Raw genomic sequence first — 288,358 nt, 5'->3', positions numbered from 1 at the left:
CGACTTCACTTAAAACTGATACAGAATGCATTGTTCCAAGGTAAAAGATCGGCATTAGGGTACCTCATCAATGCTTTTCACTCATTCAAAACCGTACGAGCCGTACGAGGAAAGTAATCACATAAGATCGTCCCAATTGAATGGTGACCTAGATGGACTGTTTCCAATTTGATGATGACCATATACTTTGTCACCCATTTAATGGTGACCACATACTTTGTCTCCAATTTAATGGTGACTCCATACTTTGTCACCCATTTAATGGTGACCACATACTTTGTCTCCAATTTAATGGTGACTCCATACTTTGTCACCCATTTAATGGTGACCACATACTTTGTCTCCAATTTAATGGCGATCACATATTTTGTCACCAATTTAATGGTTTAAATTGTAGTTCTATGTACGAGTTAAGTACTTTGTGTGCCTTGTAAGCAAGAGAATGCTAACTCAACTAATTTTGGTAATATGTAGTTTTTAATTTGAGAGTGGAATATCAAAGCCTATCATTATCTCAGCAATGTAACAAACAATCTGGTCTTCAACCCTATTGATCAGCGCTGGTACTTTGCACGTTTCTGCTAGTACACTCGCTGAAATTCTGATATAGGCTTTAAATACCCTACATCAATGTATGTCCAATATCTAGTCAAGAAACTGTAAGCTTCTTAGCATTCAACACCCAACATATGAATACCTTACTGCATATAATAGTGCGATAGGAATACTTATATTTCGGTTAGGCATCCAAGAACACTATTATCACCGGACATTGCGTTCTGTAATGTTTGTTTGCTTTTCCTAATGTGGTTTTCAAAAATTTAAGTAGGTAGTCAAAGAATTATTATGCTTTGATGGTAAGCTTTTTAGTATCATGGTTACATATTGATTATAACGAAGGTGTAAAGTAACATTACGAATCAGATTTTAACTAATTAGAACCATATTATGCAACGAACGCACTTTAACAGGTGTCACTAACTTTGCACTATATATTTTGAAGCTGTGACATTCTGCATCACCATAAAATAGAAGAGTCCCTGACCCTCAACTCATGCTCTTCTTCCTTACACCAAGGTGACAGCAGCTCACAAACAGTTTTCTAGTCGATGCAATTTTCCTTTTGCAAAACAACCGCTAACCTTTCTAAAACATCTGTCTACACATAGATAAATGTGGGATTCTAATTCTATATCTCAATTTCATGAGCAGCTATGCTGCTCTCATGTCATACTTGACCTCATCAATTTGATGATCAGCTTTGTGCTGCTTCCATTTTTAATATTTTACGCTTTTCCAATTTCATGACCGCGTATAGGTAACGTAATATTTTTTTTTTTAATGTAAGTATAGTTGGCTGCATAAGTATGTTTATAGTTTCGTTCAAAAGCGCTTACCCTTTATTGCAGCTGACTTTATCTACGTTGTTTCAGTTAGACAACCAGAATATAAAAATATTATTATCTTTTATAGGGACAGCACCCCAGTAAATTTTTAAACGATTTGGTGACTAAGGGCAATTTTACTTCCTATACTTTAAGGAACACTTACTCAGATTATATTTTGCAGTAGGACTTAGGAACTTAATAATATTTTAGTGGTCATTTATTTATTTAGAACATATAATTTACATTTTTAAATATTAAATATAAAAATAAAAAACATTTAAAAATATAAAAAATAGGTTACCACCGATATCGGGCACAGGGTCCAAGGTACCGGTGGTTAGGGTCCCAGAGACAGAAACCTCCTCACAATACGTGCCGTATCAAGGAGTACTGCCTTCTAATATTTTAGTTATTATTAACCAAATGTCGACGCAACTGTGTAGTTTAATTAGCACAAAAGAGTAATAAATGTCGATAAATGTAAATAGTGATAAAGTTCTTTACCTCTCGTGCGAGTCCAATTGTCTTACGGTAACCTAAGATTGGTGTTCTAAGATCAATTATTATTAACCCTAACGCTATGGACACAAGACATTATTTTGTTAATAGATATCCATCCCACCACCCATATGGATCTTATCTTATGGGATGGGTTGAGGAAATTACACAACTTTATATTACAAGTAGGTGTGCACTTCAAGAATATATTAATGTGATGATTTATTAACTTGAGATCAATAAATGGATTCTATTTCATATATGTTCATATATGGTTATGTTATTCGCCCCTATGGAAGCATATTCTTCCACAACTCTCAATGTACTTATACTGCTTATTGGTACTGCAATACTGTAAAACATAATTTGCAAATAACAATATTATAATGAGGGCCACTTTGTTAAACTATTTGTAAACACCAATGTAAATCAATAAAAAAGAGGCTAAGATACCAATTAAAATTCATTCAAGCCTGAATCTTGAAGGTTTTAAAAGCACACGCAATCATCAACTTTTGAGAACTTGATTGCAACAATCATCCATGAGCTAATCATCATTAGACAGTTCCCAGAGTAAGTATCTACATTGGAACTCCTTCCAGGTATCATCCTTAAAAGATTTTTTGTCACAGATGAGAAGGCCCACTTGGGTAAATGATGATGATGTCCTCCTAGCCGATTATCGGCTACGGCGGCTGTACTCACGTAAGGGGATTAGCCAACTGCGCAGGACATATTATAGTGCACAAGCATTTGCGCAGACACAAGTGCACTCACTGTTCCTTCACTCTCATAACCCGATGAGACGGCAATCCGACACGACCGGAAAGAGATCAGGCGCAGGACCGACATTTACGTGCTTTCCGATGCACGGGTGTATCAATCACCAACTTCCAGGCCCGACCCGGGAATCGAACCCGAGACCTCGTGCTCAGCAGCCGCGCTTGCGACAGCTAGACCAACGAGGCAGTTGGGTAGATAAAGTAGCATTGTCAAATAAATCACAGATTGCTCCAATGCTTAGTTCCATATTCTTTTGATCTAAGAGTTTTATATCAACCTAAAGTACTGAAATTACAATTGTGAGCTAGCATGTTTACCAAAGATTCTATCTATTGAATACCAAAATTTTGATCCACATTTTCCAGCTAGTATTGCTGCTTGTATGCTGTTCTACTGTTCTGTATCTTCTGGAATATCTCTGTTGTATAACAACCTCTTTAATACAGCAAAATAAAGTAAAAGTATTGAAATTATACCTAGGGTGACTGAGCAACTGTTATAATTAACACTATTATGGGTAGGCAACCCACTAGAGGTGTTGATGGACTTGGATGTTGTGCATAGGTGAATACATACCAGTATAGCTGGGCGAGTTCTTCAACATACATGGCCAACCTACTACGGTCCCTCAATGTGCTGTTTGTTAAACTAGATACCTAGCACATGTTTGTCATTTGTAGAACCGTTGAGTATATAACCCACCAGTTTGTTCTTGTAATATCCTCTATATTGCAAGCACTTGAATTAAGTTAGTTAAGTACCAGAACAATATAGCAGGTATAAGTTGTTGACTAGACTCTGACACAGAAAATATAAAAATTATCAAGATTTACTAATTAGTTGTTGCAGTAGTTGACAACTATCGCCAGATAATTTATGCGTGTACAGTCAATTGAATGACCAGTAGACGTTCACTACCGTTAACTGTCAAGCTGTCAATTTAATGACCAGTAGATATAGACTACTGCCAACTGTCAAGCTGTCAATTTAATGACCAGTAGATATAGACTACTGCCAACTGCCAAGCTGTCAATTTAATGACCAGTAGATATAGACTACTGCCAACAATCAGGCTGTCAATTTAATGACCAGTAGATACACACTACTGCCAACTGTCAAGCTGTCAATCTAATGACCAGTAGATACACGCTACTGCCAACTGCCAAGCTGTCAATCTAATGACCAGTAGATATACACTACTGCTAACCGTCAAGCTGTCAATTTAATGACCAGCAGATTTTTGGAATAGAATAGGTCTTTATTTGCTTAGAATGCAGGCACTTACAAAATAGGATTGTAAACAACATAATAAGATCCGTGTACATTCCGCCTTGTTGGCATGCAAGCACAACAATTATTAAACACAATTGATTATAAGGCAAATAGGTTATTGTATTATATCCTCTAGGAAATCCCACCACTGCTAAAATCGTCTTGACGACAATTCAACAACCAGCAACTTTATATTGCTTCCAATAAATGCCTATTATTGAATAAACTTTGATGCAGGTTTAAGAATGAGTAAACTGATCACCAAGTAATGATTTTGTATTATAAATTACTCATTTGATATTTATTAACTCCTGCAATAAATATTGCTACTTCCATTAGAATTGTAGCAAGGTAAACTTAAACAAAGAATTACGTAAAAAGGTTAAAATTTGTTTGCAATTCGGGTGATACATACATGAACATAAAAGTTATGTATACTTTGTCATTCTACTCTCTTCCCTTCCTTCTTTCCTTTTGCACTTTTTAATATGATTGAATATTAACATCGGTCAGAGGTTACTTGTTATCAAAGCTTATTTAGCATACATTAATTTGGTATAGGCATGAATAGGACAAATTATTTAGTATAACCTTGTATATCAAATATTTTTCTGGATCACAGAACTAATAGGTAGTTCAAAATTATAAAAATTAGATAATAGGTAACTGTTGGTCCAAACACTCACGGTTTTATCCTCGTCGCCAATGTATTGTACGCTCATTTTATTATGTTAATCGACTCGCCAACGCACCACCACACAAGTCGACAGTCTGACAACGACTGACTCCCCACCGCTCGATCCGGTATTTATAACCGAGTGACGTATGCGCACGAGGCGTCATAATAATGACATAACCTATACAATGATGCACATGTACCTGCATACACTACAGTGTCTAAGATATACTTAGAAAGTACATACAAACTTAGAAACGTTGCATTGGTACTTGCCTGACCTGGGATCGAACCCGCGCCCTCATACTTGAGAGGTTGGTCCTTAACCCACTAGGCCACCACGACATCTGAATTTATCACCTCAATCTGAACTTTAAGACCATTACCAAATATAAAGAATGTAATAATAGCATGGTCATTTGAATAGCTTAGACACCATTTTCGAAGTAGTGTTGGAAATTGAAACTATAATGCCATGAAATACTTGGGTCACGTTTTGACTGTTAACGGGTAAAGTTAGGGTTATCACACATATTTTTTATATTTGTATCAAAAGATAAAATATCGATATTATTCTGCCTTTTGCGAACAGGATATAAAGTTTGTATTTTTGTGTCGCCGGTCTTATAAAAATAGAAGAAGAGTAGAAAACGGTTGATCGAAGCTTCTGATTGAAGGTCTGAAGGTTTAAGATTGTGTTCGGAGGTCTCACAGGCTCAATTTCGTCAACGTATGCGTCAAATAAACATTACTTTCTCTAATAAACGAACGGCATAAAATTGAATAAACTTCTTTACATGAAGATGAATTCTAAGAATTGCTTGACCGATTTTTGCGAACTTATTACCTACTATCAAGCAATATGGCTCGGCTTCCAGTCTAACCGGATGTAGCTGAGTATCAGTTCTTTACAAGGAGCGACTGCCCTATCTGACCTCCTCAACCCAGTTACCCGGGCAACCCAATACCCCTTGGTAAGACAGGTGTCATACTTACTGGCTTCTGACTACCCGCAACGACTGTCAAGGATGTTCAATCAATAGGTGTTGAATACTAAACTTTATAAGTAGTAAGTATCATACTTAATTAAAGTTTCCAACGAATATAAACTCAACTTCATAAAAATATTTGTTAAAGCTGAAAACATAGAGAAAACTTCAACTAGCAACCCTGAACGCAAAACTAGCTGGTATGTAAGTGGTATTTCTCATAGGATTTTACGAGGGTATCCTAAGTGAGTGTCAAGTTTCAGATTGTGTCTGTATTATCTGCTTAGTATTCAAAGCTGTTGGTAATTGTGAAACCTAGGCTAGAAATCTGTGAAAATATGTGTGGGATTATGTACCTACCTCTTAGAGTTTTCATATATTTCAAACTTAATTAGGTAGTGAAATGTAGGTACTCGAAGTATTTTGTGATACTTGTTTAGAGCTTAAGCTTAGCATGGATTTTATTAAACAAGATGTTGTTGGCGGATGCAAATCAACAGCTTGTATTATAAGCTTCTGTTTTCTCTACGAAACCGGATAAAAAGTAGCCTATAGCCTTCTATATATATTTCTTTATACAGTAATAATATGTATGTAAATAGTAATGGTGTTTATATAGTAATAATGTTAATAATATACAGGCATAATATTTAGTGGCAGTAACTATTTGAATGTACTTTTATATCATCACGGGAGTGTAACAAACCGACTTACTCGCCCTTATAATATTTTCCCACGATCTTACTTACATCAGCACAAAAACCATCTACTCCGTTGTTTACAAAAACTACTACAGCAGTAACACATGTATGACGAACCAGTCCGTTTTCAATTTACTTTTACAGCGAAGTTTGATGGGTTCACCCTTCTCTTCCAAGTTGAGGGATCATAAACATGATGGATATTGTAACAACATGTTGGATAGCATTTTCAGGGTTTGTTACAATATGTTTTTTAGGAAATAAAGTAGTAAATATACGGAAGTTAGAAAAATAACTGAATAATGATAAGTTTGTAACATAATTGTACTTAAGTATTTATAATTTCCTCAAAACATACCATTATTTTTTGATACAATTTAAGCATGTAATTTTATCGAAGAGTTTTTATGTGTACATATGATAATCTTACTACCTGTATAACCTTACCTGTAAATTGCTATGTAGACCGTAGCTGAAGATCTTCATATATTAGAACAGCCTCTATGGACCTGAACCTCTGGAAAAAAAATAATTTCATTAAATAAAAATAAAGGATAAAGGGCGAATCTGAAAAAAAAATCCCAAGAAAACTGTTAAACCTCTTGACTGCCGTGTTCAGTTAATTGCTACAAAAAATAAAGGTGCTTAATGAAAAAATAAGGAAACAAACGTATAAACGTATACCGTAGCCACGGAGAAAGGAAAGATAGCGGAGATGCCATAAGGAAGGTAGGTAAGGCGCCTTCTTGTAGGTCAAGCAACGTACGGTAGGTGTGATCAGTTACTAGAATTAACCTCCTCGTCAAACCAAAAGAAAGGAGATTGGGCAAGAATGTATGAAGTTTGGTCCAAATGTCCACCACGAACGAGACCTATATAATTAAATAGTCCACTTAATTTAGAGTAACTTTTACTAAGAAAGTAAAAAAAAAAACAATGCCAAAAAAAAGTTATAGCCAAAAATGTATTCTTCATTTTTGGTAGTTTTTTATGTTATCATTATTATTTTTTATTTTATTCCACTTCCATTTCCGCATTTTATCTAAAACTAAGATGAGTAAGACACATTTACATATAAACAGCCCATATTTTTTTGCCCGATGGATGTACGAATCACTAACCAATAGAGGTGCCAGAAGTGCTTGAATATACTCAGCGGTTCCTGGATCTAAGAAAGTTCGATGTAACTGGTGGTGTCTTCTCTCTAATAATGAACAATTCTATTTGTCAGAAGTTACAGAAGTATGAAAATCAAACATCACGAAAAGTAATTGAAAAAATGAAATTGAAAAAATCAAAAAATGTTTTATTTGATTTTGCTATAACTTTTTTCTGGCATTAAATTTTTTTTTACTTTCATATCAAAAAATGTTCTATATTTAATGGGCTATCTAGCCATATACGTCTCGTTCGTGGTGGACATTTGGACCGGAATTGCCCATTTTCCTTTGCCAAAGATAACTCTTGGTTGATTCTATTTTGAAAATAATGTGTGGGTTCCTTAAAAGGCGTGTAAGGGCGGAGCTAGTAGTAGATCAAGCAACGTACGGCAGACGTGATCAATTATAGTTCGGCCATTCAGAGAATGCGTTCCTGACACGTCGCGATTGAACTGACGACGTAACTACATTCATTGATTATTGATATAATAATGTTGTTTTAATGCTCCTCAATTGTTAAAACGGTAAACAACCAGCAAAAATATTTTTATCGTAACTGCAACGCCATTGCAAAGTTACGTCGTCAGTTCAATCGCGACGTGTCAGGAACGCATTCTCTGAATGGCCGAACTATACTAGAACTAACGAGACGTTCGGGTTCCTTGTCAAATCAAAACCAATCTGTCAAAGATTGCTCTTGGTTGATTGTTTATATTTTGAAAATGTGCGGTTTCCAAAGAAGGCCCATAAGGGCGGGGCTAGCAACGTTCTTCGTCCCACTTTTTTTTTTTTTTTTAGCGACGTAAAATCATCAAATGACCCCTCCCGCTGTGGGTTAGCAGCGGTGAGGGAGTGTCAGACTCTTACTGACTAAAATCGTCGTGTTCCGTCATAGGCCTTTTATGTACCAGGGCCGCGGTATCTCTTTCGAACAACCCGCAGCCCGGGCAGGCCTTGGCCCTGCTGGGCCCCGCTGGGGTTGCTGACATCTCTTTGAGGAGCGCGTGGAACAACGCGCGCCGTCGACACGGGTCTGTCGTCTAGAAAGACAGAGGGACGATGAGCCACCCGAACTCACCGCCCACAGACCCACGCCTACGGTGGCCGGGAGTCATCTCGCGACACCCGGCGCCCATGGTGTCTACCTGGTCCAGCGCGGCGGCCGGGATGAGAGGTGCGAACTCTCTGGCGTTCCGCCTCCTCCTTCTCGAGCATGACCGCTTCGCAGAAGGAGGCGACGGCATCCCATTCCCTCTCGCCCCGGACCATGGCCTGAACCAGGGCCGGACGCGAGAGGTCGCCGCCGCCCAAAGCCTCGACGAGGACCCGGCGGTGCCCTTCCCATGCGGGGCACACCTGGACTGTGTGGTCCACCGTGTCCTCGGGGCTGTCCGCACAATGGTGACACCCGGGCGCCTCCTCACGACCGATGCGGTGCAGGTACCTCCCGAAACAACCGTGTCCGGTGAGGACCTGCGTCATGCGGTACGTGAGGGCGCCGTGACTCCTCCCGAGCCACTCCTCAAAGAGGGGACTTACCGCCACGATGGTGGCGTGCCCTTTCTTCGTCCCCCTAACATCCGCATTTTGGCGCGCTGCTGTCTAAGAGATTTTACGTTATGACATCTCCGCTAGTCATTTTGTTCTCCATGACCGAAGCCACTAACAGCCTCCAAGAATTTTCCATTAAGGCCAGATTCGTTTGTGGTTTTAATCTGAAGCGGGACCCTCAAAGCGTAAGAAAATTAAAAATTAAGGAACTCGACGAGAGTGTACCGGGAAATCAGTTCACAGGAAATTGGAATTAAAAGGCTTGTAAATGAAAATGATACGTGAACGTACTTAAAAGGGTCTTTGCATTAATTAAGAGGAAGGTACGGCATTTATTTTTTAGTAAAGACTGATGGTAAACGAAGCTGGCATTATATAATAGAGTGAAGGTTAACTAACGCTAAGCGGGGAGCCTGAATAGGTAACCACCTTATCATGATGAGTTTCTCCGTATTTTGGAAGGTATGTAAAGTTAGTAGGGAGGAAGTCGTGGTGGCCTAGTGTGCAAAGAACCAACCTCTCGAGTATGAAGGCGCAGGTTCGATTCCAGGTCAGGCAAGTACCTATGTGTTTTGGATGGCACGTAAAACTGTAGGTCCCGGCTGTCATTGAACATCCTTGGCAGTCGTGACAGGTAGTCAGAAGCCGGTAAGTCTGTCACCAGTCTAATCAAGGGGTATTGGGTTGCCCGGGTAACTGGGTTGAGGGGGTCAGATAGGGCAGTCGCTCCTTGCAAAGCACTGGTACTATATCCGGTAAGACTGGAACCCGACCCCAACATAGTTGAGAAAAAGGCTCGGAGGATGATGATGTAAGGTTGGTAGGTCCGGGATGTATTTGGATCTCTTTGGCATTTGCGACAGGTATTCTGAACCTAGAAGTCTGACAACAAGTCTTGCCATGGGATGTAGGGTTGCCCACGTAACTGGGTTAAAGAGGTCCGATATAACCTAAATACATAGACGACCGCTAAATGATTAGATTCGAATCAATCCAATCAAAATTCGGGGTGAAACAGAGGGATAGCAGTTATTTAACAATAAATAATCACAAAAATAGTCTCACTTCGCGTGAAAGTTGAGCTCACCTACCCTGTAACTGCATATCATGTAGAGGTATGTATAAGATCGAATGCACCGCCATACAATACTCGCTGATTGCGAAGAATTCACCAGCTACAGGAACTTGACTTAAAGGGTAGAAAGCTTAGAAGGAAGTGTATGTGTGTCAGGTGTTGCAGTCAGGCCTTTGTGGGATTATTGTTAGAAGTTTTAGGGTCAAAGTAATATTTCAAGGGAAAATGTTATATTCTCTCAATGTTTTTCTCTTTCTTCGATTGATTGTTCCATTTGAAACTATTGAACTGATGTAGAACAACAATCTTTCACTATTTAGAAGCTTCACTGTTTTCGGTTGACATAGGCCATATCTTATCTTATATATGGAAAGGGAAATGTGTAGTTTCCATGAAACGCAGATAAACCGTGGGAAACTAATATGTAATTTGCAATAATACATTCAACAAGTCATCCTTCAATTCAAGACTGTTACAAACTTAACCGATGAAACACATCCGCCAACCATCAACGATACAAAAACTGAAATTTCAAAAGCCAAAAAGCAACAGAACCTCAAAATCTTTTACGGCGTAATAAACCAAAAAAACAACACAAATATAAAATCGGAGTCATAATGTTATGCATATATTCGTACCAGCAATAAAATTTATGAGCTTCCACACAACGTATTCTGTGTAGAACCCAATTTGACAGAAAGGGTGAAAGAACAATAGAATTTGCATGCTTTTTGTTTTGGGCCATTTGGCTATGAAAATTTTTGGTTTACCTTGTTATTCATGAATGGTAGGTAAGGCTGGGGTTATAGTCATGAGAGAAGCGTGTATAGTAGCAATTTAGTATAAATTAACCCATTTTTTTCAAGGCATAGTAAAGTGAATGGTGATTCGAGTAACTTGTTGATTTATATCATATCATATCATATTATTTATTGCATTCCATAATGTACATTTGGTGGAAAATATAAAATAATAGAGGTAGTCACAATTATGGACCCTGATGGGCACAGCAAAATAGTTAGAAGAGAGGAAGGCGTTTAATGTAATATAGTAGTATCACAGATTATATAATAGTTAGTAGTATGAAGTATAATATTTAAGTATTTATTTATATTATAATATTACGTATATTTTTGTGTAGCATAACTTCGTTTTATAGTTATTTTTATTTATACGTTGCTTTTATTTAATTTTAGGTTATTTTTTTATCGGTGATATACTCGTTGATTGAATAGTATGCTTTTTTTATTAAAATTTGTTTTAGTATGTTCGTGAACTTTGTGTCACTTGTTTCGTCCTTAATTTTGTTGGGCAATTTATTATATATTTTGATGCACATCACGTAGGGGCTGTTGGAGTGTAGTGTCATGTTGGAGGTAGGTAGCATCAGCATATTTTTGTGTCTCAGTGATCTATTGGTGTGTTTGTCAGCGCGTTTGGTAAAGAACTTTGAGTATCTCCTAACGAATTTACATATTTCTAATATGTAGATGCATGGTAATGTGAGTATTTTGTGTTTTTGGAAATAGGGTTTGCAGCTGTCTGTTTGTTCTATGTTTGTTAGTATGCGGATTAGTTTTTTTTGTAGAATGAAGAGTGATGGTGCGTCGGTGCTGTTTCCCCACATGATGATACCGTAGCTGAACCAGGAGTGCGCATACGCGTAGTACGTACTTAGAGCAGTTGGTAGGTCCGTGGTTACCTTTACTTCGCGAAAAGCGTAAATAAATTGAAATATTGGCCAAATCTACATAAACTAGTGTACCTATTCGCTATTGTGTTAAAAAAAGGTGTGTGTGATAAGACAATCGAACTTTGAAGCAGCCCTCAAGGACAATTACCTACTGTGTTGTGACCGACCGCGTGCACGCGGAAGAAGCTTCTCGAGAAATCCCAAGAAGGTGTGCAACTGGACTATTTGTAAGTGCCGCAATCCTTGGTTATTACCCTTATTCTCCCCTATTGCTCGCTAATTTAGGTACACACACTCCCAACAAAGTTCTGCTAGCCAGCATCCCCGTATTTCGGGGCAACACTTTAAAATAATCTCAATACAGTCCACTCAAATTAATATTTTATAATTCAAAATTACTCTTATGAACCACGCGACCGCCTTTTAACAAAGGTGGCCATTACTCGCGCCCCCTTTTCTCCATATTTTTGGTATGTTAGAGATTAAAGATTTTTGTTAGGGAAAGATTGGCCGGAGAGTAAAATGTAACCATTTTCTTCTTCTTTTTGATATAACTATTGGTTTTAATCATCTGACTAGCCTGCTATCAGAGCTTACTCATACCCGCTTGACGGCCTCTAAAGTGGAATAAATGCACTCATGCAATATAAATTTGAAAGAAACCTAAACCAAAATATTTATTATTGACTAGCTAATTCCCACGGTTTCTCACTCGCATTCCGATTGAACTTCTGCCCGTATCCGGATAAAATGTATTGCTTATACCACTCACACATCACAAACTTTCAATTGATGACTTAAACTAGAAAAGTACGATAAGTGAAGCTATTAAATTACCCACGACCCCATAACATGTTTTTCTTTACCTAAAACAATATAAAAAGCTATCAAAATCGAGTACTTTCAAATACCCCCCATATAATCCTGATAGCAGGAAAGCCGTCACGTTTGACAAACCCCTTCACCCGACACGTGGTACTAACGTTCTACGCCCACGTGGAAAACCAACGTGGACTGAAACTATAAACGGTTCCTAGAAAACTACCTGAAAAATTTAAACCTAACCCTTCACAGTGAACCGATTTTCCGAGCGGGAAACATGGTTACAATTATCATCGTCTACCTAGCTTGTGCCCAACTATGTTGGGATCAGCTTCCAGATTGACCGTATACCATACCACCAGTATTTTACAATTATCTAATTATCTAACCTCCTCAATCTAGGTCCTCGGGCAACCCAATATCTCTAAGTAAGACTGGTCGTCAGACTCACTAGCTTCTGACTAACCCATAACGACTCCCAAAAATGTTCAAATGACAGCCGGGACCTAGATTTTATCCTTAAAGTCAAGCTCATCGAGTGTTATTTCTTGTATCTTAATCAGACTTTTATCGTGTTGGTGAATTGGCCTCTATATATATTATATATACTGCTACTTTATATACATTATATGCCTTTATATACACTATATGATGACCTCAGCGTTCTTAAAATGACGTGTAAAAGTGATGTAATGTCCAACTTGCAAAATAAACGATTTCATTTCATTTCATAGGGCCGAATGTTTTGTGCAGTTTACAGAATTATCAAATGCACCAAAAAACGCTTAGACCTCAGTTATATTAACAAATTCGTTCATATTTATTCGCGTATCATTCAAATCGCTGGCAAAAACACCAAAACATAACCCAAACGACATTTGGCATTATATTTCACAAAGGTTAAGCAGATATGAACGCAATTCGCCGGTCAAAGGCCTGTGAATCGAATTATTTGTCGACCCAAACAATAGCGTTATATACATACGTCGCTTGATTCTGCAAATATGACAATCGAGAAGATTATGTATCTACAGATGTTTTATTTCATGGAAGCGGGTGAAGTAAATGTGTGTGTAAATGAACATTCTCTTTGTATGCGTAAGCTCGAGAGCTCTCAGTTGTGGTCGAGTCATTGAGACGCTGAATAAAAACAATGTTCCTACATGTTATAATGCACCAGATTTACTGAAAAATAAGATCTACAAAGTACATAACTTTGAAAGAGTAGATCAGTTTCTTTGATTGAATGATACATCACGCAATTTTTAATAAAAAAAATAACTAAAGGATATTGAAAAAAACTTTTAGAAAATTACATTGTTTTCTTATGCACATTTCAGTGAAGTAACTCTGATCGTTTGTCTGCTACGACTATTAAAATATAGCTCATGTCAGGTATAACAATTTCAGAATCCCATTAAATAACAAACAAGTTAAAATATAACTCCACCTCGCTTTCGCTTCAAAAACAAAAATTTAATCATAGCTACACCTACAGGACATGAGCAAAACCGAACTAAATATCCACTACCATACTAAGTTTCGATTAAATAACTGCCTAAAACAGGTCACAGCCCACCACAATCACATTGACATCATACCGACATATTAACGTCGATAAATTCATCGTATGACGTCATCAGATTGCCGGCAGCCGCTGAAATTCAAAGCCTGTAGATAATTATCCGGACTTTCATGAAACTGATTATCAGGCATGGGTTATGTGGGATGAAACACCTGTGAAACAATTTTAATTAAATTAATGGTATCTTTAAAGTAAGAGCCGATTTTTTGTCATCAGTCAACTTTTATTTGAGACATAAATATGGCGGTTTGAATTTATCTATACCTACTCATGTAGTAAGAGGAAAACTTTTTATTATTTTTATTTTTTTGTACACCAAAGGCTCCGAAACTACTGAGGCGATTTGAAAAATTCTTTCGCTGTTTGAAAGCTACATTCCTTCCAAATGACATATATGTGCGTGCTATATTTTGTCCCTGGTCTGAGTTTGGGAGGTAAATCTCGGTCCTGCTCCTGATCTCTGTCAGGTCGTGTCCAATTGCCAACTCACCGGCTCATGAGAGTTAGACAATAGATACAGTTGAACATTTATCATCCGCCTAGCCGTTTACCAACTATATTTGAACGTCCAGTCTCACTGATCACGAGCTTATGATAATCAGGGATTAGTTCAAATTCGTGTGTTCTCCTAACTAATGTGTTCTATCATGTTTAATCAATCTCGCTTGATTTGTTCTTGTCAAAGCGGGATTTGCACCGTCCAGGCGTTAATATGGACATGTATGCGGACAATAATGTATGGCATTTGGCCAAAAAGTGTATATTTACAAAATCATTAACGTACATTGATGATCGATCATGAGGATGGAATTTGAGAACGTACAAACAGTTTTAGGTATGCTTTATACCCAAAGATATACTGCTTTGGTAACTTTTGATATATCACGTAGCAACCATTTATATTTATTAGTGTAAATTCAGATTACCTAGTTATACGTTCCTCTTGTTTAGGCGCAAAAAATGTAGAAATAGTATATTTTTTATAAGGTGAGTATAAACTACAACATTTTCTGGAGCATTTCTGTGTAATGTAACGTTCTAGCGATTGGTACAATACAGGCGAAAGCTCTGTCTCCAAAGCATTTCCATGTAATGTAACGTTCGTGCGAATGCTCGGCGTTATGTTACGGGTAAATGCTCACAGCGAGTTTGCAATCACCAACATTTCGTTGTACCTTGCGTTCATTCTTTATGAAATGTCGGACCTACAAGTCGCGTGTACTGCGTTTGTTCGTAAAAGGATGATACACTAGAACTTCTCATAGAGCGGCTTTTTGTAATGTTACAAAAAGCATGGAAATCCAAATTCAAGTCCTTGCTTCTCAAATAATCGACATATCGGTATACGGTACGAGTTTTTAACATACAATATTCAATTTCAATAAATTCAATTACTAGAGAAAATAATAGAATTTTGTTAACATACATCCTCGAGCTACTTAAAAGCAGTATGACGCACAATATTTTGGTGAAGACCAAGTAAATGATAGCATATCTTTCGCTACAAAACTAGCAGAACACAATTCTATTAGCCGGATTGGGTCATCGAAACATCACTAAAAGTGACCTTTATTTGGATATAAAACAAACAATAACATTATTATATTTTTATTGACTACTATAGCTTCGCTTTTTATGTGCTATATAGGAAATTTCGAGGGCATAGACTTCCTAAGATGGATTGCCAAAAGCTTTAAAAATACTTCAGAAAATGTATTTTAGGTTTTTCCCAAAACATTTTACGGGAAAATAGGAAAAAAAGATTGGAGGCTTTTGAAGGAGTATTGAAAAAGAAACAAGTAAAGAAAGAAAAAAGGTTTGTAATTGGACTTAGCGCCTAAAAATAACAAACTAAAGAATTTGCTTTTGATATTATGTTTCTGAATAGGGAAGGAGCGTGAGGTAAATAAAAATACAAAAATTACGATACATGCTTTATACTCTTGCTTGAAAGCATCAGCGCTTTCAATCACTCTATGGGAACTACTCCGAGCAGCTGGATTAAAAAAAATATTTAGCTTTACTAGATAAATGGGCTTCATAATACTGAAATAACTTTTCAAATCGAACCCGTGGTCCCTCAAATTAGAGCGTTCAAGAAAACAAACTCTTAGAATCGGGTTTTCCATGCCCTTCCCTATTAAACGTCATTTTGTTCAATATGAAAATAATACATACTATTGAATACAAACTTACTATATTAAATGAAACATCATTAAAAGTTGGCATCGAAAAATTCCTCATCCTTTTACAATAGTTTCTTACAATGAGTTTTCTAAAGATCATCATGTACCACCTCCAGACATTTTCCAACCTAGAATTAATTCCTCTAGTCTATCATTACCAGTACAATTTATGTTCCCTAGTCCCTTTCTAAAAATAACTACTTACACATATGTAAATATTATGTACAAGGCAATATTTTATTCATCCGTGGGCGAAGTCAGTTCGAATCAAGTTGGATACCGCTACCTTCCTTCGCTGTCGGACTATAAAGCTTGGGTGGGTTTCCATTGTTATAAGTTGATATATCTTTAGGACGTGGGAAGGATAATATTTTATCTGTCAGTCGCGTAATGTAAGGTATCTAAAATAGAATGATTTGTAGGCACTATTACAGCTTTTTTCCATTGCCGGTTTTTCTGAGCGAGACGTTGCCTCTACGGACTGAGCGGTATCACATGGAAAGCGGTCAGTATGAAAAATTTGTAAGACCTCCTGTCCTTATTCACAGTTGTCACAAGTAACGGTCTTTCTAATCATATCAAATGTACAGTCCGTGCATCGTTTCTTTGGTCGTCCCCTTCCATATAGTGGCCACTTTAATGCCTAAAACCTTTCTCACAACGTGATTTTCATTCTTCCGCATCACATGCTGATGGTGAAGTTATTAGTCTTAAGATGCTCTCTAAAGGACTGGAGGAAATGCTTTACCTATGTCTAGAGTAGCTTAATTAGATTGCACGTGGGATGAACTTAGGACACTTATCTATTCAAAAATAATTTGGGACGTCATACCAAAATAGTTAAGTCTGTTTGTAAAAAAAAATATTGTAATGACGTATCGTCCTAACAATGAAAACAGTCGAACATATTGGAAGTGCGATATGATTGCATCTCATCACACATACGGCCCGCGTTCCTAACTAATAATAAAAATGGCTTTCCGTACCTTACCAATAACTTTCCAACGTGGAATCATAAGAGAAAATATACTTTTTGTGAAATTCTGTGCTTGCAATATGATCCAGGATTATTCATTTACGTAGTTGCTTATCAGACTTCTGATTTGATAGAATAGTGTAAGAAAAATGAAAAGGTTTGCAATCGCACCGTTTGAAACCGGCCTTGGACTGCGGGATTGTTGCCTTGGTACACAAAGGGGTCCAGAAGGAACATGATGGGTTTTAGTCTATCACTCCCTCACGCTGCAACCACAGTGGGAGGGGTCATTTGATGATCCTACAAAAAAGACACTGCGGGATTGTTTTAAGGAGTAATTGTACTCAAAGAACTCTAGAAGACAGATGGGTTAAATTTACTCAGAAAGAGTATGTCACTCCCTTCACAAACAAGCCAAATTATGCAATAATGCTGTGAAAATATGGTTCTATGCATTTGCATATCCAAATAAAAATAAGTAATCCGATGTCTAATAATAAATTTTGTTTAACTTTGAAGACTTTTTCCCTCATTTCTTGATAAATATGAGGTCTTTTCGAATTGGGTGAGCAAACTTTTCTGTATACATTATTCTGCTATAATTATATTATTTTTACACGCTTTTTATTAGCTTCACCTGTATGTTTGTAACCGACTTCTTTGGGCGCGATTTTGACCCACTTGAAACGGCCAGATTTCGTTCAAACTTTGTAGATTTATTGAGGACCGATGACAATACAATAATTTGATAAAATAATTCCATTTTTAACCGACTTCCCAAAAAGGAGGAGGTTACACATAAACATCGATTACTCCGAGGTTTATAGACCGATTTACGTGATTCTTTTTTTGTTCGACTCGGAATAGCTGCCAGTTGGTCCCATAGTCATCAGGTCAGGATCTGATGATGGAAACCCTGAGAAATCGAGGGCAACCTTCAAAAGTTGTAGGCATACATAGGGTAAAAACTTGACACTCAGGTGTACGCCTAAAAGCACTATTCAACTGTGAAGATTTGGAGCTGACTTGATGATGGAGACCAGAGAGGGTCGAGGGAATTCGACAACTGAATGTGTAAACTACCTCGTGTTTGGGCTTAAATTATTTGTATTGACAAGACTTTTGCAACAGTGAAGGTTTGGAGCTGACCTGATGATGGAGACCAGAGAAAGTCGAGGGAACTCGACAACTGAATATGTAAACTACCTCGTGTTTGGGCTTAAATTATTCGTATTGACAAGACCTATGCAACAGTGAAGGTTTGGAGCTGACCTGATGATGGAGACCAGAGAAAGTCGAGGGAACTCGACAATTGAATATGTAAAATACCTCGTTTGGACTTGTATGGATAGTGACAACTATTCATATCACTGTAAAGCTTTAAATAAATAACCTTTTTACAAAAAAATTAAACCGACTTCCCAAAACACTAAAAAGCAAAAAAAAAAATAATTTTAGGTGCATCGGCCTAGAAGTCGGTGGCAAAATTAACTTAGTAACATCCATTAGACACCGACTTCTAGGCTTTTCAATTTGCAAAATATGATTTTTGTTAATTGATATAATTTTTATCTATAGTCGATAAGGTAAGAAAATTAATTAAAATTTTCTAGAATTTTTCTCTACAGTCGATAAGGCAGGACTCGATGTTAATTTTTATTTCCAATAATTATCTTTAGCAGTTTTCTGTAATATTGACAATTTTTTGTATACTAAAGAGAATTTTAATTCTACAAAACAAATAATAGTTTTAAAACAAACTAAAAAGTAGAAAATAAATAATAGTTTTAAAAAAACTAAAAAAACACGCTTTTTATAGAAAAACGAACCAAAAAATAGAAAATAAATTTTAATGAATTTAAATTAAGAAAACAGTGTTAAAAATTTCAATGAATATAAATTAATAATAGTGTGAATACAAAAAAAAATATTTAAAAAAAGCGTGGGGTGCTTTTTAAGATATTATCGAAATGAAATTCACTGTACTCATATCTGTCAATAAAATATTTATAACTATTGACACCATGCACCCCACGCTTTTTTAAATATTTTTTTTTGTATTCACACTATTATTAATTTATATTCATTGAAATTTTTAACACTGTTTTCTTAATTTAAATTCATTAAAATTTATTTTCTATTTTTTGGTTCGTTTTTCTATAAAAAGCGTGTTTTTTTAGTTTTTTTAAAACTATTATTTATTCTTTTTGATTAGCTCCCTTGTAATCAACGCGTTCTAATTATTTTGTTCTAAAAACAAAAAGTGGGTTTTGTAAAGTGAAACATACTTTTTCGTGGCTGCATGTCACACCGTAAGGTTTCCAATATTTTAGTTTATTATTTTAAATGCGAACAAAATAGGAAAATTCTACAGGCCTGTATCTATGAATGACATAGAATACTTAAATCGGCACCAAGATAATTGTGTAAAAGAGAAGGATAATAATTGTACCAATGTTTAAAATCCCGCTGACTCAATAACTTGTCCATAATTTATGATATATAGTTATCGGCACGAATCTTGAGCTCTGACCTACATCTGCGCAGAAGTGATTTATTAGCAAAGAACCAATCCCGAGTGACGGCTATGACGCGATGCACTGCGGACCAATCACCGCTTTAGCCCGCCCTGCGCCTCACTTCATACCACAAAAGGGACCCAATAAATTATTTCTGCGCAGGTGAATGTCAGAGCTCAAGATTTATAAAACTGAACATTAAAAAATTTAAAGTAAAGAAACATTCAAAGAAAAAATATATTTACCTTCATAGCTGAAATAAACACTGCAACATGAACACATAAATATTTACCCGACTGCTAAGAAGATTTATGTTTTTCAATTTATTTTGTCGACGTGACCCGGGTGTGAAAGGCCGATAAGTAATATCTGTCAAATCGGACTATCGAATAGCCACGGAAATTCCGGGTATCGAATCGTTTTGTGTAGGTATCGATTTATTTCTGGTTGAATAGCTTTGTAGGTAAAAAAGGAAATTCGTGATATAGGTAGGTACCAGATTTTTGCAGAAGGTTCGTCTCGGTAGCAAGAGATACAGGTTTGATACCTGAGCACGTTTTTCGGCTATTTAAATGGATCTTCAACCTGGCTTTTCAGAAACCCTGTAGGTTTGATCTCATCATCCTCCGAGCCTTATTCCCAACTATGTTGGGGTCGGCTTCCAGTCTAACCGGATTCAGCTGAGTACCAGTGCTTTACAAGAAGCGACTGCCTATCTGACCTCCTCAACCCAGTTACCCGGGCAACCCGATACCCCTTGGTTAGACTGGTGTCAGACCTTAGGTCTGTAGGTTTGATCTGAAATTGGTTAAATCAGATAAGATTTTGAGTGGTGACCAACACCCGGATTAAATGCAGCTTGAGCAGGCTAGGTAGGTAGCACTTGTTTGACAGATGACCTAGCCAAGATTACATGGTAAGCAGTGGATCCTGGTCGCTGAAAACTGAGTAAAATGGCAAGCCTTGGGTGAGGTCTTTGTCCAGCAATAGTCTTCTTTCGGCTGAAGAGTATACGATGACTAAAAACAACTACAAATAACATAAACAAAAAGTACTTCAACTTTTATTTTACAGTCGAAAAAGTTACACTACGGTGTAACAAAAGCCAAATAAATTAGTCGCCCCAAAATTTTCGTAATGTAATAAATGACGGTGCGAAAAAATTGTCTTCAACAAATGGAATTTCGCAAACACGGGCCCTCAATTATTGTGGGGTCCTTTTATTTAGATTTTTGGACCTTATTTCTTTTAAAATGCTCTGTCTTGTATTGACAACTTGACAAATAGCGTAGAACTTTTGTAATTGGTTTGACTTACGCCCGGGTATAATCGTTTCTTTTTTATAAACAACTAGCTTTCGCCCGCGGTTTCACCCGCGTCCCGAAGCCGGATGGTGACAAAAACTATTCTAAAACCTTCTCCCGGGTCTAAGTTACCTCCCCTCTAATTTTCAGCCAAATCGGTCAAGCCGTTTTCATGTTATGTTGTGTTGACAACGGAAAGCGGGTTTCATTTTTATATACAAGCTGTTGATTTGCATCCGTGCCATATTCAAGGAGGTAATTATGCTAATGATTCTCGACCCAAATCAATAAAAAAATTGGTACGTAATTTTTTTTCTTTAATTTTTTTTCGGATTTCCGTAAATGTCATCTAGCCTTATTTAAACTCTGCGCGTATGTTACTGGCGTTAAAACCGTGCTGCACCCTCACACAAACGCAAACACAAAGCATACGCAACGATCACTCATAAATTTCATTCATAAAATTGGATTACTTTGGAAATACCACGACATTACAATGACAAAAAAAGCAGTGCATATTAGTTATTTCCCATCTACTGTAATTCCAATCGATTATTTACGTATTGTATGTCCTCCTCCTGAACTATGGCACAAATGCAAATCAACACCTTGTATATAGAAGATATAAATCATTTGACACACATCATTCTAGTAAGGAGAACAATTACTCTTTTACGGCTTTGGTATACGATCCTTACATCTTCATCAGCCTTTTTATCACCCCACTGCCGGGCACAGGCCTCCTCTCACACGGAGAAGGATTGAGCGTTAATCACCACACCAACTCAATGCGGATTAATGATTTCAGACTCTATAGTCCAGGTTTCCTCGAGATATTTTCCTTTACCTTTAATCAGTCATTAGGTGAAGTTACTACTCAAATGGGTTTGATTCCAAGTCAAACAATTGCCAATGAAACTTTTGTATTCCTTTTATAGCTACATACTATAGAAATAAAGGAAAGCACAACCTAGATACAAGATACTCGAGATAATAATTAAAGAACTGACAAAAAATATGAAACAAAAATGCATGCTTCGAGTGCATTTAACCAAAACCTTTTTATGGAGCCTCAGAGTGCACACTGGGACGAAATGCAAACACTCTGGACAAAAATGTAAAAATAAACTGTTGCTTGTTTCGTTGGGTTCCGTAGCTGCTAAAATACACATAGTTTTCTATTAAAATATTTTTGTTTGGTTCTAGGATTTTAAAAGTGTGTTTTTATGGACGATATCCTAGTTTTTATTTCATTTCATTGCACTGCATTTTGATAGACGAAAAGTAATTTATTTGCTTTTATCAATATCTTGACCTATTAAACTTGTCAGACATGTAGCTTATTATACACTAGAGAACGTAGGTACTATACGCCATTTTTATTCTGAAATTACAGCAGCTCCCCACTCGACGGACGGACGATCTGGCACACACAGCATGGTCACCGGGAAGCAATGGATGCGGGTTGCTGAAGATCAAGCAAGGTGGCGAATCTTGGGCGAGGCAACAGTCCAGTAGTGGATATCTTTCGACTAACACGACGAAACATCATCTCTCGAGCCTTTTCCCAACTATCCATGCTCCTATATATGGGTCGGCTTCCAGTCTAACCGGATTTGAAATATATACGCGGGTCATTTTCTTAGGTAACTCTAAAAATAATCGTGGTCTATAAAAAGATTCTTTTACATAAAGAAATGTAGTGAATTTTTTCAGTGTTAATTTAAAACATTCGTACAATGTAGATAATCTTTTGTTTTATTTCTATTAAACAATGTCGCATCTGGATTTTCTCGTTCTAACGTAGTATTTTACGTGAGTGTAGAAAATAATAGAGAGAAACGGGTATTTTTGCTTACATTTTAATCTAGCTAAGATGTGGCTTTTATAACTGTCCTTTTGATGAATCAGACTAATATTATAAAGGTGAAAGTTTGGATGTGCAAATATAATGTCACACTTTTTGCATTAAAACACTGTACGGATTGGGATAAAAAAATACAAAAATGTAGAAAAAAAATTATCTGGATAATCAAGGATAGAAAAATATATGATATTTTTATGCGGTTGTGGAAAGCAAAAACACATAGGAAGTGGGGAAGGGCGGGCGTTTTGGAGGCTGTCTTTTGTAAATTTGACGTTCAAAAAGTGCTGATTTTTAGCCTACTTTGAATAAATTACTTATGATTTTGACTTTGAAAAGCAAGTTAAACTGTGGGACAGTGTCGTAATGTAAAATAGAGCCAAAATTATTAAATCAATGACTTAAGTAGACTTAACAACATTTTTTGAATTTAATTGAATTGCAACTCAATTCGTTGCAATAACTTATTCGTGTTGGACTAATTATTCGTGTGCTAACAACCAAAATCAACATTACCCGACATCGAAAAACCTATACCTCTTCAATCTACCTCTCTAAGATAAGTTAATCCAACACAAGATTACTTTTAATATTCATGATTCGTATTACCATAGTAATTACTAGAGAAATTCCCCTAGGCAGTGCTGTACCACGCCGGGAAATCACGGTATGTTCCCGCCTTCCCGGGATTAACGATGATATCGTCCCGGGAAATGACCGTGCCTTAATGCAAGATTGTGGAGGATATTAAGATTAAGTGGTTAAGTTAAGAATGTGAGCTAAGTTGTGCTATGTAATTAAGTTCAAGTTAGAGATTAATTGAGATATAAGTTAGCTAGCTATATAATTATTTCTACTAATATTATAAAGGAAGTAGTTCCCACGGGACACTGTTTAAACCGCTGGCAGAAGCTGGTTATTTAATAATGTTAAGCAAGATTTATGTTGCATGGCTGTGCTTAAGGTAGTTTTTTATCTACCTTTTCTATATTTGTGAAAAATATGGGTACCTATCTTAGTACTGTTTCACATTGTTTTGTCTATATCCCGGGATAATTTACCTCTGGACATCACTAAACCGGTAATAAGATTTAATAAATTAATATCTATGCCCAATTAATAATTCTATTTATATGCCTAATCAAAAGTTCCTATAATTAATTTACTTTACAAGAAACAATGTTTATCTTTGTACAATGAAAACCCTTGGTTATCAGACTTTCTGGCTTCTGACTACCCCTAAACGCCAAAGATGTTCAAATGACAGCCGGGACCAACCAATTTAACAACGTGCCTTCTCTGACTTGAACGCGTCAAGACAGTAACGGTCACCCATCCACGGACCGACCTGCTTAACCTATATAATCGACCATCCATCTCTTACATGTATGTTACCCGTGCTGCATAATGCCTTTTAAACCTAACGACCATTCTAGAAATTACATAAGACGCTCGATTAAACTCAATATGTTACAGATACGATAGTCAAAGGCAAAGTGGAGATTTCCCTAGGCAATGTATCTCTATGCATGTCAAGCGGCCTCTTGGATACATAATGCTTGGACTTTAACGAGTGATTTGCAAATAAACGAGTTTCAAATACAATTTATTTGATGGAAATGGGAAGTAGATTACTGTTACAGCCTTTTTATCGTCCCACTGCTGGGCACAGGCCACTTCTCACACGGAGAAGGATTGAGCGTTAATCACCACGCTTGCTTAATGCGGGTTGGTAATTTCAGACGTTATGGTAGTCCAGGTTTCCTCAAGATGTTTTCTTTTACCTTTTTATCAGCCATTGGTGTCCAAGATATATATGTAATCAGAAAGTACATACAAACTTAGAAAAGTTGCATTGGTACTTGCCTGAACTGGAATCGAACCCACACCCTCACACTCGAGACGTTGGTTCTTTACCCACTATGCCACCACGACTATAGAAGTACGGGTTATGTAGATTAGCTTGCTATTTGTATTAATTTGTTGATTTTAATCAAGTGATGTAGTTATTAGTAGGACGTGGCTAAGTATCAGCTGCACGGTCGATCACAAGGATAAGCAAAGTTTGTCGAGGTTTGAAAAGTATTTTAGCAATACAAAACAAAGTTATTAGTCAGTCTTATTTTATTCTGGTACGGGAAGTACTTCAATTATATAAAAAAGGTACAAAAACATAACCGATCAAATAATGTAATTATTTGATCGGTTATGTTTTTGTACCTCATATAAAAAAGGTACAAAAACATAACCGATCAAATAATTACAAATAATACAGTTTTCAGCAGCAAAAAACATTTAATGGCCAACGAAATTTCAGCCTAAGTACTGCTTAATAAATTAAAGATCAACATAATCAAGATCCATTATTTACCCATAAATAACGCCCCTTTAAATCTTCCTTACAAAACTTCAAAGTTATCTTAAAACCGAACAATCGTAAGAGATTGCCGTTAAATGCATTACGTGTTTAAATTGAACTCTATGGTGTCACGTTCTATGTTAATTTATGATCCAATAATTTTCAATTCTTATTAATGAGACGGTAATTTTTGGTTCATTTCTTATTTTCATCCTTTTTTTATGATTTTTTTTTGTACATTTTACAGTGGGAACCGGGAATTTCGGGTATTTTTTTATCGAACGTTTTATCATCGTTAGGTAGCTACATTTTGCATTGTTTGAAGTAGGAAGGGAATGGTAGGTATGGCCAGTGTGTGAACCTCATAAATCTCTGATGCTAAGAGGCTGACTACCATTTCAGCTTCCTTGGCTAAGTTACAATCGCTTGCAATCAACACTCGCTTTCTACAGTCATTATTATAAAACAGGAAAACCTTCGAAGAGGTCATTAATTTGTATTCACAAATAAAAATAGACAAATGATGACTAATTTTATAACTTAACTAGCTTCCGCCCGGGGTTTCGCCCGCGTAGAGTTGGGCTATATCGCGTTTCCAAGAGAATTCTTCAAAAGTCCGGGATAAAAACTATTCTATGTTCTTTCTCAAGGTCAATTCTATCTCTGCACCAAATTTTATTAAAATCAGTTCAGTTGTTCAGACGTGAAAGCGTAACAGACAGACAGACAGAGTTACTTTCGCATTTATAATATTAGTAGGTATTTTATCATCGTTAGGTAGGTATATTTCGTGTTGTGTTAAACTCAGTTTTTTCATTTGAACTAGGAAGGGAGTGGTAAGGCCTTTAAGTGTGTGAACCTCTTAAACCTCTGATGCTAAGAGACTGACTACCATTTCAGCTTCCTTGGCTAAGATACAATCGCTTGCAATCAACACTTGCCTTCTACAGTCATTAAGATAAAAACCGGCCAAGTGCGAGTCGGACTAGCGCACGAAGGGTTCCGTACCAGAGCAAAAATGGGTCCCGTTTTACCCTTTGGGTACGGAACCCTAAAAAGGAAAAACTTCAAAGAGGTCATTAATTTGAATGTTCTTTTATTTTTCCACGACCACGTGATGAATCAATTTGAAATGTAATTACCACATCTTTTTCACGATTCTAACAGCATTTACAAACCATTGCCACCAAATCCCAGCCACCTAGCCATAAAACGCCATAAATTACTTTAATCGTATTTAAAAACCTCTAAAACGTTCATTTGAACAGTCTTAAGCAATTATTTATTACCCTATTACTTAACCGCGAAAAATCGAAAAATAAACACTTCTAAAAGTATAATACCCGCAAACTAGAGACTAAACAGTCGGCCGACAATTGACCCGATGGTTGGCTTTGTTGGCAATTGTTTTTTAGGGTTCCGTACCCAAAGAGTAAAACAGGACCTTATTGTTTTCGCTCCTCTGTTCGTCCGCCCGTCTGTCACCAGGTATCTGTATCTTATGAACCGTGACTTATGAACCGAGCTGAAAAATTTTCACAGACGATGTATTTATCTTGCCGATATAACAACAAATACTGAAAACTAGAATAAAATAAATATTTTGAGGGGCTCCTATACAACAAACGTGATTTTTTTGCCGGTTTTACTTTATTTAAAGGCAATCTTGATTCCAATCAAAGTTTTCAGTCGGTGTGATTCCGGTTAAATACCTGATCTTTGTAATGAGCGTACTGCCATTTACCTTCATACTGATTTATGAGCCCAAACAAACTATCGGCCGACTAAAAGTTTGCAGTGCGCAGTACTCTAAAAGAAACGCGTTTCATTTATTTACATTAAAGCTGAGATTTTATTAAGTAAGAGCTTTTTGTTAGAATTTTAACTTGAGGATTTTGTTCGTAATTTTATTTTTGTTGCGGTGTTACACGTAAAATAATTTGTTATTATGTAAACCGAGTTATTTTAGTTGGTTATTTTACTTGACCTTCTTATTTATGCCATATAAAACTGACGAGTTTGTTTGATTGTTTGTAAGCTTCCACCCACTATTCTCAAAAACTACGGGTCTGATTTGAAAAAAATCTTCTAGTAGTATCACGTAACCCTTTATCAAGGGTGCTTCTAGTGTTACTGTTTATCCGAATGCGCGAATTAGTTCCGTAGCGACGCGGGTGAAACCGCTGACGGAAATTAGTAATAACACATTAGTTGTACATAACTGTCTGTATCTCGTATGTATTTACTGTTTAGTGTGCAATAAAGAATAAGTAAGTAACACTATCACTCACACACTAGCTGCTACACACTACACTAGTTTCTGCCAGCGGTTTCACCCGCATCCCGTGGGAACTTCTGCACAAACCCTGATAAAAAGTAGCCTATAGCCTTCCTCAATAAATGGCCTAACTATAGTTCGGCCATTCAGAGAATGCGTTCCTGACACGTCGCGATTGAACTGACGACGTAACTACATTCATTGATTATTGATATAATAATGTTGTTTTAATGCTCCTCAATTGTTAAAACGGTAAACAACCAGCAAAAATATTTTTATCGTAACTGCAACGCCATTGCAAAGTTACGTCGTCAGTTCAATCGCGACGTGTCAGGAACGCATTCTCTGAATGGCCGAACTATAATACTGAAATAAGTTTTCAAATCGGTGTAGTAGTTTCTGAGATTAGCACGTTCAAACAAACAAACAAACTGTTTAGCTTTATAATATTAGTGTAGATATACCTACTGTTCGTACCCAATTTACGATCTGTGCTTATACAGAGAGCTATAAAGAGCGTGATGTTATTACCAATAAACGGTTTGAGTGAAGCGCATAGCTCGGGAACATATTCGAATTAGAACGCAGTAAACCATTTGACGGATGTTAGGTTTGGTTCACACTGGTTCTGATTTTTGATATACCATGCAGGATTTTATGAATCAACAAGACACTTCAAAAATTATATTATTGTATAATATTTAATTTTCACTAAACTACACTAGCACACACATACACACGACAATTTTTACTATATACGACGAATAGTACCAGTTAAATAACGATAAACGCACCGTTTTTAATTAACAAATATCCGATTTGACCAATGGCTGACTGGTTATGGTTTGGATATCGGTGTATGTAGTTATATGGGGCAACTCACCCTTACATTAGTAAATACTAGGATAAACTTAAACGATCCTACTGACCGATTTCATTGAAAAGAGTAGTCATGGCAAAAAACTCAACAGAATTTATATCGGTAAAATATGTGTTGTGTTTTGTGACCAACAAATCGGATATAATGACTAATAGAGAACGGACTTGTCTTAAAAAATAACTACATTTAATTGTAAAAAACCTAATATTACTTTTAACCAATCCACTGTTTTACCATACATTGATCTTAGCCTACATCTCTTTGATCTATAATGACGTAACAGACTTGTGATTACATAGGACAATACTCTTGAGAATTCAGTCAATATAAGTTGAGATACAAAGTTTAGTTCAAGTAAGGTTATTTGCTTAGAAATTGTCTTTTGTTCTTTCTTTTGTTTTATATGAAAAACTAGTTGATGAAATACCTAGACGTTTTTTTTGTTGAACCATGTCTTTTTGTTTTGTATTGAGATTATTGATTTATGGTACCTATCGATAAAAAGCATTTTTTTAAGATAATAGTAAATTAATTGCTTTTTGAATGAGTTTTAAGAGTATTGAATAAATTGATTCTAAGGTTCTCCACCTTGGTTCACCTAGGAACGTTAATATTTAACGTTAATACTAGTATTATAGCTTCTACCAGCGGTTTTAAACGCATACTCTGAGAATTGCTCGCACCCGGGTAAAAAATAACTCATAGCTTTCTTCAATAAATGGGCATAGACGAATTGACTGATTCGTCTCTGCGATGACCGCGATTCAATCAAATAAACAAACTCTTTGTGTTTTTTTTAATACATAAAAAGACCATAAAACAATCTCAATCATTAAAAAGCCATATATTACTATCGTGACTCCAATTTCAGAACACACTATCGCATACGGAACTATAAGACCACACAAAAGACGGGAGGACCAAAAATTCGCGCCAAGGACACCATTGTAGTATCCGCTAAGGGATCATTTATCATTTTGTGCCCAAATTACCCTTCTCCCGAATACTTTTCAGGCGGTTAAGCAAGGTCATGGAGAACAAAACGACTAGCGGAGATGTCATTACGGAAAATCTCTTAAGAAAATAGCGTCGGCAAAATGCGGGTGTTCGAGCGACGCTACTAATTCTGAGACGCCTTCTTTGGAACCCACCCATTCTTTTTTGTAAAACCAATCTTTGGTAGATATGTGAAATTTAATGACCCGAACGCTTCGTTCGTTCACTCTTAACAAGCGTTTGATCAAGCCCACCATTCGTTATTTTGACAGATTGGTTTTGTTTTGACAAGGAACCCGAAAGTCTCGTTAGTTCTAGTGACTGGCCACGCCCACCGTACGTAACTTGACCTAGAAGAAGGCGCCTGACCTAAATGCCTTATGGTATCTCCAGTCCGCTCATTGTTCCTTCCTCCGTGAACAAGGTTCAATTTCGGCAAAGCTTTTAGCTACATAGGTTCTGATGCAATGGTTCACTTGTGTTTAAATCGGTAAAGAAAAAGGCGTAATGTATTTGTAATGATGTAACTTATCACTTTGTTCGTAGGATTTGTGTTCTTTTTTACATTTGAATTGAGAATAAAGGTGCTTTTTTCAAATTGGTCGTTTCGGGATGGTAAGGTGATTGCTATCTTACTGATGAAAACTAACTTCTGTACAAAATATTTAGACCCTCCGAATACTGCAGACTAAACGGTTGGTCGATAGTTGGCCCTATTCTTGTGTGGCAGTTTATTTTGAACAGTGCGAATCATATCAAACTTTTAAGTCGGTTTGAAACCGGCCAGATACCAGATCGTTGTAATAAGGGCCCCACTCATCGCCGTAATGATACAAACTTTCAGCTGACTAAAATTTTGCAGTGTGGGAATTCTCTTACACTTAATTGCCTATAGAACAATATAAAATCAATCGTGTCTCGCGTATATCTGCGCTCCATAAATTAAATTTATTTGGGTTAATCCATAAAGTAAATTCACATACCAAAATAATATCAAATACATACAAGTTACGGACTATCCAATTTCCTTCAATCATAAATCCTCAAGACCATATTCGAGTTAGTACAGTTTATGTCTGTTTGGCTAACCGGAGTTAAATCAATCTCAGTTTAACTTCTAAGGGTTATAACCGCAAATATCATAGAACTATAATTGTGTTTTCTAAGTACTATTGTTTTGAGCCTTTGAGGTCCTTTGTGAGGTCTTGGGATATGAATTTTAAGGTCATTTTAAATTGATAGAATCTTAGTTGGTTAAACTACTTATGAGATAATGATTATTATCTTTCTCCTTGTCATTTTGGATATTTTCTAAATGTTTTATTTTTTCATCATAGGGTTAATTTTTCTGAATTTATTCTTCTCTTTAGACCATCACATGCCTTGAAGTAGGTATACAGTTTTTCTTATTGACAATCAAAATGTGGTTGTCAAAATTGCTTATTGTTTAGTTATACTTATAATTGATGTAAGTATCTTTTTATTCTTCTCTATTTTTTACTTCAATTGTTTTTTAAGGAGCTACATACATGTTATTTATGGAGAATGGTTAACCAAAAAATTTGTCAGTATAATCTGGTGACCATGGAGAATCTCCCTAGTTCTTTTGATTAGCTACTCTTCAAATTGTCAACCAGAATCAATATTCTTTATGTATCATAAAAAAAGAGCTATTATAAGTGGTATTTTTAACTGCCAAGCTTAACCAGACGAAACTGACTTTAGTAATATCTGTCATGTGCACTCAGCTTAACTGAGAGAAGCGCAAACTTCGATATAAAGCGCTAAACCGCTTTAATGTTCGACACATCATAACATATTTAATACTGCGGTTTTATTCGCATTCTACGGCTTTCTACGTCATATTGGTGACAGATAGGTGATTAGTAAGTTCTGTAGATAGTAAATAGTTTGACAGTTTTTTTGGCATGAAAGAAAGGGGTTTTCTACCTTTACAAAAACGTCAAAAAATCAAGTATGTCACGAGTAAGATATATGGAAGCTCTCTTAACTATTTATTTAATAAGGTTTTCTATACAGTCATGTTGTTATATTTGTAGCAAACTTTGTATACCTATACTTAGTTCGCAATATTAAAGATTTTAATTTGTTGAATTTGCACAGAAATATATCATTACTAGTTGAGCCATTTGATGATGGAAGGCGACCGAGAGGAAGACCAAGGAAACGCTGGAGAGACTTGAACAGCTTCTATAAGGGAGGTCTTTGCCCAGCATTGGGACAGCATAGGCTAAATTAAAAAAGAAAAGCTAAATCATTGCAACTGACTCGGTTAATTGTCTTAATAAAATTGTGCTGTAAGTATGTTAGTTGTGCCAATAAAGTGTACCATACTCTAATAACGCCACAAAACATGACGTCACCACTTAAAATTCTACCACAATAAGCAAGCGCTCTGCACCACAAAACAATTAAGTTCCCGATTCGGGCTCCACAATTGGCCCGACTTCTTAAGGCGTGGTGCAAAGTTTGAGGGTCGACAATTTGGAGTACGATTGCCCTCTCAATAGTTGGAAGGCGGATCACACACTACCCACGGAGCCCACAATTAAAGCATACATATGCACACCTACATTCCTACTTTTAACTAAGATTTCACTGTCCGATTCTCCGTTCGACTGTCATCAGTCTGTATCTCATAAATCATTATAGCCAGGCAGTTGGAATTTTTGACAGAATGGAAACTAGAATAAGTACTTTAGGCGGCTCCCATACAACTAACGTGTTTTTATAGATGGTATGGAAATCTCCGTGTGCCAACTCGCACCTAGCCGGTTTCTTTGCTTGTGCCGATTAAACTATCTATTAATCTATCTATCTGTTCTGTTACAGCCTTTTTATCGTCCCATTGCTGGGCACAGGTCCTCTCACAGGGAGAAGGATTGAGCATTAATCTATCTATCAATCTACCTATACTATTTGTTTGTTCTATGTTTGTCCTAATATCTATAGTATCTATAGTATAGTATATATTATAATATCTATATAAGAAGATAATATGCTGATTAATAGATCGATAGATCTATTATCTTATAAGATGGTAATGTGAGATCCGCCTGAAATTGCTCTTACACTATTGTCGGAATAATATTAGGCTCTATGATTGTTTTGTTCGGTAGTTTTGCTTTTTCGCTGAATTCCTTGGTTTTAAACTTGGCTGTTTATGCACTGCTTTAGCATTTTGAAACGTTTTTTGATTATTATAATAGTTTTTTTAACGCTGTCTGACTTGCTTTGTAAGAAGTTTTTCAGTTTTCTGCAAAGTAAGCTGAAGTAAACTGTCAATTTTCAGACTTTGTGGATTCCGAATACACGTAAATATTGCCAAAGATTCTTTATCTGGGTATCATGTAAGTTATAATTTTTCTGACTGTCCATAATGAGCTCAGTGCCACTTTAATTATAAACATAGAAACACAATGCATTACAAATAAATAAAACGACTTTCAATAATATTACACCTAAAACTTCCTCGTAAGTCTGACAAATACTATGCTGAAATCATTACAACTAAACGTGAGATAATGTTTCCTTACTATCAAAAATATTTATAATTCGGACAAACACTTACACACAATGGACCATCTTATCATAAATACCAATTTAATTTCTTCAGAACTCAACACCAAACATGAAAACCAATTAAAGGACGACTTCCGAAACGTGTCGCAAACACATTTAATTTCACCCAGATGGAAGTTTGTGACGTACCAACTGACGTACAAACTGACGTCCTCGTAATAAGAGTTTTGTTGTCATGTCCCAGTTTTGGTATCCTCTACGTGACGGCACGTGCAGCATATTTTGTTTTTTTTTTTTTAAACGGCCTCCAAAAGCGGCTAGAATATATAAAGCCCATACTGCCGTACAATGCAATACAATGCAATGAAAAAGTCGTGGTGGCCTAGTGGGTAAAAGACCAACCTCTCAAGTATGAGGGCGCGGGTTCGATCCCAGGTCAGGCAAGTACCAATGCAACTTTTCTAAGTTTGTATGTACTTTCTAAGTATATCTTAGACACCATTGACTGTGTTTCGGATGGCACGTTAAACTTTAGGTCCCGGCTGTCATTAAACATCCTTGGCAGTCGTTACGGGTAGTCAGAAGCCAGTAAGTCTGACACCAGTCTAACCAAGGGGTATCGGGTTGCCCGGGTAACTGGGTTGAGGAGGTCAGATAGGCAGTCGCTTCTTGTAAAGCACTGGTACTCAGCTGAATCCGGTTAGACTGGAAGCCGACCCCAACATGATTGGGAAAAAGGCTCGGAGGATGATGATGACTGCCGTACAATGCAATGCATTAAATGAAACAAATAGCACGTACCTTTTAACTCACACGTGATTTTCATTACGAACATATCGTGGGATTTACTTCGCTTGGAAAGAGTATTGTTATTTATTACCTTTGAGATCAAAATAAAAGAAAAGGTAAAAAAAAAGGAAAAATAAAAACGAGTAAGAAATATTTACTAAATAATCAAGAACAATGTTTCGTCATCATGATTTTTTTTCAAGACCGTATAAATATAGTTTGCTTATAAAAAACGATATAACCAATGGGGCCAATGTTTGCCGAGCATGCGAAATAAATGAGCAAATGAGTATGAATGCAAAACTATAAACGCGAACGTAACTAGGAACACCTGCACCACCTATATGTGACAGACCCTCTTGCACGCCAAAACTACTGCCCAGATTAAACAGATTGCACAACAATGTTACACAGATTGCCCAAGAAATTAAATTTTTTCGGGTGCTGGAAGTAAATATTTCAAAACGCGAGTGAGAATTTGCAGGGATGAGCAAGTGAATAATACATAAAATATGTCTGTAAAATCCTGATGCTCCTTTTTTGAATGAAGAATAATTAATCATTCAATCATTTCACAGTACTAATAACAAAATACTCATACGCACCTCTGAACTTTACTCCCACCTATTCATAATTGAAATTACATAGTGTCGACCCTTTGAATACATTCCTGAATAGCTTACTCTTGCTATATATCAGACAATAGTTAATTCACTAACCCATCATTACCAAGTTTCCTATCTTCTCGAACATAAGGGGTGGTACACAAAGTTGTATTGTCCTCAGTTCTGTCAACTGCAAACTATTCTCCGATAGTGGAGACACGCCTTAAGGTCAGTTATACTGACAACATAAACGTCCGTATTTATTAAAACCACTATTTTATTTTGAAAATTGATCATGAAAAACGATATATTTAAAAGAAAGACGTGTTAGTTACTTATACTGCGTATAACTCAAGAATGGCTAAACCATTTAAGCTGAAAATTTGAGGGGGGGTTGCTTACACCCGGGAGATGGACATAGTCATTGTCACTGTCCTACGGCTACGGGAAGTATTTATATAGAGGTACAATTAGAATATTTTCAACAACAATAATGTTTTAAGCAGTTGTTTTAAGAAAACTGACGTTTATCTTTTTGGTGAACTTGAGCCTTTGTGTGGAGTAAATGTATTGTTTTATGCCCTTATTTCTTAGACCTTTTCCTTTAGTAAGACAATAAGGTTGATTGTTTGGAATGTGAGGAACAGTTTTTTCTCCACATGGGTTTCGGAAGGCAGGCTAAATTGGTGGGTTTTTGGCTGTCATTTGAACATCCTTTTCAGTCATTACGGGTAGTCACAAGCAGACTGACTACCAGTCTTATCATGGGTTAACGAATTATGGTAAGATAGGCTCCATGTAAAACACTGGTTCTCAGCTGCACCCGGTTAGACTGGAAACTGACTTCAACATGGTTGAGAAAACGCTAGGCAGACGAAAATACACCATCACACCTAAAAGATTTTTATTTTATCGTCGGTATATAAAATCTAACTTACATAGATATTTTGTGTCCTATAGACATCAAAGCTAGTCCCCTATGACATAAGACTTGGACATAACTGATGAAATCAAAGAAAGCCTCTGCTTACCCCCTTGAGAGAACGACCGTGATGTTATGTTGAACAGAAAACAAAAAAACTGTAATCGTTAGACGCCCTTTGTATACATATACCACTTAAGGAAAAAGGCTTCTTCTATTTTTAGGGTTCCGTAACCAAAGGGTAAGACAAGACCGTATTATTGAGACTTTGCTGTCTGTCTGTGTCATCAGGCTGTATCTCATGGACCGTGATTGTAAGATAATTGAAATTTTCACAGATGACGTATTTTTGTTGAGGCTACAATAACAAATAATGGAAACTATGTAGAATTATATAAATCGTTATTTTAGGGGGCTTCCATACAACAACATTTGTAACATTATTCGTGTATCAGTATTCATGTGCAAATAAATCCTTTGTCTTTGACAATCGCCATTTTTAGCACCTATAGGTACAGTTAATGGTACAAAAATACTTCGTGCGCGATTCCGACTCGCGCTTGCCGGGTTTTTTATTACACACTGAAAAAACTGTCCTTCCAAGAATTCCTTGTTTGTCTCATACAATTTCGTGACAAAACGACAGACAGTTACAACAAGTGTTTTTGCCACGAATTTATGTACTATTTGTATCGAAAAAAAAAAACATTTTCTTTGGTAAATTGGTGCTGACGGCTTAAGGAAATTGCCTAAAACATGCCTGTCGATGAAGATTGGTATTCAACGTCAAATTATAACAGATTTTTGAAGATAATTTAACGGTTTTTGATGTATGACAAATTAGGTTTGATTGGAGGCTTCATTTTTGAAAAATATCTTGTTGTATTTTTCTATTTAACTTTTTGAGTTTATACATTTTAATGAGACCATTTCACCGATAAAAAAATTATGCATAGTCTTTTCATTAGGTATTTATCACCTTTCGGCTGCGGTTTAACCAGCGTCGTCCCGGGTCCCATCACCCCGATAAAAAGTGGCTAATGTAATTTTTCAGATTCTAGTTTATACCTATGTACCAAACTTCATTTACATCGGTTCATTAATTTTGACGCAAAAGCGCAACAGATTGAGAAAGCCAGAGTAACGATAGGCTTTTAATAACCAATGAAACGATATACTTTTGTATCTGTGTGAGGTAAGTAGCTCCGTCAGAACTGCTAGTATCAAATAAACTTATTAAATCTGCAAAAGATCTTACATATTTCCTACAACTAGTCATATCTACAGTCTTTTTACTATTGTCACGAACACAAACACAGGGTTTGTTCAAAAGATGTTCTGTCGCATATCTTTTGTTTTCTTTTTTGCGCGCCCCGTAAATGGATATGTCAGGCGCAACACCTATCATTTGTTCCAGTAGAAGACGTGTTTACAGGCGTTAGATAGTGTTCTGTTTTTATTTATTTAACTCTTTATGTACACAGTAAACACAAGAAATCAAGGCCTAGTGGCTAAAGAACCAACTAAAACTCAAAAACGTTTATTCAAATTAGGCTGATAAATCAGCACTTTTCGAACGTCTTAAACAAAAGACAGCCCCAAAACGCTCACCCTTCACCACTTCCTATGTGTTTTTGTTGGGAAGAAGAAGTGGCGCAACAAACTCCCCAGCAAACCTCTGAATGATGAGTGTGTGGGTTTGATTCCAGGTCAGGCAAGTAAGGCAACTTTTCTAATTTTGTAGGTATGTGCTTTCTAAGTATAACTTAGACACCAATGACTGTGTTTCGGATGGCTCGTTAAACTGTAAGTCCCGGTTGTCATTGAAGATCTTTGGCAGTCGTTACGATTAGTCAGTAAGTCTGACCAGACAACCAAGTCTTACCTAGAGATATTGGGTTGCCCTGGTAGCTGGGTTGAGGAGGTCAGATAGACAGTCACTCGTTGTAAGACACTGGTACTCAGCCGCATCCGGTTAGACTGGAAGCCGACCCCAACATTGTTGTGAAAAGTCTACAGAGATGAAACGATTGGTTAAAAACACCAAGAAATCTTTAAGATTTTAAAATAACACCCCCATAAACATATCTAATTAAATTAATTTGGCAAAGAACACTGCTATAAATAACGGAATTATACATCGGGAGAGCAAACATCAAAACTTCGCAGAAACTCATTTTGAATAAGATACAGGGTGTTACAAGTTTGCAGTGGATTAAAATTTTGTGAATTATTGCCAACTGAGGTTTTAAATGGATTTGCAACACTTTGAAATAAATGTGATAAGTAACATTATTTATGGAAATTCATACGTGTTTTGCCTACTTTCAAAGGAATTTGACCTTTGAAATCCGTGACTTTCGACCTTGTCTTTTGACCTTTTTGACCTTTGCTAAAGAAGTTTATCTTTATCCTTCTGGGATATTATCCTCAAGTGTTTTGTTTACATCCGACTTTCATAATACCTAGTAGAGCAAGTAATATTTAGTTTATTGCCTTTAATCAATGATCCTTATTACGATGTGACTAAACCGAGACAGCATTTTTTAATCGTTGTTTTATTTTAACAATAGTTTATATGACAATTAGTAAATAAAGGTTTAATACCCTGCTATATTACCCTATCATCATCCTCCGAGTCTTTTTCCCAACTATGTTGGGGTCGGCTTCCAGTCTAACCGGATGTAGCTGAGTACCAGTGCTATATTACCCTATATTATTATACCCTAATATTAAATTATTAAGATACTAACTTCCACTATCGGTTTTACTGGCGTCCCTTCAGAAATACTTCGCGCACCGAACTAATAGTTACAGCTCGATAAATAGGCAAGTAAAACTAGAAGAATTCTTCAAATTCCTCTAGTAGTTCCTGAGATTAGCGCGTTCATACAAACAAAGCCTCCAGTCTAATAATTATGATTAGTAAGTTACGTGTTTTTGATAAATAATTTTAATTCAAATCAAGTTGTTCCCAAACAAAATATGTAGTAATAACGACGGCTAAAGACAGCTAATTTCATCAACATCAGATTAATTTCACAGCTCCCAAAATGTTTGTTCGAAAAACTTCCAAACTTCCAGACTTCCACTTATATCATAATAAGAGGAAGTTTTGTCGACTTTACTAAGTTTTCGGGAACTTTCCGCACTTGAATGGGAATTATTCAAATAACTAAGTTCTGTGTAGTTCGTGACAGATTATCCATATTAATTTAATCCTAGACGTTGAGTTTGTAACATGCTGTATGTTTAGCGGGTCTGTTGACGTAGTGTATGTTAAGGAGTAAGCTCTTGTTGCATGTTTAAGGAGTGAATAGCTTTAGTATGTACCTAATATATAGAAGCTTTACATTCAAATTTTTTGAATAAAAAGTAATTAATCGTTTATTTTATGACTTTAGGTAGGTTCTTGTGTAATATTATACAGCTGTAGAGTTTGTTTACTTGAACATGCTAATCAAAGAAACTACTGGATTGATGTAAAAAAAATCTTTGAGTGACTGCATGTATATTTATTGTAGAGGGGTTGTAGGCTATTTATGGGTTTTATATTTGGGTGCACGGAGTACCATCAATGGACGCCACCAGGTGAAACCACCTGCAAATTGTTTATTTTAAATAAAAATTATTGGATCTTAAATCCAAAATCAACGGCTCTTTTATCAGCTCTGTCACTCACCCAGGTATCATTATATGTCATTGGCTTACTTTATGTTTCATAGAAATCTACAAAATCTTAAGTACTTACTTAGTCCATACCGAGGGTGAAATCTCAAGAATTTACGTCTTAAATTAATGACCAATAAAATTTCACCCTGACCCGAAATAATTAGATTCAGTGGTTTAGGCCCATTAAGAACCGAAAATGTAATCCATTTAAATGCTTATACAATTTATAGTTATCCATCCACTTAGACTTTAGTTTAGGCATCAAATGTTATGTAGATACTAATGAGGTTCTAAGGCACTAACTGGGTTTAATTTTATATGTAAACTAGCTTTTGCCCGCGACTTCTTTCGCGTGGAATAGTAACTTCCGATAGATTTTTGGTTTGACCAATAGGTGGCGCTATATGTCCGGAATAAATTTTATTTTTATATTTTTTTGTAATAAAAACTATCCTATGTCCTTTCTCAAGTTTCAAACTATATCTGTACCAAATTTCACACAAATCGATTCAGTAGTTTAGGCGTGAAGAAAAGACAGACAGACAGACAGACAGACAGACAGACAGACAGAAAGACAGAGTTACTTTCTCATTTATAATATTAGTTAGGATTGTAGTCAGTTTGATTAATTGCAAGTCACTTTTCAACCGACTGCCCAGAAAGGAGTAGGTTCTCAGTTATGTTATGTTCTCAATCATATATTGTTCTCGTGAACTACTGAATCATCATCCTCCGAGCCTTTTTCCCAATCATGTTGGGGTCGGCTTCCAGTCTAACCGGATTCAGTTGAGTACCAGTGCTTTACAAGAAGCGACTGCCAAGGATGTTCAATGACAGCCGGGACCTACAGTTTAACGTGCCATCCGAAACACAGCCAATGGTGTCTAAGATATACTTAGAAAGTACATACAAACTTAGAAAAGTTGCATTGGTACTTGCCTGACCTGGGATCGAACCCGCGCCCTCATACTTGAGAGGTTGGTCCTTTACCCAATAGGCCACCACGACTTTTTTAACTTAGTAGTTCACGACTACTGAATCCATTTGAAAAATTATATCAGTGTTTGATATTGTTTGATAATGATATAATACTACCAAGCTGAAACAATTTTTTTGTTTATTGGAAAGGGCTAATCTTAGAAATTACTGATCTGAAAAATTGTTTCAGTGTTAGGTATAGATATAGCCTATTTATTGACGAATTCTACTTTTTATCGAGTGCACGTTATTCTCAAGAGACGCAGGTAAAACTGATGGCGAAAGCTAAGTATTAATAAAACAAAATCAAAACCAAGTAAACTGCCTAACTGCAAAACTTTTGAAAGGTAAGAATGACTTTCAGAGCAAGATTTCTCCAATGATTTATATTCGGACAGCTATGAAGATGTTAGCGAGAAACTTTTTCAGGTCATTTATTATTGTTGTAATTGCTTCAGTAACTCAGATATATATTTGTTTCACAGAGTTTCAGTCAAGGTGAAAATAGAGGTGATATTTTATCCACTTGAATGTCTAGTGTTGATTTGACCGTTGAACAAAGTAGGTATGTAAGTATAAGTAGATAAATGTTAAAAATGAACCAAAAAAGAGTGTCCATATAGTTTCTTGCTGGTTTTTAGATCAACTCCTTGGAGCTTGACTTTTCATGAGAACCTGTCTTAGGACTATTTAAGAAAAAAAAATACTCAATTTAAATAATGCACACAAATAAGAGAAAACTCTGAAGGACTCATCGTAAATGGCAAATCTAGTGAATAATAAATAAATAATCTATACATATAATAAATCTGTAAAAAAACTGTGTCTGTACATTGAATATATTAAAAAAATAATAATTGGGTGGGGTTTAGAAACAGTAATGGAGCACAAAACCAAAAAAAAAATTCTGTCTGTATGTCTGTATGTCTGTATGTCTGTTTGTTTGTACACGCTGATCTTCCGAACTACTGAACGGATTTCAATGATTTTTTCTTTGTTGTGTCAGTATTAAGCCTGGTCAACATATAGGCTATAATTTATCTTCGAAACTTGAAGACCTGATGCAGAACACCAACAGACCAACAAAACTATAAGAGATACAAAAATGGTGTCATGGCAAAAATTGTTTCATGTGATGAGCATTTTCAGCTGAGATAATAAATTTGAAGATCTGGAACACCTGATGTGGAACCCCAAGAGCCCAGCGTCTCTGTACCATATACAGGGATGCCGTTTTAGCAAAAGTTGTTCAATTTGATGAGCACTTTCTATTGACTTATACAAATTGAAGATCTAAAACACCTGATGTGGAACTCCAGGGGCCCAGCTAGACTATAGCATATAGAGGTATGACGTTTTAGCAAAAGTTGTTCAATCTGATAAGCACTCTCTGTTGACTTATAAAAATTGAAGATGTAAAACACCTGATGTGGAAACCCAAGAGCCCAGCTAGACTATAGCTTATAAAGATATGACGTTTTAGCAAAAGTGGTTCAATCTGATAAGCACTCTCTCTTTTGACGTATAAACATCGAAGATCTGGAACACCTGATGTGGAACTTCAAGAGCAATACACTTTAAATGTATAGAAATGAATGTTATTTAATAGGTATGGTGAATCAAAAAAAGTAATTAGTCCGTCTTTTAGATAACCCTAAAATAATGGACACGTATTTTTTCTTTTCTCCTTCTCACAAACAAATAATAACGAAGATATAACACGCTTGAATTTTGTGTTAAGTCACTGCTTAGTACAAATTTTACTTACCTAGACGTGGCGTCACGAGCCCCCACTCTCCGAATTTTTTACGTTATACATATATATCTCATTATTATTTTGTATGTCTCTTCCAGACCTCGGGACTACAGAGTTCCGAATTTTTGGGAGCCAACGTGAGGCCAAAGCCAACACGCTGAAGCCCTTTTGAGACAACTTTAATGAAATGGTGACACAAAACCGACAATTATCCCTTTATACACTATAGAAATGAACCCAAGGACAATCCCCGGTGAACGTCGTTAAAAAAAAAGACAATCTGTGCTATACCATTGCTAACTGTGGATGAATACTACTTGGGCTATTGTGATGGGATGCTAATGGACTAGGAATGGGGAAACTACGGCAACTTTGGCACCTGCCGATGACAATGTATTAGATACATGTAAAAATGGCAGGTGGAGACTCGCCAGCTCACTTACTGGGCCCCCGGGAACCTGTCACTGAATAGCAACAAAAGGGCAACAGGGACATGAGTGGCTGAAGTGTGAGGATACCTCGGCGGATTTTAAACGCAGATTACGCGCTCCCTGTGGGTCACTTACCACGAGGCACCTATCCTCCGAGCAGGGCTACTAACCCTGCTCAAGCGACTCCACTCTGGATGGTCAAGCCAAGCCAGAGACGTGAGACCTACCCCCGTCATGGTTCACTCCGACCGGCCGGAGATGGGGGACAGTAAACTCTCCCTGGAGAACTCAGTATATATGCCCCGCGGCGTCGCTACTCCCCGTCATCAGCCTCAGATGCCCTGCGATGCTTATATCTCATTATTATTGTCGTTATTATCTCAATTTGCCCCAATTATGTTAGGGTCGACTTCCAGTCACGATGCAACTGAGTACCAGTGTTTTAAAAGGAGCGACTGCCTATTTGACCTCCACAACCCGGTTAACCGCTCAACCCAACACCCCTCGGTAAAACTGCTCAGACTTACTGGCTTCTGACTACCCATAACGACTACCAAGAATGTTCAATGACAGCCGGAACCTATGCAGTTTAACATCCCCTCCAAATAACGGTCATTGGTATCCAAAATATACGTAGAAAGTACATACGAACTTAGAAAAGTTGCATTGGCAGGCACTTGCCAGACCTGGAATCAAAGACGCACGCTCATACTTGAGAGATTGGTTCTCTACCAACTAAACCACCACGACTTCCACTAAGTCATCACGACTTTGTCATCTCAGTAACATTTAATATTTTTTTACGTAATAATACGTGTAATATTTTTGCCACACACAACTTAAATGCGGACTAATTAGAATCACTACTTTTATCCCTATGGTCACGTCTATTGCGGTTCAGTTCTCAGCGTTTTGTTTAGTCCGCTGTGCTTCTGCCGTTAAAGTACAAAAATTAAATATATGGAACATTTCTAATGGCTATGCGTATTCCGTTGTTTTCAAGTCAACGGGCCCTTAAAATTCAATATCAGACGATTCAGATCTTTGATTTTGCTTACCCCGTAGTCGCTGGCATAAGGGACAGGATCCGCGTACGAAGTCGCGGGCAGAAGCTAGTTAAATAATAAAAATGTTTATTCTCTCATCACAAATTACATATCCAAAATTTACGAATCCAAAATTTGTGTCCTACTTATCATATGTGTTAAATAAACATTGACATAAATAAGTGAAAAAAATTACAGTTTATTACTCGGACTAAAAATAACAAATCTGTGCATCTTATTACTCGTATTATACAGAGGTAGATAGGTAGGTATACAGAGGAGAATAAACTCTTATTTTTCAATCTAAAAGACATCCAAAACTACTGAATCGAATTAACAAACATACTATTACTAAATGATACATAGGTATGTACATAACACATACATATATACAGCCTGTAATTAAAATGACAAAGAACCGTTTAATAGTCAAAAATTGCGTAAAGCCAATTGTCTCTTGAATGTTAATGGTTATCGGGTGGTAAAAATTTTGTCATAAATGATTACCTACTAATTCTTATTAGACCCTTTACGTTGCATGCCTAAGCATACAAATCGGTATTCGATAAAGAGATAAAGTTCTGGAGTTTTTAGTGTCGTAAGGAGGAACCTTTGCATCTATAAGTAAAATCTTATTTTGAAAATTACCAATAGCCACGTTTTTATTAGGCTAAACCTTTACCGTCTTACCACAAAAACTTTTAAACGTCAGTTTAAGCCTTGTCTAAAAAAATGTCAAATTAAGACGTTGACATATGGTTCATTTTGCAGCCACAAAATTTTTAGACAACTGTAAACCAGGCGTTAAAGTTTTTGTAGTAAGGCCATTAAACTCTTCAACTGAAATAAACTGCAACCAATGTTTTACTTACGAGTTTTTTTTTGTTTTACATAGATATATAGAAAAAATATATATAAAGCACTGGTACTCAGCTACATACGGTTAGACTGGAAGCCGACCCCAACATAGTTGAGAAATAGGCTCGGAGGATGATGATAGATATAGAAAAAAATCTAGCAGATAAACTTTAATAAGTTTTATAAACTTTATTTTCATTTGTCATTCCATATTACATACATTATTCTATTGTTTTAATGTCTTGATAACTTCTAAATTACTTTAAACTTAACACATGACACTTGTGAAAAACTTTAACCGTCTTACCACAAAAACTTTTAAACGTCAGTTTAAGACTTGTCTAAAAAAATGTCAAATTATGACGTTGACATATGGTTCATTTTGCAGCCACAATTTTTTTAGACAAGTGTAAAACATGTGTTTAAGTTTTTGTAGTAAGGCCATAAGACTTTTAAAGCGTTCTAAGATTGTCTTTAAGAAACAAATACATATAAGATACTAGCTTCCGCCCGCGGTTTTGCCCGCGTGGAGTTCGGTTATATTGCGTTTCCAAGAGAACTCTTCAAAAGAGTTCGGGATATAAACTATTATATGTTCTTTCTCAAGGTCAACTCTATCTCTGTACCTAATTTTATTAAAAACAGTTCAGTGGTTTAGGCGTGAAAGCGTATGTAACAGACAGACAGAGTTACTTTCGCATTTATAATATTAGAAGGGATAAGGTTAACTTTAAAGACATAAACTAGAATCTATATTAATTCCCTCGAGGCTTAGTCGAAGATATTTGCAAGAACATTTACACTGCTCTTTCGAAAGCCTTTTCTTGTACTCCGATAGACATAGTTTACTAGACGTTTTGCAAAATATTATATAAGAAACTTGTGGACCGCGGTTCGTACCTATAAAGTCCACCATTTTGTTACAAAAAATGTAATAAATGAAGAACCGCTTGACCAATTTTGTGTGTACTTAATAGGTTGAACAAAACCCTAAAGAAACATTTGATTTGGATAGGTGAGCCCGTTCTATAGTTATAAAATTACAACAAAAAGTGGCGTTAATTTTTAAACCCCCAGTACACGTTGGCCTGTGTTGGGCCAAGCTTTGCAATGCACAAATGTAGGCCACGATCAAATGGTGTTTTCACATTGGCGCATGGCTCATTGCTGCCTGGTAAACCACTTGCGATGGACGTCGAGGTAGTTACGGCTGCGGCTGTTTATTTGTATTCTACACTACTATATTTATACTATACTGTACTACTATATTTATATTATACTACACTACTATATTAATTACTTTATTTATTGTTATACGTAACACAAAAGTGTACTATCCTCAGCAGCCGGTGACGAACTAAACATTGGCCGAATGTGTAAACACTACACGCCAAGCTGGGCCACGATTCCTTTGATGTGTGCCCAAAAAACCGACAACTCGCCGAATGCGCGCCAACCTTGACAAATGTCCGCCAACCTGCACCAATACCCCGTGTACACATTGGTGATGGCGTGTATTGGCCGCACTTGGGCCAACGTGTACTGGGGCCTTTATATAAGAAATGTAAAGTATGTTTATTTTTATATTATTTGCAAAGATTTCCACTCATTTCGGTTAAGTCGTTTTTCATGAATAAAATCTGGTACTTACAGTATTTTAGTAGGTTGGATAATGTACGGAATAGATTTTTTAAGAAAAGAACTAAAATTATACTATGTTGTGATAGTAACTTTTCAGTTTTATTTTTTACTAGCTTTTGCCCGCAACTTCGTTCGCGTGGAATAGTGACTACCAGCAGATTTTTGATTTGACCAATAGATGGCGCTATATGTCCGGAATAATTTTATTTTTATTTTTTTTTTGTAATAAAAACTATCCTATGTCCTTTCTCAAGTTTCAAACTATGTCTGTACCAAATTTCACACAAATCGGTTCAGTAGTTTAGGCGTGAAGAAAAGACAGACAGACAGACAGAAAGACAGACAGACAGACAGACAGAGTTACTTTCGCATTTATAATATTAGTTTGGATTATATTTTTCATGAAAAAAATTCTCGTCTGACCTGCGAAATTATTTGGTAACATCTCCAGAGTACGTTTTCGCACTAATAGCCTGAATTTATCTGACTGATTAATCTTGTAGGTCGTTTTTATTTTAGTCGAGATGAAAATAGTTTCAACGTCTACTTAAAATAAACAAAAACTATATGACCTTAGATACTTAGAAATAACTATGTGTAATCATTTTTTATGTGTTATTTTATTTTCAGTTACCTATCACTTAAACTTTAATTGTAACGTAATTTCATCGCTATGCCAACCGCTCATGATATGACAAAAATTTTAATTGATCTTGATACACAATTCAAGTATACATCTTTTTTTAATAGACTTCCAAAAAAGTTGTCAGACGTAACGTTCTTTTTCGGCTTCTGATCAAAATTTAAAAAGTTGACCCCAAAAAAATATTAAGAATTTCAAACTTATCAGACTATAAATAATACGAATTTTAATATAAATCCAGTAATAGAGGTTATGTCATAAAAATATGGCAGATTATTTATATTTCGATGCCTATTTTAATGGAGTTTCGGCATTCGTATCAGTGAAAGAAAATAGAATTAATTTAAAGTTCTAAGTAAAATAAATTGGAAATTATCAATAACTGTACCTCAATGGATAATAACGTCACATACGTCGTTTTCTACATGTCTGCACATTGTGAGCAAAGGCAGTAAAGGTAGAATTCCGTGGATCGCGACTGTCGCAGCCGCGCGCGGCCTACGACTGTCGTCGATCGCTCGCGACAATAGTCAACCTATGAAAATGTATGGCATCGTTGCCGAGGCCCGCGACAGTCGCGCGCGGCCGACGAATTTCGTGAGCCGCTCGCGGCCGTACGCATCTCAACATGGTCTAGCACTTAATAACATCTATAGAATCTTAGTAAAACCAGAATTGAATTGTTTTTTATTTAGTCGACAAAACTTCCTTTTGTTTTCATTACAATACAAATGCTTTTGAATCAGGCGCTCCTTTTTCCATGATCGGGTAGTAATTCCCCCGGGACGCGGGTGAAACCGTAGACAACAGTTAGTGACAAAAATATTCCGATAATTCATTTATCTCTCATCAGATAAAGTTATGAAGCAACATGTCCGAATTTGGTCTAATTAAAGGGTTTTCCAGTTATCCGTGAAGTATCGGCCCGTAACGGCTGTTATCTTTTTAATTATTTCTGACATGTTTGTGTCGGTACAGCAGAATTGCGGGGTTTTCTCCCACGTCACGGTGTATTTTCAATCCTTCACAATTTTGTTGAAGTTTGAATTGTAGCATGTTTCACAGTTATATGTATATGCATGTTACACACATAAGTTTTAAACAACAGAAGATTTTTAAACAACATTTAAACTGAGTCATTATAATTATCTTTTTATTTGTGAACCGACCGCCTATTACCTCTTCTCAATCAATTAACTTGGGCAATTGATCTTTGGAAAAACGATTTGTCAGATTTTCTGGCTCCTGACTTCCCATTAGATAAATATTGCCAAAGCTGTCAAATGACAACCGGGGCTCACGAATTAAACGTGTTTCCAAAACAAGCAGAAACTAGTCAAGGGTGACTTCTTATCACCTAAGTATCCACCGCTTAATATCGATACACTTATGATCAATCGACCGGTGTGGCTGTCAGTTACCCGTGATCTCCTTACCAAGCTGTATCCATACAGAATTATTTACCCATTCCATGTCCATTTCCAAGTGATTGACATTGGACGGACAGGGAGCGTCCCTTTAATTCGTCAGTAATGGTTGCGTGATGTTACTCTATTAGGTATTATGCTTTTGATTTCAGGCTCTTTGTTACTGTCTGTTTGTTTTGTGGGTTGATATGATTCATCCAAGTTTCACTGTACTTTTGTAAAGGGTATAGACTTTTGAGACGAAGAGATAAAAATAAATTGTATTTTTTTCTACATCAACGGCTCATCACATGATATCTTTTTTAATGTTACTGTCAAAGTCATTGAAATACCTCTTAAAACGATTTCAACTGTAGGTAACTATTTTGTTAATAAGTAATAAATGAACGAGCTTTTGAGTGTTTGACAGGAACGCAAATAAATATCTCTTTTATGAGTGACAAATATTAACACCTTCAGTAACCAGAAAATTCAGCAGGACATATATTATACAAATCGCGCCAAATAGCCATTTACAACTTTGAAGTTTCTCCACACATTTCTTTGAAAAGATATTGTCGAGAAGCTTACTGTAACTGTTACATCCTTTTTATCGTCCCACTGCTGGGCACAGGCCTCCTCTCACACGGAGAAAGGTTGAGCATTAATCCCCACGCTTGCTCAATGCGGGTTGGTGATTTCAGACTTTATAGTCCAGGTTTCCTCAAGATGTTTTCTTTCATCTTTTTATCAGCCATTAGTGTCCAAGATATACTTAGAAAGTACATACAAACTTAGAAAAGTTGCATTGGTACTTGCCTGTCCTGGAATCGAACCCACGCCCTCATACTCGAGAGGTTGGTTCTTTGCCCACTAAGCCACCACGACTACGAGAAGCTTAGCTTGTCTGAAAATGGCTACATTTGACTTAAAAAACACTTCAGCCCTTGCTTAAGGCGACTAATGGCTAACTTCATACTACTGCCAGGCTTTTGTGGCAAAGATACAAAATGAAATATGACCTCACAGTAAGAGGGGATAATTTGATGATTTCCTGACTGAAAAAGGTTTCTTACTAACAAGCCTTCTGAATTTTCTTAGACATGACATTTGACACCAAAATACATATTTACGAGAATTATTTGTAATGCCATAAATTTTAGAATTGAAAGTATTTATTTCATATGAAAACACATTCTTTAAGCTTTCTCGTATTGAAACAAATGTTTTTATTTTTTCAACATTTCTACGTAAGCTTTTTCGACGATGCGTTCGAAATATGTACTTTTCATGAGAGGTCAGAACTCGAAAATAATTCTCGATAAAAAATTTAATGTCCATCAAGATTTTGGTAAAAAATAAAATACATAAAACATTTGAACCCTAATGAAATATAACTGACCTCTAAAAACGTACCTTATGAAATATAACTGATCTTTAAAAACATATTAAAATAAACCGGCCAAGTGCGAGTCGGACTCGCGCACCGAGGGTTCCGTACAAATCCTGGTTAGATAAAAAGTGAGTCTCGCGCCAACCGTTCAGTTTAGAACAATCATAGTTATGGTAATTTCGTGAGAGTCAAAATAGCTAATATTTTTTATTTTATAATATAACTAAAATAGTAGGCCAGTACCTTGTAAAAGTTATTTTATTAAAGTTATTTATATACAACATTTTATAGTCATCATTCAGAAATCTGATTGAAAATAACTAATTATGTCTTAAAGGTCATTGGGCATATCTGACCCGCTTTGTAAAAAGTGGCGGACATGAATCAAAGTAGTTTTAAATCGTGGAGAATGGTATGACGTTTCTTTGAATGTCCAGGATCGTTTGAAAAATATAATAGACAAGCAGTTTCAGAGGATTTTACAGGTTGCAATGCTAGTTTTTATTGTTAAAGACTTTTCATAAAGAAAGGATCTGGAAACCCTGAGTAATCGAGGGCAACTCTTGAATATTGTAGTCACGCATCGAGTCAAAACCAGACATGTGAGTGTATTTTTGAGGGTACTTGTAAACAGTGAAGGTTTGGAGCTGATTTGATTATGGAGACTACAGAGAGTCGAGGGAACTCCTGAACGGTATGTTGCAACTACCACGTGTTTGGGCTTATTTTATTCGTATTGGCGAAGACTTTCCACATAGATAGGTTTAACTGCCATTGTGGGATCGATAGCAAAGATCAGATATAGTTATGGGAACTCCTTTACAATTTATAACGTAACCTTGTGTTGGAGCTTATTTTATTTTAGGTGATGAGAATTCACTACTAATGGGATCTATTATTTTTTTAAACATGCATAGAGTTCTCTCGACTTTCTCACGTCTCCATCATCAGGTAAGCTCTAAACTTTCACTGTTTGATAGTATCACCAGACATACATCTGAGAATCAAGTTTTAATCCTATGCATGCCTACAATTTTTTATAGTTGCCCTCGATTTCTCAGGATTTCCATCATCAGATCCTGACCTGATGACAATGGAAATAAACGGCGAGTATACTCTTTCACTACAAAGAAATGATTTCTCAAATCCGTCAAATTTGGTCGTTTAAATTCCCCATTGAAATGAGGAAAATATTTGATGTTTACACCTGATTTTCTCTAGATTCTCACGGTTCACATAGATGCGACTAATGCCATAGTAAATCAGAGCCTTTATCATTATACTGTGCTATATTTCGTTCGTATCCGCCGTGGGTATGGTTTTCATACTAAGGTGCCCAATGACCTTTGAATGATTTAAAATTTTTCATAGTTTAGTGGCAATTATATTTAAGAAGTGTTTGATATGAATTTCAACTTTAATATCTCTACGCGTTCATGTAAAAAAGGGTAGTTAGTAAGTTTATAATTATTAAAAAAATATTTTATGTCGTGTAAGCAAAAATAATATTTTAATATTTTATGTAACTTCAAATTAATCATTTTCGCAATTTTTCCTTTATCTGTACTATATAACGCTGCTTCGTGGCGAATTTCAAGATTCTGAGTTCACGGGAAGTACCTTGTAGGTTTTGATTCCCTAGCGTGTGACAGAAATTCGTCTAAGGTGTCGGTATAACTGCTGTATCTTTTGATCGCGTTAACTTAGAAGTTTGTTTTTTTCACTGCCTAAAGGGACAATAGACTTAGGTATTTGGTATAAATTTCAATTTGATACCTTTATTCGTTCGTGAGAAATAAGGTAGTAAGTTTCATTTTATTAAAATATATTTTTTTATATTATATAACTAAAAAAATGAGATTTTCGTAATTTTTCCTATATTTGCATTATATGACAATACTTCATGCCAAATTTCAAGACTCTGAGTTTACGGGAAGTACCCTGTAGGTTTTGATTCCTTTGCGAGTGTCGAGAATTTGTTGAAAATATCGACATAATCGGTTGTATCTTTTGATTGGCTTGGCTTAGAAGCTTGATATTTTCACAGCTTAAAGGGACAACAGACCTGAGCATTTCATGTGAATTTCATCTTGATACGTCCACGCGTTCTTGAGATAAAGGGTCTTGACAGACAGACAGACAGACAGACAGACAGACAGACAGACGGACAACAAAGTGATCCTATAAGGGTTCCGTTTTTTCCTTTTGAGGTACGGAACCCTAAAAATACTTTTTGTTATGTCCATCAAGATTTTGATAAACAATTAAATAAACTAAATTAAATAACTCCAATAAGAAATTAAATATTATTGAACTCGTAAAACACGTGCTTAAAACGTGCCTAAAAAAGAAAAAAAACATCAAAAAACTTTTTGTTAAAAAGCTGGTAGACATAGTATAGTAGATATAGCTGTAAAGCTCGATGTCCAAATATACATAACGAGTAACTTTTATACAATAAAATCCTTGCAATTTTTTTAACAGAAATTAAATATTTTGCTCCCTACAAAGTTTTAGAGGTTATCAAACTAAGCTTCTTCTTCAAATTAGCGAAGTAATGACAATCAAATTATACACACTTTACAGTACAAAATAAAATAAAATTTTAGATTAAAAGAAACAGTATGTCCATTCAAAAGTTATTTCAGTCACGTTTTAGTTAGGCTTTTAACACGACCGAATAATGTACAAAAAATATTAACATGTTAATTAGTTTACCATATTTACTTTTCTTTTACTTGTAAAACCTCCTACTTTGAAAGTTGGATTTAAGTTAGTATTTAATTGTTTTTTATAGCTTTACAACGAAGCCAATTTTTTTCTTGAAAATTTCATATCTTGAAGACTGTTTTTTTGTTTAAACGCACTGATCTCAGGCAGTAGGCACTTACTATAATAAATCCTATTTTGAAAATAGCAGTAACCACATTTGAAAAGCCTAAAATATAGTCTATAAAATAGAAAATGTGTTTGAGTCCTCTATGTAAACTAATATGATAAATTTGATACTTCCCCTTAATAATTAAAATCTTTTGATCTAAAACCGGGGTGATTTCCCTCGAGTACTTCTAGGGAAAACCTTATCATGAAAATATCTGTGTATTTTAACACGGTCCCATTATTTAGAGTACAAAATATGATAATACATTACTGTGATTTTAATTACTTAACGCCTAAAATATGAACTGTGATGACCTTACCTTGTAGCTTTAGGATAGCATACCTAAACATTAGAAAAAACTATCAATCTACCTAGACTTTTCCCAACTGAATGTAGCTGAGTACTAGTGTTTTACAAGGAGCGACTGCACAATCTGACCTCCTCAACCCAGTTACCCGGGCAACCGAATACCACTTGGGAAGACTGGTTGTCGGACTTTCTGGCTTCTGACAAAAACGATATTAAGCTTGTATGTCGCTAATTATAAAATGATATGTCTCGCGTATCTGTGCTCCGACTTATAACGGGTTAATTCAAATTGTTCCAAGTACAATCGAAAACAAAAGCAGTTACACATTAAAAGTACATACAAATCCAAACTACTGACTCACAGGTGTTGTGAAACCAACGCGAGTACAGTTAAGTGCAGAACGGTTACTCGTACACAATGCTCAAAGCGAAACATAAACGTTTTGAACAAACTCGACACTACTGAAGCCATTTTGTATTCATAAAAGCTTGTTGTTCTTGCCTGTACTAAAACAACGGGGATTGGTTTGCGAAAAACTATGTGTGACACAATTTTGTGCATGATTGTACGTAGTTGGGGTAATTTATTGCGTGCTATTTTTTTGTTTGTCCAAATTGCATTATTTATGGTGTTTCCAACTAGGAGATAAAGCATTATGAAACTCAGTGTGTATGTGTGCTAAATACAGTTTTATTTGGGGTCGGCGCAATCTGATAATCTTACATACTCTTCTATCAGTTCTCTGTCTGTGAATGTCTAAGAATGTGTCACGAGTAACATTCATTTTTCATCATCATCATCATCATCTCAGCCATAGGACGTCCACTGCTGAACATAGGCCTCCTCCTTTGATCTCCACAGATTACGTCAAATTAAATACATCCATATCATTCATGAATCCGATCTCAGTGGCGTGCACTTGGAGAGACCTATGTCCAGCAGTGGACTGCGATAGGCTGATGATGATGATGATGATACCATTCATACTAATAAAATAAAGGATGAACATTGTGTTGTTTGTTTGTACCTTAAAGGCTCCGAAATTACTTAACCTTATTTGAATAATAATTCTTTCACTCTTGGAAAGCTACACACTTCTCGAGTAACAAAGTATGTATTTTATCCCGATACGGACAGCAGTTCCCACGGGACGTGGGTGAACCCTTGGGAAAGCTTCTAGTAATTAGGTATATTTGAAAAACGAAATAAAAAAATACTGAACTAACTGCTAGAAGATGATAAAAATACTGTTAGGAAATCTTCTCACAACTTAGTAGTACTTTAATAACGTTACGAGTATAAAATGCTCTGTCTGCATTTATAATGCAAAATAAAGACATTGAGAACGCTTAAACTGAAAGTTCAGAAACACAAATACAAGAAAACTTTGGTTTTCTTGCATGCCTCGATCGCAAGAACATGTCATAGTGCAGATAATCTGTGCAGTAGGCCAATCTGAGAAACGGTATTGGGAAATATTGAAATAGATGTTGTATTAATCAATTTTCAATTTAAAAAAATTTACATATCTTTTTGAATGGTTCATATTTTCGACGCAAATCCTAAATTGAAAAAAATATAGATCAAGCCGTGTCGTTTCAAGTATGAAATTAATATTCTAGTGAGTTGAGATAGTCAAATCGGTTGGGGTGGCAGCTCAATACCAGTGAATGGATGCAGATATACACATATACATACTTTTTTTTCCTTTCCTTCAGGGCAAGACTTTCATGTACTAGTACGTTTCAGATACGTACTCAAGAGCTGTGCGCTGGTCCGTAGAGACAGAATAGTGGTAAAACTATGTCGAACTTCTGACCCTCCCTACCATTTATCACAAAAGCCGTCATGTTTGTGTTTGAAGCCAAGTTCAACATGTAACCTTAGCTTAACTGCAGTATGGTCACAGAATATTTTAAGCTTGTTCTGTAAGAGTTCATACTTTACATGTAAGTACCACAGCCGCATGGGCCCACCGAATAAAAGGTTAAGGAACGCATGGCGCGGTTGGTTCGTGGGGGGGGGTTGTGATTTTGACATGACAAGTGCTTTTGTATTTCAGAACCCTGTTAAATTGGAAGTTTCGGTTGTATTTTTTCAATTTTGGACGTCTTCACATGCACCTAATCACAAGCCAGAAAATCTTACAACCAGTCGAGGTTGAGGGGGGGTTCAGATCGCTGTAGCAGTCGGTCCATGGAAAACACTAGTACTCGGCTGCAAGCAGTTATTCAATACCAAAATCTTAATTAGCTTTCCATATATCAGAAAGGTGCTACTTAAGAAAATAGGAATAATATGAATCCCGTTAAGTCACAGTTTATGAATTGAGTGAGCTTTGCAGTAGCTTGTTACAATTATATATTTTTTAATATACATTGGTACTTACTTAAGTATATCTCAGACACCAATGAGTGTGTTTCGGATGGCACGTTAAACTTAAGTCCCGGCTGTCATTGAACATTCTTGGCAGTCGTTACGGGTAGTCAGAAGCCAGTAAGTCTGACACTAGTCTAACCAAGGGTTGCCCGGGTAACCGGTTGAGAGAGTCAGATAGGGCAGTCGCTCCTTGTAAAACACTATATAGCTACATCCGGTTAGACTGGAAACCGACCCCAACATAGTTGGTAAAAAGGCTCGGAGGATGATATCATAGGTACTTACTTCACATAATTTTGGTGTGCAAGTATGTGTGTTTTCCATACAATTTTTTATCTAAATCAGCTTTCTAAGCCCCAACAAAGTTGGCAAAAACCATGATGATGTAAGCTTACCAACTGTAATTCCCTTGGGACGTCTGAACTTTAACTTACTCTGTGGCGCCCACGCTTCGTAGGCGGCGTGGAAACTGACTAATGGTTATATGTCAAGGAAAACGTTTTTCGTGAAAGGAGTTTAAAGTATTTTTTCATGCTTGGGTTGCAACAATTTCACGATGCAAAAGTTATGTTACAGCCTTTTTATCGTCCCACTGCTGGGCTGCGGCCTCCTCTCGCACGGAGAAGGATTGAGCGTTAATCACCACGCTTGCTTAATGTGGGTTTGTGATTTCAGACTATATAGTCCAGGTTTCGTCGAAATGTTTTCCTTCACCTTTTTATCAGTCATTGGTGCCTAAGATATATGTACTTAGAAAGTACATAGAAAATCAATGATGTTTTTTTTAATGTTGTATTTTTTTTATAACTTTGCATGCTTCATCAAATTGTGAGGATGTTAAATATGTAAACACTAGTTTCCGTTAGTGTTTTCACCCTTGTGAACTACTTCGAGTACCCAGTTCGAAAGCCTGAAGCCTTGTTCAATAAATGGGCTTGCTAACGCTCAAAATAACTTTACTCTATTTTGGTAACAAGCTGAAATTCATTAGATTTTCATTATCATTCAAGGGAGCTTATTATTAGCTTTCTATGACGGATTTCATATCTATCATTTTTTTTTTCAAAACTAACCCAATTTGTTTTGTAACTCTTTTATTCAATTTTTAACCATATTTACATTTTAATGTAAAACTACCTGTTCTATTAAAAAAAAACAACTAAACTAAAAAATACTTCATATATTCTAATATCGACAGAAATACAAACAGCCCCAACCAACATTGATTCTCAGCCCATAAAATACTTCATAAAACTGCTTAGAGCAACATTTTAGCGGCTTTCCAAAATTAAAGGGTAGTTAAACATCAAACACAGTTTTATGGATGAGAAGAGCTCTTGCACTTTTACTGTCGCCCTAGTTCAATATGCTGAAGTGTGACACTGAAAATGGAACTCTAATTAGAAGTTTTATAAGTGTTTGGTTAATAAGTTAAAGACCCAGGTAACTAGGACTGTGTAACATAAACAATTGGTGCTATTTTTGGCAGTTACTATTTTATAAGACACACAGACTGAGCTGAAAATTAAACATCAAAATTATATCATACCTACATAATAATATATCATGTAATATTATATCTGGTTGTTCTCGTTTGGCTAACGGTGAATATTTGCACAGGCATAACCAAGTGGCCAAGATCATCCACCAGCAGCTTGCTCTGCAATACAAACTTGTAGATCTTGAGGTACCGTACTACAGGTATGCGCCCGACCCAGTTCTCGAAAAGGACCATATCACGTTGTACTGGGATCGATCTATCATCACTGTCAGGACTATTGCAGCCAATAAGCCTGATATAGTGGTGATAGATCGATTAGCGCGCCGCGCGATGATAGTCGATGTCGCCGTTCCGCATGACGAGAACCTCGTGAAAGCTGAGAAAGAGTAACAAATAAAATTTCTTGACTTAGCGCACGAGGTTGTCGCCATGTGGGATGTCGACACGGCTGTTATTGTGCCGATTGTCATTACGGCCAATGGTCTAATAGCTAAGAGCCTCGACCAACACCTCAGGAGGCTCTCGTTGGGCGGCTGGATCAAGGGATTGATTCAGAAGGTAGTACTCCTTGATACGGCGCGTATTGTGAGGAGGTTTCTGTCTCTGGGACCCTAACCATCGGTACCTTGGACCCTGTGCCCGATATCGGTGGCCATCTATTTTTTATATTTTTAAATGTTTTTTTTTTATATATTTTTTTTATAATCTAATATTTAAAAATATAAATGATTAGTTGAAAGATAAATAAATGCACTAAAAATATCATGTAAAATGCTACTTGTGTATTTAAAGCTAAAGTTATATATGTTACTGTAAACTCTATCTGAAATGAGGGCTTATTTTTTATACAAAAAAAGTAATTTTTTATCCAAGTGTGGGACGAAGTTCCTTACAGATATGTGCACATGGTTCCATGGAGAAACGCTAGTAGGTACTATTATGAAAAATAATTAGGACCACCTTTAGAGCTAAAAAGAATATTATTTGATCAACGGTACTTATTCTAACTTATGTAAACGCCCTCTGGGTTTATATAAGTTACTGCCAGGCACTTATAGACAAAAACCACGTCCCAATTTATTATCGGTAAATTTAAATTCAGGCCAAGTAAATCACTTGAACAATTTTGGCAATAAACTCCGCCCACTCTTGGAACTTAGATAAATCACCCCTGTTTTGTGCTCTTAGCACCCACAAACTGGAGACTAAACAGTCGGCCGAAAGTTGACCCGATGATTCACATGTAAAAATATAGAAAAAAATTAATGTTAAAAGGTTCTTCTAATCTGTAGAGAGACATGTGTTGCTAGGGAGTTTGTTGCGCTACTTCTTCTTCCCAGCAAAAACACATAGGAAGTGGTGAAGGGTGGATGTTTTGGGGGCTGTCTTTTGTAAATTTCTGACGTTCAAGAAGTGCTGTATTGCAGTCAAGCTTGAATAATTTTGAAGATACTTTATTTACATAGATATTTACAATACATATTTACAATAAATATCAAAAACTATCCTAGTAAAACAAACAACTAAAAAGCGTCAAAAAATTCGTCGCCATCGCTGTCAACTGGGAGCGTGCCTAAGAGGCTGGCAGCATTACCTCGTTGGATCGCCATGCTGATTCTTTGTCTGAGGTAATAGCCAGCCTTCTGGTCACGAGAAGCGTCAACCAGCCGCCTAGAGAGATCTTTAAATAGAATGTGGGCATTAGCTTGAATGATTAATGTTTGTTTTTGCTAAAAAATCTTGATTCCAATCAAAGTTTTCAGTCGGTCTGATACCGGCTAAATGCCTGATCTTTATAATGTGCGTACTACCATGCATCTTTATACTGATTTATGAGCCCAAACAAACTATCGGCCGACTAAAAGTTTGCAGTGTGCTCCTAGTGTGGTACTCTTAGGAACCAGGTCAGTGTTGGTCCAAAAATCCGGATGACAAAGGCTGCAGTTGACCGATTTTCCTGGAAGTTTTTTGGTTGAATCAGTTTTTGGTATTGGTACTTCAATTGAGTTTGAATTCAATTGAGCCTGGATTTGATTGGCGTTCGTCGATGTTATCGGTGAAGCGACATACAAGAAAATACTGTTTTACATGACATTCACAAAAGATACTCCGTTCTAACATGTAGCTCATATCCATAATGATTGCCAAAGCTCAATTCTTCAAGAGAAGAAAGACAAGGGATTCTTCGAAAGAGTTACCGCGACCCCGGTACACAAAGGGCTCCAGAACGAACATGGTGGGTTTTAGTCAGTAAGAGTCTGACACTCCCTCACGCTGCACCCACAGAGCAATGAGTGATAATTTGATGATGTCCCATCGAACAGGAAACCAAGTTTAATCTGGCTATAGACATAAGAGATGAAGTACCTAATCTCATAATCTCGGCTTATAAACTACGTGTCTAAACCCATTCAGTAGTTTTTGCGTTACAGCGTAACAAACGTCAAACTAACTTTCCTAATTATAAAACTGGCTACTGCTAGTAACTTTGTCTGCGTGGTCTTCGAATGAGATCAGAAAACTGGGATAAAAGTATGTATAAGCCTCCTTTTAGAGGTTAGAAACTATATTTGTACTAAACCATATTAAAATTTGGTCAGCAGCTTTTACGAAAAAAACTGTTCAAAAATCTTTTGTATACTACGCAGAATACATAATAATAATAATACACAATTTATTACATTGTTATCGGCAGGTGCCATAGTTCCCGTAGTTTCCCCATTCCTAGTCCACTAGTATCCCATCACAATAGCCCAAGTAGTTTTCATCCATAGTTAGCAATAGTTTAGCACAGAACCGGGGATTGTCCTTGGGTACATTTCTATAGTGTATACAGGGATAATCGTCGGTTTTGTGTCACCATTTCATTAAAGTTGTCTCAAAAGGGCTTCAGCGTGTTGGCTTCGGCCCCACGTTCGCCTCCCAAAAATCCGGGACTCTGTAGTCCCGAGGTCTGGTAGAGACATACAAGAAGATAATACACATACATACACACACAGTCTTGCTCTGAAATAAAATTGTAAAAACCACATGAAAATCGTTTAGTTTTTTTGAGCGGCAAGTTGGACCAACTGCGTGGAAGATTTTTTGTATAGTCCGATTTCATTTTTCCACTTTCCGTTGAAAAAAATCTTCAGACTTGAAGCTATAGAACCATTTACCGTTTAAAAAATTGTACACAGGCCACTGGAACGTTCTTATAAGATCACAAAACTGGCATTCAAAAAACTTCGAAGGATTTTAGCCATTAAATGTTCCCATTTCTCCCACAGCGGGGTGAGCCGTTTAATTACCCACCCTCGAAAAAGATGGGATTACAAAGTGTTCGTTTACCCAACAAAGTAATGTTAAGAGGAAAGAAAACATCTTTCTCCTTGTTCATTAAATGATATTGCCACTTCTAAGTTGTTCGAAGAATTCGCTGCTCTTAACAAATGTATAAATTCCATTCCAAATAAGATTATTCTCTAAACGGTTTTCAAAAACGGACGATTTTCAACCTTAAAGCTGGAGACAAAAGGTAGATTCTACATTGTTAAATGTATTTGATGATTCCACATGAATGAATTTTTGAGTTCCGTCTGAGTAAAGGGCTAATATTTTATGAGAATCTTCATAAATCGCTTCGGAGATATTTTTAGAAATCTGATCTTTTCGTGTTTATTTATAAAAAGCTGTTGATGTGGAAAACATTTTATTTTTATTCGGATATCGAGAAAAATGTTTGTATTATTCGTTTTCTTTCGCTACAGAGAGAGGTCAAAAATAGGTACCTACAGGGGGTCAAATGAAGTAGTGTTACCATAGGTCTTAGTGTATTATAACAGTGCTTTGGAAATATACATACTTAATTGAAAGTGTCATACAAAAAAACCCGGCCAAGTGCGAGTTGGACTCGCGCACGTAGGGTTCCGTACCATTATTTAAAATTAGCAAAAAAAAAACACGTTTGTTGTATGGGTGCCCCCCTAAATATTTATTTTATTTTACTTTTCAGTATTTGTTATTATAGCGGCAACAAACAATACATCATCTGTGAAAATTTCAACTCTCTAACTATCACGGTTCTTGAGATACAGTCTGGTGACAGACGGACGAACGGACAGAGGAGCGAAAACAATAGGGTCCCGTTTTACCCTTTGGGTACGGACCCTAAAAATTTTGATTGATTTACTTTCATTATCATTCACATTCTACAGTCAGCATGAAATGAACAATAAATCAAAAGCTATAACTGATAATATTCCAAGAAATAAATCGGACACAATAACTGATTATTCACTCCGACAGCACCCTTTTCATTATACCATTTATTACCTTACATTCCTATAAAATATTCGATTATGTCAGAAACAATATGGCAGCTTATATCAAGAGGTAAGATTCCACCAGTGTGCAGCACTGTGACGCACACAAAAGTTACTAGTCTACTCGCTCTAACAAACAGAAACAAATTGGGTGCGAACATTTGTAAAGGTGAGTTTCACTATTGAACTATAACAATAACCAAACCAGATGTGGCCTAAAATAGTAAATTGCCATTGGTCAAATTGACAGCTAAAAAAGGTTCGCTTATCGTTATACTTAGTTAAATGATACAACTCACCGGAAAATATTTGGGAAATTGCAACATTTGTGCGCGAATACATGATAGTAGTAGAATTGCTCATTTTTTGTTCGCGAATAATTTCGGTGGAACCTTCACATGAGATTCCAAGTAGGCACCAACTGACATAATGAAAAAAAACTTTTGACAAGAAAAACTCATATCGTACTCAAAATGATTTGAAAGAAACTTGAGATATGATAAATGGTATCACGCTTGAAATTGAGTATTGTGAACGATTCTTAGGTTTTGTGTACCAAGACGAAGTTTGAAATAATAAGAGTTTATTGGTGCGGCGCCTTTTTTATTTTGAATCATCTTAACTGAGTATGATGGGATCGGCTTCCAGTCTAATCGGATGCAGCTGAGAACCAGTGTTTGACATGGAGCAACTGCTTATCTGATCTCCTCAACCCAGTTACCCGGGCAACCCACCTCAGTAACAGGCACCTTGATAAGACTGGTTCTCAAGCATTTTGGCTTCTGCTTACCCGTATCGGCTGCCAAATAAACAAAATCACTACCCCAAAAATGTTCTATAAAACAAATCACACAGTTTACTACCAAAAATAAACCGTGAATTGCTCTCAAATAGCATTTTTATTGACTAGATCATTATTTGACCTAGAATCGTCGCAGCGGAACGTTTAATGACGTTGTAAAATGGCGACCAAATTGATTGCTTGTGAACGAATGGGTGAGCGCCTCTTTGAACGGCTTGCTGAATGTTTGACGTTCTTAGTGATTTGAATCGGCAGTTTTTGGTGTTTGGGAGTGGATCTAGGTCGTTTTATTTATGTCATTAGTATAAGTTATAAACATTAAACCATTGTATAATCATCGGCAAGGATATTGAGCCCTGACCTTCACCTGCGCAGAAGTGATTTATTGGTTTATTGCCATAAGTGTACGGTGCGCAAAGCGATCCAGATTCTTCCGCCGAGAGCTCATTATCCGTGCCGATAACTATAATACAGACCTAACTTAATAGTGTCTCGGAATGTTATTATTTATCATCGTGTTTTCAACATTTACTTAATATTTATCTTGATACAGTGAAAGGAAAAACTATTGTTGTGAAAGTTGCTGAAGGTGGATTTTCAGTTCTTTCGCTCTTGATCTCCTAAGCCAACTGGATTGGAGTTATAACTAAATACAGGAACAGCGGTTCACTGTCTCTTGAACTTCTTGCAAAAAGTAAGACCCGACTTTGAAAACACAGAAAAGTGAAAAATAAATCTTTATATCACTCCTGAAGTCGGGACTCCGTGTTTGTGCTGTCATTATTTTGGAAATCGGTTAAATTATTATTGTATTTTTTTATTTCATTCTTTTTCAGTATCTTTATCTTAAATGATATACATTCGCATAAAACCTTTTTGTTGGAAATCCGAAAAAACTAAATAAATAAATGATTACGATTAGCATAGCAAAGTTACCATACCGTTTAGCCATACGAGATGTGTGATAAATATGAACAAACACTCATACACACAGAGAACCTCTTTTTGAAATCGGTTAAAAGCCAAATCAATATTTGAGAAATACTGCAATCATCAAATGACATTGAACAAGCGTAGTGATTGTGAAATATTATCTTTTATGCTACGTCATCATTATTCATCATCTGCCTACCTTTTTCCCAACTATGTTGGGGTCGACTTCTAGTCTAACGGATGTAGCTGAGTGCCAGTGTTTTACAAGGAGCGACTGTCTCTCTGACCTCCTCAACCCAGTTACCCGGGCAACCCAATACCCTATGATAAGACTGATAGTCAGACTTTCTAGCTTCTGACTACCCGTAAAGATTGCCATATAATATGTATATATTCAAATGACAGTCGAGAACTACAGTTTATTACCCTCCGAAACACAGACATTGCGGTCGAAGATACTAACTAAAAAGGTACTTAAAAGTTGCATTGGTCTTAGCCTGACCTGGAATCGAAGCCACACATTCATATTTGAGAGTTTGGTTCTTCACCCACTAGACCAGCGGGACTTTTAGTAAGACTGATTTGGTATAACATAGGAAAGAAATCTTACAAAACATTTTATTCGGCACAATGCAGACTTAGCGTTTATTTATTTGCAAAGATATAAAATCGTTAACGAGCCAATGGCTGTCTTGGGAATTGATTTCCAACTTATGGATACTCCAATATATTGGGGACTCTAGGGCGTTTTGCTGCGTCGTAAGTTGGAACCTTGTAATTAGGATATGGGAGGTAAATGGGACATCAATTTCTAGATGTGGATTTCTATAAACTATCTCTGTCTATTGTTTTGTAGTTGGAGAATGAAAGATATAGGTAAAATGATGGAGCTGATGTTGAAATTAATATCTTATCGCAAATAAACATTAAGATAGGTAAACTAGCAGGATCAGTTTTTTGCAGAATACAGTTTATCATATTATAATTTCTAATTAGATTCGATTCAATTACTTTTTTTTTGTCAATTTAATGTAAAGTTTTTTTTGTCTCTACTACATTTGTTCGTGTTAATGACAAAACATAGCGTTCTAATTATACATACGTAAGATCTTTATGTTGTAAATACCTATGTTTTACAAATAAATATTATTTTATTCTATTATTTTACTGTTCGATCTTCAAATCGCGTAAATCCATGTATACCAATACATGTATCCATGTAAACATTTTTAAGTTACTTACCTGACTTGGAATCAAACCTACATATTCGTACCTGGGAAGAAGGTGCTTTACCACTTGGCCACCACAAATTTTGCTACAAACTAGTATCATGAAATCATGAATAATTTAACATAACCTAATACTAGCGAAAATATAGGCCAACATTTTCACGAACAGAACCTTGAAAATGAAGCTAATATTTAACGAAATAAGTTAATATTTCTTGGTATATTCTTATCAAGTTAATACTGAAAGGGTGACATTACAAGACTAATAAACGATCCTTATGACTGAAATTATATTAGAGACACAATTCTGTTGATGTTGTGGCCATGAAACTAGCGGGAAAGATCAATGTATCTTCTACTTATAGGGAATATAAGTAAGAATAATAAGTTAAGTACGCCAAAATCATGGAACATAACGAGTAGGTACAACAAAATGTAAAAAAAAAAAAACTTTAAACATAGAATGTAATCAGCGGTGAACACAAGGCTTATTTATATGTATTGCGAACTCTCAATGTAAATGCATTTTTTTAAGCACTTGGTTGAGTAATAATGGCCAATTTTTTTATTTATCAGACCTTTCGTGCTTAACATAAGACATGAAGAATTTTCAGAAGGTATACAATTCTTCTTCCTGCCCTATTGCGAATTCTAATTTTATTTGGAGTCGGCGCAATATGTCTTCCTCTTCCATTCTTCCCTGGCACTCGTCATGCTGACACTCACAACCTTCTTATTTATATCATCTTTCAAGCAATCTATCCATCTTTTTGTTAAATTGTTAAACTACTTACAAAGTATTTTGTAAAACGAAAACACCAACATTCTGCTAACTTTAGGTTTGACATAAGACCACTTCCACACTATGTCCGCCCACTTGAAGCAGTATATTTAACTACAAACTACAGCTTTTACTGTCTCGTCTATAGTTCGGCCATTCAGAGAATGCGTTCCTGACACGTCGCGATTGAACTGACGACGTAACTTTGCAATGGCGTTGCAGTTACGATAAAAATATTTTTGCTGGTTGTTTACCGTTTTAACAATTGAGGAGCATTAAAACAACATTATTATATCAATAATCAATGAATGTTATAATTTTGTGCCAAACTGAGTGTCAAATAACTTGGTAAACAATATTTTTCTAAATCTATACTGCGCTATTACAAGGTTATGTCAGCGGTTTATATTTTGTAGTGCTGTGCTAAAAATAACAGGCAAGTATCGTAATCTGTTCTTATACAGTTATAATATAAAATAATACGTTTTGATTTTCTTTTTAAGAATTGGAAAATAATGGACTATAAGACTTAATTATAACTTTTATGAAATATAAAAATAAAACTATGACCAAACCGCATTTTTATACTTAGATTAAAAATGGTAACCCCAAATGGCGTTATGGACCGCCATTTTGTGACGCTAAAACAGTCGTCCGTTGTCGTTTCGTGCGCATAGACCACGTTTTTCAAGTGTTTTCGATCTGTTTTTATTTGATTACCCGGCTTTTGTTAGACCGAGATATCAGGATTGATTCTGTTATTGATAATAATATAATTATACATGTAGGCGAAGATGATGATGAAGACACCACCTCCTCAAGCAAATCGGAGTCTGATTAATATTCTGTTCGCACATTCAATTCAATGTACTTGTAACAAAGAATAAATAAAACAATTTTATTATATGAATATTACCTTTTTTTGGTTTCCACTTAAATAACTAAAATATAAAACAAATGATTCCGCCAATTTAAAACGAAAATAATCTTAAAATAATGCGGCGGTTCATTTTGAAGGAACGGTAACGAACTCAGTGTTATGTTGTGCCCATCACTAGTCGTGACTAACTGATAGGTGTCAGGAACGCATTCTCTGAACGGCCGAACTATAGTAACCTTGAAAAGACACGGTTATTGGTACTTAAGCACCGTTATAGAATTTCTAAGTAGTAGTTAGGACAGCTTGGTAGACGGATATTTATCCCTACCAATATTATAAATGTGAAAGTAACTCTGTCTGTCTGTCTGTTTGTTACGTTTTCACGTCTAAACCACTGAACTGATTTGAATAAAATTTGGTACAGAGATAGAGTTGACCTTGAGAAAGAACATAAGATAGTTTTTAACCCGGACTTTTGAAGAATTCTCTTGGAAACGCGATATAACTGAACTCTACGCGGGCGAAGCCGCGGGCGGAAGCTAGTCATTTATAAAATAAAATAAACTAGGCCACTAACTTAATACTCAAGACTAATTTTAATTAAATTATCGAATTCTTCGTCATTTATCTAATAGTGTTGTTTCCAACTATCGCAAATCTATTTAAATAGCTTCTAAATAAATTTGAAGATCACCCTCCCTATTATTTTTCGTCTTAAATCTCTTTACTTTTTATGTATTAAATTTTATTCTATTTATCTTAAAATATTGCCGAAAACTGTCACGTGACTGTGACGTTAGCATACGTGGTGTACACTTTAGATACTAATTGATTTTTAAATTTTAATAATGTCTTTTTCTAATATAGATACAAATAAAAATATACTTTAAACATTTAAATTATATTTTAAGCATTGGAAAAGTCAAGATTTAGCTTATCCCTATTGTCCCTACTAATATTATAAATGTTATTTATCTTCCGCCCGCGGCTTCGCCCGCGTAGCGTTCGGTTATAACGCGTTTCCAAGAGAATCCTGCAAAAGTCCGGGATAAAAACTATCCTATGTTCTTTCTCAAGGTCAACTCTATCTCTGTACGAAATTTTATTAAAATCAGTTCAGTGGTTTAGACGTGAAAGCGTAACAGACAGACAGATAGACAGACAGAGTTACTTTCCCATTTATAGGTAATATTAGTAGGGATAGTACCTGCCAGTATTTCCTATGTTTATCGTTTACCCGCTATTTTCCTAGCCCACCCTTCTCCGGCGTCGGTTAAGTGAGTAAATGAGTTTGGAGCACAATATCTTAGAACATTGTACCTGAACGTTGCCAAGCATATGTCGATGTTAGGTTTGGCCTCAGGCCTAAATATTGAGCAGTTTATTTAGAAGATGGTGTTAATACATGGAAGATCTTTGGGGTGTGAGAGCGTGGTGTTATAATAATATATTGATAAATTATTAATATAGGTACTGCAGTGGTACTTTACTAACACATAGTTTAAATACCAAAACATGTTTTCGTAAATAGAACAACCTACATAGATTACCTAATTGCAAAAGAAAATTATTTTGTTTACTTAAGCTATGACTCAAAACGAATTAAACAAGGTTTGGTTTTTGTGAAATAAAAGCCTTTCATTTTTGTCCTCGGGTGCCAGAAGTTTCCTCAGAAACAGAGCCTGTACCAAGATATTATTAAGTCAAAATATGAGCTTGTTTCTGAGACAAGAAAACGACTAACAAGAAAATGACCCATCTAGAGTTTCACAAATAGAAGACAATGTACCATTTCGTGGTAATTAATATCCTTTAATTATACACACTGGACTTAAACCAACCTACATTGTGAGATTTATTCCTTATTGTCTGAGGCAATGACCGACTCAGAGACTTGGAGATAACACAGTGGACTACATAATAGTCTACTTAGGGACATAAAAAAATTATGTGTCGAACTATAAATTCCATGCGTTAGAATGTTAGAGTACTTAACTTTTATTCATCTTCTCCTGCCCAAAAATTAGTTAATAGAAAATGTGAGGAATTTATAACCACATTTAAAAAATTAAAAAAATGCGTGAAGCAGGAATGAACATCGATACATTCTGAATAATTATTTGTGCACCTAATTAGGGTTCCGTAGGTACCCAAAGGGTACGTCCGTCCGTCCGTCTGTCACCACGCTGTAATAGTTAGAGAGCTGAAATTTTCACAGATGAATTAAATACATATTTTGGGGGACACCCATGCAACAAACGTGATTTTTTTGTCTCTAAATAATGGTACGGAACCCTTCGTGCACGAGTCCGACTCGCACTTTTTTATATTCTGGTCTCACCACGTGTGATAAAATGTTAGAAAAAATACGTAAGAATAAAGTCAATATGATGATAATATTCGGTTTATTTAACGTCAACATTATATAAAATTCAAGCTACAAAGGGTTATAACCCGATAGCTGCCGATCTCGTTAGCAGAGAATTGTCTTTACGAAGCCTTGACGTCATTGGTATGTCATAAATTGGTAGTAACGTCTTTTGGCAAGATCCTGATATTATGCGAAGATATTGTTATGTTGTCTTATATGGGAATAGCCTTGAGAACATTTTAGATCGTATTTAACGTAGGGGCTGTTCCCTGCCGTTAGCTAATTCCCGCAGCCGAATTAAAACTAACTTATATCCTTTTTCAGAAGCGCTTACAGACATAAGTAGAGACAGACTCATCTTTTGCACTTGTAATAATACTCTAGCCGCATTCCCGCGGTTTCGTTCGGTTCGGTTACCCGCGTCCTATGGACACTTCTGCCCGTACCAAGGCAAAGTATAGCCTATGTTACTCGAGAAAAGTGTAGTTTTTCAACAGTGAAAAACATTTTTTATGGGTTCTGTACTTTCGGATCAAAAAATGTTTCCTCTTTATTATATTAGAAAGAAAAAAGAAAGAAAGAAAGAAAAGAAAAATATTTTATTCACGCGAGTGGAGAGGCGAGAGGCGTTCATGGACAAAAACAAAAAAAAATACAAAAAAAATAGATTAGCGTAGATTATTAAGGGTGATCAGTATTTGTACTCATGTTAAGAAGTCTTTTCTCACAAATCCTTTATCTTAGGAAAGATTTCTTTATATTACAGTATCACGGGAAAATCTTTCATTTACACCGAACTCTTCAAAAAGTTAATAAAAGAGTCACGCAATTTTCACTTTATTAACACGCGACATACTTCACGTATCAAATCATGAGATGTAAAGGCGAGATTCTACTCGTGTGTAGCTCTAACGCACACAAATGTTTGTTCTAGTCTATTCGCTATAGCTCACAGTAAAGTAGTAGGAAGTAAATAGCATACGAATATTTCTAAAATGCCCGCGAAACTACAACCTTTGTGTTCGAAAACATGTAAATAAGTTGATCACGCCGTCGCATAGGTGCTTACAATTTTTACGTAATAAATATGCGTGAATATGTTGGTGGTATATTGCCTTTAGGATATTCGGCTCTTTGAATGTCGTAAAAAGTTTTCCGAAATTTGATTTTTCACGAATTGGTTACATAGTCATATGGTGTATGTCTTATTTATCCGTACTAATATCATAATGCAAGAGTGTTATTTTGTTGTTATAATAATATTCAAAAGGAGCAGCCCTTGGGTAAATAACAACCGCACTGACAGATCGATCAAAAGGTTCAATATAGTTACTAGACATAGTTTAGTTATCATCCTCCGAGCCTTTTCCCAATCATGTTGGGGTCGGCTTCCAGTCTAACCGGATTCAGCTGAGTACCAGTGCTTTACAAGAAGCGACTGCCTATCTGACCTCCTCAACCCAGTTACCCGGGCAACCCGATACCCCTTGGTTAGACTGGTGTCAGACTTACTGGCTTCTGACTACGCGTAACGACTGCCAAGGATGTTCAATGACAGCCGGGACCTACAGTTTAACGTGCCATCCGAAACACAGTCAGTGGTGTCTAAGATATACTTAGAAAGTACATACAAATTTAGAAAAGTTGCATTGGTACTTGCCTGACCTGGGATCGAACCCGCGCCCTCTTACTTGAGAGGTTGGTCCTTTACCCACTAGGTCACCACGACTTTTTCTACTACTAACTACTAGACTAGACATAGTTTAGTTAGTAACTAATAAATAAAATCAACTACTTTCAGTAACTGTTTTTAGTTCAAAATCTAACGAAATAACATAAATACCGTAACTTGTATTCTGAAATACAAATGAAAGTTGATGTGTCTTTCGACTTCGATGAAATCCAACCTCGACAAATATGTGTTTTCCAAACAAACCCAATTTGTTTAATGTTACTTTGTTTTTGTTGCATAAAGGTACGATTTCGAGACTTGCAGATATGCAGATCATGGGGCAGAAGAGTGTGGGAATGAATAAAGATAAAAGATAATTTATTTTGTTAAAACATGTGTTTACAAAACGAAGGTATTGTTAAACATAAGCCGTCTTACCACCAAAAAATTTAAACGTCAGTTTAAGACTTGTCTAAAAAAATGACAGATTATGACGTTGACATATGGTTCAATATGCAGCCACAATTTTTTAGACAAGTGTAAAACAGATGTTTAAGTTTTTGTAGTAAGGCAATATGTGTTGAGATTACGTAAAATCAAATCCATACATGTTTTGCCTGTAAGTAATTGGCGTACCTACAAAATGTAAACATGAATGATAGTGACTTACTGCGGTAGGCTGTAGGTATGTGTTGTCAAACTCGAAATTAACATTATTCATGCACATGTCACTCTCTTACAAAAGTCATGTACCTATGTCAATTACATAAGGATGCATTTGAACCAATCGACAGAGAACAACGGTAGAATTCACTGCATCTCATCATCTGCCTAGCTTTTACCCAATAATGTTGGAGTTAGCCTTCAATCTAAAAAAAATTGAGCTGATTACCAACGTACATAGATCCATTGCATATCCGATATCCTCAATCCATCTACATGGAGAATCGACTATAGTTCTTTGTTTGTTTAGTCTAAATGCATCCTTAGCCAATGCGATTTTAGTATTGTCTCGGAAACGTACCTTAACAACGAACAAATCTAAACGCGAATTTGTTAAGTAAAAACATTATTAATTACTGTTGTCTAAACTTGTTTTTTTGGGAATTTCGTGGGCATCATACGCCTTTAATCGTTTAACTTTGTCTGAAAGTATTTTTGTAATTACCTCTATGTTGATAAAGGCGTGTTTGCTTTGTACCACATGGGTATAAGTTAGGCAAAGTAAACTTTGAATCTGGTTAGATTAGCAAGTAAAACTCTAGGCTGTCATTGAACATCCTTGGCAGTCGTTACGGGTAGTCAGAAGCCAGTAAGTCTGTCACCAGTCTAATCAAGGGATATTGGGTTGCCCGAGTAGCTGGGTTAAGGGGGTCAGATAGGCAGTCGCTCCTTGTAAAACACTGGTACTCAGCTGAATCCGGTTAGACTGGAAGTCGACCCCAACATAATTGGGAAAAGGTTCGGGAGACGATGATGAGAGAAGCAAAATTAGATTCTATTCAGTCATCGGCATGGTTATTTGAAGTAGGCAAGTTGGTCTTGTAACTTCTTTATGATGATCCTTAGAAAAGTATTTTGATGGGCTGTTCCAGTAAATTCCTCAGTAAAAATTTTAGTCATCAATGGCCTTTTTGCATCTATAGAAGATGATTGAAAGTTAGTAAATTACGTTAATAAACTTCATCAGTCGAACCTCAAAACTGTTAAACGTCTGTTGAACAACTGTCTAAAAAAAGTGTGACTGCAATACGGACCTTATTTCAACCTCATAATCTGTCATTTTTTAGACAAGTGTTCAACAGATGTTTAAGTTTTGTAGTAAGGCTGCATGAGTTTCTACTCTTCAAGTATTTAGTACCTGACTCATTCACAATTATTTGTTAGACATTTCTTTCTTTGATATTTTCATAATCATTACAACCATCTATTAAGTAAACCATCTGTTCGTTTGACCCTATAATATAATAAAACGAACTAATTGAACCATTACCTTAATAGTAAACGATTACACAGAAAAAAACTATTGTCTTAAAAAGATAACCAACAATTTATCTTTGGATAAAAAGATATTATTTACTTGTCACTATAACAAAAGAAGAGTGAAAAGCTTCAGTATTTTACGCACTATACAGGGTGCGGTCCACGGAGGATAGAAAGAAAGTGGAGATGCCATAAGGAAGGTAGGTCAGGTGCCTCTTTGTAGGTCAATAATTAAGTAATTGATCACGCCTACTGTACATTATACGTACTGTAGGCGTCATCAATTACTAGAACTAGCAAGGCGTTCGGGTTCCTTGTCAAATCATAATCATCTGGCAAAGATCAGTCTTCATTTAGTTATTAGGTTCACCCACATCATAAACACATACACAATACCTACATGAAATGGTCTTGATTTATTGGTGACTTTATTTTGAAAATAAAGATAGGATTTTAAGAAGCGTATAAGGGTGGAGCTAGTAACGTTCCTCGTCCTCCGAATACACACATTTTGGCGCGCTAACTTCTTAGGAGATTTTGCGTTATGACATCTCCGCTAGTCATTTTATTCTCCTTGCTACGGTCATAAACAGCGGATAATATAATATCATCACCCTGTACACGTAGAGTAAATTTATTATGAAACATCCTTGTAATGGGCAGCGTTTTGAGAAAATATGAAGAAAAACACCTTTTTTATTGGTGAAAGACGATTTTATTTGTGTACGTGAGGTTGGATTGGTAAGAATGTTGTGTTTGCCCATTTTTTATTGTGATATAAACATTAACAATTATTATTAGAAAAGTTATATTACTATTTGGGGCTTTATTATTATCACAGTAGCAGTTTTTATATTGGTAAAAGTACTAGAAGTGCTCTTCAACATGTTTCTATCGAACACCAAACTGCATGCAATAGATTTGCATCGCAATAGTAAAGACCCCTATTTTAAAATTATGTAAGCATGACGGTTAACTCTATGAAGAAAAAGTACTGCGAAATCCAAAATTGCAATGTCAAACGCCTCTAACCATTAACCTATACGCAGCCATTACAAAAAACAAGATCTCAAAAAGAACATCTTGGTGAAAATTTAAAGCACTTCAATTAGAATGAATAGATGATAGAATGAGACCTCAGAATGGATAAGCAAGCTCTCGTTAACCCTCTACCCGTTAAAGGCGGATCACACACGACACATAACTAGCTATGTATATTCGCAGTTCCAGGAATATTCGAAAAGCTTACCACAATTGTCAAAAAAGTCATGGTTTACCTGTGGCGAGAATACAGGTTCAAGACCAGGTCAGGCAAGTAATAATGCCTGCCGGGGCTGCGGGTTGTTCGAAAGAGATACCGCGGCCCTGGTACATAAAAGGCCTATGACGGAACATGACGGTTTTTAGTCAGTAAGAGTCTGACACTCCCTCACCGCTGCTAACCCACAGCGTGAGGGGTCATTTGATGATTTTTGACGTCATTAAAAAAAAAAGGCATGTAATAATGTAAATTGCAGTTGAGTTCCAAGCAATGAGAACGTTGGCCGATGATAGTGTGAGTTCCGCCTGGCTCACAAAACTCTTTTAATTCGTATTTGCAGTTATTGATGCAGTGAGCTAGCTATAAAAACTTAGTAAGTCTTCGTTTAAGAGGCATCACTACTACTTTGGGTTCTTCTGCTATATTGGGTTCAAAAAAAATATTTTTTCCTCTTTCCAAACATTAATCATAATAAAAATAGGCTACACTTTTTTAATATGCCGTCAACGCACTTGTAACTCCACAAGTGTTGTGAGTGTTCATGGAGCGGCCACAATCGCTTCCCTTTAATGAAATTGTTGAATTTTTAAAAGTTCGCAAGATAAGCATGTTCAAAAAAAAATATTCTTATGCTAAAATAAAAAAAGCTAATAGCTACAAAAGACAACCGTTGAATTAATCTACCAAAAAATCACTAAGCAGAAAATTGCAAATCAGCCTATCACATTCCCGAACGAATCTTTTCAGAACTTCTAAAAAATAAAATGTCAAAAAATCAATTTTAAGCTAAATGCAATTTCATTCGGTGTCATATACCTAATTGTAATTAAATTCCCTTTCAACTGTTGAAACCAAAATCTGGAGCCTAAATTGGCATATCATATTTCTAGCCGCAATCTAATGAGAGAAAACGACATTGACCCTGAAACTTGAACTATTTCAAGGTCAGTTCTTCAACGTTCGTTTTTTAATATAAAACTATGATAGTATTAGATTTTTTTTTGCATTATTTCGCTGAATGAGGAAAATAATGAGGCTTTACAAACTTAATGCTTAAATATTTAAACTGGAGATCATTAGTTCGTATACCAGGTGTTGTTGACATTTCATCCAATTACAGATACGTAAAACATCTAAAGAATTAGATGTGATGGAACGAATCCCAATTAAGATAAATAGGTACATCATCATCCTCATCCTCCTCCGAGCCTTTTCCCAATCATGTTGGGGTCGGCTTCCAGTCTAACCGGATTCAGCTGAGTACCAGTGCTTTACAAGAAGCGACTGCCTATCTGACCTCCTCAACCCAGTTACCCGGGCAACCCGATACCCCTTGGTTAGACTGGTGTCAGACTTACTGGCTTCTGACTACCCGTAACGACTGCCAAGGATGTTCAATGACAGCCGGGACCTACAGTTTAACGTGCCATCCGAAACACAGTCCATGGTGTCATGGAACTAATTTCAACTAAATTAATAAATACGAAGGCGAGATAATAATATTTAATTTTAAGAAAACTTTACAACAGTTTACTGTAATATCTTCTCAGGTATTACAAACTCATTGCTCATTTGACCTTGACTTTTCTAAATTCGCCAATTAAAGACAATACTAGCTCGGACTAAAGTAACATAGGTACTTGAAATAATAGTTAATTTTAATTCTAAAGCTATTCCAGACTACAGATCTTTAATATTCATAAAATATTAAGAAAATAATAACCTTCCTGACAATTATGTAACCAGACATTTTATTATTTTAATTCCCATATTCTTGATTATGTAGTTAAATAATGCGCGTTTCGTGGAAAGTTACCGTAAGATAAACGACAAAATGTATGCAGTAATAACGTCAAAAAGCCTTTTGCACACTGACGGATTTTCCGGTCGACAACGCTGGCCTCATACCGGCGTTGACGACAAATGACAATCATTGGTAAAAAAATCACGATGAAAACCGCGCGACAGATTGTTCCCGCTCCAAAAGGGTCGCGTATATGCTCGGTTTTACTACGCGCGGAAAAGCCACCAGTGTGAAAGCCCTGATACTTGATACCTACTTATATATAACTGCGTTCTTGGCGTTCTTCTAAAAAATGGCGACCACACACGCAAATGTCAAACCGTCACAATTATTCCTTAGAATATCACCTATCAATTCAAAGTCTAGCTTCTAGAAACACATTGTTTCCTTCCTTAGCTAAGTATTACGCCCACGGAGCAAGAAAAGTTGAGTAGAGATGCCGTAATGCAGGTAGGTCAGGCGCTTTCATCTAGGTCAAATACGCAAGGTGTACATGACCAAAACGATCAGTGACGAATGAACTAACGAGGTATTCGGTTTCTTTGGGTCACCTGGGTCGGATCACCGGGTCCAAGGAAGGAGTGTAAGAGCAAAGACAGTAAGGGTTGGAAAACTTCTGGCAGCACGGAATCGCATTTGTTCCGCCTGTGCTACTACGTGCTGCAGTATTAACTAGTGAAACTGATACTGTGAACTGGTGAAGGGATGCGTTAGCATGCTATCGCGCGCTTCAGCGTTCCGGAGTCTCCCTGCCGACCATTGCATTTTGTCCGTGATGCCGATCGCCTCGAGGATTCCGCCGCGTGCTATCACTTTATGCTTTCTATCTCGGTCTAGCAAATGGCAGTTCTAAACGACAGAAAGAGAAAGGGGCACGGAAAAAGGCGATTCCAACCCTAACGTTCCTCGTCCCCGCATGGTGTCGCGCTACTTTCTTAGGAGATTTTTCGTTATGACACCTCCGCTAGTCATTTAGTTCTCCATGATTACGGCTAATTGCCATCTAGATTATGTTTCCTTCTAGAGAAATGTTAGTACAGGAAAGCTGTAGTTTACCTACGCTTATTTCTTAGTACACTCAGACACAAATGTAGCGATCCTATGTCGTTAGGCTAAAAGCTGTAATTGACACTGACAGGAGTCTCGGTTATGTATTAGACCAGTAGGTATGTAGGTATTTCTTGAAAAGCAGCTCAAGTCAACATCTGTTTAGCCTTTTCTTAACTATCTATGTTGAGGTTAGCCTACTTAAATCTGTACTAATATTATAAGCTTAAACAGTGTATTATATTGCCGATTTATCAAAATAAGTGATCAAAATTGCCTGAACATTTTATCCGGATGCCCAAAGTAGTTAATCGGTTCGAAACAATTTTCCAGTTTTACTTAAATCGAAAATGTAAATATGTAGGTACTTTGCACAAAAAAACTAGACACCAAAATCAATGAAAGTCCACGACAAGAAAGAGGTTGAAAAAGCTTTGGCAATTTTACTACCTAAAGTGGCTTATATTGGCTACTAACGATTACTGAGAAAGTTTTCTCGATACGACAACTCTCAATTGGTTCAAAAAGCCGTGATGATATAGGGGTAGTTATTTACTTTTTGAAATACTGAAGGGTATTTTCCGAAGTCGCAAAAAGTTGTTATTTTTCTTCTTCTGCATGTAATAATATTTACCAATTATTTGCTTTCAAATTGTTGATGTTTTTATTTACGAGGAAAAAGGGAAAGTTACAATAATCGTCTGGCATATTTTTCTTTGTAACTTTGTTACTTTTTAATCCAATTACTGAAGGGAAATTCGTTGTAAAATGATCCTTATTATGTGCACTTTTAAGGAGCTGGTAGATAACATTTTATAATTTTTTTTTTTTTGTTGATGTCGTGTCTTTATGCAAATTTAAACCATTTTCAGAGACTACCATAGGTGTTTATCCGTGTGCAAGGTACCCAAATGCAAAAATCCGATAAGGCTTCAAAAAAGATGTCTCCGCTTTCCTTTCTTATCCATTCTGCACCTAACTTGCTTAAAAATCTGCACTATTTTCCAGTTATTCCTTCGCACTATTTCACAAATCCTAAAGCACAGCACACACGATATAAACAGGTTATCAATACCCGCCGAAAAAAATATAAATTAGCGTTGAATAAAGTCGTAAGATAAACTAAACCTAACACACCGACTACATTAAATTGGCCGCAGCTGCACTACTGGTTTGTATGTATTTACATGAAACCTTTTTGGATCGAAACGGCAGCATCACGTATATATCGATTGTCTTCATGTAGTCGGCTGTTGCAGTCGACAACTAACATTCAAAACGTACCTTTAAAAATACTCTAAAATCTTCACAATTTTCCAGTCATTCCTTCATGCTATTTCATATAAAAATCTAAAACACAGGTTATCGATACCCGTTGAGGCGTTGCTAACTCGAGTCGGCAGTCCGCATTACAGAAATCCGTCGCAACGTATTAGCGTCGAGCGAATGGGTAGCCAGTAAGACAGGGGACTGGAAAAGGACTCATGTGGCCTTTTTAGTGAGATTGTGCGCGTGTATCCCTGGGTTTAGAATTGGCAAGTGGTTTTGGACAGGGCAATATAGTAATGTTGTGAGATATTTGGGTTATATTGGGGAACTAAGTGGGATGCTGATGAGCTTTATTACAAAAATAAAGACTGTAGGTATGCATAAATGACTGTATGCTTATCAAGACTCCAGTGAAAATTATTTTCTTAGCTGAGGTCTATCTTAGTGAATTCATATTTTTTTTAACTCATAAAAGTGTTTATCTAAAACAGCATTTTTGAAATGATAAAGATCATAATATTAGCAACTTATACAAAGTAGGCCGAACTAGCAAGATGAAGTGGCAGTGGGCTGGCCATATTAGCCGAAGAACCGATAACCGTTGGGGTAAACGAGTTCTAGAGTGGAAACCACGCCTCGGCAAACGTAGTGTAGGACGTCCTCAGGCACGGTGGAGTGATGACTTGCGCAAGACGGCTGGCAGGAGCTGGATGCGAGAAGCCGAAAATAGATCTCAGTGGCGTGCACTTGGAGAGGCCTATGTCCAGCAGTGGACTGCGATAGGCTGATGATGATGATGATGACAAAGTAGGCTTAAAATTAAAACTTTTTGAAATTAAATTCTTCGAAAAAAAGCGAGCCTGTTACCACTTTATTTACCCAACAAATAATCTCAGAATTGCACAATAAAATAAAACTCAATGATAAATAATAAGTATTTAAATTCAATATTGCACTCCATTATTTATTACTACACAATTACTTTTCAATATATGAACTCTTTCATTGTTACCGGACAGTCTGAAATTAAATAATTTATCTGTGCGTTTCAATCAAGATTGGGCTCGTTGTTGTCAATTTTGCTTTATTTTATTTTGCATTTTTGATCTTAATCTAGTTAAAGGAAGTGACATAATGGGCGGTCTTATCGCTAATAGCGATCCCTTCCAGACGACCTTAGGATGAATTGAGACGATAAGGAAAGGAAGGAAGGATAATACACTTAGTGAACAAGCATTTTGGAAAAACCGCAAAATACGTATAGCATAAAGAAAAACATAAAAAATACTCAAGACTATTCCTAAAATCATGCATTTCGACACGCAATTGGCTAAAACCAAAGTCCACGACAAAATACATATTCTCCTACAAAAAATAATGACCAAAACTCTCGTAGAAACAGTTGAATATTCAAACGTTTGACCCTCAACGGTTCGTTAGCCGAACAAACAGTGATTGAAATCAGCGCCATCTGTTAGCTGAACCGTGAACTATGGACGCAATGCGGATTTGGCCCGTGCCGAATTATTTGGGTTTTAAAGTTATAATTGTAACTTTAATATGGTTTGAATTTTGTGGATTTTTTTCTTCTTGCTGTTACTTATTACATGTCGTATTTTTTTGTACGTGTCAAGTCACAATAGCCTAAGAAAATTGAACACAAGAAACAATTTAAACATTAACAATAAAAACTTCTTTATAGGATATAGCCGTTTTCCGCGGTTTCACTCGCGTCCCGTGGGAACTACTGCTCGCACGGAGATATAAAATTTAGCCTATAAAATCGGGAAAAAAGTAGTTCTACGATACTGAAAGAATTTTTCAAATAATTTCGGTACTTTCGGAGCCTTTAGACAAAAAACAAAAACATCCTCTCTATAATGTTAGCATACATAAATTATGATTATCCCATTAAGCATAATCATTAATTAGACAATAAAGACCAATGAAAAAATAACACCATCTATGCTTGAGTCCTTAAAACAAAAAAATCCTGAAACTGCTCCCTTTAAAGTTAAATTCATAAGCTTCAATTTAAAATCGACACAAAAATTCTTCCTCCATTTCCGTAGAATAGATTATCAAATATTCAAAGAAAAGTTCAAAAATTACATCGTTTAGCGTCTAAAAATTATTTAACAGCTTTCTAAAAGCCTGTTAACATTTAAAGTATAATGAAAACGAATGGTTATTGGTTAACAAACGCCTACTGGTTTGTAACAAGCGTGGGTGACAAAACGAGGTACAGGTTACATAAGGCCCAACTTAACCCGACAAAATAAACACCCGTTTTTCTTTAAACCAATTGTTAACTTTGAAAATTTAAAGTGAAAATCATACCTAAACAGTTTTTCATACAAAAATAGTCGTGGTGGCCTAGTGGGCAAAGAACCAACCTCTCGAGTATGAGGGCGCGGGTTCGATTCCAGGTCAGGCAAGTACCAATGCAACTTTTCTAAGTTTGTATGTACTTTCTAAGTATATCTTAGACACCAATGACTGTGTTTCGGATGGCATGTTAAACTGTAGGTCCCGGCTGTCATAGAACATCCTTGGCAGTCGTTACGGGTAGTTAGAAGCCAGTAAGTCTGACACCAGTCTAACCAAGGGGTATTGGGTTGCCCGGGTAACTGGGTTGAGGAGGTCAGGCAGGGCAGTCGCTCCTTGTAAAGCACTAGTACTCAGCTACATCCGGTTAGACTGGAAGCCGACCCCAACATAGTTTGGGAAAAAGGCTCGGAGGATGATGATACCTAAACAGTTTTTCTAAGAAATCTTTTTTCAAATGACTCCACCCGCTGTGTGTTAGCAGCGGTGAGGAAGTGTCAGACTCTTACTGACTAAAAACCGTCGTGTTCCGTCGTAGGCCTTTTATGTACCAGGGCCGCGGTAACTCTTTTCAACAATCCCGCAGCCCCGGCTTTTAAAAAACCTGACGTTCATCTTGTCGATGAACTTGGCCCTTCGTCTCAGAATAAAATACAAACAAAAATTGTTTTTGAAGGAAAACTTTCTTCAGCTTCTGGTCGTAAATTATACTTTTTTTACTGGAGTCATTTTATTTTATAGTCTAAATTTTTCAGTCACCTTAGAGACCTTAGAACCTGGTTGAAGTTACGAGATATAGGTAAGAAATAAAAATTAACTTTTTTTATTTTTGGGGAGATAGAAACTTTGTTCTGTCTACAGACTTTCACTTGGTACTTTGATACTCAAAACATCGTCCGTCGTACCACAAAATCTTTTAAACGCCTGTTGAACACTTGACTAAAAATGATAGATTATGACATTGAAACAAGGTCTGTTTTGCAGCCATACTTTTTTTAAACGAGTATTTTGTAGTAAGGCATCTGCCTAACCTTTTCCCAACTATGTTGTAATCAAGAATTAGTGAGCGAACAAGACGTCAGAAAATATATGATTCATAAGTTACCACAATACAAATTGTGCAATACACACGAGTATATGACATATCTAAATTCCTATAAAAAGCAATGTTCTAATAGGGGGACCGGTAATCTGCTACGGACAGCGCGTAGCCCGCGGCGTAGCGTGACGTCACGGCTGCTACGGCGTAGCGGAGGAATTCCTCCTTTTAGGTAAACTTTTCTTTTCTGTTACCTAATCCGTTTTATTTGACTTTTATTTTATTTTGTTTCGACTCAATGATATAAGTGGATTTTTTTGGAAGAAGAGATTTATGATTGAGGAAAAAGTTATTTGAAAAAAGATTCTTCTTTTCTCACTAAGCGTATTAACTTTTAATGAATAGACCAAAGGTAACTATGGTTACATAAAGGTTTTATTTTGCCCTTTTACGGGAAGCGAACTCGCAGATAACACCAATGAAATGAAAAATGTTCAAATAATTCACTTAAAAAAATATATTCAACAAGCAAAACCATTGTAAAAACTAGTTCAACTTCACAAGCATACCAAAACGTTGCGTGCAGACTCTTAATTATTGAACACAAGTTTTACCACCTAAACGGTAATTAAATTCATGATTATTTATGAACTTGTTATCTACAATCAGTATAAGGCTTTTAGCCATGCTAAGCCTCGCGAAAATCTATTATGTTATTCACATATTTGTGGCATTTTCTGGTCAAAAAAATATTATAGATGGTAAGCCACCACGGCCTAGTGAGTAACAATTTCTCAAATATGAGTGTGTAAGTTGAATTACAGATCAGGTAATATCAGTGCAATGTTTGTAAGTTTGTATAAACTTTCTAAGTAATCTTGGACACTAATAACTGAACAGAGGTGAAGGAAAACATCTTGAGGAAGCTTTGACTATAAAGTCTGAAATCCCCAACCCGCATTGAGCAGGCGTGGTGGTTAACGCTCAACTCTTCTCCGTGTGAGAGGAGGCCTGTGCCCAGCAGTGGGACGATAAACTGATGATGATCAAGGAAGGTGGATTCATATTACTGTTTTAATAATTGTGGAGTTGTGGGATATTATTGAGTTTAAATTTAAAGAAATAGGGACGATTATAGAAAATAGCTTTTTTGTATGGGTTTTATTTTGTTTCAGAAATGTTTGTAAAAGCCCAAAATATAAAAGCGAAATACTTGTGACAAGTCACGAGTTGTTTTCAGAGCGATGAATTATACGTTTATTTGAACGCTCAAATCTTTAGAAATGACAACCAAGCGTAAGCTAAAGGTAAACATGACCTACATACTGACCTTCCAAAATATAGGTCAGGATTTACCATCCTATAAATCCTATTAATACTCGTATCATAAACGCCAAAGTTTGTATGTATGAATGTTTGTTCCTCTTTCACGCAAAAACTAGTAAATAGATTTTGATGAAACTTAGCACTAATATACTTCATACATCAGATAATGTACAGGCAAATTTTTATCCAAGTTCGGGAAGAAGTTTCTTAAGAAAGCGAGTGAAACCACGGGCGAATGCTTGTAGCCCATAAGTCTTAGTTAGATCACGTCCCTCATATCTCGCTAATCATAGATTATAGAGCTCCCTATAATTAATGTGGGTCGACCTTAGTTTCATAATAACTATGGTAGGAGCTTTCTATAGTTTAATACTATTTACCGTATTTAACTAAATAAGAAGAAAAGGTCTGTCAAAATTGCTAAGTTATATTTTCTAATTTAGTAAATTCATCATCTGCCTAGTCTTTTCCCTAAATATGTTGGGGTCAGTTTACAGTCTTAACTGGATTAATGAGTATGAGTAGCTACGACTGACTTCCTGACTTCCGCAACTCAGTTACAGTTAAGACTGGTTGTCAGGGCTTCCGACTTTCCGCTACGACTGCCAAAGGTGTTCAAATAACAGGCGAAACCCGGAACATTAATGTTTATCTTACCCCGGAATCGAACCTATGACCACTACGAACTATGCATGGAAAGCAGATTCACTATATTTCATGCCATAATTTTCTCAACCAAGAATTCAGGAAAGACGCCTCGTACTAAGCAAAAACAAAATGCCTTATTACATTTGACCCAAAAAACAAAAGTCGTCGCAACAAATTACTTCTACAATAAAACAACCAAGTTTGATATAAGCCTCGTTAGCTTTCACACCCTGTAAAATTAATTTAATTGCAAAGGACTTTCATTTTTCCTTTGTATCAAAAACCAACTAATTAACGTTAATTAAAGACTGCTTGAAGAACATTTTCAAAATATACCTACCTAGTTGTATGTGAAAAAGGGCGTACCTAAGTCGTGAACGTCTGAAGAGCCATTTCCCAGTCTTGTTGGGGTCGGCTTCCAGTCTAAAAGGAAGCAGCTGAGTACCAGTGTTTTACATGGAGCGACGGCCTATCTGACCTCTCAACCCAGTTACCCGGGCAACCCAATACCCCCTGGTTGAGAGAATTTATGGCTTCTGACTACTTATAACGAACCAAAGAAGTTTACACGGGACCTACAGTTTAACGTGCCCTCCGAAACACAGTCATTGGTGTCCAAGATATAGGTACTTAGAAAGTACACACGAACTTAGAAAATTTGCATTGATTCTTGCCTGACCTGGAATCAAACACGCTCATACTTGAAAGGTTGGTTCTTTACCCAGTAGGCCACCTCGACTTTTATACCTTTGCAGTCGTATCTGAAAAGGGCGTAAGTCATATTTCCTTTAATATGTATTTAAGCCGTTATGAATGAAGGGTGTTTAATTTCGCGCTTAAGCCACATGTGGTATGGAATGATGAACATTTCAAAATTACTTTTCTGTTGTCGTCATTAATATCTGCTTTCATCTTTAGCGTCATTCGTGTATCATTATTCAACGACTTTTGTAGGTACAGGATATTTTGTATTTTCACAATAATCTTTGGAGAGGATGCGAGAAGCCGAAAATCGATCTCAGTGGCGTGCACTTGGAGAGGCCTATGTCCAGCAGTGGACTGCGATAGTCTGATGATGATGATGATGATGATGACAATAATCTTTTATACATTAAGTTCTTTAATTATGTTGTAAACTAGAAGTCGGTGTCTCGATATTACGACTGAGTTTATATCACTGTTTTTTGTTGAAGTCGGTAAAATAACTTTAATTATTTTCAAAGTACACAATTACAAACTCAAACACTCATGGCCTTACTACAAAAACGTAAACATCTGTTGAACACTTGTCTAAAAAAAATTGGTTGCAAAAGGAACTTTATCTCAACGTCATAATTTGTCTTTTTTTTTTGACAAGAGTTCAACAGACGTTTAAAAGTTTTTGTGGTACGACTATCAATGTCCATTTTTGAAGAGGCTCTTAAAATTTTGAAGCGTTTCAAAATGGTAACTCCGTAAACATAGAAAACCACTATAAAATCAAATGGTACATAAATATTCTGTTTTCTAAACTGCGGTACAAATTGAAAGCCCTTGTGTTTTATTTTTTATACTCGGAACAATCAAACGCCTTTGTATGGAATTAAAATGAAAATCAAATTTTTGGTATTATATTTTTTCAATGGAAACATTTTTGAAAGTTGATTTTTGGTTTTATTTGATTTTGGATTATTGTTTTAATAAAAAAGGTGCAATAGGCATGAATTGGTGTGACATAGCATGTTTAAAAAAAGATTGCGTTTCCATTATTTTTTGTTTGGAATTATTTGCATGAAAAAAAAGTGTGAAGATTTTTAATCGTGTAGAAAAATAAATGTAGGTATTTAGTCGTTTTATTTAGTATTTATTTAGTTGTTTGTTGTAATCTGGAAAGATTTCGTCGTAATAATATATATATATATATATATATATAGAATGATACGAGCAGTTTTTCATAATTTCCACATACTTAGAATTACAAAATTCACTGTCACTTACGTCTAGTTTTTTCAGGCTAATAGCTAACTAAATACGAAAATTCAGTAAATCTCAAATCTCATTTAGATAGACGATTTAAATGGTTTTACTCCCAGTGGTCACATGAATATTTTTATGCCTAAGATAGCCTTTATAGGCAGTTAAAGCTCTCGCACACTAACGACTTTTAGTCGGCCGATAGTTTGTAGTCTTATAAATCAGTATGAAGATGAATGCATGGTAGTACGCACATTACAAAGATCAGGTCCGGTATCTGACTAACCATTTGATGTACCATTTCATATAAAAAATATTTGTTCAAATGTTTTGGTAAACAACGGACATATATGCATAAACAAACATATGAAAAAACATATACATCCGAATTGAGAACCTGCTCCTTTTGAGGGATCCGTACCCAAAGGGTAAAACGGGACCCTATTGTTTTCGCTCCGTCTGTCACCAGGCTGTATCTCATGAACCGTGATAATTAGAGAGCTGAAATTTTTACAGATGATGTATTTCTGTTGTCGCTATACTAAAAAATACTGAAAACTAGAATTAAATACATATTTTGGGGGGCTCCCAGACAACAAACGTGATTTTTTGTGCGTTTTATAAATAAATGGTACGGAACCCTTCGTGCGGGAGTCCGACTCGCACTTGGCCGGTTTTTAGTTGGTTAAGTTTACGTTCAAAATATACTGTCAGCCAACTGTTGCCAAGCTGTCGGCCGACAATTTAGTCTACAGTGTGCAAAGGCTCTTAGGCTAAGGTCTTAATTGCAACTATTATTAAGGCCTTTTTAGTTGACCTTTTTCGTTAAAATTCCTATGGGATTACCAAACACGTAGGTATTTATTAAATACCCAAAATTAAGAGAATCGGGGACGGCTATCATCATGACGGCGAATCATCTAACTGTATCTTAATTAATATTATACAGTTTAAGAGTTTGCTTCTATCTTATAAACCATTGGTTTATCTAACACTGAAAAATGTCTTTTAATGTTATAAAAATAAATTAGAACAATAACCACCATTTTTCAGTGCTAGATAGCTCTTTTAACTTTATACTGTAGCCTTGGACCCTGTGCCGGATATCGGTGGCCAGGCCACCTTTTTTTTTTAAATATATATTTAATATATAAAAATGTTAAAAAAAAATTGTGAAATAAATAAATGAAAAGGTACTAGGACATTTTATTCTCGGTTGCGGGAAGTTGTTTTCCCGAGACGTGAGTAAAACTGGTCACAGAAGCTAGCTCAAAATAAGTACAAATAACCTACTTTAGAATTGCTACCAAGTACAGATGTTTTCTAAAACAGATACGTACATACACCGTATAGAGCTAAGCCAATAACTGCAGTAGTTTCTAAGTTTATCTCGGACGCTAAGTAACGGTGAAGGAAAACATCAGAAGAAACCAACTTACAATTTGTGTGAAGTTTGAAGTTCTGGATTAGGTTTGTAGCCGTGGAAATCATTTATTAGGACGGGGTTTTTTTTTTTTGAGAAAAATAAAAACACTAAGTACATACTACTTAGTGTTTTTTTTATAATTTTGAGTACCTAGTTAGTAGTTTTTAGTTTTGAATATTTTTTTGTGTGTATTGTGTAAAGTTTAATTTCTAGTAAAATTTTAATAGAAATATTTTATTATATTACACGTTTATTTGTGCTCATTCTCTCATTTAACTACAATAAAATATAATTTTCAAAAATTAAATAATAGAAGTTCTTTTAAAGAGAATACCTCTGCCTAACCTTTCTAAAATAACAGGCGTCATGATTTAAAATTACCATTTTAATATCAGGGAATTTTTTATAACCTTCGAAAAAAAAACAGTTTTTATATTTTTTAACTTTTTTATGTTCACCAACGTTTAATAATCATTATCAACAAACCAAATACTTCAATACAATACACCGTGAATAAATACACTGCAGCGATCTGCAATCTCGCCTACGTAGTGCGATTGACGACTCAAGCCGCGGGCCGACAGTCGTTCCGTAGATATCAACCGCCGTGCATGCCTCTCCCTCGCTTACCAACTTTAATACGAAACAACGAACAATAAAAATCAAAAAAATCTTTTAACCTTCGAAAATTATAAAACGTAAAAACAATTTTTATTTTCAAGAATTAAAATTGAATTTTTAACTTTAAAAAAGTGCTTCGATTTTTTTTAATTTTATTTTTTTAAGAATGTGATTTGGGAAAATAAACACCTACTGTGTTATTTTTTTTAAATAAAAGTGTTTTTTCTGAGTGAAATAAAAGTGTGAATATTTTTATTTTCTGAAAAGTGTTTTTTTTTTGTTGTAAAACAGTTGTTTACGCAGTGAAAAGTTTTTTAAAGTTAACAGATTGGGAAAATTGGAGTGTATGTGTTATAACTGTTAATGGTTCATTAAGAAATCTTTGAATTGGTGCCAAAACTCTTGGAGAACGTAAGTAAATAATTATTGGCATTATATTGACGTTTTTAATCGTTTTATGACATATGGCCTTGATTAAAAGGCGTATTTATAAACGAGTGAAAATGTACGTGTGTTATCTTTAAATAGTTTTATTCTTTCGAAACTAATTAGGTATTGTTTTTAATAACAACAATGAATACGTGTGAATTATTGGTGATTCAATTGTGCAATAATGTTCTGAAGTAATTGTTTATTTTTTATCTCGTATATGGGAATAGAAATTGCAGTTTTGTCACGTACGGTTTTAGAATGCGAAATCGAGCGGTCTAATTCATTTATCTATGTTAATTATTTAAATCACAAAGTGTGTACCTACATATTAGGTATATATTTCATAATCAGAATGTGAGTTTTCGATAGCGTGATTCTATGATTGTGTGTCAGGTAGTAATATTAATGATTTCATTAATACGATGTTTCTCGTTTTGACGGTTTTTGTTTCGAAGTACATACGTAGAATATACTTTTCTATATACGTACTTTGAAGACGGAAATGAAATATCAATTATTTGAAACGTAAATTAATTTGCAATATTCATGTAATTACGTTAAAATTAAAATATTTTTTAACTATGATAGAAGAATATAAAAAATAAGAATAATTATAGAATTTATCCACTACTTTTAAGTATTGAAAAAAAAATTAATACCGTTTATAAATAAATACATTTCTCTTTTTATTTAGATAAAAAAAAACCTTCAGCAACTGAAATATTTTTATCATTTTTAGTATTTTAGCTTTCGGAACTACACAAAAGTGAGTACAATAAACATTTTCTCTATAGTTTTCGGGGCTCTATTTTATTTTCTTTGTCGAAATCCTCCATTTTTGCCATTTCTCACGATCTGTACATTTTTTCAGTGTTTCTATATTTTCCTTTTGTTAAACGGAGATAAAACTAGCGTTGCCTTATTTTCCGTATTTCCCATTTCAATACATCGGAATCCTTTATTTTGCTGGCACTAGTTTCTGTATTTATTTAAGTATAACAAAATTGAAAATTCTTTGGTTTTCTCCGTAAAAAGAACTTAAAAGTGTGTGTTCTTCAAAAAAAATGTATTTTGCAAATTTAAACATTTAACCACATCTGTTTATAAAAAAAATCGATTTAATAGAACAATTTAAAAAAATTGTGAATTCTTTGAAAAATAATACATAGACCTAAACATAATTTAACCGCAGCTAGCCCCATAATGTTATTGAGCCAAAGTTTTATTTTAATTACCCTTTATTATTGTTCAAAGTTAAAGGGTGACTAATACTCAAACAATAGCAAAATTAGTTATAAGTTTACTCCGAATTGGTCAGACTTCTTATTAAATTATATAACTTTATATGAAGGATTAATGCTCAATCATTCTCCGTGTGAGAGGAGGCCTGTGCCCAGCAGTGGGACGTTAAAAAGGCTGTAACAGTGTACGAAGGCATTCGTTGGTCTTGTAGTCGTTAACAGGAGTTTCTTCACCATAATTCCCACTCTTTGGAAGCTTACAAATAGCTTGACGTGACGATTCTGTAGATGTTATAGATTTTTGTAAGCATCCAAGTGTTTAAAGAACCTGAAAAAACCGCAAAGGGTCGCGAAATATAAGAGGTTAAGATCATTTTCTCGAATCCATGGTACATGTGTACATATATATCTGAAACTATTCGACTACTTGCAGTGCATAAGTGTAACAAATAGTTATTATTATTCTTTATTGCGCACGTAAATACATTTTGACATACTTAAAATAGAGAGATTATGTACAATGGCGAGCTTATCCCAGTGTTGGGTTCTCTAACAGCCAAACTTAGAGCGAAATAGTCTCACATTCTTTTATTTTTGTACTATCTTCCACCCGCGGCTTCGCCCGCGTAGAGTTCGGTTATATCGCGTTTCCAAGAGAATTCTTCAAAAGACCGGGATAAAAACTATCCAATGTTCTTTCTCAAGGCCAACTCTATCTCTGTGCCAAATTTTATTAAAATCAGTTCAGTGGTTTGGACGTGAAAGCGTCACAGACAGACAAACAGACAGAGTTACTTTCGCATTTATAATATTAGTAGGGATAATAGGGATTTAATCTTATAAATCGAATTCGCATTAATTCCATTTGTTTTCGCTTTTCTCATAAACAATACTTCTTTGTTAACGCCTAATTTATTGTAGTCCAAATAGATGAACGTTGATAGTTAAAATTAAAATAGTTAGTATTACTTATGTGTAGTTTATTGGTAAAGTTTGAGCGTGCAATATGTAGGCACAAAGTTTTTGAATTAAAGTTTACAAAATTCAAGAGGTACGAAGGGTATATAAGTTACTATTTCATTCTAAGTATTTTTATAGCCCTAACATTAAAAATGTAAAAAGCCGCAATATTCATATGCTTAGTTTACGTTACAAATTAAGTACCTACTTAGCCCATTATTATAAAACAAGAAAGTTGATATTTTTATTAATGTCTGTGAGTAGTACCAGGGTAACAAAAATGAACAGAAGATAGTCGAAGAGTATCTGGTTTCAAATATCGACGTTTTCAAATTTCTTTGTGTGACCACCAAACGAAAAGGTAGTGTGTGTAAATATGGAACGTTTAACAACGTTTTAGAATAGAACTGGTGACGTATCGGACGTGAACAACTACAGGCCCATATCGCTGGCCACTATAATGGCTAAGGTGTTGGACAGTCTGTTAGATAAAACGCTCGATAAATGGTTGCATTTGCATGACGCCCAGTTCGGGTTCAGGCCCGGACTTTCCACTGAGAGCGCCATACTGAGCCTTAAACAGACTGTCCAATACTATACTGATAGACGGACGCCTGTGTACGCATGTTTCCTTGACCTTTCCAGCGCTTTTGACCTAGTATCATATGATATACTATGGAAAAAGCTCAGGGAAGCATGTGTGCCAGCTGAAATTGTAAGGGTCTTTCAGTATTGGTACTCGAGTCAGGTTAACCATGTGAAGTGGAACAGCTCTCTCTCCGCTGCGTATGGGTTAGAATGTGGGGTGAGACAGGGAGGGTTGACGTCACCTAAGCTTTTCAACCTTTACGTAAATGACCTGATCGCTGGACTCAGCAGCAAACGGATCGAATGTTGGGTTGATAACGTATGTGTCAATAGCATCAGTTACGCCGACGATATGGTGCTGCTGGGTCCATCAGCCAGTTCCGTTAGGGAGCTTTTGCTTCATTGTGAAAGGTATGCTGCGAGTCACGGTTTGCGTTACAACTGTAAAAAGAGTGTCTGTATGGTCTTTGGGGCCTCCGGGAAGAAACTAACATATGAGCCCGTCTTTCACTTGAATGGCCAATTTCTGCAAAGAGTAACGCGTTTTAAATACCTGGGCCATTGCGTAACGGAGGACCTCAGAGATCATGAGGACATTGAACGCGAGCGCAGAGCTCTTGCAGTAAGAGTGAATATGCTGGTGCGCAGGTTTGCTGGCTGTAGTAAGGAGGTTAAGATCACGTTGTTTAAGGCTTATTGCCAAACTTTCTACACAAGCAGCCTGTGGACCAGTTACTCCATAAAAACATTGGACACTCTGAGAGTTCAATATAATAACAGCTTCAGAATGCTTTTGGGACTGCCGCGGTTTTGTAGTGCCTCTAGCATGTTCGCTGAAGCGCCTGTTCACGATTTCTTCGCAATGGTGAGAAGGAAAACGGCATCTTTGTTGGAGAGATCGCGGTCTAGTTCCAATGGCATTCTGAGGATGTTAGTGGATAAATTTGATTCGCCTATCATCAAGCATTTTATGCAGGTTTTAGTTAGGCGAAGCTAAACATTGTTTTTTATATTTGTGTGTTCCTTACTAACATAGTTTTTTTAAGTATTTATTTTGTTACTAACCAAGTGGACCTTTCTGTTGTCTTTAAATAAACGAATTATTATTATTATTATTAACTTAGTCTACATATACATATTACAAACCGGTTCGTTCGGCATTTTATGCTCAAAATATAAACAAATATTGACTCTATTCTTCGGTACAGACTTCCTCATTTTATTTACAAAATATAGGGTGTGTCGTTCACAATCACATTAAATGAAATGCGTTTATACCTCTAAATTGGTTAATGCATGTCGATTAACACAAAGAAAAAAAGGTAAAATAAAAAAAGAATTTTTCAAACAAAGTAAATAGAATAAAAATGTGTGAAAATTAGAACACCGTATAAAAGTCAGTCATTACAAACAACTGAAATTCTCCCTTGAAAACTCACAGCTGTCAACTGATCAAAACATACGATACTCCTAACTTTATCTCTGCTTTACACATGATGTTGTAAATTATAAAAACGAAACACGACTCCTGTGGTTAAACCACTGAATGGATAAGGTATTTTTTACAATTCGTCATAGAATATCATAAAGTATATGCGATAGGATTTAATGTGATTGTGGACGACACACCCTGTATAATAAGCAAGATAAGTTCTTTTCATTCTGTTTATTGCTTGCATACTAAGCTGCTTTGTTGATTGGACTAACTTTTTCCTTGTGCCTTGAAAACTTTGTGTAGGAAGATCCAACTAATTTGAAAAGTAGAAGTTTTCCCTGAAGTCTTTTAGAAAAACGCACTTTGTTAGCTTCTTACTAATTATCGTTCGTTTTTATTTTTTACTTTTTTTGGGTTCCGTACCCAAACAGTAAAACGGGACCTTATTGTTTTCGCTCCTCTGCCGTCCGTCCGTCCGTCTGTCATCAAGCTGAATCTCATGAACCGTGATAGTTAGAGAGCTGAAATTTTCACAGATGATGTATTTCTGTTGCCGCTATAACAACAAGTACTGAAAACTAGAATAAAATAAATATTTTGGGGGGCTCCCATACAACCAACGTGATTTTTTTGCTCTGATACGGAACCCTTCGTGCGCGAGTTCGACTCGCACTTGGCCGGTTTTTTTCTGAGTGACCATCAAGGACGGGGTTATATCTATAGGTAAAGGTAATACCTACCTACAGCAATAGTGGACCTAGTATTCCTTGTATGTGTTATAGGTACGCCTACGGAAACTACAAATATACCATGTGCACATAAAATAATTATCAGTAAAGCAAGCAATGATTATTTATTTTAATAATTTCCGTGTCATTTCAATTTTTCAATTGACATGTCAGAATTTTACTTTATTTTTCGGTAATTACTTTATTTAATAATTAATAACGAATTATTTATGTAAATTTTTACATGACCTAAAAATAAACTTATTTATGCATAAAACCAAAAATTAAATTAATTTATTAATTTTACTAGTTAAAACCCACCTCTGTTCTTCTTGAATTCCTTTGTGTATCAGGGCTGTGGTAACTCGCGCAAACAATTCCGAAGCCCCGGTAGGTTCTTAAGGCGACCCACAGCCATATGGACATTCCATTTCGCCCAATATAGTTTTAGGATATCCGATATGAAATCGCGTAGGAATTCATCCATACTATCTATGTAAAATAATTATCTTTGCATCGAACAAAGACCGATTCACAACTGTCATACACTTTCCCTTAAAAAACCTGAAATATTTAGTATATATATATATACACAGTTTTTAAGCCAAAGTGAAATCTCATACTATTTTGCATAACACACACATTACTTTGTATGAAAAAGCATGAATGCATGATTTATTCATAAGTACAAATGGTATGACCAATTTGGTCCAACCCTTGACCGCAATCCGATGGAATGTGATAAAAACGTTGGGATATATTATAACTTATAATCAGATAGGCAGTCGCTTCTTGTAAAGCACTGGTACTCAGCTGAATCCGGTTAGACTGGAAGCCGACCCCAACATAGTTGGGAAAAGGCTCGGAGGATAATGATATCATAACTTATCATAGTAGGGTTTTATTAAGAGAAAATGTCATATAAGTAGGGAATATTATAAATTATTTGGATGTTTAGGCATTTATTTGTGAGTATTTTTGTCGATGTAATGCTTTAATAAAGAAGAGAAAACATAGGTAACGTTACTGCAAAAAAAAACCTATGTTAGTTTTAAATAGCTCACTTATCGATGACCGCTAGAGGCAAAATTTCATCTGGGTGCTAAGAGTAGTTCTCACAGGATGCGGGTAAATTTGCTGGAGGAACCTAGTGTAAGCCATCTAAGCTAACCTTATAAAGAGTTTTTTGTTTGCAACTAAAGACTCTGAAACTACTAACTAATATGAAAAATTCTTCCACTGTCAGAAAGCTAAACTATCCTCGAATAATATAGACTGTATTTTATCCTGGCACGCGTAGTATTTCCAACGAAACGTGGGTGAAACCGCTAGGGGAAATTTGTACACATAATATTCCTCACACAACCTAGATCAATTAACCTACATCTCTAAGATATCATAGAATCCCACGACAATGCATTTAGATTCCTCCTTCAGACCAGCACCACTTCTGAACTGAATTGGACCCGTATTTGGCATACCAAACAATAGTGCCAAGTTAATTCAAAACTAATATGCATTGCTCTAGATGAGAATCGAATCGGACCAGCACATTGGTTTGAATTCAAAATATATTTGAAGCTGAAAGACAAATGTCTAAGGAAGAGATTTAATATCCCAATTTCTTTGTGAAGCCAAAAATAAGTCTTTATTTATCCTTCCTAAATTCCTATATTATAAATGGGGAAATAACTGTCTTTTGTCTGACCGGTTTTAAAGGCAAAACTATTGACCCGGTCAGATAGGCAGTCGCTTCTTGGAAAGCACTGGTACTCAGCTGAATCCGGTTAGACTGGAAGCCGACCCCAACATGATTGGGAAAAAGGCTCGGAGGATGATGATGAGGATGATATTGACCCGATTAGGCTATATCTAAGTGGGACAGTCCAGGCTAAGAAAAACAGAAAAAAAGTTGTCCTTTCTAAGGTTCTAGGCTATTAGGTACATAGATATAGCCTATATGCACTGACTGTGTGACTGTCCTACTGATGTCCAAAAGCTTCCCCATTTTGTCTCCACACCTCTTGATCTTTTGATTGAAAGAAAAGACATAGGCTAATTTTATGCGGTTACAAGGAATAGTTTTAAAAAGGTGAAGGAAAACATCTTGAGGAAACCTAAACTATTGAGTCTGAAATCACCAACCCGCATTAAACAAGCGTGGTGATTAATGCTCAATCCTTGTCCGTGTGAGAGGAGGCCGCAGCCCAGCAGTGGGACGATAAAAAGGCTGTAACAGTAACAGTAAGGAATAGTTTCATCGGGATGCGAGTGAAACCGCTGTGAACAGTTAGTGCTTTTATATTCGGAGAAATACTCGTAGTCACAAAGCCGCTCGGATTATTCTAACTAAATCTGACAGCGTTATATAGTTAGGTTTAAACCTAAGTTAAACTGTTAGTGCAACCTAGTCATGGAGTTAAAAACTTTCGACTACTTTTGTGCTTTGACCAGTTAAATTATATTATCGGTTAGTAGGTTTAAAATCCCACCTAGCAGCTAGATGCAAGTAAAAATGATGGAAAAAGATAGCCATATTACATATAGAAAGAAAGAAAAGAGAGGGAATTTTTATTGACACAAGCCATACATAAATATAGAAAAAAAAAGTAACAAAAGGTGGCGCCAAATAGGTCCAGTTCAGCATTATGCCAGACATATATTCTATATAACGTTTTGCTTCTTCATGTCGACATTTCACCAAAATTTTAAGTTCGAGTACTTCTGTTCGCAAACAAAAAATGTATTGATATTAGTATCCGTAGGCGAGAGTCCACAGCTAGCATGTGTTCGCGCAAAAAGGTTGCAGTTTCGCGGACATTTTAGAAATGTTCGCTCACAATATGTTAAGTACTGTTTGCTAGAGCGAGTACACCAGAAGAAACATTTGTGTACGTTACATTGGAATCTTAGCAAAATCTATGTTCTAGACTCAGAGGTGAATGAACCTTGACAATAATTTATACGGCGTTGACAATCTTTAGCTAGCTTATAGGATAATGTAAATAGTTTCCAATTTGTATATTAGATCACAAAGGTCGTGTGTTTAAGCGATATATTTATTTAGCTATTTGTTTAGGTGTATTTGATTAAGTCAACGTACTGGTTCAAAATATGTCTGGAACATATTTTCTACCGCTCATCAACATCATCAGCCTTTTTATCGTCCCACTGCTAGGCACAAGTCTCCTCTCACACGGATAAGGATTGAGCTTTAATCACCACACTTGTTCAATGCTGGTGATTTCAGACTTTGTAAGGTTTGTCACTTTGTGATTTCAGGTTTACTCGAAATATTTTTCTTAACATAAATATATTTTATATGTTTTACAAATAAATATATTCTATTCTACTCTATTCTATTCAACCTTTAATCGGTCATAGGTTTAAATGCTTAGAAAGTACATGCCAACTTAGACAAGTTGCATTCACACTGTCCTGACCTGGAATCGAACCAACATAGTCATTGAGCGATTGGTGATTTACCCACTAGGTTACCATGACTTGGCTTGTGGTATGCGAAAAAAAATCATACGCTCGACCAAATCCGCTAGTGTAAAAGTGTTCTGTAAAATTCGTTTCACTGAAAAGCTGAAAATAAAAAACTTTTTTACAAAAAAATATAACCGACTTCCCAAAACACTAAAAAGCAAAAAAATAAACGAATTTTAGGTGCATCGGCCTAGAAGTCGGTGTCTAATGGGTGTCCCTTAGTTAATTTTGCCACCGACTTCTAGGCCGATGCACCTAAAATTAGTTTTTTTTTTTTTTGCTTTTTAGTGTTTTGGGAAGTCGGTTATATTTTTTTGTAAAAAAGTTTTTTATTTTCAGCTTTTCAGTGAAACGAATACCTCACTATCCACATAACTGGAAAGTTCTCATTGATACGAAGAATATAAGCCCAAAAATGAGGTAGTTTTCATTGTCAGTTGTCGAGCTCCCTCAACCTTCTCTGGTCTCCATCATCAGGTCAGCTCCAAACCTTCACTGTTGCAAAGGTCTCGTCAACACGAATAATATAAGCCCAAACACGAGGTAGTTTACAGACTCAGTTGCCGAGTTCCCTCGACCTTCTTTGGTCTCCATCATCAGGTCAGCTCCAAACCTTCACTGTTGAATAGTGCTATCAGGCACACGTATGAGTGTCAAGGTTTAACCCTATGTATGTTTACAACTTTCGAAAGTTGCCCTCGATTTCTCAGGGTTTCCATCATCAGATCCTAACCTGATGACTATGGGACCAACTGGCAGCTATTCCGCGTCGAACAAAAAAAGAATCACGTAAATCGGTCTATAAATCTCGGAGTAATCGATGTACATACATAGAAAAAAAAAAAAAAACATACCGGCCGAATAGGCATGATGACAGTAATCAAAAATCATTATAAAATAATGTATTTATTAAATTAAACTTGAAGCTTGGAATATAAAACGCGCATTGTTTTCTTTATTAATAATGTGATTAATATGTATTTTTATAAAATAAAATTACGAAATAAGGCAATCCGCCATGATATCTTGAACACCAATCAGAGCTCGTGACGTCATCTCTCAAAACAACTCGCGCGAAAGCGCGCGAACGTCACATTTCGTTATTGTGAACTTCCACTGCGATCTTTGTTTTTAATTAATTAATTGTTTATAACACGAGTTATGGAGCCCAGATTTATCAAGGCAAACAGCGCTAATTTGCCTAGAATTGATATCATAATGCTGGGAGAGTTTTTGGCATCAAATAAAGATTTTTGTTCAGCTGAATTTAGAAATGTTAAAACTTCCATGTAAGTATACTAGATTAATTTAAAAAAACTTTCATGTAAGTGTATTAGTTTAATTAAAAAAACTTCTATGTTAGAATCTAGAGAACTATGTAATAACTTACATCAAAGTGATCTTCACAAAAATAAAGTTGTACCCTGGGCAATATTGCTTTTGAATCTCGCCTTGCAAGTTTAAGCGACTTGTTTCGTATTTTTTTATTGTGAGGAACGTACACAAATAACTTATCAGGAGTTGTTTTGGATGTGTTCTTACACTGGGGGACCCCACAACACCTATGCACTTTCGAATTCATATTTAATAACACAAAAAACTTAATTATTGCACGAGCGTTGTTTACTTGCGTCTTGTAATTTCAGTCGTGACGTCACAAGTGACGACATGACACTGACAAGCGTTTTCGCGCCGGATTCAAAGTGGACAGAGAAAAATGCAATTATTTGATAAAAAAAAACTTCGCATTTTCTTAAAATTAATAATTTTTCATATAAAATAGACGTATACCTACATCATACAAAGGAATTTAAAAATTTGTCATCATGCCTATTGAGAACCTCCTCCTCCTTGGTGGGAAGTCGGTTAAAAAATTAAAATGAGCTGTCAAGTAGCGTTAAAATTGGATAACAGACAACAAAATAAGTTGTTAAAGAATACACTCAAAAAAAATGAAGTCATTTTGAGGATCTAATTTTCTTGACATAAGCCTATTAATCTCTTGTAAGCTGGTTAATAAGTTAAGACAGTTTGTTTTTTTTCTGTAAGCTTTTAATTATGATTTAAGACTTACTTAGTAATTACAGTAACGCAAGGGATCTTGGGATGTTATATAAATTGTAGGGGATAAATTGTGCACTACGATAGTTTGTGCCACAGATTCACTCTCGTGCTCCGTTGGGACGGTAAACCGACACGACCGGAGAGAGAGATCAGTCGCAGAACTGATATGTGCTTGTAGACTTCCTGCAGCTTTTAAGAAACTTTTTAAACCCATAAAGTGATGTCGAACCCAAGACCCCGTTCAGAAATCGTGCTATGCGACTACTAGACCGCAGAGCATATAATTAGGTAACTCATCTAATACTAGTAATTTTGTATATTTCGTAACATGTAGTAACAATTTAGTAATACACACCAATAATCAATTTCAGTAATATTTATTTAACGACAAAATTGGTCCAATAGTTGAGTGATTGGTTACAGGCCGATTTTCCGTAAACAATTGAACCTTGACATGCACTTAGCAAATAAATGGAAGTTTTTTTGTAGTTATTGTATTACTTTCTAGCAGTATTTTGTTTGGCCAAAAGTGTAGAATCAATGTCTGCGATATTTCCGAATCAATACAAATTTCAAAAATACATACTACATAGTGTACTATCAACCAATGACATGTATGAACCGGTTTTTTTAAATTGTCGAAACAGTAAAAATATTCTTTAACAGGTCGTAAAAAAAAATAATAATAAATCTTATTGTGTTTGATTATCTCTACGAAAACTTGCTTGAAGAGGGTCATAATTCCGTATTCCTAATATTAAAGCACACTTTATTCACAATTATTAAGCAAACTTTTAGTCGGCCGGCAGTTTGTTTGGGCTCATAAATCAGTATGAAGATGAATGATAGTTCACACATAACAACGATCAGGTATTTGGCCGGTATCAGACCGACTAAATACTTTGAATTCACGATTTTTTTAAATATTTTTTAACACGCTTATAATTAGCTTCACTTGTAACTATGTTAGGTATGTAAGAAAATCTTGGAATCTTAATTTGACCCACTTCTCGGTCTTCGATCAGGATGAAATTTTGCACACACTCTGAGTTCTGATGACATGACTAGGTAAGAAACGTTACAAAAAGCTTTTTTTTTTTAACAATTTGTTGACAATCATCGGGTCAGCTGTTGGTCGAGTGTTTAGTCTACAGTGTGTGGTTATTCTAATGCTAATCTCACCATACAGATTATTGTTCATATTTATCAGCATATTCATTCATATTATTGTCGATAACGAGAACTATCAGCGTTATTGCAAACTTGTAGATAAACCCGTCTGGATGGGCCAGGACAAATGTACTAGATTTTTCCATGTGTTTTTTTATGAGTTGTTTTAGAACAAAAACAATAAACTGTACTCATTGAAGAATTTAAAAACTTCAAATTTTACTAACATGATAAATTCGTTAGTTAAATTGTTTGTTATTACAATAAATTATTGTTTAATTATTAGTTGTTACAAATAAACCAACTCAGAAATTTTACGACGAAACTGCTGACCCGATCAAAATTACATTTGGCATGGAGAACAAGAATAGGCTATTTAAAATTCTTTAGCTATTTTATCAAGAAACCGTAACCTTTTTTATCCAGGATAAAGTGTCCAGCAAAATCTAGTACTTTTAATGAGCATTAAGTATTTTCGCACAATATGGCGTCTCAACATTATAGTCTGTATAAGCTGAGTGATCGTATCTGTTCGGCTTCACAACGTTTATCTCGACTGTATCCTTGTTTATAGCGCTAGGATTAGTTGCTTAAAACGTAGAAACATACGGTCTTTCGGATTTTGGATAAAGTTAATTTTTTGAACATAATATTATTAAATAGAACACTTCCTTGGTTTGGTGAACGTCTTAATTACCTTGTGTAGTTAAAATGCTAACTGAAAGAGCTATGGACTTGCACCATTATTGCCGAAAATGTGGATCCAAGCAAAATAGAAAAACATTATTTTCATTTCGAGAGTTTAATAATGATAGTGTTTGAAACGCGGTTCAGATACCGCGGCTCACCGTCTTCAAGAGTCGAGTTGATCAAATAACCTGACAGGTTTATAGGTTGGATCGGATTATAAAAATAACTGGCCAGACCTATCCTTATATCTAATTCAGGAATACTGACCATATCCCTTATTTTGATTTGATAGATGGACCTAACTTATATTTAGCTGTAAATAGAAAAAAGTAAAATGAATAAAGTTTAGACCTTACATCGGGCAATTCAACCCTACTCAAACTAAGCTTCAGCCGTATATATCGAAATCCGTTGTAAAACATAACTCTCTTTCTAGCTCAGTCGGGAAATAATAACAATGTACATATTTCACTCTGAATTCTAGGGTAGAGGTGGTTATCTAAATAATCTTTCTAGACTGAAATATATCTGAGCAAAAACATGAATATCGGATTGTGTGAATATTCTGTTTACATGATTTACTTATTCAAACCTGGATTACTACATATAAAAAATATATGTATATTGTAAACATGAAAGTAAGTTGACTGTCTGTCTCTTAAAAAAATCCCGTAAAACTGCTGAGCCAATTTAAATGTAGTTAAAATTTTATTTATTTGTTTGTAAGGAACAGATAACAGGTTAACTAGATACAGAAAATGTCAAGAAAAAACACAATAAATAAAACATTAAATAAACTTAGTATGATTACCTAGTAGTAGTAGGTTTGCCCGGGTAACTGGGTTGAGGAGGTCAGATAGGCAGTCGCTTCTTCAAAAGCACTGGTACTCAGCTGAATCCGGTTAGACTGGAAGCTGACCCCAACATAGTTTGGGAAAAAGGCTCGGAGGATGAGTATGGTTACCTAGCATAGTTTGTATGATGACAGAATTTATTTTCATATAGCAAGCAATAATAGTTTTTTAAAATCAATTACCGCAACAAACAATATTGCAAAGAAAATCTAAATAAAGTTTTTCGCCGTTTAATCAAATACTAAGATAATCCTACCCAATTTTTCAACAAAAAATCTTTAAACCGATTAATTCCATAGTAACCTCTGAAAATAAATACAGGGTAAAGTTAAGTAACGTTTGTCAGCTATAAAAGACAGCGTCCATAGAAAATTCCGTAGCGAAGTGATCATGTTTTCAGCTGAAATTTTCAGGATGCCTTTCTATATGAAATTCAGAAATTGAATCCCTTTTATAGTTTCCAACACGATTGTATTTTTCGTGGAAAATTCGGGAATTTTGTTATCTGAACTACAATGTTGTAGTTTGTATGTTGTGTTGAAGTTTCAAAGAATTGATGAAGTGTTACATTTTTGCAAAGTTTCTTTAGTGTCACATATGCTATGTTTACACTCTGTCACTTTTTGTCTATTGATTTTTTTTCTAAATCAATTCATCATCTGTCAATCAGTCAGATTCGACTGCCAAAGCTATTCAAATGATAATTTAAAATTTATTAATTGAATAAGATGACTATACATATATTTTCTTAAAGTATCTTATTAACTAACTTTATTTTCTTTTCACCATATTTTTTTCAATAAAAGTTTCCAAAAAACAATCAACCAAAAACGCTTTAATGGATAGTAAAAACTAAATACCGTATGATTTTCATACGTTTTCAAAAGGACGCGGTGCACCCGCTATTCTTTTTCATTCATGAAATTCAGCGCACATTCCTATTTCCCAATTATGTTTGGTTCGTTAAAAACACAGGCTGTTTATTTGCATTCCTGTTTCAAGCTACTTAGATTATGATGTATGCTGGTTCAAATTTTGAATACGTTGGAAGAACATGGTCTTCATTTGTTTGTCATTTGTTAGGCAACCAACATCATTTCAGTCTTAGTATGTGCGCTGCTGAACATAGGTCTCTCCCAAGGATTACGGTACGAGTAGCGTAGAACGGCCTCAAACAGGATGACATCCTTACGATTTCAAAAATCCAATAACTAAATAGTTTGCCGCAAATAGGTAATAGTTATTTAAATAGGCAGATGTTTTATCTCATAAAAGCGAGTTGCTATACTTGTGTGCGTAAAATTAAATGTTCAGGCATCTTTGTATGTCTCCGTTTGACTACTACTGAGCTTTTCCGAGCATAGCATACAAAAATAATGTGCATGTTAATTTACAAAGACAAGTATGATTCATCCACTTTCGTGTGACAAAATATCTTAAACAGTACAAAACAGATACAAAACCCGCGTGCCAGTTCACTTTTTTCTCCCTTGAAGTACAAAATACAAATGATCGTTAGACTAATGCTCGGTTATCTGCGGATAATCTCTCGAAAAATCCTCAATACTCTCTCAAGTAATGGTCCTTTTTACAGCTTCTCAGAATTTACTTTATTTTGTGGAACTTACGGATTTACGAATGAAATGATGTAGTATTGTTGTGTGTTATTTAGGTGTATTTTAGTAGGCTGTTGCCCATGGTGTAACTTGCCTGGTGGAACTATTTCCCTTACAAGTAAATGCTCAAATGTCGTCATAGTGAATGAAAGTTATTAGTGTGATGTTGTCATCATAATCCGCTCAGTCAAAGAGTGACAAACATCCACAAATCATCATAGAATTCGGCTATAATATTGCACTAGCCTACAAAGTAAAACACAAATTATTTTACTTCTATTATCCCACAAAAGAGGTTATAAATGAAGTAAGTAACTAGGTTAAATATAATTGTACCAAAAACTTTCGCACTTAGACCCGCCTATCCCAAGAGACGCGTCTCGACGTATAGAACATACCTACTAACCACGCATTTACGAGTAAATAAATACAGTCTGAAAAATCATCTGCCTAGCGTTTTCAAGACTATAATTGGAATCAGTGTTTTAGATTTTGTCTTGCATTCAAGGGTCCCATAATTTTTGTCTGTCACATATTATAGTGTGCAAGCATTTGCTTGGACACAGGTGCACTCACTATTCCTTCACTCTCAAAGTCTGATGGGACGGCAATTCGACACGACCGGAAAGAGATCAGGCACATAGTCGTCAAGCGGTAAAGCCGATCCTAGAATTTTGCAAAATGATAAATATAATATTTACGTTCATATTTCCTAATTGGCTGTGAAAATCAATATGGCTTTTTCTAGCAAATAAGCAATGAAAAACTACGTTCGGGTCACGATTTTCATTTATTTAATTGATTCGAATATGTAGATGTTATTAAAGCTAATTTCGTATATAATTGGGTTAAAAATAAATCTGCGTTCGCGTAAATAAGCACGAAACACATATTTTACAGCTAAAAGCATTCCGTTTCAGTCGTTATTTAGAACCAGTGAAGTGTAAAATGGAGATTGCAAAGTACCTTTAAGCTGAAATATTGTATGACTCATTTATTTTAATAACTAGCTGTTCCACGCGGTTTTACCCGTGTCCCGGGGAAACTTCTTCCCGTGACAGGATAAAACATTGTCCATTGTCACCGCAGATAGTGTAGCCTTCTAACAGTAAAATAATTATTGAATATAATATTATATTATATAATAGTACAGACTTAAGTTTTCTACCGATTTGCTTGCGTCTTCCCTATACCTACGTCATATGCAGCACTTTGAAAAGAAAACAAAAAATATGTCTTCTCAGCATACAAGATGACGCACATGAAAGCAATAAAATCGTATTTGTGCGTCACCTAGTATTTTTAGTCGTGCTCTAATATCGGAGCCTACAGTTAGTACTAATTAACTTTGCATTTATTATGTTAGCCATTAATTGTTTGTGCATTTGTTCATATAGAGTGCGCATTCCGACTTTTCTAAGTAACGCTGTCGGTACGTAATCATAACTCGGGAAAAATTAAGAATAGTGTTCTTACTATGTATCTATCTATCATCATTAATTTAAGAGCCCAGCTCTTGTCGGTGCAGCTCCTTCCATTTACACCTATCTAGCGCCAACTCCTGAACTTCCTTATACGTCACAACCTTCACCTTTTCTTTAATTTGCTTGATGTAGCTATATCAGAGTAGGAACTAAGAGGCAACTATTGCAAAATATCTATCTATAACTCGTCTAAAATAAAGAATCGTATGTTAAAGTACATGATATGAATATTTTCCCATTCATTAATTCTGCCGGTTAATATCGAATAATTGATCGTTTAAGACGATGTAGAATTGAAAAAAGTTAAAATACATTACAAAACTCTACCGTGTACGCGTTTATACATTTCTAATAGATTATTATTTAATACACAGCGCTAAATTAATTTATAAAAATCCATTTTCAGGGTTAAAGTCCTCTTTAATCTTTAAACCTAATAATTCTGAAAAATCAAATAATATAATCAAAAAAAATCCAATAAACATCAATCAATCAAATTTTTGATTATTTATCAACAAAAAGGCACTTAATAAATTGCACATCAAACACAGACTTCGCTTGTTATGATCAAAAGCCTGTATTAAGTTGACGGCCGACAGGTTAATTTCCTGAAAAGGCCTAGGTTTATCAGTAGAACATATCTCGAGGTTATTTACAAGTTTTATAATGTAAGTAATCTTTTTTTTAAGCCACATATAATATTATGTGAGCTTGGGAAAAATTGCCTTGTGAATAAATAATTAGGTTTTTTTTTTTTCAAGCAAGTGTTGCATGGAGATATGATATATTCTGGGTAATTTGTCTTGATAGGTATGGGTGTCACGTTCCACTAATTGAATTTTTAAAAACAGAAGTATTGTACCTATATGTTTTTTTTATATTTCCGTTAAATAATGTATTGTGTTGTCACACAAAAATAATGTCTATCTATACTAATATTATAAAGAGGAAAAAATGTTTTTGTTTGTTTGGTTGTAATGGATAAACTCAAAAACTACTAGACCGATTTTAAATATTCTTTCACCATTAGAAAGCTATATTATCTGCGAGTAACATAGGCTATATTTTATCCTGGTGCGGGCAGTAGCTCCCACGGGACGCGGGTGAAACCGAGGGAAAACGGCTAGTAACTAATAAAGTAGGTTTCTGATACTGGGAAGCCAAGAAATGTTTTCAGTAATTTCTGAGAAATGCGCGTTCGAGAGGAAAACGAGCTCACTAAGTATTTGACTAATGAATAATCTTATAATAAGAAGCCACAAAGATTTTCAGTAATTTCTGAGAATATAAGCGCGTTTGAGAGACAAACGAAATCACTCAGTATTGATTTTGTCATTACGTTTTAAGTTGCTTTTGAAATGATAATTGCAGACCGCACATGCTGCGACTGCATGAAGTCGGCCGCAGCTGTACTACTGGTCGCCCCCTGCCGCAGACTCTACGCGGGGGTCATGCGGTCCATGGCCCTTTACGGGGCCCCGGTATGGGCACGTTCGGTACGGCCGCGGGCTGTACACTACCTGAACGTGCCCCAAAGGGTGATAGCCATTAGGCTAATCCGGGGGTACCGCACGATTTCCCGCGAAGCAGCTGGCCTACTTGCTGGACTGCGACCGTGGGATCTGGAGGCGAGGGTCTTCTTGCGCCTGTACGACTGGCGCGAGGAGGCTCAGCGCCGGGGAGAAACCCCGTTGCCGCGGCAAGTTGTCGCGCAGCGGGCGGAGCTCCGGCGCGATCTCATGGTGGCCTGGAGGGAGCGACTGTCGCAACCCAGTGCAGGGCACGCCACCATCGTGGCGGTAAGTCCCCTCTTTGAGGAGTGGCTCGGGAGGAGTCACGGCGCCCTCACGTACCGCATGACGCAGGTCCTCACCGGACACGGTTGTTTCGGGAGGTACCTGCACCGCATCGGTCGTGAGGAGGCGCCCGGGTGTCACCATTGTGCGGACAGCCCCGAGGACACGGTGGACCACACAGTCCAGGTGTGCCCCGCATGGGAGGGGCACCGCCGGGTCCTCGTCGAGGCTTTGGGCGGCGGCGACCTCTCGCGTCCGGCCCTGGTTCAGGCCATGGTCCGGGGCGAGAGGGAATGGGATGCCGTCGCCTCCTTCTGCGAAGCGGTCATGCTCGAGCAGGAGGAGGCGGAACGCCAGAGAGTTCGCACCTCTCATCCCGGCCGCCGCGCTGGACCAGGTAGACACCATGGGCGCCGGGTGTCGCGAGATGACTCCCGGCCACCGTAGGCGTGGGTCTGTGGGCGGTGAGTTCGGGTGGCTCATCGTCCCTCTGTCTTTCTAGACGACAGACCCGTGTCGACGGCGCGCGTTGTTCCACGCGCTCCTCAAAGAGATGTCAGCAACCCCAGCGGGGCCCAGCAGGGCCAAGGCCTGCCGGGGCTGCGGGTTGTTCGAAAGAGATACCGCGGCCCTGGTACATAAAAGGTCTATGACGGAACACGACGATTTTAGTCAGTAAGAGTCTGACACTCCCTCACCGCTGCTAACCCACAGCGGGAGGGGTCATTTGATGATTTTACGTCGCTAAAAAAAAAAAAAAAAAAGAAAGCTGTACTACTGGTTTGTATGTATTGACATCAAACCGTTTTGGAACAAAGCGTGCTGCGGTCAGCAGTTGCAGTCGGCAGCTAGTATTCAAAACGTACCTTTATGGCATAATTTAGTGCCTAAACTTATCAGTAGCAGGTAACTGCATTTTACCATTGATAAGGAATGAAAACTTTATTTTGATATAGAAATTAATGTTTAAATGTTACATTAAGCATATCTGACTAACTACTTAGTTAACCTGACAGATTACATTATTATCATAATGCTTTACTTCCAGGTAACGTTAACTGTTCGGTTGTCGGTCGATACTTTTCACACTGGTGGATTTTCCGAGTGGAAAAATTGAGCGACATCGCCCGGCGTGATAGCAAAGAATTGACAACTTCCATACAAAAAAAAAAAACAACGAAACAACGGACCGGATAATCCGCCAGCATGAAAAGGCTGCGACCCTTAAAATCTTCCATAAATACTAGACAATACCATAAAAATGAAGTCACAACCAAGATTTTAATTCACAAACAATTCCCACTCAAAAACACCGAAACAGTCTTACTATTTTACGATACACTCGAGTCAAGAACATTACTACAAACTATCCATTTAACCCCTTCAGTGGTCAATATCGCCATAAACAGAGAACTCCCACATTTGCTCCAATTGATCACTGACCCAAAATGTGGAAAAATGCCCCGAGTAACGCATGTTACCGAATTGATTCAATCAGTAACATACGATGTTCGTTGTAATTACTTTATTGAATAAAGTATAGTGAGCGTATTTTTATTGGTAGTCTGTTATAGGGTTAAATATGAGTATGTTTCTTTTTTCTCTCTCATGATTCGTGAGTAGTCAATTTAGCGTACCCGCACACTGAAGACTTTAAGTCGGCTGATAGTTTGTTTGGACTCATAAATCAGTATGAAGATGAATGCTAGTATGTATGTCATGGACCAAGTGATAAATTGGGCAGTATACATAATGCCCGGTCATTATGAAAAATGCGCAATATGAGAGTGCAATTTGATAATAATTATTCAAATAATCAAATTGACCGGGCACTATACATATTGCCCGTGACCTTTTGGGCAAAGTAATATAAACATATTTAATTTCATTTTTTTATTATTATTGACATTTAACTTAAACTAAATATTAAACCACACAGCATGGAAGTAAGCATGCAACATGCAGCAAGCATGGCTTCTGTCACGGCTCCGGCGCTGCGGGGCTCCGGCGGTCCCATGCGAGCTTATCGTCGCAGATGGTTTTCACGCTCACCACCGCAGCTTCGGCTTGCTGGCCGGCTCAGCCGGCCAGCCTCAGCCGCGTCGGCGAGCGTTAAAACTACCTGCGCCTCAGCTCGCAGGCCGCCTCGCCCCTCTGCGCCTACGCGGTTTTGAATTGCACTCTAGGGGTAGGGCAGACAAGACTACGTGGAGTCGGGTTTGCAGCGATTCGTTTTCGTCACTGACTTCAATTTTTAATACAATGTTTTGAATCCAAATTAAATTCTACCATCAAAAACCAGCCAAGTGCGAGTCGGACTCGTGCACGAAGGGTTCCGTAAATTACAGTTAAATCAACCTATCTCAAAAACTATAAGAGATACTTTGATCAAACCAAAAATCGTTGAAAGAGTTAATTAGCATGCATCACCTCTATTTTTTTTAGAATTTTATACCCCGTAGTTATAAAAATAGAGGGGGGGGGACATACTTTTTACGACTTTGAGAGCTGATATCTCAAAAACCGTTCACTTTAAGAAAAATGTTTTTTAGAAAACTTTATATCATTTTAAAAGACCTTTCCATTGATACCCCACACGGGTATGTACATCGAAAAAAAAAATTTCATCCCTCAGTTACATGTATGGGGGGCCCCACCCCCAATTCTTTTTTTTACTATTTAGTGTCATATTTTTGTAGCGGTTCATACAACACATATTCCCATCAAATTTCATCACTGTAGTACTTATAGTTTCCGAGTAAATCGGCTGTGACAGACGGACAGACGGACAGACGGACATGACGAAACTATAAGGGTTCCGTTTTTGCCATTTTGGCTACGGAACCCTAAAAAACGAGCGAAGAAAAATGAGATCAAGAAAATCGATGCCGAGTGAGTAAATTAGATGACAATTGTCCAATAAATAATTTTGTGGTTAGACTTATAATTTCCCATTAAAAAAGAACATATAATTTTCGAAACAATAATCATAAAATATGTAGCGAGTAACAGAATTTATTTATTAGAACAACTGCCACCCTCGCACCGCATAAAATCTAGCTTTATTATCAAATTGCCCAACTGTCATGTAGCAATATAATAATGCCTGTGCAATGTGATAAATAATGAAGTTAAGATAGTTATTAATCATTTGGCCCGATAATGCTAGACATTATTCATAATGCTCGGGCATTATAAATAATGCCCGAATTAATCACATGGTCCATAACATGTACATTACAAAGATCACGTATTTAGCCGATATCTAACCGACTGAAAACTTTGACTGGAATCAAGATTTGCTTAGAATATTTTTGGCAACCATCAGATCAGCTACTAGAATGTAGATAAACGTTTATTATGTAGATGTATTTAATACTGTTTTGGTAAAGTAGCCGTTTCATGAGACGCGCCTCCCATATCACCGAATTATCGGACGTAAGCTGGCAGCCTTACACGGAAAGAATTTTTCACACAAGAACTTTTTTTTTCACAAAAATTTTTCGGACAAGCAGGTAATTCTTAACATTAACATCATGCGAACAGCAAACGACTATCATAGTTTATATATGAATTTACTACATGTTAACATAGTTTTTTCAATACACCAAATGTAAAACACTGCTTTACATTAAGGTGGGTCATGCATTTAATTTATTATCGGTGTCAACCCATTTGACATTGACATTGAATATTCAAACTTATTTAACTAAAAAACCGGCCACGTGCGAGTCGGACTCGCACACGAAGGGTTCCGTATCATTATTTAGAAAATGAGCAAAAAAATCACGATTGTTGTATGGGAGCCCCCAAAATATTTATTTTATTCCAGTTTTCAGTATTTGTTGTTATAGCGGCAACAAAAATACATCATCTGTGAAAATTTCAACTCTCTAACTATCACGGTTCATGAGATACAGCCTGGTGACAGACGGACGGACGGACAGAGGAGCGAAAACAATAAGGTCCCGTTTTACCCTTTGGGTACGGAATCTTCCTGGTGACAAGCGGACGGACGGACGGACAGAGAAGCGAAAAAAATAGGGTCCCGTTTTACCCTTTGGGTACAGAACCCTAAAAAAATAGCACTGTTCAGTTCAATGCCGTCTGTAAATGATAATAAAATGATCAAAATAAATGTTTTATTAGTGATCAATTCATTATACGTCAATCGGCCTAAACTAGGGCTGCCATCCGTCCGGGTTTCCCCGGATTTGTCCTCGTTTGGAGGCCGTCCGGGGGCCGTCCGGGCGGGGTTTCAAGAAGTGTCCGGGGAAAACCCGGACACTTTTCATGTAAGGAAGCACCTCATTGGATTTAAGTATGTGTTAATAGTAAATGGATTACAAATTAGGTATTATTTTGTTTAAAAAAATCGTACTCCTTCGGGGAAAAAATGCGATTTACGCCAAATGTCCGGGTTTTTTTAATGTTTGTCCGGGTTTGGTGAAATTCGAGATGGCAGCCCTAGCTTAAACCAATATTAGTAATACACTACAAACAGTTTGCTACCAATAGTTAAATAGAGGCACCTATTGCTATATTTTATTTGGGGAAAATATTAACTTGAAAATTAATTTATGACATTTACAGGTGAGGTTAAATGTAACTATATACTCTAAATTAATATTATAAAGATTTTGTTAACGCGCTTATCTAAGAATAGATTTGTTAAATTGTTTCAGTGCTCGTTTATCGAGGACGGATATAAGTAGGTTAATTGTTATCCCGAGTAGTATGAGTTTAAGGTGAAGCCTTCCTAGATACATGGGCTATCTAACACTGAAAAAATAACAAACAAATCGGCCCATTAGTTCGTATAATTAACGCGTTTAATAAATAAATAAATAATGTCGGGACACCTTTTTCACACACGGTCGGTTAGCCCCATGGTAAGTTATTTATTAACTTGTGTTATGGGTGCTAACACAACTGATAAACTACATACAGTCATGGTCAACTAATTAAAGACACCCCCCGACTCGAAGTGAAATAAATAGTTATGGTACTGACATGAGCTAAAGCACGGTATAAAATGTAATGTTATTATTATTAAAACAAACCTTACATTATGTTCTTTAAATTGATCACAAAAAATATTTACTTTCTTTAATATTTTAGACATAACGCTCTATGGGAACTGAACACTAACTTTTGTAGCAGATACTTGGCTGGTCAGCTAATTAAAGACAGTAAAAGCTAAGTTAAGGAAAAAAAACGACAGATAAAAATAGTCACCATACTTTTTTTTTTAAGTGAGTGAAATATTTATGAGAACTCAAATTACGTAATTATTTAGGTTTCCTTCATTAAAATTTTTCATTTTAGTCCAATCAATACGACTAAAACAAATATTTTGGTAAGTAAAATGTTTCAGGCTTTTTTGAATAAAGTTTTATCATGCGGATTCATTCATACCACTTGAACTGTAATAAGGACATGGTAATAAATTTATTATTAAAGATGCCTTGTTAATGGCACTAAAAAAGTAAAGGTTTGAGAACAACTGAAAACCGACGCCAAGGAAAACTTGTCCGCAAACAGACTTTACTGTGGTGTTATAATAAAATAGTGAATCATTTACATGATTCGGTACTGGTTTTTCTGGAAGCCTTCTGATGCTAAAAGGACAACAAACGTGTCTGCAGAACTTTTAGACTACGACCGGATCGGGAAAAGCTGTAGGGCATGGGCATATGAAGATCTTACTTTTGGGAAAGCACCGCGTATCCATACAGTAGTTGGCGTTTTCTATCAAAGGTGAAAGTTGCTCTGAACAAGTATTAAAATTTTTTTTTATCTGATAAAACAAAGCAATTTGATAAATTTAAAAAAAAAATGATTTTAGTCACCTCCAAATCATGCGATGGAACCAAAGTACACCAAGAAAGTTCTCAAACGTAGGAGGCGAAAATGTTATAGTGTTTGGCTGCTCGCCACTGTTTGTGTAAGACCTTTCAGAGAGGTATTATTAAAAATAGGCGAATTCAAGTACTATAATAGTTCAGAAATAAGCATATTGTTATAAGCTAAGCATAATTTACCGGTCATTAGGACTTTCCAAATTAGAAAAGTTCTGAAAAACACTGCAAGAGTAGTAAAAATGATTCTTTGATCGGGCAACTTATGACGTTTTGGTTTGGCCTATTGCAAATCCAATGAAACTAAAACTGGTAATAGGCGAAAAATACCATGGCAATAAGTCGTACATGGAACATCGATCAATTTTACATATTTATAAATACATATCATAACACCCAGACCACGGCCAACAAGCATGCTCATCACACAAATGTCGACCGAACCGGGAATCGAACCCAGGACCTCAGGTTCGGCGGTCCGGCATGATGACCATTTTTTTTCAAATCGTTTCATTAGTTTCGGAGCCTTTAGGGTACAAAAAAAACGGTCAAGTGCGGGTCGGACTCGCGCATGAAGGGTTCCGTACTATTATTTAAAATGAGCAAAAAAACACGTTTGTTGTATGAGAGCCCTCCTAAATATTTAATTTATTTTAGTTTTCAGTATTTGTTGTTATAGCGGCAACAAAAATACATCATCTGTGAAAATTTCAACTGAGATACAGCCTGGTGACGGACGGACGGACGGACGGACAGAGGAGCGAAAACAATAGGGTCCCGGGACGGACGGACGGACGGACAGAGGAGCAAAAACAATAGGGTCCCGTTTTACAATTTGGGTACGGAACCCTAAAAAACAATGGAAAAATGTTTCCTCTTTATTGTATTAGTTTAAACCAGTAAAAACTTCCATTTTACAATTTTACAATTTGTTTTAAATATTGGTTAAGTGTTTAGTAAATTGTTATTAAATATTATGTTTGTTTCGTAAATAAAGAAGTTAAAATACTCAGAAGTTGTGATATTATGTTTTTGTAAATAATGTCGAATGTTTATTAACATATCATTTAAATGTTTGAGTTAACTGCTGTGTCTGAGTAAACTTACGTATTTTAATGTTTAATAATTATTTTTAAACTGTTCACTATTTTTAGGTGACTCCGTTTTGTTAACTATTTGACGTAAGGTAAATCTTTGTACACAAATACATACTTATTTAAAAACTAGCTTTTGCCCGCGACTTCGTTCGCATGATATAGTGACTTCCGGCATATTTTTGGTTTGACCAATAGATGGCGCTATATGTCCGGAATAAATTTTATTTTTTATTTATTTTTTTTTTTTTGAAATAAAAACTATCTTATGTCCTTTCTCAAGTTCCAAACTATGTCTGTACCAAATTTCACACAAATCGGTTCAGTAGTTTAGGCGTGAAGAAAAGACAGACAGACAGACAGACAGACAGACAGACAGACAGACAGACAGACAGGAGTTACTTTCACATTTATAATATTAGTTAGGATAAACTATTGCCTTATATGTATAACGGTTTAATTGATTAAGTAGGTAGTTACTTTTACTTGTTTAAACTATATTTCATTTTTAAACGAGGTCAGATAGGGCAGACGCCCCTTGTAAAACACTGGTATTCAGCTGCACCCGGTTAGACTGGAAGCCGATCCCAACATACATAGTTGTAAAAACTACGCAAATGATGACTAGGAAGTTAGTTCCAAACCGCCATTGATATTGGCGGGAACTAAGTATATCTATGTGTGATTACCGGGTAACCCGATACCTCATCGTTAGACCGGCTGGCAGACGTGTTTATAGATCCTAGAATACTTGAAATACAACATAAAATATAAAATTATGTCTTCATTTTACTTTGTGAAGTTACGGATAATTACAATTGTGAACATTATTTTCCGTGGATCGTTATTATTTCCTAGTAGTATTCTCTAAGTATCTTTGAATACTCGTGTAGGCAAATCTTTATACCGATGATTTTACTAGTACTATTAACAATATAGTTTCACGCCAAAAATAATGACGTCTCGCAACAAACTTCAAAGAACGAGCACTTAAGCAAAATGTGGTCAGTTGATTTGACTGACAGCCAATTCAAATGACAGCCGGAACCCACCAAGAAAGTGGCTTCAAAAACACAGCCCGGAGCAACTATTCATAACAAGATAGTCAACCATACACAGACCAAACGCGCCAAGCTTTGCTTAACCTTATGATCAAAATACGCTTAAGATTGTTACTCAGCCACGAGTTTCTCCATAATTTTGCAATATTCCTTGTTAATACTATAACGTCGAATATATCTCCGTCTTACGTCTATCTGTTGCGCTTTCAAATAAACCAGCCGAGCCGATTTAGATGGAAATGGAGATCGATCGGCGTCAAAGGAATAACTATTCTGCCGTAAAGAGACATGCAATTACACACAGATAGACGGACAGACAAGACAGTCAAGTTACTTTTGAACTACGCATCACATACATGAATATATGAAAGAATAACCATTCTACAAAACTTATAAAAGTAATCCAAGAAAAAATTGTGTACTTACTTTCGGCCCGCGGTCCAAGGGAACTTGCTTCCTGCAAATGAATAAAAAGTATTACTGCAAATTTTCATAAAAATCCATTAAGTTTTATATTTACAAGATAGGTATATTAAAAAGACTATGGTTTGTACAAGAATATGTTTTTGAAAATTTCTTTGGAATTAACGATTGATCGAGTACGCTTAGCACTTTTTAAACAGTAACACTCAGCTTAACCTATTGGGATAAAGTTTAAAGTTTTTTTTTTTTTTTTTTTTTTTTTTTGTATTTTTGTATAATATTAAATCTAGATATTTACATGACGTAAAAAAAAAGCCTTATTTATACATATATACAACTAAAAAATGGCATCAAAAAACTCCTCATCGCTGCCCACCGGGAGTGTACCCAAGAGGCTGGCAGCATTGCCACGTTGGATGGCAATGCTTAATTTTTGACCAAAATAAAAACCAGCTTAAAGTTTTAGATGGGGACAATTCAACTACATGGATATGGATGGATAATAGATTCTGTGTGTGTACATAAACTATTAAATAAAAATATAAATAGATAGTCCTTATTTCCCCCAAGTGGAAAATAAAATTGTGGCATAGAGTCACACATAGACAGTCAATTTTACGTTCAAAATTATAATATTGGTATAGGATGAAAGTTTTATACGGATAGATTATCAAAAAAAGGAAAAGTTAAGCCTAAAAAACTACCGTGGCGTTTGTTGGATGTCTCCCTAGGGGTCAACCCAACATGACGGGAGGAAAACAACACAAAAACGGGAATGCGTCAAAATATTCTCACTGGTATAATGTTGTTTTTTATATGAGGTTCAATCATCATCATCTGCCTAGCTTTTTCCCAATATACCTACATATTGTGGTTGGCTTACAGTCTAACAACATGACGCTGAGTGCCAGTGTTTTACATAGAGTGACTAGCTATCTGACCTGTTAAATAGGACTTAACCGGAACCCAGTAACTTCGCATCTGCTCTTGCGAGCGTGTTTGCGAGTTGAACTAAATTAAACTCGAGATTTTGACAGATAAAGTATGAGATGACTTTTAGAACGTTTTGAACCGAATGTGAAGTGAGAGTGAATAGCGAAGTGAAATGCGAGTTGTTGTCTGAATTTTATAGAATCGACGTACTGGTTATAGTTATCGGCACGGATATTGGGCTATGACCTTCACCTGCGCAGAAGCGATTTATTGGTTTATTGCCTTATGTGTACAGTGCGCAAAGCGATCCTCACTCTTCCACCGAGAGCTCAATATCCGTGCCGATAACTATAACTGATACCCATTCGTAAGACTGGCTCAAATGTATAGGTACTAACGCGCACAAATATAAACTGAAAAATTGTTTGTTTAACTTCACAAATCTCAGAAACTACAGGACCGATTTGAAAATTCTACCGGTTCTTCTTCATGAGACTAACATTTTATAATCGAAGAACTAGTGCGACGCTTCATAAAACAGCTCTTATGAAACATCACACTACGTTCTTGGCAGACACTAATAAATAAAACAAAAATATTAGACTATAATATGAATTACTTTTTATCCAAGTGCGCGGACGGGGGAGCAATCGCCGGCGGAAGCTAGTTCTAAAATAAGCCCCTGGTATCTGTAACACGAGATTTGTTTGCACAACTAATCGTAATATTTCTATTCATACAACTATTGGTCACTATTTACTTTGTAATACAATAGCTGACATCATAATTATTATGTAAAGTCTTGTAATGGATTTTTCTGTTGGCAGCAAAATTAGGGAAAATGGGAAATGAAAATATGTATTTGAAAAGTATGTTTCTTATCAAAAATAAGCGGCAAAATAATCTGATTTGTAACTCCACTAGCTCACAAGCGTCCAGAGGGAATTCCTATTGCATATAGATAAATATTTCTTTGTGTGTTATTCTGACAAACAAGCTATATTATTTGAATGTTATATCTATGTCCATCTAGTAGTTTATGCCTTTAATAGGAAAAAACATCCATAAAATCTTTTAGAATTATAATGCATATTTAAAGGATCAAAATTGACGTCGATAAAAAAATATTTATCAATTGATAATGTTAGCGAAGCCGCGAGCAAATGGTAACCCAATTAAGTATCATTGAGCTATTCCTGAAAATAGTTGCAGAGTTGCAGTATTAAAATACAGGTCATGGTCCTTCCTCTATTCGTCTCACACTTATGAATATATTTGTGCATACTTTACATATTCTTCTGTCGTAGGTGAGACGTAGTTTATGCCATAGAATAGAGACGGATCATCCGTTAGTCATTGAAGTTTATTCTATAAAGCTTATTCCAAACAATACGGTACATATGCAAAATGATGCGTTTTTGTCAGGAATATTGTCCACAAGCTGTTCCGCCTACGCCTCGGTAGAAAAAGTAAAAAGTAGCCTGTGTACTTTCCAGTAGCAGGCTCCAGATTTTCTGGTTTGGCATCGAACATATATTCCTCCATTTATAATATTAAGAACTAAAGGTTATCCCGCGGCTTCACTCGCGTTCCGTGGTAACTTCTATAGCATATGTAATTAAACAGCCTGTGTTACCCAAGAACGGTGTAGTTTTCCAACAGTGAAATCATCATCATCATCATCATCAGCCTATCGCAGTCCACTGCTGGACATAGGCCTCTCCAAGTGCACGCCACTGAGATCGATTTTCAGCTTCAGTGAAATAAATTTTTCAAATTGTTTCAGTAGTTTTGGAGCCAAAGAAACAAAAAATGTTTACGCTTACTGCTAGTATACTAGTACAGATTTTAACTGAGATCAACTAAATCAACACTTATTAATTTATTTGTAAAATCAGCTCTCTATCATAATTTTACCACATAACGTTGACACCATTTCCTCCGACCCATCGCGTTCTCGAGCCATAAAACAAAATGGCGTATGTTATCTCTCAGTTAATGGACTTATGACCTTTTGCTTTTACTTTAATGGCTTCCAGATATTATTTTTTTATAGGCCCCATCATAGTTAAGACAGTGCAAAAATTTTTGGCTGACTTTGCAGAAATTGGCGAGCGCATTTTGGTAATGAAATACTCAAATTGACAATTGCATAAGTTGTCTTATGGATAAAAATAAAGCCAAATAGGAGTTTTTGTTTTTTTTAAACCAATCTATACTATATAAGTCTTTATTTATTTTATACAATGTACACACTATACATATATACAAACTTAAACTACTTATCTTTATACAAAACTAAAAATAAAATACTATCTATACTAATATTATAAAGAGGAAAACTTTGTTTGTTTGTTTGGTTGTAATGAATAGGCTCAAAAAGTACTGGACCGTTTTTTTAAATTCTTTCACCATTCGAAAGTTACATTATACACGAGTAACATAGGCTATATATTTTATCCCGGCAGCAGTTACCACGGGACGCGGGTAAAACCGCGGGAAAACGGCTAGTACAAAATATATATAAACATAAAACATAATATAAAAGAGAATCGATCAGGCGTCGTAGTATTCCTCCGCATCGCTGTCCTCCGGAAACGTGCCCAAAAGACTGGCTGCATCGCCACGTTGAATGGCAATGCTAATTCTTTGTCCAAAGAATAAGCCAGCCCTCTGGTCACGCGAAGCGTCGACAAGCCTTTTCGCGATGTCCCTGTAAAGACTCGAACTCGGGCCCCATGGTCCGAGCGTTTCGACCCCAAACAGCTCGGCAAAAGTTTTTGTTGATGTTTTGCTATCATAAATATTCTAACAAAATTCTGCTTTTCTTCTCTGGTACTAATCTCAGGAACTGCTAGTCCGATTTATATGGGCTTTAGTCATGGTCCGCGAGTTGCAGCTAGTAAAAGGTGTTTTTAAATCATCTCTTTGCTTTCTTAGCACAAAATTTGAAAACTTATGACATTAAACGTTCAGAATGTAGGTGCATGTTTGTTGAAACAATTGATGACACAAGCATTCACAGACGATTTCATATTATAAAAAAAAAAAACACTTTTCAATTTATGAAGTTTTCATACCGAGTGTAGAGGAAAATCCGTGACGTCTCTTCCAATAAAAAATCTATATCGAATAGCGGAAAAAATTGATGGAAAAAAAACAAAGATAGAAATTTTATCAAACGCTTCTTTGAGAGTGAACTGATGCTTGTATTTTGATAAAGGTATGGAATGAACATCAGAATGTTTTTAATTACTGTTGTATTTTTTTTATTTTTTTTTTGCTTTTCTTGTTTCTTTTGTTAGCTTTTGTATGTGATTTTGTCAAAGTCAAATGTTTTTATTTCTAATAGGCCTTATGACATCACACATGATACGTAGACACACACACACATGATACAGATACACACGTCGTGATACTACATGATAGAGACACACGATAGAGGCTCTTATGAATCGTCACATTAGTTTCACGGTTTCAAAAGTTGGTCTCAGTTAGAAAATCAAATCAAATCGTTTATTTTTGTTTTAAAAGACGGCAAGAAACTCCATGTTTAAGATACGAGATTATAACTAGATATTTGACCGCAATTTCGTTCGGGGGCACAACTCCTTCGAGCCGGATAAAAAATATTCTGTGTTATGTTTAATTAATTGCATTCTATGTGTATGAGATCCCCGCTCATTTTCTTTATGCCCTGAATTTAGAAAAAAAAGTTTCACACTTGCAATATACTTAGTCATTTAAGACTTGCAACTCTTGCCGTGTCCCTAGGGAACTCCCGCACACTGTCAAAAAAGTAGCCTATCCTCCCTAAGGTCTAAATCCTCACCTTCTAAACAGCTAAACATTACCTCATTTGACTCCCAGCAAACAATAGTACTATTTTGCAATACATAGGTACTCACAGTGCAAGAATAGTTTGTAATGCACTAACTGCTATTTATGTAGGTAATGTTGCACTTGCACATAGTTTCATTCGTTCAGGAATGTTTGGTATTTTTAGATCTCTATTGGGAGTGATTTATTTCTGTTGTATTTGTCAACGGTATAAGAATTCGTAAAAGTAAGTGTTGGACTAATACTGTAGAGATGTTTGATTCCATGAAAGTGGATGAGTCACAGTTGTGTGAGTAAATTTACATGCACATTATATAAGGTGCTTTAATATTACCTGCCAGGACTTGAATGGGGGGTAGTATTGCGTTTATAGATTACAATAGTGAAAGAATTTCGTTCCCCGGAACAGTCAATTCAATTTGAGACATTAAACAAGTTAAATTAACATTGGCTCTACTCTGCATAACGTGGTTCACAAATTACGCGCGTAGTGTCGCTTCGTCAATGAAAACAACTGCTATCTCTTTCTATCCGTTCTGCAAGAGTGGCAACGCGCAACTCTACTGGATGGTTAAACTAATAAATTAAGTCAAATTTATACGTATTTTTTTATTGTATGAAAAAAAATATGACAAATAATCAATTATTTATCTTCACTATTGTAATCTATAAACGCAATACTACCCCCATTCAAGTCCTGGCAGGTAATATTAAAGCACCTTATATATCTTTGTATGACTCGGTGACTCGGCCACATACCTACAAAGACAATGTGCATGTATGTACGTTTACACACAAGTATGGTTAAATCGCTCTCGTGAGATAAAACTTCAAAGTATATTCAAACTCGAACTTATTTTTGTTTATTTCAAATAGGCCTAGAAGAGTAGATAATTTAGAACGATCAAAATAATTTACTTAAGTTAATCTTAGAAACCATTAGATCGATTTACAAAAACTTTCAGTATTAAATAGGTTATTTATCAAAGAAGGCTTATTTTTATCCAAGTGCCTGGAGCATTGCTCACCAAACGCAGTTTGAAACAGCTGAGAAATTCTATTAGAAAAATAAACACAGCAACCTTTAACACAATACTTTCTAACTTCATAGAACTACGTACGACTAGTTTCACGTGCTTTTCAAGTACAAACACGTGCATATAAATTTCAATTTCAGCTCAATATGGTTTTATTCTTCAAAATGGGGTCAAATGCAAATGATCTGACGTTTCTACGAAAGGTGGCTTGGCCTTGAGCTATCGAGGCACTAAAGTCCTATTCACACTGCAGTGGAACAAAATGACGAGGGGAGATGTCATAATGTAAAATCTTCTAAAAAAGTCATCATCTGCTTAGCCTTTTTCCAACTGTGTTGGGGTCGGCTTCCAGTCTAAACGGATGCAGCTGAAAATCAGTGTTTTACAAGGAGCGACTGTCTATGTGAACTCCTCAACCCAGTTACTGATAAGGCTGGTTAATAGGTATCTCTTAAGAAAGTGTCATCACCGAAATGTGGGAGTAACGTTTCTGACTTCGCTCTTCTTCGGAACCTTGGGCATTTCATTCAAACCAATTAATCCAGACCAATCTTTGACAAATATCTCAAGGAACCTGAACGCTTCGTTCCTTCACTAATAACTGATCGCTTTGTTTCTCACCGTAAGTATTTGACCTACAAGAAAGCGCCTGACCTACCTGCCTTATCATCTCTTTCTCATCTTTCCTTTCTCCATGGTTATATGCTATCGAGGCACTAATAAAGCCCTATTCACACTGCAGTGTAACAAAATGAAGATGGACCCGTAATTAAATTCAAAGCGAATGAATGGTGGTCGACGAATGAAAAGAAAAGGTGTGAAAGAATTTTTCTTTTCTGTTTTGTAATTGAAATTTTCTTAAGTTGGCTTTTTTGTGAGTTATGAAGTCTGTGTCAAGAAAGATAATTTTGTTTTATTTTTTATTGTCTGTAAAGCTGTTTGGTTTAATTAAATTTGGAGACAATAGTTTGTATTTACAGAGCAAAAATTTTTATGAACTCACAGTGGTAACAATTAAACCCACTCCTAGTTTTAAAAGAACCTTCAAGTTCTTTTGTACGAAGAATTTTAAAATACGAACTTGGGGTGTTCTTAGTTTAAAATTCTCGTTCCGTCTTTACAAACGAAACGGAAAAATAACTGTATTGGCTATCCGAACTAAAGAGGTTGTAAATAACTTCCACCAGTGCATTCGACAACAACTTTAAAAAGTTAAGCAAACAAGACTGGAAAATTCCATTTTCAAATTTTCAAATTCGAAACAACTGCAGTGTATTACTGCCCTAATCTTTAGAAACGACGTGAGAACTATTTTATGGCTCACAGAAGGGCAACTATCTTATTTTTATTATCGTTCCAATTTTAAAATATGTCCTTTGAGCGTTTGCAGTGTATGAAGGTCGAGTAATGGTCACTGGCTGAAAATAGGTTATAACAATACACGTTCCATTTTTGAAATATGATGGAAATGAAATTTTGAGAACACTCGTCGGGTTTTATTTCATTTCTGTCAAGTCCTTAGCTGTGTTTGCGATGAACTCAAAAAGCACTGAAAGGATTTTTATGCGGTATTCACTAATAAATAGAGAGATTTATAAGGGAGTGTTTGTCACATAAGACAAAATAACGAGAAATAAAAACTCATTTTATCTAATTTTCTTATCTAACAGAATTGCTTTTATAAAGCTGAAGAGTTTGTTTGTTTGTTGGAACGCGCTAATCTACTTCTAACTACTGGTCCGATTTGAAAATTTCTTTCAGTGTTAGATAGCCCATTTATCGAGGAAGGCTATAGGCTACTTTTTATCCCGGTACGGGAAGTAGTTCCCACGGGATGCGGGTGAAACCGCTGGCAGAAGCTAGTCCTCAATATGGCGCATAAAAAGTATGTTACGGAACCCAAATTCTACAATATACCGAGGTATATTTTTTTTTGTACCGGAATCTGGGTCACCAGAAACACCTCAATAAGCATGAAGTACTACAAAATCAGGGGCCCATTCAAGCAAAGGAATGATCGAATAAAACTGAAGATTTTAACACCTCTCGAACTGTAAGGATATTGAAAATTTCTTAGGGATATTAAAATTTCTACTCCAATGGACAACTGAAGACTTCAAAGCAGTTCAGTAGCTAAGGTTGCTGAGGGTCTAAGTGGGTCTCGGGTATCAGATTAAAAGCCTTAATGAAGCTGTCGAGGTGTCCAAGGAAACTTATTCAAATAAGAAAGGTATAACTAGGGATAAGATTAACTAGTATATTGTTAGTGTAAAAGAGCAAAGGACCTATTATGGTCCTTGCAAAACGTCAAAAGCTAGGTAGAAAAGTAGGTACTTAAGATACATATTGGTTATTTCTTCTTTTCATTTTGCAAAGTCTATTGACTTCTCTTCTTGATTCTAATTCTCCCATTGCGAGACTGCTTTAAGAGATTTCTTAAGAAATAAATAGTGCCTTACTACTTGATTGTTCTATAAAACCAAATCCAAATGTGTCACTTTTAGTAATTTTTATATAATATATTACATAGCGGACGAAAATAAACAATGGATGGATTATATAAAAGACGATATGGCTAGAACTAATGCTATAGAAGTTTTATCATGAAAGCGAGTGAGCTACACTGATGTGTGTAAAAGTAAATGCACATTGCCTTTGTATGTGTATACTCAAAAGCCTCACTATTGGTCAAGTCAAAGAATCACACAAAGACAACGTGCATTTACATTGACACATACAAGTATAGCACACCCGCTTTGTGAGATAAAACGTCTATAGGTATTCGTGAGATGACGACAAAGAAGCATGGAAGAAGAAGACACGCTAAAAACTCCAAATAAAATTGATACAAAAAGGTCTCAAGATGATGAAAATATACATATTACAAAGCCAATTACTGCAACACAATACAGAAAAAATTGTAAACATCTCTTAGATATTTTTGTTCGCGATCAACAAGGCTTTGTGTGGGATAAAATGGGATTTCTAAAGACGACCTTGATCTTTAGACGCGCGCTGAATACTTACTGCTTTGAAATACGCGATTTATGAAATGTTCGCGACATGTGCGCGGGACATATTTCTTTCTGAATTTTAGGATCTGTGTCAATGTTAGTCCTTTTTTACTTTCTTACTACACGGGCTTTTGTTATAAAGAGAAGGAATGAGTGACTTACCACTGGTTAGCACGGACTTAAAAGTCAGCCAAAAGTTCGTCCGATGAAAAAGAAAGTCGTGTGGCTGTGCCGTTTGAGCTGAAAATGAGAAGGGAGATAGCTTAGACCCAGGAAAAGGAAATAGGATTTTTGTCACAATCCGGCTATGGGAAAACAGTCATAACGAGACGCGGGCGGAAGCTGGTTATTTATAAAAGAAAATCTTTGCCTAGTTTAAGTTTTTAGTCGGTTTGATACCAACTAAATATCTGATCGTTGTAATGTAGGTACTACCATTCATCTTCATACTGATTTATGAGACGTAACTATTTCCGTAGAATTGCAGATTGTCGATTTCAACCGTAGTTCCATCAGGATGTTTTCCCGAACCAATAAATCTCTGATGTCCGAGGTAAATGTTTACGATTAATAGGTACGGTAGACTGCACATCAGTGGTAACTGTCATGCACCTTAACTCAATAGAAATAAGTACAATTTTCCAATAAAACTGTTACCACTGACCTGAAGTTGACTGTACCACCAAACACTAAATAATAGTAATTTCTACCTCTTCCCTAAGAGACTCATTCATAAGCATTTCAGACTAAACATAGGTATAACTAGTTCAGTTTAAATTTCAGTCTAGATATCAGATCTTTGAGGAAAATGTACTAAACATTGACGTCAGAGTATTATGCGTAGTTACATAGCTTCGTCCCCAGGTTTAGCACAAACAAATAGCTTCATATCAATATGGATAAAGTCGATAAAAATTTAATCCAATTTTTCTATAGTTCTTATAATAACTGTACGAAAATTTAGACCGATCCAAAATCTTAGCTCCTGTAAAGTTAGCCATGTAACGCCTAGTTTATGCGCAGTATTCGTTTGTTTATGCGCAGTATTCATTTGTTTATGCGCAGTATTCATTTGTTTATGCGCAGTATTCATTTGGTGTACATTCTGATATGTACTAACAAATTAATTAATGTTCATCATCTGCATAGTACAAAGGATGTATAACCCAAAGTTTTGTTAGTAGGTATTTACAATATAGGAACATAATGATTAGATCTGTACTTCTTCTGGGAAGTCGATACAAACAAACTGATAAATTATTAATTTTGCATTTGTCACAATATTGTATTCAATGCAGATGACAAGTTTTCTTGGAATCTATGAATAAAAATATACTCACTATTTTTATCAGTTTTTTCACTCGATTTCCTTACGCTTTTTAAAACTTACCGAGATATAAATATGCTTTAAACAAATATATATTTTTTTTTCAAATTTTAACCCTAATTTATTAGGAGTAAAGAAGATTTATTATATCTTCTGGCTTATTTCAGCTAAAGTCGGTTTTAATGGAAAATATTCGCAATTACGGCGACAGATTGTCGCGACGCCATCTTAGAAAATAATTCTGTTACAGTTTTGAAAATGGAACACCAATTTAGCGCGAGTTGTTAAGGACACTTAGTACCTACTTTTTGTTTTCGTTGAAGTTTTGTCATTATTTTCTAATTAGTGGGAAGTTTCATTATTTAGTAATATTTGTTTGTTTCTTAGCTGTGTCAAGAATCGGCTGTCATGGTATGGGCATGTGATACGGAGGAATAAAAGTCATGTTGTGAGGAAGATGATGAGTATAAACGTGGCCGGATATAGTGGAAGAGGAAGACCAAAGAAACTATGGATGGATTGTGTGAGAGTAGATATGGTAAGAAAGAATGTTACTTGTGAGATGACGGCAGATAGAAGAGTACCTATGGAAGGAGAAAACATGCTGCGCCGACCCCAAATAAAATTGGGATAAGGGCAGGAGGATGATAATGGACTGTGTCAAGAATTAGAGACAGTGTAAAGCTCATTGATATTCAAATATCATCATCATCATCCTTTTATTCCAATATCATTTTTCAATTTTCTTCGATTTCTTCAATTTACTTTTCTATGTAGAGTCATCTAACAATTAGTCACATCCTGTTAAAATGGACCAACTTTTACATTTTAAATGTGATTTACTACCAATTTCAATATTTTACCCGACTAAGAGAATTTTTCACAATTTATTTGAATTATTTCCAGTACTTCGGTTCCTGTTTAAAAACAATTCTTATCGAAGATCTATGTCATGTACATAAAATAACAGAAAACTAGCACAGTACACAATAACTTAACACGCGTATACATTATGAGCATAACCGTGAAGATAACGTTATGAGTTCGAGAAATATGAATCAAATAAGATTCAACGAAAACTGTTTAGTAGGTACGAAAAACCTTGCAATTAACATATTGATTTCTGACACTTACGTGAATATTTAGCCCGTTTTAACCATCAATCCCTTAACCTTTCCCCAACTAAGTGTCACTTAGAATAAGGGCTCCCCCAATACTTAAAGGTTATAAGGGACACTTAAACTTTGGTGAAAACCACAAAATGCTCTTAGGGGATCCCTAAATTTAGGTATTTGTTGGTGAAAATGGGCATTAGAAATTTAAATAGAACTACTTTTACGAAGTCTGCCCGTGACCATGGATGCTGTAAAGGATCCGAAACGTCGGGATTAAATAATATTAATATAACCGCGATAAAATCCGTAAAAGTAGTTTTATTTAAATTAAGTTCTAGTTTTAAAAAGTGATGCATACAAAACAATACCTACTTATAAAGTATAGTAATTTTTGGTATCGGGAAATACCCAGCATAAATTATCACACTAATTATAAAGATCAACGTTTGAATGTGTGTGTTTCTTACTATTTCACACGGCAAAAATTTTGAGCGATGACTTTTTTCTTAAATTGGGTTGGGTCATCATGGGTTTCGGTCAGTTTTAATATGGTTCTATTCAAGTGACAGAATTTTCAAAATCCATTTAGAACCTTCAACCTCTCAAAGTCGTAAACTTAATTTCTTTTTGGTTGTTTCGCCCGTTTCAGTAGTTTCGGAGTATTTAGGATACACAAACAAAGAAATGTTTCCTCTTTATTGCGTACATTAGGATAGATTATTGTTACTGAATTGATAAAACGCAGTCATATCATCACTTCTTACGTCGAAGAATATGATGTGTCAAAGCTATCATCATCCTTCGAGCCTTTTTTCCAACTATGTTGGGGTCGACTTCCAGTCTAACCGGATGTAGCTGAGTACCAGTGATTTACAAGGAGCGACAGCCGTATCTGACCTCCTCAACCCAGTTACTCGGGAAACCCAATACAATGGGAATAGTGGTTAGACTGGTGTCAGACTTACTGGCTTCTGACTACCCGTAACGACTGCCAAGGATGTTCAAAATAATGTTTCAAAACTAAAACGACCGTATTTAATATTCCCACAATTTTAATGGCAAACTTAAGAGATACTTAAAATAAGTTAAGACCTAGCATAGGGACTTAAGACTACCTATAAACTAGTTCTCATTAAAGTTTGTGACTTCCTCTATGGATCAAGACCTTCTTGGTCGTATAAAGTGGTTTAAGAAGTACTGGCCACTTGATTTTATTTTCGACGTGTGTCTTTATGTTTGAATTTAGAATATTGTTCAAACTTTTACTGCAGTTCCCACTATCTATCTATCTGTTGTTTTGGTTACTAAAGAAAGAATTTTGAGGATGGCGCTGATCCGGCAATTGTTTGACTGGCTCGTAAATTAGTCATCATCCTCCGAGCCTTTTCCCAACTACGTTGGGGTCGGCTTCCAGTCTAACCGGATTCAGCTGAGTACCAGTGCTTTACAAGAAGCGACTGCCTATCTGACCTCCTCAACCCAGTTATCCGGGCAACCGGGCTCGTAAATTAGTATTAATCAGAAATGTTTATTTTTTAAACATAGGTATATAGGTATAGGTTTAAGAAGTGTGCAGTGTCTAAGCCCCACTCACCCCTACCCTTAGAGCTCTTAATTGTTCTCCGTACGTTTTATGTACGTGGCCGATCCTATGTACGGTGAATTTTATGGCAGGAAACGTGTGTGAATAAGACGCCTTAAATTCAGTCCTAAATCAAAATTTGCTATATATTATAATACAAAACTTCCAAAAGCTTTAAACATCTTCCATTACGACCATTACGCCAAAATATTTCCCAAAAGTAAATCAGTAATGCATTCTAAGCCTCAAGAATTTCGCCAAAAACGCCTTACCGGTTGCCGAGCTTATCTCACCCGGGTATTTACTCTGATGGGGTAATTTACCGATAGCAACCGGGTAAAAGCGATAAACGGGTAAACGGTGTAAGAGTATAGTGCACGAATGTGGGTTTGTGTTCAAAAGGAATGAAAATGTGGAATGTTTAGTTTTTAATGGATTTTGTAGGAATATATTTTTTAGAGTATAAGTTGAGTATTCTTGCAAAATATATTATAGACTAGCTTCTGTACGCGGCTTCGCCCGCGTCGAGTTCGGTCATATCGCATTTCCGAGAGAACTCTTCAAAAGTCCGGCATAAAAACTATCCTATGTTCTTTCTCAAGGTCAGCTCTATCTCTGTACCAAATTTTATTAAAATCAGTTCAGTGGTTTAGACGTTTAAGCGTAACAGACAGACAAACAGACAGACAGAGCTACTTTCGCATTTATAACATTAGTAGGGATTGCTTGATTTTAGCTAAAATTGGTACAGTGATACTTTATAAAAGAGTGTTTCTTTCTTGTTTGCCAATTATAAAAAAAGAAAACCTCTAAATGAACAAATCTGTATTTGAGAATTTAACTCCTACCACGTCTGAATATGTTTTGCAATAGTATTTTTTAAACATGTAAAATAAAAAGTTGCTAAAGTATATTAGGAAAATATGACAAAAAAATACATTAATTTGAAAATGCTGTGTATCCGGAAACTCATAGTAGTTCCCTTAGTATACAGATAAAACCACAAGAAATATCTAGTTATCTACAAATGCAGCAACGTCTGTATTTTACAAAGGGTTCTTCTATTGTGATATCTAAAGCAATTACAAACAACAATTTAATTGTAAGACACGAGAAGACAGTTGTACAAAAGAGCTGTGACTGAACAATAATTGATAAAGACTAGTTCATTTGTATTTCCAATTATTATTGGGTTCTTTGAGAAAGGCAATTGCAGGCAAAAGTTCGGAGTTGTTTGATAGCACTAACTTACACTTAGTTCATTAGGAAATCGTGTTTAACGAAGTTTGTAGTTTAATTTTGGAACTTTGTTTATTTTGAATTTAATACTGAGAGAACTGATATCTGTTTTATGTTTAACTAGCTTCCGCTCGGCTTCACCAGCGTGGTGTGTTGATAAAAAGTAGCCTATGTGTTAATGCAGGGTATCACCTATCTATATTACTCAACCAAATCGTTTTTGCCAGCCGTTGTTGCGTGAAAGAATAACAAACATACATCCATCCATTCTCACAAACTTTCACATTTATAATATTAGCAGGAAAGTAGGATTCTGAGAAATTCTTCTTTAGTTTCATGGATTGAAAACGTAAATCACGAATCAATAACACTTATTCTATGCCCTTCTGATTTGTGATTTTTATATCATGAAGTAGTACCAATTGGTTTCGTTTTACGTGAATGCGTAATGTTCATCTAATTTGATTCGAACTGCGGTGCTGCCACCGATGCGTAGCGCCATAAACAGATTCCATACGAGTAGTATGAATTATCATACAAGCTTGTTATAAGACCGCAATCGAAACGTTAACCCGACATTTGAGACGAATTTCTCCTCTTAGGTCACTTCATATTTGTGACTAGCGACTTCAAACTCCATTACCACCAAATGAAAAAAAAAAAACATTCACATGTCAGTTGACCTAATGAGAAAACTATAACATAATACGTATCAATACTTGCACCCAATACTCAATAGATTAACAAGAAAACTGTCACACAACTTCCCATCCATAATATTTGTTTAAACCAACATTATCTATCTATCCACCATTGCGATCATCTAACGTCGAACTTATTTCATCTCCCGTAACAAAAGTTTGCAAACGATAAGCTGAGGCGGAGATGCTCGTGGATAGTTGGATACTCGGATAGTTAGATAGGCGGATACTCGGATAGTTAGATAGGCGGATACTCGGATAGTTAGATAGGTGGATACTCGGATAGTTAGATAGTTTGAAAGTTGTCGAGCTCAGTCGTAGGCTAGTTGGAGTACTGCCAAGTTGAAGAAGGTAATTGAATCTGACTTTTGTAGGCAAGTGTTTTCGCTTAGTGAATAAATGCTGTTTATTTCTTAGGTTGACTTTTAGATTTTGTTTTTTAATAGGTAGGTAAAATGTATCGTGTTCACGGATTTACAACTGTTATTAGTATAGATCCTGCAATTATTTTAATTATCCTAATGATAATTTTCTCTCAAGACTAAGTCTAAATTATTTAATTACTTTTTAGTACCTAATGTTACGATAGGGTATCTTTCAGTTTAAAACAATGTCTTACTAAGTGAATTATAAAGCGATAGCTTGATAATATTTTTTATTTTTTTAAAGGTTCACCTTTTTGTGTTTTTATATTGATCTTTTTAATTCAATTCGAATTTATTACTTAATCAATGCTTGATTGACCTCGCTGTAAGCTTACAGCTTACTCCTCATGTAAAATGCAAACACAGCCCGTCAACACGAGAAGTGCGGCTTCGGAGTCGACGTCGAATGACTCCTAATGGACGTTTATTGAGCAACTTTAGCTCTTCGATAGCTATCCCCTGCACTCGTTACGATACACTTTTGTGGCAGTACTGTTGAATGTTTTATGAGTTCTTCTTTGTAGTTGGAAATGCCATATATACAGCTAGAAGTCACTGATTAATTACTTAATCTCGGAAGCTAGCTGGCTCTATAAACTTGAAAGGCAAATAGGTTTTTATGGAATGTCGTACAGACATCTTTTGAGAACGATTTTACGGAACTCAAAAAAATGGAGATCGGCTGTTTGAATGAATGTCCTACGCTCTTGAAGAAAGAAGCAAAATGTTCCTATGCTCTACAGACGTGGGTATGCTCTTTAGAAATCAAGCGCGGGAATTGCAGTTTGTTTGCATGAACGCGCTAATGCCAGGTGTTGATTTGCATTTGTTATACAAGGTGTTGATTTGCATTTGTGTCATACTTCAGGAGGAGGACATAAAATACGTAAATAATCGATTGGAATTACAGTAGACGGGAAATAGCTAATATGCACTGCTTTTTTGTCATTGTAATGTCGTATTATTTCAGAAGTAATCCAATTTTATGAATTAAATTTATGAATAATCGTTGCGTATGCTTTGTGTTTGCGTTTGTGTGAGGGCGCAGCACGGTTTTAAGGCCAGTAACACACGCGCCAAGTTTAAATACGGCTAGATGACATTGACGGAAATCCGAAAAAAAAATGGAAAAAAAAATTACGTACCAATTTTTTTATTGATTTGGGTCGAGAATCATTAGCATAATTACGTCCTTGAATATGGCACGGATGCAAATCATCAGCTTGTATGTTTAATTCTTGTGCGCGAGTTAATTCTCGCAGGATACGGGTTAAACCACAAAAACAGCTATGTACCTAATATAGAAATGAACACACACAAGCACAAAGTCCCAAATCCTCTGCACATGTCTTTTCAAAATAAGTGTACTAAGAACGCCTGTGACCTAATTACTTACTAGGTACTCGTTCCTTGTGAAGTCGGACTATTTAATTAGAGGGAACTGTAGTACCGTTTTCAGCCACATACCCTACATGTGTACACTAAATTGAATTATAGTTCGGCCATTCAGAGAATGCGTTCCTGACACGTCGCGATTGAACTGACGACGTAACTTTGCAATGGCGTTGCAGTTACGATAAAAATATTTTTGCTGGTTGTTTACCGTTTTAACAATTGAGGAGCATTAAAACAACATTATTATATCAATAATCAATGAATGTTATTACGTCGTCAGTTCAATCGCGACGTGTCAGGAACGCATTCTCTGAATGGCCGAACTATAGTTTAAATTACCCAAAGCATTTTAATCAATTTACTGGTAGGTAGTATTTTGCACCTTTCTAGTGTCGCTAAATCTATGCTGGGACTTCCTCATAGGGAGGACGTTTATTTTAAATGTTTTTTTTTTTTTTTTAGTTTAAACAGGACATATTCTGTGAACAATAATGCATTGCATATACACCCTCATGCTTCGTTTTTCTGGATTTTTTCCCTCCAAGGGCCATTTTTCCTTCCTACAAGGCCAAGTCTTAACTGTACCATACTTAAAACGTTAACCTTCTAGATAAAACTCCCCCTAGAACTTTCCCCCTAGTACTCAGTTTTACAATGAAAATTGGATACTGTGAAAATCTCACCAGTCTAGTTTGACACTGCTTTCTTTTGTTTTTGTAACTTCACACTCAATCCTATTGCTAGTTTTTGGGAGTCCCGTACCCAAAGGGAAAAACGGGACTCTATTACTAAGACTTCGCTGTCCATCCGTCCGACCCTCTGACAACAGGCTATATTTAAAGAATTGTGATAGAGAGATAGTTGAATTTTCTACAGATAGGTATAACAACAGATAGGTACAGAAAATAAGAATAAATTAAGATCTTAGAACAAACATTAGGTACTTTTTGCCCGTTTAATTGATAATGGTCGGAAACCCTTCGAGCGCCAGTCCCAATCGCTCTTGGCCGGTTTTTGTTTCACTCACATTCAATGCTATTCCTATTTTTTGACGTCGATATTACATTTCCAAATAAAGAAGTGAGAGTGTGAACTGCCTTTAAATTTCCTAAATGAAAATCTCATAACAAGATTGGATTTTGTTAGTTTCCATCATACAGGACTTGTGATATTATGGGTTTTAGAATTCATGTTTTCCATTTACTAGTTTAATATGTAGAAGTAGGATAAAGTGAAACTGCGGGCAAAAACTAGAAGTACATAAAACTGCTATGTGGTATTAGGATTTTTCATGTAGGCGGCAAAAAAGTCATGTCCTAAGGGGAAGCCGCGTGCAATCTTAATTATCCTAATGTAATGTAGTGGAATGGACGGCCAAAATCACCTGATCCATCGATCCATGCTCCTCTCACTTAGCTACGAGTTCCTGTAACAATGTTAGAAATAATGTTGATATTAACACCAAGCACAGTCGTTATAATAATTCTACGTCAGAGGCCGTCAGGAGGATTTGAGAAAACGCTGAATGAACGAGAAGAAAATGATGTAAGAAAAATGTTACCAACAAGAAAAACCCAAAACATTTCTTCACAAGACCACTCATACGAATGCAAGCTTTTATTAAACTATTCCAATCTGCAATGGACGGAAGACGGCAATCTAGACCACGCCAAAGTAAATTGCACTCAATTGCTGGTTGCATTAAAATCTATTTTCATACAAAAGGACCACTGTTTCATCGGAGAACGTTTGTGATTGCTCGAATCTAGTTCGTTTTGTATTGAACTCTATATAGACTCTAGAGTTTGGTTTCAATGCGATTTTTCACTCAGAACTTTATAGTACCCACTGTTTGATTGGTCTCTATGACTGTAGGTAAATAAACTGTAGGTCCCGGCTGTCATTGAACATCCTTGACAGTCGTTACGTTTGTCAGAAGCCAGTAAGTCTGACACCAATCTTACCAAGGGGTATTGGGTTGCCCGGGTAACTGGGTTGAGAAGGTCAGATAGGCAGTCGCTTCTTGTAAAGCACTGATACTCATTCAAATCCGGTTAGACTGGAAGCCGAACATAGAAAGCTCAACATAGTTTGGAAAAGGCTCGGAGGATGATGACTGTTTGATTGGTCTCTAGCAAGAACTCTAGTATTTTGCAGAAAAAATTCCGTTATTTTTTGCCGTTTTTACTTATGTGACAACTTGACACATTTTTATTGTTTTGTGTATTTCTTTTTACTTATATGGATTTATCATCGTGAAGTAGTCTGGCAGACAGAAAACACTTACTCTCAATAAGTACTCGATAGATTTATATTTTGTTATTAAATGGTATCTTTCTTATATGATACAATACTGCATTTGTTTATTTATGTCTGTCAACTGTTTTGTTTTTTTTTTCGTTCTAATGGAGGCATCATTCTATTTATATATGACCTTTTTCCTGACACTACGATATTTTCAAAATTACAAATTTTCATTAACCTTACTATCCACATATTATAAATTTAACAAAACAATTTGCAACCAAAAACCTCCCAGATTTACTTATACAAAGAGAGTTGCAAGAAATCCCACATTTAATAAGGTCCTTTGTGTCGGTTAGGACCAAAAATATAGATTATTATAGGAGGCTCTATTGTATATTTAATCTTGGACGATATCATATGAATTCATGAGCTGAATACTCTTCAGTCTGAAGATGAAGCCGTATTGGGTAAAAGGACAGATTATAAGTCTTAATATACGGTTTTCTTTGCCATAGCAGCAAGTTATGATATTGCTTAGGGTTTTAATAGAAATACTCAAGGACACAGAACAAATCAAATCAAATCAAATCAATTTATTTATTCATATACATTTTGGGTATTAAATATGTTCACAATTTTAATAAAATTAGGTCCACCAAAATCTGCCTCAGAAGGCGTATGAATGTAATATCAGTATGTCATACTTACATTAATTTTCATGTATCAAGAAAATCAAATAAAATGCATTTTTAACAAACAAAATTATTAACAATGTCAAAGTTACGATAGAAAAATAAAAATATTCACATCACAATATAACTAAAAATTTAAAACATAAGAATACTAGGAGAACAGTGTGTATGTTTCTAAGTTATTGTCATTTAAAATGGTGTAGTAACATTTTTTGACCAAGAGGGCTCTAAGTGCTCGTTTAAATGTGGTCAAGAACAGACACGCATGTATGATACGCACAGTGACATAATGCATAGTGAAGTGCTACTAACATAGTTGTACGTTTTTGTATACTAAAAATTTTGTACAATATAATATGTATGTTAGTCTTTAAGGTATATATCTATGGGCCTATGCAGCCTAAAAATAAAGGATTTGGAATTTGATTTGATAAACTTCTGAATAGTTTTTGACATAAAAAAGCTGTAAGTATGTAGTTCCAGATATTAACCCTTGTAAAAAAGATAGAATAGGTATTTTTCATATCATTGGTAGATTATTAACGAAAGAATCGAATACTGGATTGTCACTCAATTTTAAGTGCTGTTGAAACGACAACTTATGCCTCGGTCACACTTATATAAAACGCTGCGTCACAATTACTTTTAAGTAAGACTTGAAGTTAAGTAACGTTTGAGCATTTGCAAGTAAGCAATATTTAAAACAAGCTTCCGCCCGCGGCTTCGCCCGCGTAGAGTTTGGTTATATCGCGTTTCCAAGAGAAATCTTAAAAAGTCCGGGATAAAAACTATCCTATGTTCTTTCTCAAGGTCAACTCTATCTCTGTACTAAATTCTATTAAAATCAATTCAGCGGTTTAGACGTGAAAGCGTAACAGACAGACAGAGTTACTTTCGCATTTATAATATTAGTAGGGATGAAAGCTACTGCTAACTAACTTACTACTAAGCGCAAAAAGAATATCTTTTCACGCCGCATAAATAGAACGAAAATAGAGTTCTTATCTAGGTGCCAGAAATAAGCGGTAGATATGTACTATCGCTAGTGTATTTTGTAGATAATCTTTATTAAGGTAAAAGGTATCTTTTAGGAAATTGAGCTCCGTCGGCGTCACTTAGTTTCATTTGGGATAGTGATCGAACTCACTTGCTATGTAGAAAATGTACGCAAAAATATCTAGAACCTCGGTTGGTTGTGTAAAATTTAGATTGTGAAAAAATGTTATGGGGTTCTCATGTGTTTTCATTATTACTGAGGCAAACTTTTTTAGGTAAATCATATGTAAATTATACTTCATGTTATGTCATCTAAGTAAAATATTCTGAGTCATTTCTGTGACATTACATTATTTATTTTTTTTGAAGTTTTGAGTACGAATTATGGCCTACCAGCTTTTTCCGATATATTAATTGACTTTAATCATCCTCATCATCCCAATTTTATTTGGTGTTGGCCTAAAATGTTTCTTTTTCCATGTTTTCCATCGGCTCTCATCTTAAACGAAAATCTTTCATTATTCTCAGCTCAAAATTGAGTCCAAAATACTGACTTATTATCTCCTTAAATGTTTGTTTTTATTTCAGCACACTTGTTATATCATATCACAGACCTTATTATAATATTAGTATGAACCTATTCAAATATGCTGTAGGCCGTCCCGTTCAAACAGGCTAAATCAACGAGGCTTCCCACTGACCTCTATATTTAAGCTCACACTGCAAACTTTTAGTCGGCCGATAGTTTGATCGGCTCATAAATCAGTATAGTAGTTAGTACGTAGATAGTACGCACATCACAATGCTCAGGTATTTAGCTGATATCAGACCGACTAAAAATATTCCAATTATTCCGCATTTTAGATTGGCATAAAATATTGGGCCCCCAATTTTTTTTTAACAATACATTCAATATTTACTAAGATATAACGCAACAACGATTGAGAGTGGAGGCTCTTGACGTCACGTCTATGTAAAATTTGTGCTGAGAAGTGACGTAACACAAAATTCAATCATGTTGTATCTTTGTTGTTATTTGTTTGTGAGAGAAAAGAAAAAATATGAGTCCATTATTTTTGAGTTTTCTTATAGACGGACTTTTTTTATTCAATCGCCATGCCTAACTCAGGTCAACTATCGGCCGACTTTTTACTCTACAGTTTGCGGGTAGGCTTGGCTTACCCTGATTGAGGGCTAACCACAATAACAGAATTGAATTTTCGACCATGGCAATGTATGGAATGTGGGAGGATTCATCAATGTGTAAAGAGCTTATATCTGGGTTTAAAGTCTGTGGGGGACTTTTTGGCTGTGTTTAAAAGGAAAAGGGATTTACCACTAAATCCCTCCATCCATTTGAGTTTTTCATAGTTTTTTATTCTGATCATCATCTGCCTAGCCTTTTCCAAACATTCCCGATGTTAAAGTGGACTTTCAGCCTAACTAGCTGCAGTTATATCATCATCCTTCGAGCCTTTTTCCCAACTATGTTGGGGTTGGCTTCCAATATAACCGGATTCAGCTAAGTACCATTGCTTTAAGAAGAGCGACTGCCTATCTGACCTCCTCAACCCAGTTACCCGGGCAACCCAATACCCCAATACATAGCTGCAGTTATGTCACGGTATTGTTTTAGTTAGACTGGTTGATTTTCTGGCTTCTCACTAAAATGACTGCTAAAGATGTTCCAATGACAGCTGGGATCCACTCTAACGTGCTTTCCGAAACACGAAAGAACTTGCCAAGATAAGTTGGTCCATAAGAAATTTTTCTTTTACATTATATTATAGGGTAGGGTGGTAGCCAATGAACCGCGTGTACAGTATGAACCATAGTACCTACCGGCCATACCTAACGTTGCTAGCTCGCGCAAAAATTATGTCGAGACTCCCTTGCCACGTCATGAAGTTTGGTCTATTCGCCGTGGGTCTGTCGCGATATACTCACCCGTGAGCCTCGTCTTATTCTTCTACTCAAGCAAAAACGACAAAAAAAGGTGAGTTTCTTTTTGTTGTTACTTTAATAATCTAACTCTTACTTAAATATGTGTGAATTGTATGTGTAATGTAGATCATTAGGCTTGTCTGAGACTATTTTTTGGAATTAATTCTCAACGGTTTTTGTATAAAACATGACTTGACATTTCCTAAGAGGGGGTGGGTACGCTGTGAGCCATTTATCCTGAGTAAGCAATGAACCACGGTTCATTGTGTATAGTGTACCACATTTTAGTGCTTTGTATGATATATGAACAGGTGGGAAGTATTATTAGACAGTTAACCTCTAAGTGTTAATGTGAGTACCTATCATTAATTACCATTATTCGTCTATTTCAGCATGGAGGAAAGCACGTAAAAAGAGTATCACACCGCGGAAGCTACACAAAGAGGTATAGAAAAAACACTTGTCAGGATTAAGCATTCGAAAAGCAGCAAAAACTGCAACCTTCTCTATCCAATATTGCGACAGACAAAGTGCTTGTGCGAAGATATGTCACAAACAAAGTACAGGAACAATCCGTCTTGTAGACAAGAGCCCCATTATGATGCAAGTAAATTTTTTACTGCCCAACATGAAGACAGCATAAAGAAATGTTGATTGTTACAATTTGTTATTTGGACAATAAAAATACATAAGTCTGAATGTGATAAAAACACGTCGACTTTATAATGCTAAGAGCATTTTAATTCATATAAATATACAAGTACAAAATGTTTTTTCTTTTTTCCCGGAAAGAGTTTTTGCGTAACTTTTAAGATGTTCATAATTATTGTTAAAAATTAAGTTTTAAGACTGATTTGTTGGTTCTTATATGTATGTATAACCCGAAACTTAATAATTATAAAAAGTTATAAATAGTGTATTTATTTTTCTTTAAAACAAATAATAATGTTTTTTTTTTATATTACCGTGATTCTTTGTGTACCGCATGGTTCATTTAATACCACCCCCCCGGTTCTTTGTACGTCCCCTAGGAGTACGCTATGAACCATTTCTCATGTTTTAAAAAACATGTATAAATCAGGCAACAGCAAATGTTTTCCACTTATTTCAACAAAATTTGGCATTTATTAAATAACCTATCATTTGAGACAAAAATATTTTCTTAGACTGTAAAAACGAGCGCGCTAGAGATCTCCAAACTTTTGGTGGTTCAATGGCTACCACCCTACGCAAAAATAATCAATTAAAATCGGAAAAACAGCATAAAAACAAAAACAACAGAGTTTCTCCAATTACGGATGACAATTGAAACACGATTTTCAAGGACACCTTATTAAAAAAAATAATCATTAAGAACAATTTAATAAACGTGAAATGTTAATAATGGTCCTGCTTAGGGATTGTTCACACCAAACGTATTGTCCGCCGCTGACTGTGAGTATACTCACTGTCTGCCCCAGTGTGAACGTCGACTCAATCTGCAGTACGCGTACTCACCAAGCCGACAATAGGCTATAGCGTACGATGCGCTTCATGTGTGAACAAAAGAATAGGCTCTTGTAGGTTCACACTAGATGCGTACGCTGAGCGGCTGACTATTCTACACATAAAAGGGCTCAGTATTTGAAGTTGCTCGTAGTATTTTATAAACGATAAAACTAGCGTAATTTATTTTTTTCAAATCAGACGTTTTACTGATATTTCAATTAAATTATGCGCATTCAGATAGTTGCCATTTGCGAAGCTCTAGAGGAAGACGAAAATAATAAAAAGAAGAGATTGTGGGTACATCCCTTAAATTTGAGGAGATGTTTTCTTGGTCAATTTCATACTTTATATTTCGAATATAGACTTTATCCAAATAAGTTCAAGAAATATTTTCGTATGACAGTAAAACATTTGATGAGTTACTATCTTTAATACGTTTAAGTTTATATAAAAGGGACACTAATTATCGACGTGCTGTACCGAGGCGCGGCGGTGCGTACGCGGCGGAGCGGCGCTATTCGGCAACTGCGTCCGCGTAGCCAATCCGCGTCCGCCGTGCATAGTCGCGTAGTAAAATAATCGGCCACTGAGAGTCAGCTACAACAGACGACGTAACAGCGTATAGTCGGTTCGGTGTGAACGACAATTTCAATATATATGGAAAAGCAATAAACTGCGTAACGCGCGCTCACAGTCAGCGGCCGACAATACGTTTGGTCTGAACGATGCCTTAATGTTCGAAAAATGGTATCGTGGTTCGATGAATGGTAGTACGCACATTACAGATTTTTATCAGGTATTTAGCCGGTATCAGACCGACTTACTAACTTAGACGGACTTAGGGGGGCCACAAAACTACGCAGTTTTGTGTAGGCAACCATCGGGTCAACTGTCGGCCGACTGTTTAGTCTGCAGTGTGTACTCATAGGCGATTATCACACGGTACCGCGCACCGCCATGGAGGGCGGTGGCGCTCGAACAACCGCTCGAACGCGCGGTCAGGCGGTGTACGTGTGTTAGGCATCAACGGATTTAAAACAGGTCAATGCGACATGAGATCCGCTTCACCGCCTACCGCAGCGGTGCGCGGTGCCGTGTGAGTCGCAATTATTATGTCCCAGTAAGAAAATATAAACAATGTTGCTGCAGCAATTATTTTTGATACTTCTGGACCTCTCTGGAGAGCTATTGACATTCTAAACAAAGGCCTTTAGGTGTATTTTTACGCAGATCTGTTTATTCAAACACGAATTTTTTTTTACGGTTTTCAAGATTTCTTTGTTTGATCCTCAAGTGTGTCCTAATTTTAGGTTTAATTTGTGTTTGTTTGTCCGAATGTTTGCGAGGATATTAAAAACTACTGAACAGATTTACATAGTGTCTTCACCAATGAATTGAGGGTTTTGTGAAGATGTAGGTTTATAATTTACTAGTCGCATCCTAAAAGAATTATTATCCATGGTTGAATAAAAAATTTCTATAACAATCACATCAAAATTTTCACACTTGGGTATAATGTTAGTGCGTTTTGCACAAAGCTGGGTTCGATCGCTAGTATAAAAATACTTATCTTAATATTTTCAGCCCACCCCGTTTCTGCACTTTGATCTGAAATCATGTTTTTTTCATAGAATCGACTCTGAAAACTGAAACGTTTGCTTTTTACCAGTAAAAGATTTTCTCTAATCTGTTCAGTGGTTCCAGTAATTACAATCTTTACTGTATTAAAATATCTACTTTTGCTACGCGGTGGTGCATTTTCCATTTCTCTTTGTAGGAGTTAAATTTATAATTACTTGAATAAAGCGAAGTAAATTCAGGCCTTAAGGCGTTTACACATTACGCTACAGTTGCATCGCCACTTTAGTCCCAAAAGGATTTTCTATGGAGCTTTATACATTACGCAAGGGCATGTTCAGGTAAAAAAACACTGCCGCTGCAACGTAATCTACTTATAAACGCCCCTACTATCGACAGGAATGAATGTACTTGGATTATGCGTTAGGCCTCAGGTACTTGAAAAAGAATGACATTGTTAACTGAAAAATACCCCCATCGAATAGCTCAATCTATACTATACTAATAATATAAAATCGGATGAGTTTGTTTCAACGCGTAACCGCAGAATCGATTTCAAAATCGATATCTAGTAAAAGAGTATGTACCAATAGGTTACTTTTAATTTCCACGCAGAAATAGTTCGTCCGATGCACAGGTGAAACCGCTGCTTAAAGCTTGTAATAATTAACATCATACTACAAGTACCCATAGATATAATTAAACTGACCATTAAGATGATCATACTGAGCTCCGGGATTTTGAAGTTAGGCTAAATTGAGAGGCTAAGCTAAAATTATGACACTAACCGCTTCAGTATGTGGTCAACATTGCAAGTTTGGCTAGCTTAGTTAAACTCCTTTGTACATGTAAGCTAACAACTAGACTCATTTCGAGGTAAAGTTATTTTCAAACAATTCTACTGAAACTGGTCCTTTTGGGGGTATCTATATTTTTGGTCCTGAGATCCTCAGAGTGTATATCTTTAATGTAAAATTTTCCTTAGATGGGAAACTGATGTTTTAATCTTCATACAAAAAGGAGTTAACTTACATTAATTCATATTAATTTGACTACCACTGTTTGTTATTGTGCCTTAGTCCAATCAGAAACCGACGCATGGCATCGCAGAATGGAGCTAATAGAATAAAAAGATGTTGTTGAATAATTTGAATAACTTGGAAGAGGAAAAAGTTCATCAAAGACGCGAATGAAGCCATAAAAACCAGCCAATGTTAGTCATAAACATTTTTCAATCTCCGTACTAAGTATTTGCAAATTACACTAGCAAGTAACAAATTGCTTTCCTCTTAAAGTACTGAAAGAAACTGCATATTGCGTATTCATAGTACTGAGAAATACATTTGAATGCAGTACGGTAGACTGTTGCTAAAGAGATTTATTCGGAAGAATTAAATTATGATACATAATAAGACGCTTTTTATCTTTAACGAATGCTACTCTATAAAGCTTGATAGATGAACGAGTAAGTAATAGGGAAAACTGTGTCTCAACTACGATACGAGACATTTAATTTAGATTGCCAACGTATATAATAATACCAAACAATGTGTTATATCTTTATGTATATCTCAGGTATTACTGGATTGTTTTTAAATTTATTTGAAGGTTATAGGGTATTATAATATAATAATATTAAAAGGTAAGCTCATTTATCGAACTTTTGGAAACTGCTGGTGGATGCTAGTTTAAATAATAAATATTGCCTTAAATTTCCAATAACAATAACTACAACAGTTGTATCCAAGGCAATCCGTTCCTAAATAGCGAGTAGCGACCACAAGCAATTATCAAAGTAGCATAATTGAGCCACTGGGGTAGAAGTGGTTACTTTGTAGGGCCTGGTTCAACAGGAGCCTTATAATAGACTGCCTATGTGGGAGCACTAATGTATGACTCACCTCTATTTAACCCTTTAGAAAAAAGCAGGCGTGATGTTAATAGTGTTTACGTAAGACCTATAGTGTGTAGACAAAAACAAAACACAGATATCATATTTCTTTAGGTTTGCTACACACGAGCGACTGATAAACGTACGGATTTTTAGACGCAAGACTCGTGCGGAGGTCACGTTTTTAACTCGTGAAATAGTCACGTTCTTAGAAATGGTTGGAGATTTACTTATGATTTATTAAATTTTTTAATTACTTTTTACGAAAATGTATTACTTATATTAATTACTTTTAAGGTAACTGCTGTAGCAAAGTCATTATTTAAACTTTTTATGAATGCTCATCTGAGGAATTTAAATGACTTTTCAGTTACTCAATTGGTTCCTTTAGGTAACTATCCGAAACAAGTAGCTTTCCTTTAATCATATAAAAGACGACAAGAAACGTACATTAATTCAATTTTCCCCTTGATATATAAACCTCTTCAAGTTTAATTTAATTAAAAAATATCTGTTTAAGAAACTGCAAAACGCAAGTGTAAAAAAACCTTATAAACTGTGTTTACAGCCAAGTGACATTGTGACATTAAAGCACTTAGAATCCTTTGTCTTAGTGAATGTGTGTTGGTACAAAAGTTATCTTTAGAAAATTATTATTGAATTCGTACATTTTTGTACTAAAACTATTGTAGGACCACAGGGGGTCAAATGAATTATGTCCTGGAGAGTTTAAGAAAATAGGTTAATACTGTAGGTCCCGGCTGTCATTGAACATCCTTGGCAGTCGTTACGGGTAGTCAGAAGCCAGTAAGTCTGACACCAGTCTAACCAAGGGGTATCGGGTTGCTCGGGTAACTGGGTTGAGGAGGTCAGATAGGCAGTCGCTTCTTGTAAAGCACTGGTACTCAGCTGAATCCGGTTAGACTGGAAGCCGACCCCAACATGATTGGGAAAAGGCTCGGAGGAGGATAGAGTTTAAGAAAATGTTATAGAAGCAGTTTTGTGTCCAAGGATATAATTTACTTTAACTGTGTGTGTGTTTGGAACAGGTTTTATTTTTGCTTAGTACTTGTACAACACGAGGTTATTTTAGATTTATAGAGTCCTTGTAGTAAATAATTTTGTATGCTATATACGTATGTTGTCTGACAATTTATTATGATTGTGGAGCTCCTATTTTGCCGAGTTAATTATAAGTAATAAGTAAAAAAAAAAGTCGTGGTGGCCTAGTGGGTAAAGAACCAACCTTTCGAGTATGAGGGTGTGGGTTCGATTCCAGGGTCAGGCAAGTACCAATGCAACTTTTCTAAGTTTGTATGTACTTTCTAAGTATACTTAGATACCAATGGCTGATAAAAAGGTGAAGGAAAACATCTTGAGGAAACCTGGACTATAAAGTCTGAAATCACCAACCCGCATTGAGCAAGCGTGGTGATTAATGCTCAATCCTTCTCCGTGTGAGAGGAGGCCTGTGCCCAGCAGTGGGACGATGAAAAGGCTGTAACAGTAACAGTAAGTATAAGCCCGGTACTGACTTGTCTGTACGGAACTGTTTTCCAAACGAAATGTCATTTCAGATTGTGATACATAATATAATGCTATTATTTTTTACAGAAAATAGATGGGAAATACCACGGCTAAATATAGCCTCATAGATCTACAATTTGTTGTTTTAATAAAAAAAATATTATGTATTACATCCAAGATAACCTTCAAAATAAAGGTGAGGTTAGCATATTACCCGATAGTTTTGTCGGCTGTGTGAGGTATTTAAGGGATTTGATGAGAAAAGTAGTAAGATGACTTATTTATACATACCAACAAAGCTAAGACTTATGCAGTACAAGGAACGCTCACTACAACTAAGTTCATATTGTATGGCTTACTCTACTGAATCCGCTTATGTATGTAAAGGGCTGGATTTACTACCTTGTATATTTACTTATACATATAATATACTAGCTGTTTCCTCACAGATTTACTCGCGTCCTGTGGGAAACAGGGGGATAAAACATAGCAATAGTGTTGCTTTCCAACAGTGAAATAAATTCAAATTGGTTCAGTCGTTTTGGAGCGTTTAAGTCACAAACAGACAAAAGTAATATGTGTTTTTATTTATTTTGGGATGTTTATTTCCTTTTCACAAAAAATATACACAATGGATTTTTATTGAAACTTGTTAGTAAAAAAGCTTATACACCAGAATAACCCATAGGCTACTTTTTATCAATTTAGGGGAAGTTGTTCTCTCAAGACGCGGGTGAAACCGCTGGTCGAAGCTAGTTTTGCAATAAATAAAACTATAACCCAGTTCCTATAAATACGTAAGCTACATATACCCATTCAATGCCGAATTTCCCATCAACCAAAGATAAAACCTAAATGATTTATTACGTACATTCAGTTCATATATTTATGGCCGACTGAATCCCTTTACAAAGCTGATCTTGTTATGAATGATCTAAATATTCTCATTGGCTCCATTTTCATACAAATCCCTTCGAAATTAACGTAGCATAAACAAATCTTTTAAGTCACGCAGACTGCAAACTTTTAGTCGGCCGATAGTTTGTTTGGGCTTTCAAATCAGTATGAAGATGAATGGTATAGTTCGGCCATTCAGAGAATGCGTTCCTGACACGTCGCGATTGAACTGACGACGTAACTTTGCAATGGCGTTGCAGTTACGATAAAAATATTTTTGCTGGTTGTTTACCGTTTTAACAATTGAGGAGCATTAAAACAACATTATTATATCAATAATCAATGAATGTTATTACGTCGTCAGTTCAATCGCGACGTGTCAGGAACGCATTCTCTGAATGGCCGAACTATAGTACGCACATTACATAGATCAAGTATTTAGTCGGTATCAGACCGACTGAAAACTTTGATTGGAATCAAGGTTTAATAAAAGAAATGAAAATCATCGGATCAACTGTGAAAAAGTTTTTTTTTGTGTTGTAATTTTGTATTGTATAGCTGTAATTTAATTGTAATATACAGCTATGTTGGTGGAAAGTTTGTTCTTTACTGTTTCTCATTCCCAGTCATAAAGGGGAACACTAGGAAGTGGTGAAAGGAGGGCGTTTTGGAGATGCTATGTATTTGTAAAATTGACGTGAAAAAGTGCTAAAAACTAGCCAAGTTTCAATAAACGTTTTTAACTTTGACCGACTGTTAAGTCTGCAGTTTGCAGGTAGGTACTCTAAATCTAACCTACCTCTTGTACTACGAATAATCGTTTATGAACTTGACATACAACCTTAATTTAATCAAAAGTCAACTCTATTGCATTGAAAACAAAGACTAATTTTGAATGGCTGTGTTTTGTTCTTCAGCTGTTTTCGCAGATCGATTAAACAGCATTGAAAATTAGACTTTATTTTTATTTGAATAGGGATAGATTTCGCTTAATAATATGGTAAATGACATTCAGTCCTTTCAGAAATGTGTTAAGGTAATACAAAAATCTTTGAAACTCGATTCGCTTTATAAGTTTATTATTGTGAATGTAAAGTATTGCTGATTCGAATCAATCTTATCGGCGTTGTAAATTGCTTATCTGCAAACCGAGTGAGTACTGGTTATTTCTCGAAGATTTTGTAACACAATACGATCTTTTATTGAAAACGTTTCATTACGGAGTTTTCTTTTTTTCTAATATCATTGAATATGTTTGGGATCAGTGATATTTGTTTTGTTTTATTTTTGGAACACGCATTTTTAATAACTCCCAAATCGAGACTTCTTCATCTTTTCTTTCAATTCGTAGATAATATTACAAATTCCGTGTATTTTTAATAAGTCCCCAGATCAAGCCTTTTTCATCTTTTCTTTGAATGCATTTATGTTACAATTTGCTTAATAACCTGTATGTTTGGTTATTTATGGTTTTAAATGATTCGGTCGCTCAATCCTAGGCTACGATACCTTTTGAAGACTGGACGGTAGTCAGACTTTCTAGCTTCCAATACTTACCTAAGAACTGTCAAAAAGGGAATGACAGCCAGCTAGGACTCCTTACAACAGCGATAGTCACCCATTCATGGACTGACCGCGCCATGCGCCATGCCACCTTTAATCAAACAACCTATGCAGCTGTTACTTAGCCACGAGATCTTGAGGCAAATAATGACCGTAAATTCAGAGAATAATAATATTTTTGTCTGTTTGTTTGTACCCTAAATGCTCCGAAAGTTATGAACCGATTTGAAAAATTCTTTCACTGTTAGAAAGCTACACACCGACCGTACAGTCTTACCGAGTAACATGGGCTATATTTTATCCGGATACGGGCAGTAGTTCCCACGGGACGCGAGTAAAACCGCGGCAAATAGCTAGTTAGAATAAAGATAGATATAAAGATTTCTAGATGTTTCGGAGCGAGACCGTCTTTTGTTTATTAAAGCAACTATTTTCGCTGTGTTTGCGTTTTGATTTATTTCGCAGGAATATATGACAAGCCGTCTAGAATATTAATTTTGATATGAAAGGATGATTTATGTCCGTTTTAGTGTAAAGCTGATGAATAGTACGTTTGTTTGTCACGTGTGTTTAATTACTAAATTTTACGAAAATTGTAGTCATCAGTGGTTACATAGATTTGTATGTACTTAATATGTTTTGTGCTAATCATTTGTATTTGATAAATGTTTGACCATGACCCCGTTACAAATGCTGCACCCACTGGCCGGCATTGCCCCACCAGATGTTCGCAGAAGCGTAGCCTCTGGCATCGAGAGAGCCAAACTCGAAACAGACCAACGACACCCCATGCACAATTACACCCCTGTGCCACAACGGCTTAAAAGCCGCAGGGGTTTCTACAAAACCGTTGCTCCTGTCGATGGTGAGGCCTCTCGAGCCAGACGGGATCTTTGGCGATCGAGGAGTTTACTGCCCTCCCCGTTTGTCCCGCTCTTAGAAAGTCTCCCTCCTGGACACGATCTCCCGAGAAGAGTCTGGCAGTCTCTAAACAGACTCCGAACACAGGTAGGCCGGAGCAAAGATAATCGATCCAGGTGGGGTTTCGCGGGCGGGGCGGGCCTTGGGTGCGAGTGCGGGGCTGCCGTGCAGACGATGTCCCACCTAATCGCATGTCCACTGTGCCCTGAAACCTGCTCGCGGGAGGACTTAATGAGCGCATCCGGCCGTGCTCTCGCTGTGGCGGCATATTGGGCTGACATAGTATAGTCTCAATATATGACATGTCATCGACTCGAAAGAAGAAGAAGAATGTTTAGGTAGCTACAATAGATAGAATTAGTCAATTGTTTCCAAAAACAGTGATATTTACTCTCTCAAAATATCGTTTTAAATAAAAGAATGACTCATTCTATCTTATGCTAAAACGTGACCTCAAAAAAATACCAGCTTAACCTAGGCTTAAAGCACTGTCCCGAACAAAGTTAATGGTCTAAAGAAGTACTAAAGCGAGTACTTTTTTTATGACTACGTTTTATAATAAGGTGAATTAACTTTAAAATTGCTATTCTGTTCTAAAGAAATTTTGCTTTTGTTAAAAAAACTTTTCCCATCAAGGCGCGTAAATACATATTCAAAACGCGTATCACCCAACATAATACGTAATATAAAATAAAACAGTACTACAGAATTTAATCAGCTGCTGGGCGCGCTCACGTGGTAGCCCGCACGTGTGTCTCGACGTTGCGATACTTAGATACGGCAAACTTTTAGTCGGCCGATAGTTTGTTTGAGCTCCGAATCAGTATGAAGATGAATTGTAGTACGCATTCTTTAGAACCCACCCATTTTATTTAAATCCACTTCACCAATCAATAAAGACTAATCTTTGACATACATATTTGTTTTGATTTGACAAGGTACCCAAACGTCTCGTTAGTTCCAGTAACTAATCACGCCTAATGTTCATTACTATATAGACTAAATCTTACCTTCCTTTTGGCATCTGCACTATCTTTCCTTCTTCCGTATGATATGCACATTACAAAGATTAGGTATTTAGACGACATCAGACCGACTGAAAACTTATTATTTAGCTTTAGATTTCAAGATTATCTTCAAAAGAAAAATCTTGCTACCATCATGAATATTATTGATCCATCGGCATCGGGTCAAATATTTAGTTTGCAATGTGCTACTTATATTGCTCGTAAGACGTGATGTTATACAGTTAGGTACTTATACTTCTGTGTTCTCTTACTCAACAGTGATTGATAGGGTTAGGTTCAGCTGTTGTTATTGCAGTATTTTTTTTATTAAATACTCCGTTAATAAGATCTGTACCTAATTCATTAATTTGTGTTGGTTTTTTATTGGTATTTTTCTTAGTGAAATCTTAACTGCGAAATGCTTGTGGCAATTTTAATTGAAATCGAGTAATCGATCTCAGCTCCAATCCATGAAAAAGAAAAGGAAAAAAAAGACCCATCAAACGGTATGTTTAGAAGTCGTTCTTTTTTGTGTCCTGGTAACAGACAAATGTCATATTTGAGTGCGTTCAGACAAAATTTTGCAAAGGCATTATTATCACAAGGTATTTTCTTAATACCTTAGAGACCACATCACAAATTCAAGTAACAAAAAGATGCAATATAACCACACTTTCCCACAATATATGGCGTGAAAGAAATCCTTGTCACAGAACAAAATGATCCAATCTAGCGCAAGTGTGGCTTCACCTTATATTGTTGTCAGCTGGGACCAAGCTATCACTTCTTTGCGTGAAAATACATATACATCTGCGAGACAAAGTTACACTTATTTCGGTTACACTAAGGTTTATTTTTCAAATTATTTTAATCAAGCATTAACGCTCAATCCTTCTCCGCGTGAGAGGAGGCCTGTGCCCAGCAGTGGGACGATAAAAAAGGCTGTAACAGTAACAGTTAATCAAGCATGTTTTCTAAATTAGGAGCTTTCTCCTCATTGGATTTGTATTTTATTTTAGTTTTGAAAATCTGACAAATCTCCAAAATAAATAGTGTTTGATATCTATACAAAGTATTAGCTAGTAGCAAGAAATACTAACGGGAATAAGCTAGAATTACCCGGGCTCCCGATACAGGCAGTTTCAAGCTATGTCCCATAGGAACTACTTGTTTCACCCGAATAAAAAGTAGCCCATGTCCATACCCACGCTATCTAAATATGCTATCTGTGTATACATAGTTTTTTTCGAAAAAGTCAGACAGACAGACATAGTTATTTTCGCATTTATAATAGTATCTATTGTATAAAGTATTTAGTGTTATTATAAGTAAGAAAAGTATCAACGTTCACACCCACGTAAACTAATATTCAGTCTATTTTAGTCCCTTCTGTATTTACTTCACTCAGCACAGTTTATTAAGTTTCTATTTACACAGACGATTAAACAGTTTAACTAAATAAAAAAAAATCTTGTCATGTATTTATTGTCATCAGAACTCAGAGCGTTTGCAAAATTTCATTTTAATCGAAGACCGGGAAGTGGATCAAATTAAGATTCCAAGATTTTCTTACTTACGTAGTTACAAGTGAAGCTAAAATAAGCGTATTAAAAATAACTTTACATACATCATCATCATCAGTCTATCGCAGTCCACTGCTGGACATAGGCCTCTCCAAGTGCACGCCACTGAGATCGATTTTCGGCTTCTCGAATCCAGCTCCTGCTAGCCGTCTTGCGCAAGTCATCACTCTACCGTGCCTGAGGACGTCCTACACTACGTTTGCCGAGGCGTGGTCTCCAATCTAGAACTCGTTTACTAAAAATAACTTTAAAAGACGGTAAAAGCAGAAAAAATCCTATAGAGATTTTACCTCTAGAACTCTCTTCGGGGACTTAATTATCTTCTAGAATAATTCCCATGAAACGTTTCATTAGTTCAGCTTTACAAACATCTCAGTATTCTCATCAGAAAACGCTAAGCTTACCTATCCTACTTAACTAAGAAGGTTGAGTAAGTTACTGTTTCTAACTTGACCTACATTTTTGCTTTCAGCTTTAAGACATTGCTTGCATTTCTCTTTTCGTACTTGAAGGGTAAGTTATTTTTCTGTAGCTAAGAGCCCTCGCATAGTGTAGACTAAACCATCGACGTTAGTAGGCTGACAGTTTATTTTGAAGGTAAATACAAAATCAAATTCGTTTATTCAAACTTGGCTGCAAAACAGCACTTTTCGAATGTTATACATTTACAAAAGACAGCCCCAAAACGCCCACCCTTCACCAGTTCCTATGTGTTTTTGCTGGGAAGAAGAAGTGGCGCAACAAACTCCCCAGCAACACATCTGTTTCTTGGTTGGTCTGTCTGTTGGTTAGAAGAACCTTTCAACAATTTATTATATATACAATTACATGCAATATATATTGCATTATACAATATGCAGTCACCACGTGCTAGCTAGCCCTCACCCTAAAGTCAAAATTTTATTCAGTTTGATACTGGACACCCGATTATTGTAATACCTGCACTACAATTCATCTATAAGCCCGATCAGACTATTATCCGAAAAAAGGTTTTCATTTAATTTCTTACCTAAATCCCAAAATTCATATAAGTAAAAAAATATCGACTGTTATGTCAATATTTTACGCAATTTTATCCAAGTATAAAATAACATCGTACACTTTAATTTATATGTCAGAGATATCCAACATTTTGACTCGTGTATTTTTTTTGCTCTGTTTCATTGATCAAACAAGTTTTAATATAGGATGTTTTATTTGTATTTGGTACCTATAATAAATTGATGGATGACTTCTATTAATTTTGTAACGACAATACATTTTGCAATAACTCTGAACTGAAATTCGATGAATTAGTCATCAATCAAAATTAATTATCAATCCTGGCTAGGTAATAGGAAATATTTGGTATTATGTATTTACCGAATTTAGGATGTATATACAAAAAAAGAGACAAAGTGAACCTTTACCATCCTCCGAGCCTTTTTCCCAATCATGTTGGGGTCGGCTTCCAGTCTAACCGTATTCAGCTGAGTACCAGTGCTTTACAAGAAGCGACTGCCTATCTGACCTCCTCAACCCAGTTTCTGACCTCCTCAACCCAGTGAACCTTTACCATACTTTTAATAATTTCCACAAAATTCTGTTTCCCAAATAAACTTTTTTAAGAAGCCAATTTAAACCACTTCCTACTGACTTTTTTTTTGTAAATAACAACAAACAAAAAGTAATTAAACTACAAACAAGAACGAACTAAGTGAGAAATTAATTTCGAAATTAAAAAAATAACCTACATCTGTCAGAAGCAATCATGGAGGGCCGAGTGTAAATAAAAATAATTTGATATGGGTTCCGTAGTGGAAATTAAATAGATTTTTTATTGGACCTCGATTGAATTCGTGATTGAATCATTGAAGTACCTTTGATTTATTTTTTATGTGTTAGAGAGGTTTTTGAGATGTGCTAATAGTAGTAATAAAATAAATATTTAATTATAATATTAATGGAATTATAAATATTTATTAATAAATACGTTCCCTCTAGTGGTGGGATTGACTTTTTCAATATCCTAATTGCGGTGATCACGCAAGATCAGCACATAAATAAGCGTTTTAAAAATAGTTTATTCTAACTAAAAATTAGAATTAACATCAAACATTTTTGTATTTTCAAACACACATACATATATATTGAATGATCTGTTTTAAGGAAATACCTACATCACAACCCCAAAAAAAGTTGAAACAAAAACCATTCTTAAAGACTTCCCTTTAAAACACACACAACAAAAGAAAGACCCAAGAAAAAATTAATCTGTCCCAAACAATGCTGCTCTCAATTTTTTGCGACCCTCAACAAGAACTTAAGTCATTTCTGACGTGACCAGCCCTGGGCGTGTTCAAGCAACCTATTTGAATAAACTTGTATGCAGACGGGACCACTAAAGTTGGGGGTCCGTTATTAGCGGAACCCTAAAAGGGATGGACCACACTGTATGATTAAGGGAATTAATTTGGAAAGTTTACTGTAATTATATGTTGTAGAATACCTAGTGTTTAGGGGGCTCGTGGTTAGGTTACAGTGAAAGTCATGGCTTTATTGATAGAAGTTGAAGGTTGCATTTACATATTGCTGATGCTGTCGTACCTACTATCATTCCGAAACTGCTTCAAGTCTAGGATCCATGCAGTTGTCATACTTTGCGACAATATACTTAAAGCAGCTAAAATATCGGATTGCTGGACTTATCAAGGGGGACCATTCTAATCGATTACCTACTGACTCACGAGGATACCAACGGCATTCTAGTTTCCAAATAATCTGATCAGTATTATTATGAAGATTTCCCATATACCAAGTACAAATGAATAGAATAAAACTAGCTGAACTCGAACTGAACATTTATATCATTTCCTTTGACAATAGCAAATATCGTTGGTATGTAGTTTGTAGAATTCAAAATCGGTTCATTAGATAAAGATTTACCTTACAAACTTAAGCTCTTTGTTTTAGAAACGCGTACAATAAGACCCCGCCTTACTCGTAATAGTTTGTCAAGTAAAACCGCTTATAAACGACTTAACTTTGATTACGCCAACAACAGCAGGCAATGATGTTTTTATTGAACTACCGATTGGGTTAACCTCATATTTTGAAACACGGTAGATTTTGAGAGAAACTATATTTTTCAGGATAATTTGTAGATATCTAGATCCAAGTAGGTACGCAGACAACATAAATGTGAAATTTCTCAAAAAAAAAAAACACAATTTTCAGGGTAAAGTCTTAAAAGTAGTAGTTTAAAAAAACTGACTGTTTTGTCAGTGAACCTTAGTTACCAGTAGGCCAAAAGCAAAAAACTTCGATGTAAGAAAAAAAATGGACATTTCATCTACAATCTTGCCAATTATGATAAAAATCTACGCAATTACAAAACCTCATCTTTTTGCTTGCAAACACATTACATTTCATAGAAAGAGAGAGACATAAATTCGTACGGAAATTGAACAATTTCTCCATAACTTGTAATTAAGGCCCAGACCCCACTAAAGCGTAACAGAGCGGCGGAGTTTTTAAACATGGAATTTCGTAATTCAAACATTTTGTCTCTGCCCATCATCCTCTGCCGAATCTTCCAGTTAAACCGGACGCAGCTGACTACCAGTACCAGCCCTATCTGTCCTCCTCAGCCCAATTGCCTGGGCAATACATTACCCTACGAAAGACTGGTTATCAGACTTTCTGGCTTCTGACTTCACGTAACGAATGCCAAAGATGTTCAAATGTCCTACAGTTTATCATGTGTTTTTAAACATGGAAGACACACAAACATCTCATTTTTACCCACTCAGTAGTAAGTATTTATTAGCGGAGAAAATTCTATTGGTTTTTTAAAAAAAAGTTTTCCCCTTCTACTCGTTTTGGTGGATTCTGAGCGTAAGACTGTTGTTCCAAAAAGAGGAATCGCATTGTCTTAACATAATGAGAACCCACTATGTCCCAGAGCGCGCGTAAGAATGTCGGTCCTGCGCCTTATCTCTCCCCGGTCACGTCGGATTGCTGACCTGTTGTACTAAGAATCTAGCTTATTTTATTTGATTTTTCTCTTCCAAAACTTGCTTTAAGAACGTCATATTATAAAATTATGTCATTGGTTGATAGTATTCTGAGATTCCTTTTAAAGCTTACAAAAAAAAATGCTTAGGTCCTCAAGTACCTAACTAATTACATTGAATTTCGTAATAGCTAAAATTAACGATCGCCTTTGCTTTTCTTAGCCTATAAAGCCTTCCGTATCTAGAAATAGATTTATTACAGATAATTTAGAAATGCTAAACCACTTCAGGTTATCATTGAAATGGAGATAGAATTCTTATCAATAAATGGCCTTTACAGACTATATTGGGATTGACTTTTGTTGTAACTAGAGACAGCTGAACATCAGCACTTAACTTGAAAATGTACTATCCATCTTTATTCCATAAAGTCTTAAGGTGAGTGTAGACTACAACATTTACTTGTAAGAGAACAACGAGCCGCTCTATGAGATGTTCTAGTGTATCATCTCGCCTGTTTGTTACAAACCAACGAGCATATTGGTGTAACATTACGTCGAGCCAAGTGCGGGCGACATTTCATAAAGAATGAACGCAAGATACAACGAAATGTTGGTAAATGCACACTCGCTGTGCATTTACCCGTAACATAACGCCGAGCATTCGCACGAACTTTACATTACTGACTGAGCTTTTGCCGGTATTGTACCATTCGCTAGAACGTTACATTACACAGAAATGCTCCAGAAAATGTTGTAGTCTATACTCACCTTTATACAGACTGGACGTTCTAAAGTACTCGTACACGCGTTTGAAAATGCCGCGAAGCAGAATTATCACGCATGCTTAAATCGTATACGTGGTCTGTCGTCACTGTGTATGCGCTATGTTTGAACTAGTTGTAGTCTGTATAACAAGGCTTTACATATCTTCTTAGTAACACGATACTTCATGGCTTTATGATGAGGTCATCATCCTCCGAACCCTTTTCCCAACTATGTTGGGGTCGGCTTCCAGTCTAAAAGGATGTAGCTGAGTACCATTGTTTTACAAGGAGCGACTGCCCTATCTGACCCTCTCAACCCAGTTACCCAGGCAACCCCTTTGTTAGACTGGTTTCAGACTTGCTGGCTTCTGACTACCCGTAACGACTGCCAAGGATGTTCAATGACGGCTGGGACCTACAGTTAAACGTGCCATCCGAAACACAGTCATTGGTGTTGATATACTTAGAAAGTACATACAAACTTAGAAAAGTTGCATTGGTACTTGCCTGACCTGGAATCGAACCCGCGCCCTTATACTCTTATATGAGAGGTTGTTTCTTTGCCCACTAGGCCACCACGACTTCCCCGTATCTCTGGATCTAGTGACCTATTTTGTTCAGATACTGAAAGAAATTCCTCCGAGACGTGGGTGAAACTGCGGGAAAACAGCCAGTGTTTTTTTTTTATTTGAACCTTTCAAATCCGACGATTTTATGATTTTCAGGTTAACATAATTATTTAATCTATGGTCTTTATTATATTATAATATTTACATAATATTTACATTAATTTTAAAAATTAATTAATAAAATTAATTAATTTAATCAGGTTAACGTAATTAAATACTCCTGTCAAGGCATACTACTTCATAGGCTGGTTTATTTTTTTTTAATCCTGCCAAACATCGGCTCTTTTATGACTTAATTAAATTGGAGGGAAAGCGAGCCAATATAGGTTTTACGCGCGAATTAATTGGATTTGGATAAAATTTTGAATTTTCCATTTTGATGTGGTCTTGATAATGGACCTCGTTGGTTTATTGGGTCATTGGATTCACTATTTATTGCACAAGTAAATTAAGGGTTTGGATGGGAGATATAAGTTTTTTTTGTGGAAGTCTTATTGTTTTATGACACTCCAAAATTAATAGCGTTTATAGAAGTTTGATCATTTTTATCCGTATTTATACACTTGATGCGATTTGCCAATAATGAAATATGAGTATTTTCAATACCATGAAGTTTCTTTGTTAATTCTAAAATCTTTCATCATTAGATATCCCGTGTATATTAAGAAAGGCAATTGGCTACTTTTTTAACCGGATACGCGAAAAATTTCCTAACGGACACGAGTATTTACTAACCCAAATGACTTCACTGATTGATACAATACGAAACCAACTGTTCTAAAATCAAAAGCAAATATAAATTAATTAAATAGGTATCTACAAGAAGTTTGTTTTTCTAACTTCAAAGTTTCAATCACCTGTTCTATAGAGCGATAACAGATAGTTTCAATCAAATGTATGTTGTAAGACAGGCTATTTACGTGTAGGAAAAAATCTTAGCTGGAAAGATTCTAAATTAATCGCTTCTGTTGTTTTTAGAAAAAAAACGTGGGCACATTGACCTCTTTCGTTTGTTTGTTGAAGAGTTTGACTGGCTGGTTTTTAAAGTGATGTAAACATGGTAAAAAACTTGGCATGATTATAATGTGTTTTCTGCTAGTATGCTTGTTGTTAATGAAAGAATCGTTATTTAATATTTACTTTGTAAGGTATAACATATTTTCTACCTTTCAGCGATGACAAATATCACAATTCCTATTTAAAAACTGTCCTACATAATTTTGATACACTTGAAAACCAAAAATATGGCCTATACTCATAAATAAATATATTCATTGGAGTCAGTTTTAAACTGACTCTCACTGACTGACTGGATATATTATAATAATATCGTTATTTTTTTACGTTAAATCCAAAAAGGCCCAATATTTAGGTATGTTGTGCGTATTCGTTCAGCTACCCAACACGTGACCAAAATCTGTCTGAAAGCGCTGAAAGATTTTGTTAAACCTACCTTTGATATACTCGAAAACCGGCCTTATTTTTAGTTATTATTTTTTTTACAAAATAACATTCAAAGACATTATGTCTTTTTTTTTGCTGAAAAACCAAGTACTACTACTACTATTCAGGAGCCCAAAAAGATTTTTACAAAGCTCCTTTTCACAGTATTTCTCGTATAAAGAATCCCATATGTTGTTTACAACTAATAAGGGAAGTGACGCAACGACAGTCGGATATGGCGGCACGTTTCATATGAAAGAACTGTCATGGCCGCCACATTTAATGTCTTTGAGTATATAATAGATAAAGATTCTAGGAAATAAATGTAATGATTTTTTGTATCTTTCAGTGTAGGTAATATTTTTCTTAGTGGTAAAAGTAAAGAAAAATAATCGGAGTGCTTTAAAATTATGGAAAACTAGCTTTTGCCCGCGACTTCTTTCGCGTGGAATAGTAACTTCCGGTAGATTTTTGGTTTGACCAATAGGTGGCGCTATATGTCCGGAATAAATTTTATTTTTATATTTTTTTGTAATAAAAACTATCCTATGTCCTTTCTCAAGTTTCAAACTATATCTGTACCAAATTTCACACAAATCGATTCAGTAGTTTAGGCGTGAAGAAAACAGACAGACAGACAGACAGACAGACAGACAGACAGACAGACAGACAGAAAGACAGACAGACAGAGTTACTTTCTCATTTATAATATTAGTTAGGATTGATACACGGAATGCTCATGATTCTTAGAATAAAGTGGAATTATTTGCTTTGACACAAAATGACCAAAAAGACAAAATAGGATTAAATTACGAGACGGCTTAGTAGACGAACTTTTTGCCATAATTATTAAGGACAAAGTTATTTAAACCAGTTTCGGAGCATTTACGTACTCATATAAAAAACAAATTGAAAAAAAAAAACGCAAAACTTTTTTTGTTTAGTTTTTAATATTAATTCAGATAGCAAGCACATAATAAAAGTTAGTTAAAACTGCCAAAGAGGTATGAGAGACAAAATAGAATTAACGGAACAATTCAGACGTTTTAACCAAAATTTCCTCACAATATTTTCCCCCATTATCCAGGCTTCAATCAAGACATCCAAAACCCTGTTTATTTCTCTTAGCACATATCCATCATGTGGATGAATGTTTTCTATAAAAAATGGACGGATTTTTATACGTAAACCGCAGTAATCGTTGAGAGACGAGTGATGAAATGAAAAGCGTAAATATTGATGCCGTAGTGATTATTCATATCCGAGTTTGGTTATAGGTGCGAATTTTAGGGTTCCGTATGTTTTATTAAAATCCGTGAATAAGATATAGGTATTCGTATCCGAAACTTAAGTTTGTAGACAAATCACAATGATGAGTAAAGACTGTGAAAATTAATGGAAAACTTTTTCTTCAAAAAGAAATGAGTTTATATTTTGTAAATACAGTTATAAGGATTATATAAATACGCTTGCCTAGTTTCCTAGTTGCCTAGTTAACTGCCTCGTTGGTCTAGTTGTCGCAAGTGTGGCTGCTGAGCACGAGGTCTCGGGTTCGATTCCCGAGTCGGGCCGAAATCGCTTTGTGGGTTTTAGAAGACTCACAAAGCAGCCCGAAGCCTGGAAGTTGGTGATTGATTCACCCGTGCATCGGAGAGCACGTAAATGTCGGTCCTGCGCCTGATCTCTTTCCGGTCGTGTCGGATTGCCGTCCCATCGGGCTATGAGAGTGAAGGAATAGGGAGTGCACCTGTGTCTGCGCAAATGCTTGTGCACTATAATATGTCCTGCGCAGTTGGCTAATCTCCTTACATGAGAACAGCCGCCGTAGCCGATAATCGGCTAGGAGGACATCATAAATACGCTTGACTCGATAAATAAGGGAAATTATAAGTGTATTTATTGGACACATGATTAAACTTCTAATTTTATAACTAAGCAACGGGGAAATTACATAGCCTCTATAAACTAATTCGTCTTTTTTACAACGCCAACTAAATATTCTATAAAAAGCTTCAAGTAAAGATTATCAATTATTGTGACTTGTCCTTCTTATTTATACATTGTCATCTAATTTACTAGCTATGCCTCGTTTTTTAGCATATTGCCATTTATAACCTTCAATTAAAAAACATTGTATTAAAAATTGAAGTTAGTGACGAAAACGAATCGCTGCAAAACCGACTCCACGTAGTCTTGTCTGCCCTACCCCTAGAGTGCAATTCAAAACCGCGTAAGCGCGGAGGGGCGAGGCGGCCTGCGAGCTGAGGCGCAGGTAGTTTTAACGCTCGCCGAAGCTGCGGTGGTGAGCGTGAAAACCATCTGCGACGATAAGCTCGCATGGGACCGCCGGAGCCCCGCAGCACCGGAGCCGTGACAGAAGCCATGCTTGCTGCATGTTGCTTGCTTACATTTTTAACGTACTGAGTTAAAAAAATAGAAGCTAATTAAATATATTTTATGATGTCATTTAATAGTATTTTAGAAGTTTACAGTTATATATGGCATACTACAAATTTAGATTGCTAAAAAATAACCATCATGCTGAGTTGTATTTAGAGTGGTTTACTTAGAAGATAACTAGTGGCTAAGATAGTATTATTTAGATGCTCGTTAATTGTGGCTGACTTAGTAATTTAGAAGGCAACATACATTTTTGGGGGCGAATAATGATATTAAAAAGAACCCTGTTTAATTAGCACCCGATATACAATACTTGTCTAAACATCAAAACTTTTTTAACTTTTCAAAAAAAGTTCCCAATTCGTCGTAATTTCAACGAATAATTTTTAAAACGTCTGATATAATCAATCTTGGGTAAAACATATTTAAAAGGATTTACTATTTACAAGTCTTACAAACGTCAGTAACCGAAAATCAGCACTATAAATCCCAACTGTTGAAAACATGAAAATGCTCATTCATTTGCCAGAAAATTGTAATCAAAGGGGTTTACAATCACACAGAAAAATCAAAGGAAAAATTCACAATATCCAAACTTTTCATCTCGTTAATATAAACTTTATTATCTAAACAGTGCCGTCACTAGGGTTTCCGGTTATTTTTACAATGCTTTCACACTAGTGGGTTTACCGCGGAGCAAAGCGCGACTCGCAATAGTAAACAATTTACAAACACTTCTTAGGCGCTCCACCCACTGAAACGCACCCTGTCGCGTTTTCCCCTTGCAATTTCTCGCGCATTTCCGCGTCAGCAGTGTGCTAGGCGTGATTGCTGTATAAATTGACATACTTACGTACAATGGCTAAATCTGCCATCCCGCGCTACGGGGCGCGGTGCAGTGGGTGGAGCGCCTTAAAGTCATGGACTCAACCGATGCCGATAGCACTCCTGCCGCACTTAAAAATCGAACGCATACGTGCGAAGAAATCAGTAAAGCATGTTTTAAGCTCTCTTACAGTCTTTTCACATTAGTGAATTTTCCGAGTGGATTTTCAACCGGGTTTTCAAATTAATCGAGCAAACACTCGTCCTACCCTACTTCCTACCAACAATGCTCTACGTCTGTTAACATTAAAATAATTTCACAGTAAAAGAATCCTAAAGTGCTGCAAAAAATGCTAAAGATCTTTCTGGTCTAAACGCATCTTTACGGAACCCGTTCTAACAACATCCAGAAATAAAATCATTCAACATTTTTTGGCAGGAAACTCAGATATTTTTCCTAACATTTTTATATTGATTGACGTTACCCATTAGCGAACCATTGTTTAAATGCTCTGACCACATACCCATGGGTTATGGGAGAATGATCTAATAGGTCGTACCCACAGAGGAAGGAAAATAGTGGAGATGCCACAACGAAGGTAGGTCAGGCGCCTTCTTGTAGGTCAAAGTAACGTACTGTAGGCGTGATCAGTTACTAGAACTAACGTCGCTTTCGTTGGCATTGTCAAATGAAAACCAACCTGTCAAAGATTGATTGTTGATTTTATTTTGAAAATAATGAGTAGGTTCCATAGAAGGCATGTAAAGGCGGAGCTAGTAACGTAGTCCTCGTGCCCCGAACACCCGCATTCTGGCGCGAATTCTTAGGAGATTTTGCATTATGACATCTCCGCTAGTCATTTTGTTCTCCATGGTCTAGGTAGCTATATTATATCTATGGAATCAATTTGCCAATATCCAATCAAATTGGAGAGGAAATGATGAATAAAAGCGTTTTGATTGCGTGATTAAGTCTGAGTATGTAAATATTGATAAACAAGTGCTAATGTGTGTGTGTTTTTGCAAATCGATCGTTTTTTTTTTTTGTTTTTTAGAGCAATTCACAGAGCTGACTAAATTATTTGCCAATTGATGGCCTAATGGATGGTTAATAGTTTAGGTACTTTAAAAGTAATCGTGAATCCAATCAAAACTTTTTAGTCGTTTTGATATTGGCTGGATACTTGATCTTTGCAATATGCGTACTACCATTAATTAATTTATTTATTTATACTTTATGTACAAAATAGGTACATTGGCGGACTTAATGCCTCAAGGCATTCTCTACCAGTCAACCATCGGGTTAAAGGGAGAGAATAAATAGGTAGTACAAAAGAAAAAGAGAAAGTCATGAATAGATATGAATAAAAACATAATACAATACATAAATACTCAATACATAATAATATATATACAGGGTGGCCCATCCATAGGCGTCCAAAAGAAAAATTTTGAAGCTCTATGCTATGGGGTATCCGAATCACCCCCATGTATGTTCAGCGATTTTTTGTAGTTTAGGAGCTAGAATTGTTTTTAATTTTTTTCCGTAATTTTCATTGCAACATTGTTTTTTTCTATTTTATCTTTTTTTCCCTAACGTTTACAGATGTTTTTTTGTGTAATTAATCATCATTCGTCGTCGAAGTCGTGGTGGCTTAGTGGGTAAAGAACCAACCTCTCGAGAATGAGGGTGTGGGTTCGATTCCAGGTCAAGCAAGTACCAATGCAACTTTTCTAAGTTTGTACGTACTTTCTAAGTATTTCTTAGACACCAATGGCTGATAAAAAGGTGAAGGAAAACATCTTGAGGAAACCTGGACTATTAAGTCTGAAATCACCAACCCGCATTGAGCAAGCGTGGTGATTAATGCTCAATCCTTCTCCATGTGAGAGGAGGCCTGTGCCCAGCAGTGGGACGGTAAAAAAAGGCTGTTACAGTTACAGTACAGTAATCATCATGATAGTAGCTAACACCTGAAAAAAAGCAGTTTGGCTAAACATTCTAGAACTTAAATAAAATTTTATCTGATATATATATATATATATATAAACGATCCATCCACTTCAGTCGACGGTGCTCAACAAAACGTCATTACCAACCTACAGCTAAACATCCTTTCGAAGCAAATCGAGAAGTTAACACTTGAAGTCGCCGAGCTACGTTCAAGCCATCGGCGCGCGACATACCGCCGCCACCCTGCCTCCCGTTCTCGCTATCGCTCATCGTCGCGTCAACGCAGCGTTTCCCGCCAAAATCGAGCATCTGGCAAGCCGAGCGACGATAATGGGTTATGCTACTATCACTACAGATTCGGCAACGATGCGCGCAAATGTGAATATATATATATATATATATATATATATTATATATTATATAATATAATATATATTATATAATATATATATATATTATATTATATAATATATATATATATATTATAATATATATAATATATATTATATAATATATATATATAATATATATATTATAATATAATATATAAATATATTATATAATATATATTATATTATAATATATATATATATATATATTATATATTATATAATATAATATAATAGAAGTGGATGGATCGTTTGTAGCGACGGCGGCGATTGAAGCAGGTTCATATTGTTCGAGCATCTTGTCGGCCATCGCAGCTATGGTTTCCAGCGATGATTCCGTGTTGATGGAAAGCACGGAGCGCACATATGCGGGTAACTGCATCAGCCACATAACCTTTAGGGCTTCTTGGGACAATAATTTTCCGCCGAGATCACGCATTCTCCGAAGAAGGTGGCTTGGTTTTTGATCGCCGAGTTCGAGGCCACTCAACAGCTTCTGCAGTTGGCGATCGTCAGACTCTTGAAAAGTCGCTATCAGTCTTTCTTTCAAAGTCTGGTATTTGCCGGTAGCCGGAGGCCCAGTATGAGGTCCGTGATTAATTCCAGGTTGTTGCAACCCAGTAGTGGAACGACAAGATTAAATTTCTGTTCATCTCCTAGTTTGCTGGCGGCGACAGCTGCTTCAAATTGCGCGAACCACAGCCGTGGATTCTGTCGCCAGAACGGTGGAAGTCTTGCCGGCAGGGATATCGTGGCCACGTCATTGCTAGCCGTGATACCGCCCTGAGCGTCGACGAATTCTTCATTTGGTCTCGACGTCATGGTGTCGTTGGCTCTCACTCACGGAGCGTCTTTCACGATCTATCACGTCGGGGTCACCAATTTAGTCGACAGAAATTTCTAGTATTTTACTCATCTCCTAAATTATATATATATATATATATATATATATATATATATATTATACATACAACATAAAAATAAAATCAATAAGAGTGATGACGACTCAATTAGGTAAAGAGTTTAAATAATGATGGCAAACTTTACGCTTAAAAGAATACTTACTGGGTGCCTTTTTTATGTCAAGGGGAAGAGCGTTCCAGAGTTTAATTGCTGATACAGCAAAAGAATTAGCCATAAATCCGGTGCGGTGACATGGAATTTTGAGCAACAAATTCTCAGAGGAACGCAGGTTACGGTTATGAGAACTGCCCAATAACTTAAAATAATTTTGAAGATAATCAGGAGCACAGGGATCGTTAAGAATAGAGAAGAGCATACAGAGAGATCTAAGGGATCTTCTATAACGAATAGGCAGCCATTTAAGCTGAGAACGAAAAGAGGAAACGTGATCATATTTACGAAGGCCGAAAATAAAGCGTATGCTGTTATTGGGCATTGGCATTAATCAGCCGATAGTTTGATCGGGCTCATAAATCAGTAAGATGGATTACTGATTTATGAGCCCGATCAAACTATCGGCTGACTAAAAGTTTGCAGTTGCTATTAATGACTAAAAACCACCCATTTTCCAACTACGCAATAAAACGCATTAGCTTACTTTTTTCTTTTTCTTTCCAATCCTTCTGGAGTTTTTCACTTATTTCATATCATAGGTAATCCCTCATCTTGTGCATCACTTGAGTAGTAACAAAATATTTTCAAACATAAAGCAATATAAATCAAACCTACTAAAAAACAAACTCGAATCCCAAAGCAGTTAATATTACCAGTCACGCGATTTCAAACGAACATCCCCAAAGAATACGTTTCTACTCAAAGTGAACACCATTTAGCTTTGCCGTTTCACTTCAAATCCGCTCATTTGCAATTAGTGAACCATTGCCAGTATTCCGATGATCGCAGATACGCTAATTTCTGGTTTAATTGCCATGCACCTTAATTTGGTGAAACAGGTTGATCTGTGATTGAATACTGCGCTTTTGCTCCAAATAATTTACTGGGTGAAAGAATGAGCGACAGATCATGTTATTAAGCGAATATTGTAAAGAGTTTATTTGTTTTGTTAAATACACTAATCCAAGAAATTACCGTGTGTGAGGAAAATACCAGATAGCCTATTTATCGGCTGAATTTATTGAGACGGTTAAACTATGGTAAAAGTCTGTTAGTAACTCTGTTAAAACTAAATCATCTATACATATAATAAATCTGTAGAAAAGTAATTTTTGTACATTGAAGAAATTGACAAAAAAAATAGCCAGCATGTTAAAGGATAACTAACAGAACCCATTTCCATCATTTTTGTCATTTTTGTCTGTTTGTCTGTTTATCTGTTTGTTTGTTCGCGATTCACGTAAAATCTACGAATTAAATGCAGACAATGCTTATATACAAAAACTCTACGTAACTTGGGGTATTACTTAGTTTTTGTTTCATCGAAATCGATTCACTCTATCAAAAGATATGATTAATTTTGTGAATTCAAGATGTAAAATATTACGACACGCAATCTATTTGTCAAAACTGTACATTTGAATGTTGTACTTATATTAGTTGATCGGCCTATTATTAATCTTTACACAGAAAATCACACCTTTATAAGTAACTTTGGAAGAAAAAAAAAATGAAAATTTTGTTTAGCCAAGGTTAAAGTAGCTCCATCTGTGGTAAATAAAATACATCATCAATTTGTCAAAGGAGTAAGGTGGTAAATGACAATATTACCATACATTCTTTATAGAGGATTATTATTTCAACAGATGGAGTTGTGTATTTTCCGTAATTCACCATATTTTAACACGAAGTGTAATTTTTCGATAGACATTTCAATAGTGTTTGTCAGTTTGCCGTGCCACATCAAAATCCAACTATAATTATTACCTTGATGAAAGGAAAATTAATAGTTCTCGGCCAAATTTAAAACGGTGCCATCTAAATTATTTTTTGAACATTATGTCAAAAATGATGACTTTAGTGGAACAATTAATTATCATTTAAAGTTACAGATGGAGTTCATATCAGGATTTTTTCATAAACATAGTTTAGCTTATCTTCCACTAATGTGGTGGCCTTAAAACAAATTACTTTGAGTGAGTAGTATTAAGTAGACCTTAATTATTTTTTCTGATGCAAAATATGTAAACTTAATCCTAGAAGAAATGAGGATCTATCTCTCGCAAGCGCTGCTAAGCGTGAGGTAGGTAATGTAGGATTCTGTAGCTTTAAAAACAAGCCCAGATACAAAGTGCAGATAAGAAATGGGAGCTTTCTCGATTTAATACCATACACACGTAAAATGCTTTATGCGTCTGAAAACGTACAAATTACGCGCCGCATACCAGAGACATGTTTACTTTCAACTTCTGATCGCAAATACACTGTTCGCGATTACGAAGAGTCTCAGTAAGACCCGAGCCAAGTCTAAAAAAACACCTTTTATATAAAACTACGTTTGATGTCATTTAATCACAAAGACAGAATTGTTCTCTGTTGCAAATCCTATCCACCTATATCCTATCCTAATCCAGAATGCATTGCAGGTGCGCATTGCACAAAAACCAATGGTATCCTATTCGAGAAGTCAAAAGACTTGACCTGCTAACGTCAGCTTCTGCGCTAAGCAAGTGTTCTTAATAGTACCATCAGAATTACATTCATCGTTGAATGAGGTGAATAAATTTTCAGAAACCACAATAACAGTAGGAGCCAAAGCGTATGATCGCTTCATAGAGCTCTGATTGGCCCCAGGTGACCAAGTCAGGTCTGATTTGTTTGTTCATCAGATCTTTGAAAGTGTTTCGGTGTATACTTATTGTCGTCCTGTTTACGTGTGACACAAAATATGGTATATAAACGTCCTCCGCAATAGCGAAATTTTCCCGGTGTGCGGTAGTGACGCACAGTATACAACACTTACCTATGTTTCTTTTGATTTGCTGGCTCCACCAAGAAATGGCAAATTGCGAGCGTACATTTTGAAAATCTTGGCAAAACTGCAGGTTTCAAGTACGAACACATGAAGTGGACTCGCACAGATACGTACATTTTGCCTATTCGTGAACTAATGCAAACATTTTGGTGGAGTCCCGGCTTAGGCCACCACATTAGGCGTGCGCGATCCTCGGGCGTGTGAGTAGCGCGGGCGCCGCGCGTGCGTCACGAGCGCGTTGCGTGAGCGTCGCGTTTTGCTGCCCTGCGGCATTTGCAGCACGCTCGCGGCGCGCACGCGCCGCTCTCCTTGACGTTTAACTGCTAAGGCGTTTAGCGGGCGGCGGGGATAGCGGGCGAAGGGGTAAGAACGCAACTCGAGCGCCGCGTGCTCGCCGCGAGCGCGTCGCTTGCACTCTTCACACATGCCGCAGGGCAGCAAAACGCGACGTTCACGCAGCGCGCTCGCGACGCCCGCGCTACTCACACGCCCGAGGATCACGCACGCCTAATGTTTGGTCAGCCTTACCATAGTGAGTAAGTGCACAGAAAATCCCCGTCATACAAGTGTTTCTCCCCAGTAGTGAAACTATCCTACCCTATGCGCCTGCTGATGATGATGACTCATTTTATCATCCATCCAGCTATTCCCCAACTATGTTGGTGTTGGCTTCCAGTCACCGAATCTGTTTGAGTACCAATATTTTGCTTGGAGCGACTACGTATCTACCTATCTTCAATCCAGTCAACTACACAAGACGATATCCATGGTAAGACTGACAGACTTTCTGGCTTCTGGTTAGTCGCAGCAGCTGCAGAAAATGTACAAATGACAGCTTTGTCAGACTCAAAGCATATAGACATAGATTATAGCTGTTTCCTGTGAAAATTACTTACGCACCATACGTAATAATTTTCCAAATTGGCTGACTAGATCCAGAGATATTCACAACGTCACAAACTTTACTTCTTTTGTTTAGATAAATGGTCACATCCACAACACAACCTTGATCAATGAATCTATGCGACTGCTAAGTGCTAATCCTAATTATACTGTCACGTGAAAGAATGCACCTACGGGATAAGTAGTATTTTGACTATTCTATATTGCCCACGCAGACGAAGTTGCGGGCAACAGCTAGTAGAATAATAATCCCAGGTATCAACATTCCAGAAACTACTACCCAAAAATATTAATTCCTATCTAAACCTTTTGAACATAATAAAATGAAATAAAATAGAAAATGTTTTATCGTTCCTTCCTGGAACAATGTCAATACGATTATTATCAGCCATTTGGCGACCCTCGAAATACTAAGAGCTTCTTAAGGACGAACTCTGCTAAAATATAATTTTATTATACCTACTAAAATTAACGTTATTTTCGATACTTCAAAAATTCCTCTAAATACTTTAGAATTTGTGGGCGTTTGTACGGGAGTGTTGTGTACAAATAATAATATGCTGAAATTGTTTTGAGAATTTAAAATATTTGTGTGTTTAACAGAAATATTTCGTCGACGTATTTTATCATTAATTTACCTTTTTTGGATACTTAAGAAAAGTAAGATAGGGAGGAGCTTCAATTTTAACCAAAAATCCTTGTTTCTAAAATCACATTCTCACCGGGATGTTTTTTTCCAAATGTGCGTCTCATGGCCGATTGATAACTGTACAATTATTTATTTATTTCAAAGTAAATCATCATCATCCCACCCTTATCCCAATTTCATTCGAGGTACATACTTCTCTAACTAATGTCATTACGTCATAATATGCCTCTCTTTTTTTGTATCGCATATATTCCACCTGAACACCAAAACTATCACACCTTTTTTTCTTCATACCTATTTCCATATTTTGTTCTCTTTTTAAACCGTGAAAATTGTGTCAAAGTTTTGCACGTGCCTCGTGCGATGTCATACGTTAAGTAAACTGTATGCATGAGTGGTTTCATGCATGAATGTAGGTAATACTGGCTGTTTTTTGCGGTTTTACCTGCGTACCTAGGGAATTACTTTCTGCACCGGGATTAAAAAATTGCTTAAGTTTCATCAAAATTCGTAAGGTTAGGTTAGATTAATTTTGGTCAGTTTTTGTTTGAAAGAGTTACATATTATTTTCAAACTTCGCAATACTAGTTCAATGTGATATTAGTATGACATGACAATTCTGTAAAATTTAATTAAAATTTTAATGTGTGCGTGTAGTTTTTGCGTGCGTGAAATACAAACATGTTTGGACTTTAAAAGAGACTATGACCGTTGAGTTTGTTTCGGCGTTCTCAGGGAACAGTCAGTTAGGAAATTCCGACCCCAGCGTTCTTAAAATGACGTGTAAAAGTGATGTAATGTCTAACTTGCAAAATAACAATTTTATTTCATTTCCTTACAAATAGGTATTATCCACATTTTCATTCATTTTTAATATTATTAGTATGATTAACTTCACGACAGATAATGAATACATAGTACTCTAAAGAAAATATTTAGTAAAACTAACATCTCTCAGTCTTAGGTATAGAGAGCAAAATAATGAACTAGAAAATGAGTTTCTTATTTAAACAATGAAGGATCGTGTTAATTTAAAAGTTGTCTGAAATACGCCACGGCTTTCAGAAACTTTGATAAGATAAGAAACAGGTTTACAGCTTATTTCTATCTAGGGAGTTAGTGAGAAAGATAAAAGTAGAAATAAAGCAAGTATGTAAGAAAGTATTCAACATTTATTTATTTATTTTATTTTATGTATTTACATGACGTAAAAATAAACTTATTTTATTTTATTGTATAATAGTTTTCGCTTTACTTTGAAAGAAGACATTATTAACGCAAAAGGGTATGAAAATAACAGCTTTGCTTACATATTGAAAGACTAAGTCGTGCTTGAGAAGGCACGACAAATTATAAATACTAAATAGTACCTGGACACCTTTTACGGACGGTCGGATAGCCCCACGGTAAGCTATTTATTAGCTTGTGTTGTGCGTGCTTACACAACTGATAAACTCTCATACAAACTGAGAAACATATTATAACACCCAGACCACAGCCAACAAGCATGCTCATCACACAAATGGTGACCATTCTATCATAATATTATACCAAAATGTGAAAGTAACTTTGTTTGTCTGTCGCACTTGCACATCATAAGTACTGAAACATTTTAAATAAGGTAAACAGATTCTGATAATCTAGTCTAGAACCTAGGAAGAACATTGCACACTTTTTATCGGGTTGCTTCAAGACGCGGGTAAAATAACAAGAAAAAGCTAGATTAACAGATTATTCTAACAATTGAGGTTAACGAATCTTCTTATTATTTCATCCAAAAATGTTTTCATAAATTAGCAAAAAACACGTTAAAGCTAAAAGCTTCTACAATCAGTGTCTATCAAAAACAAAGACGTTGTGACTCTTTAATCTTCATTCTATAATTTTGATTAAACGCATCTGCAGGAAACGCGTCTGTTATCATAGTTAGGAATGTCCATTTGGTATAACGTGGAACGGAATGTGCGAATTAATGGAAAATTGTTCTTGTTAAGTCAATCACAAAAGATTCGTATGTACTGAAAGAAAATAACATTTTAATTTGTTCGTGAAAAACCATATATTACTTGTATGTATATGTCACCGTAAGATTACAAACATCGTTAGATTACAATCTATCTCGAGAGATTGTAAACTGTCGAATTATTGTAAACCGTAACACCTGATTGCAATTTAACGCATTATTTTTCGCTATATTATAATCTATCGATGAGAAATTGTCAAATTGTCAACTGTCCGAAAGCTCTCCCTGATTGGTCAGTCTTTTTGTAAGATCGAGAGCGATGTAGAGCGGTCAAATTGTCAACTGGCGTAGAACGGAATGCATCTTGCGCGCTGATTGGTAGAACGTCAAAAAAGACAATGTTCTTTGCAACTCCCGGTGTCACAGCTCTTTGACGTGCAAAAATAAGTGACGGTTTAATTTTTTATAAAATCAAAAATTGTACTTAATTTTTAAGACTCAAATTACACACAATTAAAAATTGTATTAAAAATTGAAGTTAGTGACGAAAACGAATCGCTGCAAAACCGACTCCACGTAGTCTTGTCTGCCCTACCCCTAGAGTGCAATTCAAAACCGCGTAGGCGCGGAGGGGCGAGGCGGCCTGCGAGCTGAGGCGCAGGTAGTTTCAGCGCTCGCCGCCGCGGCTGAGGCTGGCCGGCAGAGCCGGCCAGCAAGCCGAAGCTGCGGTGGTGAGCGTGAAAACCATCTGCGACGATAAGCTCGCATGGGACCGCCGGAGCCCCGCAGCGCCGGAGCCGTGACAGAAGTTATGCTTGCTGCATGTTGCATGCTTACTTCCATGCTGGGTCAATTAATATGGGATGTGTTATATTTTAAACAAAAAACTCAGTAGGTACGAGTTAAAAAATTAGAAGGTAAATAAATATTTTTATGATGTCATTTAATAGTATTTAAGAAGTTTACTGTTAGAATGCATGCTACAAATTTAGATGCAAAAAAATAACCATCATGCTGAGTTGTATTTAGAGTGGAAGATAACTCGTGGCTAAGATAGTATTATTTAGATGCTCGACGCTTTATTAATTGTGGCTGACTTAGTAATTTAGAAGGCAACATACATTTTTGGGGGCGAATAATGATATTAAAAAGAAGCCTGTTTAATTAGCACCCCTTTTATTTTATTTTTAAATATTAGTTTGTATTTGAAGACAAAATACCTAACTGTATTTTTATAAGAGTTATTTTTATATAAATTTAATACTTGAAGAATTTTTGAAGAGCATCTATTTTATTTAACTGACACCTCTATTTCATTCCTAACTCTACGGGAACTCCATGGGAACAGAACGGCTGGTCGTGATTGGTCGATCTTACAAAAAGACTGACCAATCAGAGAGAGCTTTCGGACAGTTGACAATTTGACAATTTCTCATCGATAGATTATAATATAGCGAAAAATAATGCGTTAAATTGCAATCAGATGTTACGGTTCACAATAATTCGACAGTTTACAATCTCTCGAGATAGATTGTAATCTAACGATGTTTGTAATCTTACGGTAACATATACATGTATATTCGAACCACATGCCAGCTTAATTTTATTTTACAATTATTGCTTGTTTTAAGATTTCAAATAGGCTGGAAATTGTGACACGACACTTTGAAAAGTTTTCGTGTTAACAATTGAATGTAAAGTTAATTGTTCCATAATATACATATTTTTTACACTTTTCTCCAACCCTAGTAACAAGTCAAATTCGTCCAGCCGCTCTATAGAGGTAGATAAAACGTGTCGGAAAGAAACAATACATTAAATTCACAAAAATAACATCCTATGTCAAAAGAATTATTGCTTATTTGACTGCATTTTACAAGAATAATAAATAATACTGTTATCAGTTTAACAATGACAGGCGTTGCTTATCTTATTGAAAACTTTTCAAAAGTTTCAAAAAGTTCGCAACATTTTAAAGATAAATCATTGTCTTTTTTAAATGTTTTGGGGTTTATTTAAAAGAAGATTTCGGTATAGTAGTGATGATGTCAGAATATGATTTATATCTTATAATAAGAGCAAGAGAGAGGAGAGGCCTATGTCCAGCAGTGGACTGCGATAGGCTGATGATGATGATGATGATGATAAATAAGAGCAATAAGATATAAAACAGCTGGTATATAATATGTAATTTAGTATTTAATCAACTCTTAAATAATGACGAGGTGCCGTAATGACGTATAGATGTACAAATTTCTTCATATTTTAACGGTACTGATTGTACATATACATCGATCACATGATTCGATTTATAAACACAGCTGTCAAAACAATATAAAATCAATTAAAGCATCGAGAAGCCAAATTCTTTTAACATTAACGGCCAGTTTCTTCATCAAAAGTTTAAGTTAAAGTTATGTCTAAAGTGACAGCAAAACTAATAGAAAAATAGAATTTGACCGTTACTTTTACTTTAGACATTACTTTGACTTTTACTTTGGCTTTAACTTTTGATGAAGAAACTGGCTGTAAGAGAACGCACACAACTAATTTTTAATCGGCCGATAGTTTGTTTGGGCTCATAAGTCGATAGAAGTTGAATGATAGTAGGTACGCATATAACAATGATCAGGTTTTTAACCGGTATCATACTGACTGAAAACTTTTATTGGAATCTTTTCTTTAAAAATATATATGGTCTACTGTCGGTCGACTGTTTAGTCTTCAGTGTACGGGTACTCTAAAACGCTTCCAAGTCCTTTAACTAAATAAACAGATAGGCAAAAAACATAGATAGAGCACTTTTGAATATTGTTTGTCTGGTCTGATTCTATTTATTGAGAGCTATATCTATTTTAGAGTTTTATAATGACGTAATTGACTGACAATTTAGATTATAGGTACAAACATGATTTTGTTTTACAAAACTCTGCTGATTAATACTTGACTTTTTTGTGATTTTGTGCTTACCAAATTACTATAAAACGTTTTCTTGTTATTTTGGTCAAAACACGACTTAGCTTATAATTAGACTTAGTATATTTTCTGCATAAGTGTTTCCCGAAGTTTTGCTCACATCCAGGAAGAACTACTAGATACTTATATTAGTCCACAGGCCGGCGAACAAATTTTTTTTGATACATATACATTTAAGACTTTGTAGGTATGTACGAAGAGTCATAGTGACGTCATATCGACAATTCCAGAAGTCAAGCATTAAAAAACGCAGCGGCACCAAAATTTGCGCATTCGAAAAGTTTGTCGGACTCATCGTAAGGAAGGCACTCACAAAGTCTTAAATGAATATGTATCAAAAAAAATTTGTTCGCCGGCCTGGGGACTATATGTACATAGAGGTGTCCAAGGTACCAGGTACTTACTATCTTTGTGTGTTTTTTAATGTAAGTATTATAAACAGTTTAGCCGTTTTTGAGCAAGAAAACAAAGAGTGGTGTTTACTCATGGGCTTGTGCAATAATAATAAAATTGAGTTCCATATTTAATATGTTATACTTATAATAAATAATTTACTGAAAATTATCAAAGAAGGAAAACAACAGTTTTTTTGTTCCCCTAGAAAAACACAGATTAAGTTATGATCCGAAGTAAACAGAAAGATTACTGATAATCCTCTCATTATGCTTTGATTAGGTCCTCTCCACGTGGAACGACAATTTCAGGGATTCGGGAACTGTGACGTTATTTTGTGTTTACGTTCCGTTTTTGCAGATGTTAAGAAAGTATTATAAAGCTATATACTAACACAAGTTGTATACAAATTAAAACGTACGATTTTTGTATCCAGAAATGCTAGAAAGTACTGTGCTTAGAAAGAGCTACTTAAAAAGTTGCAGGCTATGACTACCACGACTGCAGACAACTTTCCAAAAGACTTTCCAAAAGCTAGTAAACAACATATTCCTACGTAAGTATTAAACAACATGCTGCGGGTTGTTCGAAACAGTTACCGCGGCCCTGGCACATAAAAGGCCTATGACGGAACACGACGGTTTTTAGTCAGTAAGAGTCTGACACTCGCTCATCGCTGCTAACCCACAGCGGGAGGGGTCATTTGATGATTTTTGAAGTAGTTAAAAAAAAAAGTATTAAACAACATATGCATATAATGTAGTAAACTATATCTGCTCCGATATTATGTTCTTCTTAAAAATAATACTAAAACCTAACAGCCTAAATAGTACTTAATTACTGAAACTAAAACCTCCTAAACCAAGTATCCTTATTTAAAAACTTTTCTATTCAACTCTTTATCACTGAAAGTTTTGTAGTAAACCTAAAACTTTCAGTGGAAATAATCCTGAAAATAACGTTCTTGCCCAATAAAGTAATAATAGGCCTATTACCTCGAGGACCAATAAAACTTGACATATTTTTATTCGCAGCTGTGAAGTGTTTTAGGGTTCAGTGGGAAATGGTCATTATCTTTTAAATTTTTGTTTCTATGTTTGGTTTGCTACCAGTCTTAGTAGATTCAGCTGAGTATAATTATTATACATGGAGCGATTATCTATCTGATCTCCCCAAGCAAGATAATGTATAGTGTATAGCCCTTAGTCGACTGGCTGTCAGACTTTCTAGCTACTGACTATTTGTAACAACTGCTAGATATAGCTATGTATGGATGACAGTTGGGACCCAAAATGTTACTTTCACTTTTGACTTGAAGACTTCCAGGATATACTTTTCTGGATATGCAGACTCAGCCAATTGAACCCTCTCAGCCACTGCTGTACGCATAAAAAAAATCCCAATATGTTTTGTGTGACTTTATTTGAAACCAAAATTACTGAACGCTTATTATTTGTCCCACTTTTAATGGAACCAATACGTCATACATTATCATACTTGTATTGTAGCTGTCAAACAATATATGAAAGACGTGACTTAAATTCGCAATCAATTTTCTTTCTCAAAGCACAATGTGCGAGCATTTTATTTTATTTTATATGGAACCTTTGCCTTTTTAGCACCTTTCATATTATGAACATAAAGGTTTAAAAGGGACACAATAAATTACCTGTTTACACGTTGAAAATAAAACACGTGCGTTTCAGAGTTTCTAAAACCCTCTCCGCGTACTAATTCATCATTTCAGCAAGGATTTTGTAACAGCCATTTTGAAAAAGTTTTCTCTTTTTTCAAGTTAGGAAATTTTTGAAATAAAAAGGGGCTGGAGATGAATCAATTTGCAAGTTTAATTAATCTTCCTCGTGATGATAAAATTAAGAACCCTTCTTTAAGAAAAGGCTTCGCCCATTTAGATCATTTCATCGCCCTTGTTCAGATTTTTATTTGTGGTTAGCGCAGCATGTCTTTTACTTTTACAATTCTCTGCATGACTAGTGACAGTCTTTCCAGCTAAACATTTATTTTTAGCTAAACTTTTTTGCACTTAGATACAATTTTTCATAAATATTAAAAAAAATGATGTACAACTGCGAGCCTAGGTATTGGTTCTCTTACAGAAAACCTTACAGTGATAGTTTTTTTTTCACACAATCCATCTTGCAATCCTACAGGGTCCTGAAGTACAGCCGTTATTTTCACTATTTTTGATACAAAATTCATCCTAGGTAGGCAAAAAACTAGCAGGAATTCCAATCGGTATATTATTACTACGTACTTACTTTACTGCTCTAGGCACAGGAAAAGAAATTAACTCGTTATTACGTATAAAAAACTCCTTAATTTCACATCTAAGTACCAGGCGAGCATAAAAATCAAAAAGGTCACGTTTTACTGTGAGTAATACTCAACCCTCTAGGGCAGTTCATAGCCACGCACTTTTGTAATGTGTAGGAAAATTAACAAAAGGTCAAATTAGTAAAGTTATTGAATAAGTTTTGGCAATATATAAAATGTTTACGACTTTTTTGTCCTAGTATAGTAGTACCTATTCTTTTATCAAATAATAGTTTGTACAAAAAAGTTTTAATTACAGTTTTTTAATTTTTTTTCAGTTCATTAAAATTATCTATATCACCTTTACACATATAAACCATTTAAACCATTTATCTAGCCACATATACAGTCATTGAAAAATAACATATAATATACAAGAAAAAAAAGAAACAGTGTGGCAAGGGGAATATCTCAGTATAAGCTGTGCTGGGCACAGCCCTGATTTTCGGATATCCCCTGACCATCATTGACATTAAAAAGGTACGATTCACATGCACACGAATTATATAACAATAAAAAAATAAAATTAAAAAAGGCAATTTGTAAGAAAGCTTAGGAAGTTAGAAAAAAGTTAAACATCTAAAGCAAGATAAGTAACACTGCACGCACATCAAGAACAATGTGCGTTGTAAGAGGTTGGTAGTATGACTGACATTACATTAGGTGGTTGACATTACATTATCGCGTTTAAGTATCGATTTTCTATAAAAAATAGTAAAAAATATTACTAAACCTTTTTCGAAGAATGACTTACGTATTAACTCTTTTTAAAAACTTAATTTTTGGTGCTTTATGTCAACTGTAATATTCACCCACCCACACCCATATTTAAAGTAATTTCAAATTCCCATACAAATGGTACTTCTACAAACAAAATATTTGACGCCGTCACTCAGGCAGTAAACAGCATTTGTTTTAAGCCCCATTAAAGCTGCATCGTTAAATTTTGTGTGTACTCGCCCTTACATATTTGATGAACTTTTTCCGACGAAAAGAACAAAATATGAGCATTTTTTTTCTTTAGTAATTTAAGACTGACTGGTGAAAAATTGTTGCATTTTTTTCTCAGTAATTTTGACGGGTGGTTATGTTGATTCGACTATGAATTGGTAATAGGAATGTATTGTGTTTAATTTTGTGTTAAATCACTCTTGGGGGATTGTGCGAGACAGAATATAGATGCGTGTTCTGTCATTTAGAAAAATGCTTTGAGTTATGTTTGAGAAACGCGACAAAAAATTGGTTGCTTTTATTTTGCTATCTTTATGTTTAAATTGCTGTTTAGTTTGGTTTCTTAAACTATAAAAACGATTCATCGAATTATTATCATATCATCATCATTTGGATATTTTTTTTTTAGACACGAAAGTAAATTAAAAATATTGTTACAGAATTTTCTCAAAATTTTGAATTTTCGTTGCTGCCTGAAACTTACGTAATCATTTTTTAGTCATATATATGTATGACCTGATACCTGATTCTACCACAGTTCTGCAATTTGTGTAAAAAGAAACAATAACCTTAATTACAACGTTCCTATTACTAATACTCTAAGGGTGCGTCCACATCTGGCGAATGCGCCGCGAATGCGCAGCACGCGAGCCGATCGCGAGCTGTCCGCGAGCTGCGCGCGTGCATTTTTGTTCGTGCGCCGCTTCTGCGCCGCCCGCGCGCAGCTCGCGCGCGACCTAAGCGCTGCACGCGAGCGGCGCGCAGGCGGCGCGCGACGTCTGCCATCTTCGATAGTACTGAGCCAATATACGGAACTGTAAGGGCGAGAACTGATTGCGCGCAGATCGCGCGCCGCTCGCGCGCTCTATACGAGCCTTGCGTGAGTTGCGCTAAAGAGGCGCACCGAACTATTGCAGTGACTGCACGCGCGCAGCTCGCGGACAGCTCGCGATCGGCTCGCGTGCTGCGCATTCGCGGCGCATTCGCCAGATGTGGACGCACCCTAAGGATACTCATTCCCAAAAGTACGATAGTACCAAACAAACAAAGGACAATTTCTAAGACATCCAAAAAAAGTATTCGCAACTTTTTCTTAACTAAACGAAAATGGCTCCCAGCTGCATTAAGGAAGGTCTTCGAATAAATTCTGACTAATATAGCCGGACTATCCCAATTGTGTAAATGTAGTTGCCACGATAGCTGCGGTCGTTTTAAGGGTCAAAATATCTTTAGGTTACGTTACTGAAACTCTTTATATTTGTTTTTTTGTGAGGCTTAATTTGGTTAAGTCGTTTTAGGGTTCTGTACGAAGGGTAAAACGGGACCCTATTGTTTTCGCTCCTCTGTCCGTCTGTCACCAGGCTGTATCTCATTAACCGTGATAGTTAGAGAGTTGAAATTTTCACAGATGATGTATTTCTGTTGCCGCTATGACAATAAATACTGAAAACTGGAAGAAAACAAATATTTTCGGGGTCTCCCATACAACAAACGTTTTCATTTTTGCTCGATATCGATATCGGCAACAGGTAGATGCGGTTTTATAAATAATGGCACGGAACCCTTCGTGCGCGAGTCCGACTCGCACTTGGCCGGTTTTTTTTAACATGATGCGAAATCATTTAAGAACCTCTTCCTTTTTGAAGTCGTTTAAAAAGTTAGCGCTCGTTAAACCAAAGTTTTAAAGAACAAGGTTTAAAAGGCACTTCCCATCACGTTGTTATTTTTACTTCTATATTTCTGTTTCACCTTCAATAAGTAGTCCCGTGTGGTCCTCAATATTTCTGAACACCTGAAAGAGTGTTAGTAATTCAATTATTGTGCAATTGCTACCAAGTGCTACTTTTAAGTCTGGATTTTATCAGAATTTAATTTGGCAACACTTCATACAACACTCAGACAAAGTGTTTTTAGGGATACGTTCTTAATAGATATTAAAAAAAGGTTAGGTGCTAAACATAAATAAATATTTTTACTATAAAAGTTCAATTGAATACCTCTCTTTACGACTAATCTATTTACTTTCCATTTATTGTCTATTGCTGTTCGATGTAGCAATACCATCTTTTAGTTACACAGAGTTCGCAATGTGAACAATATTTAATTTACTAAAAGTTAAGTTTTTTACCAATTTTTGAAAGACCACATTTTAATATTTTGTTATTTGATAATAATTAAACCTGTACACAAAGTTATCTACATTACAACTAAGTTTAATTCCAACAGCTAAATCTTTAATCTTATTATTATACAACCGATCTCTTCCGGGAACAAAACTAAGCCTGACGTTACGTAGCGTAAGCTTAGTATGTTTCATTTTAATTGTAACAAGCTGTTGTACCATTCTTTTTTTATATTATTTTTTCGACGCAAATGTATTTTTATATCGTACATGCTAAAATAGGCGATGCATAACGTAGCTTGAATTCTTATTAAGGTACAAGTTAGACATAGCTACGCATTTTTATTCAATAGTTTTACAAAATGATACTATACTTCGGTCAAAGGATATGCATTGCCATCCAGCGTGGCAATACAGCCAGCCTTTTGGGCACGATCCCAGCTGACAGCGATGCGGATGAATATTTTGATACTTAGTTTCCCTATAATAAGATCTAAAATAGGCTAAGTCATAATCATCTGCCAGAATTTTCCCAACTATGTTGGGGTCGGCTTCCAGTCTAACCGAATGCAGCTGAGTACCAGTGCTTTACATGGAGCGACGGCTTATCGGAACGACTCAACTCAATTACCCAGGCAAGCCAATACCCCTTGGTAATACTGATTGTTAGACTTTCTGGTTTCTGACTACCCGTAATGACTGCCCTAGATGTTCAAATATTAGCCAGGATCCACCAGTTTATCGAGTAACTTGACTAAGTAAGAAGTTAAAATTCACATTTTTAGTCAAAAGAAGTTCTTCAGAATTTAAATTTAAATTGTAAACTCAAGAAATGAAATGAAAGATCTGTTTGTGAGGGCAGCTTTTTAGCTTAGTATTCACTAGGGAACAAAATGGCTGCCTCTTGTTCTTACTCGTACTTAGTACTTATTATTGATGCACTGTCCGTTCGTTGTGAAATACTCAATAACGTCTGTGGTAATTGTGTCACATTTTATGTGTCTTTGCTGGTCAGATAGACAGTCGCTCCTTGTAAAACACTGGAAGCCGACCTCAACTCAGTTGGAAAAAGCGCTAGTCAGATGATGATGATAAGAAACTTTGCGACAAAAGTTGATCTTTTTATCAAAATGTACCGCGGAAACCTTTTAAAACCTACAAATATTTTAGAACGTATTATATGCTGAAAGATCTTATATTATGTAGGTATGTCGCAGGCAACTCATTGAAATAGCCATTCAATCAAACAATTGGCGTTGTTCTGTCACAGGGCTAACTGTTTGATTGAATGGCTATTTCAACGAGTTGCCTGCGACATACCTACATGCGGCAAAATACATGTTACGCAGACTTCAAAATTGAGATGAGGACAGAACGACAATGGCGATAATATTATAGTTCGACCCCTAGCCTCAATTTTGTTGTTTTTTTTTTGTAATTTTAATTGGTGTACATGATAAAGAATATAATTATCTCTATCAACAAGACACATTTTCGCATATTTCCATAGGCAGAGAGAGATATTTCTCTAGGTATTCTATTCACGAGTTCAATTTTGTTACCAGAAAATACAATGTCATGTAAACCAAGTTTACGTGAGGGAAATAATAAATTCCTTGTCAAACAGTTTATGTTGAACCATTTTATGTTTACGAACTGAACTTTACTCGTGTTTCTCTCGGGGACTTATTAACTGTCATGAGACACGCAAGTTTGACGTTGACGTTGTTTCATTAAATATTTGACGTTTGACGTTGACGTTTCGGTAAAATGTCTTTGTAACTCCTTTGTAGCCTTTCTGTTGTTTATGGTTTGAATCGGGAATTTTAAATGCCATGTATGTCGTCTTACATTCTTGGTTCGAGTGAGATTCAAATCAGATATTACGTTTAATTATACAATAATATAAAAACATTTATTTCAGGCATGTTCATCCATATCCAGAATTCAAATTCTTAAAGTATACCTACTTCAAATTCTCCCGCATTGAGAACTTTTTTTGGGAAGTCGGTTAAAAAAGTCTCAGTAACATCACGAATTCTGAATTTCCTTCTTAATTACAAAATGAGCTTTAAAAAGGCAAGTCAACCGACTAAAGAAAATAGCTTATCTAATGAACGAAAACCACTCGTTGATTCAACCCTTTCTAAATTAGTCGTTTAACATTTAGTACGTTAATTAATCGACTTTCAACTGAACCCGGATTTTGGTTAATTAGGGGGTTAAACCAACCCTTTCTGAGACATCAATGAATGAAACTGTGGACAGAATTATCATTTAATACTGTGAATAGTGACCGTTTTAATGATTTATGGGAGAGGCCGGATTAGCCAACTGGTTGCATTAAATTCCGTATTTTCAGCTACGGGAAAACAGGGTTGTTATAAATAAACTATTTTCAAATTGATAAGGTAGTTCCCGAAATTAAGCGCACTGAAACCAAAACTTCTTTAGGTTTATAATTTTGGTTACATGATATTTTTCATCCTCTTTAAGGAGTAGTAGCTAGTACGTATATAAATAGATAGTAGTTAGTAGATTTCCCGTGGTTTCGCTCGTGTCCCGACGCAACATGTTCTCGTACCTGTAGGTACAAATTATTGCCTAATTAGGTACTCGGCCTTAGTCTAGCTTATCAACAGTGAAAGCAGTTTTCAAATCGATTCAGCATTTTAGAAGCTTGTATAGCGAACAAAAAAAATGTATCTTCTTTATTATATTTTAGTGCGAAAGTACAGAAAAATATTATGAAGCCTCTTCAAAACTCTTTAAACTGCAGTATGGGCAAATCTATTATTTTCATCTCAACCACAGTGAAGATAAGTACTTTCCACCAGCTATAACCGTCTTAAAACTCCTCAACTTTATCGACCATCCATTCGCCAAGCAAAGTGCACAAGCGGCCCCTAAACTCAGTCACAGTCATATAATAGCTATCGTTAAACGAGGTTATGTCTGTCCGTATCGTTAGAGTAACTAGCGTGAAGATATTAAGAGAAATATGGCGTAGTTTATTTTCTATGTTCGGGTTGAGCGGTTATTGAATAGTATTTTTGTTTTAACTGCGAAATACAGTAAACGTAAGTAAACTGAAATTAGCTGATTATTTTTAAACGTCTGAGACTATTTTCATGAAACTTAAAAGCTGAGCTTTTTTAAAAAATAACTGTATCTGAATCGGTTTATGTGTTTAAAAGCTACGGGACCAGAGACAGTCAGAAGAACCAACGGCAACATTTCATGTATGAGAGCGGGTTCGATTCCAAATTAGGCAAAACCAATGCAACTTTTCTTAGTTTGGTACTTTCTAAGAATATCTTGGACACCGATGACTAATTAAAGACGAAGGAAAACATCTCAAGGAAACCTGGATTATAATGTCTGATATCACCGACCCGCATTGAGCTAGCTTGATTATTAATGCTCAATCCTTCTCCGCGTGACAGGAGGCCTGTGCCCAGCAGTGGGACGATAAAAAGGCTGATGATGATAGTGATGAGTTTCTTGCGTGATCTATAAAACAAAACTGTAGTTGCCTCCCAAAAGTGACGGACGGCCATCAAATAAAACAAATGATTGTGACAGAGCAGAATGTGCGCAATAAATTCAATGTTATCTACATCATGTATCTGTTTAATTCCCAAAACACGGGAACGCTTTAATTAATTAGTTCTACCAAGCAATTACTTGCGTTTTGTGGAATATCTTTCTGTAAGAATTGGGTTTATTGGGTCACGAATTCGATTTGTTTTTAGGCCACATATTCATATATTTTTTTTTATATTTTCAGATCCGTTGACCATAACATTTATTACCATTAGAATACACCACTAGAATTACCGTTTTCTAAACGGCAATTTAAAAAAATATTTTTCTTAAATCATTTCTCAAACACAACCATAAGCTAATTCGTAACAAAGTTTTCCGTAACCTTTCAAAAAACCCAGACCGTCTTACCACAAAAACTTTTTAACGCCAGTTTAAGACTTGTCTAAAAAAATATCAAATTATGACGTTGACATAAGGTTCATTTTGGAGCCACATTTTTTTTAGACAAGTGTAAAACAGTTGTTAAAGTTTTTGTAGTAAGGTCATCAGAGTTTAAGTAAGTAGTTATCGTTGCGATATTAATTAACACCTGTGTGTCAATACTCTGAATCATGTTTTATCAGCTTCAATACAAAAGTCAAATAAATCATTAATAAAATTCCACACAATTAATATTATGTGCTTTATCATCAAGTTCCAGTAACCTTTATTTACTATCAAACCTTTGTCACAATTAATTACATTATTGAAATATTTATACAATTAATAATGTTGAAATTCAATATCATTGAAACGGTCACATAGCTCGTAGTACAAATTAATTTAATAAATTGCCTCTTGATGATATATTATCAAGAGGAAAAATATCCCAAATGTAGATTACATTTTGGGTAGCAAAGCTCATGATCATCATTAGAATCATTTTTGAAAATTGCCAAACACAAAGAAAATATCTAACAGTCCCCTACGCTGTAATGACTCAACCCCCATTATGATTCCCGTTGCAAAAATGGCCCCCATTTTATTTTCCTTTCTTCCCTAATGTCGACATGTTCAAAAAAATTACTTCAGATCACCAAAAATTCACACCATAGGACCCTTAATAATAGACTCTACAGCGCCCCCATAACGAATTCAGATCCATTCACCGCGGAAACCAAATTGCTCAATTTAAATAAATACTCTTTTTTTACAGATGGCGCAAAATCCTGGCTGCCAACGAACAAAATGAGAGCAATTCAAATAAAAATGCAAACTTAAAAACAGAAGATGGATTTAAAAATAATTTTGACGACATTAACAATGTCGATCATGTGTGAACTATGTCTCTCGACAGATGTCTATAGTAATACCTCAATATCAAAATTAGATAGCATAACAAATTTAGATATTAAAACAAGAAGAGATAACAAATCTGACAATGTTTTTGAAATCGAAGAGTATATAATGAATACAACACTTAACAAAGACAATGAAGAAATACAAGATAGTGATAATAGTACAGAGATTTATGAAGACGATGAAATTGAGACTCCTTGTGTTGGAGAGCCTGAGTACTGTAATTTGACGAGACAGCAGTACTATGACATGCTTATTGAATACATATTTCCTCAGCCTTACGAGTGGGTGTTAATAGCTACTCATGCTATAGTGTTCGTGATTGGATTGATAGGGAATGCTTTAGTGTGTATAGCAGTGTATAGAAATCACTCGATGAGGACTGTGACGAACTATTTCATCGTTAACTTGGCCGTGGCGGATTTTATGGTGATTCTTATTTGTTTGCCTCCCACCGTGCTGTGGGATGTGACGCAAACGTGGTTCTTCGGGACGGCAATGTGCAGAATTGTGCTCTATTTTCAGGTGGGTTGAGTTCAGTTTTGTTTGTCTTGTGTTGGTAATGAATTGGTTTTGTGTTTGGTTGCCAAAATTTTATTGATTTGTTTATTCGGACCAATCATATAATTTGAAACCATTTAATGCAAAAGCTATTTAATATCAATTCAATATCTCTGAATAGAAATGTAACAATCAATATTTCAGTATCTCAGACAATCTCCCTTTTAGCACACCAAAAATTAATATTTAGTTATTGTTAGAAAGCAAGACCAACCACAAGTCTACGAGACAGAAAAACAAAATATTACAAAAAATAACACTCATTAATTATTTCTTCGTAAGAATCTGCGAAGGATGTGTTAATGAAACTTCCTCTGCAAATCGGTTCATCGCGTTTTTCAATATCCGTTGGGCTAAAAATAAGATCTTCGTATCCTCAGAAAACATTTCTGACTCAAGAAAAAAAAGTCATAAGTACAATGCACAGGGTGTGTCGTACCTAATCACATTAGTCCTATCACATATACTTTATGATATTCTATGGCGAATTGTAAAAAAAATAACCTAATCCATTCAGTGGTTTAGCCACAGGAGTCATTTTTCGTTTCTATAATTTACAACATCATGTGTAATGCAGAGATAAAGTTGGGAGTATCGAAGTTGACAGCTGTCAGTTTTCAAGGAAGAATTTCAGTTGTTTGTAATGACTGACTCTTATATGGTGTTCTAATTCTCGCACATTTTTATTCTATTTACTTTGAAAAATTCATTTATTTTTACGTATTCTATTTTTTTAATTAATCGACGTATATTAGCCAGTATATTAACGTATTTAATTTAATGTGATTAGTTACGACACACCCGATATTCGCCCACTATCTTCTTACATGTACATACAGTATAGAAACATCCTGGACAGACAGACGGACGAACTAATTACATCCTGTGTAGTATTTTATTTAATAGTTGGCTTTGTGTTTGTTTTCATAGTAACTACAGTTCCATGTTTATCTTTTCTTTTCTTTTACTTTTCATCTTGTAAAAGAGATTTATATTTTCTAGTTTAGTACATTTTTCTCTGCAATTAATAACTCTTGTCAAATCAAATTAACAGTTCTCATATTTAGTCTTTTTTATTGCAAGAAGATCCCCAAATCATCATAGCACCTATATTCTGCATCTCAAAGAATACTCGTCAAGAAAAATTTAAAAAAGCAATATAATTTAAATAAATCTTTTACAGCATCCATGGTCACGGGCAGACTACCCAAATATTCAAATAATATTCGTGTAAGTGTCAGAAATAAACAATGAAATAAGCAATATAATTTTTCGCTCAGGGATACTACTGAGCGGAGACCAGATGTTTAAATAACAAAATATTTTTATGCAAAAATATTTTAACTAACTGAATCAACCTCCCATATGATAAAAAATAATAACCCATCCCGGAACTAACCAAACAAGCTTTAGTTACCCAATTCCTCACTAACTTAATTACAAGCTTCCGATAGCTAAACTCATCTTACCTCCTAACTAGTACTTTAACTGATAGATAGCGTCGTATCAAGTGCGACGTACTATTTATCAACGATATCAATCATTGAAGCTAGCGATTAATTTCCGTACGAACCATGGAGAAGAAAATGAAAGGAGATGTCATAACGCAAAATGGCTTATGCCCGGTTTACACTTTGTTAAGTTAACACTGCAGGTGATTAGTGCAGGTGTTTAGTAATCAAGGTGTGAACGGAAGCGTAAAGTGATTAGTGTTAAGTGATACGTGCGATTAGTACTTATTGATTAGTGCGAGTGAATAGAATCAAGGTCTATTTTTGTTGTTAAGTGACTACCCCCTCTCAACTTTTCTACTACCCTCTCTCGCAATTTGCCTGTACTAATCAGTGTGTAAATACGTGTGTGTTAAGTGCGCAGTGTCAAGTTCAAAGCGAAAATGAAGTGGACGGAACAACATACTTTAAAATTCGTACAAGAATACATAAAGTTTGAATGCCTATACAATGTAAAGTGCGCAGAATTTAAAAACATAGGGCCTTACTACAAAAACTTTCAATGAGATGCGGCCCTATTGAAACTGAGTGAAGCGATGGGAATTCCCGATTTCAAAATTGAGTTCATTTTCTATATCATATACCACAACAGATACAATCTCCTTAATTATTTGTCTCAATATTAGGCTCTGTTCATCTTCCATTTCTAGAGACACTATGCACAACGGACAGTACCACTATGAGCTTCTTCCTAAACACTGTGTAAACGGAGATGGAAAAGATTACTTAACACTTGAGACTTATCGCGTAAAGTTAACGCTTAACACTTATCACTTCACACTTCGCAAAGTGTAAACCGGCCTTTATGAAATTAGCGCGCTAACATGCGGGTGTTTATGAGACGAGAATCGAAACAAGATCTGCCCTTATACTGTTTCTATAGTGCCAGCCTATTCTTTTTCCAAAAAAAAAAGATCCCGATAAATTGAGAACTCCCTCCTTTTTCGGAAGTCTACTGATAAAATCATCAATGATGATCAATCGAGACTTATCTTTGTCAGATTGGTTTTGATTTGACAAGGAACCCGAATGCCTCGTTAGTTCTAGTAACTGAGCACACTTACCGTTCATTGCTTGACCTACAAGAAGACACCTGACCTACCCTCCTTATCACATCTCCGCTATCTTTCCTTCCTCCATGGAAAACTGTGGTACGGACCCTCTTCGGCTGACACTTTAAATCGTTACCATGTAGATATATGGACGATATTTACGGAAATAATTGATTGGATCCAAAAAGGTTTGAAATATCTACCGGTAAGAGGATTCTAGTGAAAGGAACTATTTTGAATAAATACACAGATAAGCCTATTGCTTACTATTTCTTTTTCAATTGCCTCAGGGATTATTAATTTATACGTATCTGAATACAATTATTTTCATAGAGCGTAAATCGTCATAGGTATTGATACATATACAACTGTCATGATAGGGTTGACAATTGACAAGGGATACAGTACTGTTCGAAAGAGTTACCCTGGCTCTGGTACACAAAGGGCTCCAGAAGGAACATGGTGGGTTTTAGTCAGTAAAAGTCTGACACTCCCTTCCGCTATGCTCATAATAGGACCACTTTACTCGATGATTGGCTACAAAAAAAAGTGTGTATGACACGATGACCTTTTGAAACAGAATTTAAAAGGATTTGTAGCTTTATTTAAATATTCAGTTTAAAATAAATATGTTTAGTTAAAATTCTGATAAATATTTACTGTCACATAAATTCCTTTGTCACTAGTGGTTTCATCAGGTATTTCAATTTCCTAGAAGTTTAATTTTTGCGGTTTCTGTATACATTTTGGTTTTTGATAACCCGTATCGGCTGTACCGATGAATTTCGTACGAAATTAAAATATAAACTTTACCAAATTTTAATTAATAAAGTTTTTGTTTACCACAATTTGGAGGTAATTTATAATGAGCCGAATATATTCTGGGTTATAATTATGGTAATGGCTCTTTTTGTGAATCATAATGAAATCCGTAAAAATATAGTCTATTTTGTTAAATATATTATCGACAAAATTGTTGGGCCAGCTGGAAGAGATTTCTTATGAAATAAGCTGTGCCTTTGTACTATCTGTTCCATTTTTCTTCTTGTCTGTATTCTGTGTGTGTACATAAACTGTTAAATAAATAAATAAAATAAATAAATTGCCTATTTGTAACGTATTCTCATAAAAAGTGGACACAAAAAGTTTTTGGTTAAAAAAATATGTGAATATTTTTTGTTAATTGTTATTTTCTTTAATTTACAGTTGTATTTAGTGTTACTGTAAATATTTCATTAATATAGTATGAGATACATTAATGTTTTAATTATTTTCTTAACGGCTCCCATTACAGTAGATATAAAATAACAATTTTTTAACAACAATGACTATATTTATTGTTATCAGACCTCAAAGTGTGTTTTTAAAAATGGTAGTCTTCTTTGGCAGGGTAAATCTACAAAATCAATTGAAACATATCGTGTTTAAACAATTTATTCTGTTGCTAAAATCGAAATCAGAAGGCTGAAAATCTGTACATTTTGAACATCAAATAAAACTCAGAAAGGCAATTCTTAAAACGCTCACCCTTCACCGATGTTCAGAAATATTGTCATAGCTAAATATTTCTATATAAATAGAACACAAGTGCTCAATATCCCATAAATTCTCCCATTTGCTGTTATAGCGAACACATTCCTTAAACGAGATCCCATCAGAAATACTTCATGGTGAAAATAGAGCCAAGTTTCACCTCATAGAACTTAATTGTTAGGTTAATGAAATAATATTACAGTATAAAACATGATTTTTGAAAGCGAAGCAATATTATAGAGCAGCTTTTAAGATGTTTTAAGTATTATTGAAATCGTGGTATATTTGTAAATCATTTTTGATTCTAAAGGAGTTGATCTCATATTTAAAACTGTATTAAATAGGCCATAGGGCCATCATCCAGAAATTATATTTTATATAATTACTTTAGTATTTTATAAATTTTAATATACATAAAAATACTTAGAATTTGAACATGAACCAACCCAAAAGTATTAAAGTATTTCGTCTGCAGTTCTCAGCTTGTTTCCAAGACTTGGCGCTAACACTACCGTGCACCCAACGTATTAACACTTCGCTCCCCGCAAATAATGTGGTGTAAATTCAATTTAACATTATTTGGCACGGATAATGGATTCCAGGCATGCATTGTAGCGCACAAGTATCAAACATGGAGAACAAAATGAATAGCGGAGATGCCATAACATGTGTTGTTGGGAGTTTGTTGCGCGACTTCTGCTTCCCAGCAAAACCACATAGGCCTTTTATAAATTTTTTGACGTTCGAAAAGTGCTGTTTGGTCTTTGAACAAATGATTTTTGATTTTTTTTTTAACTCCTGTGAAGGCAGCGCGCTAAAATGTGGGTGTTGGGGGGACGACACCCGTAGGACCCGTAGGACCCGAGGAACGTAACTGTCTCCGTCCTGATACGCTTTCTTTTGATACGCCCATTTATACCAAAAATCCTTGTCAGATGTCTCTAACTAAGAACCTCGTTAGTTCACTTGTATCTGATCGTTTTGGCCATGCCCACCGTACGTATTTGACCTAGAAGAAGACGCTTGACCTACTTGCATTATGGCATCTCCGCATCTTTCCTTACTCCGTGGTATCAAAGCATATGTGTTCCATTAAAATGTATGTTAAGAGGGTTTTCTTCAATAGATGTTATTATTCAAAATTTAGATATTGGTTACAGTGGTTGGCTTTAAGTATTACTTATTCAGTAAAATTTGATATTTTAGTTGCAAAAAATAAGAAAATAAAATAAAGCACTTAGCTAATGTTAAATTATAATGTTATACTTTTGTTGTAAACAAGTCACAAACCTAGTTTTATAAAAAGCACTTAGGTAGTTTTCAATTTAAAGTTTTACTGCTTATGCCCAATTAGTAAATTCTTTAATTATAAAAATATCAGCTAGTTAGTGAAGTATATTACCAAAACAAAATGAATGTGAATAAACTAATTAACAATAAAAAAACTAATTTTGCAAAAACTTGGCCAAAGTTTTATAAATCTAGTAATTCAAATATGGGCACCTGAGTACTAAGTAGGTAAGTCTTAAGTTCTCTCTAATATTACTTACTTAGTTAAGTGTAACAGGACCGAAAAGAGCAAAACTTATATTCACCACCGTTTCTTAGAAACTTTATTTTTGTTCTAGTACTCATAAAATTAAGGTTGCGGTAAATGGCACTTTTCTCATAATACATAACTTCAGCAGAATCCAGAAATAGTTTGGGATATTATTAGAAAGGTACTTCAATATAGAAACCAGTGGTTTGCAACCGAAAATAGATTTGTTCGTGCTATTTGAGCGTGTAAAGGCACAGGGTAACTAATGCCCGTTTTCACCATTAATCATTAATCTCAACGTTTCCCTAACTAAGCGTCACTTAGACAGGGCTACACCAATAATAAAGTTTATAAGGGACACTTATAGTTTGGTGAAAACGAAATTCGGATTAAGTGTTCCCTAAATGCTCTTAAGGGATCCCTATTTAAGTATTTGTTGGTGAAAATGGGTATAAGACTACTTAGTTATATGAACGAGTGGAGAGATTGATGCGGAAGTGGGTTCAGTTCCCGGATGAGTGAATTATTTGTATGCATGAACATAATTGAAGGTTGGATGTTTCTATTATAAAATGTATTAAAAAAATAAGTGTGTTTATTAGTTGTCTAGTATTTACCTACCCGTAGCACAATTTTTGCTTATTTTGGAACTAAATGACGTTATGTGAATGTCTGTGAAAAATAAATGAAAAAGCGACTTGTTGACGACTTTTTCTGAAAGTAGCTGCAGGTTTACCACCTAACACCCGGTTATTTAACCCAAAACCCCTATCAATCAAGGTAGTCACAATTGTAACCAAAAGACATGAAAATAGACATGAAAAGACAGTACCTTGATCGTTTGCAGACGGTAAATGCTTAAGTACATACCAAAACTTTTAATTAAAGAAATCATAGCAAACATAAGGCGAGGCCTGTCTTATACCTCGTACCTCAGAAATATGATTACACTTGTCAATTCTACTGCAACATACGAGGCATATTCCTGGCTGTAGGTAGTGCGTCGTCACAGGCATGTTCAGTGAAGCAAACGGACGCATACCGGCCTCCAAAACGTTGTATTTGTGGTAGAACTAGCTACTGTGACTGGTTGTTGAACTATAGGTATACATACCTATAATATTTGTATAGGTGCTGTAGGTAAGTCGTAGTGGTCTAGTGGTCAAAGAAACCCCTCGAGTACGAGGGCGCGGGTTCGATTCCAAGTCAGGCAAGTACCAATGCAACTTTTCTAAGTTTGTATGTACTTTTTAAGACAAGTACATTATATCTTAGACACCTATTACTGTGTTTCGGACGGCACGTTAAACGGCAGGTCCCGGCTGTCATTGAACATCCTTGGCAGTTGTTACGGGTAGTTAGAAGCCAGTAAGTCTGACACCAGTCTAACCAAGGGTATTGTACCTGGGTTGAGGGGGTCAGATAGGGCAGTCGCCTTGTAAAGCACTAGTACTCAGCTACATCCGGTTAGACTGGAAGCCGACCCCAACATAGTTGGGAAAAAGGCTCGGAGGATGATAGTAGAATAAAAAAACTATAGGTATAGTAATAAGATGGCTATGAATCATTTTACGAGCTCTTAAAATTGTTTTATTATCTACTAACGGTTTTCCGCAGTTTCACCCATTCACCCGCACCCCGGGGGACAATATTACAGCTTATGTTACTTGGGAATAGTTTAGCTTTCTAACATTAAAAATATTTTTCAAATCGGGTTAGTTGAAGAAGAAGAAGTTAGCCAGAGGAAGTGGACAATAATTCAAAGGGGGTAATGATCAAAATTAAGGTGAAACCGCAGTAAGATAGATACAATCCCGAACCTTAAAAAATCTCGACTTTGAGAATGTAAAAACAGAAATAGCAGAGATATCTTATTACTGTAATATATAGACCTGTACACCGTACTAGTTTTTAGAGTCCTTTAAAATCATCTGTCTGAAATGCGGCACCGCACCTATATTATAATTATTACTGAAACACTCCTAACATAGTGGCTTGGAACCACATAGTAATATTTCGGCAATAAGCTTTTAACTCTGCCTCACGAAACATATGTAAATGACGTCATACGCCCAAATTGCTGAGAGAATCTAGCACTTAAGGTCTAGATTTAGTGTTAGTCTGTGTAATTACTATGTGAATAATTAAGATGGTAGATATTTCTTGGGGGTTTCACTTGGTATCTTGAAAGAACTGTTTACTTCATCAGGATTGTAACATCAGTTGAAAGAACTATTTACTTCATAAGGATTGTCATGAAAGTCCGTGGATAGTTGACCATCTTATAATGTTCAGTTCCTCCGTATTTTGGAAGGCACAGTAAATTGGTGGGTCTCGACTGTAATTTGAACATCGACTTGATCTCGCTTTTAAAGAGACTAAGAATAGTATTGTTATCAACCTGTTAGTAAAATAAATATCATGCATCCATTATTCGTTACGTTATTCAGAAGCCAGAAAGTCTGACAAAATAGTGAGTATGTTTCATGAAACTACATGAATTTCAGACAGATTTTCCTAAAACCATTACAGTAAACATTCCCCTTTAGGCCTTTACATAGATTAACTAAAATACTAACCCACTTTTACCTACTACACATCACACACACACATTGACATTGCTAGCACAAACACATCGACACTCAATGCCTTTAAAAGCACGTTTAAATAGGAGCTGTCGATTCGCACGGGCCAGTCACGTTATTGCCCATTTCCATACGAATAACTGCTTTGCAACCGTTTGGGTGTACCGACAGTATGTAGGTCGAATTTGCCATTTAAATCATATTATTTACTCTGTTCTAAGAGATATTATAGAGTTAGTTCGAGATAAAAGCGGAGCGGGAATACGTATTGTTAGTTTCGACAACAACTTATCTGACAGGTAAACAATAAAGTTTTGGTTTCACAAGTCACGAATAGCATATATCTGGTTACGGAGTTCAAATCATTTTCACTTTTGAAGTTAAGAGTAAGATGAACCTAATTCCAAAATTGTATGCAATTCGGTTCACAGTAAAAAAAATCGGAGCAATAACGCTTCAATGACTGCACTATATCTGGCAGTTTTAAGCAACATTTTTCTGGCAGATAACATTAACTATCACATAATTAAATGACACTTTATGGGTAAACAGTGAAACCGGGCCTGAGTACATCAGTTCTTTCACACTAGAGATCGGTCCAGTCAAACCGGGCCTAAGTACACCAGTTCTTTTACACTAAAGGAAAAGTCCTCTAGTGTGAAAGAACTGGTGTTTTGAGGAAGTTTTTGACCGCGCGTAAAGACGCGCGGTCAAAAACTTCCTTAAAAAAAAACAAGTCACGTCATATCACCTACAAATAAACTTAACTCACCTAAATGATAAAACAAAGGGAAAAGGTCATGTTTTTGAGGTCAAATATTTACATACAGGGACCGCACGAAAATAGTTTCTCTTAGCCTTATTTCCATGTTCGAAGAAAGTGCGAATATACCGAAAAAATGCTATTTTAGAACAAGGTCAGTGAATCTCATTTAGATATTTTCGAGTAGGTAGGTATCAAAATATCGTCACATAAATCATCCTACTTTCGTATGACATACCGATGGATAAAAATAACACTTAAAAGTATTTATTTTTATTTTATTGCTGAACCAGTGAAGAATAATATTATAACAGCGAAAGGAACTATAAGTTTCACGTACGTAGTTGAACCGATCATAAAACTATATACGGCAATATTTTTATTGATGTAGGTGCATTCCTTTTTTTCTCCAACTGTAAGTGCACTGGTAGAGAATGTCAGACTTTGACTAAAACCAGTTTATTTCCTTCTAGAGCCCTTTGTGTACCAGGAAAGAGGTCAGCAGTTATCAACTTTTTTTTATCGTCCCACTGCTGGGCACAGGCCTCCTCTCACATAGAGAAGGGTTCAGGGTACCTTACCACGCTTGCTCAATGCGGGTTGGTCGTTATTAAAGCAATGTTTGTTCAATCCTAATCTATATTATTTCTTCTTGTTCCAGTCAGTATCAGTGACGGTATCAGTGCTGACGCTGACGTTCATCTCCGTGGACCGCTGGTACGCCATCTGCTTCCCGCTCAAGTTCAAGTCCACCACCGGCCGCGCCAAGACCGCCATACTTATTATATGGCTGTTGTCTTTATTGTTTAGTAAGTATTCAATAAAAGCCTTTCCAAAAAGAAAGCTGGTAATCGGCGCTGATCTACTAGAGCTTATTGGCACGGGTCCATTCTGGCACAATTGCTGCATTATGTCACTACCTACTACCTTCCGCAAGCGGCTACGTAAAAAGTAGCCTATCTACATACCAAGCTTCAACCAAATCGGTCAAGCTGTTTTTGGGTGAAAGAATAACAAACATACATTCTCACAAACTTTCACATTTATAGTATTAGCAGCGCCAAATACTAGTTTTCCTTTTGTAGTCTTTACTCTAGTTTTAATTTAGTAACTAATTTCTGGCAACAGGTTTCATCCGCATCCTGTGGGAACTAGAAAACCACTTCGCGTTCCTGGGCCGCCTAACATAGAACTCTTTTTATATCCGATAGATTTTTCAAATCCGACCGTTCTAGAGATGAGTGCGTTCAAGCAAAGTCACAAACTCTTCAGATTGATGTTGTTTAGATTTTACCACTGCCATTTTCCCAAGTTCATAGACATCGGCTTCCAATCTAAACGGATGTTCCCGAGTAACACCTCACATAACAAAGTTATAGAGTCACTAACAAGATACAGCTTGCTAGTTTCCGATAGACTTTCTGACTTCAGACTGTAAACTCGAGTCTTACTTGCAACAGACTTAGTGACACTTAGCAAGTCTGTATGTTCTGACCTTTGATAAAGTTGGAACTGTAAAGGTTATGGCACACATGAACGGCACGGCATAACCACAACCGAGCGATTAACTAGTCATTTAATTTCACCGTTCAATTATAGATATCTCATTATAAGACATTTTATAAACAGACCTAATTAGAACCCGCTGCAACCGATTAGACCGGAAGCCAACCCCAACTTAGTTGGGGAAAAGGCTAGGTCGATGATGATGATACAACATTTTATACAGTCAGTATAAAAACAAAAGGCGAGTCGACAGTGAGCTTCCATATACCTAACAACCGCCATAACGTTCACGTGTGCCAAGACCTTAAAACTGTTTCTTATACTAGTAGGGAGGTATTTTCGACCAACTGTTACGAGCAATTTTTTCCGCATTTGCTGAGAATTTATTCATGCACTCAGATGTAAACTATGCGCAGTCCTTTCGTAGTTTTCGATATCATTGTATCGTCGTAATCCTGTTTTAACTGCACCAAAAGGAGGGTTGTGTTTTTGAGTTTCCGAAACCAAGATTTTCAATAGATTTTCAGAAGCTCTGGATGAAATAAATCTTTAAACATTATAACATATATTCTGAGAAAACTAAAGTAAATTTTTTATAATGTCGGGACACCTTTTCACACACGGTCGGTTAGCCCCACGCTAAGTTATTAATTAACTTGTGTTATGGGTGCTAACACAACTGATAAACTACATATAGCTACATATATACATATTTATAACACCCAGACCACGACCAACAAGCATGCTCATCACACAAATGTCGATCGAACCGGGAATCGAACCCGGGACCTCAGATTCGGCAGTCCGGCTTGGTGACCTTTGCGCCACAGAGGTCGTCAAATGACTACGTGACTCGTGTTTTCGATCTCTTTACGATGTGATCAGGTTAAGTATATGACCTACCTTAACATTTCCTGCAGTTCAATTACTCATTATAAGGAGGAAGGGTATCCTAAAAAGACTAATGTGAAGTATAGTTAAACACCAAGTTTAATTAAAACAGCTGTTACAAACCACTGGGTTTACAGAAAGACCGACATCTAATTATGTAGTTTTGAATAATGATACAAAATCGACTTTTTATTCTAGAGATTGAGTAAAGGATCCCAATCTAAGAGCATTTAACCAACCGGAACCGCACAGCAAAAATATATGTAAAATGTGTGAAATACAAAATTTTCAAACCTTCGCATAAACTTTATCTGTAGTGTTATTTTATCATTAGTGTCTTCTTTTGTAATTTTTTATGTTCAGTTCCAAATAATGGTTTCCAGGCACGCATATTCTATCGCCATGTTCTATCGAGTGGATCTGGCATTGAGTTATTCGATATGTTGTTATGTTAGTTAGTTTTTTCTATTTATATTCAGTATGATTTTATAGCAGTATATTACCTTTTATAAATATATATTACACACTTAGTATGTATATTAAGGTTATACACCGATTGACGTCACATGTTAGTGCTGAAAACCAGCGCCGCGACTCTGTCTCGCATAAGGTCGCTGCATATGCTGAGCGGGGGCCATTTCGCGTGATTGTGACGCATATTTTCCTTTTTCCATTCTCTTTTTTTTTCGTTCTCATTCCTGTTTTGTTTTGTTTTATTTTTGTAAGCTTTTATATAATATTCGTTTTTGTGTGTGCGTCACAAACGCGAATAAACGTTTTGATTTGATTTGATTTGATACGCAATATTTTGTTGGGACGTACTCTGTGTGTCTTCAAGTTATTATTTTATAATATTTTGTCAAATCAAACAAGGCTGACATACCACAGCAGTGCTGAAGTCTCAAAAGTCTCAATAATAAACGATTGAAAAAAAAATAAGATTTATATAAGAGTTAAATATATTTTAGATGAGAGTATGACTGGCAGGTTCATACCTTTCGCAAAGGTAAGACACTATAACTGGCGTATCCAGTTGATTAAATGCTCCAAGATCCCAATGATTAATGATGGATAGTATGGCAGCGGTTTTGCTTAAAGTTTCCTGTTCAGGATTGAGAAATTACTGTATTTTCTTGGGGGGTAATTCGAACCGTGAGAACGGGTTTTACGGCGGTCCTTGGAGGCAAGGTTTAGGGGTTTTAATCAAAATATTCTGGTTGGGAATTCCAAATAAAAATATTTTTTATTAACACTGTTCTGAATTTCGTCAAGAGATAAAGTTGGTGAGATTGTGTCTTTAGGAGCTGAAATACATAAACGCGATGCGGCGCGGAAACCCTAACAGCGCAACCCAAAACAAAACAAAACAGCAGTTTGCGTTTTGGTGATACGGTATTACCTCAAAAAGCTGGTAAACCAGTGAAAAACACATAGTAAATATATAAATATACAATCCTGTTTTGCATAAATTTTAATTCAGAAAAAAAACTATTGCAAATATAACCTTCGAATCGTAATTCCGTTTTCCAGTAATTCTATAAATCCATTTACAAAAGACATTGATTAAAATATACAATTTCTATTTCGAGTAGTTCTGTGAATAAAGCTAATTTTCTTTTATGCAAAAAGTAAGGAAACGCGCAGTATGTAAACCACATTTTATTTAAGTTCGTAGTAAAAAGGCTCCATTGGATAAAAGTTAAGCCTGAATTAGCTGTAACTCTTGAATAATTGTTTATTTGATTTGTAAACAAAAGAAAAAAACTACAGTTGCAGCAACTTTTGTAATTTATAATTAGGTGCTATCTATTTGCGACTTTCCATCAAATATACTAAGTATTTCATTACCGTTCGTGTATTCATTAACAAATGGTGTACACACGTGAACATTATAGAGTAGGCAAAGCTATTTGGAAGTCCTAGAACCAGTCCTTTTTGTAACTTAGGAAGTTCATAGGTATACCTTCCTACCAGCTGTTGCCTATTGGCTCCGTGTCACAAAATATCTAATCTATAATATAAAAATGAATCGCAAAATGTGTTGGTAAGCGTATAACTCAACAACGCCTGGACCAATTTGGCTAATTCTTTTTTTGATGTGTTTGTTATTGTCAGGAGAAGGTTCTTATTAAAAAAAAATAGGGTAAAGTAGAGAAGTCACTTGACGGGAGCGAAGCTGCCGGTAAAAGCTAGTTTCCTATAAATACGTAGCATATGTCCATATGCTACTTATTTCTATCTATTATCTCTCAAAGTCTAGTAAACCGCACCAAACTAACTATCTAGTTTTGGCCACGAAAACCAGAGAACCAGGTATACATACTTACATTCGCATGATATAATATTATATTCAGTAACTCCATTTTTGCCTCTCATAATTTCGTTATTAATTATTAACATTTTAATACGCGATTGAGGGTTTCCGAATTGATGTTTAAGCATCCGGAATTCTCTTACGGGATTTCAAACACATTTTAAATATTTACATTACCAAATTACCTAGAGGATATTGCTGGAACTATGTATTACATTAGCTCATATTCCGTGAAATACCGTAGATATCATATAAGAAGATTTTTAAAATATAAAAATAATGTAAACGTCTCAATTTGAAAACGGTGTCTATTATTATTAAACTAAAGAATAGATTATGATGTTACTTGGCATCAATTTAGCATACCTGAATATTTGAATTTTTTTGTCCAGGGAGTAGTTCCCATGAGTCGCGGCTGAAACCGCGGTCTGAAGCTAGTCTGAGAATAACAATATCATACAGCTACTAAATGCAACATAAACTATGTCTAAAATGTGGTCAAACGGTCAGCTGTAGAACTTGCAAAATGCCAGTTTGTTGAGCATAGTTACTTGCAAATATTAGCTGGCTTTGTCATGTTTAAACTGCACTCCGCTGTAATATTTATGAAGAAGTTTCATTTCAGAAATTATTTGGATACTCTAAATAGAAGTTATATGCTGTCTTTGATGATTTATTAAGTACTTTGTTAGGGTATACATTAATTTATTTTTGTAGGAGGCAATGAGGCAGTCAATAATGTGGATTACAGAAAACTCTGACACTAAAGTTAGTGCTTAGCTCATACAGTCAGAAATTATTTAGCGATGGTCGACCCATGAACGGGTGACCACGTGACGTGTTCCTCCATATACCAGCTGTCATTTGAACATCTTTGGTAATCGTTAAAGTCATCAAGTTGCTCGGGTAGCTGGATTAAGGAGTCAGCTTGTCAGTCGAAGTGCGGTAGACTGCGCATCAGTGGTAACTGTCTTGTACCTTAACACAATAGTAATAAGTACGATTTTCCTATAAAACTGATACCACTGACCAGAAGTTGACTGTACGAAGTTCCTTCGTCAACTATGACGACCGATTATACAAAAATATATCCAACCGCTATAACAATAAAGTACCTTTTCCTTCACCAGATGTTCCAGAGTTTGTGGTACTGCAGGTACAGATGAAGCTGCAGTTACGATACAACGCTCAGTTCTTCATGCAATGCACGCCGACCTGGTCCGATGACAGCGATCTCAAGTGGCATATCATTAAAGCTCTGTTTTTGTACACGTAAGTTGAGTTTGTATTAATATTCGTCAATATTTTTTCCTAATCAAGCCAAACTGGGGTCTGTAAATATTTTTGTTTCTTTAAATATTACTCAACACCCTCAAATTTAAATTTTCCTCCGTATCTTGATTGTTTTAGTATTATTTTAGTAACACTAATATTTACTGCTAAAACAAAATAAACATAATGACAGACCATACTTTCAAAAATAGTCTTTGAACCCTTTTATAAGAATACCTTTTTTGTCACAACTTTTCAATCTCATTATGTTTAAAGCTAAATGTTGCTAGATTTTTTACTCCCTTCCTAGAATTGTAAAATGAACATTTTACATACAATAAAACACATCACTATAAACCTGTATACTTAAGTAAAATATTAACCATTCGAAAAGAGTTCTGATTCACTAAGTTCAAAACCGAAAGGAACATGAAAGAGCAGTCTCAAGTGACCATCGATTTGATTCTCTTAAGAGTATAACACACTACAAACTTTTAGTCGGCCGATAGTTTGTTTGGCCTCCTCAATCAGTATGAAGATGAATGGTAATGCGCAGATTATAAAAATCAGGTATTTAGCCGGTATCAGACCGATTGTAAACTTTGATTGAAATGAAGATTTTCGTTAAAAAAATAGCTAACGATAGGGTTAACTGTCAGCCGTTTGCTTAATCTATACTTTTAGTAGGTCTGATACCATTTATCTTCATACTGATTTATGAGCCCAAACAAACTATCGGCCGACTAAAAGTTTACAGTTTGCGGTTACTATAAAGTACCATTTAATTCTCTTTACTTGAACCTTGAAGCAGATAAGTACGGCTTTTACTGTTTTATGAAGCTATTGTATTTTAGTAGGAAAGTGGGTATTTTGTGCACTTTTGTTTTTAAAAGTAAGTAAAGGGGAAATTATTGTGCCAGTTAGACCCTTAAAAAACATTTACTAACGACCTGGTTTTATCTTGTTTAATGATTCTCAATTTATCGTGTCGGTAATTACAAGTGATTTCATTTGCACCCGGGAGAACGACTCCCATCACCCGGATAAAATAGCCTTTATCCGTCACCAGATTTCTACTTATCTCTGTGCCTTTCATTTAAATCGTGTTTAAAGCCGAACTATCTGGGAGATAGCCAGCTATGTTAATTTGACCTAATATGTGTATTAAATAGGGTTTGGTACCAATAAAACAACTATTTGAATACACTGATCTCGATAGTAGACATGTGTAAGTAATGCGAGTAATGCATTACGCGTAATATAACCCGACCGCGTAGAGTAATATCACACATTACTCGACTAAATTAAGCATCACACATCACACTAAAGCATTACTCGGTCGCGCAGCTCTAGAAGACATGACTTGTGCGATGGGTGATGTGATGCGGTGTTCGTTCTGCCTGCAATCGTTCGGCAGAGTTCGGCTAACTTCGGAAGGAATCGTCAATATTCGAGAGACCGAGCGGCGAGCGAGGCAGCCCCACCTCCGAGTCCGCAACCGAACAATTCGGTTTGCCAATTGCTCTTTGATTTAGAACTGTATGCTTTAAGACATAAGGATTACATTTTTATAAAGTCACTCATCGTAATTCAAGTATATAAGTATAAGTATATACCTCGTAATTTCGCCGACACTTTTTTGAAATTTCTTTAGTTTGTTTGTTTTGCGTTTGCGTTCAAGGTCATGTTACGACTGCACTTATCGTTTTAAAATATTTCATAATTTATTTAAAGTGAGAGTGATAGCGTGTTTGACATTTTGACAAGTAATACATACAAACTGGTTGAACAATACTTACTTGCTTCGTGTGAGTGAATGTGTAAATAAATAGGTTTAGGTATAGGTATAGACTTGGAAATAGTAAGTTAGTTATAGAAAATAAGTTGTAAATAATTAACTGTTAGTGAAAATGTCCAAAAGAAAGAGCAGCCCCCTTTGGAACCACTTTGAGGAAGTTGTGCCTGGAAAGAAGGCAAAATGTGGCTACTGTTCCCGGGTACTGGCGGTTTCATCAAGCTCAATCGGAAGTTTAAGCCGACACATGAAATCCGTCCACCCGACTGTACAAATTAGCAGTAGCCGACAGCCGGCAATAACACCAGCGGCAGTAGAAGCATTCGACGGCGACATCATAGCATCAGCGGAGCCGGCAGCAGTACCCTCAAGTAGCGGCAGCGTGCAAGGTGAGGATCACAGAGCCGATAATGCTTTGTTTGTACGACTTGGCCAGAGACCGACCGCGGCTGCCCCTACAATGGCTGATTACGTGCAGTCAAAAAAAACCCTGCCAAGACATCGAGTGCAACAGCTCGATGAACAATTAGTTCGAATGATTGCGAAGGGATATCACGCCCTTCGCTTGGTTGATGAAGTGGAGTTCCGCAAGTTCGTGGAAATGTTGAACCCGGGCTACACATTACCGACCCGGAAAACTCTTTCCGAGAGCTTGCTCCCCAAGGTCTATAACAAAGTCTTAGAAACAGTGAAAAAGCAAATCGCTAAAGCTGCAGCTGTTTGCATTACTACAGACGCATGGACATCCTGTGTGCACGATGGCTATATTGCGGTCACTGCACATTTTATTGATACTGAAACGCACAAAGTATGCACAGTTATGATTGGGTGCTTAGAGTTTGAGGAGAGACACACCAGTGCAAATCTAAAAGGCTTTTTGGAAGCGAAGTTCCAGGAGTGGAACATATCACAATTCGTCAATGTAATAGTCAGTGACAGTGCGGCGAATATTTTAAGTGTGTGTTACGCACATACCTTAAATTTAGTGGTGCAAGGTAGCTTGGACGCCTTGTCTGATACGATGGATAGGGTGAAAGGCGTTATCGAATATTTTCATCGCAGCCATCCAGCGAAGAAGAAATTGGTGGAAATTCAGGAGCAAATGCATATTTCCCCATTGAAACTGAAGCAAGACGTAACTACGCGCTGGAACTCTACATATGATGCGCTAAACCGGTTGCTGAGGATGAAAGAAGCCCTAATTGCCACTTTAGCAATTATGAGGCCAGACATCAACCATTAGACATTGGATCGTTATCGAAAAAGCCACTGAGGTATTAAAACCCTTTTATGAGGTCACTACTGAAATTAGTGGCGAACAATACGTATCTGCGTCAAAATACATTGTACTCTGTAAAATAATAAATCGGTCCCTCAGCAAATATTCTCCGGATGGTCATCCCAAGTTGGAGCGCCTACATAACGCACTCAAACAACAAATGGCGCAAAGATTCGGAGATGTAGAAAATAAACCACTTCTTTGCGAGGCGACCATATTGGATCCGAGATTCAAGAAAAGTGGCTTCAGTGATTTAAGAAATTTTGAGAAAGCAGTGGCTGCTCTAAAATTGAGAATTGGCTCGGACAGAACCCTGACCCACGTACCCGTTCAGGAGGAGGCAACGCAAGTGCCAGCTCCTCAGCCGCCGAAAACTGGCTCTATTTGGGACGATTTCGACGAGGAAATTTCTGCTCTCGTCCCACAAAACCCAACCGCTGCTGGCATTGTCGAATTCGACAAATACTTAGACGAACCTTTGATAAAAAGGTCAGAAAATCCTTTGCTCTGGTGGAGTGATCGCAAAGGCGTGTATCCCCGGCTGTACAGATACATGTTGAAACGCCTCAACATCGCAGCAACATCGGTACCGTGCGAACGGGTCTTTTCGAAAGCTGGCCTAATATTAAATGAGAGGCGAACCCGACTCAAATCAAAAAAACTGTCGGAATTAATATTTATAAGCTGCAATTAGTGATTTTATAAAGTGTAAAATATGTGTACAAACTTATATATATATGTGTAAATATTAACTTATATACATACATCTATATTATTATTATATGTAAATATGCAATCATTGTACATACAGTTGATTTTTAAATACGCCAATATTCATGATTTGTTCAATTACGTACCTACTTCGTCTTGGTTAGTAGGTAATTAATTGTAATCTACGAATATTGCCAGTCCTAAGCCTGGAAAAACGGTCCGTAATATTTGAGTACGCATGGTTTAAGTATGAAGGGAAATCAACTGTAAATAATATTACACTTTAGTCATTTATATATTCTGTGTTATGTGATAAATCTGAACATTACATTACAACATCACGACAGTGATTATAGCCCCTATATTACGCTTATGATGCAACATCACGCGTGATGTTTGAAGTGATGGTAAAATGTAATATTACTCGGCACGAAATGTAATGACATATCACATTACTTCGTGATGTACTGTTTTGCGCATGTCTACTCGATAGCTCGATCTAATGGTCTCATTTATTGCATAAAAAAAATGAACACCTAACCAAATCGTTGTAACGAAACCATAGCGCGATCTATTTCGACGCCAACGCCATCTAGTTACGAAAAAGACAACTTTGGCGCACTATGGTTTGTTTTGTTTTAACTTGATGAGCAGTTATTGATCATGATCATTAACAAATCGGTTCAATCCTTTTAATGTAGTTACGATGCACACAGACTCACTTACTTCCACATTTATAATAAAAGGATTTTATTGAGATCCAATAAGTAAATAAATGAAATCATCTAGATAGTTTAATGCCCAGGCTATTAGGTATTAATAGACCTAAATCTCACATAAGCTTTGGGATATGAAACAATTAGGTCCCTATCAGAAAGCTAAGGCCACACAAATCCTATGGCCTAATTAGTAGCTTACTAAGCAATTGGAAAGAACGAAAGATTGTACGAACTAAATCAAACACTCGTAATAAGATTTAAGTATTAACGAATGATCCTGTTAAAAGGTCTATTAAGTACACATGTTACGATCAGAATTCAATGGTAAGAAATAAATTAAATTATGAAGAAAAAAGTAAAGCTTAAACTAGCTAGCTGAGGCTGATAATTTATCATGAAATCATGTATCCAATTATTCTGAAGCCTATTCAAAAAAGCGCTGAGAAAACTTTAACAGTTCTAGAATGATATTCAATTAATTTCAGACAAGAAATTAATGCTAGGGGTTTGAGTTGACATGCTGATCATAAGACTTCACAATAAATTGTTAGTTTTCTCTTGTCTCCAGATTTCCACTGTTCCTGATGATGATAGCGTACTGTCAGATCGTGAGGGTGTTATGGAGGTCAGACAACATCCCAGGGCATACGGAGTCACACACACTCTGTACCACACCCACGGGGCATAATAACTGCAAGAATTGTAAGTACATTTCCTGCATAAATAACATTAGAACAACGGATATACTACCCCCCTACCCTTACTACTGGATATCAGAATTTCTGTCTTCTGACTACCTGTAACGACTGCCAAAAATGTTCAAATAATAGCCGGAACCTACAATTTATCGTGCCTTGCGAAACACGGTCATTGGTTTCCAAGATGTACTTAGAAAATAATATCAACGTAGAAAAGTTCCGTCTTAGAAAAAGTCCCTACCTAAACTGATGAACTCCTTATGATATACGTACATAGATAGACCCATCCATCCATCTACTGACCGACTGCCCCAAGCGTTGCTTAACTTTATGATGGATTGACCTGTGCTGCTGCTATGTGCGAGCTCTCAAGCTGATATTATGTTTTTTGGTAAGATACACTTATAATTATGTATTAATGATGACCGTTGTCTCCAGGGTTAGCAGCAAACCGTCGAACAACACCTTCGATCCACACGAACGCGTCAACTGAGGGTCAGCTGCGCTCCAGGCGGAAGGCTGCCAAGATGCTAGTGGCAGTCGTCGTCATGTTCGCAGTCTGCTACTTCCCTGTGCACCTGCTATCTGTGCTGCGGTGAGTACACCTGCAATCCACACGAACGCGTTAACTGAGGGTCAGCTGCGCTCTCAGGCGGAAGGCGCCTGACCTACCTTCCTTAGGGTTTCTCCGCAGCTTTTCCTTCCTCCCTGGGTACCACTAACTACCTTGATTATATTCGTTGTTACCTATAACCGTCTGCCTTTCCAGTGCCAACCAGAGAGCGCCACAGTACCATGCCGACCTTCATGAATCTCGGATATTTTTATGAGATTAATTTGCAGTTCTTTCGAGGTCGGTTTTTTTGTGATTAAAATTGATCAATCCGAGGTGCTGCTAACAAAATATCCGACACATAACACTTGAAGGTATTGAAATTATATACTATCACAAAGATTGTAAAACGCCTTCAAATAATATTTTCATTCAACTAACTCTGTAGAGAGGGTGTTAAGCTGTGACCTTTATCCCAGAAAATAATTGAAACATTATATTAATCCATTGAGCAAGGTCAATAAGCCGAAGAAATTAACAAGAGAAACGTTTTAGTATGTTTCATTTAAATTCTGTTCACGTTCCTAGGTGTAGGCGAAGTTAACTAAATATTCGTCTAAGTACACTTTCAGGAGTTGTGTCATTTGACAATGTCGAAGTTTTGTTAAGAATATTGTTATTTGCTTGAATAATAGTCTAAAGATTATTAGAAATAATTATATACCTCATACCATGTATACTCGTAAATTAGGGTTTCAGCCCGATGTATGTAAACGCTGCTCGAGTTGGAAAAAAACGTGGCATCAAAGCGGAGGGGTTTTAATACTCCACTATAAAAGGACCATAATAGTGAGAACCTCGTAAGAGTAAACAACTTTACTTTTCAGGAGAAAGAAATAAGATATGCTTTGATTCCTAGAAACGCAACAAAAAATAAGAAGCAGAAATTGTATTTCCGAGATTTTCAGTCTAGACGACGATAAACAGGAATATTTTATTTGTTTTCTGTAACATCTTTGTTATTCCTAAATATGAATGATAAAACTTTAATGTTTAATTATGATGAATATTCGTCATCATCATCCTCCGAGCTTTTTTCCCAACTATGCTGGGGTCGGCTTCCAGTCTAACCGAATGTAGCTGAGTACCTACCAGTGCTTTACAAGGAGCGACTGCCTATCTGACCCCCTCAACCCAGTTACCCGAGCAACCCAAAACCCCTTGGTTAGACTGATAAGTATTCGTAACAAACAAATTATCTTTTCACATGATGACATCATAATATCTATATCTACTATTTACCACCCAAATATTTCCGCAGGCCAAAATAAATCCCTTAAAAAACAATATGAAATTAATAACCTTATCTTTCTTCGCCCCAAATAAATTATGGCAAGACAAAATCGAACAGTAATTTGGGCAGTACCGATCCTTTAATAAAGTATCAAATTATTCCAATCAATGCTTTTCTGAATTTTCCTTGAACTATATTAAATTTTGCAGAATCAAGGTGTCGACAAAATCCCTTTATCACCTCCCAAAGTGGCCTTGCTTAGAAATTCCCTCTTTATTCCTTGTCTTCGCTCACACTGCAGAGTAAACAGTCGGCCGACAGTTGCCCGATGCTAGGATTTTTTTAAAGAAAATCCTGAATTCAATCAAAATTTTCAGTCGATCTGTTACCGGACAAATACCTGGTCGTTGTTATGTGCACACTCCCATTCATCTCTGTACTTGTCTGGCGCCGGTAAAACTGTCGGCCGACTAAAAGTTGGTAGTTTGCGGTTACTCTTAAAAGGTCCCTCTTTATACCTTTTGATGCGGAAAAAAATATTAAAAGTCATATTTTGAATTCTCCCGGGTTATTTTACATTTCTTGACAATTTTGTCAGTTTTAATTAACTTGAGTTACTGCTGTTGTTATAGAGAATTTTATTAAGTTCAGGACTTAATTTTGTAAAAGTTATCATAATGCTATCCGACATTACACTTCGAGAATGGAAGTCTTCAACTGGTAAAAGGTATGTTATTGTTTTGTGTGAGGACTATGTATACATACATACAGATTTTGATCTCTCGTCGGTCGTGTCGGATTGCCAACCCATCGCGCGATAATAGTGTAGGAATAGTGAGTGCACCTGTGTCTGCGCAAATGCTTGTGCACTATAATATGCCCTGCGCAGCTGGTTGATCCCCTTACATGAGTTTTGTTCAACCGCCGTGCCCAAAATCAGCCTTAGATATCATTATGTACACGTTCCGAAGGAACTAAGTACTTCCACATGGATAAAAGCAGGCTATAATTTTCTAAGGCTCTTAGGCTATCTCTTGATCTGAAATAAATAGCATTAACCAAAGAAATGATTATCACTGAAATGCCTATGCCTACCTATAATTTCCATAACGTCTGTGCTCTTACATTTTGTCCCAGAAATATTCATAATTCCATTACTCCCCAGTCAAGTTCAATAGGCTTTCATCTTTCATCAGTACTAATAATGACAATAATTGACTTCATAGTAAACCAATTACAGCTTCCATCAGAGTATCTTTATCTTTACTCTAGTGTCCTCATCTTTACACGTGTTTTCCATCAGCTAAGATTTTAAGATAAAATTATTTTGACAAGTCTGTCTGTATCTGTATTTTGTATGGAGCGCCTGCCTATCTGACCTCCTTAAACCCAAATTTCCAGTTACCTAGGCAACCCGATACCCCTTGGTAAGACTAGTTGTCAAATCTGGCTTCTGACTACACGTAACGACGACAAAAGATTTTCAAATGATTGTAGTAGCTTCGAAACACGGAGGAACTCGGTATGACATGATCAGACCAAGCGTTATTTAACCATATGATAGATAGACTCGAAGATCTGCTATTTTTTTTCTCCATATGTTTTTTGATTTTATACCCGTGCATCGGAGAGCACTTAAATGTCGGTCCTGCACCTGATCTCTCTCTGGCCGTGTCGGATTGCTGTCCCATCTGGCTAAGAGGGTGAAGGAATAGTGAGTGCACCTCTGTCTGCGCAAATGCTTGTGCACTATAATATGTCCTGCGCAGTTGGCTACTTTCCTACACTAGTTGAGTACAACGGACGCTATATTCTGTATTCGCCAATTGTGCGAAAAGTACAGGGGTGCACACAAAAACTTGCATATGGTGTTCGTTGACCTCGAGAAGGCATATGACCGGGTGCCTCGTGAGGTTTTGTGGTGGGCCCTTGAGGAGAAAGGTATACCAGGGAAGTATGTGCAGTTGATCCGAGCGATGTACGGCAGATGCCGTACAGAAGTCCGGTCCGCAGCGGGCACTACCGCCAGCTTCAGTGTAGGTGTTGGCTTACATCAGGGGTCGGCCCTCAGCCCGTATCTCTTCCTGCTTGTAATGAACGCGCTTACGGCAGATATACGCGAGGAGGCACCCTGGTGTATGCTTTTCGCCGATGACATTGTTCTGGTGGGGGAGAGTGGGCCAGAGGTCCAGAGTAGATTGGAGGCATGGCGGCTGAGACTGGAGACAGTGGGTTTAAAGGTGAGCAGGAGTAAAACCGAATACCTTCATTGTGATTTTGGCGGTATTTCGGGACCCATGACCATAACCCTAGCCGGCATGCCCCTACCAGTTTGCTCCGACTTCCGGTACCTTGGTTCACTCGTCCAAAGTGACGGTGAGGTGAACAGGGACGTTACGCATCGGATCAATACTGGATGGATGAAGTGGCGACAGGTAACTAGCGCTATTTGTGACCCGCGGATGCCCCTCAAACTGAAGGGCAAAATTTACAAATCCGTCATTAGACCTGTCGTCCTGTATGGATCGGAGTGTTGGGCATTGAAAAAGAGGGACGAGAAGAGAGTGCATGTAACAGAAATGAGAATGCTGAGATGGATGTGTGGTGTTACAAGAATGGATAAAGTGAGGAATGATTACATTAGAGGAAGTCTGAAAGTAGCGCCAGTTACAGAAAAGATGAGAAGTAGAAGATTGTCGTGGTATGGACATGTAATGAGGAGGGATGATACGCATGCAACAAAGTGTGTGCTAAGTATGAATGTAGATGGATGGAGAGGAAGAGGAAGACCTAAGAAAAGATGGATGGATTGCCTGAAAGATGATATGAATAGGAAGGGAGTGAGTGTCAGTATGACGAGTGACAGGGGAAAATGGAAGAAAATGACATATTGCGCCGACCCCAAGTAATATTTGGGAACAGGGCAGGAGAAAGAAGAAAGAAGTTGGCTACTTTCCTTATGAGAACAGCCGCCATCGCAGATAATTGGCTAGGAGGGCATCATCGTTTTGCCACGAGCTCCTAATTAATATTGGTCTTTTGTTCCAGGGTTGCATACGACGTGCAGCAGACAGAAGTGATGACGTGCATAGCACTGATCAGCCACGTCATGTGCTACGCGAACTCAGCTGTCAATCCTCTCATATACAACTTTATGAGTGGTATGTATTAATTGTTTGTTATTTTCGTCATTTGTATATTATTATTAGTTATCATTATTTTTTACACATATCACAGAAACAATATTTTTTTTCATTCATCATTAATGGTATTATTGTTTCGAAGGCAAACAATTTGTCGTTTGTTTGCGTAGTTAGGAATACCACCTACAGAAGTGATTTTGACATCTTGTTTACCTACTTATTTCTTGAGATACTGTTATAATCGTGATATTATGTTCTCATGCTTGTTTTTTTAGAAAGACTTAGCAGAAATGACATGGGCTATGGTCGACATTTAGCTAGATTGTTTGTGATGATACAATGTAATAAGCTATGTACTTAACGTCACAACATGTACATTACGGATTTATATCCCTATTTAGGAGATTCAATTTCAGACAAAATAAATAAATATAACAATAAAATACTTAAGGTTATGGCACATTATAGCGGCACCGCAACAGCACGGCTCCACACCAGCATTTAAGTTGTCATTCAATTTAGATCATTAAATCGTGTATATTATAATATATTTCGTAATGTCAATATGAAACAGCCAACGGCGAGCAGTCAGCGTGCTTGCCGCTTCTACACAACTCGACTCGCCGCCCGCGTGCTGTAAGCGAGCGGTCCTCATGCGTACAGCGCGCCGACGGCGTGCTAATTGCGCGCCGACTCCGAGCCGGCAGCGAAACAACGTCATTACGTCGTGTTTAATCATAACATCAATCATAATCGTCTTAAAATAATATTGAGTTTGCGGTGACAGCAAGCTTACACGACGGCGAGCGGACAGCGCGTGGTTAGCGCGCTGGCAGCTAGCCCTAGTCTTAATTCGAGGCGACGCCGTGCTGCAGCCGTGTTGTTGCGGTGCCGCTATAATGTGCCACTATCCTGAAAAATATTAAAGCTATTATAAAAATAAAGCACTTTAAAACTTAAAAGGAGGTTCACATTTTGTTGTCCTAAAACCCGGCAATTAACTACAACAACAAAAAAAAAAAACAAATTACAATTATACCAGAAAATAAATCTGACATAACATTCAGCAGGGATTACAGTAATCGTTGTAATCTGCATAAATAAACGATTACATGGCGTAATCCTGTCAATTACACATAATTGGACGGGAGCGTCCACCTCAGTTAATGTTTTTACCCAACTGTCATAAAAGTAAGTTATTGTGACAGATTTCTTGAGAATTATTGTCCTTGTGGAAATAACAGCGAAATTCGATTGTGACGTTGTTTTTTTTGCAATGAATTGTACCGGAGAGGCATAATAAAATATTTGTCCCAGATAAATTAATTGGCTGTCACAAAAATATATTTGAATATTTTTGCTAGCCATTAGTTTTGGCACAAATCGTAGTCTAGAACTTGGACTGTAAATTAGGATATAAAATGGGCATTTACGATGGTCCTTTTGTTTATTTGATACTTGTCTAATAAAAACGCAAAACCGTATCAGGTACCTACATTTTGGCCACACATAATTTAAACTTTTTTTTGAGATGGAATACCATTTTCTCCACCTTTCTTTCTCCTTTATTTATCAGGGCTACGATACTACAATTTCTAATCTGGCCAGATCTCCTAAACCAAATTTATCCAAAGCCACAGCCAGCTATCAATAAATAAACAAACATTTAAACCGTTTTACCTCTCAAAGTGACAGTGACATTGACAGTGACAAGCTTCTGTCAAGGCACTCGCCGCGCAAATGCCTTGTTTATTGGTGACAAACGCTATTAAAGGCTCCAATGTTCCTTGTCACATCTCTTTGGTAAAACAGAAACAAAATTGACGCACTCGATAAACTGGAGTAGGTAATAGACGCGTCTAAATTTTTTTGGCAAGTTGTACAGTTTATATTGTCATAGAAACTTGTCGTTTAGACGTTGATATATTTTTAATACAAACTAATTAATTTAGCGTTTCTGTCATTGGAATTTTTATGTTTGAATAAAAGGTCTTATTAGGCCTTACTGTTTATTATGAAATTAGTGTGTTTCGATTCTGAAAAAATAGAAACTCAAAATATGATTCAATCATTAGAGTTTTTCATAAATTTTCAGTGACAGCCGGTAGTTAGCCATAATTGGTAAGATTCATCCATTTTCGTATGTATTATAAATGTGCGCCATAGTCATAATTAGGTATATCTTAATCATAGAAATAAACCTTAAATTATGCTTCAATGATACTATAGTTCGTTCATCATCATCAGCCTATCGCAGTCCACTGCTGGACATAGGCCTCTCCAAGTGCACGCCACTGAGATCGATTTTCGGCTACTCGCATCCAGCTCCTGCCAGCCGTCTTGCGCAAGTCATCACTCCACCGTGCCTGAGGACGTCCTACACTACGCTTGCCGAGGCGTGGTCTCCACTCTAGAACTCGTTTACCCCAACGGTTATCGGTTCTTCGGCTAATATGGCCAGCCCACTGCCACTTCAGCTTGCTGATTCGGTGGGCTATGTCGATGACCTTGGTTCTCTGACGGATTACCTCATTTCTGATGCGATCCCTCAGAGAAATGCCAAGCATAGCCCTTTCCATAGCCCGCTGAGCGACTTTAAACTTGTGGACCAGCCGTACCGTCAGTGTCCACGTTTCGGCTCCGTAAGTCATGACAGGTAGGACGCACTGATTGAAGACTTTCGTCTTTAGGCACTGTGGGATCGACGATGTTAGGACTCGACGTAGCTTCCCAAATGCAGCCCAACCCAACTGAATTCTCCTATTCACCTCGTCCTCAAAGTTGTTTCTACCTAACTGCAATGTCTGCCCGAGGTATACATATTTCCGAACAACTTCGAGAACGGCACCGTGTATCGCAATCGGTTCCGGTAGAACATGTTCATTGAACATGACCTTGGTTTTGTCCAAGTTCATCCGTAGGCCGATGCGTAGAGAAGATTCAGCCAGGTCGTTCAGCATTTGTTGTAGGTCCTGCAGCGTTTCTGCCATGATGACGATATCGTCAGCAAATCGCAAGTGAGAGATGTGTTCGCCATTGATGTTGATGCCACGTCCTTTCCAGTTCAGCGTCTTGAACATATCCTCCATTGCATTAGTGAACAGTTTCGGGGAAATAACATCCCCTTGTCTCACTCCTCGATGCAACGGTATGGGCCTTGTTTGCTGATTTTGTACTTGGACGGACATTGTAGCGGCTTCGTAGAGACATCTCATCACTTGGATGTATCGCCAATCTACTTGACAACGCTGCAGGGACTCCAGAACAGACCAGATTTCAACCGAGTCAAAGGCCTTCTCATAGTCCACAAATGCTAGACACAGGGGCTGATTATACTCTTCGGTCTTCTGTATAATCTGCCGCACTGTGTGGATGTGGTCTATGGTGCCGTATCCGCTCCGAAACCCAGCCTGCTCCGGTGGTTGGAATTCGTCGAGTCTTCGCGCAAGTCGGTTCGTGATCACTCTTGAGAACAGCTTATAGACGTGGCTTAGGAGGGAAATGGGTCGATAGTTCTTCAACTGGGTTTTGTCTCCCTTTTTGAAGAACAGGACGACAACACTCCTACTCCACGCCTCTGGAGTTCTCCCTTCAAACAGGACGGCATTAAAAAGCTTCTGGAGCTCCCCCAGTACGGGCTTTCCTCCTGCTTTTAATAGCTCTGTTGTAATGCCATCCTCGCCAGGGGCTTTTCCATTTTTGAGCTGTCTCAGAGCGATCTCGATTTCGCCACTGCTGACTTCTGGCAGGTCTTCGGTGAAATGGCGCGTTAATGTGGCTCTAGAATCCTCATTTCCGGGATCAGGTCGAGATGCATGCGATGCGTATAACCGGCCATAGAAATTTTCCACTTCCGAAAGGACTGCGGGCACCGAAGAAACGACTTCTCCACTTTTTGTGGTCAGCTTCGTCAAGTGGCTTCTTCCAAGAGATTGTACGAACACCTTTGACCCCCGATTCAGCTCAATTGCTCTTTCAATGTCAAGAGTATTGGAGCACCGGAGGTCACGTCGTACGTGCTTGTTGATCTCTTGGTTTAGAGCCCGCTTAGCTGACGAAGTGACAGGTGGGTTTTCACGTCGTCTCTTCATAAGCCCTAATGTCTCTTCCGAAAGTTTTGATTTCTTGCCCTTACGCTGCATGTTACAGAATCTCGAACCTTCCTCCCTGAGGATCCGAACCACATTTTCGTGGTTCTGGTTAACGTCTGTTGTGGTTTCCACGGCGGCAAATCGGTTCTCCAAATTTGACTGGAACGTTTCAGATCCTGTCATGGTTTGGAGCAGTGTTGGTCGGAGCCTGGCCTTCATCAGACGGAAACGTTCAGCCTTAAAGTTGATATTCAGAGAGCCTCGGACAAGTCGGTGATCGCTACCGGTATTAAACCTATTGATCACGGAGACGTCTCTGAATATGTGCTTCTTGTTCGTCATGATGAAGTCAATCTCATTTTTAGTCATAGTGTCGGGGCTTTGCCACGTCCACTTCCTTTGGGGCTGCTTTTTGAAAAAAGAGTTCATCAAAAAGAGCCCCTCACGTTCGAGGAAGTTGACGAGCATTTGCCCCCTATGATTCCTGCTTCCAAATCCATGGGATCCTACTGCCGATTCGCCGCAAATCTGTACTCCCACTTTAGCGTTAAAGTCCCCCATGACAACGGTGTAATGGGTCTTTGTAGTGAAGTGGAGGGCCCTTGATATGTCATCAAACATATCCTCCACTTCATCGTCTGAATGTGTCGAGGTCGGTGCGTACACTTGCACTATCTTGAGGCTATACCTGTCGGTGAGCTTTAAGATAAGGTACGCTACCCTGTTCGACACACTAGACACCTCCACAACGTTATCAGCTAGGGACTTATTAACCAGAAACCCAACGCCACCTTGGGATTGTTGGTCTCCCTCTCGGAAGTACATTAGGTGACCTGATTCGAGGGTTATGGTGTCCTCCCCCTCTCTTCGAACTTCACATAACCCTAATATGTGCCACCTAATCTTCCCAAGTTCCACCTCGAGTTGCGCCAGATGCGAGTCAAGCCGTAGCGTGCGGCCGTTGTACGTCGCCAGAGTCAGTTTTGTTTGGTGGCCTCCCGTAACCCGGAGATTCTTCGCACCCCCTGCCCCGCCGTAACCACGGTCGCCACCATGACCGGGAATAGCGGGACTGCCGGGAACTAGGGGCCGTGGCTTTTTTGTGCTGCTCATAGAGGTATTTAGCCTACTGCTATCACGCTGGCCAGACGGGTTGATAGAGGGTTTTTTTCCGAGTTTTCCTTCTCTTGCACTGGTGTTTGGTGCATTTTATACTCCATTAGTCGACTTTTACGACACCCACTGGAAGAAGGGGTAGCGACATATGTATTCTTAAGCCGTCGCTACACGGCAATTCGTATTATATTCGTAAAATAGTTCGTTCACAATTTATTTAATGTCTAGACAACTCTACGTCAAATCCAGAGCATTATTCCAAAAATCTTGGTATGTTTACAATTTACTTAAGAAAATGCTGGTACCGAAGTCAAATCCTTTTGTTCAGATTATTCATTTTTATTTTTTCAGTCTAACGACTGAGTTAAATCGTAAACATTATAATGATGTAGTCTTGATAGTAAAATAACAACGTTATTGAGACATCTCGTTAAGGCTGGCTAATTAAGGACACTTTTATAACAATTTTATGTGTTAACATAAAGGGTGGTTTACATTTGAGGTTTTATTGTTGTAATTATAAAAGAATTTTATTTTACTGAAATTAAAAAAAAACCGGCCAAGTGCAAGTCGGATTCGCGCACGAAGGGTTCCTTACCGTTATTTATAAAATGAGCGAAAAAATCACGTTTGTTGTATGGGAGCCCCCCAAAATATATAGTTGAATCTAGTTTTCAGTATTTGCTGTTATAGCGGCAATAGAAATACATTATCTGTGAAAATTTCAACTCTATAACTGTCACGGTTCATGAGATACAACCTGGTGACAGACGAACGGACGGACGGACAGAAGACGGAAAGTCGAAAACAATAGGGGGTAAATTTTCGCTTTGGATACGGAACCCTAAAAATGGTATCCGTTTGCGATCACTGTGCTTTTAGGCACCTAGAAAAAAAAGTACCTTTTGTGTGATATAAAATTAAAGGCATGATTCGAAAACAATGACATTTTCGGCTGCCCACCCACGTCAAACATTTGTAGGACAGATAATCGGGTCAATTTTTTGTAAGACATGTACATTGCAGTATACCTCTATATAGCTACCAGTGTATTCCATCTCCTAAAAAAAATCTGTCACCGATTTATCGGACGTGGGCGTGCAGCCTAGTGGATTGTTCCCCAAATACCTACACATTTGAGACAAAAAATAACTAAGAATAGATTTGTCTATTAGCTATAGCTATAAAAATATATTTCTTTTCAACACACAGTTTCAAATCTTTAGAAAATAAAACTTAGTTCTTTTGAAGTACTACTATTGTGCTTGTACAAGTTTCATTTCAAAATACAGGTATTTGTAAACTTGTAGCTACAGAGACTCTAGTTAGAGACTCTAGCTTTTAAAGTACAAGTTTCAAATTGTGAACACGTTGTATTGCAAGGATAACTTTGATTTATAGAATTTTAAACTATTCTTGGATTATTTAGGAGTTGCTTGTTGGTTACAATTGTAGTTGTAGAAAACTGGTTTATTTTGTAGGAAGAGAAAACGCATAGGTATTGACTTATATGATAGTTTTTTATATATGTATATATATATATATATAGAAATAAGCAGTTTTTATTTTTTATTTCACGCAAATAATTTGTTTAAAAAGCAGAATAGAAGTGAAGTTTGTGCTTCTCAATTAAGTTATTTTATTCTTACTGTCAGAATCACCCAAACTTTTTTTTAATTGACATCGATTTATTAGCTGCTAATTAGTTAGAGGCTAGGCAGATCTGATAAGTTTGTGCTCCATCATGTCAGCCAGAAACGTCAAATTGACGTACTTGTGTAACTCATTACTGTTTGGCTTAATATGTAGATGGTCACCCATCCACCGACCAACCGTGTCAGGCGTCGCTTAAACTGTGATCGACCTTAGCTTCGAGCTCCTAAAGTTTTTGGTACTAAAAGTCAAAGTCAAAGTCATTTTTTTATTTTAAATAGGCCTATAAAAGCTCTTACGAAACGTCAAATGACTTGCACGGTTCCAGAGAGTTGGTCTCATGGAGAAGAACCGGTAAGAAACTCCATGGACACTTTATAAAAGAAAAATAAAATTAATTACAATAGTTTTCTCTCTAACAATATTAGCCTAAATTATTCAAACAACACCAGTGTAAACATGCCTTAACAGCGATGTGGTAACGTTGGACGCCCGCCGCGTTTATGATCATGAGTCTAACTACCCCTTTATGTTACGTCGTTATAATAATTATTATATAACCCCTTATTATCGTATAATATATATTCTGTGATTCTAGACATTTTGCGTTGGGGAAAATTTTGTATGACGTGGGTAATTTGGGTTGTAAAACTTCATCAAGAATAAACGACTTCTGTCATTAGTGATTTTCTTCGTGTTTTCTAGAAAAGCTATTTATTTATGTTCTGTGATATAGGCAAATATACTTACAAATTACCTACGAAGTAGGTCCTTCATTTAGGTTTATATAGGTAGGTAGGTAGGTATATAGCGTGTTATTCCATTATTATCCGTGAAAACCTATAATTGGCTTTCTGTTTCTATATATGTTTACAACATTGTTTTGTATAGCCGTTGGTTTTCCAATAAGTAAATAAATAAATAAATATCGAGGAACTAGCCTCCACGTGTGTATTTGTTTCACCATCCTCCGAGCCTTTTTCCCAACTATGTTGGGGTTGGCTTCCAGTCTAACCGAATGTAGCCGAGTACCAGTGCTTTACAAGGAGCGACTGCCCTATCTAACCCAGTTACCCGGATAACCGAATACCCCTTGGTTAGACTGGTGTCAGACTTACTGGCGTCTGACTACCCGTAACGACTGTCAAAGATGTTCAATGGCAGCCGGGACCTACAGTTTAACGTGCCATCCGAAACACAGTCATTGGTGTCTAAGATATAGGTACATAATATACAGTTTACTTATAAGATATAGTACCAAACATACATACCTATGGCTGTTATTACAGGTTTAACCTACCTATATTTATATTGCAATAGTGTTGCTACTTATTTCAATTCTCTCATCTCATAGAAACTACTAAAGGGAATCAAAAGTAGCATTTTACTTTCCGTAATAAATGGGCTATTTACCTAAAAGTGTATTTTTTATAACGGACCATTAGTTTCTCGAATTGGCGCGTTCAACCAAACAAATTATTAACCTTTTTATATTAGTTTAGATAAAAACAAAACACTAATTTGTAACAACCTTTTTTCAATTTATTTAAAATCCAAAATAGAATGTATTTTTACCATTTATTTGAAATGCTTTTATACAGATAAAGATAAAAAAGACAGGTGACAAATTTTTACGACCAGCATTTTGTATTGGTTTACACAAAAACTGTTTGTATTTGTTTATTTTTTTGTTCACTAACCACATGGTTGATTTATTAGGAATTTTCTATTTATTTTTAGGTAAAACGATTCAGTGATACTGGCGTGGTTTTGTAAGCTATTGTTATTTTATAAATGTCTGTATTTCTGTAAAAAATAAAAGAAGTAAAAAAAATATTTACAGTCGATTTCTAAAAATATTAGTTTTGATCCGTCATGAGTTTTATTGCCTAGTAAGTAGATTGATTAGTGAGGCAATTGATGATGATGATGATGTCCTCCTAGCCGATTATCGGCTACGGCGGCTGTTCTCATGTAAGGAGATTAGCCAACTGCGCAGGACATATTATAGTGCACAAGCATTTGCGCAGACACAGGTGCACTCCCTATTCCTTCACTCTCATAGCCCGATGGGACGGCAATCCGACACGACCGGAAAGAGATCAGGCGCAAGACCGACATTTACGTGCTCTCCGATGCACGGGTGAATCAATCACCAACTTCCAGGCTTCGGGCTGCTTTGTGAAAGTCTTCTAAAACCCACAAAGTGATTTCGGCCCGACTCGGGAATCGAACCCGAGACCTCGTGCTCAGCAGCCACACTTGCGTCAACTAGACCAACGAGGCAATTAGATAGGTATATAAATACAATCTATACTTAGTTCATGATTTGAATGAAAATGAAAACCATCACCTTATGCCCACATAGATTAACTATGGTAAAGGCAGTCCTACACACCTTTTGCTCATGTAGACTTAGAAAGTAATAGACAGTCCTACGTACCTTAGTCCACGATAGACTTAGAAAGGTACAGATAGTCCCACACACCTTATTCACAGACTTACCAAGCTACAGACAGCCCACCAATATATTCTATTCATATACCGAATACTATAACTCAGGCGTGGTTGCAACTGACTGAAATATGGAGATGAATCACATTTGCTCGAGCGCGTGGCGAGAGCATACTCGTGCGTGTGGGTTTAATATGTGTCTATGTTCTAGACTAGCTCTCGCTAGTGGTACTCGCATGCTAGGGCAACTACTTCCTGCAACCGGTAAAAAAGGAATTCCTAATCCCCCCTCAGACCTCTCAATTAAGGGGATTTTTCAAAATGGTCCGGTAATTTCTGAGATTTGCAGATTCAAACAAACAAACTCTTGAGCCTTAGATTATTTGTACAGATTGGAGCTATACTTAAATTGAAATAGATATGCATTTCAATTCAGTACATTAAATTTTACCTCTAAAAATATTTTTCTTCTATTTCAAAAAAATAAGTATGTAAGAAATCGAATAAAATATATGTAGTATAATGTAAGAAATCGAATATTCTTTACTCTCCCATCAAACTTCAAATATTACACAGCTTCATAATAAGTTAAAATATTCAGAAATCTTCTGTATTGGTTCCAACAGAATTGCATAGCTAGCTTAATCCAAGAAGTTCTAAAGTAAAAGTAAATATAACTGAAGCAAGGGATTTCGATTTAAAGTTTAACGTTATCACTCGTCCTTTGTTATAACTTGATGTTAATCCTGATAGCTTTTGCAGATAAGTAAGAACGGGTTGATAAAATGATCATTGAAATAACAATGTCAGCCATTTCTGAGCGCTTATCTATCACTTTTATTTTGTTCATAATTATTTGACATTACTTTTATAAGGCTAATATCAAAACTTTATATCTAGTAAGTAAATCAACACATAGAAATATAGGGAACGTTAAACTTGCATGATGATGATGACCTTTTCAAAATATATATTTAAACACATAAATTCAATTTTGAGTCTATCCATTAAACAGCGTATCAATCAACTTATTCAATCAATAAACTAGCGCACATACCACATATAAACAAGTTATATTACACACAACTTAAACAAAATAATTTTCTCTCAGCCATAAAGAACAGATGACTACAAAATTATATCACGTCAAAATATAAATTCCAGCGACGATATTTAAATTAAACTATTTTGTTTAATATTCTGAACAATGTTAAGAGACGATATCCCGAGCGTATGGTAAGGTACACCTATTAAAACAATTGAACCCCGGGCCTAAAAAAATAACTTCAGTACCTATTTTATTAAGAGGAGATAAAATATTTGTTTATTTTCGCAGATTAAGGTTTATGAAAAGCCGCTTAGTGAGATACTTAATATTGGTTTGAATATTTCAATCTTTTATCTATCTAATTCTTACTAATACCTTATATAAAATTCAAAAGTCTGTCTATCCGTCTGTCGTTATTTCACATCTAAACTACTGGTTCTATTTCAAGAAATCTTTCAAAATAAAATAGCCCATTTAAAGAGGAAGGCTATAGGCAACATTTTATCCTATTGCGTGAAATAGTTACAGTGAGATAAACTCGGTACCAGATTCTAGTCTTAAAATAAAATACCTTTTATACAAAATAGTTGAAAGATTTAAGGACTAGCTTACGAAAATCCGTTTAGCGAGAATCAAAAACTTATTTTGATATTTTTAGGCACCTACTTTTAATCTGATCTGAATTTTTAGTTTCTCTATCATCCTAATTTCTTTAATCTTTGCCGTTTAAAGAGATAAGCTCTTATAAATCTTTTGTTATGTAGTTTAGTCTTTTTATTCATGTTTGCGACTGATATGGTCCACTTGTGGGCGTGAAATGTTTATTTTCTCTTTATCTCCACACTTTATTTAAAAGTTTAAAATAATATTCTAGAAGTTTGTATAAATAACTCTTTAATAATAAACATGAAATAAAACACTGAGAAATTCTTCGGAAAATGACCCAATAAAAATAAACAGTTTCATGACATGAAAACAGGATTGCTACCACCATTGCTATGTTAAATTATTCAGTGCAAATTCTTTCTGATATGTCGCCCGCGTGGGCACGACTTCATACTCTAAAAGGCAAAGTTTACACAATAGGTAATTGCGACTGTAACACCGAAGCTAAAGTAAACCGAGATTTGTGACAATTGTAACATTTTTATAGAAGTTCATAAAGCACAAACTAACATATATTCATTTTTATTTATATAGCAGAGACGAAGAAACATGACACGACCTAGGATGGCGACGAGGCAGAGCCATATTTTAAACCATTTTTTAGTACTATTCTACCCATCATTCATATACCTATTGGCTAAAACTATGATTTTTCTTTTCAATTTTTTTCAAAATTTGTCGGCTGTATTCCTGAAACGTCACACAACATTTTATTTTCAGGCTTCCCAGGGTTTTCAGGTCAGTAAACAGAATCCTCTCTCTCCACCCCTGAGTACCGCACAGCACGGATAGTGATGTGATTGCTTTATATTCGAATTTATCGATATGATTTTTTTTGCTCATTTATTTGTGAAGTTGATTTTACTTTTGTTTTATAATTCTTTTCTAAGAAATAGAGCGATGAAAACTTTTATTTCAAATACAAATCCAACGATCAGTCATAACATGTTTTATAAAATATCAACTAATGTTAAGAAGCTGAATAGTTTGTTTGCTTGAATGTGCAAATCTCAGGAACTACTCGTCCGATTTGAAAAAGTCTTACAGTGTTAGATAGCCCGTTTATCAAAGGATTCTTTTTATCTGTGTGTGTGGACGAATATTCAGCTGACGCGGGTGAAACCACTAGCAGTTTATGATAGAATTACTACCCAAACCCTAATGAAAATTGAAGTCTACTCAAAATATCATGACAGAAATGACCACATTTCAAAAGTCACCTGTGTTCTCTATAACCTTTTATTCCTGACATTGTATTGACCTTACTACAAGGTGACTCTGAATGACATTTTTGTCAGACCTGTCAAGCTTACATACTGTAACGAATCAAACAAATGAATACCAAATTTTTGTCAAAGGGTGGCAATTTATTCAAATGTATGTAGGCAGCTTCATTGTATAATTTGTTCCACTCGATGTAGGCGACCCAATCCTAATAGCAAAATATACTAAATTAACTGTTTTGCCAGCGTCTTGTGATCGCAGCTTTGCGCACGAGGATAAAAAAGCCTTGAGACGTCCACGATAATCAGCTATCAAAAAACTAAAACATTTACTTCAAATCGGCCCAGTGATTCCGAGCTTAGCAAATGATGATAATTGTTACTACATAGCAACTCATTTGGAGGAAATTCAGAAAAGGATCAAGTTTATAAAGTACATTTTCTCAGAATACTTACAAACACGAGGAACCCTAGTTATTGGGCTTTAGAAGATAACTACTTAAACAAGCCTAATATCGATCATGATACCAACACTAAAAATTCAATACATGAAAATTCAAATTCTCAACCATATTTTCTTTCAAATATTTTTTCGCTTATCTGCTTACTTTTAGTTTATTCAAACGCTATTTTCTTAGGTATTAATATATCAACATAAAATAAACCTGTTTATTCAAAAAATAATCTACCATCTGATATTTATATGAACCAGCTCGAGTAAAAAGACATGTCACATAGCTATCTTTTCAAATATTCATTGTTTTCTTTGTCCCGTGTCAAGGTACGATCCAAAACTTTTACGTATACACCATGGAGAACAAAATCACTAGCGGAGATGCCTTAACGGAATATCTCCTAAGAAAGTAGCGCGCCAAAATGCGGGTGTTCGGGGGACGAGGAACCTTACTAGCTCCGAACTCATACGCCGTCTTTGAAACCCGCCCATTATTTTCAAAATGAAATCATGAACCATTCGTGATAAATCTTTGAATCTGTTAAATCAAAACCAATCTGTGGTTTTGATTTAACAGGGGAACTCGAATGCTTCGTTAGTCCTAGTAACTGATCACACCTACCGTACTTTGCTTTGACCTACAAGAAGGCTTCTGACCTACCTTTGTTATGGCATCTCCGTTATCTTTCCTACCTCCGTGGTGCGATCCAAAACTTTTATGTATATCTGACTAAACATACGGAAAAGTTTAAATATACTGCTTTATTGATATTGAGAGCGTTCACGCTATTGTAAACTTTATTTTCAACGAAATAAGGTTTGAATTTTATAAGGTTTGAGAAGAGAGTTGAGTACGCATTTTATTTGGATATTATAAAGTTTGAATTATTTGAAGCAAATAAAACAAATGATATTCATAATCTAGTACTCATGATCTTGCATCTTATCATATGACGAATATCTTTAAAGTTTTAGAAAAGAGGAACTATTAAAACATAACGACTTGAGGACTCGACACGAACTTGTATAATGGATGATATGCTTGTTTGCAGTAATCTTGACACTTGACACAAGTACATACATACACCGTGTAGGTAAACAATAGAGGGAGAGAAAGTCAGTCTTAACCCTAACTGACAATTCCTACCTACTAACTAGATATTTCCTACCACATACGTTGTTAAGGAAGTAACTGTAGTTCAAAATCAATGATGACATGATCTACGATTCATGATATATAATTCAAGTGACAAAGCAGTCAAAAAAAGAAAAATAAAGAAAATCTTACACACCGCTTTTATTTTTAAAGCCAACACTGCGTTGTAAAAGCTCTAGACACAATTACAAGAAAAACTCTAACTTAGAATATAATTATTTGAAGATGACAGTTCTTATAACTATGCGTTTTGAGTACTTTTCTTTATAACTATTCACGCTTAGGTTATTTCCGAATATAAGCAAACACCAATTTATGAGGTAGAAAATAACACGGCTTTCTTTTGCCATACAATTTCACACCAGATTAAGTTTCGTTTAAAGTTCTAATGCTCAGCAACAATATAATAATTCACCCTAAATTACCTACGCACAAAATCACAAGTAGATCGCCACTAGTTTGAGCGCCATTTGTTTCCAATTTAATCACCAGAATCACCAAAATTTTCCTCACTCCCCATCACAAGCACCTCCCCACCAAAAATTTTGACAATAAACTCCAACTTCTCCATTGTTCCAGGTAAATTCCGGCGAGAGTTCCACAGGTCATACTTCAAATGTTTCTGTTGCTGCCTCTCAGCCGCCTCCGCAGACCAGAATGGAACATCCTTCGCGCCAATCGGCAGCTCTAGAGCCGGCACAACCAGGACCGTGGTTCGTCGCAACGATTCGTACGTCAGCTACCGTCTCACCCACCTTTCTCCCTCAAACCACAATATACATCGAGACTACATCAGAAACACCAACACTTCCTTCATTGACCAAATGAATGGGAACCGCAGACCCAAAATTAGGGACGACTCCATCAGCGAATCAGGGACAAGGTTCACTCTAGCTACTGACGTCTGCAGGGATTGACAACTAGGCAAAGATCTTCTGTCTGATATACGTAATAGAGATGACATTGAAACTTATATCGCGAGGAGTACCAACAGTATTGATTGTAAACCGTATTACGATTGCTTCAAAGATGGTAAAATTGAGGAAAGGCATAGTGATAATGCTGATTACAGACATGTAGATGAGACAAAAGATTCGTACGACGATGATCTTAAAAACGGTTTCAAGTTTAAATTCAATCGCAGTTTGAATAGCTGTCAGATTAAGAATAAAAGGAAGGTTAATATTTACTAAGATTTGTGTTGTGTTGACAGTCAATTGTTTGTGAATGTCTGTTTCACTGTTTGACAAGATGATTCATCGGCTTTATTTGATTTTGTTACACCGAAAGCTGTATCTACATTTGCAAATTCTCTCAATGAATGAGGTACTTTGATAAGTTCCTACATATCGTTATTGCCGTATATTTATTTGGCCTCAGTTTTCGTGTCAATTGATGCGACCTTGTTCGTCTTGTGTCTTATATTTTTGGTTTTTCCTTAATAAGAGTAAGTATGTGACCTCATTATTGTCTCTGTGACGCAACTTTGTGCTACTTATCGTGAAATTGGAACCTTCTGGAATATCTTACGCGTTTAATTTAGGAAGAATACGAAGGACAAACGTTTCGTTGCTATTTTGAGCAGAATTTTTAGCCACATTTTTAGAGACGGGAGATATTTCGTTCAGAAATTTTGCCAAAAATTTTGACATTTGAAAGATTAAAGTTTACATTCTAAAATCAAGTTGAAACGTCTTGTAGATAAAAATGGTTTTAGTTTCGGTGAAACAGATATTTGCTGTAATATCTTAGTTTAAAGTGAAAGCTCTAGATCTTGTAAATATTATATTGCTGTAGATTTTCAAATTGAGTTCTTCTAGAGAGTTCGGGTTACGCTTTATTCAATATCACTTTACTCAAGATCAATTTATACTAACTCTATTGGATTTATCAATCAAAATTGCTCTCTCTCTTTTGAAAGGCTTTAGAGTTTATTTTACAATGGCACGTAAAAAGTACTTAGACTGTTTTTAAAGTGATTACTTTTGATCTTCAATATTCGGTAGGTACCTACCAAATTAGAAGTATAAAAAGCCTTTTGAAGGTTCAGATTTACTAAATTTTCTCTTAGCAACAATGGCCTAAAGATTACTTGGAAAATATCCACAGTGCTCTTAATATCTTCACAAAAAACAACCTTATTTTATAACGTGATATTGAATAAACGACAAAAATATATGGACCATAATATCTAACGCTGAATCCTTCAACGTGTTAATCTTAAATCTTTGTAAATAAATTAAATTTAAATATTCACAACTTCAGCATAATATTTTTATCTGTGAAAACTTTTCCCTTAAAGCCGCGGTGTTATCTTAACGAAAATAAAATTTATTTACTGGCTAAGAAGTGGCTGTAAAAAGTTTTTTTATTGCAAGAAGGTTACTCGCAAATTGAAATCGTATGTGCGATACTGAACGCCTTGTGAATTCATGATTTCTTTTGTTTTGCATCTTTATGGTGAATGCTCCGATAAACTATTTTGCATTACAAAGTTTATCGTATTACAATTAAATTGTATGAACTTTGGGAGTTAAACAAAGACATCAAAAATTACTTTGACTTGTATTATTATCTGGAATCATAAGATCCCATCTCATATCCACTATTAACACATACATGTATCAAAGTATCGAAGTAAAAAATAAAACACTGATTATTTGATTTTCCTTCTACCAATCGAAGCATTCACCTAAAGGTAGGTGCTCATTTGAGAGTTGTAGGTAACAGAATTGATACGGTAACGAGGTTCGAACACGTACTCCTGTAACTTTAAGCTAAAGTTTTGGCTTGCAACTCGTGAACTACATAACTACATACATAGTGTGAACAACAGCTGTTGATTCACTAACAAGATGTCTACCTGAAAGTAGTCCGTTTTCACACAGAAGTCTTCTTTCGAAGTTCGCTTAGTTAAAATCATTCCAAGAGAAAACTCTGAGTGGGTTACGTGATTACACCTGCAGCTTGCTCGATCCTTACAAACTTTAATGGTCTAAAGTACCAGTGTCCAAACTGCTTTGTACCGAACTGATTTCTACCAGTATTGTAGCTTTTTTTTAATATAATACTACTTACTATTTTGAAGCGACCCGAGTTGACCTGACAAATAGGTCGTCGTATGGTCGCCGTCACGCTGCCGTTAGCTAAATCAATGAGTGTTATAGTAATATTACTTTTAATTTTTACACCTACAATTCACTAATGAGTACCAACACCTTTTTATACAGGCTGTTGGCTTAAATGTAAACAGGCTGTTGTTTTAAATTCGTTTAAAATGTTAATTAAATTACACACGAACAAAATAAAAACAAAATCTCTGTTTGTTTACTGAGTCTGCCATATTGGATTTCTTGTTGTACATCCGACGTCTTCGTGAAACAAGATATTTAATGTTATAATTACATTGTTAGTAAATAATACACTGTAGTGCAGGAAATCGTGTGTTTAGAGAACTGATCGTACACTGCCGGCCATGTTTCTGTATACGTTTTATTTTTAGTTAAAACTATTCTGTGTGAGTCATGATTTTTTCCGTTTAGTGTATTTCTGCGTGATTGATAGATTTCTCGGTTAGAATTGGGTCTTATGAAATATTTTAGGGTTTTTCTTTGTTATCACAATATTAAAATTCAATGATAAATCAGAAATATATGCATTACATGACTTATTTTTATTTGGAAAATATAAATAATATATGTACTTGATAATATAGTTCCCTAAATAAATGTGTATAAATGTGACCAAAGCTAAATTAAGATAAAATAAGAAATGAATGCATTTCAATACTATTGTAAATAATTTTAATCTTTATGTGTATTGTCTTTAGATTTAAAATAAAATAGCATTATTGAGATAACTTTGTAGAAAAAACTTAACAATTTTGTTCTTGTAAATTAAATTAGATATTAAGACTTGAGAAAAGAATAAAATTATACTTTATATCTGTCGACATCATAATATTTTTCGAAAAAATTAATTGGATAAACATGATTTATCTCGAGCGGCAACTCACTGTGTTTTTATTTTTTACAATATCGAGTTAACTCGAGACCGCGTCTCTATTGTTTCATTTTTAAAACATTTTTATTTCATAAAGATATCATCAAAATATTGTTTTAAAATTGAAAAAGAACTATTTTAAATACACCCTGTATATATTTTTTAAGTCAGTTTTTAATATTTTTTTCACATTTCTATTAATTGTTATTTAAAAAATAGGCGACTAAAATGTACGATAATTATGTGTACCTAACGTAATATAAAGGCAGAGGCTAACTTTTAATAAAAACATGTAAAATATCTAACTGTCTAATTTTAAAATTTTTAAATAAAAAAGTGTTTTGTACGTGATCTCTAGATGTAACATACAGAATATACTTAATTATATCTAAATCGGTGGTTCTTAACCGGTGGTCCGCGGACCACTGGTGGTCCCTGGAGGCATTCCAAGTGGTCCGCGAAGCTTTGCTTCGCGACGTTGCTATCCATCTTACTTGACCAATAGAAAAAAATTAAAGTTTGAAATGTAGCCCTTTTACGTAATTTTGGTTCTGAGTCTTAAAAAATAATTAAAATTTCCCGCTCGCTTCGATCGCGTATTCAGTTAAAGTACGTTTGGGCTACATTGTACGTAATTTTGGTTCTGAGTCTTAAAAAATAATTAAAATTTCCCGCTCGCTTCGCTCGCGTATTCAGAAACTATATGCCCTCGTTTTAGCATTTTTCAATAAACAAAAAGTTAAGTAAGTTTGAGCTACATTGTACATAATTTTGGTTTTGAGTCTTAAAAAATAATTAAAATTTTCCGCTCGCTTCGCTCGCGTATTCAGCAACTATATGCCCTCGTTTTTGCATTTGTCAACAAACAAAAAGTTAAGTACTTTGGGATACATTTTACGTCCGTACGAGTCCGAAAAAAATTTCGCGCTCGCTTCGCTCGCGCATTTGTAAATAGTTCTGAGCCAAGAATTCAGAAGTTAGTAAAGAGAATGCAGTCACAAAAATCTCATTAAATTAAAATCTAGTTTTTTGCTAAACAATAAAGAAATGAGTGCTAATTATAAAGTGTGCTTGTATTCTTTACCAAAGAACCCTCTACTTAGGCAAACCAATGGGGTGGTCCCCGGCAAGCCAAACTTTTGGTAAAGTGGTCCCTCATGACAAAAAGGTTAAGAACCACTGATCTAAATGTATAGTTAAAGAAAACTTTCTAAGTATATCTTAGACACCATAGACTGTTTGTGTTTCGGATGGCACGTTAAACTGTAGGTCCCGGCTGTCATTGAACATCCTTGGCAGTCGTTACGGGTAGTCAGAAGCCAGTAAGTCTGACACCAGTCTAACCAAGGGGTATCAGGTTGCCCGGGTAACTGGGTTGAGGAGGTCAGATAGGCAGTCGCTTCTTGTAAAGCACTGGTACTCAGCTGAATCCGGTTAGATTGGAAGCCGACCCCAACATGATTGGGAAAAAGGCTCGGAGGATGATGAGGATGATAGTTAAAGAAAAGAAAGCAAATATGAGGATTTTAAATCATCTAATATAAATAGCAAAGGCTAGACGCATTTTAAAATAAAACAGAAAGTAATTTTAGGAAGTCAATTTAAAAAAATACAACACATGAAAAAACACACTATAATAAGAAGAAAAAAAACTATTATTCAAATGCATCAAGCGTTTGCTATCTACATCCAAAAATTAAGGCAAAGGCTACACTGTGAAAAAAAAAATTAAGTTAAAAAACTAAGAAATAAAAAAGTTCCTTTTTCTTGAATTGAATCTTATTTAACAAAGTCTGGATTATCTACTAGGTTCTTCCCTTCGTTTTACCTAAATCAATTTATTATATTACGCCTAGTCGTGGATAAAAAAGGAGTTCCTTATCTAATATAATAAAAAAGGCTACATTTCGAAAACCTTTTTCAGTAGATAGTCAAGATTTTCAATCATTCCTACAATTGTGGATATTTTTTTATTTAGAATAATGACTTAGAGTACACTGTAAAGTTTTAGTCGGCCAATATTTTGTATGGGCTCGTAAGTCAGTATGGAGATAAATCGTAGTACGCACATTACTAAGATCAGGTATTTCGCCGGTATCAGACCGACTGAAAACTTTGATTGGAATCAATAATTTCGAAAAACTTTCCCTTTAATAATGTACTTCAATTTTATGGAGAATTTTATCGATGTTTTATTTTTCACAGTGTAAACTAAGCCTTAATTGGTTAGTAATTGGTTGCACTAACAATGAAGAGTCTTAAGAAATAATTTTAAAATGTTGTAAATAAATGTGAAAACTTCCGAGCTTTTCTACTTTAGATATTTTATTAGTACCTAATATTTACAGAGGAATGGTATACGGCAGAAATTTGTTTATTTAAAAGCCAGTAAGTATTTGATAAACCAAAACCTACAATTCTATTCAACATAAGAGTGTTATAATATTTTTCAATTGTAACTTCTAAGGTTGGTGCTAAACGTTGGCCAAAAGTTGGTCTTGCGCGTCTCCCAACGTTAAGATCGACAAATATTTCATCGTCCTGAATAAAGAAAGGCATCCCTTATTTAGCAGTCAGTACTGACCAATGAAGCTAAATGATTTTTGAATTATAAAAGAGAAACTTCACTTCAAATCCAAGTAGAACAATTTGTGGTACCAACAGATTTAAATTAAGGGTTAGTGTTAGTAGAATTATTTGAAAAAGTCTAAGTAGTGGTTTCAAACAAAAAAATATTTCGCATTGTTCGTGTAGTTAGACCTACCGCAGCCAAAACCAATTCATTCAAATGTTGGTAGAAACAGAGGTTGGTGCCAACATTCCTAACCAGCCTTATATTAAAACTTAAGTTCCCTCGTGGATAATAAAAAGTTTAACTTTGAACTGAGGCGCGGTTTTTAAGTAAGAATGTGTGTATCTCTAAGTTTTGGCCCTTACGGGGTAGACAGAGCTATATGTACATAGGTCTGATTAAACTTTCAACTTTGCTATAGTAATTGGAGGTAATATACGGTTCAATTTCGAAACGAAAGCATAAACTTCCAAATTAGAAAGAAGAAAAAGATCCTTAAAAGGTAGTACTAAAACCATTATCTAAATTATTATTTTCGCCGAAAATCGCAGCACTTTTTAGATATTAGAAAAGGACAGAAACGGCCTGAGAACTGTCCCTTGTGAATTTGGAAAAATAGGACGCCACATTTGTTTTTTACATAAAAAATCTAATTCCTAAAAACATTTGTTCAGCACCTTTTATGCTACTTTAACTTCTGCCTTATACCATTCTATCTACGTCGTAATCATACTATCAAACAGCTAGGTACATAATGTGTCTAACCATGTATCAATGAATTTGTACATAATAAATTGAATAAGATAATCTTATTGCTCTCTTTATTTATGCTATCCTGGTACCTCCTGGGTCATCAACTGAATTATGTATAATAGCCAGGAGCGGAGCGTGGAGCCAGGCCTCTGATTGCTCAACACTTGGCAGGTAGTGTTGGCCTGGCTGCACGGGAGAACTCGCAACGTGCTTGGGAGCAATTGCTCACCTTCCCATATAGAGTTTTACACGTTCAGAAAAATTTGGCAAACAAAAAGTCCTTGACAAAACAAATTAAAGACAACTGCGTAAGTTTAGGCCATGAAGATTTCGATACCAAATTACCGACCCAAAGAATTTCTAATATACCCCGCCTAGTGGAATCAAAGCTAGGCGAGGGTGACATTCGGGGGGCTGCTAGAATTCTCTTTAGCAGTGATGTGGTGGCTCCGTGTTCTCCAGACACGCTCTCTGCTCTGGAGAGTAAACACCCAGCCCCAGCAGATGGCCTCTCTTTTCCCGACAATCACACTCACTCACAATTTCAGGTCGACACCTGGTCACAGCCATAGGCTCCTTCAGGAGCGGCTCCGCAGGCGGCCTCGATGGCTTGAGTCCGCAACACCTGAAGGATCTCACCTGCCCAAGCGCCGGGGAAACAAGTGAGTCGCTCTTAAAGGAGCTTACGGCCCTGACCAACCTTATGCTCTCCGGCAAGGTGGACGAAACCGTCATAGACGTTTTGTATGGAGCAAACCTCTGTGCTTTGCGCAAGAAGGATGGCGGTATTCGTCCAATTGCCGTGGGGATCACTTATCGTCGTATGGCAGCCAAAATCTGCTGTAAATTTTACAGTGAGGACGTTTCGAACAAATTTCAGCCCCTGCAGCTAGGTTATGGCTCGAAAGGGGGCTGCGAGGCTGCCGTACGCCGACCTACCTAAATTATGGGAACGGAGATGTCATCTTGAAGGTTGACATTAAGAACGCATTCAACTCGGTGAACAGGGACACCTTGCTGGCAGAAGCCAAAAAAGAAATACCCCAAATTTTTAGTTTCCTCTGGCAGTGTTATAGACATCCAACCAAATTACTTTATCGGGACAACCTATTAGAATCCGCTGTTGGCTGTCAACAAGGTGATCCTCTCGGGCCTGTGATTTTTAGTTTGGCAATTAACCCAATAATTCGGCAGCTAAATTCTGAATTTAACGTCTGGTATCTCGACGATGGGACCCTGGGAGGCAACAGAGATACCGTACTTAATGATTTCATTTTCCTAAGAGACAAACTCCATAACATTGGCCTTGACCTAAACATTTCCAAATGCGAACTCTTTATATCTGACACAACCGACAGACAGACGACACTCCAAAATTTTAACGCAGTAGCCGATGGCATAAAAATAATAGACAAAAGTTCTCTTTGCCTCCTGGGGTCACCAGTACTGGAAGAGTCATTTTCGGATTTTATTGAGAACAAATTTTAATGATATTTCGGAAAGGTTATTCAAAATTAATATACATTCAGCCATCACCATCCTACGATACTGCTGCTTTGGCCCCAAATTAACCTACATCTTGCGTGCTTCTCATTTATGGAAGCACATCAACCTTTTGGATCAAATTGATAAAATAATTCGACATACACTTTCATCAATTTTAAATGTGGCCTTGGACGACAAAGCTTGGTCTCAAGCTACACTTCCCATCCGTATGGGAGGGCTTGGCGTCCGCAAAATTTCCAGTATTAGTTTACCGGCATTTATTTCCTCCGTTCATGGCACTGACAAATTGATCAGGAAAATACTACCTATTACACTGATCAATTTTGAGGTGCCATGCCTGGCGGAGGCTATTAATGCTTGGAAAGTCACATGCCCGAATACCGATCTACCCGCCAACCCATCCTCCCAGAGACAGTGGGATGAGCCGCTCTGCAGAGTAATACGGAAAAATCTCATTGATACGTCAATTACTTCTGCGGAGCGAGCACGCCTACTGGCTGTGGGTGAATTTGAGTCAGGTCTTTGGCTTCACGCATTTCCGTCGGCAAACATAGGCACCATGTTTGACGACACCACTTTCAGACTCGCTGTCTGCCTGCGTCTGGGTGCTCTCCTCTGCCACTGCGGGGAAGCTGTCAACAGCCTCGGTCACCACGGCCTGTCGTGCAGTCGGAGTGCGGGCCGCATACCACGACATGCGAATATCAACGACGTGATCCGTCGGGCTCTTGTTGCCGTCGGCGTGCCAGCCGTACTTGAACCAAATGGTTTGGCACGCGACGATGGCAAGAGACCAGACGGCATGTCGCTATTTCCGTGGAAGATGGGTAGGACTTTAGTGTGGGACGCGACCTGCGTCGACACTCTTGCGCCATCCCATCTTCCTAGAACTGCGTGTTGTGTTGGCTCCGCCGCTTCACAAGCAGAGGACCTCAAACGGCGCAAATATAGTAGCCTTATCGGGAATTACATGTTTGAGCCGTTTGAGGTTGAAACTCTCGGGCCGTGGGGTCCGAGTGCTCACGCGCTTGCGAAGGAAATTTCTAAGCGCCTTGTTGACACTTCTCGTGACCCAAGAGCTGGCTTTTATTTCGCACAGAGGTTGAGCATTGCCATCCAACGTGGCAATGCTGCCAGCCTTCTGGGTACATTACCCAGTGACAGCGATGAGGAGCAATTTTTTGATGCAATGTATTAGTTTTAAGTTGTATATATAAGTTTATTTTTAATTTATAAAATTAATGTAAATATTTTGTAAATATTATGTAAATATGATAATTATTAAATTTCAAGTATTTAAAAAAAAAAAAAAAAATTATGTATAATTGCAAAATATTGTCTGTTTGGTCATATGTAGCAACTATATAATTTTAGGCTGAGTAGGTATTATGAGTATTTCACAACTAAGTATTGACACCAAATAATTTGTAATGTGAGGTCAATTGCACATAATGTTTATAAGATTCAAACGATTAAATCCCATTCATCAATTAGTAAAATACAATTTACCAAAACAGACAATTTGCAAAATCTTCCTTCAAAATCCTCATGAAAAACTGCTTTATTACCTAGTAGGTAAGCAAACAACACATATGTATTGTGCCAACTTCAGATAAATCGGAACTTGGTTTAGAGTTTAGACGATAATCAAGATTGACACAAAACGAACACGATTCAAACGATTAAATCCCATTCATCAATTAGTAGAATACAATTTACCAAAACAGACAATTTGCAAAATCTTCCTTCAAAATCCTCATGAAAAACTGCTTTATTACCTAGTAGGTAAGCAAACAACACATATGTATTGTGCCAACTTCAGATAAATCGGAACTTGGTTTAGAGTTTAGACGATAATCAAGATTGACATAAAACGAACACATCTTATTCCGTACGATTGAGTTAAGGGTACAGCCTACTTCCAAAACTAGATTTGGGAAACGAACTTCCTAAATTCTTTAGACAATGATTGAATATTTAGCACCTACGCCCTTTTTTCTTTTTGATATATTATGATGTAGGTACCTACTACAACATACGTTTGGGATTTTTAGAATCTATCTAATACATAAAAATGAAACCTGCTTTCCGTTGTCACGACATAACATGAAAACGGCGTGACCGATTTGGCTGAAAATTAGAGGGGAGGTAACGTAGACCCGGGAGAAGGTTTTAGGATAGTTTTTGTCACCATCCGATGGAGGATGGAGGAACGATGAGCCACCTGAACACCATCAAAGACCCACGCCTACGGTGGTCGGGAGAAGATCTACTAGACCTTGAGCTACGAAGTCTACATTACATATGGTAAGTTCTACAAAACGAGCATTATCATAAACTGTTTCGAAACAACACTGAATCAAAAAAATATTATTATCAACAAAATTGTATGACATGACAATCAGCCTTTACATTTCTGATTGCGCCCATTGGACCAAAACCAAATTATGATTTTCATACAAAACGATTTCATTTATATTGTTCTTTCGAATAGCAATCAATACATAAGGTCAGGGTTCGATCCCCGGGGAGGGTAAAGTGTAATTGAGTTTTTCTGTAACGAAATTCTCATTCAAAGGGGTCTGTCGTCAATAAATGATACATTATGACTTTATTCAGTTTAAACGGTTGATGGGTTGAATACTTTATTAACTGAACACAGAGTAGAATTAAATTGTATTATTAGACAATTAATCTGGTATGTGCTTTATTTTATTAGTATTTTATCATTTCAATCAAAAGTCTCTAACCTGCATTTGATGTGTTTATATTTTTTCAGAAGAACAAAACTGAAATTTTAGTGAAGCTGTAGTGTATATGTTACACTACAGCTTCACTAAAATTTCAAAACTCTATTTTGAGCAAATTAAGTACATCAACGACAAAATTGTGATCAAGTTTTTTAATCATTATAACATTTTACATAATTCAATTAACTCAGAAAATATAAAAGTACTTAATATAAGTACTTTGTTTTGTACATAATTTATGGAATAATTTCTTGTACCTAATTCTTATCACCTAACTCAACGGCTAAAGTAAGCAAAAATAAGAAAAAGTTACAAACAGCCCCCTTTGAAAAAACACGTTGACAGATTTTTTCTTCTTAAAAAGTAATTCTGCTGTTTTTTGATAAAGATTGATAGGCCAATTCATTTTTACTAATTTAGCCGTCTTACAAATTGGATAGGTATTATATTTCAGGCTTGAAAAAATTGCTGGAGCGTTTTCTTTTAGAAATTTGAATATTTATAAAATAAATGAAAGGTGTACGAACTGGGGTCTCCCTTGTTTAATTAAGAGCTTAATATCGTGTACATATTAAAATTCAGTGTCCCTAACTAATGCATTTGATGTTACTTTATTCTGTATTTTCTTTTTTCATTTTTATGTTTTGGAATAGTTACCTTTTTTTTTAAAATTGGCTGTCGTTTCTAATTGGAAAGGAGACTTTATTAATTTAATAAGTAATCACAAAGATATTTTTTTAAGTTTAAAAAAAACCGCTGATTTCAACAAAAATAATTTTTAAATTCTTAATGTTTATTTACCTTAGACCCCGCCCAGGTCAGTCTTTTTGTCTTTTTGTCAGACTGAGATTTTCTGACCGACTTTTTGTGAGACATCTGCTTTTTTGTAGGACAAAAATAAAACACATCGTCATGAAGACTAATAATCATGTATCCGTAACATTAATAATACAATAAATCGATCACTGTCGGACGCATCGTCAGATAGCCTAAATAAGACCCATACCTACAAAGTACTACACTTTACCTAACGTAATAAATTATTCGGGCTGATTTTTCAATCATCGGTTAAACTTCTATCTGAGGAATAAATATGGCGGTTTGAAATATTTTCTATAGAAAATCTGTCAAAACGTCAAACATATTCGTCAGATAACAGGGGCCCGATTCTCCTAATTTTACTTAAGCAACATACGATTCACGTTCGACTCGATTCGACTGATATCCAATCCCGACTCGATTACGATTGAAACGTATGTGGCATTCCGCTATTTTTTCTTTGAAATAAACGTTTTTATCCTTTTCTGTCATTCAATAATGAATCATTTTGTCTGCAAATGATTTACGATTGCAAAATGATTGTACAGCAAACTACCGTATTGACCAAAATCACCAAAATAGCAGACCAATCGCACACCAATCAAATGTCAATCGAATACGATTGGTCTTTTATTAGTAGCAGAATGCCTGATATGGTTAAAACTGCTATTGCGATCATATTGCGATTCGATTTCTATTCGATTTTGACATTATTAACTTAGGAGAATCGGGCCCCAGTTATCTGTCGTTTGGAAAATCAGCGCTTAGACTTATTTTTCACAAAAAGTGATTGTATATTGGCACAAAATGATTGCCGATCACTGCATAGTCACAGGTATCTGCATCAGCGTGCGCCGGATGTGGAACACAGAACTAATCTACACGACACAGACTTACATATGTTTAGACAGGACAGGCAAAAAGTGTCAATCTCTCCGTCAGTGTGTATTTGCCCACGTCTCGTCAGAACTATGTACTCTAGTCAACCGAATAAAAAGCAGCTCAGAGCCCACCCCGGTAAATGAGCGAATTGATTTACGAATCAGTATATTATTCTTGAGATTGACCTGTTCAAACTAACTCATCAGCTTTACAATATTAAATACCTTAAACCTAAACAAGAATAAGATAAAGACTACATTTCATCGGGGTTCCTGAAGTAATTTATTCGGAATGTGAGCCACGGGAAACGGCCAAAGCATGGAAATTTTACAGGAGTAATCATTTACAAAATCCTTGTATTCAAATTGCTACAATAGCAAATCACTACCTACTGCAATAATTATGAAGATTACTCTTGACCCTTTTTTTTCAACGACGCCAAAAATCATCAAATGACCCCTCCCGCTGTGGGTTTGCAACGGTGAGGGAGTGTCAGACTCTTACTGACTAAAAACCGTCATGTTCCGTCATAGGCCTTTTACGTACCAGGGCCGCGGTAACTCCTTCGAACAATCCCGCAGCTACTCATGACCCCTTCAACTGAAATTGACGTTACCAACAATTAATCCAACTATACGAATTAAAAACTCACCAGTTACGGAACTACCCACATCTGAAGTTCCTGACAGTGGCGTGAACTGTTGCTCAATTATGCATAAAGTTGAATGCCAAGCTTCGTTCGTGAACAGGAATAGAAGTGTTAATAGTTTATGAATTCTGCGTGAAACGAAACGATAGCGGAGTGACAGGTGACGGGTGTATTAATGTTTATTTAGTTGCTTAGTTTGTGCCGTGGTTTCACCCGAACTTTGATTGAATTATTAGTTTAAATAGTTAATTAAACAATAATTATGTCCACCACGCTCACCAATAATAAAAATAAATAAATCCAAGTTTCATCAAGATGTCTTCCTTCACCTTCACTTATCATTGATGTCCATAGATATTTACTTGCCTGACTTGGAGTCGAACCCACACACTAATCCTTGAGAAGCTGATTTCCAAATGAATTTTACCTAAAAATATACACATAGAAATTGTGTGATTGTCCTTACATACAGAAGAAAAAATCATGTTGTGTGAATACCGCTGTACCTATACCACAGAAAAAATCGTCACAAAAAACTAAGTTCAAAACGTGCAAATAATTATTACTTAACCCACAAACACAATACAATGACAGCAAAATCCGTGCCCAGTCTACACACTCACAAGTCTACATTCCCTTTATGAAAGCGCCGGTATACAAAAGTTACTATCAACCATTGTTCTCGTCGAATACAGCCGACCGTTTTTATGAAAACCATACACAAAAGAACTGAAATATTGCCACCCGTGTTTTTTATTTAACAAGGTGAAGAAGACGAGGAGTTTTTGAGGAAACCCCTTTTTGACAGGTGTAAGGTAATCAAGTATTTGGGTGATTTTTTCTTTTGTTTTGAGAAAATAATTAAGGGTAACTTGCTGTTTCTCGCTGTTAAGCCAGTGTCTTGAGCGAGCTACTTCCTCTAGTCTAAATGGTCGAAAAGTTGCCTATATCGTTTCTAAGGCTTTTTAGACTATCTGTGCACCAAATGTCGTTAAAATTGGTTCAGTAGTTTTGGCGTGATAGCGTCACAAAGAGTGTGAAGAATTGAAGTGACTTTGTTCATTCAAAGGGCTACCTGTTTGATTGTACGACTATTTTTGCGTTATCATTGTTTATTTATTTTTATTTATTTATTTCATGGTTTACCTACAATTGTTACATCGACACATTGTTGAGTACAGTGCATATTTCGACTAGATGTACAATATTAAACGGTAAACACTACGTGATTGTTAAATATAGTCTCACCTTAAAATTTTATATTTTTTCCTCAAGGTGACAAAACAAATATATCTACAAACAGACCTACTTCTTCACAGTGTCAAACCCCAGTTTTACAAAAGAAATACACAACAATATGTATTTTGTATGCAGTTTTAATATCGTGTGGGTAAAATGTCACCTCGGTATAACGCCTGCGAACCAAACGACCTTTACTGTGCTGAATTTGTGTAGCTTTTTAACTACCCTTTCTATGGGTCGTGTTAGAGTGGCTTTTTTGTGATATTTCCCACTCAATGTTGGGAATATGTATTTGTATGGAAAATTATTTATTGTTTGATATCAATGAGTTTGTTTGAATCGCGTAAACATTTTTAGAGAAACTTCGTTAACAACGTAAATAAAAACCTATTTAAGTATCGACTTTTTGTTATGAAAACTGTCATTTCATAGAACATTTAAAAAAAAAACAAGGCCAATTCGGACACAAACTAAAAGAATAATTAACTTCGAAATACTCAAACGTAACTTTATCTCAAGTTTTATATAAAAGTTTTTTTTTTTTTAATAAATACAAACTTACACTACAAGACTGCTCAAACATCATTTCATTTACTTATATTTTATAAGGTCTTTTCTAAATGATGTTTGAGCAGTCTTTAAAATTAAGTGGCATTCCCGTATTCAGCCGTTATTCTGTTAGTTTCCCAAATACTCTTTACTTAACTAAAAGTTATTATATCACAGCATGTTACGTAAGTATGACGGAAATATTGAGCTGTCTTTCAGTTTTAGTACCTTTTCAGTATTCGGCTGAAAGCCTTCCAATTACCTAAGAAACACACAAACAAATTTCACAAATTAAGTAATATCACGAACGTGTTAAATTATTTGCTGAAAACCGTAATCTATTCAGAAAAAGGTAAATAGCCCTATTAGGAGAGCCCTCTCGTCCTTTGTATTCTAAACATATATAAACAACAAATAAATGTATCTTTGTTTGTAAAATATTATTTTTTAAATGCGCGATTACCACTTGATAGGGCCATAAAATAGATAGGACTAATGCCCAGAATCCACCAAAGGGGAGAGAAGTTTAAAAAAATCATAGAATTAATTTCACTTTTTATTCTTATTCTTTATTGCACACATAAATACATTTGACACACTGAAAACAGAGAGATAATGTACAATGGCGAGCTTAACCCAGTGTTGGGTTCCCTTACAGCCAACCTTAGAGTGAAAGAGTGATTTGATGGGGTAGGGCAAATGTGCAACTTTATACTAATAACAAGAATAGATCCAGATTTATTCAAATATTTACATAATATTTACATTAATTTTAAAAATTAAAAATAAACTTATATATACAACTTAAAACTAATACATAGCATCAAAAAATTGCTCCTCATCGCTGTCACCGGGTAATGTACCCAGAAGGCTGGCAGCATTGCCACGTTGGATGGCAATGCTCAACCTCTGTGCGAAATAAAAGCCAGCCCTTGGGTCACGAGAAGTGTCAACAAGGCGCTTAGAAATTTCCTTTGCAAGCGCGTGAGCACTCGGACCCCACGGCCCGAGAGTTTCAACCCCAAACGGCTCAAACATGTAATTCCCGATAAGGCTACTATATTTGCGCCGTTTGAGGTCTTCTGCTTGTGAAGCGGCGGAGCCGACACAACACGCAGTTCTAGGAAGATGGGATGGCGCAAGAGTGTCGACGCAGGTCGCGTCCCACACTAAAGTCCTACCCATCTTCCACGGAAATAGCGACATGCCGTCTGGTCTCTTGCCATCGTCGCGTGCCAAACCATTTGGTTCAAGTACGGCTGGCACGCCGACGGCAACAAGAGCCCGACGGATCACGTCGTTGATATTCGCATGTCGTGGTATGCGGCCCGCACTCCGGCTGCACGACAGGCCGTGGTGACCGAGGCTGTTGACAGCTTCCCCGCAGTGGCAGCGGTGAGGAGTGCAGCATGAAGCACCCAGACGCAGGCAGACAGCGAGTCTGAAAGTGGTGTCGTCAAACATGGTGCCTATGTTTGCCGACGGAAATGCGTGAAGCCAAAGACCTGACTCCCATTCACCCACAGCCAGTAGGCGTGCTCGCTCCGCAGAAGTAATTGACGTATCAATGAGATTTTTCCGTATTACTCTGCAGAGCGGCTCATCCCACTGTCTCTGGGAGGATGGGTTGGCGGGTAGATCGGTATTCGGGCATGTGACTTTCCAGGCATTAATAGCCTCCGCCAGGCATGGCACCTCAAAATTGATCAGTGTAATAGGTAGGATTTTCCTGATCAATTTGTCAGTGCCATGGACGGAGGAAATAAATGCCGGTAAACTAATACTGGAAATTTTGCGGACGCCAAGCCCTCCCATACGGATGGGAAGTGTAGCTTGAGACCAAGCTTTGTCGTCCAAGGCCACATTTAAAATTGATGAAAGTGTGTGTCGAATTATTTTATCAATTTGATCCAAAAGGTTGATGTGCTTCCATAAATGAGAAGCACGCAAGATGTAGGTTAATTTGGGGCCAAAGCAGCAGTATCGTAGGATGGTGATGGCTGAATGTATATTAATTTTGAATAACCTTTCCGAAATATCATTGAAATTTTGAATTTTGTTCTCAATAAAATCCGAAAATGACTCTTCTAGTACTGGTGACCCCAGGAGGCAAAGAGAACTTTTGTCTATTATTTTTATGCCATCGGCTACTGCGTTAAAATTTTGGAGTGTCGTCTGTCTGTCGGTTGTGTCAGATATAAATAGTTCGCATTTGGAAGAAGAACAAGAATATATATGCATTATACATAGATGCTGAAGATGTCCTCCTACCCGATTACAGGACACGACGGTGGTTATCATATAAGGAGATCAGCCAGCAGCGCATTGCATATTGTAGTGCACAAGCATTTGCTTGGATACAGGTGCACTCACTATTCCTTCACTCCCATAGCCTGACGGGACGGCAATCCGACACCACCGTAGAGAAATCAGGCACAGGACCTACATTTACGTGCTATCCGACGCACGGGTGAATCAATCACCAACTTCGGCTGCTTTGTGGAAGTTTTTAAAACCCACAAAACGCTCCGACCCGGGAATCGAAACCCGAGACCTCGTGCAACCGCGCTTGCGACAGCTAGACCTACGAAGCAGTAACAATTTTACATAGCATTTACATATAGCATACCGGCACTTGTATCAAATCCTATCTCTACCTGACCCAATAGGAAACCATTCCCATTGCGTAACTATCGGAATTGAGCTGACGAACAAAAAGTTTCTATATCTGAATTCGTACAAATGTAATAGAAAACTCGGGTTCAGGTATTCAATACTGTTGTGGATTTTCCTCCCGCTATAATATTTTGTTATCAGCATATTTTCCGATAATTTTCATTTTCACAAGTATGTGACATGGGATGTCTTGGGAATTTGTTCATGTAAGTTCAGAATTACAGTTTTTTGGCATTTAAGGCAATTTAATTTTGTACTGAAGAATGATGGAGTGATCTAAGAAAACCAAAATATTTCGAGGAATAATACAACTACATAGGTTTAATTATTTTGGAGCTATTTTTGTGACACCATTGTTTTTTTTAAGCAAAAAGACCAATATACTAAGGAAACAAAACAAAAGCAGAGGTATATTTTTTTAAACTAAAACCTATTTCAAGTTTCTTTGTAACGTTACCCACAAATGTAGTGCAACGGAAATACAAAGAAGTTGGCCTTCTTTTATTGCAAAACAAGGAAATGAAACACCACATAAGAGTAAGAATAAGGCACTAGGGCTTTCCAAAATGCATTTAGAATTTTTCGTTGTATTATGAAAAAAAAAACTGGCCAAGTGCGAGTCGGACTCGCGCACGAAGGGTTCCGTACCAGAGCAAAAATGAGCAAAAAAAATCACGTTTTTTGTATGGGAGCCTCCCAAAATATTTATTGAATTCTAGTTTTCAGTATTTGTTGTTATAGCGGCAACAAAAATACAGCCACGTGAAAATTTCAGCTCTCTAACTGTCATGAGATACAGCCTGGTGACAGACGGGCGGACGGACGGACGGACAGAGAAGCGAAAACAATAGGGTCCCGTTTTGCCCTTTGGGCACGGAACCCTAAAAAAACTACAGGAATACCTACACGCTTTGACCCGTAAAATTCATTTTCTTCTATTTCTAGTCTCCCAAAATAAAATTCCCCAAAACACATACATAATGAAGACAAAAAGAATTGTCGACCGAACATTTTTCGAACCCATATTACGAACGATAAATTTCATTACCATGCCCCAATGGAGCTTAACAGTATCGTTAACTCTTAATAACCATGAAATAAGGTCCAATTTCCTTTGCCAGCATCCAAATTGCCCCGTAAAGTCTAATGGTATAGCACTTTGAAATAAGTGTAAGATTTAATAATAAGAATAAAATAAAGTACCAATTGTTGGGGACTTGTTATCAGTAAAAAAAAGTATATTTTTAACGGCTTTTTTCATGTACAAAAGGAAATACTAAGTGTGTGATACCAGTCTCGCTATTGGGGTATTGGGTTGCCCGCGTAACTTTGTGAGGGAATTAGATAGATAGGTAGTCGTTCGTTGTAAAGCACTATTACTCATCTGAATTCGGTTAAACTGAAACGACCGACCCCAACATAGTTGGCAAAAGGGCAGATTACGATTTTTTTTAAAGTCCAATTTTCCCAATAGTATCACGAGTACGTGGATTGTATAATTTTTCAATTTTAAATGCATTTAATGACCAACGATAACGTTTGATTTAACGTGATGTATTATCCTATTATTTTACTCGCATGCGTATTAAATAGATATACAATTATATTCTATTGTTAATCAGAGTTTTTTTAAATGGTAACTTTACTTCTTAGTACATTACCGGTTTAGCCTTTTTATCTATACTAGTATTACAAAACTGAAGAGTTTGTTTGTTTGTTTGAACGCGCTAATCTCAGGAACTACTGGTCCGATTTGAAAATTTATTTCAGTGTTAGATAGCCCATTTATTGAGGAAGGCTATAGGCTACTTTTTATCCCGGTACGGGAAGTAGTTCCCACGGGATGCGGGTGAAACCGCTGGCAAAAGCTAGTTAAGCATATAACTTAACTTGAAAAATGGTCCAGAAAAATCATAAGCATACCTTGTAAAATGTATATAAAAGGTACTTGTAACTCCTCTGGTTACAGTTACAAGTATCTATGGGCGCCGTTGCCCTTCACACATAAAATAATGGAGGTAAATTCAATAAAAAGCTGTACTTAGTGCCGTTTAACTAAAGCAGTATATAATTAGTGCAACAAAGCATAGCTCTTACTTTAAGTTACTTTGAGAGAGTAATAAGCTCTTGGTACTTTTCACTGCTGAACCTAGTGCCCATGTATTTCTTCTTTTGTTTTATGGAAACTACGAGAATCCAACTAGCTTCCACCCACGGTTTCCCCTGCGTCCCAAGGCAACTGCTTCCCGCACGTGGACATAAGTGGCCTAAGTAGGTAAGCCTAATGTAAGTATTTGCTACATTTGTGCCAATTTTCAAAGACGAACAAATATGCTACAAACTTCCAATAAGTTTATAATATTAGTAAAATTAAAATTATTGTAGTACCTATTCGTAGAATAAAATTACAACGTATAAACTAATTAAAATTCATAGTATAGGAAACGTGATAGGAAATAATTCAGTCAAAATAAATATTTAATATGATTAATTTAATAAATCCATTATTTCTAGTAAAATAATTGACTTCTCAATATCACAAAAGCTCTTTTCTACAGAAATGCCTCTCTTCCCAACTATATAGGTAGAACTACACCCGGAACTATACCTTCCTGAACTTATTAATGATACCTACAACAACTCGTTAACGAGCATTTATATAAGTTTACACATATCCACATATCCAGTTAGTTTTAATTAGTCCGCGAAACTTTATACTATCGATATTCATATGTCGATACATAGATTGCATATAGGAAAATTTATTGCGTAGCAGGTGTTGCCCGGGTAACTGGGTTGAGGAGGTCAGATAGGGCAGTCGCTTCTTGTAAAACACTGGTACTCAGCTACATCCGGTTAGACTGGAAGCCGACCCCAACATAGTTAGGAAAAAGGCTCGGAGGATGATGATATTGCGTAACTGGAGCTTGCTTTGTCTCTAGTAAAGTATTGTGAGGTGAAAGTCTGTTTATTTGAATGCGTTAACTTTATATCTAAAACATAAACTTTATCGGCCTTACTACAAAAATGTAAACATATGTTGAACACTTGTCTAAAAAAAGTGTGGCTTCAAAATGGACCTTATTTAAACGCCATAATCTGGCATTTTTGTAGGCAGTGTAAAAGTGTTTGTGGTACGATAATATAAGATTAACAGCTTCAAAATTGACATATTTCGTACTTGAATGTTTAATCAACTTTATAATAGGTATCCATTAAACAAAAAATGGTGTCCAAACGTGAATCACTTCTCTCTCAGCCTCTTTTAATTGCCATATACTGTCGTAGGATTTAACCTGTGGGTTTTTACGGTAAAGATAAACCGAGACGATTTTCTTTTACCTCAATTTTGATACTCTCACAAAAACTTACTAAATACTTATCGCACAATTATATTTACCAAACAAACTCAAATCAGTTAGGATTAGCTTTGACTAAGCCTAAGCTATACAACTTTGTCTTCTGGTATAATTATGTTTCCTTAATACGATTCCCGGTGTAGCATTAATTATTAATTTAGCTAGAAACTAAACTGACAGGAAATACTTGATTACAGAAACAGCAATGTAAGCAAGAAATAATCTGCAATCTCTCTAATGTGACTGCGACTAGTGATGGGAAACGCTGGAAACTGTTACGGGACCCGGTAGATTTCGCATACCCAAATTGTTTTTATCACAATCGTCATAAAATGAAATATCTCGCCAGAAAATATCGATACTTCTTTGTAACAATGAGACAAGGTTTCATAAATATAAAGAAATAAATAATAACTTCTTTGACAGATGAATATCCTGCGTCGCCAATTATATCAAGGACATTTTTCGATACGATGTAAACAGGATAAATAACTAAAGTCAATACAGTAATATATGTCAAGGAAAAAAACTGTTTGTGCGGTATGATACTCGTTTATCGTTTCAAATGTTTTCATAGCAGGTATTCAATGGTGTGGCATTTAAATTAAATATTTTAATGTACAATTTCTCGTATTACGCAAAGTTATTAACTAAACCCATTATTATTCATTTATACACGACCAGCAAAACTAACCATAACATTTAAATCCCGGCAACAAAATCCCGGTGCAGCCCAACACTATAAATAAAATTAATGTAGGTATGAATGTTTGTAGGCTCGTTTCAATTTAGTGAAGTGCCTTATTACGTACGGGTTTATGCTTAGTTCAATGTTAGATTAACCAGGGTTGGTTCTTTTGTCAATGTTTTAATGGTTAAGGATGCATAATAGAATATATTATTTTAAATAGTTAGACATGCATCTAGTAATACATAGATATACCTACAAAGTGTTGGAAAATGTATAAATTAACGAATGGTAACACAAAATAACGTCTAACCTAATACTCAATCTGTAGGTAAGTACTAATATTATAGAGGAAACAATACTACCTACTGAACTGATTAAAAAAAATATTTCACTGTTGCAAAGCTACTCACCATCGCTGGGTTACACAGGCTATATTTTTTTTTATCCAGGTACGGGTCGAAGTTCCGGGACACGGGTGAAACTACGCGAACTAATAGTTATACACAGAAATCAACTTGAGTTTCTATACGTCGTTTCATATGCAAATCACTATGACTACACACAAGGTTTAACTGCACTCAACTGCATGTGAATCGGCAGATTATCTCGACTTAGTCCGACTGTAGTCCAGTCATGGCATAATAACCGATTTAACTGTTAATAGAGTTGTCATAACCGAGTTAGTTTCAATACACACGATGTCTATGTTGCATAAGATATCGATACAAATAGGATATCGAGTGTATTTAATGGAAAAAATGAGAATGGGAACAATATATTGCAAAGCTGAAGTGGCAATGGGCAGGGCACATAGCTCGTAGAACAGATGGCTGTTGGGGCAGAAAAGTTCTCGAGGCAGGCATCGTCATCAATTACAGAAAAAAATATTACAAAAATCTACTCAAGTACAGAGTAAAATGCGCAAAAAAAATCATTTACCCACAGACCAAGTTCCAAGTATCAGTAAACCGCACCTCGTCACAACGTGAAACGTCCACTGCTGGACAAAGGCCCCAAACCACTGCACATTTACTGGAAAAACTCACTTCACATGGAATGACAGGACTTCAAAGTTTATACATAAAAGCGTTTGATCAGAAGTGATGGCTACTGTGACGCTTAGAGCATTCAACTTAATTGAGGCGCCATTCCCTCTGCTGTCTGTACGAGACTACCGGTCATATCTCATAACCTCGCATTTTATTTTCGCAACATTTACTCTGCTAGAAAACCAGCCTAAAATGGCACCCTTGGGTTGCCCGGGTAACTGGGTTGAGGTGGTCAGATGGGGCAGTCGCTTCTTTTAAAGCACTGGTATTCAGCTACATACGGTTAGACTGGAAGCCAACCCCAACATAGGTGGTAACGAATTGAAAAGGCTCGGAGGATGAGATTTGTATTCACGGTGGTTCCAGTTGGTGGTTGCTCTAAGCCGTCACGTCACTACTATACAAGGAACTTCATGTTGATCAAAGGTGACATAACGGCTATAGAACAACAGAAGTGCGTATGACAGCCATGGCATCATGTTTTGTGTTACTACAATACTGAGTGACGAGTGTGAGTTTTGCAAGCTATAGTTTTGTAAGCTCTCGATGCGTAATTATAAAAGGAAAAAAAAAGATCCCGATGAATTGAGAACTTCCTGTTTATTGGGGAGGTTGGTTGAAAATACATATAAAAAGTATAATACATCACATGATTTGAATACTTCCCTTTCATTAATTTTGCTGGTTAATCACTTTTACTATATCGCGAGTGACTGCGTTTTTATTACGACCAAAAGTTGCATAAACAGTCCTAAAAGTAAATGTATGTTAATTTACGTATCGAGATTTTTAACTTAAAAAACTTGGAATAGACTTTGTTACGCGTAGTTATACAAACTAATAAAACACCTTTTCCTAGTTACTTCGTCAGCTGAAATCTTACTGTTGGATGATTTCCTAAACGTCTTAATTTTTTGCTAAAACTAGTTTGTGCACGCGTTTATGTTAATACTTAATCATGGGAGCTACTACGCGTAACAAAGTCTATTCCAAGTTTTGTAAGTTTGTATAAATACAAACTAATAAAACACCATTTCATAGTTACTTCGTCAGCTAAAATCTTGCTGTTGGCTGATTTCGTTTGTAAGGCAAACTAGCGTGAATTCACGGAAAACAATAATTAAAACAATATCTTTGCTTTCAAATGTTCAGATAGTTATTTATTCTACTAAGGGCCGATTTTTCAATAGTCAGATAAAGGGAAAGATAAGGTTTATTCCACAGATAGCGTTAATCTCAATTTTTCAATTGATAGATAGGCCTTAACGGTCAGGTAACCTCTCTATCCAGTCGATAAATTTATCTGGCCCTTTACGGACCCGGTAGCACGCTAACGGTCAGTTAACTCCGATATTTTGACATTTCTGCAATCACGCGCGTTTGTTTTTGTAGGTTATATTTGTGTTTTTGCTTCCTAAATTATAAAATAGTGGATAATGTTTGATTCTATCGACGACGAAACAATCGAGGAATATGGTGCTGAATTATTTAGAGTCAGACAGAAGAGAAAGAGTTATTAGAGAGAGACCTGATAATATGTCTCTATGGGATGATAAGAAATTTCATAGGAGATTTCGCCTCGAAAAAAGTACTGTGCAGTTTTATTGCTGCTTATTGCTGCAATGCTTATTTTCAATTATAGTACGGTGTTTTGCCACCAATTCAGTCAATAATCTTATTTCGCTTTTATTAAAATTCGTGGAACGTTCACGTTTTACGATATTTTCCATGATTACAACCAACAGATAAACATCAAATAAGAAATTCGAACGGAAACAAAATATTAACACGAAGACGAGTCGTCAAAGTTTAAGGTTAAAAATGTGACAACCGCTGTCATTAAGTTGAAAGTTGTCTGTCTCTTTCTTAGATCTGTAAATGTTCATAAGCGCGTCTCGCTCACACAGATGTAGTGTGAAGCTAGTCACAAAAAATGGTCAGGTAGTAAACTGAATGGTAACTATACTTTGAAAAATTGAAACTCTTTATTGGTTAGTTAAAGAATCAGATAAAGATATTGATCTGTTAGCTACTTGACGCTTTATCTGACTACTGAAAAATCGGCCCTAACTGTGCTTTGTAACTAGAGTATGATGAAAACAATATTAATTCACTTTTCGACGAAAGAAACTATGGATTTTTATTGGATTATTTTTCCCTTTATTTTCATTATCAGGAAGAACAAAATTTAATTCCCGACTGGAGTGGAAAATTTTAATCCTACTTATATTATAAATATGAAAGTTTATGAGAATGTATTGGATGTATGTTTGTTATTCAATCACGCAAAAACGGCTGGACCGATTTGATTGGAATTTGGTATGTAGATAGGTGATATCACATAGGATACTTTTTATCGACACACCGCGCGGGCGAAGCCGCTGGCGGAAGCTAGTATTTTATAATTTATTTTTGATGTTATTTACATATCATGTGACATGAGGAGTGATCTTATAATTTGCGGAAATAATATACCCTCAAAGTCATTTTTAAAGTAAAAGTTATTTTCAATAGAAGTGTACGTATTTCTAGATTTCATCCTTGTTAGACACTGGTACTCAGCTAGACTCGAGCGGATTCCAACTTGGTTGGGAAAAGACTCGGAAGATGATGATTTTTAGATTTCAAAAACAGTTTAATCCAAAAATATCTTTTAATGTTTCGATGAACATTTGTACTTTCAAAACTTTACCCTCGTTCGAAGAGGTACTATTGTCCCAAAATCAGAATTAATCTGAGGTAAGTAACTGTAATTTCCTAGTACTCATCCCAATATTAATTATTATAGTTAACACAAGCGGGCCTTAATTAATTACGCCTCTAAGATCTAAGATTATGGGCATCGATTAATTGGCAACTCATCGGCCTACACTTCCTATTGTCTGGTGACGTAGTTTCCGGGTCGATGAACTTTATAATAATGGCGTCCTAACCGATTGTCGGCCATGGCGAATGTTCTCGTTTCAGATCAGCCAACTGCGCAGGACATATTATAGTGCACTAGCATTTGCGCAGACACAGGTGCTCTCACTATTGCTGCTTTCTTTAAGATTTTAAAGATCCTTATGTAATGCATGTTTAACAAATAAACCTGCCAGTACAGTGATAAAATATGGCTCGGTATATGTTACTCGGGAAGAGCGTAGTTTTCCAACAGTGAAATCCATCATCTCCCGAGCCTTTTCCCAACTATGTTGGGGTCGGCTTTCAGTGTAACATACAGCTGACTATCAGTGTTTTACAAGGAGCGACTGCCTATCTGACCTCCTCAACCCAGTTACCCGGGCAACCCGATACCCCTTGGCAAGACTTGTCTCCGACATACTTTTTTTTTTTCCGACGTCAAAAATCATCAAATGACCCCTCCCGCTGTGGGTTAGCAGTGGTGAGGGAGTGTCAGACTCTTACTGACTAAAAACCGTCGTGTTCCGTCATAGGCCTTTTATGTACCAGGGCCGCGGTATCTCTTTCGAACAACCCGCAGCCCCGGCAAGCCTTGGCCATGCTGGGCCCCGCTGGGGTTGCTGACATCTCTTTGAGGAGCGCGTGGAACAACGCGCGCCGTCGACACGGGTCTGTCGTCTAAGTAGACAGAGGGACGATGAGCCACCCGAACTCACCGCCCACAGACCCACACCTACGGTGGCCGGGAGTCATCTCGCGACACCCGGCGCCCATGGTGTCTACCTGGTCCAGCGCGGCGGCCGGGATGAGAGGTGCGAACTCTCTGGCGTTCCGCCTCCTCCTTCTCGAGCATGACCGCTTCGCAGAAGGAGGCGACGGCATCCCATTCCCTCTCGCCCCGGACCATGGCCTGAACCAGGGCCGGACGCGAGAGGTCGCCGCCGCCCAAAGCCTCGACGAGGACCCGGCGGTGCCCCTCCCATGCGGGGGCCGACATACTGACTTCTGACTAGCCGTAACGACAGCCAAGGATGTTACATGGCAGCCGGGACCTACAGTTGAACATGCCTTCAGAATACAAACAAACACTTCTTTAAATGTTAATTATAGATCGTTCAAGATTGAAAGTGTTCGAATACCTAATCTTAAAGGATATTTAATAGATACTTTGAAGCAAAATTGAAAATGTTCAAGTAATCTTAGAGGATATTTACTCAGCATATTGTTATGTACGGAGGCGTTTAAGACTGTGTATTCGTGTGGGTGTATTTGCGTTTATTAATAACCCTCGTGGGAATAGATTGTTATGTGTGTTTGTATTCGTAGCTTCCGAATCGGGCCGTATATTTTACTGTTTAAAATAAAAGATTTGCAAAATGGAATAGTGTGTGTAGACGATGTTTGAAATAAGTATACATGTAGTTGATTAGTGCAGGAGAACATCTTGAGGAAACCTGGACTATACAGTCTGAAATCACCAACCCGCATTGAGCAAGCGAGGTGATTACCGCTCAATCCTTCTCCGCGTGAGAGAAGGCCTGTGCCCAGCAGTGGGACGATAAAGAAGGTAGACGGTAGGTAGAAGGAAGACTGTAATAGTAGCAGTAGTTGATTAGTAGCTTTGTTTATTTTTAGATGTAACTTGTTATTTATAACTTTATTATGAAAAGGAACCTTTACAGCTTCTTGATTTGTTTCTTAGAAGCCTAAAAGCTCCGGAACTACTGATCTGATTCAGATTTTTTTACTGTTGTTACTATCCTCGAGTGACATAGGCTTTATTTTGTCCACGTAGGAGAAGTTTCCATGCGTGTGAAACCGCAGGAGAAACAACCATTATTTGAAATGTTTAATATGAACGACTTTTTAAAGTAAGAAAACACAAGACAAAATAACAGACAAACACGTAACACGCCTAGAACTTTCTGGAAGCACGGAAATAAAAACTCAATCTAATTCTATCTCGCCAGTCGCATTTAGTCTGTGAACGTTGTCTCATCCATTTTATGAAGAGTCGTGTTTTGTTCAATAATATTAGCGTCATATTTTGTTGTTGTATTTATTTTTAGTTTGTAGTTTTATGTTATAATCATAGTACACGGATTAAAATGCGTTAACAAGCAAAAATCTTACAACAATTTTTCTAAAAATTGATAAATAGCTTAGTATAAATGCACTTTAAAAATAATTAGTTGCAGTTCATATCTTCCAACTCTATCATCAGATCAGTTCGATAGCACCATATTATTGCATTGTCATCAAAACTACAAACAGCTACCAATTCTCACGGCGTTACGATAATTGGAAGGTGTTATTATAGTTACATACAAAAAATCATAAAAAAGTCGTGGTGGCCTAATGGGCAAAGAACCAACCTCTCGAGTATGAGGGCGCGGGTTCGATTCCAGGTCAGGCAAGTACCAATGCAAGTTTTCTAAGTTTGTATGTACTTTCTAAGTATAGGTATCTTAGACACCAATGACTGTGTTTCGGATGGCACGTTAAACTGTAGGTCCCGGCTGTCATTGGACATCCTTGGCGGTCGTTACGGGTAGTCAGAAGCCAGTAAGTCTGACACCAGTCTAACCCGATACGGGAGCCCGGGTAACTGGGTTGAGGAGGTCAGTTAGGCAGTCGCTTCTTGTAAAGCACTGGTACTCAGCTGAATCCGGTTAGACTGGAAGCCGACCCCAACATAGTTTGGGAAAAGGCTCGGAGGATGATTATAGTTACATACCTAAACGTCGTCATAATAAAATCGTGTTAAAAATGTTAGCATAAGTATGAATTAGGATCATCATCATCAGCCTTTTTACTGTCCCGGTGCAGAGCACAGGTATCTCCCCATACAGAGAAAAAAATGCCTTAATCGCGCTAGCAGTAATTACTGCTAATTAATGCTTAATTAAGCATTAGGGCGATTTTCTTAACCTTTACTCTGCTATTGGTGTCCATGATATGTTTCGAAGATACATAATATAACTTAGGAAAAAATAATTTGTACTTACTTGGAAACGAACTCAACACTCACACTCGAGTAAATTAGTATATTCACCCTAACGCCATGACCTAAAACCCGGATTTGGGTCAGATAAACCGAAACTTTAAGAAAATTTACCCGTGTTCAATAAAATGTGGACCCGTCAAGCACTGCTGTGTATGGTACAAAAGTACAGTCACGCGCATTAATCAAACGGAACCCCTTTTTACGTCTAACGCTTATGTAGGTAGGTACTAGGGACGTATTACGTGTTCATAGCAGAATAATTTCTATTTAAAAATTTTATATTTTTTCCAAGTTTGAAAAATATTTTGTTTGTAAAAAATCCAGATAAAATATAATCGTTTGAGAAATATCTTTTATTACAGACAGACATATTTTTATTAAAGAACATCTGAAGTCGACAAAAAGTGTTTTTTTTTTGTGAATATGATTTGAAACTATATTGAATTGTATAAGTTGTAATTTAATTATAACTAAATTGTAACAGACAGCTGTGTTGCTGGGAAGTTTGTTCTTCACCACTTCTTCTTTCCAGCCATAACACTAGGAAGTGGTGAAAGGGGGGCGTTTTAGGGGTGCTGTCCTTTTGTAAAACGTGAAAAAGTGCTAAAAACTAGCCTACTTTCAATAAACGTTTTTGACTTTGACTTTGGTCAATTAAAAATACTAAATATTCTGCAATACTTTCTTGAAGAAAATATGTAAATTATCTACATTTTTTTTCGAACCTACATAAAGAACCTTTGTCCCAAATGATGAAAATATTAGTTGTTTTCATGTACGAACATTACATGCTGAAATAGCCCCAAACTATTAAAATAAAAACCACATGAACTTTAACTTATTTTAATGATAAAATTCTATATTCAATTTATCCGTTTTTAAATCATTTAAACTGAGCCGGCCATATAAAACTTTTGTACTAACGTTAAAATATGCAGATCATTAAATGCTTATTGAATAAAATTTGGCACCGGCGGGCGATATTTAATCTGTGACTGCACCAGTTTTATATAGGAAAAATAATGTTGTGGCCAGATTCAGTCAAAATGAGTTTCTAGTTAACTTATATGAATTGAATAGAATATACACAGATAGACTTAATAGAACATAAGCTATTTTTTACCCTTTTGCGCTAAGTGATTCTTCAACTTCATAGGTTAAATAGCGTAGAAAAACCATCAAATAACTTTGCTTCTTTGAAGTTTGCTCTTTTGAGGTATTGTCCATAAGCAAATGTTTAAGTCATACACAGATACTTAGCTATATTGCATAGTGAATATTAGCCACCTTCAATGCGGCAAAGTTATTTTATCGAGGATCAGCTAAACTCTTAAATGTCAACCACTGTTCTCTCTCTTGTATGTAATCTTGGATCAATATTAAGATGCTGAAGAATTTGTTTTTTGCTGGTACTCACTAATCTCAGTTCTATCTCAGTATCACATACAGGTCCAATTTCAGTATCACATAGCTCTTTTATCGAAGAAGCCCATAACCTACTTCTTACCTATCCGGCAGTATCCGGGTGCAAGAAAAAGTTGTCACATAATGTGACCGTAACCGCTGGCTAACTTATTACACTATAATAAACCTCTTAATCTTCATAATTCTAATGATGCAAAACAAGAGTTGAGACTAATGACAACACGAGGGGGACATTTTGGAAGACCGCCAAACGATGTCGACTGTTTTGCTCAACGAGATGAATAGTGCTTGTTTTTTAAGTTATTTGCTTTATATTAATGCAACTAAAGCTTTATTTAAGTATTCAGTTTTTATTCGATTTTTGTGTGATAGTTAAATATTCGCTTTATGATAGAAAGATTGCTGTTGAAACTAAACTAAAAAAGAAGTATAGATTTAGAACAAGAGTATTTTGTAGCAGTATTTGAGTAGTACTTATCTATCAAATGTATAGATCTGTTTCGTTATTATGGTGTGTGTGAAGTACATGTGGTCTTTGTCAAACCTACGCACAGAAAGATGTGCCTACACACACAAGTATGTTTTAAACGCTTACGTAAGGAAAACCGTCTCAAAACTTAAAAATAATTTAAATAAATATTTTTTTTTAAATGAGCATTCGCTCGTTTGTTTTAAACGTTACTCAGACTTACTTACTTAGGTGCTTATATACCTTGATTTGTCTTTTTTCATAGCATGAATCGGCTTATTTTTTTAATCAACCTTTTTACTTAATAAAAGTTTGCTACACTTAATAGAAACCCTTATTTTAAAAATTGCCTATTCACGCCTGAAAATAAATAAAATCTCACTGATCAGCTAGGGTAAAATGTTGAATTGTATTAATTAGCTTTGTTTTTTTTTTAATATAATATAAAAGGGGACATTGATAACCCTGTGGTTAACCTATTTGTATTTTATTGGTGGCTTTTGTATGTATATTATTTTATCAAAGTTAACCAAATCGTTGGTTTTGTTCGAAGATAAATAAATTGTTGGGATAACTGGTCTGTGTTCCAGTGTAAGCCGGTTTCTGCTTTCAGGTTAGGCTGCAATGACCTTATGTATATCAGGACTTTTTGAGTTTTTTACTGTCATACAGAGCAGATAGCTTTCACTACGCTGTCGGGCGCATGACTATGTGAAAACAATTAGGTGCGAAAGAACATGTTACTAGAAAAAGTTCAAGCTTCCAGGATGGATATTTTTTTCAAAACGCCATTTGCAAATTGTCACTATCCGGCATCCAGAATTTCATGCCGGACAGTCACGCACTAAAACAATAGACAATCACGCACTGAAACAATAACAAAGGTTATCATCTTTGTTCGTGAAGTACTTAGGTAGGACATTCTTTTACTATCTTGTCTTGTTGTAAAATAACTGCAATTACCAGTGGTCTATCTCTTAATAGCTACCTAAGGGTGAGGTCAGAATCAAAGAAGGGAAAGAAGTAGAACAATACCATTTTTTCGCAGAATTAAAACATTTACTATCAAACCTAATAAAGTAAATAGACGCAGAGCATTATTCCGTTGTTCTTTCTTTAACAATTTAATAGGTGGGGACAGAATGAATGTTAAATATTACAGTGGGGATAGAATGTATATTATCTATTAAGTATTATTCAGCTGAATCCGGTTAGACTGGAAACCAACCACAACATAGTTGGGAAAAAGGCTCGGAGGATGACGAGGCGGGACAGAATGTGCATTCGCTCGTTTGGTTGGAAACGCACCCCCATAGCGAAATGCTACGAAAAAATTGTTAACGAAAATATGTGTACTCGTCGATGCAGTCAGTCAGTCTATGAGTTCAGTGTTAGCATGTGTGTTCTCGCACAAAACTCGCAGTTTTGCGAACATATCAGAAAATTTCACCCACAATTTGTACCCGTTTACCAGAGAAACTAAACCAGTAGCAACATTAATGTGCGTCACAGTGCACACTGGTTTAATCTCGACTTAATACCGGACATTGGGCGAGTAGATACCTACGTTAGCCGTGACAAATGATGTGTACAAAAGGGGCGGGTGCACAAAATGTCTCTATTAGCACAAGGTGACACGGAAGCGGTCACAACCCTATCTGGGGTGGAAGGTCAGAAAGGTCATTAAGTGATTTTTAATGAAGGTTAAGTCATCTAGCAGTAAGTTATGGCATAAAACTGGAAGATAATTAGGTATTGCAAATAATAATAATTATGCGTTTGAAAATGTTTCATGTACCTAGTATAGATATACTAAAAATGTAATTCCTAGTTTACCTAGTACTTATACAGTATCTTATACATAGTTATCTTGGACACCAAGGACTGTGTTTCGGATGACACGTTAAGCTGTAGGTCCCGGCTGTCATTGAACATCCTTGGCAGTCGTTACGGATAGGTAGTCAGAAGCCAGTAAGACTGCCAACCAGTCTAACCTAAGGATATTAGATTGCCCGGGTAACTGGGATGAAGAGGTTAAATAGGCAGTCGCTCCTCGTAAAACACTGGTACTCAGCAGCATTCAGCTCACCCCATCGTAGATGGGAAAAGGCTAGGCAGATAATGATAATTATGCAATACGAATGCAAACATCCGTGTTTTACAATTTTTATTTAAAGCATAACTAGGTCATTTTTTTCTTATCTTCCGTAAAAGATCCGGCTTTTATTGTGAATGTGTCACCAAATCCAATGCAGATATTTCGGATGGTACGAAAACAAATACAAATATGAACACATGGCTAAACAAATATTAGTTTTCCTCATTTGTTTAAACGACTCAAACAAACAAAATGATTTATTTGTTGATCTTTCAACTAATGTGTAAAATAAATAAGCATCTGATTAAACAAACGATTCATTTAAATTAGTCTAATTAAATAAGACCTGTTTCGCATCAAATAGGTACCTATATGTTTCAAAAATAACCAATTTACATAAAAAAATATTTTTGTTCTATTATTTATTGAGTAGGTACAGCTAATTATTATCCTATTTACACATACTTATTCAATATATTAAATCTACATATTTAGAAAATAAAAAAAACTATGTATCAAAAAACTCATCGTCGTTATTTTTTTTTACATAAAATGAGCATGAACGTCACAACAAAACCACAGAACATTGAAACCATAAAACCAGGCATTCCCAATTAAAAATAACCAAAGGTTTATTTTAACGTTTTCATATTATTATTTATTTTTAGCTGCCCAAACCGCGGAAGCTTGCGTGAGCAATTTAATTTGTAATATTTTGATAAATTAGACCTCGTAAATGGGGAAATGTCGTAGTGGCCTAATGGTTGAAGAACCACCCATTATTCAAGTACAAGAGTGTGGGTTTGATTCCTGGTCAGGCAAGTATGTACCAAAGTAACCTTTCTTCGTATTACTTTCAAAGTCTAACATGGATACAAATGACTGCTTGTAACTTAGTAGAAACATTTCTTGAAGAAACCTGAACGTTAAAGTCTGAAATCACCAATGGAATATGCGCCAAAAAAATTATGTCATTTGGTTAATTGTCCAACCTACAATTCTAGACCCAGGCCATCAACCTTCAGACCTTTTTTATTCCTTGTCATTTACAGGAAGCCAATAATTCCAGATTTAAAAAAGGCATTAAGAAAATAATGAGTATTTTTATTTATTTTCACTTGAAGACCTATGGAAAGATCAGTAAAAAGTTCAATACACGCAAAGTTCATTGACCTCAACAACAGCAAATTTGCGAAGACTGAAACTTATTAAGGAAGCTGACTTTGTAGTATATTATCGTATCATATTCTATGCCTATAGGCCGTCGAACTTTCTAGAACAATATTGATAGATATAACGACATAGTAATGATACGATGGAATAGGACATATTGATATTTGTTAGAAATTTAGATAGCTTGTAGCTCAATCTTCACTTAATATAGTAAAGTTGAAGTTTTTCTGCTTGAACGCGCTTAATATCAGGATCTTATATATATTGGGCTGACAAAGTGTAGTCTTACTATAAGACATGTCATCAATACGAAAGAAGAAGAAGAATAGATGGCAAGCCCATTCACATTCCATAACATTTGCATTTACACCCACTAGACAAAGAATTGTCGATTATCATTCCACAATGATAACAAATGACGGCCACATTTCAGTTCCTCCTTTATGCACGAAGGCCCACACTTATGTATGTTTATAGCGCATACGTGAAAGGTCAGATCTACTCGCTGAAAGTTTGAACTCTCATTTTGCAGTAACGTGGCGTAAAATATACAATTTTATTTTCGCCGTTGTCGTTGTTCAGTCAAAAATGGCGTGTTTAACGAAACTGGGGCCCGATTCTGCTATTCGATTTTGACATTATTAACTTAGGAGACTCGGGCCCCTGGTCGTGTCGTAGTGGTCTTGTGGTTAAAGCATCTGCCTCTCTAGTACTAGAGTGGGGGTTGGATTCCAGATCAGGCAAGTTGTACCAATGTGACTTTTCTGAGTTTGGTATACGATGAGAAGAGTCCTGTACCCAGCAGGACAATGAAAATGACTGACTATGTGTTTTGGGTCTCTTAGAGGCCCTGCTAACTTGCAACCTTTACTTAGCCGTTTGTTTGATTATATTTCTAAAACATGACTGGTTCCTGAAATTAGCACTCTAAACAAACTCTTCCGACTTATAATACTAGTGTATAAATATTATAAATCTTGCTGAGTAGAAGTAATTAACAGTACTCGGCTTAATAAATTGTCTCGTGATGTACTTACACAAAATTACACGCTACTAGCTGTCTGTGCGGCTTTACCCACGTCCCGAGGTAACCACTTCCCGAACTAGGATAAATTACACTATATATAACACTCACAAATATATTGGGATTTTACTCGTAAAAGAATTTTTCAAATGGGTATTGTAAACTCAGTTTTTACATTCTTCCTCCAACTCACGTATGTATGTTACCACCTCCTTATGATATCATAAACTCATGGATTTATTTCATGTATAATTTCATTTTAATGTTCTTGACCTCTTTAATTTCCTCCTTTTAATGTTTCTCCTTTTCGGGAAGTCTGTTAAAAATATTTTTTCCTAATTTTGTATTTAGTAAGTTTTCCCTTCACCCAAAGAAAAAGTGTAGTGTAGAAGTGTAGATACATTCTATATGGATCCAGTAGTAGGAAAACCGTTTTTGTCTTAACACGGAAAAAAACTTGAGTGCAATAAAACTTGCCACATTTTCCTGATAGCTAAGAGTGATTGGCGAAGTTGTAAACTTGCTATTTCTTAATACATATTTTCCTTATTCTGCATTGTTAGAGAAAATGTGGAGTTCGCGGCTTTTATTAAGCGGCGTGTCAAGTACTGAGAGTAGGTAGGTACTGCAGATAGTATGATAGGTAAAATAGTGAGTATAAAATTGTTTTCCAAAGAATAAATAATAATTGTTGTTGTGCTAATATGGTTAGAAAAATTGAATTTTAAGCTACAAGCATTAGTTTTGTATAGAGTTTTATATAGTTTTTTTTTAACCATCTAGACAGAACTTTGTTGCTAAGTAGTTCTTGTTCACTTTAGCAAGCTTTGAACGTATAGACAGGAATGTTACATAGTGGATTTGGCTAATTTCCAATAATAATAAGACCACTAGGAATATTATGTAAGGCGATTACGATTTGAAGCTAACAGGTTGTTGCCCAGTCGTGTCTAAAGGATTTCAAATATTTGAAGTAACCCTTTACGTATCTAGTATATCTAGTGCTTTCCCGCTGTTCTAAAATAAAATCAGCATAAAATACATATATGCCTATGTTTCTCAAGATCAGTCTAGCTTCCCCACAGTGGAAGAATTTTTTTAAATCGGTTCATACGTTTCGGAGCCTTTAAGGTAGAAATCAACAAAAAATGTTTCCTCTATATTATATTGGTAGAGATAGTATTATGTAGGCAACTACATGAAAGGTTGAATCTAATGTCGAGTCTACATACTTTTAGTCTATATGACAATCTCATTCCCTGGCAGAGAGTGCTGTAGGCATAATGTATCTTCTTGACTCTTGGCAACAAATTGTTAATATACATACAAGTATATTAAACATAGTATATCATACTAAGTTCTTAGTTCAACTCATTGATTTGAAATTGAATGAAGTTCATGACCATAGACGTATCTGTTGGATATTTCGGTAATTAAACGAAGTTACATTGAAATATAAACGGATATTTTATTTTTATAAATATACACAAGCGTACAATAAAAGATCATAGTGAAAAAAAGGGACGAGTGACAGCTACCACAGATAAACTAGATACAGATAACAGATAACATTAGGTTGCGTTTACACATCTTCAACACTGGCCCTTAAACGCAAGCTGTTCAACTCTAACCTTTACATAACACAAAAATAAACAAGAAAATATGCATAACATTCCTAACGAATTTAACAGTCAACATAAATAAACATACAAACATTTAGGTTACACTATAAACACTAAACCATTCATGTAATAAAATTAAGTTACACAGTTAACAATAAATTCGTGAATTTACAATGCAAATTTTTATTAAGTGGCTTTGTCAATACATCGGCTAACATATTATTTGTTGACATATACTTAACTTCTACAATACCATCATTAACAATTTCTTTTATAAAATGGTGACGTATGTCAATATGTTTTGTCCTAGAATGAAACATAAAATTCTTACAAAGTTTTATTGCAGGTTGATTATCATTAAGAACAGTTATTTTAGCCATGACACCAAGCATCTCAAATAAAAACTTTCTAATGAACAGAGCTTCTTTACATGTGTCAGACAAAGCCATGTATTCTGCTTCAGTGCTTGATAAAGCAACAGTACGCTGCTTTTTACTTTCCCAAGAGATGATGGACTTACCCAATAGAAAGACATAGCCTGTATATGATCTACGGTCGATGTTATTAGACGCCCAGTCTGCATCCGCATAAGCTGTAATATCCATCCCACCTTTAGAGAAAACAAGAGATAAATTAATTGTACCTTTTAAGTATCTTAAGACTCTCTTCGCAGCTTTCCAGTGAACCTCTCCAAAACAATTATTAAATTGGCTGAGGTAGCTTACCGCATGGCTGATGTCCGGTCTAGTACAGACTGCTATGTACATAAGCGAACCAACCAGTTCCCTGTAGTTGTAAGTATCATCCTTCTGCGTCTCCTGGGGTAACTTCAGGCCGGTCTCCATTGGAGTACCTGCAGGCTTGCAATCCTCCATTCGAAATCTCTTCAACAATTTTTGAATATAGTTAGACTGATCAAGAGAGAATCCACTATCTTTTCTTGACAGTTTCATACCTAAAATATGTTGAGCTGGCCCTAAATCTGTAATTTCGAATTCTTGTCTCAAACTTTCTTTAATTTTATCTTTCCCTTGAAAGTTTGGAGAAGTAAATATAATCAGATCGTCGACATAGAGTGCAATGAAAATCATTGATTGGTTTTCTGACTTATGGTAAACACATGGTTCTGAAGTAAGACGAATAAAGTTCAACTTATCACACAAAACCTTATTAATTTTATCATTCCAAGATTTTGAAGCTTGTTTAAGTCCATAAATAGCTTTGTTGAGCTTGTATACCATGTCTTCACACCCCTTAACTTCAAAACCCTGTGGTTGTTCCATGAAAACGGTTTCTTTTAGATCACCATTCAAAAATGCAGTTTTAACATCCATATGTTCAATGGTCATGTTATATTCGGCAGCTAAAGCAATGAGTAATCTAAGTGAGGAGTACCTCACTACAGGTGAAAACGTTTCCTGGTAATCAACACCATATTTTTGAGTGAAACCTCTAGCAACTAAACGAGCTTTATGTCTCAACAACTCACCATTTACTCCATACTTTTTCTTGAAGATCCACTTACACTTCACGGGCTTCTGCTCCTGCTGTCGTTTCACCAGAGTCCAGCATTTATTTTTAATAAATGATTCATACTCAACACTCATAGCCTTACGCCAGCACTCTGACTCTGGACCATTAAGAGCTTCCGCTGCAGTCCGAGGCTCGTCAGGATCACTGCAGGCCATAAAAGCTACAAAATTGCTTTGCAAAGGAGATTCTGGAGCATCGTCATAGGAGCAGTCTTCAGAATACTCTGCCTCAGCTAAACAATCATCTCCTGGAAGGTAAGTTGAATCCAAGGGATCATCTATATCATTATCACTCTCAGAACTATCTATTGTGATTATACTTAAACGCTGTTGATCATTCTGTGATAATACAGTGTCATCAGAATTATCAGCGGTCACAGCAGATGATTCTGATGGTGGAACCCCATTCTGATCTGAACTTAGATCAAGAAACAATAGTTGATCACTACTATCATTATGTGACCTATCTGACACATAAAACTGATCTTCTAAGAAAATTATAGTTCGGCCATTCAGAGAATGCGTTCCTGACACGTCGCGATTGAACTGACGACGTAACTACATTCATTGATTATTGATATAATAATGTTGTTTTAATGCTCCTCAATTGTTAAAACGGTAAACAACCAGCAAAAATATTTTTATCGTAACTGCAACGCCATTGCAAAGTTACGTCGTCAGTTCAATCGCGACGTGTCAGGAACGCATTCTCTGAATGGCCGAACTATACATCACGAGAATGAATTAAGTTCCCACGCTCTGCTACCATGTTGGATATTTCGGTAATTAAACGAAGTTACATTGAAATATAAACGGATATTTTATTTTTATAAATATACACAAGCGTACAATAAAAGATCATAGTGAAAAAAAGGGACGAGTGACAGCTACCACAGATAAACTAGATACAGATAACAGATAACATTATATAGGTTGCGTTTACACATCTTCAACAGTATCATGTCCATACTAATATGATATAGGTAGAGGAAACTGTTGAGAATTACATTTATCCAGATACAGACCAGATAGTCATCTAAATAAACCGAATGATTCCTTTCGGAATTGTTGAACCCGAATAAAAAGGCTTGTTTTACTCCTAATTTATATCGTCAAGGATACCTCATTTATACGCAGACAGCAAGCCGGACTACAATCATACTGTTTTGTCCTTAATTTAAGCTATGAGTTAATCAACTGTAGGTACACATGGAGAACAAAATGATTAGCGGAGATGTCATAACGCAAAATTTCGTAAATCCGTTACTAGCTTCGCCCTTACAAGCCTACTATGGAGCGCGTCTATTATTTTCAAAATAAAATCACCAATCAATCAAGAGCAAACTTTGACAGACTTGGTAGATTAATTTTGATTTGATAAGGAACCCGGAACGCCTCGTTAGTTCTAGTAACTAATCACGCCTTCCGTACGTTACTTTGACCTACAAGAAGGCGAGTGACCTACCTTCCTTATGGCATCTCCGCTTTCTTTCCTTCTCCGTGACTATACAGTCCTGACTCCGGGGTCTAGTTCGTGAAATCACAGAGTTTACGACAGTTCCGATAATTAGAAGTGTTCTGTTTGATTGAGTCTCATTTGCACTGAGTGTTATTGTTGACAAATGTTTGAGAATTAGCTTGAGGTTAACTAAGTTCAGATTACGGATATACCTACATAGATGCTATATCTAATGAAAATACCAGATTTTGTGTGTTGAGCTCACACATACGAAGAAAATAATGTGTAAGTACATTTATTTACACGTTCATGAATGTCTCAAACGCTTTCGTCAAGTAGGTCATAATATGGCTTACAATGTCAACAGGAAAGGTAGGTATCGTCATTGCTTCAAATCGAGTCGTTCAGTTCATTATCATCTATGTAATTCCCTACTGCAACGTCTACTAATAGCCTCGCCTTGGGAGAATAGATCAACACAAGCGATACGGTTGCGATCCGTTTCTTTCCGGCCATCCGGCGTCCGTCGATGTATTTTCTTGCCGGCTCTTCTCCATGAGACTAACGTTTTGGAACCGTGCAACTAGCGTGACGTTTTATAGGAGCCTGCAAAAGCCTATTTAAAACATTTGACTTTATTTTGTTTCCGAGTTGATTAATACTAACTTATGTGTGGTCGTACTTCAACTATTTTTTTTTCTCTCTAGACAAAATTAGTTTTTTGTATCTAAAGTACTATACAGTAAATGCTTTCTGAAAAAGTGGCTTCGCAAGACAGTCTCAATGAAATTACGTTATATTAATGAAAAGGTCAGTTCAAAGATAGATGAATCATCTTTCCAATTTCTATCACTCTTAAGAGCTATTGTCGTTAATTTGTACCTTATTGGACATTAATTACAGTTGGAGCGGGCGTTAATTGATAATAATAACTAATTATTTTCATTTATCTTGATGCAGGAGGGGTGATTTATTGGGGGAAGTTTTTATAGCGTCAGATTTGGAACTGTTGATAGATTATATTCTATGAAATATAATATATATTGTACAAAGACTTTGTATAAGTAATGGTTCTTCAAATCTAACAGACAGAATGTGTTGCTGAGGAGTTTTTTGCGCCACTTCTTCTTTCCAGCAATAACACATAGGAAATGGTGAAGGGTGGGCATTTTGAGGGATGTCTTTGTGTCTTTTTCGAGGTTCAAAAAGTGCTGAGTTTCAGCCTAGCTTGATTAAATTGCTCGTGTAAGAATGAGGTCGTTTGCGCACAAGTCTAAACAAATCTACTAATAAATAGGTATACCAGGTGGTTTTGGTATCTAAGGGTGGGTTGCACCCTGTAACTTTAACGGCAAAATTCCTCCGTTTTAAAACGCCTGTTCAAGTTTTTTTGCCATACCATTACATAAGAATTACTTATTCATCAATTTGTGGAAAAACACTCAATACCATTTTTACTTCACGTTCTGAACTCGCCGAGTAATGTAAACATGTTATTGTATTAACTTTCTTTAAAATAACGCTTTGTGATCACCTTATTTAAGTAAAAATTACAAAAAAAAACATCCTATTTCCTTACCGCAATATAATACAAAAAATATACGTCTTTCAACTTCAGTGTTGCCACATTTTTTCTAAAAATATTTCCGTGAAACCTTCCGATATTTCGGGGAAATTTCAAGTTTTTTCCTTAGTGTAAATAATTTAGTAGTCACTTGTGTCTGAACTCGCGACATTGTTATCGTAAACACCCGTGACAGCGAAATGGAGGTGAACTCGACTTTCTTTACTAATGTGAAATGCTGTTAGTTTGTCCGTTTGTATGTTGAAATATGCTTTCAATAAGTAGTGCATTTGATTTTCTGAACTATGAAATTCTACGACTATCTATTGTACAAACTAGAATTTCCGGATACAATATTTTTTGTTTTTTTATTTCTTTTTCTTATGGTGATCAGAATTAGTTGTTACATGCATCTGGTTTTCTTTTCAGGGTATATAATCTGCCTATGTAAACCTAAAACTATGTAGGTACATAGACACTTAATTATATATACGTACTTAATCAATTACTGGTAAAATTCTAAGCATAGCGACATAAAAAAAACGCTAAATATTTAAGTGGATCCACAAGAAAAAGCTAGTGAAAAACATAACGCGTGTTCACAAAAAATATTTGTCTCACTTTGATAACTTATTCAACATTTTGAGAGGTATCAAAAGACGACCTACGAAGGTAAGTATGTGTTTAATATCAAAGAATTTATGGAATTCAGACGTTTTAGGCTCAAATCACAAATTTTTTCCTTAATAAGTGTGTGAATATTTTCCCATTTTAATAAGTAAATAAAGCCAATAAGTAATATGTCTGTGGTATTCGTTTTTTCATTTGGTATTAATTTTGGCTTTAGACAGACTTTATTACCAAAAAAAATTTTCTTTGAAATTGTTTGCCTTTCCAAATAAAAGATCTGTCACAAAAGAGCCATAGCAATTTTTTTTTCTGTCCTATTAATATCTTGTATGTCGCTTCTTATAAAACAATAGAAAATCAATGGTATCTCAACTATATCTGCGCTCAGAAACGGCTAATGTGCATAGATTGGAACTGAGACATGGTTGCAAGTATTCAAAAATCTATTTAGCCACGGCCTTTCATCTTTCTCTATCCATCGCTATTTGTGGCCATTCCGAGAGGAAGGTATCCAATTCTCTCCGGCGTTTCCTTATTCTTCCTCTCGGTACCTTTCCATCATCAGGGGTACGTTTTTTATGGTGAAAATGACCTTACTAAACCAAAAATTCTTTCAGGTAGAAAAGTACTCTTTACGGTTTAATTTCTAACTTAACAAGTTAACAAGGATAATCTCGTAAACAAAACACAAGTTGCAAACGTCTACAAACTTATGTAGAAATTGCGTGCTCTTCATAAAGATGTGCTAGCTATATTTTAAATCAGTTCTGCTCAGCATAGTCATATTTCTACTCATTCTTATGCATAACTGTGAGCTCAACTCAGAATCAGTTATTCAAACGTGTGGCTGCAAAACAGCACTTTTTGTAGAAAATTATAAAAAACTTCTCCCAAAAAACACCCACCCCTCACCACTTCCTATGTGTTTTGTAGTCAGGATTTTTGATGTCAAAGAAATTCATTCAGTAGATCCAGGTTTTATAACAAACTAGCCGTTTTCCCGGGGCTTCACCCGCGTCCCGTGGGAGCTACTGCCCGCACCGGGATAAAATAAAATATAGCCTATGTTAATATGTGAAAGAATATTTAAAATCGGTCCAGTAGTTTTTGAGTTTATCCATTACAACCAAACAAACAAACAAAGTTTTCCTCTTTATAATATTAGACAAACTCATGAACTGTGTTTATAACTTTTTATAAGATAGTAATTTCTTTTTAATAATTTCAATAAATGTACTTGTGCTAGTTTCACTTTAAAGAAATAAACTACTTATTCACAGTTAGATCGTTTTGCTGGTGTATTACCTCTAGATTAGTACCTAACTTTTTATGTCACCAAATTAGTTTCAAAACAATTATGACAATTTTCTTTTGTTTAAAATGTAATATGAGGTAAATGTAAGTGCTAAATACAGCTAAACATTCAATCATAACTGGTAACTTGTTAAGATAATCTGCTTCTAACTTAGATATCTATCACAGGCATTCCTAAGTAACCGTGTTCCAAAACTAAGATTATACAAATTCCTAACGTTTACAAGCACTCCTATTTATACTTACTAATGTTGTAAATAAAAATGGCAGTTTGTTACACTTTGTGGTAAAATGGGTAAATTGGTAGAAAGTTTCAACAAGTTTCAAATGTAAAGGTAAGTTTTAGAAGCAAGTTGCCTACTGCAACTGCCGACTGCACGTGCAGCGACAGCATGAAATCCAAGGGCACATGTTGTTGCCACATCGATCCAAAAAGATTTCATGTAAGTAATTGTCGTAGTCATCTGGCTAAACCTGCTATTTGAGACTTCCTTTTTGCTGAAACTTAAAAAAAACTGTACATTTATTTATTTGACTAAAACAATTGCAATCCAAAGTGTTAGTCTGCCCAATCAGCCACAGTCCGAGAAACAACTAAGAAATGACACAAATGAATTTGGTGAAAAAAACCTACTGATGTAGCGAAAGTCGTTCTCTGTTATCAAAACAGCTGACCCGATAAAAAAAAAATAGAAAGTTTATGTGAGTGAAGAGTGAAGGAACTACCTTCAAAAACACAAGTAAAACCATGTTAACATACTAGTGAACACATACATTATTCATGCAAACAACAATATGCTTTGTGTCTCTTAAGCTTATCTCTGCGAATATAATCCATTCTGCGCGAGATTATTGGGATAGCTTACTCGAACAGGCTTTTCTGTACTACTAGAGTATGTTTTAGTTGTTAATTTCTGTTAGAAATATTAATTTATTGGCTTACCCGTTATTACTCGTATCTGCAGCCTAGTTCAAAGTCAAAATTAGATTACTAGTTTTAACGTCAAAATTGACAGCGCCCCCAAAACGCCCCCCTTTCACCACTTCCTAGTGTTATGGCTGGAAAGAAGAAGCGGTCAAGAACTAACTTCAAAGCAACACAGCTGTCTACAAGGTATATAACATTTTTAAAATTAAAATATCGATACTAAACACTTAAACACCACTTACACACACACTTTTAATGTAAATATATTTTTAGTAGCTTAAACACCCAAAATACAAGATTTGAACCAGTTCAAAAAGAAATTCAGAAAAAAAGAAATCAGTTAGCAAAAATGTTTTTTAGACTTTTACTTTTGTTTTTATTACAATATTAGATTTCTACGGTTTCATTCAACTACAAGGATCTTTTTCTCTAACTTGGATTAAACTACATAATATACCTACCTTATAAGATATAGCATTTCCTCATTACTTGCGGAACCGTGCCACGTATACTTAGTAAGGATTATTCAGTTCATGTTAGACGAACGGATTGTTCACTTACTTATTTATTTTAGTTCTAATACTTATATTTCTTATACTCTCATTACAATTTACAAAGGCTAAGAAAGTATATAAATAGTAACTACAAAAAGTTGGGAAAAGGAAAGTGGGTACACTTTTTGTTTATCGACCATTGAAAGATAGTTTGTAAGAGAGAACTGCCCGTGGGCGCAAGTAACTACTTCTGCCATACTTCGATTCCTCGGTCCTGCCGATCCGTTATTGCATCCCCGTTCCTGAAAGGGCTACAGTAGAAGTTTTCATCATAATTCTACACCAGAGGCCGCCAGGTGGATTTGAGAAAAACCTGACACAAGGTCTTGTCGTGATAAAGTCGTGGTGGCCTAGTGGGTAAAGTACCAACCTCTCGAGTAAGAGGGTGTGGGTTAGATTCCAAGTCAGGCAAGTACCAATGCAACTTTTCTAAGTTTGTATGTACTCTCTAAGTATATCTTAGACACCGATGGCTGATAAAAGATGAAGGAAAACATCTTGAGGAAACCTGGACTAAAAAGTACGAAATCACCAACCCGCATTGAGCAAGCGTGGTGATTAAACTCAAACCTTCTCCGTGTGAGAGGAGGCCTGTGCCCAGCAGTGGGATGATAAAAAGGCTGTAACGGTAAACAGTAGTAGTTAGGTGATTAAACCTGCAGCTAGACAAAATATATTCTGTTTTGTTTTATAACTTATTATAGCAGGTAACTAGTACCTCCTCTCACCTAACCAAACCATTTTCTAAACCTAACAAAGTAGATAAATTCCGGCGCCATAAATATTGAAAAGCACGCCTCGCTTTAATAAGCAATTAAAATTATAATCAAGATATTCAAAGGCCTGTATTTTCTTACATTATGCTGCGTTAAACTTGTTTGCATAGCAAAAGGTTAATACAAAGACAACTTAACTAACTGGATACGCCGTTGGTATGTATTCTCCTCTGTCAAAGGCATGATATTGCCGCTCACCCTCGACCCTAAGTACTACCACCCAATGACATGTACGTTATCATAGAGACAATCAAATACAACGGTCGAAATTCGGCATGCATGGTTAAGGAAGTGGTTTTTAGGGTTGCGTACCCAAAGGGTAAAACGGGACCCTGGGTATTGTTTCCGTTCCTCTGTGCGTCCGTCCGTCTGTCACCAGGCTGTATCTCGTGAACCGTGATAGTTAGAGAGTTGAAATTTTCACAGATGATGTATTTCTATTGCCACTATAACAACAAATACTATAAACTAGAATAAAATAAATATTTTAGGTTGGTTTGATTTTTTTGCTCATTTTTGCTCTTGTACGGAACGGTTTTTTTTTTGTTATTTTGGCAGTGTCAAACGATGATCGTTCTAAGCAATAAAACTGCCTTATCATGTACTTTAATTAGTTGTAGGTTCAAGGGCCAAGACCGCCGGCACTGCGCAATTGTTCGAAAGAATTATCGCGGCCCTGGTACATGAACATGATGGGTTTTGCCAGTAGGAGTGTGAAACTCCCTCAAGCCGCACCACGGTTTTTCTTGGTGCGAAATCAATAAAAAATATGTATCCATAAAAGTATATCTATCTTGCGTTGCCTCCGCTCATTATTTGGTAGGCTCTTCGGCAAAATGGTTTGTGTTCCGGTCGTATCCGCAGTTGGTTGTATGCTCAAAGTGTATAATATCTTGAGTACAACGTGCTACACAAATTAGATAGGTATACATGAATAGCTGAGCAATTTAGTGCATCGTGGTGTGCCGGAATACTAAATAAGTTACCTTTTTATATGTACAGTACATACTTACTTCTAGTATATTGAAGGCACTAAATGTCAACGTTTTTAGAGGCAGTTTTGACTTAACTATAGGGTAATTTCCGCTTTTCATATAGTTTCCTACAAAACAATGATTATATTTACGGTTCGCAGTATTTTTGGAATTACTTATGTCAGTTTTACAATAAATCCTAATGCTATACCGTGGAAAAAGGATAAACATTGGCGTCCAATGTGGCAATGCTGCCTGTCTGTTGGGAGTAGCAATAGCTCTAGCAATGAAAGTAGCGACAACAGTGGCGTTAGCGATCTTTCATAAAAGTCTGTAGATTATTTAATGTTACAAAAATATCAGTACTAAGTTTATTACCGTTCAAATATAGCCTCTAAACCGCTTTACAGCTGCAACCCAGTTTCAATCTGAAACGACTGCAGCACATATCGAAATTAACTTTTCCTTATCCTTCAAAACTCTTTATCATAAGTCGCTTAATCCCTTCGTATATATATAGATAGGTATACTTATTACTTTCTAATGTTCAATAATGAAAAAGGACGGAGATAATCCTTAGAAAACGATTTCATTTCTATTAATGTACCCGCACACTGCAGAATAAAAACAGTCGGCCGACAGTTGTCATGATAGACGGCATTTAATTTTTTTAAGAAAATCTTGATTCCAATCAAAGTTTTCAGTCGTTCTGATACCGGCTAAATACCTGATCTTTGTAATGTACGTACTACCATTCATCTTCATACTGATTTATGATCCCAAACAAACTATCGGCCGACTAAAAGTCTGCAGTGTGCTCTTTGAAAATTGATTAGAAGTGGCTGAAAGGTCAGTTTCGAGTGACGTCATCTCGAACTTTTAATTAATACGCTAATTAAAATAAGTTTGTAGTGGCTTTGAGCGTTTAATGTATACGAAGTTACGAAGCTAAGGGAATAATCAACGTATGTAAACATTGTAAAGTTCGTTTTTAATTGACTAAATCAAAGAAGTACTTTTGGTTTTACTAACTGTTTATAATGTGTATGAGTTTAGTCATATTAATATATTGATTAGATTTTAATTACCACTATGAATGTAAGAGCAGAAGTGTAGAAGAGCATGGAAGAAGAAAAAAATATTATTTTGGTTATTTTTGCTAGTACGGTATCCTTTCTTAATTGCATCAATCGTTGAGATCTCACCATCATAATAACAATCATCAAAAACGTAATTTATTTTCGAACACAACATATTTGCAGAGATTTAAAAATAAATCCTAGAAGAAAATAGTCTACACTTAACCGAGAGAAGTGAAATATCGATATTTTCAATAAAAATATCGAGAGTTGAGGTCGGTCATTATGTTGCAATACTTCGATAAAACTCGATAGAACAACGCTTATTAGTTGTATCGGTCGTTATGAGGCTCTACTATTCGTTCTCGAAATTGAAAAACTTTTCCAAAAAAATAAAACCGACTTCAAAAATATCTTCTCCTAAGTCTGACAAATACTATGCTGAAAATCACATCAAAAGCGGTTCAGCCAAACGTGAGATAATCGCGCACAAATACATACAGGTCAAACTGAGAACCTTCTTTCTCTTGAAGTTGGTTGTAAAAAACCAAATGTATGGTAATGCCATAGGCTTGTTTCACGGTTTATGAATACTCGTAAAATTGACAAATGAGAAAAAGACATTTATTTTACTCCCTCCATTTCATCTTTGTTATTTTTTTTTTTTTCAATTTTAGGTGTGATCCCAAGTTTAAATAGGAGCTTCAGCTAAGTAACAGCTACATGGCTTAATCGACCGAATGGTTAAGCAACGCTTGCCGAGGTCGATTTCTGGATCTCAGCAACAGGGGTTTCCGTATCCGTAGCGAGGTTTTGTTTGGGGAAGTCATATAGACAGTCGCACCATGTAAAACACTGGTGTTTAGCTGCATCCGGTTAGACTGGAAGCCGACCCCAACATAGTTAGGAAAAGGCTCATGAGATGATGATGAGAAGACGGCAGATAGAAGAGTAGGAAAAGAGAAAACATGCTGCGGCGACTCCAAATAAAACTTAGATGATGTCCTCCTAGCCGATTATCGGCTACAGCGGCTGTTTTCATGTAAGGAGATTAGCCAACTGCGCAGGACATATTATAGTGCACAAGCATTTGCGCAGACACAGGTGCACTCCCTATTCCTTCACGACACGACCGGAGAGAGATCAGGCGCAGGACCGACATTTACGTGCTCTCCGATGTGATGATGATGTCCTCCTAGACGTTTCCGTCGACGGCGACATCCTGGCATATATCGGCAGTTTGGTTTCGTTCATGGGCTCGTACATGACTAGCGAAACCAAACTTTGCCTTGAACACGCGGTCACACATAGCGCAGTAGAGTTGCCCTTGCGCATTGTAGGTGTAGTTATAGGAGGGCTTAGGGCGGGATTTTTGGAGCTGGCGTTTAGCGTCTAGGGCTTCAAGACGCCGCTGTTCAAAATCCTGTACGCTCTTATGAACAGTTCTGCGCCACTCAGGTCTTTGGGTCGCTAGTTGTTCCCATGAAGTTGGCGATAAGCCAACTGATCTTAGGTGGCGCTTTAGTACGTCCCTGTATCGCAAATATTGCCCTCCAGATTGGCGTTTGCCAGTACTAAGCTCAGAGTAAAAAACGGTCTTAGGCAATGTACGGGTATGCTCCGATGTACGGGTGTATCAATCACCAACTTCCAGGCTCCGGGCTGCTTTGTGAAAGTCTTCTAAATTTCGGCCCGACTCGGGAATAACAATGTACTTTTAAAAGCGCGATAATAGTAGGGGCAGTATTTTATAGCCTCACAACCAACGATAAATGTGCCGGCGGTCGTTTAGACCTATTTGCAGACACGTAATGGCTTCTATGACCTTCTTAAACAGTATGAACTTTTGTGCAGGATTTTAATAGGATTTATCTGAAATTGGTAAAGGTGAAAAGTATTAATCGTATGGGCAGTAACTTGTATTAATGTTATAGGCACTTTTACATGTTTTATAGAATTAAATGCTGCAATATTTTATTTTCATGGTTTTAGGGACCCGATTTTCAAACATTGTTTTTACTTTTAACTTTGTTTTTACGCGGTACCAATCGTATTCCGAGAGAACTACTTTTCGCGCCCGGATAAAAGTAGCTGAATCCCGGATAAATGTTATATGTATGACTTTTCTAGACTATCTTTGTAACATTTAAATCGGTTCAGTAATTTGGGCTCGAAAGTGCAACATACATACATACAGAGTTAATTTTGTATTTATTACTCATTTACTTATGAAACTCATAAAATTATAAAAAAGTAAATATCTATTAGTACATAATCGACGGTTATGGAAACATGTTACATCAATGTTTAAATTACATACATTTACGAAGTTATCATGAATATTATGTATAAAACGTTAATTTCCTCTCAGATCTACGAAGTTAACTAAGGACGGGCAATTTTCAATGTTCATTTAAGATAATTCCAACGTAATTATAATTTAGACAAGATGCGTCTCGCGCCCGGCCCTAATAACAATTTCATCTTATTTCAATTTGTGCTCCAAAAGTGCTAAATATTTTCAAGGAATAACACTTTTGATATTTAAAAATAGAAGTTTCGAAAAATACTTTTGTAGTAGGATTTCAAACAGACTCCCGAAAATGTGCATGGTCAGGTGTATCTGATGTGTTTATTTTACTAACTTCTTCCAAAGTAGATAAGCTAAAATTGGAAACTTCTTATTGTCGAGTCGACGGCAATCAGTCTTTTTTAGAGGCCCCTGTAGGCACCAACAACAACAACAAAAGATGAAACTCAAAACAACTAGTTCCTGAGATTTAAGCAAACAATCTGTTCAGCTTTATAATATCAGCCTATGGAAATAGGAATAATGGCTATAGTGATCAAAAGTGATATTATAATAACATCATAACTCGAACTTTCAAAGAATTCTCACGACAAAACTTCTACAGCTCAAAACTACTGAACCTCAATTTATACAAAAATTATCTCATTTCAATAGAAAACTTTTGCCATTCAAAGTTAAATTTTAAAATCAATACTTTTCACTATGAATGATGATAATGGTATCCAAAGTTTTCAAATTACGCCAATTTGAAAAGTTTCTAAGCTCTGAAGGGGAAAATTTGCAAAAGGGGTTTAGAGAGATTTTGTTTGCTCAACCGTGGTTTAAAGGTTTATTTATACCTGCCTATTGATACGGGAAGGGGAAGTAACTATTTGTCTAATAAATATTTGCAATTTAGGGTTGAAGGTTAAACAAACAATAGGTGAGGTTTTTTTTGCTTTTTAACTGATTATTTCTTTTTGGTAATATTTTGAGTTTGATAATATTTCAACTAACACGAAAAATCAAAATTCTTACAAATGACTTACTAATTTTTTTTTTGTGTAGAGGTAATATGCTAAAATGCCGTTACAACGGCTAAGTACAAACAATTCTTCAAGCTTATCTATTGGCTAGATAGTTCGCTGACAATTTTGCATACAGTCTGCTATTACAATAAATCAGTCAATAAAGTGTTTGTATCAGATTCCAGCCAGTCTTATCCTTCAAGAAAAAGTATAGGCCATGTATTATCGGAACTGCTCCATTTTCCACACATTTCTTCAGTATCAACTCCTGGGTGCAGTCCAAATAGTAGATCTGATGTGTTGATAACCTATTTGGCTACAGCTTTATATTGTACCCGATCGGACTGATCTGTAGGCTTGCGTAATAGTTTTTGGAATTGAAACTTCTAAAGCCAGAGTTCATGAAATAAATTGATTTCCATCGAAAGACAAACGATTTATTTACACATGAATATAGTTAGGTACATGAAAGATCATCCTCCGAGCCTTTTTCCCAATCATGTTGGGGTCGGCTTCCAGTCTAACCGGATTCAGCTGAGTACCAGTGCTTTACAAGAAGCGACTACCTATCTGACCTCCTCAACCCAGTTAAATTTCATAAACTTATATGTATTTAAAAAATGGATTCCTATTCGTTGGATGCGAAAGAGGGTTTTGAAGACATGTTTTTCTGAAAAGTGCTCATATTTTGAGCCGACTTTCCAAAAGGGAGTGGTATTACAGTTATATCCACTAGGCACGATTCCTAGATCAATGAATATTTTTTTTTTTGTTTTTAGAAGTTTATATTAAACAAACAATAGCCTGTTTACATAACTAAAAGGTTAGAACCACGTCCGGTATTTCAATCTGTACTCCGTGGTTAAAGTTCGGAATAGCTGGGAAACAATAAGAGAAGTAGTTTGGCCTCAAATTTTAAGGGTTAAACTCTCAAGTCCCTAAGTGAATAACTTGAGGTTTGGTTCAACTAAGAGTTTAACTAATTAACACAACACTTTAAGGGTCTTCATTTGAAAGTTTTAAAACTACAATATTCATTCCAACAGTAAATTTTTAATTTTTTTCTCAAATAATAAGGGTGTTCAACAGTATAAACTTAAATAATGCAGTGGTAGATAATTGTGTCTTCCTTCTTTTTAAAGATCACTCTAATTTTTCTTCTTATTCCTACCTCTTCTCAATTTTATTTAAAGTCGACGCAATAGGTTTTCCGCTTCCATTCCTCTCTGTCGTCATACTGATATTCTATCCACTCCTTTTTTAATCATATCTTCTGCCAGGCAATCCATCCATCTTTTGTTTGGTCTCCCTATCCTCAGCATCCACCTACATTCATAACTTCACACTCTATTGATTGTGTTTCATCCCTTCTCACTACATGAATTTCTCATTAAGGTGACTCCAAGTACAATTTTATATTACCAGTTACAAAAACATCAGTCAGAAGGATGATAAAAAGACATATACATTTTTTTATTTCCCGTTACTCTCGAGAAAACCAGACCATTTCATTAAGAAGATAATTTTCTCAAGTAAAGCCGAACCGAGCTATCTTTTCACATCTCTGTTAAAGTCTACTATACGTAAAGTACTTAGCTCTAATGGGTGTCAGGTAACCAGTTCATTAGAGATTATAACTAACTGGGGTTGTAAGTAGCCTCATAATAGTTAAATTGTATGGCTTCAGAAATAGTATATTGAGCCTTGCAGCATCGTTTTTTTTTTGTGACATTGGGGACTGTTTATAATATATTTTTAGGTTGGATTTTTTTTTTACGATTTCACTAAAATTATTTTGTATAATTTATTAATACATTTTTAGCTCAATTTGGATTGTATAACATTCTCAGGACTAGATAGAAAACTGTATGTTTGTAATTATTTTTATTTTCTTTTAAAAAGAGTGTCCATGGAGTTTCTTGCCGGTTCTTCTCCATGAGACCAACTCTTTGGAACCGTGCACCTAACTTTGACGTTTCGAAAGAGCTTTCATAGGCCTATTTGAAATAAAAAATTTTGAGTTTGAGTTTTTAATATCCGATATTAGACATTTGGCTCAGCAACAAAATACTACGCTGCATAATGCGCTTTAATTCCCATAAGATTACACTCAATTATTTAGTAGTTTCATTTATCAAATCAAATAACTTTATTTTCAGGCTGCATTGGCTCATAGATATAAAAACCTTAAAAACGAACATACATATTACATTATACAAAATGGTTAGTATACGTCGATAATGTAAAACACTGGTACTCAGTTGCATCCAGTAAAACTGGAAGCCGACCCCAACTTAGTTGGGAAAAAGCTAGGCAGAGTTTGAGTCTTTGAAACTGAACTGAAAAATTAATTACTTTTCAACATAACTCGGGTCGCGGTAACTCCAAGCCTTTTCCTCATCGTCACCACGTCTTACTTGATACATACTATGGAAGTAAAGTTGTAGTTTGGACCAGTACTTAGTACTTACCAGTAGTAGTAACTTGGTAGTGTGTTGAGATATTGATCATGTAAGCTCTCACCAAGTTTTGCAAGCAATCAATCATTTGTTTCTGAACGTAACTTTGATATGAGCTGATTGATAAGTTTTATGGGTAAAAGTAAATAGTAAAATTTTTTTAGTTGTCGAGTTGTTGAAATAAATGGTAATACTTATTAATATTATGTGAGAAGAAAGTTCGTCTGTCTGACATTCATTGCTGTGCGAAAACAACTGGACCGATTCAAATGAAATTGGATACATGGACAGTCAATCTTACGCCCAAGAAATGTCATATAGCCGGTTGCGAGAAATAGTCCCATCAGGACGCGGGTGGAACCACGGTGAAAAACTAGTTTATCCCAACTTAATCCAAAAGCTACATATCTACGCCGTAGTACCTACGCCGTAGCAGCTACGAGCTCCGTCGTAGCTTAAAGTTATCCTTCCCCTTATAATTTTCAATAGATGCAACTTCGATGCCGTCCGATGCTAAGAAGCACTTAGCGAAAGTGTTCCTTTAGCTTCGGCAGATGCCATTCAGCTTCCGAAGTGAGCTTTGACAATAAGTACTATAGACTAAGATGATGAATTTACAGGTTGGTTATTTTTGTAGGTAAATTGTAGGTAAATGTGCAAATGTGTGTGTAGTGTCGTGACATTTTTTTGGTAATTTCTTTGCAGTTATGTGACTAACGTTTTAATTTTTTATCTCACACAATTAAATGTTAAAATATTTTTAATACTTCGTACAAAATGCTGTTCTTATTAAAATTAGGTTATTTACTAAGCCTTTCTTTAATGTGATATATAAATTATAATCGCGGTGGAAAAGCTAAGTTTAGTATTAATACTAAATAATGATTATCTATGCAAACAAAATCGGGCGGAACGGCTGTTTAAGGACCATTTAGTTATACAGCATTAATCGTTAATTAATAGTAATTAATATGATCAACGTAATTCCAGTTTATATTCCAACTGTACACAAATTGTTTTGCTATTTGTACTTTTTCCGCGAAACTAATGATACAAGTATTTTAGTGCGCAGTTTTAGAATATTAGGCATCGTTCAGACCAAACGTATTGTCGGCCGCTGACTGTGAGCGCGCGTTACGCAGTTTATTGCTTTTCCATATATATTGAAATTGTCGTTCACACCGAACCGACTATACGCTGTTACGTCGTCTGTTGTAGCTGACTCTCAGTGGCCGATTATTTTACTACGCGACTATGCACGGCGGACGCGGATTGGCTACGCGGACGCAGTTGCCGAATAGCGCCGCTCCGCCGCGTACGCACCGCCGCGCCTCGGTACAGCACGTCGATAATTAGTGTCCCTTTTATATAAACTTAAACGTATTAAAGATAGTAACTCATCGAATGTTTTACTGTCATACGAAAATATTTCTTGAACTTATTTGGATTAAGTCTATATTCGAAATATAAAGTATGAAATTGACCAAGAAAACATTTCTTCAAATTTAAGGGATGTACCCACAATCTCTTCTTTTTATTATTTTCGTCTTCCTCTAGAGCTTCGCAAATGGCAACTTTCTGAATGCGCATCATTTAATTGAAATATCAGTAAAACGTCTGATTTGAAAAAAATAAATTACGCTAGTTTTATCGTTTATAAAATACTACGAGCAACTTCAAATACTGAGCCCTTTTATGTGTAGAATAGTCAGCCGCTCAGCGTACGCATCTAGTGTGAACCTACACGAGCCTATTCTTTTGTTCACACATGTAGCGCATCGTACGCTATAGCCTATTGTCGGCTTGGTGAGTACGCGTACTGCAGATTGAGTCGACGTTCACACTGGAGCAGACAGTGAGTATACTCACAGTCAGCGGCGGACAATACGTTTGGTGTGAACAATCCCTTACTGTATTTAGCTTTAAAACTTAATGAGGCTTAATTGATAATAAATAATATATTTTAGTAATTTTGGTAGTGTCCACTGTAATACGTAATAACGCTGCTTTAATGTCAAATTAAATAAATAAATTATTTTGGTCAACACAACTAAAAATAACAATATACAAATGACAACAACGGCTTTTCATTATGAAAAGTAGGTAAAATCGTAGAAGATATCTATTACTGGTGTATGCTGCAACAAGTTTAAGTGTAAACCATATTTTTTTTTTTTATAAAAATCAATATTAAACTTCTTTTAATTCTAGTAAATATTAAACGCAATTAAAACTTGAACTCAAACAAAAAAAACTACAAACATTTCCTTTCTCTTCCCAGTTAACTTACGCAAGTTATTTTCCTCATAAGAGCCAGGTTTAAACTAACCGTTATAGTTAATGAAGCAGTAACATCTCCAGTTCACAATTAACGAGAACGTCATACGTGCCAGAGTTAACTTCCTTATGTCGTCATCTTGAGATATAGGCTTGCATTTAAATAAAACTACTTTTACGGATTTTATCGCGTTATATTAATATTATTTAATCCCGACGTTTCGGATCCTTTACAGCATCCATGGTCGTAGTAGTTTTATTTAAATGTCTAATATTCGCGTAAGTGTCAGAAATCAATATATAGGCTTGCATTGCCTTTGTTATTTTAAAAGAAATTCAAAATCACTACTCACTTATATTGTAAGTAGGAAAATAACTCTTTCTGTGTGTATGGATTACGCGCTTTAACTACTTTTTTGATTTATATTGGTACGCAGATAGTGTCTAGCTAGAATCTTACAATTGCTATTAGATGTATCTCCTTACATATAAAAATGAATTCGATCGTTAATCTCACTAAAACTCGAGAATGACTTGACTAATTAAGAAGACTTATTTTATTTTTAAAAATGCTTGTAAAGGTCTAGGGTTAGGTAAGGTTTAAGCGATAAGAAGTTTGTTGGGTCAGCTAGTAGTTAATATTTATCTAAGCGCATGGAGTAGCTCCCATACTATGGAGCAAAACCGCTAGCGGAAAGTCACATAGATATTTATATATGTCCTTACAAACCCAAAAATAACGAAGCCATATTTTTGGCAATATTGACACAAAGAACAGAGAGGCTAATGTGATTACTTTTCCCAGTAAGAAGCAAGAAATTGGGCCAAACAAAGGAAGTAACTTTTCTTTATATAAAGGTATACGTCATCAGTAATATTTTGTGTTGTATTTATTACTAACTAACTGTTTTCTGCAGTTTCACTCGCGTCCCAGGGAATCTTTTGTCCGCAGTGGGATAAAATAGAGCCTATGACACTCGGGGATAGTGTAGCTTTACAACAGCAATTTACAGCAATTTTTTTTAATCGTTTCAGTAGTTTCGAAGCTTTAATGGTACAAACAAACAAATAAAGTGTTTCCTCTTATTATATTTACTAGCTGTTGCCTGCAACTTCGTCTGCGTGGGTAATATAGAATCGTCAAAATACTACTTATCCCGTAAGCGCATTCTTTCACGTGACAGTATTATTAGGATTAACACTTAGCAGTCGCATAGATTCATTGATCAAGGTTGTGTTGTGGATGTGACCATTTATCTAAACAAAAGAAGTAAAGTTTGTGACGTTGTGGAAATCTCTGGATCTAGTCAGCCAATTTGGAAAATTATTACGTATGGTGCGTAAGTAATTTTCACAGGAAACATATTTATTAGTATAGACATAAGATTACATTATACGCTGTTTGTGTACTACATCTTAACATACACATAACTCGTTCACATCTTACTCCGACTACGAAATAAACAGTCAAAATACCTTTAAAATTCAACAAATCAAATCCTTCGAGACTGTTCTACCTTTATACCACACAAGACGTACGGTAATACGACTTCCCCGACTTCCACATAATGTGCATCGACTTCCAAATTTGAATCCTAATACAAGTTTGCGGTTCACTTCTGTCGGATCGACTTTGAATTTCATCTCTTTGACGTAAAAAGGTGGGTATTTTTATTTGAAAATGGAACGTAAGGTATTGAACCTTTTTCAGTTGAGAAACTTTTAGGTAGTTGTGGGTAAAATGTATGCGGTTAAAAGCGAGTCGAACGTGACTTATATTGCTTCAAGTTTTTTTTTTTACGTAGCAGTCTATTGATTAGCCATTGATTTTGGCTACTACTTGACCATCTTTGATAGACGCCTGTAGTCTGATGTCAGTAAATCAGACAACCAGTCTTACCAAAAGCTATCGGGTCGCCCAGGTAACTAAGAAAGTCAGATAGACAGTCGTTCCCAACACACTGAATTGGAAGCGGAAACATAAGTACGTTCGTGAAATGGCTAAACAGATGATGACTGTGTTTACTAGAATTATAGTACTTGATGTCCTCCTAGCCGGATTATCGGCTACGGCGGCTGTTCTCATGTAAGGAGATTAGCCAACTGCGCAGGACATATTATAGTGCACGAGCATTTGCGCAGACACAGGTGCACTCACTATTCCTTCACTCTCAAAACCCGAAAGGACGGCAATCTGACACCACCGGAAAGAGACTCCGGTTCGACATTTACGGTGCTCTGCAATGCACGAGTGAATCAATCACAAACTTCCAGGCTCCGGGCTGCTTTGTGAAAGTTTTCTAAAACCCACAAAGCGATTTCGGACCTACTCGGGAATCGAACCGGAGACCTCGTGCACAGCAGCCGCACTTGCGACAGCTAGACCAACGAGGCAGTTCTAGTACTTAACCACTTCATAGCCCAATATATAAACTTCTAAACCTCAGTAAAACTACACTAACTCCCCTTTCACATTAACTTGCGAAATTCCCTTTATACGCGGGAAGAATTCCTGAACAAACACGAGGTTTTCAAGCTGAGTATTAATACCTTCACAAAGAGGGGCCCATTGTTTCAGGGAGGCTATAAAGTTCATTCTTCGAGGGCATTGATTGCGGGAGAAGGCTTATACTTCGTTTATAAGGTACTAGAAGTTTAGCTATAGAGATACTGTATTTTTGCTATCAGTGAAATATGCTTTCTAATCGGTTCATTAGTTTCAGGGCGTTAGCGTTGTAAATAACAATACGTACAACTATGTATATCTCATAAAAATTACATTTCCGCAGTAATTCACTGAACAACCGTTTATAACACGGGTACATAGATTAAGTCTTGTAGCAACTGTGAAGTAGTAGTAAGTATTAAGTAATCAGAGCTTATAGTGTCAATTATATATATTCAATAGATTTCAATATCAATCAATATACACCAATTCGAACGAAAAAGTCAATAAGCGGACCGATCTCGACACAAATGCGACAAAAAGCGTACTAATATTATTTCTTCCATGCCATTTTCCTCACCAGAAATAACCGGTTAGATCCGGCCATATCCAACATAAACTAGTTTTGTCCGCAACGGAACACGTACTGATGAAAGGCTTTCACACTTTGCCACATCGTTATCGACGGAGTTCACATCCTACTTTTTTGTTGGGCGAGCAATCTGCTTGGTTATATGCTGCCCTGGTACTTTTGCTATTCATCAGTGTGCTTTCAATCAAGAATTTTCTAGATTATTCGGCAGATTTTTGGCTAGTGTTTGTTCAAGAACTTTTTTATATTTTCTATGGTATGTTCGTATCCTACTTTTTTACAACTCGCTCGGTTATATGCTGTCCTGGTACCTTTGCTATTCATCAGCATGCTTTCAATCAAAAAAATAAAGCTTGTTGCATTTTTTACCTCAAATTGCAAACAGACAGGTGTGTAATTAATAGTGTCCAGCTTAAGCTAGCATAATCCTTAAATTGTAGAACAAGTGCTTAAAGTGTGTTTAAGACAGAAAAAACTACGGTAAATTGTAATACCTATTATATGTCTTCGAAAACACAGCAATGATGTGAAGAAGCAGTCCTATGATTCTGTGAAAATATCGAGAATATCAGTCATATCTGTATACAAATCGAGAATATCCTCCCAATTTCTGTCACCACAGGGCTATCTGTCATACTTTACCGCCAAATTTTCAACCGGCGCCATTGCATTCTTGTGATTCATTCGAAACGCGTGAAAAACTTTTTTCAAGTCCAAAAAAAATTGTTCCTAGTGTACCTATTTAGCCTAGGAAAAGTGAGTTTAGAAAACACGGCAGTGTAAATAATAAAATGGACTCGGTGAGTAATACGTGCGAGAACCGCGAGCGAGACGCGGCCGCTCCGGATGGAGGGCAATCGTCGTCGACAAGCTCGAAGGCGTTGGAAAGTAGTTCCTCCTCATCCTCGGAGTTTGAGGAGGGCACGGCTTCGCCCTTGCCTAATAAGCGTTCTCGTGCGTCGGCGAGGAACCGTAAGTACAAGTCTAAACATGTCCGTACCGATCCTCGTGTTGATACTTTGATGTCGCAAATGGCGTATTTGTCTAATTACTTAAGTTTATATCAGTCAGGTTACTGCTATAATGGTAGGGCAGCGCCAAATAGTACAATAACGAGCTCGCAGCCTTCTGCTGCTAAGGACAGTTGTGCGGAACAATTTATTACTTTGCCGGCACAGCCCGAGTCGCTCTCTCTAAATTTGGGTGCCTTAAACACCGAAATAGACAGTAAGAAAAATATTCCACCTAGTGATAAGGATAGGCTTAATGAGTTAAATAAGCTGCAACAATTTGACTCGCAGGCTTGGAAGGGCATTAGATACAAACAAGCTTTGCAAGGTTGCCTTGCAACCCCAGGATTTACAGGCCTTATGGTCAATGATGAGTTGTGTCATTTTAATAAGAATAAGGATTATTTAGCTGCTACTGAAATGTTTTTAGCTGGTATATCTAACAAAGTCTTAGAGCAAAGACAATTGTTGAAATCGGGTTTACAGAATATTGTAGATTGGGCTAGCGCGGATCCAACTAATTTGAGCCCCAAGTCATTGGTGGACAAAATGTCAGAGATTTTTGGACCTGGGTCTTCGAGTTATAAAAATTCAGAGACCACAATGCAAATTATTTGTGGAAAACGATCTGAATCTATTGAGGTTAGGCGGGATAGGATTTTGAAAGAAATTTCAAATACGAACCTTAGGAACACATTGAGGAATGTTCCTCCTAGTGCTGAACATTTATTTAGCAGAGAGGCACTACAGCCTATTATACAGTCCCTCGGAGGGTCTCAGGTCTGGCTGAATACTCCAACCTACCTCAAGGAAAGGAAAGTTACAGAGCGGGGTGAGCCCTTTCAAAATAGAAAAAATAATTTTAAAAATAAATCTAAAAAGTTTGATAAGAAATTTAAGCATACTTCTAATAAAAACCGGCCCTTTCGTCAACGTTCCACTAACACAGCCAATAACGATAAGTCCACCAGATCTAAAGAAGAATGACTCTCACCGGGTGTTCAGAGGAGGTTGCCTAAAATTCTCCACCGAGAGATGGGCTCAGTTGGGAGCAAACCAGTTCATTTTAAACACTATAGCCAATTACCGCTTGCCATTCAGAAGCAAACCTCCCCTGACATATCCCGGTCAAAACTTTTTAAAGTGTATAGCCACCAAAGTTTCCCTGGAAATGACAAGAGTGATTCAGGATTTAAAGATGCAGGGCATCCTGGAGAAGCCAACAGTAGTGGACCCCGGTTTCTTCTCCAAAATGTTTTTAATAAAGAAGGCGGATGGGGGATTGAGACCCATCTTCGACCTCAAGGCTTTGAACAGGTACATAGCCACAAAGCATTTTTACCTAATTTCGCAATTAGACATAGTTACCTTTCTTCAAGCAAACGACTGGCTAGTGAAGATAGATCTTCACCAAGCCTATTTCCATTTGTGTGTCGCGGAGACTCACAGACGGTTTTTGAGGGTTGTTTACAATGGAGAAATTCTCCAGTTAACTGCTCTGCCATTTGGCCTATCATCGGCGCCCCGTGTATTTGCGGCAGTCTCAAACTGGGTGGCAGAGATCCTCAGGAATCGAGGCATTCGTCTTTTGGTCTATTTGGACGACTTCCTCCTAGCTTGTCAGGACAGATCCAAGTTAATGGCACAAGTTGCGGAAACGTTGGCCGTCTTGGAGTCTTTGGGTTGGCACGTGAATTACCAGAAGTCGGTGACGGAATCAACACACAGGTTGGAATACTTGGGCCTGGTCTGGGATACTCAGTACCTAACAATCGCCTTGCCCATCAGAAAAGTAGAAGGAATAAAAGCCTCCCTGACAAAGCTATTAAAGCGGGACAACTGCTCGTTAAGAGAGTTGCAAAGCGTGTTGGGAAAACTAAACTTCGCCAATTATGCGATTCCCCAGGGCCGTCTTCACTGTCGAAAGGCCCAACTCTTCCTGAGAAAGTTCTCCCGGAGAAACCAGAAGAGAAAATTGAGTTCCGGAGTGCGAGAGGACTTCCGGTGGTGGTTGGAAGCAGTAGAGGGCTGTCCAAACCCGTTACTCAAGAAAGAGGTAACGCATTTCTTGACCACAGACGCAGCGGATGCGGGCTGGGGAGCAAGTCTAAACAGCAAGTATCTCTCAGGCAAATGGGCCACGAACCAAAAAGCCTGGCACTCGAACCTAAAAGAGATGTATGCCGTTTATGCGGTAATAAGGTCACAGGGGTCATTGTTACAGAATGCCCACATTTTGGTTCAGACCGACAATCGGACTCTATAGTTCGGCCATTCAGAGAATGCGTTCCTGACACGTCGCGATTGAACTGACGACGTAACTACATTCATTGATTATTGATATAATAATGTTGTTTTAATGCTCCTCAATTGTTAAAACGGTAAACAACCAGCAAAAATATTTTTATCGTAACTGCAACGCCATTGCAAAGTTACGTCGTCAGTTCAATCGCGACGTGTCAGGAACGCATTCTCTGAATGGCCGAACTATAGTAGCGTACATAAGGAATCAGGGCGGGACTCGGTCCTTGAAGCTGTTAGGCCTAACAACCCAGTTGTTAGAGTTGACTTGTCGGCTGAACATAACGATGACAGCGTACCACCTGCCAGGAAACCTAAACGGCATTGCAGATTGCCTGTCAAGGGGAAAGTCAGTACCCGAGTGGCACCTGCTGCCACCAGCCACGGAGGCAGTGTTCAGACAATGGGGGGTTCCAGAAATAGATCTCTTTGCTACAAGAGACACGGCAGTCGTTTCAAGGTATGTCAGTCTAGACTCAAGGGATGGCTCCGCAGAGTTCTGCGACGCCTTCAGCCAAACTTGGGACTTTCAGACAGCTTGGGTATTTCCACCTCCAAGCATGATGCCCAGGGTTCTGGCACATCTGAACAAGGCAAGAGGGACATACATTGTGATAGCGCCACAGTGGACCCAGTGCTTTTGGTTTCCCGACCTGAAGACACGCGCGCGAGTACCCCCACTTCCCATAGAGAACCTGAGGGAGGTGCTGCTGGACAGGACGACGCGGGACTACCTCCACCGTCAGTGGACAAGCTAGTACTTCAGGCTTGGAAAATTGGGGGTGGGGAGATCAAGTAAAGGACTGGAGCAGAGACGAACAAAGATTGTTGAGAAGTAGCTGGCGCCCCTCCACTATTAATACGTATAGTGCACCTTTAAAAAGATGGATACTTTGGTGTGAATCCCATGGAGTGGATAATAAGTGCCCAGAGGGCAAGGACCTAGCCAGATTTTTAGCTAATTTACACTTAGAGAAAGGTTTTGCATACAGCACGGTAATGTTGCACAAGTCTGCTGTCTCAACTTACTGTGCACCTAGGGTTGAGAACTTGGCCAAAAATTTTTTCGTTCAGCAGGTTTTAAAGGCAGTGAGTCTAGCTAAACCACGCCCAGCAAAGCTACCAGTATGGGATGTTAAAATATTGTATGAGTGGTTAAAGTCTTCAGAATTTCCAGACACTCTTTTTTATCAAAGCAGACACACTGCATTGATTCTTTTACTTGCATCTGGCCGAAGGTTGCATGATCTTTCACTTTTGGAGCTTGGTGATCAAGGATATGCTGAAACTGAGGACACAGTAACATTCTGGCCAAAATTTGGCTCAAAAACAGACACAAGTTCTCATAGACAATCAGGCTGGCTTCTCATGAAGCACCAAGATTCTAAGCTTTGCCCAGTCACTAACGTTAAGAAGTTAGTCAAGATTTCAGAGACTAGACGCAATGAAACTACAAATGTTAATTCCCTTTTTATATCAATCACCGGTGATACAAAGCCTGCCTCTAAGACCATGATCTCAGGATGGGTGAGGTCAGCCTTCAAATTGGCACAGATAGATGGCTACTCTCCAGGCAGCATAAGGTCAGCAGTGGCCTCCAGGGGATGGCTAGACAATAGACCTATACAGGAGATATTAGAAAGAGGAAACTGGAAGTGTGTGGAAACCTTTTCTAAATATTATTGTAGAAATATAAATAAGCCTGTCAGTGAGGATGTCCCTGGTCTACTTTATAATAATTTTAAAACAATGTGATTAATAGTGATTATATTTGATTATTTATGATAATGTGATTTATATATTTATTTATATATATTTGATCTCAATTATTAAGGCTGAACAGCTGAAGTGTTTATGTTTGAAGATTATTTGTTAATTTGTAGCAGTTAAACTGCATTTTTATTTATCAATCCTAAGAAGGAAGTTATGTTTTTTGTTTTCATATTGAATTGTTTAATTTGAGTTTCTTGGTAAGAAAAATATAAATATTTTAAACTAATAGTGTGGTTGGATTTTGTTCTTAACATTTTCCCAGCAAATATTGAAAGTTAAAGATGGTTCAAAGAGAGTGATAAGAAAATTTGTTATAAGGAAGTACCTAGTAAATTATATTACTCTCACATTGCATTCTTGTGTTTTATAATTTCTGATCACCAGCAGATATCAAACAGGTCTTCACATCATTGCTGTGTTTTCGAAGACATATAATATGACTGTTTTGCATTAAGACAAAACAGGTATTATATGTAGAAGAAAACACAGCAATGAGCCAAGGTTCTTGCTGATGATGAAGACTGCAATGGCGCCGGTTGAAAATTTGGCGGTAAAGTATGACAGATAGCCCTGTGGTGACAGAAATTGGGAGGATATTCTCGATTTGTATACAGATATGACTGATATTCTCGATATTTTCACAGAATCATAGGACTGCTTCTTCACATCATTGCTGTGTTTTCTTCTACATATAATACCTGTTTTGCCTTAATGCAAAACAGTCATATTATATACATATTCACATATATCGGGTGTGTCGTTCATAATCACATTAAATGAAATGCGTTAATATACTGGTTAATATATGTCGATTAACACAAAGATAAAAGAAAACAGTAAAGTAAATGGAATAAAAATGTGCAAAAATTAGAACACCATATAAAAGTCAGTCATTACAAACAACTGAAATTCTCCCTTGAAAACTGACAGCTGTCAACTGATCAAAACATACGATACTCCTAACTTTATCTCTGCTTTACACATGATGTTGTAAATTATGAAAACGAAAAATGAGTCCTGAATGGATTATATTATTTTTTTTACAATTCGCTATAGAATATCATGAAGTACATGTGATAGAATTTAATGTGATTACGAACGACACACCCGATATCCATACATATAATATACATAGGTACATAGGTAGTAATACATGTAGGTTTCCTTAATTTGTAGCGAAGCCAGAAGCGCCCTTTATTTTGCGGAATATCCAATATTTTTTTGCAATTAATTTTCTTGTAAACCTGAATCTGTTCAGGTTTAATAAATACGTCTCATAGGTTCTGTGTCTGGTATGTAATTTGTAACTTCGCGTCCAAAGCAGACTTGAACGGAAGCCAACTGGCGCAAACCTCTTTTTATATTAATTCTACTTCTGCGAATAAAAAAGACAAGTATGGTCTATGCACATCTGTGTCTGATTAAAATAAAATTCTAAAACTATGTATTTTCAAAAAACTTTACTTAAATACCGATTTTATAACGTAAGTAAATTATAGTTGTGTGTACTTTTTATTTGTTCACTTTTTAGGTGTAAGCCAAAAATATACATTAATCGTTGCATAACTATAGTATATACTTTCGATCAAGGGTAGTAGGTACTGGATCTAAGCGGCTGACATACTTTAGCTACTCGTGTGGTCAACCGCACTGCGCTCTAGCTCAATTTAGTCTTTATTGTTACAACAAAAAAAATTGATTATAATGACGATGATGTCCTCCTAGCTGATTATCGACTACTGCGTTCTCATATACCTACCTTAGGAGATCGGCCAGCTGCGCAGCGCAGGACATATTATAGTGCACAAGCATTTGCGCAAACACAGGTGCACTCACTATTCCTTCACTCTCATAGCCCGATGGGACGGAAACCCGTGACAACGTACACTAGACCAACTATATCAATGAGTTAATTGGTATATTGATTATATTATTGACATAAGTAATAATGCAATTATCTAAAGCTACATGATACACGTTGTTTGTTTGTATATATAAAGTGACGGGTTTGTTTATAATCCCAAGACAGCCGTGACCTAATAATGAGCAGCTAGGTATAATTTGATTTAACGTTATATTGGTAGTTTAAAGGAGAATTCTTGGGGTTAGAAGGGATTATAGATTAGGTAGAAATCTAGAACTGTGAAAATAGTGTGGCATATTATGCTGTAACAGCCTTACTACAAAAACTTGAACATATGTTGAACACTTGTCTAAAAAAGTGTGCCCGCAAAACGGACCTTTATTTATAGTTATTTCAATGTCATAATCAGATTTTTTTAGACAAGTGTTCAACAGACGTTTAAAAAGTTTTTGTGGTACGACGGAAATGTTTACAAGAATATTACCTAAAGGAGGATATTCAGGGGTAAACTGCACATGCCACGCTAAGGGTGGTATTATCAGACTTAACAAGTATACTCCCTGTTCCCAATTTTATTTGGAATCGGCGCAATATGTCTTCCGCTTCCATTTCTCCCTGTCACTTTGGTCCAATTCAGATTTTGTCACACGCGATTTGTAACTTCTCTACATAACAAAAGTTGATGCGCGTGAAAAATCATAGGGATGATTTTTCGACTTTGACAATATGTGGATTGATAGCTGGTGTGATTCTGACGTACAAACAAAATTGCTATATAATTAGAAAATAAATAGGAAAGTAATTGTTTTCATACGGACCAATAGTGAGAATTACTTCTAGTAATAACAAATTATATCGAAGGCCAACATAGATACGAAGATAAACAAAAAAACTGCGGGTCATAACAACAAGAGCTGTTAATTTGCTCATTCACTCGTAACTGATGAGCTCACAAATTGATTTCATGATACGCATATCTGTTGTGCTAGGGGTGTCACGCTGTGTCATCATTATATTAATAAAAAAATCTATAGTTAGGTTATAAAAAAAGAAGTCGGTTACAAACAAACATACAAACATACAGGTGAAGCTAATAAAAAGCGTGTAATAGCTGTTTACCACTTCACCACGTCCTAAGAGAACTACTTTCCAACCTGAAAGATATAAAGTACATAAGTAATATATAAATAGATAGGTATATAGAAAAAAATATATTGTCTTAATTTCAGAAATGCAAAGTTATTTGGCGAAAACTGAACTGTGTTCAACGCAATCACGCTTGAAACAGCTCATCTTATACAGATACAATTTGGAA

General features: G+C 36.3%; 2 protein-coding genes across 2 annotated transcripts; both read left to right on the top strand.

Moving 5' to 3' along the window:
* The first annotated feature begins 86,266 nt into the window (after positions 1-86,266).
* On the top strand, positions 86,267-225,044 carry LOC124641292 (orexin/Hypocretin receptor type 1-like). The gene is made up of 8 exons (XM_047179338.1): positions 86,267-86,400; positions 181,249-181,916; positions 191,598-191,745; positions 196,778-196,919; positions 201,992-202,125; positions 202,560-202,716; positions 207,017-207,129; positions 221,552-225,044. The coding sequence occupies exons 2-8, from the start codon at positions 181,323-181,325 to the stop codon at positions 221,887-221,889; spliced, it is 1,626 nt and encodes a 541-aa protein (XP_047035294.1). The 5' UTR covers positions 86,267-86,400; positions 181,249-181,322; the 3' UTR covers positions 221,890-225,044.
* A 57,259-nt stretch (positions 225,045-282,303) lies between these two features.
* Positions 282,304-284,205, top strand: LOC124641419. Its single transcript, XM_047179489.1, has 3 exons — positions 282,304-282,422; positions 282,647-283,367; positions 283,597-284,205. The coding sequence occupies exons 1-3, from the start codon at positions 282,304-282,306 to the stop codon at positions 284,203-284,205; spliced, it is 1,449 nt and encodes a 482-aa protein (XP_047035445.1).
* The last annotated feature ends 4,153 nt before the right edge of the window (positions 284,206-288,358 follow it).

Source organism: Helicoverpa zea, chromosome 22, assembly GCF_022581195.2.
Source record: "Helicoverpa zea isolate HzStark_Cry1AcR chromosome 22, ilHelZeax1.1, whole genome shotgun sequence".
NCBI lineage: Eukaryota > Metazoa > Arthropoda > Insecta > Lepidoptera > Noctuidae > Helicoverpa > Helicoverpa zea.
Note: the sequence above shows the minus strand (reverse complement) of the source record. Positions and strands in the feature narration are given on the sequence as shown.

What these genes read in the sequence shown, in the direction of transcription:
- LOC124641292 (XM_047179338.1), top strand. Translation starts at nt 181,323, where the DNA reads ATGGATTTAAAAATAATTTTGACGACATTAACAATGTCGATCATGTGT. An exon ending in GCTGTTGTCTTTATTGTTTA is followed by an intron (nt 191,746 to 196,777) that starts GTAAGTATTCAA and finishes TTCCTTCACCAG; the next exon opens with ATGTTCCAGAGTTTGTGGTA. An exon ending in AAAGCTCTGTTTTTGTACAC is followed by an intron (nt 196,920 to 201,991) that starts GTAAGTTGAGTT and finishes TCTTGTCTCCAG; the next exon opens with ATTTCCACTGTTCCTGATGA.
- LOC124641419 (XM_047179489.1), top strand. Translation starts at nt 282,304, where the DNA reads ATGCAGGGCATCCTGGAGAAGCCAACAGTAGTGGACCCCGGTTTCTTC. An exon ending in GACCTCAAGGCTTTGAACAG is followed by an intron (nt 282,423 to 282,646) that starts GTACATAGCCAC and finishes TATTTGCGGCAG; the next exon opens with TCTCAAACTGGGTGGCAGAG. An exon ending in CAGACCGACAATCGGACTCT is followed by an intron (nt 283,368 to 283,596) that starts ATAGTTCGGCCA and finishes TGGCCGAACTAT; the next exon opens with AGTAGCGTACATAAGGAATC.